General features: G+C 40.7%; 1 protein-coding gene and 1 pseudogene across 6 annotated transcripts; both read right to left on the bottom strand.

Moving 5' to 3' along the window:
• Positions 1–5,232: 5,232 nt before the first annotated feature.
• On the bottom strand, positions 5,233–141,990 carry SULF1 (sulfatase 1). 6 transcript variants are annotated; one of them, XM_087825426.1, is made up of 23 exons: positions 130,946–131,052; positions 127,635–127,954; positions 65,955–66,027; positions 65,423–65,654; positions 54,328–54,567; positions 46,073–46,224; positions 43,610–43,779; positions 35,069–35,219; positions 33,963–34,138; positions 32,402–32,530; positions 32,071–32,127; positions 31,168–31,297; positions 21,124–21,337; positions 18,619–18,871; positions 17,258–17,354; positions 16,730–16,824; positions 16,330–16,395; positions 14,808–14,980; positions 12,457–12,599; positions 12,239–12,362; positions 10,439–10,472; positions 9,108–9,173; positions 7,403–7,529 (listed from the first exon to the last, which is right to left on the bottom strand). In XM_087825426.1, exons 4-23 carry the CDS (start codon positions 65,592–65,594, stop codon positions 7,499–7,501), a joined length of 2,673 nt encoding a protein of 890 aa, XP_087681552.1. In that variant the 5' UTR covers positions 65,595–65,654; positions 65,955–66,027; positions 127,635–127,954; positions 130,946–131,052; the 3' UTR covers positions 7,403–7,498. The 6 variants fall into 6 exon arrangements, with proteins under 6 accessions (XP_087681556.1, XP_087681552.1, XP_087681554.1 ...); XM_087825428.1 differs by lacking the exon at positions 127,635–127,954 and adding an exon at positions 76,257–76,389 and having other exon boundaries at positions 130,946–131,050; XM_087825427.1 differs by lacking the exons at positions 127,635–127,954; positions 130,946–131,052 and adding an exon at positions 141,696–141,990.
• Positions 141,991–186,625: 44,635 nt separating this feature from the next.
• Positions 186,626–187,145, bottom strand: LOC107539518 (large ribosomal subunit protein eL42-like; annotated as a pseudogene).
• Between the last annotated feature and the right edge of the window lie 23,433 nt (positions 187,146–210,578).

Here is a 210,578-nt window from a genome sequence, read left to right as displayed (position 1 = left end):
AAACTAATGCCTTGGTGCTAGAAGTATTTGATGAAGCATGCTCACCACAAAAACGCGCCACTGAATCCACAGTATTTCACTGATAAGGGGCTGCATGTGCTTTGCTTTTGGAAATCTGGAGAACTTCCTGGAAACAAGCACTTACTACCCTCACGACAGTTAATCCATGAACTTGACGTGGGGTGTAAGGGGGAATCCTTTTTTCTATAAAAAACTCAGCGCTTTTGATAATTATTTTAGCAAGAATAATTAGATGCTAAGAATAATTTCAGAGAGAGGGGAAAAGTATTTCAGATAATCTTTTCTTATTCTCTAAAAACGTACACCTTGTAAAGTGTTTTTAACACTGGGGTATGAAGATGTTGCCTTTTTTTTGGTATTCTACTGTTACATGTAAAATCCAAGGAGAAGACATTATTAAAAACTAAAACCAATGTAATTGCAGGGACATGTTAAACCAAAGGGGTAAACAAAAGAAGTTTGTATCTGGAAAAGTAAAATAAGAATAATTGGTAAGACTTTATAGTGGGCATTTTTCTTACAATACATACATACCTCTACCCCAAACCCCAAATGTCAGTTAGAAGCATGAAACCGGCAGGTCAGCCTCTAATTCTTTAGTTAAAGGAGATGTAATACTGTGTCAAGCCAGCTGGCATTAGGATCCTAGTGGAGTGCCTGTTCAGCCTGTGTGTGTGTGTGTGTGTGTGTGTGTGTCTGTGTGTAGAGGTGTGTATGTCTGTGATGAAAGGTTGTTTTGAGATGTTGCATAAAGAAGTTTGATTTTGTAATTTTTAAAATGAATATTTATTTGGTGACCTCTTAGGGTAATTAAAAAGATGTATAATTTCCTTGTGTTTAATGAAATATCTATTGTCAATATACTAATCAACCTCGGTTTACAACATCTTGAATACTTGATCACTGAAAATTAAGGAAAAAAGTACAAAAATAAGAATAAAGTGTGTTGGATTGAAAGTAGTTTGCCTCTTATGATTTTTGTTGTTTGAAGAGATGAAGCAATGATGCTAGTGTAATCATCCTCCCCCCTACCACCACACAATGAACACACAGGGATTTGATTGGATTAAATAGCCCACCACTACTCTGAGAATTGGTGGTAAAGAACTCCTTATGTAACTGATAACTCTGCTTTGAAGTCAAATGTCCTAAGTGTTAACTATTAGGACTGTAGTTTTAAGAGCCTGTGGGAGCACATTGTTTCATTGAGTCACCAGAGAATAGTTTTAACTGGCCTATCACTTATCTATTTAAATTCAGACTGACTTTGGGCCTGCTGAACTATGTACCTAGAATATGGTTTATGATAGTCAGGATAGGCTGAATTATGCTTAAAAACATGCGAACCCCCAAATCTCCGTGACTTCACAGCACAAAAGTTTACTTATTTCCATCACATGGCTATATGGGTCTGTCCCACCTAGTCTTTCAGGGACCCAGCCTGACAGAGGTCCTACCATCTTGAAGTTGTACCATCTGGAACTTTCAGGGTTGGTCCTGGTTACTGAGTAAGGAAAGGAAGAGCCCAGAGAAAGGCAAGGGGCCTGTTCTCTTTCTTAGCCCAGAGGTGACATGTGGCACACTGCACTGGTCTGAACTAGTTGCACGTCCCTGCCTAACTTCTGAGATCCTGGAAGGGTAGGGGAGCAAGTGGTGAGCATTCGATGGATATTTTTTTTTTTGCCACACAGATTGATCATGATAGATTAAGAATGATTCTCAAAGGAGTCCAACTCATTATTCTAAAAATTGCTAAACAAAAGGAAAGTCTCAAGCATAAAAAAGAATGATTTCTGAAGGAGTGGCTGTCAAAACTTGGTCAAAGCAGTTAAACTCCCTTTCCCCATCCTCCACTGAATTAATCGTTGCTAAAGTGGCCCAGGAACTGGTCTGAAATTGGAGGAAGAATGTGCGCTGACTCCACCCATGGGGAAAAAGCACTGGATTTTGAAGTCTCTTCTGATGACTGCAGAGTTTCCCAAGTATACTGGCATCTGAGACTTTTGGATGAGAGGTGGAAGGAGGTAAAAGGAGCTGTGGAAATAACAGCATGACTCATGGACTGAAGCACAAAGTGGTTGTATTTTATATTTAGAAGCCTGCCTTGAGCACTCGATAGGTGGAGAGCAGGCTAACTGATTTCCGTTTCTCACTGTGCCACCCTCTGCACAGCGAAACTAGAGGGTCACAATGGCTCGAGATACATGAGTTATTGGGGTGAGTGCATCTGTTGACTTCTGGGTGAATGCTTATTTCCCACCTGGCCTTGTGCATTCATCAAGGGTGCCATTTATGCAAAGAGCAAATAGTACCCCTGCCCAAATCTACCACCTTCTCTTCAATTTTGTGTGCAAGTTAGGCAAAAGTGTTCCTGTTGAATTTCTCACACTTGCAAGGGAGAGGCAGAACCAACCTGGATATTGGCCTTTTTGAAATAGATACATGAGAAAAAGTTTCTTTTTGAGAAATGAGGAGAGAGGAAAGGTTATGATGTAGCTACTGCTTTAGCTCAGACTTGGTACGACCTCAGCTTTTTAAGAGCTATTAAAAAGCATCCAGTTCCTCTCTTGTTTTTAAAATTGTCAGCTGGGCAGAGACAGACGGCTTCTGGAGCTTCAGCCTGTGGGAGCCAGAAAAAATTTTTAATTGCACAAAGTCAGTGGAAAGCAAGGAGATCAATATTCGGTGCTCACTTTTGAATTTAAATGTCAAAGTTTGATGTAGTTCCAACTCATAATATCCATATAAATCAGTAGAATGCCGAAACTGTTCATTGGCCTGCTGGCATGGTTAGGATCTTAGGCACTGCAGAATGAGAGAGGCTGCAGTGTGGATCACGCTGTTCTAGATGCGTTCTTGTAAAAATGGTAGTGAAGCTACTTTAGAAATCAATTAAATGGCAGGTCTGCCAGGGGCCCAGGTTCTGGCCCCCAGCCAAGATGTCTTAAGTTGTACTACAGTGACATCTACTGGTCATTATGGAAAATACATGCTCTACTAAACTGGGCCCTTCTGGTCCCTGGGCTTGAGTTGTGTGGGGTTCTTAGTGACCACAAGCATACTAAGGTGGCGAAGTCTATAACATCTCCTCTTTTGCTGAGGCCTATTAGTGGTTCGATTGGTTCCACTCTGGTTCTGGGTCACCTGTGCTGTTGGGTCTGGGAGGTGGAGTAACTATGCAGATTCTGAGCCCCAGAGTTGTGGGAGGCCGACTGGTGTGGGGGCTGGAAATTCAGCAGAAAAGTGAGGCGGTGCTCAGCATGAAAGACTTCAGCTCTGTAGCTCCCTTTGTCCCCACCCCTCTCCAGTGCTTCCTTAACATCTGGGATCAGGGATATTCTAGTCCCGGAAGGAAATCTGAAAGTCACTTTCTCTACTTCGTACAGCAGTGGACTCACCATGAGGCTCAAGGTATTATGCTGGCAAACTTTTTAATGTCAACAACATAACTAGGTGAGTTGACCAGTACTAACCAGTGGTCTCATTAGGTAAGTTTCTTGGTTTGAAATGGGGGAAGGAGCAAGGTTAGCATGCGGCCAGTTAGTCTCACCAGTTGGCCCCAGACTTGGTACATCATCAGTGTTTCTTTACCTGGGGGAGAGTGTAAAATGGGGGAGAAACTGTGTCCAGGGGTGGAGGAGTCCAGGGAAGTTTACATGGGAAGGAAAAGCAAAACTTCAGATAATATGGGAATTGAAGGATGGGTGAGATCTCTACAGGCTGAGATGGTGTATGGGGATAAACCCCAGGAGGGTAGGTGGAAAGTGGATTAAAATTCAGGCCTGGGAAGGTGGTGCCAACCCAAGGGAAGCTAATAGTGACAGGTGAGGTGGAGCAGAGAGCAGGTGGGTGGATGAAAGGCTAGAACTTCACAGAGGACATTAAATAATCATTGAAGTTTCTGAGTCGGAGGCTGAGCCATGGTGATGGCAGACTCACCAGGCAGTGAACGTGGGATGCATTGGGGTTGGGAGAGGCTGAAGAGGATAAGGGGCTGAGGGGGCTAGTACAGCTTCCACAGCAGCTTTTATAAGTCATGAGGGCCCAAATGAACCAGGCTGGTGGACCACATTGAGGTATTAATTGCCTGAAGCATTTTAATAATCAGCTGAAAGGGGAGACAGAGAGAGACCAGGGATATGCATGAACAGAGGAAAGGCCATGTGAGAACACAGCAAGAAGGTGGCCCATCTGTAAGCCAAGGAGAGAGGCCTCAGGAGAAACCAGCCCTGTTGACAGATCTTGCTTCCAGCCTCCAAAACAGTGAGAAAATAAGTTTCTGTTGTTTAAAGCATCCAGTCTATGGTGTTCTGTTATGGCAGCTCTAACAAACTAATACAGATGGCTTCCTCAGTTATCTAAGGACTGAATTGGCAGATCCCTAAGTCCTTTGCTTTTATTTTCTTTATTGCTACCAGACATTTCTGATTTCTGGACATTTCATAGATTGTTAGGGGCTCTACCTGAGGGGAGAAAGGTCCTCAGGAGACCTAGAGCAGAAGGAAGTGTCCAGCAGAAAACTCGAGGCCTTGGAGGGTGGTTAGGTCTCCACCAAAGTCCAAGGTCCCCAAACTGCCTTTGGTGGGGCTGTCTTCCTGTTTTTTAATTTTTTAAAAAAATCCTTATCCAAGGGTATATTTTTATTGATTTTAGAGAGAGAAGGAGGGAGGGGGAGAGAGAGAGGGAGAGAGGGTCCACATCCCAACTGGGGATTGAACCTGTAACCTGGGTATGTGCCCTGACTGGGAATCGAACCTGCAACCTTTCAGTGTAGGGAACGACACTCAACCAACTGCGTCACGCTGGCCAGGGCCTTTTTTTTAAAAAAACTTCATTTGTACTGCCCAGGACTGGAATACATCATTTGTGGGCCCAGTGAAAAATGGAAATGTGGGGGTCCCTTGTTCAAAAATTATTAAGCATATCAAGATGGTGACAGCAGAGAAGTAAGCCAAGTATTAGCCTGGTGCAGGTGCCCAAGCCGCACGCCCCGAAGTCACCCTGTGCTGTCTGCCACACCCTCCTGACAGCAACGAGACAAATCCACGCTGTGATCCCTCATCTGAGAATGTTCTATAACACACTGGTTTTGGGGCAGTTTTATTGATCTAGCTAATAGCCAATCATGTAAATTGAGGTCAGGATTTAATTTTACTTGCAAGGAATGGGTGTACCATAAGAACTTGGTCAAGTTCATGTCTCTGAAACAGGTAAAGTTTAAACACCTTTTATTTCAAGAAATAGTGCTTCTAGACTTTCCTGAAGCCAGAATTGTTCTATAAAAGTATTACAGAATATTACACAAGATTAAAAACACAGTATGCTTCCGAATAAGGTGAAGCCTTTTTACAAAGCACATCATTCATGACCATAAATATGTTTCCTCTGTCATTCAGCCGGTGACACACACATCTGATAAAGAGCTAGTTAATTTTAACATATGTACAGAGTCTATAGTAAGGACTTAAAGTTATCAAAGATTCAGCTATAACATATTAAATTTTCTGTAAAAGAGTTTACCTTAAACACTTAAAGAAAACATAATTTACCTATGTGTTTCAATTATCTAAAAAGAAAATCGCTGTTAAGCTATTACTGGGAAGTGGATTAGGATACTGATAAGTTTCAATGAGGTAATCCTTTTGCTGGTATTTAAAAATCTAATACATAACAAGAATATTTTTAAGAACACAATTTGTAAAGCAGTTTTGAATTATGCCTTAAAAAAATCAGAACTTGGTGAAGGTCTTAAAAATAATCATACAACACATATGGTGTGTTTAAATTATGAAACATTCATGAGTGTGTTTTATTGGAAAAAATTCCTTATATAAATTCAAAACAAAATATAATTTCTCAACACTTAAGCTTATCAGCCAGGTCAAGAAAAAGCTCAGGGGGGAAAAAAAAGTCTTCAGTCCTTTTATCCTCTTAAGAAAATAATAAAAATTTAGCTATCTTAAGCATACGATGAACACTTTGAGGCTAGGCCCAGAGAGAGCAGGTGATCTTTGTTTTGCTTACTTGTATATTTTTGCTGCCAACTTCATTAGTCATGCCTTTCTGCTAATCAATTTTAGCAAGTCGAGGGCAAACACATGCAATATTTTCTGGCAAAAGCGTATGTTCAACAATATGGGATCTACACTGTGTGTCATCCTTGGGGTTCTATTTTACTTTGTCACACTGAGAACAAACAGTGAGACTGTGAAAAGCCTGCAAAAAAAATAATAAAAAGACTAGCCAAACAGACATGGCATTTAGATATCTCAAAGTGCAAAATGAATGAACTGAAAGTGATGGCATTGAAAAGTTCCAGTGGTTAAAAATGAACCCAAACCACATGATGCAGGTGGTGGAAAGTGTGTTGAAAGATTCACCGAGGACGTCCAATTTCAGAAACACAGGAAGGCACAATTCTAGCCATCTTGATTGGCCAGCATTGATATATGCATGTCCCTACAACTGTCCAAAGATAATACTGTTTTAGAATCCCCTAAGCCAACAAAAATCCACAAATCACCTTTCTTTCTACTCTCGACACATAGTGAATTACAAACCAGGTCCCTGTGCGCCCGCTTGCATGCGCACTGCCGTCTACTGCACACAGGTACCGAGGGTAGCTTGGAATGTAGGTTGTCTTGATTGCCTTTATTAGTTTACTAATAAAAAGTTAAAAACAATACTGTGTTTAGGGTAAGGTAACAATTTCATCTAATCAGTCCCCCTTCTGTGACTGTTCTCCACCTCGTTGGACACGCTCTCCAGGCTGCTGGAGTTAATGGGCTGCTCCAAGGTGAACATTTTGATGGTCGGATGAGTGGAATCCACATCAGAATGCACAGGAAGATGCAGCTGATCTTCGAAAACATCTTCTTCTGGACCACGATGCTGGGGAAGTCCTTTCTGGCGCCTGCTGATGGGCTGCAGCCTGAGGGCGGGCTTGGGTGCCAGCTCTGGCATGTCACCACCACTGAGGTCAAGTTCAAGGTGACTCATCTCTTCAGGCTCCATCCATTTGTCAGTTTTATGATTTCTCCAGTGTTCAGAATTCAAAAGACTAACTTCTGGAATGTCGTTATTCCATTCAAGTTCACTCTCAAGTTTACTCTCCGGACTGAATGTTGGTCGGTTCAAATGCAGGGTTTGAAGGTCGGCTGGCAAGGTCAAATGAGGGGCTTCCCCAACCACAGGGCTCGGGTCTTCATCCGACTCAGCGGAGGCCATCTCTACGGGCACAGAGAGCTCAGCAGATACAGCCAGGAACCCATCACTTCGAGCATCTTTAGCCTCATTGGTCTTAATTTGCTCGTGGTGACCGTTTGGCAGTGCAAATACTCTATCTACACCCTCCAAGTAATTAGCCCAGTCAAGCAGACTAAGTCTGTAGTTCTGTCTGTCCTCAGAGACGCTTTCATTCACACTGTGCACGTCCTCCAGGCCTTGCCCGCTGATGTCTGCGCTGGGCCTGGGAAGGTTAACCTTCCCATCCATCCCATAGCTGTCCTCTGTGAAGAGAGATGAAGGCGGGTCATTAGTGGGGAAAAGATTTCTGATTTTTGGACAAGCAACTTACATGGTTTTGACAGAGCAAATCAATTTGAAGTATAACACCAAACGTATTTTCCCCTGGTAATTTGTTATCAAGGGGTGGCCTTAGGTTACAAAAGTGATTGAACACTAACAAAAAATTGAAAAGCTGATCAAGCAAGTGATAACCGCTATGACTAGGCAAAGTCAGGGCCCATGTTTCACTCCTGGCTCTACTCAAGTCAACTCTGTAACCACGAAATCACATGAGCGAGCCTCTGAGTCTGGGTCTCTCATCTGGCAAACATGGGGATGCTTGTGTGATAAAACCTTTACTACTGATGGGGTTGATTGAGTGAATGACGGATTTGAAAGTATTTTAATGTAATAGGCAGTGCTTAGTAAGATATTTTATTTTGTATAAAAACAAAATTGAGTGCAATTAAACTCTTCAAATCAAATGCTTGAATCTATTTCTTTGATTGTTGTTTTTTTTTTTGGCTCTAAAAGTTCTATGACCTAGACAAATCAATCTTTCAGTGGTTTGCACAGTATGCAAAGAATGCAGCCGCTTTCTCTCTCTCTCAGGTCTTTCTACAGCACCAAGATGACCACAGTCCTGCAGAAAACCACATCTTTTCTTCAGTTGTGCCCAAGCACTGTTCTGAAGAGGTGGCCTAGATTAATACACTGAACTACCCACAAGCAATACAGATCAGCAGGAACATTAAGGAAAACTACACAAAAACCCAAATCTCAGTTTAGCTAGAAGATAGAAAATTATATAACCTTCAAATCACCTGTAAGTAAAAAGAGTTAACGCCAACTCTCAGCAGAGCTGTACTTTGGGCATCAGCCCTAGAAAACAGTATGGACAAGAAGAGCAGGAGGAAGTGAGGATGGAGTTAGAAAAGGTTTGAAACCATCACTGAAAGAATGTGAATCTGAAGTTTAAGTACTGGAGAGTCCTGGTAATTCACAGAGGTGACTGTGACTTAAGTGTGCATGCATCCAGGTGGCTGTCGAAGGCATTGCTTCAGGGACAAAGGCATACAAAGGAAGAGACACACACCCTTTGGAAACCCCGGTGATAAAGAAAAAAGGAAGCAAAAGGGGGGAAATTTCAGGTCCTGCAAGAAATACAGAAAAACAAAAAATTGGAGAACACGCAATCTTTCCCACTCCCACCCCCAAATAATAATAATAATAATAATAATAATAATAATAATAATAATAATAATAATAATGTTCTACCACTGAGCCACACCGGCCAGGGCAGGTGAGCATTCTTCACTTCAAAGGTGTCCAGGGGGAACTTGATGGAGAGGAACCCCGACTCGGCTCTGACCAGACTGTCCTAAATAACCTGTCAATGTGCTTTGCCTCCCTCATGACAGAAGTAAAAGAAGGCCACATGAAAAATCCCTGAGCTATAAAATCCGAGGGCATCACAAAATCACCATAAAGTCAATATTCAGTGTCAGGTCCATTGAAAACGTCACACTTTGGAAGTGTCCTCAGTGCCCCCCGGAAGCAGCCTGTGTGCGGGGTATTACCTCGTCAGCCCATATCCCGGGTGAGACCAGCTTATGAGTGGGTTCTTCTGCTCTGTCCTACGTGGGCTACGGGTGGCGCGGGTCGGGTGGGGGCAGAGCGAGGACAGGAAAGAAGACAGAGAGAGGAGAAAAAGAAGAGACAGAAACGTTATCAAGCAGCCTCAAAAGTCCAGCTTTGCGTGTTTCATTTGTTTACATCTTCCCACCACCCTTCCCGCTGTTTCGCTTCTGGTCCCACCAGGGAGAGGCCCCTCAAAGGGGGGCCCTGAGGCTGCAGGGTGGAGGTGGGCGGACAGGGAGCCCCGAAACACCAGTATTCTTTCGCTTCTGAGACGGCATCAGTGCGGATGGCAGTAGGTAGGGCCACATGCCTTTGAGGGGAGTTTTTCCCCCACGCAGCTTCATTGACCAGGGTGCTGACAGCGTACTTCAGTTTCCCCGCAACAGAGGTGGTGAGGACAGGCTCTCTTGCCCCACATGGCACATTTCTGACAAACCCGCCTGAGGTCTATGCTCGGAGTGGAAAACGGGCAAGGCTGAGGATGCCAGGTGACCAAGTGACATGGCCACCAGGCACCTGGGTCCCCCATCCGTCGGAGCAAGATGTGGTAATAGGGATGGGTGGGGGCTGGAGAGAGACAAGGTAACTGGGCTGAGGCCTGTTTAGGACATTTCTGTGTGTCAGGCAGCATTGTCTAGGGGCTATGCTGAGACCTTCCTACATGTCTTATTCCTGGCACCCTGTCCTCAACCCCAGCACCCGCTCTTCAACCACCACCTCCTGCAGAGCTTCTGAATCACATCACTGCTGCCTCTCAGCAGCAACGTTCATTTACAACTGTTAGCAAGGAACCTCTTCTACCTTCTCCAACTTTGGCTTTAGAATGCTCTTAAAATTCCTATTGCTCTTTTTGTGCTCTTGATGTTGTATTTCATGAAAATCTATAACCAGTTTCCATGAAGCCTCTCCAGCCGATCAACGTGGAAGCACCATAAGGAATATAATTCTCCCAGCCTCTCCCCAGGGCTCCCAAAGGTCATTCTGCTTTTTCCCCCCTTCACATAATTCCACGCTTAAAAGCATCATTCATCAAGCAAACAAGCTCAGGGGTGAGTAAATGCTTGAGAATCTTGTTGTGACAGTGAGCTGATTTCAAAACAAACACAGCTCTGGAACCAATGGCATGAGACGGTGGTGACTGCTGTTAGGACAAGCATGCACCCCAGCTATGCTCTGTGCAATGTGATAAGAAACCGAAATTAGTTGAAATGGCTGGATCATGCAGTTATTGGGATAGAAGCTGCCAGGGAGAATGAAAGAGTGTGAATACCTGTGTAGGTCATAGCTTCCTCCATCTTTATTTCCTGATATAGGAAAATACAAGAGTAATTTACGTTAGTGTTAGGACTCATAAAACCATTCACTATGTAGATTTCCACGCACAACATCTAAATCCTAGAAAGAAACATATTGTGTTAAATACAGACAGTGCCGAGGTCCAACGGAACTTTTCTATTAGGTTCAAAATGAGGATTGGAAGCTGTAAGATAAAACATATAAGAATTTTCACATGAAAAATGCTTGGGGTTGAGAAAGGAGAAGAGGCCACGGAAAAGCAGGAAGAAAGTACTTCCAGAAGTCTGTGTAAGTCTCAGTAAAAGTTACATTTTGGTTATTTTTTAGACAAAATACTTGGAAAAAAGGGCCAATAATCACGTCCCTTAGGACTGGCCTAGAAAGTGGAGAGGACAATGTGAAGTCTAAGGGCACTAACTGGCCCCACCTGGCGAGTCACTTCCCCGTGAATGCGCTTGGTCAGGTTTCACCAAGTGGAGTTGTTATGTCATCACCAATAAGAGTGCTGTGCTCTTTGGGGGAGAAATATCTGGGTGTAATATTTCCAGCGCCTCTAAGAGTTGGTTCAGTTTCCAGGCCTTTGTGGGGTTTTGGGGTAAGATTTGAGGAAAAGGTCAACAGATAAGCCGGAGATCTGAAAAGATTTGAGGGGAGTGGGGTCAGTGACCAAAAGACCTAGTTTGCAAGTCGGGACTGGACTCTTCGGCTGCGACTCCTTTCACCGAGGTGTTAACTGAGAAGTGTTGACAGACAGCTGAGCCGGGGCTCTCTCGCAGGATTTGTAATTTTTTATGGGGCTCTCACAGCTCGAAAGCCTTCAGGACCCTATGGTGGTGGAAATGACGCGTGGGATGTTGGCCCTTTTAGGATGCTCCCCCCACCCCCCTTTCAAGTCACACGGCTCAGGGAGCTGCGAGGGACTCGCAGAAACACAGGCTGTAAAGGACACTGAGAAAACCCAGCCTGGCAACAGGTTCCTGTGAACGGCTCTCCGAGGCCTGTGTCCAGCTCTTCACTCTTTTGGGGTTGGCATACTATGCTGACATCATGGCCTCAGCCAGCTCCAGCTCCTCCTTCCTTCAACGGACAGCTGGTATTTACATTTCTATAAGAATCATGAGAAAATAAGTATTCTCATTAACCGTGGGGCGGACAATGCATCCCCATGGGCAAACAGAGAAATAAACACTGCAGGCCCAGGAGGGAACATCGCCTAGATTTTATACAGGCCCTCATACTTTAAGATCCCACAATGAGCGGCCCAAATAGCTCTAGTTTCAGATGGAAAATGCCGGTGAGAGAAATCAGTGCACTATGTCGCGGGCATGGGTCCAACTGGGGGAGCTCCAAATTGTGATAAGCAAAAACAGGGCACTGTGTGTTTCCAGCCAAATTCTCTTAAAAAAAAAATAGGAGATCCTGGTTTACCTAGAGTATATTTTATGACTGTTGACAGCAAAAACAAATAAATCCCCAATGCTTTCATCCCATCTTCCAGTGGATGCTTCTATCTGGAACCAAGGCTTACTAATAGAAGTCCTGTGGGAGAGGTTGGAACAAAACACTCACCAAATCTTTTGGGGCGTTAAATTTTTCATTCATGCACCCAGAGCTAAATTTAGAGAAGAAACTGTGTTTGGAATTGCCTGGATAGATTCCCCTGTAAGTGGCCCAAACTGTATGTTTCTGTGCATAGCAATGTTTCAAAGGCAGGAAACTTGACAGCACAAAGAATTTTCCAGGTAATATAGAAAAAAATTTTTTTTTTCCTTACCCACGTCAAGGCCCTTAGGTCTTGGGTTGCACTGCTTATACCCTTGGCAGCTTCTGAGCTCCATCAGCTGGACATGTAGCTGATTCAAAATCCCCCGTTCTACCGTGTGCACGGTGTTTGTGAGCTGTGGACCAAGAGGCCAGGACGATATAGTTAAGCTTGTGCTCTGCTTACTCTATTTCCAATATCCTCCATAGAATGAAAACACATTGACGTACCTGATAAGGATCTGTATTCATATCGAAATACTCCAAAAAGCCGGTGGCGAACTCACAGAAAAGAAAATTATGCGTCTCATTAACTGTACGCAAACACCAGTAGGTGTTGTTGTTAGAACTCGTGCAAGCACAGAAAGACCCCACTGTCGGTAAAAAAGAAGACAAAGTGAAAGAACGAAAAAACAGAGGCAGGCTAGCCATTCCAATCTTGACTCTTTAAGATTTACGTTTTCTTTCTTGAAAGTACTCTGTGGGTAGATGTTAAAAATAACTGTATTTCCCCCTCTCTGTGTGGATTTGCTGTGAGATGTGAGTTGATCTGACCGTGGACCAGGTGGTCTGCTTATCTGTTCACTTGTTTGTTTAATCACCTAATGGTTATTGAGCATCTCCTTTGTGTAGGGGGCACAGCATCTCACAGACATGGTCTGGTCTCTGGAGGAATTTACAGTCTAGTAGGGGATACAAATGTTAAGAAAAAACAAGCAAAAAACTAAAAAAACACAAACCGTATAATTACAAATGTGGTAAGTTCTGCGGAGAAAAAATGAGCTGACAGAGTGTAAAAAAAAAAGGCTTCCGTCGTCTAAGGCACAGGGAAGGTGTCCATGAGAAGTGGCGTTACAGTTGAACTCTGAGGGTGAGTAGGTCTGTGATAGGCCCAGGGGTTTGGGTGGGTGTGGGGTCAAATGCCTTTTAGGGAGAGGGACCAGGTGTGCAAAGGCCCTGAGGCGGGAGGGAGCTTAGGATGCTTGAGGTAGAGAGAAAAGCTGAGTGGCTGGTGTAGGTGAGCGTGGGAGGAAATGGGCCAGAGTAGAATAGGAACGTGGACATGGGGCTTTGTTAGACATGGTAAGGATTTTGCTCTTTATCCTAAGAAAAACAGGATGTCATTAATCGATCACTCTAAGTCCTCTGAGCAGAAGAGATTGGCAATAGCAAGAGAGGGGTCTGGGAGACACAAGAGAGGTTTTGCAGACGCCGAGGTGAGAAATGGTGGTGTCTTGGGCAGGATGGTCTCAGTTCAGATGGGGTGAAGCTGAGAGAGGTCTGAGGCATGTCCCGTGTGAGTTATGAGCCAACTGTAACTTCACGTTTCTCAGTACTTCATCTTTAAAGGGGTTTGGCAGTCCTGACACAACAAATTCGTGACTTCCTCGGGACCTCTGCTCCTGCTATGCCCTCTGCCTGGGGTACTGCTGCTCCCACCCATGACCCCCTTTCACATGGTCTACTTTTCTGGACCCTTTAGGTTTCAGCTTAAATTTCACCTCTTTAGAAAGGCCCATCATCCCCACCCTCTCGAAACGGGTCCCTTCCAGTGACTTTGATCACTGTTTCCTTATAGCATCACTACACCTTGTAATGATTTCACTTTCTTTTTATGACACCTCACCCCCCACTAGAATTAAGTGTCATGAGGGCAGAGGATGAGGTGCATCTTGTTCATTGCTGTGTCCACAGGGCTCAGCCCAGGGCCCTGCGGAGAACAGACCCCAAGCCATCTGAATGACCCCGCTTGAGGGAAGCACGCTAAGAGCTAAGTGCCCTGCCTTGGAGAGTCTGCTCAGACTTCACGCGACTGTAGATTTCAATGCAAACATGGACACTGAGATAAGAAGTGCCAAGGTAGAAAGATAAAATAAAAATTCTCACAGACAGGCCTACATCCCCCCAGGAATAGTTTGGGATTCCTGGGTGTCTCCGAGTCCCAGTTTGAGAAACACAGACCTGGGGGTAGGGATGGGGTGTGTTTCAGCTACTCCATATAACATGCCACAGGACATTAGGGTGTTATTTCTCTGTGACCCAGGCCACTACAGCAAATATACGCATTGATTTTAAAAGTGCACAAGTATGAGTATTCTGCATTCTCAGCAATTCCATATAAAACTTCTGCAAGCACAGTGCTAGGTACTGAAGGGACTGAGACTCAGTAGGGGATGGTCCCTGCATTCAAGGAGCTTTTACTTCCTTTATTATAGAGTATGCACTTGAGCTAGAGCAGGAACGACCTGTATTTGGGGCAAATTTGTTCATCATTATTTAGTTTTTAGTTATAGAGCAGTCTTCCTGGGCTGCAGCTCCGTCAGGGGCTGGGAGAAAAACCTAGGGAGAGCTCAGCATTTTCAAAAATACTAAAACAAATTCCTAAAGAAGAACAAACAGTGTTTGGCAAAATGTTTCTAGTTGCAAGTATAGGAACTAATAGGACGCTCCCCTCGTGGATGAGTCCTGAGTCCTGGTCGCATGCCACCGAGCTCCTCATCTCGGTGACTGCGGGGCGCGTCTCTGTGTGTCCGGGTGGTGGCAGCCGCGTAGGTGGCACTCAGAGAGAACGAGGGGCTTACGGTTCCAGAAGGGGGCCGTCTGCCAGTGGTTGTTGTCGTGCGTGAAGCAGGTCAGGCCGGGAAGGCTGCACTCCTCGCCCTTCCTCTGGCGCTTCTTCTCCTTCCTCTCCTTCTTCCTCTTACGGCTCTCCTTGAAGAGCTGCAGTTTGCTGTCCACTTCTTGAGCGGCCTCCCTGTTCCCGTAGAAGGGGTTTTTAATTTTTACATATTTAAAAAAAAATTGATTTCAGCCCGGCCAGCATGGCTCCGCGGTTGAGCATCGACCTAGGATCCAGGAGATGGAGGTTCGAGTCCCGGTCAGGGCATATGCCCCAATGTGGGGTGTGCAGGAGGCGGCTGATCTATGCCTCTCTCATCGTTGGTGTTTCTGTCTCTCTCCCTCTCCCTTCCTCTCTCTGAAATCAATAAAGGTATATTTTTAAAAAATTGATTTCAGAGAGAGAAAAGAAGAGGGAGAGAGAGAGAGAAACTGATGAGACAGTCATTGATCGGCTGCCTCCCACACGCCCACTACTGGGGACCGAGCCCTGATCGGGAATCGAACCAGGTTCTCCTGGTTCATAGGTTGACGCTCAACTACTGAGCCACACCGGTTAGGCTAGGAGGGATTTTTTAAATGGCCAAAAAGCACCGTCTTAGTTAAAAATAAGATTATTGCTGTGAACCTTGAACAAATATTTAGACACATGATAATAGACAGGCACACAATAATAGACGACCTGTATTTTCCACAGAGGCCCTCAAACAGAATCAGCAGGAGGACAAGCTCACTGAGACCGCTCTTTCAAAATTCTACTGAGCCTTAGCAGCAGCAACATTTGCTTCCTTGTTTACGTGTAAACATTGACAGGGATAAATGTCAATGTGAATCAGCAGATTCTGCTACTACCTCTCTGGATAAATGGCTTCACTTCTTGGTGGCCCAGTACCTGTCAGCCATGAAGTCAACGGCCAGATTAGATGGCTTGCATTAGAAGGTCTCTAACGTTCTTTGACAAATTTCACAATAAAGTCTTGAAAAAAATTGTCATTTTTTTATTATCTTGGTTTTACCAGAAGGGCTCAAATTTTGTTGAGACTCTAATACTAAATCCTATTTCCTTGCAAATTTTACTATTATTTAAAAATATGTATACTTCTTCCAACTTTCAGAACTCCCCATGACGGCTAGCTGCTCTATAGAACACCCCAACCTAATCCAGAAGGGCCATCTCCCAGGCAACTGCACAGAACGCTAAGCTGTGCACGGAATAATACTCAGGTACCACGCACACAGCAGCAAGAGCACACACAGAAATGGAGCAGAACTCCGCACAGCTCCCCCCGGAGGAGGCCATGGTATCACCATGCTCCCTTGGCAAGGTGTGGGCTTGCTTTCACCTTCTGGAGCTATGTGCCTTTGAGTTGCGTCTACTTCTTTCCAAGTAGGCTCACTTAGAACACAGGAGTCCCTGCAGCCTTTCAGGAGGGCCTACTGGACAGTCCTTCACTACCCGAAAAGGAGGGGAACACAGTCACTTACTTGAATGGGTGGAGATGGCTCTTTAATTTCTCTTGCTTTTTTACACCTTTCTCTTTATTGTAGTAGCTACAGGCAAGAAGATGAAAAAGTAAGTCTTTGTAATCATGCATTTGTCAAACAGCTTATTTTATAAAAAGAAAGCAAAATAGAAGGCACTCTGTTGTAAGTATCTTAGTTTAATGGGACTTTTTAATGTTTTGTTTTGTTTTGAACTGTCTGCTTAGGTTTGTGACATATTTAATTTGACTTAAATAATTTAGGTCATTACAAATATATGATAAGGAATTCATCTGATTAAGCTTTCTATTGGTAAATGAGAGAAACAAGCCTAATGCCAATCAATGTAGCCTGTGCAAAAAATGAGTTTGGAAAGGAGGCCATGGGGTGGACCCATGCTCACCTCTGTTTACTGCAGACACACTCCTCGGGCTTCCTCCTCTTCAAGTGCCCTCTCACTTCCCTTAAATTCTTAATTTTATCTTGCAAAGCTTCAATCTGGAAAACGTGTAATTCAACAATTACATTTTAAGGATTTTTCTGTGTTAAGTACCTTTCTTTTCACCATAATTACAGCTGTTCATCTGAGACGATAATTAATTTGGGAACAAATTGAGCATAGAATATATTTCCCTCTATATTCCAACTGATGTCTCATCATAAACATTAACAGATGTCTCTCTTATAACTGAATTATTTTTTCACAGAGATTTCAAAAGGAAATTGAGTCAGTCCCCATCCTCTCCTCACACTCTATTTTGGTTTTGGTCAGGACTATCACTATATCGCTGGCGAATGAGAAACACCTTGCCATCCCATTTTTCACATAGTTATAAAACAATGAAGTGTACACACAGTACTTCCTACCAGTAGGGCTGGCGAGCCAAGCTGGCACTGGGAATGTCCCTCCCAAGCCCACGGCACAGCTCACCTCTTTATCAATGTACGCCTTGTGGTCCTTCCATGCTCTGGCTGACTGATACAGCTCTCTCTCACAATGGATGGTATCGTTTGGAAGAATAAAGCACCTGCATAACAAACAAGAAACATTAGAAACAGGTGTATATTCTAACACTAAGAAAGACATTAGAAATAGCAAAGGGAACTTAATTGTCCTCTATATCTTTAATTTGGATACAAGCCATAGTTTGGAGCTGAACCACAGGCCAGGATAAGTGGGGATGTCTCCCCACTACTGGTGTGGGCAGAGGATGGTGTCAGACAGTGATCACCACTCAGATCACCTTTCGAGGCAGCTCTCAATGTTCCTGTCTCCATGAAAAGAAAACGAGCAATAACTCCAGATCTGAAAGCCCCATCAAATATTGTAGGGGAAAAAAGGAGGTTTTCACAGTTACAATGGAAATAACTTGTGTGACAAAATGCAGTTAGAAGGGAGTTATTCAACCCCATTCATTCGTTACAAAGAACCTGCCTGAAGTACCCCATTACGTCTGAAGCAGAGAAGCAGCCCCAGGGATAGAGAGCTGGTGGGATATGAGGTCGATCGATAACGTAAGAGAAACAAATCCTGGTCTAAATCTCTGAGTATATAACTATAGCAACTACAGGCACCTGGGGACCAGTCCCAGAGATAAACATCTTGGCAGAGCTCATGGTATTCCCCCTCCCCAAAGTGATGAAATGAAAGACAAAACAAAGAGTTTGCTAATAAGTTCAGAAAGAAATTATTTCTCTGTCAAGAGAGTAAGTCGTCTGGAAGGAAATGAAGAACCAAGCTAGTCCATTAAAGCTGTGAGGAACCATCTCGCTCCCATCTCTATGACTCTCAAGGCCCTCTGTGCTCTTCGGGATCTGGACAGGTGAGGTGTTTCTGCGTCTAACGTCCATTCCCCACCTATGCCGTCTCTCTGGGGCCTTCTCCAGGACCCATAGTTCTCCCTTGATCTGTGTTTCACTTCTGAGGCTATGACTGCAACTGCTCTGAGCCACAGTGACCACCAGTCTGGTAATGGTTTCCTGCTGTTTCCTAAATGCCTACAAAGGTAACCGCTTAACAGCAGAGCTCCGTGCCTGCTAAGTCAAGATATGACAGAGTCACTCTGGCTAAATTCCCAGCTGACCAGCCTTAATGTGAAACTGAACCCAAGGCACATGTCTAAATCTACAATTGTTTGGGCCCCCCATTGCTTCTTTAACCCCCCGTTTTGTAGGCTGGCCCTTGGCTATCATTTTGCTGAGTGACATCACTTTTTGTAAAGGGACCAACTAGTGGTAATATGTGGGGATGACTTTGAACTCAACCCTCGTGAACACACAAAGCCTCCCTACTTGTGGGTCACTCGGACGGTGGTGGGCAGGCCCACAGCATTGCTGCTGGTGGTCAGCGTGGTATCCCCATTGCCACCGCTCGTAGCTTGGTGACCTCCCGGCCCCTTGTGGCCTTCATCATGACGCTTGGCAATGTTCCTTGGCTGCAGCACTTGCAGTTCTTCTTCTTCCAGGTTTATGTCATATACTTCGCCTTCAAATTCGACGGACAAGGATCGTGTCTGCCGAGTGTGGACAAACCTGGGCTTGTACTCTGGAAATAAGGAAAGATAGGTTAATATGGTGTTCAGATGTACTTGAGGAGAAAAGATGATCACCTGGTGCTATGAGCATTTTGGAAAGGGGCAAACAGTACACAGAGGGGCGGTATGGTGGTGTGAACAGCCCACTGGAATTCCAGCTGGGAGGGGTGGGCTCTGGCCTTGGCTTTGCCATTGTGCGGTGGTGAGAGGGCCACCATGCTTTTCTCTGGGCCTCAGGCCCTTCATCCCTCCAGTGAGGGCGTAGATTGGGGTGATCGCTAAGGCCCTTTCCACTAATAGCAGGCTGTGAACTTCTACAGTGAGGTTTCAACATGAATTGCTAAGGCAGTGTGAATAAACCTATAGCCCCCATTATGGTATTAATAATGGTGACTCTCATTTTTTAAGCTTTTGCTATGTATTATTCATCTTGAATCTGTAATCTCTAATCTTGAAAGACAGGTATTATTATGATAAATCTTTAAATTAAAAAAAACCCATCAGATTATCCAAATAGGCTGATGAATTTGGTGTTCTTATTTTATGGATGAGAAAACGGAAGCTTGGAAGGTCACGTACATTTTGCAAGTTTATACAGCTAGTAGGTGTGGGAGCTAGGTTCAGACTCTAAGTAATTCAGATTCTAAAACCTAAAGTCTTCCTACTACATTGGGATGCTTTTTCAAGAGGGCAAATGCTCTAGACTCCTGCTATTTGCACAAATAATAGCAGGAGTCTAGAGCATTTGCCTTTTACTCTAAGAAAAATTAAATTTGGCAAATGCTTACTCTAAGAAAAATTTTTCTTACTCTAAGAAAAATTAAAAATACTTCCATCAGCCAACTGACTCTTCATACGTGGTGGGTGGAAGGTCATGCCAGGGGCAGGCAGCCTGCGGTCTGGTTGCTACAGACCACTGCCAAGGCTCACAGTGTGCTGGGTAAGAGCTTTAATGTGCAAACTTTGGTCCCTGCTTACCAGATGCCCTTAGACTCTGTGGCGCATGCACACGTGGCCTTCCTCTCCTAGAACAGGAAAGAGGAGAGCCTACTGGCTGCAGAATCAGGGTCGTGTCTCTCTCTCCGCAGAATCCTGCTCCAAGGGCAGTTTACAGGTGAGGAAATGCCTCTCAAATACACAAGATTTCACGCAGCTTGAAAAAGGGCCCCAAGCTTCTTCAGTTTGCGCTTAGTATTGAAAAATCAGTGTGCTTCATGGACCGTGCTTGGGGAGTGACACCCGACTTCCTGGGAGAGGAGAGGCCGCCCCTACTTCTCAGCTGAACGTGGTAGTCAGTTTCTGTTAAGGGAGAGTGTCAGGGTCCTTGTCCCTTGTGGGTTTTCCATTTGATATCTTCATGGGAATTACTAAACCTGGCATTTTCTCTCAGGGAGTAAAGAAAGTCCCCCAAACGAATGGTTCTCAGGCTTTTGGGTTTATGAACGCCTTTGAGAATTTGTTGGAAGTTATGAGCATCCAGAAAAAATGTGCATATACACATAGGATATATTTTAAAATTTGGATAAAATATCAGGGGGCTCACGATTCCCTAAAGTTCATCTGTGAAATCCAGGATTTTTTAAAAAAGCCTGTTTTACGGGCTTTTACTGGTGTAGTGAATGATCTGATTTCCTGATTTTGGACACGGAGTTGAATTCAGTGTCTCTTGTTTTTTTCCTGACCAGTACAGAAGGGAATGAAGACAGAAACGAGTCACTGTTCACATTACGCCACTAAATGGCGCTAGATTCCCATTCTTTTATGGAAGGTGCTAGATGGTTTTCATATATTTACGGTGAGAGCAATCTCATTAGCTGCCTGATAAGGCTTTTTATAAAGAAAACACTAGGCAGTGATTTTCACACTGAATTAAACTAGTTTGACTCTGCCAGTCAAGGAGAGGAATTAAAAAATATATTGTCCTAAAACAGACATGCCTTTAAAAATAGTATTTATGCTTTTCCTATTAAATGAATAAGCACTGACACCTTGATTTTCTTTCTTTTTTTAAAAGCAACTTAAGGCAGAAAAATGAGGACATTAGTATTAACGTAAAATAAAACTGACCTGAACCTTTACCCCTTGATAGCTCGTGTGTGGGGTGGGGTGTGTGGGGGGGTCTGGTGCTTATACTGAATGTATTTGCATTCTATACTTAAATGTTTACAAAGCAAAAATTCAAAGTATCTTATTTTACGCAGAGCGAGGATTGGCTCCTAGCAGTAAAGCCCCGCCCGGCTCCCCCGCAGCCCGCGGGCCTTACTCGGGGCGCCCTGGGCGCGCAGCAGCTGCCGCGGGCTCTTCCTCTGGGCGCGCGCGGCGCGCTCGGCGGCCTCCCCGCACTGGCACTCCCGGGCCTTGGGGAAGCCGCGCGGGTACAGGCTCCGCGCGCTCTGCCGCGCGCCGAGCAGGTCGCCGGGCCCTTTGCACTTGTGAATCCGCAGCTTGCCCGACGCGTCCTCGATGCACTGCCACTTCTGCAAAAGCCAACCAGGTGTTTCGCGTTAGGCTCCGCGCCTCGCTTTCCAGAAGCGCCGGCGGCCCCGCCAAGGCGCGCGGAGGAAGGCGAGCTGCCCGGGGCCCGCGCCCGCTCCCAGCCCCCTCTCTAGCAGCGAGCGCGGGTGACCCCGGAATCACGGGAGAGCAGAGCTACCTCCGTGCTCCGGGGCCAAAATGGACACATAAATCCGAGCATGCAGACTAAACAGTCTTGAACGAAGCGCGGAAAAGCCCTTCGTTCAGCAAGCACAGCGCCCAGCTGCCAGGGCTGTTTCCCCCAGACCCCCTTGCTCTGGAAGAGCAAACGCGGCTGCTTTGTTCTCTGCCCCTGAATTTCTAACGCCAGCCGGAGAAGGACAGAGATGAGTTTAACCCGAGCCCGTCCCAGGGCTGCCCGCGGCCACAGCCCAGACGTGCCCGGTTCTCCTTTGCGCCCTCCCGCACCCTGCCACAGGCGCTGCGCACCCCGCGGAGCCCGCTGCTCCTGAAGGGACACCTGAGCCTCCCCGAGAGACAGGCGCGGGCAGCAGGCGCTGGGGTTTCTGGTCTGAGTCTTTGATCGAGACTGTGGGCCCTGGCCCGTGAGCTCAAGGGTTAGAGCCTCAGCCAGGCCCACTGAAGGGTCACAGGTTTGATTCCCGGTCAAGGGCAATGTACCTGGGTTGCCCCAACTGGCACAGAGCAGGAGACGACCAATTGATGTCTCTTTTACAGAGTTTCTCTCCTCCCTCTCCCCCTCCCTTCCTTCCATTCTCTAAAAATCAATGGAAAAAACATAGCCTCCAGCAAAGATTAACAAAAAAAAGAAAAAAGAAAAAAAAGACTGCTGCAGTAAAGTACAGCGTAAGAAATATAGTCAATACTATTGTAAAAATTATGTATGGTACCCAGTGGGTACTGGAAATATCACGGGAACACTCTGTAAAGGGTATGATTGTCTAATCACTATGCCATACACCTGAAACTACTACAAAATAATATTGAGCCCAGCAGGTGCGGCTCAGTGGTTGAGCGTCGACCTATGCACCAAGAGGTCGGTCACTGGTTCGATTCCGGTCAGGGCACAGATTGGGGTTTGGGGCTCCATCCCCAGTAGAGGGTGTGGGGGAGGCACCTGATCTATGTTTCGCTTTCACATCGATGTTTCTCTTTCTCTCCCACTCCCTTCCTCTCTCTCTAAAAATCAATGAGAAAACCTTAAAAAAAATTATTATCTGCCTTGTAGAATTCTTGCTGGTGAAAATGTCATCAAAATAAATGGTAACCTTTTATAGCTCCATAAAGTTTGAGAGTCAGTGGTGCTTGAGTGCGTGTCTGTATCTGTCTTAAATCTAAATGGTTTACGAGGTATCTGTCCACCTGGGTAATCTCTACCTCACGCGTGCAAAAACTGAGAGTTGACGACTTAACTCCTACAGCAGCAAAAGAAGCAGTCAGGGGGCTCACAATCCAACCAAGAGAAGTTCATGAAGCACTCTACTTCCTGTCAGACAGAAAACTGGCTAACTTAATTCTTGAAAAATAATGGCTTTATGTATTTTTGTGGTCCCAATTTATATTGATCAACTTTAGCACAAATGTTAATTTTTAACGCACACAACTACAGTGAAAACCTTCCTCTTTGATAACCACAATACATTGAAAAAATTCTGCCCCCTCTTTCTTTTCTTTTTTTTTGGTCTGGAAGAGCTGAGGGTACAAGTAGATGCCTGTAGAACACAAAAGCGTAGGCAGAATCTTTAGTGACTTAGGCTTTTTGGAATACAACCTGCATTTTGCATTAGCCAAATTCCTGCTGACTTCCTATGGGATACAGATGAAAGGAAAGGCTGTTTCCTTCCTGAAGAGCTGAATTTAACTACACCTGAGGTCTAGAACTGTCCTTGGAGCAGATAATGTATATGCAAAATCAAATACACATACATGTGTGCATTATATGTACAAACATGCATGCCCCATGTACCCACATGCACTACATACATATACCTACCCGCATTCTTGTATAAAACAAGAACCATGGACAAAGATACCAATTACTTTCTATGTCATGAACCCTTTGAACAAATCCTAGACCTTATTAGATAGAGAAATTAGCTAGAGGCTTTGAAAATCTTCTTAGTGGCAAGAGTACTAGGAATTGTAATGAAATGTAATTGCCACACATTTGCCACAGTCATTTTAGTGTTTGATATCATGACAATTTTTATGGCTGAGCAATAAAAGCTTGAAATAGCTTCAGCTAAAGTGGTCATCTTACTTAGTGCGTTTACAGAGAGAGGCGAAGAAAGAGAATTTTTAAAAGAACTGCTCTGAAACTCAGGCCGCGTGCCATTCAAATGGTCAAAATAATGAGACGATTTTGCACTGCAGAAGGGTTTAGGAGTCAGATGGAGGCAGGAACTCAGGTGAGGCACCTGCTAATGTGACTTAGAGGCAGCCTCAGGAACGGCTTTTGTGAAACAAGTGCCCTTGCAGAAGTACAGATGTCTCACTGACTCGCTTCTGCCTGCCCTTGAAGTTTATCAGTAAGTCAGTTCATTGCCAAATCCGATTGTCTCCAGCTTCTCTGGCCGCTCACTCCTTCTGAAGATTCTTTCCCTGGTCGGTGGGAAAACATCACCCCCAGTTTCCTCTGCCTCTTGGACTTAACCATTTAGCCACATTCATACATTTACACACCTACTGTAGGTAAGGTGCTAGATTAAATTATTTAAATAATTTCTTAAATTATCATTATTTTAGCCTTTCCAACTACACTGGAACTTGGGATTGAATCCCTCTATTTAGTAATTATGTCTTAGCATTTTTAATTGATTACATATATATACCTGTAAGGAAATAACACCTGATGGAGAAGAGAAGGCTGGCTATTTTGGTACAAGGATTCCTGTGTGCAGCTAGTATGGTGGAATTGAATGTAATGAGAAATATGTCAAATGCCTTTCAAATAATTTAATTTAACAACATCATCAGCACCATCATTATTATCATTAGCTATTGAGCTCTTTACTTGATGCTGGATACTGATCTAGAGCACTTTATACAAATTTATTCATTTAATCTTCACAACAACCTAATGTGCTGCAACAATTCATTTACTGGACTAGGAATATAATTTATTGGAGTAGTGACTATCATCTATATTTTGTCTGGGACTTGGGAATGGCATTTTACACCTGTATGGATTTGGCTTAGTAGAAAAATCTGGACTTTCAAGCTAGCAGAGCCTGGATTTGAATACCAGCTTTATCACGTTGCTCTATCGCTTTGAGCAAGTCAGCAAGACAATCTAAGCTTTTGCAGGGTCACAGGCACTAGTGATAACATACAGGAAGAATCAGCACAGGGTAGGTACTCAACACAGGAGTTGCTATTATTATTACACACCCCCACAGTTACACAGTTTATTATTCAAAGAATGTGACCTAATATAAACTTGATGAGAGGTAGCCATTTTTAATGGAGATAAGTATTAGGTTAGGAATCTGAAGACCTCAATTTTAATTTTCTTTAGCTGCTAACTTTATGGCTTTGAGCAAACTGCAGAATCTATTTGTTCTTCTAGATTCCACATCTGGTAAAATAATACTTGCCACTCCTGGCCTCAAGGATATGTTGTGAGAAAAAACTATTGAGTGTTTTCAGAGTTCTGAGGAAAAGATGCCCTATATGAATACAGTACTAATATAATAGCAGTACTAATATAATTAATTGAACTTTAAAGATGGTTATCCAGGCCCTGGCCAGGTAGCTCAGTTGGTCAGATCATCTTCTCGATATGCCAAGGTTTTGGGTTTGATCCCAGGTCAGGGCACATATAAGAATCAACCAATGAATGCATAAATAAGTGGAACAACAAATTCGATGTGCCCCTCCCTCTCCCTTTTTCTCTCTCTAAAAAAAGAAACCAATTAAAAAATAGTCATTCAATCCTTGGGTAAGCTAATGTTTCCTGGGTGTAAACTCTGTATAATATAGTAATTATCATTTAGTGGAGAGAGACTGGGGCTTTGAACCACATGGATCTCAGTTTGAAATCATATTTGTCACTTTTTGAGATGTGTGACTTTGATCAATTTGCTTCCCCACCTGAGTTTCAGTGTTTTCATATTTAAAATGGACCTAATATCTATTTTATAGAATAGTTTTCAGGTGTAAATGGTCCATGTAAAATATTAGGTGATGACAGAACTCTGGTTATTTTCCTTCCAGAATGACCTCTAGGTAATCATTGTAGTTTCTGCATTTTGAATTGCATGTATTTCTCAGCTTGCTTAAGAATGTTCTATAGTCTTATTTATACCACCTCATGCCCATTTTCATGAGTAAGAAACAAAAAAATAAGCTATAAGTTTTTCTGAGGTACACCTGCAATGAAAGGTGAATTTCACACACACACACACACACACACACACACACACACACACAGATGCAGATTATTTCTCCATTGTTATAAGTCCTATTATGTGAATTTGGTCATAATGCAGGTAAAATCATGTTCTCTCAAATGTCACAACCATACAGCAATCTTCTGATAACTCGATTACCCTTCAGGCCAGTACCAACAGCATGAAAAGCAGCTACCTGCATGTGGACATGTGTTTAGAATTCTTATCTCAACACTGGGGAATGTAAGAAGACCATATAAATGTCCTTGTTCAAACTGATACTTAGCTCCGGCCATTGTCAAATATTTTCACAAATATGAAATAGAGTCACTCGCTCCAAGGCGATTTCTCTTCTGTTTCCTCTGAGAAAGGATGGGGAGGAAAAGTGGAAAGGAAGGAGAAGCAGAAGAGAGAACGTTTCTTCCTCTATGTCGTAGTCTGGATAATTATTTGTAAAAGTCAGTGTTGGACTGTTGGAAGAAGGGTGATTTTTGCAGTTCAGGGAAAAGTAAAATAGGTAAATTGACCTTGGCCAATATAAGATAGCCAGCATTGGTTGAGTGTTTGCAATATGCCAGATACTGTTCCAGATGTCTAATATATTTAATAGATCTAACCTTTGCAGCAGTCCTCTGAGGAAGGTACTATTATTATGCCCATTTTACAGATAAAGAAACTGAGGCAGAGTTAGGTTAAGTAACTTGCTCATGTCACATACCAAGAAAGTGGTGGATCCCATGCAATCCTAAGGCACTTTGACCAGGGCACCAATCACAAAGGAGAAAGGTTAGGGACAGAGCATGAGGCGTCAGGTGGGCCTTAGTTGAGGGGCCTCGGTTGAGGGGCCTCAGTCAAGGGGCCAGCATTTGGAAGGCAGAGTGAGAAAGCTGTATTTAAGAGACAGGAAAGGGGGAAACCTGACCGAGCAGGCTGTTAGGGAGTCGTGGGAGACAAGATACAGTAGCATAAATCAAATAAGGTGGGGCCACAGGATGGGGTTTAGCAGTAGTGCGTGTCCTTACATTTGTCTCTGACTTGTTGGGAGCATCATTACATATGGTTTGATGTTTAACGCTGCGGTTTGGATTTTGGAAAATGCACAGAAGCCGAACCATCTAAGTAGACACAGGACTGTTTGGTGCAGGTTGAGGAGGGGAGGAGCCAGGGTTTAGAAGCTGAGCTGTCCACACTGGGCTGGGTGCAGACAAGAGTTCAGCCAGGGGATGGCACTGGGGCTCAGTCCTCCCGACCGGGCCCTCCGGAATCAGGAGAACCCGGGGAAATGTCTGGGAGCCACGCTGGGATTTTAACTAGCACTCAGTGAGTTTCTGGAAACAGGCCGTAAATTTCTGTCAAACTAACAATTCTAGCCAGATCTTGCTGGTAAACTTCTTTTCATCTCTGCTCTGCAGCTGGTCACAGAAGGTCTGAGGGATAATTTTTGGTTGAGAACATTAATCTGGAGCTAAACCAGCTTACACTCAACAAGCTACATTCTTATTTCTTTGCTTGATGCTGGGATCCTTTCAGAAGTTTACAAATCTTTGATTTTATATTAACACAAGGATAGACAAGCGAACTGCATCGCAAAGATGCTAGCACTCGACAACTCCCCAAGAGGACATGGCATTCGCTGTATGAAAACAAAACAAGTTTTCCTCTTAAGTGACAGGACATATGTAAAATGTACTTCAGAACTGAATGGGTAGGGGATTTTTTTTTTTACTCCAATTAAAGAGTCAATACCTAGAAGAAAAAGGAAAAATGACGCTTACTCTACATGAATGATTGTCAATCTTGGCTGCTCCTAGGAATCACTCAGGAGCTTGAACAACAAAAACAAAACCAGAAACAACCACCACTGATGCCTGGTCCCATCCGCAGAGGTTCTGATTTAAGTTGTCCGGCGTAGGACTTGAAGAGCAGCGTTTCCAAAGGTGCCTTGTGATTCTGACGCATGGTTGAGAACCACTGTCTTAGATGCTGGGAGTGGGCCCTATACCCATCCCTTTAGCCAGGCAAATGCCATTTATAATTTCCAAGGGAACATCTACTATCTTGCATTTTTGCATGTTCTGAGGAAGAAAAGATGGAACATGGAGTGAACAGGCATAGGTTCTGACTTTGGGTTTGTAGCTTAGGTCTTTAACTAGAAGATTTCTAAGGCCCCTGCACCTCTGGCATTCTTTAATTCGGGGCCTGTGGTTCTTAACCCTTTTGAAAAATGCTGATGCCTTGGCCTCACTTCTGGACCTTGTGATCTGATTGGTCTGGCTGGGTTGAGGTTGTGCATCAATATTTTCAAAAGTTCCCCACGTGATTCTGATGTGCAGCCAGAATGGAGCATTACAGGTCTATGTTCTCTGTTGAGCCAGTCTTCTCAGACAGAAGTTGAGATTTGCAAGTGTGTGTGTGTGTGTGTGTGTGTGTAATGTGTGTGTAGAGTGTCTGTACATAGATGTGCTAAGGGTGTAATTCCAGCTGAGAGAGTGCTGGGAATTCACACTTGGCCTCATATTAATTCAGAAACATAGAAGTAATGTGCACACATGTCCACACTGTCTCATTTAGTCCCTGCTGGCTGTTCTGCTCACACAGTGGAGAAGGGATGCCAAATGTCTGGGATTCCAGCCCGTTTCCATTCCCTGCTGGTTTCCTAGGAATGAAGACGACAGGTAAGACGGCCTGGCACAACCCACCACTCATCATTCGCACACTGCTTTACAGTTCATCCAGCCCTGTACACGTATGATAAGACTTTATCTCCTAAGACAGATTAATTTTCTTCATTTTAGAGATAGAAAACCTGAGACTCAGGAGAAATGAAGTGTCTGGTCCAAGAACGCACCACTAAAAAACAGTCGATGCCAATATTCTAACCCAAACCTTGTGATTTCAATATTTGTCTTTTTAAAATTTACTTTACTTCATGCATCCACATTGATCCTACCACACAATTCTTAGGCGACCAGGCGCTGAGGGGAGTGGGTGAGGGCACACATTATCTCTTCGGGGATTAAGAGTAAAGAGAACGGGGTTAATATTACTGATTTTTCCTCTACACCCCATGGAGGGTCAAATCAAAGAAAAGATTGTGTTGCCTTTGAATGAAGGCAGTTACCCTCAGTTAAATGAAGAGACGCAGGGCACAGCCCAGGTGTGAAATCAGTGTCAAGAGAGGAGATTCCAAGCAAGTTAGTTCTAGCCTTCACTGTCGCCTTGATCCTGAACAATACAATCTCATTATTCTGAACCTTTTTCTTCCCTTTTTAAAGGTCAGTGATATTGTAACTAAAAAGGTAATCTTCAAAGTAGCCAGGAGAGGGGAGAAAAAAGGCCAAAATATCAAGATTCCATAGAACACAACTAAGCTATGTCAGGTATGACCTACAGGTTCAACGATCGCCTTGAGGACGCTCCACTTTTTCTTGAAGTTCTGACTCTTAAAGATATCACCTTCGGGGGCATAGTCGAATTTCTTATTCCATGACTTCAGGCCCTTCTAAAAGAGGTCACTGCTAAAGTGCTCATATATTCATGTGACAGAATCTAAATGCAAACTGCTTAACACAGAAATGAAGCAGCAGAGGAAAATTCCCGGCAGCCAGATATCGAGGCATCTCATGGAGGCAAAACAAGCTTAGAAAAATATGAAGGAGCAAAGTGAAGTTTTTAGCATAGCACCCAGCGCATGTGTGAAGAGCTTGGGTCAAGGTATCAGGAACGCGTTAATGCTCCATTCGTCCTTTAGAGCATATATTCAAATTTCAGCACAAGCCCTACGGAGAGGTTTACAAAACTGTATCCTGAAAGGTAGGCTGTGTACCTTATTCTCAAATGGCAACAGTGCTGGCCACTTGGCTAAAATAGTCACAGGGTCACCCATTTGCACGAGATATATTTAACACCAAACATGTCCAGCTACCGAATAGAAGTAAATTAGCCCATTGAGGCTGGCTCACAGAAGTCATCCTAGAACTACAAAACAATGCCTAGGTTTCAGTCATAATAATACTTAGAGCTTCCATAAGACGGGTTTGAGGACTTCAAATTAAAATATAATGAATAGGTCTAAGCTTCTCCACTAAACACTTGAAAATTAAGACTTACTAGAATACCGCGAAGGCCTGGTGTTATCCCTTCCTTCAACAGCCCTGCACTCACCCTTTTCTGTTTCCAAGGAATCCCTGTGCACAAAAGGCACGAGGAAATACAGAGAGCAGGAAGATCAAGTTGTTTATTATGAAAGTCTCTTCAATAAGCTGGGTACTGTATAAATAAAAAGAGTGCAATGAATGAGGCCGTCTTACTAACAACTGGGCTCCTCGTTTCATGTGTCTGATACCTTGAACTGGTGCTGGCTAATTGTGTGGGTAGCTAGAGGTCAGAGAGGTTTTTTAAAAAGGGATTTATGGAAGATTTGCACCCTCCTCACCTCGTTAATGTAACTTACCTTGGAGGGCAGCACGTGGCCTGAGTTTTTGAATGAGGCAACTCATTTGGATTCTGCCTCTGCCACTCACCAGCTGCCTGTTGGTAAAACGGTGAGGCCAATGCCTGCCTCACTCCGCAGAGGTGACGATTAAATCGAGCTAGTGCACAGAAAACCCCGTTGCACAGTGCCTCACGTAAGACAAATGCTCAATAAGTGTTAGTTATTTTTCTCTTTCCTCTGATTTTGGTCTAAGTTGCAGTGAGTGTCTTAGGCAGAAGTTCACTTCCTCTCATTGTGACATGGCATTTCTCTGAGCTAGCAGAGACTTTAATCAAGAGTGCTTAAAATAGATTGTGTTCGTATGTTTTCACTTTCCTTGAAAACAGGTCTGTGTTAATTCATCACCTGATATTTCTTTAGTTCTTATTGATATAGTCGGTGCTCTGGGTAGCCCTGAATTCTATACTAATATTTTTATTAATGAAGATGGCTCATTCTAATGACATATTTGAGGTCACAGAGTTTGGCCCCCTCTCTGAGTTAGATGACGTCTCACTTTAGTCCAGCATAGGAAGACCCCATCACGTCTGTTGGGGCTCAACATCTACCCATGAACTTGACTAAGCACCTTTTCAAACCCATCTTGATGACCAGTTAAAAAGAGCCCCAAGTCTCTGATCTTTCTAACCGGGCTACCACTTCATGTGTCTGGTATCTTGAATGGGGGTTGGCTAATTGGGTGGATAGCTAGAACTCTCTCCGAGAGCACCATCTCTTTTAACTGGAGGAAGCCTAAGCAGTGATGAGGAGGCCTCACTTGGGCCAGTTAGACAATACTCAGTCAGGAGAGAGGTGTCACTGTGAGCACTCCATGACTGCTATGACAAGTTTGTTTATATGTAAATGTACATTATATGTTGAAAATCTTTTAAATTAGAAATGGAGAAGCACGTGCGTGCTGGTGAAGAAAAGCTGAGTCACTCACCTGCCCAGGTTGTTCACAGGCTGTCTGGTACCTGGCCTGCTGGCATAGTTCTTTGACCCTCTCGTATTTGGGCAAATGATTTGACTGTTGAATGTTCTTGTTGGATTCTTCTTTCTTACGTAGAAATTTCCTTTCACAGAAAGGGAAAAGCTTCTTATGTGAGAAGTGATCTGAGTTACCCTCCCTACGACCTGCCTGTTCTCTTTCTCTTCCCTGTCACATAACTCCACAATCTTCAAACAGCAAGAAATAGATGCTAAGGCTCTGACCATAGGAGTTCAACATTTTATGAGTCCCTTGTGACGAGATGGGTACTATGAAGATGAAAGGTCAGGGTAGGAGGAATCATTTCACCTCAAAGCATTAATTTCAAAACGTTGGACATATATGTTTAGCTTCATAGCAGGCTCAACATTTTTTGTTAAGAAGCAATTATAGAAATGCTTTCTCTCAATGGGTGTATGGAGAAAAACAAAGACATTGAGCATTATAAATCTAAAGGGGAAATCCAGAAGCAACTATGGAAATAATCACAATCTCAAGTGTTTGTGTATTTAAAACTAAGAATGGCGCGTCAGGAAAAGTGCCAGGTAGGACTTGGGAAGGATGGTTAAGAAAGTCCATTGACTGGTCCAATTAGGAACCAAAGCTGAGAAAGCAGCAGTAAAATCCACAGCCATGTAAAGGCTTTGGTCCCATCTTATGAGAATTTATTCTTTACAATTCTGATGCAACAATCATATGATGCTGGCCAGCAAAGAATGACTAACAAACCATTCAATTTTGATACTAAACTTATGAAATCTGTGGGCTTAATAAACCAAAATAAAGGGAAAAATACCCAGCAGGGAGAGCTACCCACTAGGACTGGTTCCCAGAAGCACCCCAGGAACCAATAATTACCCTCTTTCCACGAGGAATGTATCACGCCAAATTTTGGCCTTTTTGTTTGTTCGAAACCTGCAAGCAAAATAATAATATTTACAGTTGGCATCTGGACGCCTTTCCAAACGGATCTGTGTTAACAGTTTATTTAAAGGAACACCTCTCACTTCCCGCAGACCATGACTGTGTCTCCATCAATAAGCTATATACAAACAACCAAGAAATTCTCAGCTCGGCGTGATCCATGTGGGCAAAGAAAGCTATTTGGCTTCTACCTCCTTCAGCTGCTGGCTGGCTCTGGGAGCCAGTGTGCTTTTGGGGGTGGCTGTAGGAAACAAAATTGACACACCTGTTCCCTGGCTTTTCCAGGTCCAGAAGTTTGAGGACAGACTTGCCATCCACATCAGGAGGTGGGTCGAGCCCAGCGATGTCCAGGATCGTAGGGGCCAGGTCAATGTTTAGAACGATCTGTGGGACTCTGCAACAGGACAGATGGTTATGCTCCAGACTCAACACCAGTGGAGGGTGGCAAGTAGGGTGGTTTTCTCCACACCATGACTTATTGCATTGGCCTTCAGAGCCTCTCCCCTTTCACCCGGTCTCCTAGGGATGGGAGCTGCATTTGGTCAAGGAGGTTAAGTGGTCAGCACTGGCTATTTCAAGGGTGACCGGAGAGATTCCCAGTCCCCTGAGCTCTGGCCACACTGTCACACAAATCGTGGCCTGATATTGGTTTTTGTAGGATGCATACTTTCTTCTAAAACCCAATAGCCCATAACTTCTCTGTTAAACCAAGGCTTTAAAATCAACTTCTATATTGGATTGAATGCAAGAGACAGATCATGTATTATAGAAATCTACACTTGAAACCTATATAATCTTATTAACCAACGTCACCCCAATAAATTTAATAAAAAAATAATCAACTTCTAAGGAAAGGCACAAGGTTTTTACAGTTGAATCCAATCCATGCCTCATAGACTTTCAAACATAAAGATTAGATTTGACAATTCCTAAGGCGTTTCCAATGATCTGAAGAGACATAATAATATTATTCCTAGAAACCCTTCTTACTGCCATCACCTTCTCCCCAAGAGGTGGTGGAGTCCAGCACATGGATGAGATTCAGATATCTAGGTTCTGGGCCCCAACACTGCTAGTTCCAGGATCAGGGACTCTGAGAGGCACCGATGCTGTCTGTTGAGTTTCTTCATTATTAAATCAGGGGTCCAGGCTACATGCTCTGTAAGGGCCCTTCCAGCTTTTGAATTCTACTTGCACTCTTTTCTTTCACTCTTTCCACAATTGTTTCATGCACAAGTTCTCATTTTATACATAACATCCTATTGTGATTGGCAGGGCATGTGAAACCCATTTTATGATGGGAAAAGAGAGACACAATGAGGTGCAGTGGCTTGTCTAAGGTGATAGGAATAGGAATACAGCTCTAGTCCTTTAGGCTTCTTTTCTTTGAAAAAAATTATGCTTTTAAAAATTTATTTAAAAAATTCTTTTATAGTAATAATAAAAATACTAAGAGGATGGATGGCACTTAATGTTTTTTAAAAAGACAGTGTATCTCTGATTCAAAGAAAGTAAGGGTGATGTTACTAATGATCATATCACGTATCTGTGTACACAGGCCCACATGACATGGCTTCTGGTCAATTTGAGAGAACTAATCATCGATCTAGCTATTTTTCCTTTCACTTTAAATAGTATATTTAAGTTAAATTAACATGTGGCGACGGTGGGGGGGAGGTGTAGATTTTCGTCTTCTAAATTACCAACCTACATACACCCTTTTTTGTTTTGGATGAAAGGAAACCAGACACTGAGATTGGTAATCGAATTATCTCAGATGCACATGAGCCACGACAGCTGAACATTGCAAACAGAGAAATACATACATTGATCCAGGCTCTACACTTGGCCCACGAATAAAGAAAGGCACACGGATATCAAAATCATATGGCATGGATTTCCCCTTGACCAGTCCGAACTGCCCAATATGGTAACCGTGGTCAGCGGTGTAAATGATATACGTGTTCTCCAGCTCCCCCGTTTCCACCAGCATGTTATACAGCTGAAACACAGAACAGGGACAAGTCAGAAGTAATTGTGATGGCTTGAGACTGCAACAGCATTGCAATGATTCCCCCTAAATCTTTTTCTCATTATTTTTAAAAGGCAAGAGTTGTTTTAATAAGACCTACAAATGCAAACGTTAACCACATTTTCTTGTTGCCTACAATCCTGGAGGAAAAAAGTCCAATAATACAGTTGAAAAGTAACATTTCTGAATCGGGCCCATGCTACTTAAAAGTCTTTGTTCACCTATTGGAAAGAAAAAAACCACACCCAGAAAGCAACCTGCACCACCAAACTTATAGGTTTTACTTTGAAAAATTTGTTGTTAAAGCAAATTTTAATATCAGTCTTATTACAGCTAGTATCAAGGGTTAAAAACAGGCTGCTTCTGAGCCTAATCCAGCTAGAACTAGCCTTTAGGCAGTTCTTGCTTGGTTTATGCTATGTTTTAAAATTCATGAAATTTCAAATAAAATTTTTGCATTTTTGGCTTCTTTTCAAAAGTCAGAAGACTTGACAATACTGGATTCACATTTCTACATGGCAAAAATTAGTTGGCTCTGAGTAGCTGCTCTTTGCTTTAGATGGAACACTTAATTTCAAGTCCACCACAATCCTCACCACTCCCTATTGCCTTATACTGGACCTGCTTTAGTTATTTACATTATTTGCTTAATTCCTGAAGGTATTTGTGGATGTAACCCTTAATTTGCTTTGATTTTTATCTCCTCTCTGCTACTGGCTGCATAGAACCAAGCCTGGAGAGGTAACAGAGGGAGCATAAGATAAGGGAGGGCTGATAAGTTTTCTTTCTCACTTCTCTCTCAAAAAAAAAAACCCTAAACAAAACAACAACAACAACAAAACAGGAGGGACAAGAATGGGAAGTTGGATCAAAACCTGTGAGGCAAGTTCATGTGCTTACCCTTTCCACAGAGTCATCCACTGACATCAAAGTCTGAAGCCTTTTGCGGTGTAGAACGTTTGTGAACTCCATGTGGATGGGCAGCATGGGCCCCGTGTACTGCATAATCCAGTGTTTATCCATATTCGGTGCATAGTTATAACTAGGAGTTCTGAAAATATCCAGAAAAGAGTCTTATTATGTCTTTTTTTAGTTTCTTAGAGAAATACATCAAGTTAAAGGTTGTGAAATTATCATTTAGGAAAGATAATTGAGACTCTGCTGAAGTATTTTCCTCTCCCAAGTGTTTTGTCTCTGTGAACTTAGGAGGATCTGAAGTCTTCACCGCCCCAAGCAGCACACATCCTCTGAAGGTATATGGGTTCAAACTTATAAAACCGAGACTGGCAGCTAAAAATCTAATTAGTGGAAGTTCATTTGGGTTCACTGAACAAAATGTGTGGAAACACAAAATGATTACGGTAATATTACAAATCTACAGATAAAACTCGGTAGTGTAGAAGGGAATGTTCTCATGGTGATGTTAACTCATAAAATTTTATTGCTAATTAGGCTATTAAATGTGTTCACAAATATGTGGAATGATGAATCATAATTTCAACACATTTTTTCTCTCTTGGATTTACTAGGGTGTTTTGTAGATTATTAATTATATGGGGTGGGCAAAAGTAGGTTTATAGTTGTTTGTATGGAAATAATATGATAATTAAGTAATAAGATGTACTCACAACTGTAAATCCCCTTTGCCCACCCCTGTATATCTAGCCTGTATGAGTTTTTCTCATTCCTAACCTTGTATATAGATAGATACCGTTAATTTAATTGGATCTACTGGAATTATAACCAAGTATACTCTGCAATATACATGCTTACCAATGAAGTTGTTCATTTTATAGATAAATCAGTAGAGATGCAAGGCATAATTTTTGTTAACTACAAAGAAGTGGGTCCCAGTTTTCTAGGGCAGGTCAGTTCAAGCATTCTATAATGTATTGCAGAAATCTCAGTGGCACCCCATACTTTCCATTGGGGACCCACAAAATATATCACCTTCCCTTTGAAGTTTTACCCAACTCCCGCAACCAGTAGATGCCGCCACCTCATATTCCCAAAGAATATATCTATGCTACAGCAATTCTCACACTATTATTTGTGTATATTTGACCTCTCCATCACACTCTAATGAACTTGAACCTTCTCCTTAGATTTTATGAAGCGTGTAGAAGCAGTTTGATACTAAAACTTAGCCTGTGTCCAGTACTGTGCTGTTTTATGTACATTAACTCCTTTAATTATCTCAGCTCTTCTGGAAATACGTTTATCATTCCCATTTCACAGCTGAGAAAACTGAGGTTTAGCAAAGTTAAATAATTTCTTCAGATCAACAAAGTTAGCAGGTAAAGAACCAGGACTCAATTCCAAAGCCCATTTCCTTTAATGAAATGAAAAAAAAGTGGAGCGAGGGCTGCTTCCTACCTCCAAGATTGCTTTTCACATGAACCACACTTTCACAAATAGCCAATCTCACAGAAAAAGCAACAGTCGATGTTGACTGAAAAATCTGACTACCATCTCTACCTGTTCTGGGAGGATCCTATCAGTGGAAGATTGTGCATAATGATGACTGAAGGTGACTTTGTGGCATTATTTATACTATAAGACCAGAGAAACCATCAGTCATGCAAGCCCACTTTTGTGGCCTGGGCCATTTCCAGGCACACTGAGCTGTATAAATGCCACTTGTCATTTACATTTTCGTCTGCCAGTGGATTTGCAGAACCCCTCTTTTGAGAGTTGAGAATGCTGCGTTGGTACCACTGGCCTTCTTGGAACGAAACACGAACCTCATGTTCTGCATGGATGCTGGTTAACCTGCAGACCTCCAACAACTCAAAAGCCAAGATAACACCGAGCACAGAAGACACTGTACAACTGATGCTCAGAAGTGTAAAATCAACTCCCCTTTAAAGAGACAGACTTGTACAGAGAGAGAAGCTGGTGTGGCTCAATTTGCTCCCCTGTAAATGGGGATAAAAACACCTCTCTTAAAAAGCTCTTTGGAGGAACAACTTTATCTGTCTGTCTGCCTGTATTTATATATCTATATTCTATGTACCTACTTACCTCTATCACTTAACAGTGCCTAGAACAGAGGAAGCATGAGTTTCCTACATAAGCCAGTAAACAGACATATTTTATATAAGTATATAAAATATATAAGTATATAAGTATATAAATATACTGGGTTGAAAAAATCCTGTAGCATTAAAAAACAAACAAACTCTTCAGCTATCACCTGCCATTCTTCTTACGAGAAACTTCCAATATAAATCTCTTCTCTTTTACCAAGCAAAAGGCTCATGAACCAAATGGTCCCACGTTTTGCCTGAAAGGGTTCCTCGTATCTGAATCAGACTTGTATCTCAGGAGCTTGTGTGGTAGGAAAGGACGTCAGCCTGAGTTTCTTATTCTCCACGCAGCACGTCGAGTTACAAACAGGATTAGATTAAGTGGCTGAGGAGGAGAGAGGGGGCTTCTAAACCCCATTGAAAAGGGATTTTCACCCGTGGGGGTAGGTTGAGGTCAGAGAAACATAGCAAGTTGGCCGTGAAAGGTCCCAAACCATTTACTGATACGTACCCTGGAAAAGAGAACACGGCTATAAAGATTACACAGGGTTTCTTCATAATACCTAAACATCCTCCTCTGACTGCCTTTGATGTTGGTTCGCCTTAATTTTAAAATAAATCTAGCTGACTTTTTTAAAACCGCAAAACCTCAACACAAATAAAAATTACAATAGGGAACTGAAACTCGGGCTCACAGTGGGCAAATTATATCTTCCACCGGTTACCTTGATGTGCTTGGCAAGGCTCCACCTCACTTGGAGGAACAGCAAATTACAAGCCTCAAATTGGACTCCCGGATTTACAGAATGACATATGTTAAACCTGGCTTATATTAAAAGGGAGAGTTCAGGTCAGTTGTCAAAGCTGTACTCCCTGCCTTTTTTTCCCCCTCTTAAATTCTGGATGTGGGAGATGACCCCCAGCTCTGGGGCTGAAATCCCAGGTGGGATCCCAGCAGGGGGCGGAGAGGGGGGTATGCATTTGCCTTTTAAAGGAAGACAGACTGCCACTGCTTCCCACAGCACAGCAGCTGTTCAGGGACCTGCAGGTGGAAGGTCAGGGGTCACTGAAATTGACAATGTTGTTGAAAAGCGATCTTTTGCCAAAGGCCTGTGGTTGCCTCCTGCTGGGGTCTGCCAAATTCCTGGAAGATGCAGCCTTCTGTTCCCCCAGTGATAATTAAGGATTGTTTCCCTAACTAAGAATTGACTTATAATTATTCAAACCCACTGGAGCGGTCAGCTGGAACACAAGCCAATGAAAGAAGCAGGGAATTGTTTTAAGGAAAAGTGGAAAACTGCATATACAATGGTTCCAGAATGTTTTGAAATCAGACCCCAGTTCTCATCCTCGCCCTGTTACTTACTAGTGTGTGATCCTGGGCAACTTTTTCCTCTAAGCCTCTGTTTCCTTATCTATGTAATGGGTATAACAACTTCTAAGAGTTCTTGTGAGGGTTAAAGGGATTTCAGTGACTGAGAGAACAAATCCTTGGGACCACATTATACCCACACTTACGGGTACCTGGGAAAGAGCTCATTGCCTAGCTTATTTGATTGTTGTAGCAACCCTGAGGGGCAGGCAGGGCATCTTAGTCCCGCTTTACAAACGAGAAAGTGAAGTGGACAGAAAATAATATGTGGTGAGGCCAGTGCTCCTTCCATGATGTCACAATGACCACAGTCCACAGGAAGCGCCTCAAAATCCCAGTCATCAAAAGGAGAACTGATACACACAGTTCTTTCTATGAAAAAGTAGGTCCTGAAATCCTCAGCCTTCATCCTGATTTAAAACATTAGCAGATTCTGCTTCCCATTCAGATACCTCCCACCAGATGCTGAGCGTCTACTTTTGTTGCAAATACAGAATATGATCTGTCTCTGCAAGGCATCCTGGATGCATCAGCAGGAAGGTAGGTAACACTGCCTATGTGCTTTGACATTCAGAGGACAAAGGACCAATTTGTTGTTTTTGAGTTTCTGTTGCTTCCCTGAAAATAAAGAGGAAAAAGAAAAACAAACATCCGTGTGAGTTATAGTCACATGTGCCTGGGCTCTTGAGACTTTCTGTTGTCTCTTCAGGTACAAATTTTGCCCCGAACTGCGCACTCCAGACCTTACTCTCTCAAGAAAACATACCTATAGCCCTCAATAGACTATTCCAGTACTTGGCAGTGTTAACTTTTCCCGGCGAGCTTCCCTGCACATTGTTTATCTTTAGTCATTACTCGTTGGACTTTATTGCTCATCCAGTAGAGCACAGATCCTGTAGCCCACTGCATTTGTAAGTTCAACCTTCACCAGTGCCAATTCTCTTTGGCCTTTGAATCTCTTTCCCGTATTGCTTATTGACGTAACAGGAATAAGAATTCTGAGAATATTGTCACCCTTCTTTTTGATGGGTGGATATTTTTAGGAGAATAATTCTTACGAGCAAAGAACTAGTTTCAAGAAATGCATGTGTGGTAGATTAGATCCATACTTGGGGAAATGCAAAGAATTTAGCAGTTCATTCTTACCGTTGGTGGCCTTTGTTGTCACTAGTGAAAATAAATATATTTCTAGTGTGTTACAGTTGAACATGTGTTTTCTTCATTTGTTATTTAGTCTCAAACAACAACAAAAACCCTAATGGTCTAACTCTTAAAGGGTATTGGTAGCAGAACCGTCATTCCCTGAGAAATGAAATAGGTCTCAGTTCCCAGAATAAGCCAGTTGCACAGATTTAAGGCACACACTCAAAGCATTAAATTGGAAATTCTATACTTAATCCCCCAAGCCACACGATCTCAGCTTTCACTAAAATTGAACTTACTTAATTGACTTTGTGGAGATATTCCCCACATGAGTTCAAATGTCTTTACTTAGGTAAAATTGAACACATGCAGAATAACACCAAATGATCTTGATGATAGCTATATCATCAAACTAATTTAAAGAGTCTTCTAACAATGTTGCAAACGCCGATTAGAATTTTGCCAATACCTACATAGGAACCACTTCTAATACTAATTGTGACTTTGATGGGTACTGAGCAGGTCTGGTGGGTAGATTACTTGGATCTAAGAGAATCCAGTTTTGGCTCCAGCTTTGCCCCTATCTATTTATGTGACCTGGGCAAAGCCATTTTGGGGTATTTTTTTATTATTATTAAAAAAAAGACTTTAAGTCTTCATTTTTTTAATCTAAAAATTTATGGAATTATACTATCTTTAGGTGTCCTTTTAATTCATAAAAACAATTATTTAACTATTTTTATATTATTTAAAAATGTTTTAATGTCAGCTAGTTGGAGGGGTTAACACCTTTATTCATTTGCTAAACAATGTGAGGTAGAGATGAGACAGTTCATCCTGCCTTCAGGACAGAGCTGCCTTCCATCACTCCAGGGCACCGTTTACATGGTATTTTGTGTGACTGCTGCCCCCTGGAGTTGTGCAATTGGACTTCAGGGGACTGGATGAGCAGGAAAGATAGAAGAACAGAGTGGAACACAGGAAAGGGGGCATTTAGTTCTGCCCAAATCAGAAAATTTTATAGAGAATTAAAAATTCTCTCATCTTCGAAAGAATTTCCCTTTATGTATTTGTGGAAGAAATGAAGTAAGAATGTGCAACTTCTTTTTAAGGCAAGACATGTCTTTCCAACTTTAGATAACAAAGGTGTTTCTCTGGAGGCTCACACAGAGACAGTTTTCCACCTAACATACCGTGTTTACCCGAAAGCTCCACCTTCAGAATGATTCTTGCATGTTAGTGGACATGGATTGTCCTACAGAGATTTTAGATTTCTCTTGAACCTGTGTATGCTCACACAGTGACATATTCCCAGGTATGGGAAGAAAGAGCAGTGCAACTAAAACAGAAAATAGTATTTTAACCTGATAGGGGCATCACTGGCAGGAAGGTGATATGGGAGCTCAGCATCTTCCCACTGAGTCATCCGGTAGGTCAGTGGAGTCCCCCTGTCATAGGTGCATATCATGACATCACTGAGGCCAGGAGAAAGAAGTTTTGTCAGAGCCAGAGTGAGGAGACAGCATTACTCTGAGGCTACTGGAGAGGTAACTTACTGAAAAGTACGACAGGGTCTTAGCCATAGCGAAGGACTTTGCGATAAGGATGGTTTTGTGTATTATTATTCGGGCAGCACCCTCAGATGTCTGAGGCCAGGAGCGGCTGGGCGATCGTCTGATTAAACAGCGCCTTTGTCACAAGTGGCTGGTAATCCGCTCTCGTTCTTAGTTGGTGGGCATAACCTCTAGCCTCGGTGTGTAAAGCCAACAAGCCACTGTTGGCCTGGCTTCCTTCCTTTGTTGGGAACGGCGAGCACCGTGGAAACATGATACATTCACTCCGGGCTGAGAGGGTCACGTAGCCATAACCCAAAGCCGGATGAAAGGCCTCTCAATAAGGCTTGACCACCAAGGAAGGTGACCTAAGGAAAGCGTCCATATCTCTCAGGTCCCCGCAGTGGGGCGAGTCTGCAGCTTCTTGCTGTTTCGCTGGGCCTGCCAGATATTTCTGCAGAGTACTTAGCTTCCATCCCTTCTCTCGAATGTGTTGCTAATGTGCTCGCTAAGGACACCGGCCATTCAGGAGCTCTGTGTGCCACAAATGGCAGCTTGTCTTCCATTTATCTCACTCCTTTTGTCTGAGGACTGAACTGTGAACCTGTGCTGTCACTCACGGTGACAAGAGCTGCACATTGACTCTCTTCAGCAGCAGCCAGGAGACCTTTACAACAAAGACGCCAGCAAGCCCAGGCTCTGAGGCCTGTGGGGAGACTGTGCATCTCCACTTTCTAGGGGCACCAACACCCACAGCTTAGCAGAAAATAGAAGCTCAGTCACTCAAACAACTATATGAATTTTCATTTTCTGTGGCTAAGATTGTTCTCCAAACTGGTGCTTGCCCATAGCACACATTTGTGCCTGGAGGAAATAACACAGCTATCTTGGTGTATCCTGTCCGCGTTTTCAGAATGGCCAGGTGCGGGAGACGCATCCCAATGTGAGTCTTAGCGTGTCAAGAGACTTGTCAAGTCACAATAGGCAAGTATCAACCTGTCATTTCTCTAGCTGCTTCCCCTAAACATTAAGTTGAACCAAGTAAAAAGATAAAACAAGAAAGAGCAGTGTTACGTGGTTCATCTTAACAGAAAGAATCAACCAGAACTAACATCAATGAAGTGACTTCCATGTCTCAGGCCCTATTTGGGGACTTCGGCTAGATTGCTTCTCTTGATTTCCATTCATGACATTGCTTCAAGGTGCTAGTACTGTCCCCATTTTACAGATGAGACAGGGGAACTTCTGAGAGGTTAAAGAAATTGCCCCAGACTTAGTGAGGGCAGTTGAGATGGGAACCCACTCTTGTGTGCCTCTAAGGCCTGAATACTTTTCCCTCTGCTATGTGTAGATTTCGCTTTATGAAATCGCTAGTAAGGCTCACAGGTGGTTCACTGACACTAAAGAACTACTGACACTATTTCCACGTAAAAATGACCAAGTCAGATATCAGGCCATACCTACTGAATGACTCCCAGTGACTCTGCTTACGGCTATATACAAATTCACTCAAGTCCTCAATATTCTGCTCGTTCCCTTTCTAGCTTTAACGCCCTACCCCACCATTACTTTCCTTGTGCCCATTCTCCACTTCCTAAGCCACATCTTAGATCACCTCATGTGGTGACCACTTGTCCAAGGGGGGAACTTTCAGCAAACCCAGAGCCAATGGCTCTGTGTGGAAGACCGTACTTTATTACAACAGGTAGGAAGAAAATGGGTCAACCGAGTCAAAAACAAAATCATGTTCTTTGCTGCCAAAGCACCCAGACTTTTCCACCCTTGGCTCCTGAGACCACTCAGCATAACAGTTCTCTGCTCTCAGTCCAGTCCCCCCAGTCTCCGTGCCTCCCCACCCTCTCCTGTCAAAAAGAAGCCGTGACCTGGGCAGACCTCTTGGGCAAGGCCCCTCCAGCTGCTTTCTGGAACAGTCCTAATTGCACTCTGCAGCAAAGCAGCCACAGTTTTCTCCTAGAAAATGAACATGTTTCTAGGACCAGACCGGGGTCACCACTCTGCTGCTATGGACAGCAAACTGCTTGATAATTATTATTGTTAGACTATATCATGAATATTAAGACAACTGAAGGGAACACTTGATAAAAATCGCCCCCTTCACTCTGCGTGCTTCTCTTCCTTTCCTTTTAGCCGCTTATAAATGCTGGAAATGTGATTCCTAATCAACCACCCAGACAAGGCCCTTGGTTTCAGGCCTGTTCTGAGGTGGCCCAGCAGAAGCTGGGGCTCCTGCTGCATGGAAGGAGGTGATGTGAGGAGAGAAGCAGGGTGGGGAGCAAAGAGAGGCCCGTGTTCAGCAGGTCCCGGAGCCGATGGTATTACTCACATGTGTTGGGAAGCATTGGGGTACAGTTTTGAAAACTGTGGGGCCGAGTCCTCGGGGCCGTGGGGCGCAGCGTGGCTGATCACCATCATAATGGGCCTATGGGGATACATTCTCTTAGACATTTTGAAGTAATTAATGCTCTCGTTAGTGATTAAGTCTGTGAAGTAGTCCTGAAACATACATTTGACACAAAACAGAAATTACAAAAGGTGACATTTATCAGATCACATTTGAATACTGCTTTCCTCAAAAGTGACTTCCTGAATGACAAGGGAAGGTCTAAAGCAGGAAGGGACACAGGACTTCCCAAGGCAGCAAGTCAGCTGCCAGGGACTTTCTAGGGTCGCTAGCTTGGTTACACGCAAATAATGTATTTTAAGTAATGCACAACTTAGTAATTAGGAAAGAAAAAGTCAAGTCCTGTTTGCCTAAGAGAATGATCAGATCTGGCAACCCAAATGCTGGGGCACATGAAACACCGGATACATATTTCATTCTCAGATTTCGTTGATGTAATCCATTGACAAAAATTTAATTACTTCAAGGGCAGGAAACACCCACACCCACTACAAATTCACAGTTCCAGAAAACACACACACACACACACACACACACACACACACACAAACAAACAAAAGGTCTTTTCTTTAAATTAAAAATTCACCTGTGGGAATTATACAATAATTGCCTTTGCCAAAATCTTGTTGCATGGAAAAAAGCTGCAGCATTTTATCAATTAATTTACTTGAAACACTAAATATGGGAAGCAGTTGATTTCCTGCGGATTATCCTCTGTTAATTGCACAACTAAAATGATACAGCTGCTGGGATTAGAGCCTGACTTGTTAATAAAATGACTTAACCCGAAGTCCCAGGGGCTGATGCAAGCCTATAAGGGGAAGGGAAGAAATGGAATGACAAGGAAAGAAAAGATGAAAACTTAAACCACCTGCCTAAGTGTGTGTCAATGGCCTGGAGCTCCAGCATAAACTGCAGAAAGTACCCGTTCAGCGTTCACAGTGGCAGAGGCTTCCAGGCATGACTAATCACATGTAGATTTAAGGACCACAACAGCTGCAAAAGCAGTGCCCAAGGGATGAAATCTGTGTCACATGTCATTGTTAGGACAAGTCCACAGGCTATCACCTTTTTCTATGGGAGTGTCTGTTTCATCAACCCTTTTCTCACTAAAAAAAAGATATATATTCTTTTTGGACACAGTTGTCTTTGACACTTAATCAGCTGTGGTAATGGGCAAGTTACGCCTATTTAGTCTTGGAAGGGAATCTTGATTACTTTGCTCTCCTTAGGACAACAGGGAAAGAAAGGTTAATAGCTTGAACAAGGAGCATGAAAAGCATCCCCACAGATAAAAAATGATAGTGGTGACAATCAGTGCACTTTGTAAGATGCAGCTCAAATATGCCTCCAAGGTAGGGACCTACCAGTTCTCAACTTTGATGAGTCTGGAAACCTATTAGCAAGGTTCGTGAATTCATTTGCATTCATTGTTTTCTCAAGGGTACAAAACAGGAGACTTACACCTTTTCTCCCACCAAGTCCCTGGTGCTCAAATCAGGCCAAGCATAAAGACAGCAAAGTGCCCAAATTCAATCAAGTTCCCTCTTTCTCCTTTCTAGCAGGTGGCTCTTTTGCAGGGACCTGTGCTAGACAGCAGATTCTCTGCTTCTTTTAGGTAAATGAGGAAGAGATGAGTATGGCTGGGAGGGAAGATGATATTTTAGGCTAATTAGCAGGCGAGATTCAAAGATATTTCCCCCTTCACTCCTGTGATCTTAAAGTTGTTTATTTACATCGGCAATCAGAGAACCCTTGGGAATTTTAAAGTCTAATCTAGGATCCATTTGTTAGAGGACCAAGGGGCATGTCAGTTCCAGTTTGTATGAACTGATTTGGAAATCCTAGGATTGATGGCTTTAGAGACACTTGTGGACTTGAGCTGCCATGGGACAGGTGTCCTTGTCTCCTAGCTAAGCTTGGTCAGACAGGAGTAAAGGGGAGGGGTGTGGGTTCCCAGCCTTTTATTATTTCACTTGTCTGCTCTCATTCTTACATCTAAATCTGAAGACAAAATTCACTTTCATCCCAATGAAAAGAAAAACAGTACAAGATGAACATTTGATTGTGTGGACAAGTCCTCTGGGTGTGGGAGGGAAACCAAAAATTATCACAAGACACAGTGGAGGCATCTATGATTTTCTTGATGATACTTTCATCAAAGGCTGATTGTGTTCTAATGAGGGGGAAAAAAAATCACTATGTAAAGTCAGTGTTCCTTGAGAGTCTTTTCTTGCCTGGAGTTTAAAATTACCTTAAAATTTCTCATTCTAACATTGTGAGAACATAGCGAGCCAATCTTGCGGATAGGTTAATTTGCTGAAAATAGCTGTTCCCCATTATGCACAAAGTAAATTGATGCCGTGTAAAAGTGCCTGAAATTACCTTTGCATAATCAAATCCATGCTTTTCTTTGATGCCATTGCGACAAACAGTGTAATTATAGAAACGAGAATTCTTGATTAATCCAAGCCATTCTCGCCACCCAGGAGGGATGTAGCTGCCATTATATTCATTGAGGTATTTTCCAAAAAAGGCTGCAATGGGAAAAAAGGGATTATTTTCTCATGTGAAATGATTAATCATAAATAGATATATAAATGCATAAATATGAAATAATGTCTTAAAAAAGAGAAGGTAGAGAAAAGTTAAACTAGGTAATGGCGGAGGCCAAGATAACATTAGTGTCATACTCCAATCTTTGGCAAAGTAACATACACCCATTTTTCCTTTTGAGTAAATAAAAATAGGCCCCAAGTACATGGATTATAATTTAATAAAACACCATAATGATCATGGTATTCTGGGTGCAGCTCTTCTTGTGGTTTTACTGGCACACCAGCGGAATGTACCCTTCTGTTAAGTTGATGCAACAATCAGAGAAGTAGCCAGTGTGAGGCTGGGAATGCTACCCCTGGGCACACATAAGAGAAGTGAAAGCTCAGTCTTTGTAATAAATTACGTTTTTTAACTTACTGTTGGAGATTTGTGAATCATAGAAACACTACTGAGAAGCTTGTCTTTCTTTTTGCATATCTAGAGAGCACAAATTTTTTAAACCAAGGGACTGCAGTGCACTTTGTTTTCATGGGACATGGTCAGAGTTTTCATGTGTCATGTATTTTTTGTCACCTGTGTGCATGTCTATCTCTTCAAAATAAAAAGTGCAGGAGGGCAGGTAGTTCCCGATGACTGGCTTGGGAAGATGAAAATGGGCCCTAGAATCCAGGTGCTTCCCTGCTATTGCTCTCAAAACACCTGTTTCAAAGCACCGTAAACCTATCCACTGGATGTCATTTCCGTGTCATTCAGGGACAGCTATTCACCTTGCTTTCATCTTTGATCGACAACTACTGTCTACTGTCTGCGTCTCCCTCTCTATGTGTCAAGGCCAGAGCACATGCCATTTCACTTGTAGTCTTTGCCCCAATCCCATAGCAATTTGTGTCCGTGGCTCTAATGACATCTTCCCTTTCTTCCTAGTGGTAGAGTCATGTTCATATGTGAGCTTATCCCTTCTTAGAGTGAAAGGTTTTTGAGGGCAAGCATTGCCTTGGCCTCATCTCTGAACCCTCACCCCATCCTTGCACATAGTATAGGGGGTCCATAAATTTTGTTTCCTGAACTGGGGTTCATGGACCTCCATGTATTCTGGGGGTTCTACAGGCTCCAGACTTGATAAATTTTGTTTTCACTTGGATTATAATTTTAATGCTGATTTAGTCTAAATATTTTCATACAATAGAGCTTCAGAGTTGCTGAAGTTGATATTTCTCAGATTGATTTTTTTTGTAGAGTTGACTCCAGTCTGAGGAACAAGGCGATGTTTATTTATTTGTTGAGTGAATGTTTACCTGTTGAATCTGTGAATGAGTGAATGAATCGAGCTGTCCCTTATCAGACGCCCAGTGCCTGAGGACTCTGCCAGGGCCCCGGAGCAGATGGGCGGGGGGAGGGCAGAGTGTCAGAGGTTCTCACGTCAGATATGACTCAGGATTTCCCTCTGAGCTGACTCTGTGCAGCAGGAATTCTAATGACGGGTTCCTCTCTTCAGAGACTAACCACCTTTTCACACAGAACCACAAGATGAGTTTCCTTTTCCGACAAAAGCAACATGATTTGGAATCACAGGCAGCTGACCAACACCACACCCCAACAACGTCACTCCAGAGGGGGACCGTTTTCCAGAAACTTCCACTTAATAACCTCAAGCCCAGCTCTTGCCTCTGGCCTGCGCCTCCTCCTTGGGGGTTTATTCAATTTTCCTCTCCTTTTGTTTTCAAAGAAGTAAAAGAGCTAGTGGTTTGGGATATAAACCCTAGAGCCAGCCTGCTTGGGTTCCAATCCTGGCTTGCTGCTTGCTTAGCTCTGTGTCCATGGGCAAGTTACTTTACTCTCTACCTCCGGGTCCCTTTCCTAAAACCATGAAGATGGTAATAGTGGCAGGATTGTTGTCAGAATGAAATGAGTTAATACAAACGTTAGGCGCTTACCACAGTGCCTGGCACATAAGTGCTGCCACTGCTGCTGTTACTATCCTGACCCTTTCGGCTCTGTGTTCTGATTGTAAATAATTCACAATTCTGCGGTGCAAGGAACTCTCTCTTCCTAGAGTCCTGCGCTTGTGTGTTTGAAAACATTTCCCGAGAGGTTACAATATTTTTCTTTCCCCATCTGATTTATTTTGTGGCAACACATTCTCTCCCATTTGGCTTCCATTTCCCTGCTTGATTAGTTTTAAAAGTTTTCCTGCTCCTCTTAGTTTTAGTTTCTGTGTTTTCCTCTCGGGGCGGCCACGCCAAGCCCTTCCCTCACCGTCCCCCTCGCCAGGCCACTTCAAGCTGTTTCCTACCCACTGCCAGGCTCCCCCCCCTTCCCCCCCTCCTGTAGCCTCTTTCTGCAAGTCTCTTCGCCGCTGGCCATTCACATCAGAACTCCCTCCAGGTTTTCGGTGTCCTTGTGTTAATGGAGTGTAAAGAATGCACTCAGTTTTCCAGATGTGCCCTCACCCCTCACACCGGTTCCAGGAGAGACCAGGACCTCATGCGTCACCAAGCGACACCCCAGTGTTGGCAGCTTCGAGGGACTCTGGCCTTTCTTGTTGCGTCCTGCCATTGAGGCTCATTTGTAATCACCCCTGGCGCGCTCTGCAGTCGATTATCTGGCCTTCTAATGATTTCCCTCCAGATGCATTAAACCTCTCCCTCCCTCCCTCCCTCCCGAAGGTGAATTGCACTTTCCTGCCCGCATTGCCATTGTATGACGTGTAGTTTGAAGTTGTTTTCTCCTTTGGCACTGGCCGTGCAACTTCACTTAGTGCTATGCTCTCTGGATGTGTCACTAACACGCCACCCGCCCGCCCTTCGGTATCATTTTCATCCTGGGACGCCACTGAACATGTCCCTTCACAGCTGTTTAAGAAGGTGGTGGTGGGTTAAGTGCCAGGAGAAAGATCTCAAAGAGCTAACTGTAATTATTTTTGACGTTAGGCCATGCTACTCTGTCCAGGACTACCTATGCCATAACACATAGAGAAGTTTCCCTGAGCGATTTGAAGCAAAGGCACTTATTTTAAGTCTGGAATAGCAACTGTGCAAAAGATTTCTGATGCGGTGGAGGAGTTAAATCTTACTCAACATAACAAACGATACGCTAACCTGAGCTTTTACTCTCCGTAATTGATAGATTTGGTTCACAGGATTTCACTGGTCGTAGCCAGTAACACTATACATAATTTTAAACCCAGTAAAAATTATAATTTCTTCTATGTCAATTTGTATACATGAGTCTGGTTTCCCCAGTCAGACTGTAAGTCTAATGAAGACGGGGATCTTATTTTGTACCTCTTCCTATCCCACTGTCTAGTGCAGTTTTAAGTATGCTGTGGCTCAATAAATAGCATACTGTGGTATGCTATGTCTTATGTTTATGTACTTATAAAAAAAATCTAGCCCGGCCCTGCGTGGCTCAGCGGTTGAGCATTGACCTAGGACCCAGGAGATCACGGTTCGATTCCTGGTCAGGGCACATGCCCGGGTTGCAGGCTCGAACCCCAGTCGGAGGTGTGCGGGGGGCAGCTGCTCAATGACGACTCTCTCATCATTGATGTTTCTCTCTCTCTCTCTCCCTCTCCCTCCCTCTCTCTGAAATCAATAAAGATATATTTTTAAAAAATCTATAATATCATAACTCATAAAAATAAAGATAATAGTTTGTCTTACTTTAAGTGAACTTTAAAAATCTCATATTAGAGAATATACTTTCTATGAGTAACATAAATAAATATTAAAATATAAAAAGGCATGAAAGTGGAAAATGGACTAATTTGTCTAAATCTTCTGTTACAAAAGAAGTCTCTACAAAAAGTTCTATTACAGATCTCTATTAAATATTGCCCCTTCCACTCCAGTGACATGTTGAATTAGCAAGACTAAAATTTAATTCATGTGTGATTCCATGTATCATGGGTTCTGATTATAATTTGATCACTACAATTTTTAAATGAATCAATGTAATAATTACCGTGGTTATAATAAAATTACAGTATAATTTTGGACAGGAAAGAAAGCTTGGGAATCATTCTATTCCAATCTCTGCATTTTATCTGTTAGAAAACTGGCCTCTCTACAAGTTCTCAAAACACATGAAAGGCAGAGCTAGGACATGACTCCAGGTGTCCTCAGTTTTTGTTCAGGGTTTTTGCTAACACTCGATGCTACCCCCTGAAACGTGGATTATCACCTTTACCTAAAACTAGGCCAGGTTTCACAGGCATGTCTATACCCTTACAAGAAGTTAAACTAAAAAAATGTTGAGCATAGAGTCAGGCAGGATATCCATTTTTATGATAGATAATCCAATGTCATTCCCAGTTCACTTGACAGAACATAAAATGCAATAGACATGTTACTGTATTTTCCCCTTCTCAAACATTTAAGCTGTTGTGGACTCATATTTTCCATGAGTAAGTGTAGAAAAATTTAGGCTATAGCCAGTCCAAAAATATGCCTCAGTTTTGAAAAAGAAAAATCATGTCATACAACAGTAAATATAATATTGGATCAATTTGATTCATTTAAATCCATGTATTCTGGATTCCTCCCAAAATAAGCCTCTTAGTAATTTGTCTTCTCTGAGCTGTTCTTCGTAAATCTAATTGCTGCTTTATGCTTTTCTCTCGATGGATATTTATGTATAATACATATTCCAGTTTCCTTCATTATTTTTCTTAGGTTCTCAGCTAGATGTTCCAAATAATGTATTCATTATTAAGAAAACAATAAAATCTCTATACATTGGCTCTTTTCTGACTAGCCTAGTGGCTCATAAGTAATTATGCTGGTTTAATACCTACTCACCAATTCTTTTAATTTCCTAAGGTGCCTGTAGTCTTGATATGCTTATTTGTCTATTTTCAAACATGTCACTGTCCCTGGTTAGATCAATAACTATTGTCACAAAGACATCTGTATTTCCTAATTGTCTCAGACACTTCAATATGCTCCCATTAAAGATAAATTCAAACTCTACAGATCTCTATCACTGCCATTTTAGCCTTCCATTAATAATTTTCCTGATTTACTAATGGGCACAGCAAAATTTATTTTCCACACTAAGTATTTGGATAAGTCCTTGTTACCCTTTAAAAAATTCTTTTTATTTTGTAGGATGACTCATTATAAATTCCACTATTACCTAAGCGTCTAGACCCCTGGGGAGAAGGTTGGCTTTGGAGTCTGTCTTAGTTTCCAAGAACAAATTTCCTTTCCTTAGAGAAGACAACTGCCTGAAGCAGGCCTTCTGGGCTGAACAAAAGGTCAGACACTTGTCATGGGCAAAGCCTTATGATGTGCATTTTCATCCTGGACCTAACCCATGAGTTAGGGGAACACACTGGAAAGAGCCCTGAAGACCAAGGTCCTGACGCCTGGTCTTCCCATTAGAACATCAGATGTGTCACTTCAGCAAGTGACCTTAATCTTGCAGGTCTAAGTTTGCTCATCTGAAAATAAGGGAATTGAACTATGTTATCTCTGAGTTTTATTCAAGCTCTTGCAATTCATTGTAGGGTGGATACAGCACAGTGTAATAGAAACAAGTACCAGAATACACTATGCTTCTTAGAAGCAACTGAGATGTTTTTTATCTTGGTGACCCAGTGTGCTCTGTAATGGATGGTGTTTCCATTTTTGCTTTTGCCACCAGGAAGCTTATTTTCAAATATGCAGCCTTTCTCTACAACTCCACGGCATGCAGGTTGTATACCAACCTTTGCCTTGACATTGACTATTTCTCTTCGTTTCCATTTGCCAGGGTCCTTATTGTGCTATATCCTATTATGTTTTATGTGTCTTTGTACGGCACTTTGGAGTGAAACATGATAGAAACACAGGCAAAAAAAATACAAAAATGGGGAGAGGAAATACTTTGGAACAAGGTGTGATGGATTCATTCTATCCCTGACTGTGTTCTTAGACAACTCTCTTGAGTAACTGTTTCTTCCCTGTTAACATGGGCAAATCCTTTCTTTCAGGGTTTCTGTAAGAACTAGGTGAAAAAACTTAGCTAAAATGGCTGGTGTAGGGTAGCTAATTTCTCCCTTCTCCCCCTTTCTTTCCACCCACCCAGCTTTATTGAGATATAATTGACAATGAGAAATTGTATATGTTTAAGGTATACAACCTGATGGCCCAATATATATAACCATTGTGAAATATTCACCACCTCCAAGCCAATGAACATATCAATCACCTCACACCTTTACAATTTTCTATTTTTCCCTCTGTGGTGAGAAGACCAAAGATCTACCCTCTTTACAAATCTCAAGTACAAAATACAATTTTGTCAGCTACAGTCACATTGCTGCATACCACGCTTCCAGAACTTACCTTCTTTTCCCTCTTTCTTGGTTTAGCCCTGAAACAAATGAACAAACCCTAGCTGACGGCTCTAAGTCCTGGCAGGGTGCTCTGAGCCACCCAGCATCTTACCTTATCACGGACTTAGTCCACAGCTCTCTGGATATGGTAAGAGTCCCAACCCTTCAAGCTGCATGTCCATTGCTAGGGATTAAATTATAGGGAGCCTGGGAGCTGAAAGGCCCTGATCTCATACAACATTTTCCAGGAACAAAACAAAATTGGGTGGTTAAAATCAGGAACCAGGCATTAGGGGACCAATGCTGATTTTGTTACTGAGCTGGTCACACAATTTTTGAAATCCCGACCTCAGTCATAAAGCAGAGCCAAGTACATTTGCTGGCTATAAACCCTACAGGGATACTTGATGGATTTGCAAATTGCTTTAGAGCTCTCAGATGAAAGGTGCTATAAATTTAAATCACTTATGTGAGAACCAGTCTGGATGAGGCGCTCTGAGTAACCTAGTTTCTTTCCTAAGCATCAGCAAACACCCTTGGGATACATGGGAGGAGCTTCCTCTGTGAGCGGCTATCTTGAGATGTTTGTGAACGACAATGCTGCCGTATTCCCAATGAATATTTTCATCCATAAATAACAAGGATTAAGTGCCTGTGGGGTGCTCTGCAAAGAAGCAAATAGCCACGTGTTTCCTGAGATCAGTGGAAAGGTTAATTTCATTTTTTGAAGAGATTTAACAGAATACGTTTATCTGAAATCCTTTATTTTTAAATCTTCAGAATAGAGAAACTGTAAAATCATTTCCAACAAGCCTTAATGGTAACATCATTAATTCTTATGAATAAGTCTAGGTGGTACTGAAAAATCTATTTTTCACTGGGGCCCCTCTAGAAACATTCTTGTTTCTTTTCATGAAGAAATGCTGAAGGCATCTAAATGCTGGGAGAGTAAAGCTTTGGTGAAGGGTGTGGGGGGCAACCTTACTAGAAGGACCATTGCTTTTTTCTTAGAAAGACTGGCATGATGTTGATGACCTTTCTTGAGAGAGGTCCCCAATTTTCAAAAGACCAACTAACCCAAACCTTCCTCTTGCCCTATGTAGGTTAAACAAGGACAGGAGGTAGAGCAATTGCCTTCCTTCCTTGGAAGATGGAGGTGAACATTTGAGACCTAAAAATGGCCAAAACTTAAGCTAAAGAAACTCCAACTCTTACTACATTATGAATGAATAAATAAATGCACCAATAAGGTACACATCATTTGTTTATTCATTCAGTGATTTATTAATTCAATAAATGATCGTGATCACCTACTGTGTCCCAGACCCTGGAGGTGGGGGTTGAGCAGTTGATGATTTCTTACTGAAACAATCAACAGAAATTTACCAACGTCTAAGACAAGCCTGAGGCTGTGCCATGATGCTGAGATTTGGGAGGTTGAGGTAAGCAGGCAAATGGGCTGAAAACTCATCTGTTGTAGGTTGTCTTGGAAAATTCCAGTTGCTGGGTGCTTTGATGGGTAAAACACTTTCCGAACATGTCCACTGAGAATCTTCCTGACTTCCTCCTAAGGGATCTCTTATTGGTACGCCCTTTGGAGTGAAAAAGTGAGGGATGGGGCCAATACTGATACAGAAAAGAACAGCCTAAATTCTTCCACTTAGGAGCTTATTGGAACTTCATCTATTTCATTACACGCTGCGTTTTCCTGTGTCTAAGACATTTTAGCAAAGGGTCATGGGCCAGAAAGGTCACCCTTTACCTGTTCTGTAGCCAGTGTTGTTAAGATACACAGCAAAGGTCCGAGGTTCGTGCATCGCCTGCCAGGAGGGTGAAGAGCAGTTCTCGTTGTTGGTGTAGACGTTGTGGTTGTGCACATACTTCCCCGTGAGCATGGAGGACCGGGAGGGACAGCACATGGGCGTGGTCACAAAGGCGTTGGTGAAGGTGGCCCCCCCATGTTCCATAATCTTTCTCGTTTTGTTCATGACCTGCAGGGACCCTGGAAGGCACAAGCCCAGCGTTGTTTAGCAGAGTGCACCACACGAACAGCCATTTACGTCTTGTCACTCAGTGACTCTGTTTCCCTGATTTATTCATTTCCTTCTCTTGGCTTGAAGAAGTCTATAAATTGGCCAGCTCTCATTTCCAGAACAAAATTAAAACATTTGGAATCTTACCATCTCAAGTATTTTGCACAATCATAAACACATTTCAGCTTCTCCCTTCCTTAATCACAATGGAAAAAAAGCAGGCTAATCCGATAATTAAAGCTAGAATTCTAGATACAGAGCAGATTCAAAGGCCAGTGCCCTTTGAAAGGTACAGAGACCGATAGCTTGTTACACAGAGCATCGGCCTCCCAGCCCACCACACATGTACAGTGCTGGAGATGTTGCAGCAATGACTAGATATAGTATTTTAATCATATGAAATAAAACAGGAAAATATTTTTTCTACTAAGTTAAAGTCCCTCTAAAATGCCTGCATTTAATTTTTAAAAAATCAGTGTTACTTGGTATCCTCTAGCAAACTCCCCAAATGCCAGTCTTCCCATGAGGATAGCACTACCAGTTTATATTTTCACCTGTTTACATGTAATTTTAAAAGACAGGTTGTTTGCTTGTGAGAGAGCTATGCTTCTAGTGCACTCAAAAGTATTTGTGTGGTAGAAAAATATTCCATTTTAACAGTAAAAGAAGAAATGGTAACATGAGATTGCTGAAGAAGAAAAAAAAGTCCTATTTCGATTATTCTATCCAGCCAAACACTGCAGCTGAAACCCATCCAAATACTGCAGAGAAAAGCACAGGCCAGAATTCAATGGTCTTTTCAGGACTTGTCAAGAAATGCACTACAGAGCACCAAGCCAAGTCCAGTGCATTTGAATCCTGGAGCCTCACATTTCCAACAGGTCCCACTTCTTCCAAAGAAAGGGAGAAAGTCTATGTAGTTTTCCAGCAAGGAAGGAAATCGTAATGCAAACCAGGCGAGCATTCACAGCAGAAGAGAAGTGTGCCACCGTCCAAAAAGCCACAGTGTTCCTAATTTTTTCACATACCAGCTTTTACCATTCACATGAAACACCAGGAGGAGGGTTTCTAATTGGGTCTCATTAGTGCTCCTTAAAATATGCTTCACTTAGGAGGATCCCAACCGCTTTTTCCCTTCTGGGTGTCTTCAGGGGATCCCGCAACCTTTTTGTAAACAGTGAATGACATGTCAGGAGCACCCATTTAATGCTGAACATGTTATCAGTCTTGTACTTTGGCCTGGTCCCCAAGTGAAGCATTAACAAAGGAAGTGGAAAATTCTTTGCTGCCTCTGGTCTTCAGTAGTAAACTACCTAGAAGAAAAACTACTTATAAAAATCCTTGGGGCTATTTGCAAAGCAATGCACACATAAGAGTGCAGATACAGCAGAAGCAGTGCCTGGAGTGAATGTGAAACAAGGGTCCTGAAACAAGAGTTGAGGGCAAACGAAGGGGGGAGGAAGATGTGCGATGGGTGAAGTGGATTATTGGGAGACTGGGGTGGATGCTAAGAAGCGGAGCGATGACTACACCACATCGGTTTCCTGGAATCAAAAAGAATATGAGGAATTCTCTTGAAATGTGGGAGGCAGAGTGAGCAAAGGGCTGGAGGCTGGGTAGAGATATTTGGAAGGGATAGAATGGACAAAATAAAGGCGGAGTAGGGTCTTTGCCAAAGGCATGAACAACATGGTCAGAAAAAAGTCTTTGGAGGGTGTTGCTGTGGCAATAGGGGTACGTGCAGAGGAAGGAATAGGCTGGTCTGTCAAGCGTACAGCCAATAGGTCACTGAAGCCACCAGGCCATGAGATGATAAGAACCTGAACTGGAACGTGTCGCTAGAATAGAGCAACTCTATAAAGCAGATCCAAGAGACTTTGTAATGCATCAGAAGGCTGAGTTCACTAATACCTCAAAGTTTTCAGCATGAAAAAAAGAGACTGAAAAAATAATTATTTCACTGTTGGCCAAAAAATAACTAAAAGGAAACATGCCCCATAGATAAAAGAAGTTCATTTTAGGAATGCTGCATTTTGTACTTGTGTTGGTTGATCCGACAGGGGGAAGCATGCTGGAGGTGAACAGATGACTAGGGATATGGGTGTGGGAGAGAGACAGGTACATGCTGAAGTCTGTCACTTAGTCTTCTCTCTTCTTTAGATATCACAGTGTTTACTTACTGTAATATCCTGAATTTTGGAAAAACTCAGTAAATATTGTTGATGAATTTTTATTGCCTGATACTGATAATCTCTTCATTCCAAATAATGAACTCCCAGAATTTCTTTTATGCTGGACTCAAATTTTCAAAAAAAATTCAGCTGGAAGATATCTTTGAAGGTCATGAATCACAAAGCTACAATCTCCAGTTTATAGACTCATTTGGACTGCAAATATGGGATGGCAGGTAGAAATCTGATCTAAGGTCAAATAATATGAAAACAGGCTAAAACTTAGCCCAATGCAAATCTCTGGAATTGCTCCAGCCAGGACTTGCTTTATTGTAAGTATCCTTAGCAATCCCTGCCAATGCTCTGCTTCCAACTAGTCCCAATGTCAAAGGGATCTATGAAGACATTAGGATCCCGCTGTCACCTTGATCACTGCAGCTCCATCACTGGGGTTCCTGAAAATGGACACCTGGCTTGAAACTTCTCAGTAAAGAGAAGATTCTGAGATAATCCTTCCCCAACTTTAAACATCACCTAGAGAATATGTTAAATCACAGGATTTTAAGCCCACCCTAAGATACTGACTTAGTAAGAGCAGGGAAGGGCCCAAGAACTTGCATTTCTAACAAGATTGGTGTCTGTGGACCACACTTGAGAAGTATTCTAGGCTGGACACAGACTCAGGGAAGCCTACAGCTGGAAGAGACTTCCGTGGCTGCCTTGTTTTAAGTAACTGAAGTAGCTTGGACCATGTCCAAGGCTGTAAGATGCTGTAGACAGAAAGAGAAAACACTGATTTTATACTTATTCTCAGGTTCTCCTCTAAGTGTTCCTCATACATCAACTAATTTAATCCTGACAATAACCCTTTGTAGAGGTGCTATTATTAATTATTCCCATATTATGGATATTAAAACTGTGGTGTAGAAGCTTAAGTAACATGCATAAGGCCACACAGAGCCCAGATGCAAATACAGGCAGCCTGCTCCAGAGATCATCTCTTCAGCTCATGAGGCTGAGCACTGGCTGTGACATTGATATTTTCAAGACAGAGAAACAGAAATGATGTCTGCTTGCAGTCAAGATATGCCTCCTTTTCTGTAGTCTCATATGTTGCTTCATCTGACCTCTTAGGGGAGATACTAACAGACACTAATGCTTGCCTCCTGTCTTCCTAAGGGCTGAAGGAATCTGAGTAGCTTAGGCCCCACGTGAAGGGTGAGTGGGTTGAAGATGGGTCTGTCTTCAGTAGCTGACAGCCACGCTGGTGTCAAACACAGCCTCTGGTTTCAGTGGATTCCCTGGCTAGATGCAGAGGATGAGTGCAGGAATCATATCTCTTCCCTCTGCTGAGCTAGCACGCACTAGTGTGGTAAGAACAAAGCACCTTCTTTTTTATGGCTGTGCAGTGATTACTGGTGGTCAATAACACTGTCTTGCATAGCATCTACTGCCATGTGATGGCACCGCTGATTTTTCATTGGGAAACTACCAAAAACTATTCTGTAATAAACTCATAATTATGCATTTACACCTGTTGACAGGAATACATGGGACAATGTCCTGTCCTACTGTTGGAAGGGCAACAATGTCCTTTGTTTTAAGTTGAAGTTCCTCATCTCTTTGGGTTGGGTTTCAGGCCTTCGGTGCCTAAAATGCAAATTGTGCCAGTTCACAGTTATCAGAACAATTATTTCATAGGAATGATATGAAGCTTAAAATGGGAGACTCATGAGAATATTCCCACAACAGGGTTTAGGAGAATAAGAATGGGAAGAGAAAGAGCCTTGGACTTGAACTTCTGGGACAACACCTGATTTTGCCGCAGACTGGCTTGAGCACATCACTTACCCTCTTATCATTTGTGTTTTCACCTGTAAAATGGAGCTAACAAGAGTTCCCTCGCCTAGTTCACAGGGTTGCTGAGGAACAATGGCACAGGGCCACAGTTTCACTTTGTACTCACCTCAACCCCATGCTTAGTTTTCTCCTGCTTTTCCCATCTCCCTCTCTGTAATCCACATCTCAATTCCAAAGGCTGGAAAAAGAGTGGAGAGGTCACCACAGGCTGAATGTGTCCCTGAAAATTCATATGTTGAAACCTAAGGCCCCAAGTGAAGGTATCAGGAGGTAAGACCTTTGGGAGGTGATTAGGTCATGAGGGTAGAGCCTCTATGAAGGGAATTAGTGCCCTTATAAAAAAAAACTGCAGAGAACTCCCTTGTTCCTCTGCCAAGTAAAGACACAGTGAAAAGACAGACATTTATGGACAGGAAATGGGTCATCATCAGACACCAGGCACCTTGATCTTGCAATTCTCAGCCCCTAGACTGTGAGAAATAAACACATATTGTTTATAAGCCACTAAGCCACCCAGTCTCTAAAAGGTATTTTGTTATAGCAGCCCGAATGGACTAAGACAGAGGTCAACTACTTTTTCTAGTCTTTAAGACTTTAAATGTTAATGCTGGCTTACAGTTAAAAATATCAATTCTCTCCCCAACCACACAAACTGCCCTCTCCCTTTAAGCAAGAAGCCTGACTTCTTTATGGTTTATAGTTGTCCTGTGAGGTGGGAGCCTAACAGGGGTGCAATGAAGGGACTGAAATTAGGTCCAGTAGCTGGCATAGGGGCACTGCTGACTGAGCGGGCTTGAGGACAGGGAAGGTTCAAACCACAGCTGAGTCTCAGGATTGCTAAGAAAAGCTGTCCCAGGGCCAGGGTTCCAGGTTGGGACTGGGGACATCTGCTGTTGCTCCTGCAGGGGTGGGGAGGCTGTGACAGCATTGGCTGTGGACCAGGATGCTGCTAAGACAGCGGTGACTGGGAGGGGAGAAGTGGCAGTCTTCCGGGAATCCTGTAGTATCAACCAGGTTTGCAAATTTGGTGGAGCTGCAAACCGAGGCTCTAAGAGGAGTCCTTTGGATGGACTAAGTGATAGGTTATTGGGGCTGGAAGGAACCACGACCAAGATTTTAAATCATTCTACACACTCCAACTTATTTATTCCCATCTGCATGAAAAGATTGAAAAGAAAATGTCCCACTAAAGTGAATGACTTTACCAGAATCACATAAAGAGCTTGAATTACTTTATTTACATGTTAAACTTTACAGCAAAGTTTTACCTTTCCTGATTCAACAATCTTAGCCCAGGAAAACTATTTATCATGCCCAGGAAAACTCACAAAATTCGAAATTCAATGACAACTATTGTCATCACCATCCCTTAAGGAAATCCCAGGTATGTGGGATTCATACACACCTGCTTTTCTAAAGAGACACATCCCCATGAGGATTGTAACAATCATGGCTTGATGAGTGACAAGCAAATACAACTTTTATTAGTTGTACACGGTTGTTTCTAGATGTCATTGTTTAGTGATAAAGAAAGGTTAGTGCTTTCATTATATAAATGGTCAGTACTGAGTACATCACTGATATTTCTTCATGCAGTATGGAACCTTAAACACTGATATTTCTCATATTAAAAATGGTTTTATTGGTCTATAGAATAGTTTGATTCTGAAAGCTTAAGAAAAATAACATGATACAACAGTACACCTTCTTCTACCCCAACTATGGAATTGGAAGGAAAAAAACAGGTGCTTCAGCTAAAACCAGAGGAGGAAAATCAAATTGGGGAAAGAAGGGACCAAGAAGCAGATAAGAAATCTGTCTGGAATGTTTCCAGTTACTAGGACTCATTGTCACCCCCCCCCCAGCCCCAAAGAGCAAAAGGCCATTAAAAGTAGAAGTTAGTTTCTTAAGGAGTTGGAAATTAAAGGTCTACAGAGCTGGACAGAGAAGGTAGGACAGAGAAAGAACCCCTGCAGATAGAAGAAAATCATGAGGAATTGTCTTTTCACATTCAATAGAGAGATGGGTGGACAGAACTCTTCCCTGGCTTGGAAAACCACAGTATGGGCAGAATGATAAATGCCAACTACTTCTTGGTCTAAGTGTTGGGAGTCATGGAGAGTTGGGACCATGATGACCAGGGCAAGACATGATCCACTTAAGGGGGCATCTAATGGATGGCTGCCTCATAGGAATGCAAACCCTCATTCTTCTGAATTTAAGAAAAGTAGAAATCTAGATTTTTAAAAAAATATGCAATCACCTGATTTTTAAAATGTTTCCTTGATCTTAAAAAGTATGCTGGTCAAGTAAAAAACAGCTATGGGCTAGCTCTGCACTATAGATCCCATTTGTGACCTCTGCTGTAAAGAAACAAGGTATTTCCATGTATTTATGGTTTCTCAATTCCACTATGATCAAAGAGAAGCATTGGTGGGGTCAGCATTATTACTAAGATGTTAGCATAGCCCAATTTCATAAGAATATAAGGAATGCCACAGTGAGTCAGATCAATGGTCCAATCAGTTCAATATTTTATTTCTCAGAGTGGCACCAAGGAAGCATTGGGAAAGATTTAGACTCTAATCTCTTTGATTCTAGTCCTTGAAAGTTTGGGTAGTCCCATAGCATTTATGATTTTCTTGTTTTTGATTCATAAAATATCTCAAATACAGGGATATAATAGTATAAACAACAGGTCTCCCAGCTTTATCAAAACTTAACATCATAATCGCTTCAGATATATTTTTAAATTTTAAAATAAAAGGTGGATACTGTCAATGTTCTTGGTTACCACTCCTTTCCCAGAGGTACCATCATCCCAAACTTCCTGTTGATCCTGTCCATGAATGTTTTCCTAGCTTAGAAAGTGTTAATCTTCCATCTGTTAGCTTAGTCTAAAAACCTAAACTATTTATAGGTGTAGGCACAACCTGAGCAACTTCTTAAGTTGTAGAAAAAAATAAATCCAGAAATAACAGGACCACTGACCTCATTTAATCTCTTCACATAATTAAGTTTTCTCCTGGAATAATGATCTTTGTTCCACCTACCCAACTTGGGTGGGAGGGCAATTAAATGCAATAATGAGAACAAATGTTCTTTGGAAAAGATAAAGCCTTGCCCACATGCAAGGTTCTAGCACTTTTATTAATGAATTCCTTATATGTCTTACTCCCTTGACCAGGTAGTAGTTTATTTTATTTGTTCTCAGACAGAATTGAAGGAGTGGCCCCCATTCTCCCTGTATGAGAGCATTCCTTCCCAGCTTGATTTCATAAACTTTGATTAAAACCCTTCTCAGCCTTTGTCTTTCCAGACAAAGAAGTAGAGTTATTTTATTTCCCTCCCCAAAAGAAAAGTATTCTATTACAATTTTCCAAATTGCTTTTTTAAGCCTTTTCTAAGTCCATTATATATTTCTGGAGGCACAGTAGCTACAATTGTCTGGAGTACTACAGGTGCAAAAAGTTTTGTTTTGGTGAAGATTTATTCAAGCACTTGAACATAATTATATGTAAGTAAACAAAACAAAACCAAATCCAGCCATATCAAAACCACAATGAGACACCACCTCATACCCATTAGGCTGGCTACTATAAAAAAACAGAAAATAACAAATATTAGCAAGGATGTGGAGAAATAGATACCCTTGTGCACCATGGATGGGAAAGTAAAATGGTGAAGTTATTATGGAAAACACTATGGCAGTTTCTCAAATAAAATTATCAAATTATCAACTCCACTTCTGGGTATACACTCCATAGCATTGAAAACAGGGTCTCAAAGAGATATGTACATACCTGTGTTCATAGTAGTATTGTTCTCAATAGTCAAAAAGTGGAAGCAACTCAAATTTCTATTAACAGATGAATGGACAAACAAAATGTGATCTATATACACACTTGAATTATATGCATTCTTCAAAAGGAAGTAAATTCTGATATATACCACAATATGGATAAATCTTGAGGAAGGACATTATGCTAAATGAAATAAACCAGTCACAAAAAGGCAAATACTGTATGATTCACTGATATAAAGTACTCAGAACAGTCAAATTCATGGAGGCAGAAAGAATGGTGGTTGCTAGGAGCTAGGAGTATGGGGAGTTATTGTTTAATGGGTATAGAATTTTAATTTTATGAAAAGAGTTCTGGAGATTGGTTATACGACAATGTGAATGTACTTAACACTACTGAACTATACATTTAAAACAATGGTTAAGATAGTAAAAAAAAAACAACCGTCACCAAAACAACTACAGTCTAGAGCAGTAAGGTTCTTAAAAAATTATGAGAACACTTCAAAAGGCTAAGCAAAATCTCCATCAAATCTACCAAGAACATAGACTTTCTGCTGTGAAAGGTTTTCTCTAAATGTTTTATCCACAGTTCACTGTGGTTCATCACCAACTTATTTTGCCAACAAGGTTAAAAGACCCATCATATGCTTTTGTTATCTCTCTCAGAACTTGGCACATTACTAAGCATTTACAGGTTGTTTTTAGGAAGGGCTCTTATGTTGGTTGATGGACTGATTGATGGAAAGGATCATGGTTACGTGTGTAGCTGTGGAGATCCAGACCTAATACATGTCCTAGTTTCACCATTTACTAGCTGACCACAGCCTTCATGACTCCTCTAGGCTTCATTACTGAGTTATTGTGAATATTAAATGGGTGATTGCTTAGTACAGTATCCGGCCAGAAAAATGAAGGAAAGAGGTTAAGGTAAATATATAAGAAAAAACTGGGTTGGTTGAACCTGGTCTATGACTGTTTACTTTTATATCCTGGTCTATGACTGTTTACTTTTATATCCATGTACCTCCAGTAGAGGCCAGTACTTAGTAATTTTTTAGTAAATAATTATTGAATGAGTTAATTAACTATAGGATAAGGGTGAAAATCTGAATTCTGTTCAAAATTTATTGAGCAATTCCTTAATTTATTTTAAAGACAAGGGACTATACACTTAATAGGTCATGATAGATACCTGTATATATCATTTCTGGAAATTATCTTAGCTTTTTCAGACCTGTGTGGGTCTATTTCAAGTTTATTTAGCACCTACTGTATTTCTAGCACAGTCACAGCATCAGGACTGCAACATAAACAAAACACACCCCTGCCCTCTAGTTGCTCTCAGTCAAGTGGAAGAGACAAGCACAGAAGCACACGGGGGATTAAGGCCACACTGGAGGCATGTCCAAGGTGGGGCAAAGGAAAGCTCCATCGATCCTGGTGGAGCAGAAGATGGTTTCGGTGAAGGGAGACTCCCGGAGGGCAAGGCATTTGAACTGGGTCATGAAGAACAGATAGGGCTTCTCTAGGTGGAGAAAAGGGAAAAGGGCAGTAAGGACAAGATGTGCAAAGGCATGAAACACAGGTGAGGGAGATGAAACCACCTGATACCTTCAGGGAAGTGTCAGTTGTTTCCATGAAACACAGAACCAAGTGGGGGGAAGGAAAGTAGCCTCACAGACACAGGCAGGAGCCAGGTGGTCCAGAGCTCATTTGCTTGCAGAGAAGAGAGAAAAAGCTGGGAAGGAAGGTCTATAGATCTTGGCTTTAGCAAAAAGGATGGACATGAGAGATGTTAAGCAAGGCAAATTCAAACGTGTTCACATCATTTTACTTGCTCTGTAAGTGATTAAAACCTGAAACCACCAGCCACATACTAAAGTCATATCTGCAAGATGTTTCACGATGGCCTATTGCCTGAAAATCTATACTCCCGTTTCAAAAGTGAAGTGAGAAAGAGCAGACTCTGTGGCTCAACCTCAACAATCATTACCCCTGCTGGCTGCTGCATTTGCTTCCGCTGAACCCAAGGAGGTACTTTGATAGAATTCCATGGTTTGGTTTCAAATTGGAAATCGAAGTTCTCTTCCATGTAGATCAAGTTCCAGCATGGAGAGTTTTAGCCTCAAGAACCCTAAGCCAGAGGAATTTTGTAAAGAAGGCGGCGCTCTGCCAGTGCCACGTCTAAAAGATACTAGTGACGTCGACTTGAGTGTGACGGACAGATAAGCTTAGCTGAATGATGCTTGAGGAATTTGGAAATAAGGGGTAACCTGGAAGAACTTAACTCTAGGCTTACAGACAAGACCACGGGGCTGGGCCAATTTGGAAGGTAAGATGAGAAACCCAATCAGATGATCAGAAGCTAAGCTGGAAACACCAGATTTTGGCAGGTTCTCTAAGTGCTCAAGAGTTAAACCAGATGAGCTAAGTCTTCAGAAAAGCATCACATATAAGGTGGCAGCAGTGAATTACTACTGGAAGATATGTAGAATACTGTAAATTTCAATTACCTAACAATTATTACAAGCTGTAAATAAATCATTCACTTAATACTAATAAACCATTGAAAGTTCCTCTAATATATATCTTTGCTCATATATATTGCATAGAATTCCAGTATAACCTCATACTCTTTGAAACAACTTTGCCCAAATGTTTTTTTAACATTTTTGACCAAGAGTTTCCAAGAACTACCATCAAATCCTTGACTTCTATAATATTTAATCTGGGCTTCCTCCCTTCCTCCATCCTGTTCTCTGAGACCCCTCTCCAGGCTGTTTCAAAAGTTTAAGACCAGAAAAGTAATGTTGAAACACAAACCAAATGCCTTCTTCTACTCAATACAAGTTCATTTTATAAATCAGGTCGTTGGTTAAGATGGTATAATTCAGTGCCAAAACCCCAAATGTTCGCTGACGGTTACTGATCATGAGACAGGTCATCAAATCACTTGAAGACTAACAATCAGAAAATCAGGGGTCTTACCCAGCTCCACATCTTGGTCATCGGTGAGCACAAGAATAATGTTGGGGCGGATGTTTTTGCGTTCCTGTGGTATCCGTCCTCTGAACCTCGGGGATCTCACAGTGGATCTGACAGTCCCCAGCAGTTCTGCGCCCAGGACAGCCAGAACCAGAGCCCAGCAGGAATACTTCATTATGTTTGCTCCACTGTAGCAAAATCGACAAAAGGTCTCAGCCTCCTGGTTTCTGCAGGTCTGAGCAGTCAGAGAGAAAGCAAGAGGGAGAGACTGAAATGAAATCCAAATCCCAAACACAGTTGCAGAAAACGGGGCTCAGCTAAGTGAGACCCGGCACATGGGCTGGCGGGGAAAGGGCTGCACATGAGTCAGAAGCGGCAAACCCTCGCAGGCGCTGCGTCGTTTTTCATTAAGCACTTAATAATTTTGCAAACTGTCCTTTATTCTCCTTCCAACTTTTCCTATTTCAGTTCATTGCCAAACTATCACTTCCAACACAGGGCTCGAATGCAAAAGCTTTCTGACAAGAGCTAATACCTTGAATTGGGTATCCTGGTTGAAAACTCAATTTCTCTACTCAGAGGCGTTCAGAACATCTGTAGATGGGGTCCTGGAAGGGGGAGAAAAAGATACAGAGAAAATAGCGGTCAAGGATTTTGAAACAGATTTTTGGTCTGAATTAGTCTCTTAAAACAGCATAATATAATATATACATATTATACACATATATCCATATGTAATATATATATATATATGCATATTTTTTTCATCTGCACTCCAAAACGGAGGAACAGAATTAACATTCAGAACTGCTAACAAATGACTTAAATTTCTTCATTCCATAATCAGCTCCATAAACAGTGCTAAAAGTATCATCCCCACTCACACCCTAATTGTACTTGAAACATCCCCCAAAAAACTAATGGCCGGGTCAGGAAGAGCCAGCGGTGCCTGCGCAACCACAGTGCACCTGCAGAGCACATCTGGGGGGCTGTCTGGCACGAGGGGGCGTGTTGGAGGAGCGCGAACTCACCTGCGTAAGATATTGAGTACTTATGGAGTAGAATGCAAAGCAAAGCTGTCATTTGTCATCTGCATTATGTCACTCACTACCCAGGAGAGTTCTTTCTGCTGACAAAGACCTCATAGAAAGGAGGGCAATTTTTCCCAGCCTCTGAAAACCTCCTAACTGTCCTCCATCAATCACCAGGGGAAGAGGCGCTTCCTCGGAGCGAGGCCGGTCCCTCTGTCCAGCCCGCGTCCTCAGGGCACTGGCGCCTCCGGGGACAGAGCCCTCCTTTGACTGTCAGCACCAGCCTCACTATTATCAGGACCGGGTGCAGCGCCGCCAGCACAGAGGTTGTGCTTTGCTGCCGCAGATCTAAACCTGCAAAGCGAAATGATTGATTGGCTCCAAGGTTGGGGGTTAGAGGCTACTCTCCCACGTTAGAAAATAAATAAAATCCAGAGGGAGCACTGCAAAAGCTTTGCCAGTCTGCACAAGAGGAGAGAGTCTGAAAGGGCTGGAAATGCCCCTTTCGCTTTGGAACACTAACCTGGAGCTTTTCTCTTGGACTTCTGAGAGATGGCAAAGGGCTCATTAAAAAAAAAAATCTGTTTCTCGGATGTAATGGTGCAAAGTCTGTATGTGAATTTAGACTGCCCTAAAATTAACTAAGTGGCAGCTCCCTTCTTCAGCTCCTCTGTCCCCACACACCTGAGGGTCTGTATTTTGATCTGCAGCAATAAACTGGCATCAGATAAATAAACATAATGAATTAAGTGTGAGGATCATGCAGCAGGAAGGAGGGGCTTCCATCGCTCACTCACTTCCATGCCTTAAATTCTGGAGGGTGGCATGGGCCGAGAAAGAGGAAAGCCTGTGTACTGTTTACCCCAGCCACACACAGCATTTTGTTTACATAAACACGCACAACCCTATTATTTTAAACTTTATGAGCTGTTTTATAAACAGCTTTAATGCTTTTCATTCTGCAGCCTGTAATTACTGAGAGAGAGAGAGAGAGAGAGAGAGAGAGAGAGAGAGAGAAAGAGCAACTCAACAAGAAATAGGTTTTTAAACAAAAATCTAGTGTCTGCAGCAAGGCAGTCCTGACTCCATGATCTGCAGAGCAACCAGCAAGCCACCTCCTGCTCCTGTGGCTCTGAGTCAGTGTGGAAGGTTTTCTTGGTAATAACTCAGGGTTATTTCAATGATTGCTGGGCATGCTGAACACTGGAAGCCTACGATTGTTCTGCACCAACTCTTTGGTTTCTGTGCATTTGTTTTAAATCATGAGAAAACTGATATGTGCACAGAAGGACAGGAAAACGAAAGAAATACGGTGTCAAACGCTGGCTTTCTCCCACAGAGCGTGCACCAGGCTCTTTTAAATACAGACATTTCCTAGAGGGTCTAAGCAGCCAAACTTTGCTCACTTCTCAAGCCCAGCAAGGGTGTGTGAAGAGAGTGAGCAGGGCTTTCTGGAACCTGCTATCGTATAAACCAACTTCTGTGGACAGTAGTGACCTGGGAGGGACAGTCACACTCACTGTGTGGAGTTTAACTAACCAGCCACACCGGCAACTGAAAACTCTTGACGATTAAGATGCTGATAACATTCCCTGGAACCCAATCAACATTACCGGCTATTCCTTTCTTTATCTTATTTACTTCTTCCTTCAGGAAAAAGGAAATTAGCATTAATGGTCCCTTATATAAACTACATTGAAAATCATTTCCTAATAAAGAGAAGGGAGACAGAGTAGGCGGTTTCCATTTTCTTTTACTTATAAAGTGACCTTCCTTTCTGGAGACTTGAAGGTGCAGGAGAGGCCTGCATTTCTTCTGCCACAGTTTATTATCGATTCAGGGAATTTGTAAGGAAAAGCCCAGACTTGAGTGGCACAGAGCTTTCCAACAGGTCTGGCAGCAGGAGCTCTCCATCCTTTATCCCACCCCCTTCGCTCAAACACACAAACACACACCACTGTGCAAGGACTACACACGTTCAATTCATTCAAAAATGACCTTTTAAAACCTGTCATCCTCTCACCGCCTGGCTTCCAGCTCCAGAAGGGAAAGAAGTAAAGAAGCAGAAGAAAAAAACCATCAGACAAAATGCAGAACTTGACAAAGGAGACAGGGATGCAATGTTTGAATTGGATACTTTGCCATGGACAACAAGTGTCCTTAGAGACTAACAATTTGTCTTGAGAAATAGTAGAAAGTGGGAGAAATGTAAGAAGAGGTTTTTCTCACACATGGGAAGGGAGTTTGAGGACCCTTCTCCAAGCCCTAGAATGAAAACACCAATTGTAATTCTGGCCAATCGGTGTGCACAGTTTACAGGACTTTGTTTAGGGCACTAAGCCCAAACTCTGAATGTGACATTAAACATTTCAAGTCACATATAAATGAAAAAAAAAGACTGGAAGACTTTAAGCCAACTGGAAAGTTGAGTTCACATATGCTTGGGTACCATCCCCCACTCAGAGTCCCAGTGGGTTTAAGGGGATTGCTGTCTTCCCCAACCGTCCCTTGTCCCTGCAGCTGAGGCTGAGGTGGCCTTATGCTGAGTGTCCTGCTTTGTCCACTGTAGCAGTTCTCAAACTATAATCTGAGAATTTGGAAGCACCCTGAGATCCTTTGGGGGGTCTATAAGGCCACAACTATATTGATAAGAATACTGACATGTTATTTGCTTTTTTTTTTTTTTTTACTTTGCTGATATTTACACTGATGGAGTAAGAGCAATGGTGGGTGAAACTGCTTTTGTCTCAGTACGAATGAAAGGTGTGTCATATATAGTTTTAAAAAAGCCAGTTTCACTTAAAACGAAGCAGTGAAATGATTAATGTTATTAAACCCGGACCTTCGAGTGCACAGCTTTCCTTTTTCGTTTTCTGGGTCAGGAGATGGGAGGTACCCAGCAAGGCCTTGCAGCCGGTGGAGGTGAGACTGCTGTCTTGAGGGAAAGCATGTGTGTGACGAGGTTGCAAGCTGAACTAGACACTCCTTTCCCCCTAGACACCATTTTTACTTGAAAGAATTATTTGGGCTTAGATATTTGGCAGGCGTTTTCTCAAATAATGAATGAAATGAGACTGTGTTTTCAAGGAAAACAACTGGCGGGATTTGTTGTGTTTGTTGCCAAGGATAGAAATCAAGCTTTCAAGTTAAAATCAGAATTTTGGAAAACTTGTGTCTGCCACTGTGAGCTTGGCAGCTTCCAGATACATCAAACCTTTCTGATGACATTGGTGCTGATATTAGCATATTAACAAGTGTTATTTTTTCATATGGTAAAATGAAGTATGTCAACATTTGGAATATTTGAATAATTCAGTGACCCAATATTTCCCAAATGACTAAATATAATGCTACAAAATCATACATGAGTAAAAACTTTTAATTGAAGTGCAAGATGGCCATTGGATTTGAAAAAAGTAGAGTACTGAAATTTTCACTGATATGGTTTCAGATTTCTTACCACTTCTAACCTTTAATAAATTACAAAAAAAAAAAAAAATTACCACTTGTCAAGTTTTGTTATAATATCAAAGAAGATGTACAGGTATCTGAAGAAACTACTAATATATTTCTCCTTTACCAACTACTTATCCATGTGAGGCTGAATTTTATTCCTGTACTTCAACCAAAACAACATCTTTCAAAAGACTGAATGCAGAAGCTGGTATCAGGATCCAGCTCTCTTCTATTCAGATAAACATGAAAAAGATTTGCAAAAATGTAAGAAAGTGCCACCTTACTCAACAATATTTTTTTGGTTTGGAAAATATAGGTATTTTTCACAAAAGATATTATTTATATTAACATATAATAGATTTATTATTCTTTTCAAAAGGATTAATAAATATTCTTAAAATTTCTCAGCTTTAATGTCTTAAGTATCAATAGCTATAATCCACATAAACAAAAGCCCTTAGGGGTCTTCGATAAATGTTACTAATGTAAAGGGATCCTGAGTCCAAAGGGTTTGAGAGTTGCTGTTCATAGTATACCTGGTTCCACAGTTCAGCCCAGACTTTCATTTTGAAGGCTGTGGATCTGGCCCCATTCACAAACTTCTCAGTCACTTCTTTCCCCTTAAAGCCTTGAAATTGCCCTAAGTTCTAAATGCCTGGTGTCCCATAGGAGTTGTTAATAGTGAGTGATGACATTCTATGTTTTTAAAAAAATCTGAGGATAACACCAAATTTTGCAAATTAATGCCTACACAGCTCAGCTAAAGCACATGAGGAGCAGGATCAGAAACACCCACTCAGCACAAACATACACCTCCCAGGGATGGAGCAAAGAACTGTTTCTAGAACAAAGCAATGCATTCCATAGTTAGGACAGAGAAAGAAAGGGACACCTAACCAATCAAAGCAGCAAAGGAGATGAGGCCAGCACCATGCAATTATTAGAAGCTGACTTTAGCCAGAACACTTGTAGGTTCTGGTCAGAGTGAAGCAAAACAGGATTATACCAGCAAAAAGCTGGTGATCACATCTGCCCACACTCACCGCCAATCTACATACTCCCATTTCTTAAGGTCAGTTCACACCGCCCCTTTGCCTTAATTCTGGCTTTCAGATTTCCCAACCTCACTTCTTTTCTTTGGTGAAAGCTTTCAGGGCGTGCTATCTTCATTATGATATATGTGAAACCATGAAGGAGCTAATTTCTTCGTTTTAAAAACCCCCTTGCTTGCAAAGTTCATTTACAGTTAATCTCCAGAAAGCCCCTTTCCCAATCTAATTTATTACGACTCCAAGCAAAGAAGAGACACAACAGTCTCCTTCTGGTGTAGTAACATTTTTACACTCCTCTAATCATAAATCTCTTCCAACAACCAATGTTAGCTGAGAAGCCTGCATTTTTGACCTGGAGCACCTTGGGGAAAATCCTTGGTTAAATGATGAGCTCCTCCTTGAACAATGTTTGCCTTTCTTCCCTTTCTCCTTTCTCCCCCCAACACTGTGAGGGAAACTTGAAAAGTCATCGTTTCACAAAACTGTTAATTCCAGTTATCCGTGGGGTATGGTGGGGTGAGAGACAGATTTTATTTTTTACTTCATTCATGCCTATATTGAATTTTTTTAAAAAAATGCTCTGTTGCATTATCAAAGTAGAAATAAATAAATTTAAGTTTTCTAGGTTTTTCCTCTGTCATTTCATGGAGGGAGAAATAGATAGGAGTTGAGTGGCGATAAGAATGAAGTGAGAGACTAGAGCAGGAAATGTAGTTATTAGATGTAGCCCTGCAAAGGTAGGAACTAAAACATGTAAAAGCGAGTGTACCAAGGGCATTTTAGAGAATGCAAAAGTCTAAGACTGAGACTTGTCCCACTTCTTTCAAACAGGAATTAGCAAAACAAAGGAAACAAAGTGATCTAAAAATTACAAAAAGAACCAGAAGGAGCTGATATTTCTGAAGCAGATGCTACCAAGTGTCTAAATGGTCTGACAAAGGTCCCCAGTTTCAATGGTGCAGTGAGATCCAGAAGAATAACAAAGAAATTACTGGAGTTTTAAAAAGGGGGCATTGGAAACTTCAGTTAATATATAATTTCAAGTCTATTTTTTAAAATATATCTTTATTGATTTCAGAGAGAGGAAGGGAGAAGGAGAGAGAGAGAGAGAGAAACATTAATGATGAGAGAGTCATTGATCGGCTGCCTCCTGCACGCCCCTGACTGGGGATCAAATCTGCACGTGCCCTGACCTGGAATCAAACCCCTATCTCTTGGATCCTAGATCAAAGCTCAACAGCTGAGCCATGCCTAGCAGGGCTAATTCCAAGTCTTTTAATGACAAAATCATCTTAAATGTGTGCTTTATATGTGCCTAAATCCCTGTGCTAGCCTCAGGTGATCGTCTCTCCTTTAGCTGTATACTTATCTCCCAATGATTAACTTGCATAACTGCAGATTATCAAATAAAAAGAGCAACTCTATTAAAATTTCAAGTGAAATTCAGGCCTGCAATCTTGGAAAATAATACTGCAGTAAAACAAAGGGAGTAACTCGAGGACTTTCTAGGAAAGTTAATGTATTAATCTTAACCATAAACCATACAAAGAACGCTAATTGTCTATTTTTGTTATTATGTGTTTGATATATGGCATTCTTGCCCAAACTCACCTTCTTGCCCTCAAATCATTATTTATTCATGTCTTTAGATTAGCTCCTGAAGAGATTTTTTAAAACCATAAATTCACTAAAATTTACTAATTCACATGGTGCTACTTGCATCAAAGGCTTGTAGTAACTTGAAATTTAAAATATGACTTCTGTCTTAGTTTATTGTCCAGACAGAAATTGGGAAATGTTTTAGCTAATGAAAGCTAACATTTTCCTCTACTGTTATAAAAGAATAAACGTTATGAAACTCTAAGCTGTAGAAATTTATAGAATGAAAATTTTAAGAGCCATATTATCTCCCTAAATAGTTATTTGTCATATTTGTGAAATAATCTTCCTGAAAAGGCTCAGATTTTGATCTATGTCTATGCACATTTGGGGCAAATTTCTGTTTATTGTCAATGGAATATCTTTATAAGTAGCCAGTTAGAGTTGGACAAGTCCTAAGGTTTCATCTAGACTTCTATTCTACAAACACCCAATGGTGTTCCACTTCCAGAATTTATTTTCTAACTAGTCTACTTTGTTTTAAACTTTCATTTCTTAGCACACACAAGAACAGTACTTGTCACACAAAAAAGCTGACATAATTAAACCAGAGAATGTGCCCCACAAGTAAAATCAGCCATTCATGAAAGCTGGTCACCAGAGGCTCTTTCAAACAATGCATATTTCAAAGTAATCTACAGTAATCCCTTCTCTCTACTGATTTGGTTTCCACAAAGTCTTAAGCACATGTGTTCTGCAAAAAGGAGGTTTATTAAAACCTGATGTGATATTAGAGATTATAATTCAACAGGGCTGGGCTGATTTTAATATCTGAGTCTTCAAAAAGGAAAGCAATTTTCAATTACGTTTGTAAGCTTACCAAAACATTATGCATACAAAGGTAGATGATGTTGACTCAAGAAAAAACAAGAATGTTACTGAATTTTAAAAGTGGGTATAAAAGTGGGGGAGAAACTCAAACAGTTTTCACTGATGGATGGATGGATTAGTAAAGCACAGAACTATTTTATAACTATAAATAGTGAGGAGCTTTAGAAAATTCTTTATAAAGTTGTAAATCTCTAGTTGATAATTCTTTTGGCTTGCTATGAAGAAACATTATCAAAATGTGTCATATAACAGCATTTGACAACTTCAAAATATTAGTTGTCGTCATTTGTAGAACTGGATTCTTACAACTACTAAGTCTGAATGTCTAAGAAGTTTACCAAGACCTCCAGTCTTGGTGGATTTCTGGAGGTTTTGTTCATTTGTTTTTCTTGACACTTTTTCTATTTCCTCTTTGTACTTAACTTCAATCTTGGATGAGAAGACAAAGGATTAGATTTGGCATGTTTCTGGTCCTCCATTTCAAGATCTCCTGTATACAGCTTTATATCATTGAAATACACACACACACAACATGCCCATAATCATTAGTTGGTTTTGAAATTAGCAAAAAGCAACACCTTGGCACACAGACAAGCTGCTTTTCCTCACTGGTACATCGCTTCACAGACCAGGTCACATAGGAGAAAGGAGTTGGCAACCTCCAACTTAGAGAGCTAATTTGAGGGCGACATTCTAGAAAATACATTATAGAATCTCTGAGTTAGAAGATGTTACGGACTGAAAGTTTATATCCCCCCAAAATTGTATGTTGACATCTCACCCCCTTTCCATGTGAAGACAATGAGAAAATGTCTGTGGGCTCTCACCAGACACTGAATCTGCTGGAGCCTTGATCTTGGATTTCCAACCTCCAGACTGTGAGAAATACATGTGATTTAAGCCACCCAGTTTATGGTATTTTTGTTATAGCAACCCAAATGGGCTAAGACAGAAGGGATCTTAACGTTTACCTAGAACAACCTTTAACTAATGAAGAAAACTTCTCTAGAGCACCAGTGAAAACGCTCATCTAGGTGACAGAACTCACTAGGCCACTTGCTTAGTTTGGGAGCAGCATTTAAGTTTAGAAAATTATCCATTTTATCGAACAAAAATCTGCCTCCCTCTCTTCTTGATGTTTCATTGTGCTCTATTCTTCCGAGCCACATGAAATAATTCTGTATTCTTCTATATATGACAAGTGCTTTAAATATCTAAAGATTGTTTTTATCTAACTCCTAATTCCTTTCCTCTTACAAAACATACCTATGTGGTGGTTTAGGGGTAAATTATGGGAGAGTGGTAAAGGGGTTGTTTTGGATTTGGCCATTGATTAGTTAAGTATTGGATCAATAGATCCTATAAAGCTGTAGTTACAGAAATACGAAGACAGCATATTTAATCGCCATCTGGCTCAAAAGAATTTGGACTACCAGATTACTAATCCATGTTTTCCAAATTCACTAGGAAAAATATTCTTATGTACCACTACTTTCATGCTTGGACTAAATTTAATTTAAAAAAGTTCCAAAATTTGAGTAATTAACTTGTTAATCAGTTTTACTGGAGAGTAAAGCCAGACAAGAAAGAGGAAGATCCAGGCTAAGAGTCATAAACCAAGTACTGGATTCTTGTCATTACTTGACAATTTAATCATTGATTTCTCTCTAGATTTTGAGAAAGCTTTTCTTCTAAGAAGAAACATCTTCTTTACCACACTTGGCTTCCAATTTCAGAATACTGGCTACTTTACAAGAGCTATGCAAGACAAGAACCACCATTCCACTATTAAACAAGGCCCCAAGCTCAAGTACTTAAGTTATACAGTAGAACAGGGGTCTATCATAATTTTGTTAACTACTCCAGAGTTCCTGATTCAAGGGTGGTAGCTAAGAAATTGCATTTCTAACAAGTCCCAAGGTGATGCTAATGCTGACAGTACTGGCCCAGGGTACAGCAATCAACCCGCTAGCACCAGTGAAGGGAAAGATGGCTGGGGCCAAGCCTGGGGCAGGTGCTTCGAGTCTCTTCATGAAGGTTGATCTTTCAGGCCTTTGACTGGCTGGAGCAGCTGAGCATTCATGAGACAAGACTATGGATGTTGCCAGTTATTTCATATCTGAAAGAACTTTTGTAAGGCCATCTTTTGCACAGTTGACAGGAAAGCAAACATTCCAATGCACTCAGTCTTCACTAGGCATGGGCAACTGGGAGAGCTATCCATTGAAGACCATTAAACTTCCCTCAGCAAATAAACAGAAATGTTCTTTTGGGCAGCTTTCAAATGACCCTTTGATATCCCTTTCTAAATATTCTCAGTGTCTGAAGAAATTAGGTTCCACAAATCCTTGGCATCCATGAACTAAAGGAGTCTGGCGGTGCCCAGCGTAATTTTAACGTTTATTAAATAGTTGTTATGCACAAAGATAGGTTTACCATCACCAAATTTTATTTTATATCTTTAGGTAAATTATTCCTAGACATCAAGGAGGCAGAGTGAGTTACTTGCTTTTGTTGTAATGAAGCCCTTCCTTGCTTTTCCAATTCTGTCCTAATCACCCACTCTGGGCCTTTTACCCCCATCCATCACCTCCTCTGAGACCCTGGTAGACAAATATAGTTGACATAAAAAACAAACTCTGATTCAATTCAACAACATGAACCAAAATATATATCAACCCATTGTGATGTGCAGGACATATTAAGGACTCTGGGGACCTCCAGCTGGATTCTCCTTCTCATACTGTGGAAGAGGCGGGCAGGGTGTGTGGCCCACAAAAGTGAGCTGGGAAGTTGCACAGCACTCACCGGGACTAGATGGAGAGAGGGTTATAACAGAGCAGAAGTCGGGTTTGCAACCTTCCAAACTACTTGTGCATCTGAATTCCTGCAGCAGCCACTTCTCAGACCCCCAAATTGGGATCTGCAGTCGGATATCCTGCTGAGAAGGTACAAGAATTGTGGAGTTTGGTTTCCCAGCTGTCCGACTTCAGGGAGTATATATATTTCAGTACCACGTGGGCTGCTGCTGGGATCTGAGAAGTGGCACAGGTTGAATCTGTGGCCTTTCCTTCTCTTTCCCTCCCCCCTTCCTCATTTTATCATGTTTCTCCTTCATTCCTCAGACACCACCATCCCATTCTTCCCCTTTGACTACCCAAAGTCCTTCACTCTTCTCTTCTTTCCTTCTGCATTCCCAAGTCTCCAAATTTCAACAACTTCCAACACGTGGAGGAAACCTTACGTTTTATCAAAAAGTAAATATCCCCGTGAATATCCACCGTATTACTGTATTAAACCTCTCATAGTCATCAGCTCACTTTATCCCAGTGACATACACCCCTATGGAGTAGGTACTAACATTGCTCATTAGAAATTGAGATTCAGGGAAATGAAGGAATCTGTCCAAAATCGCATAGCAAGGGCGGGACTGAAACTACCTCCCATCAGAAACTCAGTTCTTAACTCTCCTGCATTTGTTTTTCCTCCTGAAGTGCACATTTACTTTCAAAGACCTTGTATGCCTGAAGAATTGTGAACTGGCAAAATTAACAGGGAGAAATCTGAGGGGTAAACGGGAGTCAGGTGTTGCTGGGGTTTCCAGGCATCTGCCACTATGCCGGCCGGTATCTCCTCAAGGAGAACAAAACAGGGCATCAGTATTGCAGCCACACACCACGTACAGGTCCCCTTTCGCCTTACAAACAGAAGGGGACCCTCAGAGCTCTGCAAACCAAAGAGTCGTTGCTGGGTGAGAGAGTGGACTGGCGTGGCCCAGCATGAATATTCAAGACCATGAGTCACAACTCCGTGAATTCGACGGTCTCCTCTATTTGTATTTGGCATTGTGTAGTCTCGAGACAACTGCAGTGATTAATTAATCCTTGGTGCCCAGGCAGAAGGTGAAATAATTTGTGCATAGTCACGCAGTCGGTCATTCTCAGGCTCCCAGTTAGTACTGGAGGGGCTGCATTTTCTAGAGACAGAAAGGAGACTGGACTTGACTTTCAGCTTTGTGCCTGTGATTCGAGAGATTCACCCTGCAACCCCTGAAATTTTCTAAACGGAGGGCAGGTGGCTGCCAGCTGTCAACCCACACCGTCATGACGTCATCCTCAATATCAGCAGTCCATGGAAATCCCTTCCCCTGAGACCCCACCCCCACCCAGCAGGCCCGCTCCCCAGCCTGGGGAAGGCATGCCCACAGGAGCCCTCTCTGAGCTCGCCTTCCTGTCTTGCCGGGTGGAGGGGGCGCAGTCTGGTTAATTGACTGCATGTGGCTGCTTGTGGCCATTTCCCCAACATGCCCTCAAGTGCAAAGTTAACTTGGGCTAGTCACAGAAATACCTCAATTATCTATCACAGTAGGGGGAAAGAGGGTCTCCAAATGTGAGTTTCTGTGATACCTTACTTGAACTATTTAAAGTTGGGTGCTTCAAACAAACAAACAAAAAAGCAACCAAGAAAAGCACACTGAGTTGCACAAAGGCCTCCCAAAGTGCAGTGGCTTATAACGAAACGGATGACTGCTCCCTGTGCCACATGGTGGCTACAGGGGTGGTGGCGGGGCCCTGCTTCAGGCTGTAGCTCTCACAGTCTTCTCACCCCAGGACTCAGACCTCTCACCCCAGGACAGCAGCCCCAATGTGAGACTCGCCATCCTCGAGACCCACACCAGGAGCAGGAGTGCCCCTGTTTGGAGTGCCACTCCAGGCACCTGCTTGGGCATGGCACCTGGCACACCTATTTAACTGTCATTGGCCAAAGCAAGCCATGTGGTGGAGCCCAGGGAGGGGTGGCTCCCTAGAAGGCTCTGCAAGGCCCACTGCAGCAAGGGAGGATATTAAAACTATGTTCATTTCTCAGGAGGGGGAGGGGCAACGGTGCTTGGGGATTGTGATTTAATCTACCCCACGCATTTGTAAAAGTTAATCAAATATTTCCTCATCTTTAAAGACTACTGGGAATGATGTCACTGTTCTGTTGTATGGCTCTGTTAATATAAATACTGCCCCTGGTTAGAATTCCGACATTCCTTCAGGAATACGGGGGTATAGAAAGCTGTTTGCCCAATACATTGGAAGACTGCTGTTTGGAATTCTTTATGGGTGCTTTTCAAAGCACTGTTTTTATTTCCTTTGCTATCAATTATCACTTCTAGTTATTATAGGTGTATTTATCACTCATAATTCCGCCTCTCTTCTAATATGCTAGAGAGATATCAGGGAGGTTATCTTGTAAGATCTGTGTTTAAAATAAGAATGAAGACATGAGAGTCTCTCTCAAGTGCCATCTGTTTGTGGGTTTGGTGCACGGAATCTGTGACAAACGTTTGGGTGCTTTATCAGATTATAAGCGTCCTTTGTGTTTTTGCCTGTGTCTGGTTAGTTGAGGGTGTTAGATAAATGACATTAGGAGAGACTGAGTTTGGGGTTAAGTTCCACAGGAGCACCCTGTTTTGCCATTCCCCATATTTAAGGGGAATTCTTTCCTAGATAGTTGACTAAGCGTTAAAACTACCTGCCATTTCTTGTTCAGTTCCATTGATTTTAATTGCCATACACGTTTAATTAAACAACCTTTGGTGGAACACCTGTGTAAAGCACTTTGTTCAGCACTATTGGAGATAATGGGTGAATGGATGAGAAAAGAACCCTGATTGCAATGGGATAGTTACATACAGTGCTGGGTATAACAGTTCCACATTGGGCCAGCAACAACCTCTGTGTAAGGATAGGGCGGACAGCACAGTCTGAAAGGCCCCAGGGCACCCTAGGATGTGCATGATACTCGCTTTAGGTTGATATTACCCTGAACGCCACAGTGGAGCCTGATGAAAATAAACTCCAAAGAGCCATATTAGCCAGTCAAGGTATAGCGAAGTCAAATGTTTCCAACTTGGTTAGCCGACAACTGTTTTTTGGCCAACACTTTCCTCTACTATATTTTAAATTAGTCTCTGAATTCCTGGCCTTACACTGATAATAAATTGAACTGTGAAGAAGGCTTTTCATATGTTTAGGTGGCTTCTTGTATCTGAAATCTTATTAGAAGGTGTATTTGTTCTTTCATCTATAAAATAACTCCTCCTATGTTCACAATGCATCACAGGTCAGGAAAACTTTGATGTCATAAATGATCAAATTTGCTCTTCAAGCAACTTATATAAGAAGGTAGAGCAGGCACCGTTATTTTTCTCCAATCCTTCTCTATCCCAACAGGAGGTTCCAAACACTGAGGCTGAATCTCACACTCAAATCTTCTGTTTCTCAGGTGGTGACTTCCCCCCTTAATAAATCAATTTTTTTCCATTTTATCTTGCTATTTTGCGATTGTCAACTCGATCACCCATGGACATGGATGTTAAAAACATATAGACTAATGTACAAACAGGCAAAGAAAAATGCATTTGCACTTGTTTCCAAACTTCCATTGCTACTTTTCCTACAACTCAAGCAGACAGAATATTGGTTTTAGAATTCCTTATTCTTTCTGCACAAACCCACCAACCACTAAAAATACAAAGAAGTAGTAATGTCCATAGTAACGGGAGTAGAGTGAGTGAAAGTGTTAATGCTGCTCTCTAATAATTTTAGCAATACTATTATGTTGGTTTGAGTACCCTTAACGGAGCCTTAGGTTAAAAAAAGGGGGGAAAAAACTTTTTGATTAAACTATGTCTATGAGATCATTTGGATTAAATAATTTAAGGATTAATAACTTGAAGAAAGCCTTGAAGATATGTTGATTTTAACATTTTAACAGACTTTTTGTTTTGTGTTTCACAAAAACAGACTAGAAAGTTAGATTGATTACACTGCTGAAAATGTGCTCATATGTGACGTGAACTGCAAATAGGAAAAGACTGATTTCTGGGAAGTTAGCACTTCTCCCAGAGGACAGCAGCCGGAAAACTTGTAGTTTTCCAGGTAGGAATGTGGGAGAGTGCTGGTTATTCCTGAAAAGTCACCCCACCTGGAGTCATTGCTTTGCCCAACCACAGGGCTGAATGTAGAGGCCAAAAGGGTACTGATACAGTAATGATAAGGCACAATTTTATCTTGTCCGATAGAAACAACCTAGTTTTCTCCAAATACTGAGCTTATATAATTTCTGTTGCCGTTTGTTGAAAGGAAAAATACGTTTTTATTTTTGATGGACGTAAACAGTTCTAAATTATATGGCAGGGACGGCTCATTGTCAACGTCATCATTCACTGTCTTCTTCATGCATAACAAGATCCTGATTCCATTTGCAGTGGCAATATGCCCAACTTGAGGGGACATTTCCCTGCTTCCTTCCAAACTCTGCGTGCCCATGTGACTGAGATGTAATAGAAAGACCGAGGGACTTCTGGGATGATTCCATAACAAGGTGTGCGTAGCCCTGGCCACTGTGGCTCGGTTGGTTGGGGTGTCATCCCGTACACCAAAAGGTGGCGGATTCAATTCCAGGTCGGGACACATACCCACATTGTGGGTTTGATCCTCAGTCGGCAACCGATGGATGTTTCTCTCTCACATTGATGTTCCCCCTTCTCTCTCTCTAGTCAATAAAAACATATCCTCAGGTGAGGATTGAAAAAAAAAGTGTGTGTGGCTGTTTGTCATTTTAGAGGACTGGAACTTCCTCAGTCATCTTGGACCATGAGATGCTCTCATTGGTGGAATGCTCCATGGCAGATCTGAACAGACAGAAAAGCAGCCTGGGTCCCTAGTGACTACTGTCCCAGCCCTGAAAGCCTGGCTCTAGATTTCTTTATTTGAGAGAACAAACCTTTTGTGGCTAAAGCACTATTTTGATTTCTGTTATGTGTAGTCAAATTCCCAGTTATATCTCCTAACTAACATTGTTTTTTTCTTCATTCTACTGTCTTTGATTTAAAATGTTAGAAAAATATGGCCTTTTAAATAAAAACCAGAAGAGTTTGATTTATATTTGAAATAAGAAAAAATAAAAACTGTAGTTAACGAGAAATTTGAAGAAATAAAGAACTACACAAATAAAAGTGTAATTACGACTCGTGATAAGTGCTCTGAAGTCCATCGGGGCAAGTGGGAACATGAAATCCTCTCAGCAGGCATTAATCTCCAACCTAATATGTAACTAATATTTAAGCCAGTTTAAGGTATCTGGGTCAATTAAAGAATGTTAGAAATCTCTCATTAGCTATGGAAATAAAAAACAGAAATGGACTCCTTTATGTTTTGGTAATTTCCCAGGATTCAAGGGATTTTGTTACGGCATAAATTGCTCTTTAGCTTAAAAAAAAAAAAAAAAAAGCTGGCAGTCTTTATGTAGACTGTATAGCAGTAGTCACTTGAGGCTCTTTTTTTCACCATGAATACTTTTATATAACTGAGGGGAAATAAGTCACATATTTTGAAGATGAATCCATTGAGAAGATAATAGTAAATTATAACAAAGAGATTTCTATAATCAGTGGATTATTCTATTCATATAAAAGACTCAGAATTGAAGTCTTAAAAAAATTTTATGTACAAAGAGCTGCTAACATTACTTCTACAACCAGATAGGAATCTTGGATGACCATTCAAGGAAGTTCACTTACCCCAGCTTCATGAAGCCCACATCCTTTGCTTATTTCTAGATCAGACTGTGCCAGTTTGAGCAGACCAGGCAAGAGCAAGAACCCAGTTAAATTTTCTTGAATGGTTCCTACAGAGCTGCTGGTGACCCATCTTGCTTTCATGGATGCATCAGGCAAAAGGCTACCTGAGTTTTCTTGAAATAGGTTAAATGGTCACCACCAATGATGGATTTTTATATTCATACCCAAAGGAGGAATTTCTATTTTTTTTAGAAAACACTGCTTAAGATATTCTATTATTTTTTTACCTAAATGCAAAATGTTAATGTTGGGTGTAAAGATAATAACAAAACAACTCTGCAGGAATGTTGGGACATGTTTATTCTTAAGTATCTCTTTTCACCTGCAGACTTTTTTCCTTTGTCCCTTCTAAGTCCTGGAGATAAGATTTTTGGGTTGAAAATAAGATTCTGCCTTTGCTTGGATAACAAGGATTTCCTAAAAAATTCAAACTCTTAAAACTCAGGGCTTCTATGCTTTAAAGGAATGTAAAAACCATCTGTTTCGTGTATGTCTTAGTTGTATCAGTTATACCTCAAATTAAGATTTTGTAAGCTCAAATTAATACATACACTCAAATACATTTAGGAGTGGCTAAATGACTGACCCCAAACCTCAAAGTGGAGAAGCAACCCCATGTCTTGTGCTTTCTTTCCTATGGTGTCACAGAACACTCCATCACGATCACATTTGAGCTCTATATTGCACTTGATGCAAAACTAATTGAAGGTGGTTTCCTTTTAGTTCCATGAATCTTTTCACTGAAGCCAGCTCTGTCTTGAGTTCAGGGACTCGCTCCAATGAGCAAATTGCATTTGTGTTGTGAAGAAACGTCTTCTGCCCCCAGTACACCCACATATCTAAAATTTGTGCAACTATCTCCAACTTTCTAGAACTCCCTGGTGTTAAAGCAGAGACTCCCAGGAGAAGTTATGCCAGTGAAAAGGTGAGAGAGGAAGAAAAGAAAACGACTATGTCTTCAGCTCCCTGGGCAGGTGTTAGGGACCCTGTGTATCATCTGCTCCTTCTAATTAATGTCTCTGTAGTGAAGGAGGTGCATGATTACAGGTCTATAAGCCCCAAGTTCAAGGAAGGACGCCCCTTCTTCATACTCTTCCCTCCACTCCCTCCTCAACTCCTCCCCATCAATGGCTTGGATCCAGAGATGTTGAGGAAGGGTGGAAAGTCAAATGTTTCAGTGATCTACAAATTGGTGGATCCACAGTTCTGAGGGTGAAACATTTCCAGCTCTTTTTTTTAATCCTTTGCTCTGGAAAACAAATCTCACTATGTAGCCACACATGCACCTACTCACAGTACCCGCATGTTTTATCAAGTGGCTTGTCCCCCCTACCAAATATTTAGAAGGAAGGACTCTTCATAGGCTCTCTTTCCTTTGGGAACTGGGATTCTGTGACACCCTGTTTAGAATTCCGTGCCTTCCGCATCATGGTCCTAGTACTAAAAACATCTTCTAGAAACAACTAGGTTCAAGCACCTGCTGATTGTTGAGTATGATATCTGCCCAACCAACTACACTCCCACTGTTTTTTATTCCCTAAGACAGTTCAGACATCAGGGAAGTGTTCCTTGACCTCCCTCTGCTACCCACCCACTTACTTCCCTTCTCCAGAAATCCTGTGCCCCTCCTCTGGACTCTGGTAATACCCTGTGCATCTGGACTATAATTGTGCCCTTAGAGCCCACCCAGATCTAGCAGAGCACAGGGGTTTAGGAAATGTTTGTGCAATACAAGAATAATTTTCTTGATGGTAATATACTCCTTTATAGGTATTTCTTCAAATCTAATGTAAAATATTTTAAAAAATGAATTGGCTACCTCACCCTTTGGTATTTTAAATAGAACAAGATCTTTTCATATTTGCATATCATAGTATAATGTGAGAATAATCAGGGCATTTTAATGTCTCTTTAAAATAATGTGTGATCTTTTATCTTTAAAAGGCTTTCGTTTTTCAATGAGCTTCAATTTCTCTGAAAGATCATTTTTATTCAGTAGACTCAAAAAAAAAAAAGAAAGAATGAAAAGTTGTGAAAGTCTGACTTTCCCCCAATGGATTTGAAAGCCACTTGTTAGGTCTTAGGCTGACCCTTCTGAGAAGAAAGGCTCAGATATCTGGATTCCGACACAGCCCCCTCAGCTGGTCAGCAAGCTGGCCGGCAGTGGGTGAGTGCGGGCTGTGGGCCAGATTCACCCAAGGATGCGCCCCTGCTCTTTTCAAAGAGCCCCGGACACAAGAAGGTACCCAGCTGCAGGGCTCAATCCTGGCTTACCTCACTTTGTTTTGGAAATAAACTGAAGCTTGCAGAAGAAAAGAAGACTAGTGTGGGAAGGCTTAGACACGACAGGATTTTCTCTTTTCTCTCATTGTCTCTTTTTTGCTCAGTACTTGGTTTCTAAGCTCCTCTGCATAGAAACCATTACTAGGTGTCCCTCCCTCACCTTCCAGGCAAGTGTTTTCAAAGCTCACTAAGCTTCCCAACTATGTGGGCAGACTGCTGCACGCTGACGGAGTCTGGAAGGGTTCTGGCCTTACTGCGTCAGCACATTTAGCCTGGGGATCTCAAACCACATTTACAGTCACCGACTGCGGGCTAATGGGTGAGAAGCACGTTTCTGGAAAAAGAGCTCAAGGTCTAAAAAAAAAGGCAAAACAAACCAAAAAACCAAGTAGCAAACAAACAAAACAAAAAGCAGGCTGATGACTACTCCCTTTCCTACCTCAAAGAGAGAAGTTAAAAGTCAAAGTTGTCATCTTATATTGTACAAAGCACTACATATCACAGACTCATTGCAGACATGCAGACATTGGCCTTGATGACCCCTGACATTCTGGCAGGGTATTAAGCACTTCTGCAGGCCACTTAGTCCTTCCTGGTAAAAAAAATTAAAAAAAAAAAAAATTAAAAAAAAAAAAAAGGGAAGCACAACCCGGCTGGCCTGGCTCAGCAGTTGAGCATTGACCTACGAACCAGGAGATTGAGGTTCGATTCCCTGTCAGGATCCATGCCTGGGTTGCTGGCTCGGTCCCCAGTAGGGGGCATGCAGGAGGCAGCTGATCAATGACTCTCTCATCATTGATGTTTCTATCTTTCTCTCTCTCTTTCCCTTCCTCTCTCTGAAATCAATCAAAAGGGAAGCACATAACTTTACTAGTCATGAAGGGGAATCTTCCTGAATGGGTCACATTCCTGAGGTACCCCTACATGCCCATACTCATGTTGAGAATGGAGTTCAAAATCTGTACCTCTATTCTTATGGTATATATACTCTTGGTGACCAAAAGCTGCATCAATAAAATCTTTTAACAGAATTATGCATATTTAATGATAGTTTCTGGCAACAGAAATCCATTTGTTGGACATTGGGGTTGCGGTTATTAAGAATATGTGAAACCACCAAGCAATTGATATAAAATGAGAAGCAGTTTTCAGCCAGGGTAGCAGCATTCACTCAACAAACCTCTAAGAAACCCCACTGGTTACCCCCTTCTGTCAGGGATGCCCAGAAATCCAGGTACTTGCAGCCAGTTTGCTAACTAATCTCCTTCCACCTGCGGGGACAGAGAGAAGGCTCGGAAAGGCCCAACTCTAGAGCTTCCCTCTCTCCCGAGGGCACAGATGCCCTTAAAGATGTTACAATGGGAGTCAGAGATGCTAATGAGCACAGCTGACATTTATTGAACACATAGTACGTGCCAGGAATGGTGCAGTAACTCACCAGGAAGCCAAGGCTAGGAAGATTTTCTCCATTTCCAGCAGAAGGAACTGAGGTACAGGAGAGGTAAAGGGCTTGTCCAAGGTTACCTGGCTAGTCGCCAAGGGGTTCACTCAGGTATGTGAGCCAGGACCTCACACTGTCTCCCTGGGAGGGACCCCTGAGCAGGAACATGGTTCTCTGCCTCTCACTAAACTTCTTGGCGATTACCATTCTCGGTCTCGCTTTTGGGGCTTATTTTCCCGAAACACTGGCATCAAAATCGGAAAATGTATCAGCCACATGGCTCTAAATGAATAGAAATTAGGGAATCACCACACCAAACACCCCTAGAAAAAGGAAACATCCTCAATTGGCTGCATTCTGGGGCTCCATCCTCAGTAATTCTATATTTATCAAATGATTACTTTAAAATGCAATCCAGTTTAGCCTAGAGAATGTAGCCAAAGGACTGCATTTGCTACTCCCCCAGCCAAATGTGCCTAGTGGGGAGGTGTCTTGCTTACCGGATACACACAAACACAAAAGTGGGACGCAAAGAAAATCCGAATGTCCTCTGATATTCAGTATTAATGGTAGGGCATCGGCTATTTTTAATTTAAATCACACACTCTACTCAGGACCCTGGAGTGTATACAAAGAATAAACAGAATGAGTGTCTGTAGCATCCGAAGAAAGGGACAGCATTCACTTTCTGGTCTTCTGAGCACTGTTTGAATAAGAGCTGGATGATCCCTTCTCATGAGCTGCAAGATGAATGTGTGCACTAAGCACTTTGTGGGACATAGTATTTTTTAAATACTATTAAAAAATAAAATTGATGCAAGTTGCTAGTATCTAAGTGATTTTCACCATCAAAAAGAGTGAGTAGCTGGTGATCGTGTGCAGGGATCTCCCTGTTTCCCCTTGGGTGAGGAGGGCTGCGTTGTTCCCTGCCAGGCTGCGTGCATTTTCTGGTACCTGCTCTGAACTGGCTCTCTTCAGTTGGAACCCTAATCTTATCTAAGCCAGCTTCATGGATTTTATATTAATAGGTATATAAAGTTAGAGCCCTACTTCATACCTCATGCCCTTATTCTTATAACTGGCCCTGCTTTAGCTTTCACTTCTCCCCCTTTGGTATCTCATGTGCCTCCAGGAGTATTTACACCTCCCTCCATTCCCCCATAGGGCATGTTATCCTTTTGCCTTCCCATCAGCAAGAGTGATTGTTTCAAAGCCATAATTAAACAAAACCAGATCAGAGAGAGCCTCACTTCAGAGGCTTTGTTGTTTGAGCTGTGGAGGAAGCCAGTGCTCTGTTGTGTATTTACTCAAGACAGTGAGGGTGTGATTCTGGAGCTGTAGCAGCCACCTTGTAAACATGAGGATGTAAACTTGCCTATACAGAGAGCGCTCCTCAGCAGGCAGAGCCCAGAAATATAGGAAAGGAAACAGAGTAGGTAATTTAAATTGAGCTACAGGACAGCCCCAGCTGCAGAAGCTGTGTTCCCAGGAATTATCATCTGTGAGCCTAAACATTCCCTTGTTGCTTAAGGCCATTTGAGGCAATTTTCCCCCCATATCAACTCAAAGCATTCTAATTGACACACACACACCATGTAAAACTTTAATTTTAAAAATAGCATGCTTCTGTTATAGAATCAATCCTTATGAAGTCTAATACTATTTCACTTCTAATCGACATATTCTTATATGAATTATTTAAAAATTTTTCACTTAAGTATTAATGAATTATGACTGGTGACTTTTGTGTTTAGAAAAACTTAAAAATAGAGTTCATGCTAAATATGTATGACATCAATTGTATCAATGTCACACATTCATTTCATAGTTCTGAGAAATTTGTATTCTTGCCAACCTCTCAAATTGCCTTTTTATACCACTATCTTGTCTTATTTTTCTTAAGTCTCAAAAAAGCAGTAAAATAAAGACTTAAAATTCATGCATTTGTCTAGGAAACACAGCCCATGGCATATGGAAGATCAAGCTCGCCACCAATGTTGAAGTTTGAATTGGTAATAAAACAGATATAAGTAAAAGGAATAGAATATTCCTGCTTTTTTGGCACTTATTCTTAAGTATTACAGAACTTCAAATGATTAGTGATGCTTCTAGAAATGTATCCCTGTTTTTCAGAGTTGGCATCTTCAAGTGCACTGGATTCTTGTTTCTTCTGGGGTACAAACAATTCCTTTAAGAAGTGAGTTATAGTAAGCCACCCAGAAATTGACCATGCAAGATTTAGTGAAAGTAGCTATTGTGTCTCTCTTAATTAAAGAGTTTCTCAAAGAGCTATTTGGCTCGAAAGATGTAATATTACATTATAGACATTAAAACCATTGGTAAATGCTTCCTGAATTTTTTCCATTTTCATCTGGACTTAGAGATTGCCTATTTAATTAGAAGCTACTTCCTGCAAGAAATGCAAGTAAGCACAAGAATTCGATAATGTGAAATGTGTGCAAGTGTGTTCAGCCTCAAGATGGAACTTCTATCACGTGGCTCTCACTCAGGTCGCTAACAGGAGATTTTCCCAGAACCATCGACAGCTTCCTTATCACTCCAGTTCCCTGTCACGAGTTTTTGTCATCATCATAGCCCCTAAGAACAAAACTCCCTTAGGACAGAGAAAATATTCGACTTTACAAGTGACCCTTGCAAATTCTTTTTCCTAGTCTGTTCCTTGCCTTTTAACTTTGTATATGGAGTTTCAGGTGATTCACAACAAACCTCTGATTTTAATATCACAATAGAGACAGATTGGGGGTAAAAATAACTACATTCTTTCCAACTTGCTTGGCTTTGGAACAAATATCCCAAGGGCCTTGAGTGCTAGGGCTTACCGCTCTGCACGGCCCAATTTGACTCTGGCCTCGCTGGAATTACAGGTATCAGTGATCAGGTTTTTCAACAGCTTTTACACAAAACCAAGCACGTAGAAGGCCATATTAAGGACAATAAAGGCCAAATAAGCGTTCTTAATCACTCTACCAATCAGGGTTCTAACTCATGATTTTTTTCTTAATATTTGTACCTCCTGATTAATCAATTTGCACACTTAAAAATCTTATTTGTACTCACAATTCTTATTAGTAAGAAATCTATGCTGTCTACAGGTCAAATGGGTAGTTGGCCACTTTCCCCTTGAGTTCTTTTCTTCATTTGCTTATTGGAGAATTCATTTAAAGACTGCATTCTCTTCTTTCAAGGGCTGTGAAAGCACTAGGTCCTTTTGTTTATGAGCAGACTTTTCTAATAGTTATTAATAGCAGCAAAGTATCTGTTGTTGTTTGGGGGAAAAAGGAGTTAGTGACCTGTTTTTCACAAAGTTAATGGATCTAGTTTATTCATACTGCTGTCCAGTTTTCTTTTTTAAACAATTGGTGGTTGTTTATTTCCCCCTAAATATTAAAAATTCTTTTAAGGTTCAATGAAGCTTCAAGCTTTCTCATGTATCTGTTTATTTTGAAACATTTATTTTAAGACATGGAAGTGACTTGTTTCCTTGCAAGACCCTCAGGCAAAAGACTTTTGAATGGAAATATACAATGTTTGAGGTTCTACTATGGCCTGAAGGCCAGTTTTGTAATCTAAATGGATATGCTCCTTCAAGGACTTGTTTCTTAATGTTTTTTAATGGAGAAGCAGTGACTTCATTAATACTTCTGCTTCCTAACCCCTAACTTGCTCCTCTTGGACTCTCAACAAAACTAACTAAAAATAATCCTATCATAGATCATCAGCAAACAAGTGAGTCTCAAGTCTTCAGCTGAAGAATTGCCACTGTCATAAAGGTTGTGAATTCCTGAGCTTGGCAGCAAGAATACCTTCCATAGACGGGTGGTGGTATATTTAATCAGCTTAGAATTTTCTCTCTTTCCTGTGGTGATGCTGAGCTATGGAGCTACCACACAAACAGAAACAAAGAAGAAAGATCTTCTTGGTAATTACAGACAAAGAGAAAGAGAAAGCACTGATTATAATGTGCCTGCATTTAAAAAACGATTCCAGAACAAACAATACTTCTAAGATGACATTAAGATGTAGGGTTCCTTCCGTAAGGATCTGTCTTGGTCACAATACAATGGAATTTTCAACTTCCATATTAATTACTGTAATTACAATTCTGAAGCAGACAAATGTATTGGCTAAGAAGGACTTTTGGGGGATGTGTAATATATACAAGTCTTTTGGGGAAATACATGATCTTAAAAAATGAAAAATCTTTTTTTTCTCTCCACCAGAAGGGGACACTCCATGGGCTGGGATGGAGGTGGATGGAGATGGTAGTGGCTTGGGTGGAAATCTGCCATGAGCTCTTCAGAGCTCACTATGGGCGGAGTGCCCCATTGATGGGGAAAGGGGGAATTAACAAGGAATACTGATATTAAAGAGAGGGCAATATATTTGGAAATTCATTTATACATATATGCAAACACGAAGATCAGATAACCTTTTAAAACCCATCACTTATAAGGCAACATGGGACAATCTGAGGAGACAGCACAGGGGAGAGCTGGGCCTGTCTGATGAGAGGTCAGTTTCTGGGTGTACACGTATCTCCCACTTTTCGAAAGTTTACTTTCAGTCGCTTCACTTTTATGAAGACCTACAATAGTCCCTGTTTTCCCTAACCAGAAGAAATTCAAAGAGGATTTCTACTTTTACAAAAAAAGGCAAAAAGTGGAAGTAGCGTTTGTTTGGCGGTGAGCAGTTAAAGAGGCAACGCGGGCCCAGAGCAGTGGCCCCGCCAAGCGCCTTCCCCGGGAACCACACTCAGCGCCTCAGCATCAAACGGCCAGAGCTCTGCACTGTCTGTGGTGTCTGTGCTTCATCTCGATTTATTTTGCGCATCCTTTGGCAAGATGTGCTCTATAGTAATAGCTTCTTTGCGTTACACCATTTCAGCTTACAAAAGATTTCAAAAGTTTCTACTTTTGGATAGTGGGGTACGCCTGTATTTGGACAGCTTGGTTGGTAAGAACACAGGCGCAGGCACACCTTGATCCTTGAGTGTCCTTCTCAGTTTTCTGTTTTATAAATCCTCACCCGAGGATACTTTTTCCATTGTTTTTGTTGTTGTTTTTTAGAGAGGGTGGTAGGGAGGGAAGGAGGAGGAGAGAGAGGAAGAGAGAGGGAAAGAGAGAGAGGTAAACATTGACGTGAGAGAGACACATCGATTGGTTGCCTCCTGCGTGAGCTCCAAATAGGGTGGGGATGGAACCTGCAACCCACGTTTGTGCCCTTGACTGGGAATTGAACCTGTGATCCTTTGGTGTTCTAGTTGATGCTCTAACCACTGAGCATTGTGGCCAGGGCTCAGTTTTCTTTTCGTAAAATGGGATAATAATGACACCTATTACTTCATGTCACTCTTGTGGGGATTAAAGAGTTGCAATGGGTATGAAGGAGATGGCATTCTGCCTGTCACACAAGAGGCCCTCAAGAAGTACCTTCTCCTTGTCTGGCTCTGCTCCACCCCATCTCAGCACTCACTTCTGCAGGATACCAACAACTTCAGCCCCTTTGGAATGTAAAGTTGTCTAATTCAATATGCTGGTTAAAGAGGAAAGAAAGTGTTCAGTGAGTTATGGGTCAACGCCAATATTGGGGTTTAGATTTTCCTCTTTCTAAGATAAGGAGACCAGATTACATGTCCTAATTTTAGCTGAATTGCTGTGCCCTTCAGTCAGCTAGAATATTTTCCAAATTGGATTTGCAACCGAAATAGACAAGGAAGTCCTATGTGAGAGAACCGGTATGGTTCGCCAGCCATCCTGTCTGCTTCCTCCCTGCTCTCCAGCTGATGGCATGTCTCATCAGCAGTGATGGCTCAAAAGCCATGCTGCTGTCTTATTTCAATCTCATACCTAAATGACACCATCTCTCAAGATACATCGATATGACGGTCTTGTAAAAGTTGTACATCTAAAGTTGGGTTTTTGAAAGAAAAATTTAAATAATCATCTATTCTAGTTTTCTACTAACTATTGTAAGAAAAAAATCAAGTCGCTTCAACTCCAAAGCACAATATCAAGTTGATTTATATTTATTTTTTTAAATATGTTTTTATTGATTTCAGAGAGAGGAAGGGAGGGGGAGAGAGACAGAAACATCAGTGATGAGAGTCATTGATCGGCTGCCTCCTGCACGCCCCCTACTGGGGATCAAGCTCTCAACCCGGGCATGTGCCCTGACCGGGAATTGAACTATGACCTTCTGGTTCATTGGTCAACGCTCAACAACTGAGCACTCCGGCTGGGCTAAGTTGACTTATCTTTGGAGAATTTGGTCTGGCTTTTTCACTTTTTCTAGGGGAGAAGAAGACAGAATCCACTTTTATGTGTGAAGTTTTCACTCCCATTCCTATTTGGGTAGTAGTGGGAAAATTATGAAACCCAACCGATCACTTCAACTGTCTTATCTTACAGGAATTGCTGAATTGGGGATTTAGGCCAGTTCAGCATATTAGCATATTTATACACTCTGCCATTCTCTTTGAACTCAGTGCTGGGGGAAAGGGTAGAGTAGAACAGCAGGTGGTTTCATCAAAAGCTCCCTGAAACTCTGAACTCCCCATTTTTAAGGTTAGGAGGCAATGTGCCAAAGGTCACATGGGGGCAAAGGGCAAGAAGACTGACAGGATTAGAGGAAGACAGAGACCAAGCTGTTGGACATCAAGGAGTTACTGGAGAAAGCAAGAAATCGGCTGGATATACCACCTTTTTATTATTGCACTTAAAAACTTTATTCTCTCAAAAGTAGCCTTCGTTTAGTTTGTTGCATTGTACTGGGGGTGGGGAGTTTTTAATCAAACTATTTACAAATTCCCTCTATCTCATTTCCCTTATCCTTGTCTCTCTCTGCCCCACCCCCATGAAACACATGAGGATTTTGTTAGTCAAGCATCATTTTTCATCATGCGTTTCCCCCACAATTCTAAAGAAACACACACACACACACACACCATGGTCAGAAACCACACAATGAGAATCTCATTCACATCTAAGTCTTTAAATCTGTATGGATAATGGTTGTTTATTTTTCGTTTAATCTGTCTATCCTTCTGTCTATCCTCTATTTAGTTAGGAATGTGTGGAGAAATACATGCATGGGAGACACCTGCGATTCTGTTTTTTTCTTAACTGGTGTTTTAAGTAAAGCAAAACCCTGTGCCTGCTTAGTCCCTAAGCTGCCACCAGCCATCACCAGTCTCGGAGCATCTGGAATGAAGTCTTTTGCCCTCTCCTCAGAGCCCTTTGTCTTTCTGACCTCTAGTTCTCTCCTAGTGCTCTACTGGTCATTCAACTTGTCTTTTCACTTGCCCCCAATGACATGGCTATTGTAAGGTTTTTGTATTATTTTGGTTTCTACTACAAGGCCTTCTAAGGAACAATCTGCTAGCTAGAGTTTTTTTCCTGTTATTTTCTCTTTATATTTTTTCTGTGTATAGCCAATTTACAGGTTGAAAATATGGTTGTAAACTGTTAAAATAAAGCTCTGAGTACAAGCTACTTTTGCGTGTGAAGCATGTGTCCTGAGGAGTGCTCACATGCTCTGCCTGCCTGTATGGTCCTGGGAAAAGCAGAGCCGCCCGCGAACCAGACGGGAGTTCTCGAGAACATCAGTCACCAGCTGAAGCCAAACCAAAACTGTTCACACCGACATTTTACTATTTGTGTTTCTAGAGTGTTTAAAGTACTTTTGGATCAGTCCTATCTTTCAGACACTTATAAGAAACTTTTGTTGTTGTTGTTCTCTTTCTCATGAAGCACACCTGTAACTTGAACGGAATTGAAGAAGCCTCTATAAGCTTCAGGAAACAAGTATTTTGAAATAGAAGCATTTTTAAAAAATTAAAATTTTTAATTTATCGATTGATTTTAGAGAGAGAGAGAAAGGGGGAGAGAGAGAGACAGAGAGGGAGAGAGAAACATCGATTCGTTGTTCCACTTATTCGTGCATTCATTGGTTGACTCTTGTATGTGCCCTGTCGTGCATTCATTGGTTGACTCTTGTATGTGCCCTGGCCGGAGATCGAACCTGAAACCTTGGCGTATCAGGGCAACACTCTAATCAACTGAGCTACCCAGCCAGGGCTTAGAAGCATCTTTTTTAAAAAAGTCAATCATTTTAACTGACTAGTAAAATGAAGTTTAAGAAAAGATAGGTTGATCTTTGGGAACCAAAGTCCATACATTTAAATTCTCCTTTGCACTAAAACACAGGCAAGAGCCTTTGGGAGGAAGTCCTTTCTGTGTGAATGTTGTTGAAAGAGAGCTCTCTGCACAGGGTGTTGTTCACACTCCTAACATGGCCACGTGAGGAAAGGAACTTCATTGTACTCAAAACACCTGGTTGGTGAGAAGGTTACTGGGAAACACTTCTGTCCACCTCCTAAGCATCCCTAAACTGGTAAAGATAAGCAGAAGCCTGGTGTTTGGCTATGTAGCAATTTGTACTTACTTACAAACTTGACAGTTCTGGGCAGGATCTGGCAAATTTTCATGATTAATTTCTAATCATTTTTCTGAAGTACATTCTCGCAAACGATAGGGTTGGAGTATTCAACCACTGAAGAGCTTTAAGGAATATGTACCAACTGCTAAAGACTGTTCATTACCCCTTTAAAGATGCCTGGTCTTCAGCAGTCAGTTCGACAGAGAGCTTTAGCCTGTGGTCATCTTAGAATGTGAGCTTCCTGAGAACAGAGCCTACAGGTCACATCGGACATTACAGCCTTAGCAATGTTACTGATCTCAGAACAATATCCTGCACATGTAAGGCATGCACTGATACCAATTAAGTGAGTGAATGATTGACAATTGTCATTTCAGGTGAAGCCCACCAAATCCACTTCACATAATATTGGCTGCCTGGGAAGCTTACTGCAATTTATTAAAAATCTTCTACTGATGGTTCTTTTCCCATTTGAATATTTATTTCTCCCCACTGATTGCCTAGAAAAGTGCAAGGAAGAAGGTCTCCTCTGGTTGACTGCATTTTGAAATGAGTCATTGAAATTGTTACGGATTTTGTTTATCTTGGTTCAGTCATCAGTTGAACTGGAGACTGTAGCAAGAAATCAAGACAAGGCTGAGACTCAAAAGGCAGCAAAAGATGAATTAGAGAAGATCTCCAAGAGCAAATATGTCTCATTACAGACCAAGGCTAAGATCATACACACCCTCGTATTCTCAATTCCTATGTATGGATGCAAAAGTTGCACAGTGAAGGTGGCTAATAGGCAAACAATTGATTCATCTGAAATATGGTGTTGGAGAAGAGCCCTTTGGGTACCCTGAATTTCCAGAAAGAGAACAAGTGGGTCCTAGAGCAAATTAAGCCTGAAACATTGCTGGAAACAAATAAAACTGAAGCTGTCCTACTTTGGGCATATCATGAGAAAAAAGAGTTCTTCGGAAAAGAAAATAATGCTGGAAAAAATAGAAGACAGAGGGAACAGAGGAAGATCAAACATGAAATGGATTGACTCCATAAAAGAAGCCATGGGCATGAGTCTACAGGAGCTGAGAAAGGCTGTTGAGAACAGGACACTATGTACTTAATTCCAGGGGTTGAAGCTGACTCAATGGCATGTAACACCACTCACCACAGACAAAGAGATAACTCATAGGCATGAAAAGGAAATTTACTCCAGGGGAGTTTTACCTGGCCATCTTTCTTGATTTTAGTCCAAAGAAAATAGGATTCATTTCCACTGCAAAATTGAACTGACAATGGGATTAACAAGCAAGTGATTTAGTGCCACTGAGCACTTTCTGAGTTTCTGTGGGGTCACACTGGGACAGAACCTGGCCAAGGTGTCATTCCTGACTTCCAGGAATTTTTTTTTCAAATAGTCTTATGGCATCAAGAATGGAATATGGCTTAGCTATGAAAATATAAAAATCTGATCATCTTCTCTGAGCTGTCATCAGGATGAATACTATGAATTACTTTTTTGCAGGCCTAAAGTCCGTACAGGGATCATCATCAAAATAAATTCACATCGAAATGATCTTCTGTCAAAGTAAGGACAAGACACAAAGCCATAAAAGGGGTAATAAAGCCACCACTATACATATGAAGCACTATCCATTGTCCTTTCGAGATTTCACATCTTTTTCCCAGGGAAGATATTTGGTTTATTATTGCCATAAAGCAAGCCTGGACCATCTATACTTCAATTAGATTCCTTCTTCTGTGCCATTGTTTGACACTTTTCTAAGGACTTTCTTGTTTATTTCACTACAAAACAAGCAGTAGCAAGTTACTGGGCATCTTGATTGTTTCTGGTGGGGAAGGGAAAGAATCTCATTTTGGCAAAATGTTCCTTTAACACAAAATGTAATGCTTTATCCAGGTTTGTGTGTAACTATCTTTGACTAATACAATTCTAGAAAGTTGAATGCAATTTTGGGTTATCCATTGTATCAGTGTTATGCTAAAATCTCTCTTAAAGCCTCCCTCCCTCCCTCCCTCCCTCCCTCCCTTCTTTTTCCTCTTTGCCCCTCCCTCCCTCTCTCTAGTTTCCTCCTTAAATCTGTGTGCTTTCTTATTTTTCATCTTATTAAAATAATTTGCTTGTGTTATCAGATCACATAGCCTACTACTTCCATACTTATAGACTGACCCTAGAATATGCTGCCTCATTTATTAGGTGATTTTAGCTCTTGCCTCACTTTCACTCTCTCCAGTTTTAAACCTGTCTGAATTTTTGGAGATTTCTAAGTTCTTGGATGTGAGCTCACCAGCAGCACAGCCTCTTCCTTTCTGGATCCTGGATCACATTTCCTCTAATCTCTAGGCCAATCTAGCTGATCCCTGGCCCTTAGTACTAGTAGCTGCCACCCTTCTTGTCATCTCAATTTCTGGCATCCTGCTCCCTGATGTTACTCTCTGTCTTTCCATGCACCAACCCCAACAATTCTTAGACACAGCCGGGCTCTTCCGGCCTTTGGTGCTTTACTGGCTCTCATTCCCTTAATGTCCTCACTCCCCTCTTTATCAGATTAAACCCCACAGTTAGTCATCATAATCAGTCCTTTGTGTATACTCTCAACTCCTTTCCTCCTCCGTCACTTTGCCATCCTTGCCTCCCACACCTCAACCCTAGTTAAACCCAGCTCCCTGCCTACTCCACAGCTGCACCTGTGCAACTAAACATGCCTGGGGACAAACACATCACCATGAATGATCTTATGTCATATTTGGTGCCATTAACCTCAAGGAGGCCCTAAGTGCTGCCAGGCAACACATTTGATTTCTAGTCCTGTTACTCCTTCATTCTCTCCGTCTCATGTCCATTTCATACCACCTCCTCCAACCTTACACCACAGCACTCCTCCTTGACCTTCACCCTTGGCAGATAACCTCAGCTCATACTCCACTGAGGAAATAAAAGCAATTGGAGGAGAATTTCCATAGGCTTCCCCCCAATTCTTCAGGCTGCTCGTCTACCAGCATCTGCTCCCCTATATTCTGCCTTGTAATATTTTAAGTATGTGAACCACCCATATTCTGTCTGAAGTCAATTCTTCCACCTGTGTACTCAGTTCTAGTTCTTCTCACCTATTCAAAAAATCATACTCCAGCAATGTTCCCCTTTTTGGTCAGATCATCATTTTCCTCCAAAAATTATATCAGCAAATAAACACCTTTCAAAAACATTCTCGACCTAGCTTCTCTCATCAGCTGCTGCCCTATTTCTCTGCTCCCCATGCAACAAACTTGTTGGAAGAGCCATTGTATTTCTCTCTTACTTTCTCTTCTCCCAGTCTCTCTTCTGACTGCTACAATCGGACTTTTTCTCCCTCTGCTCCACCAAAGTTGCTCTCATCCATGTCAGCAATGACTACCAAGGAGATAGATCCAATGGTTAGTTCTCAATCCTCATCATACTGGACATAGTTGGTGATCTCTCCCCTATATTCATTTAACTTCTGGGAAACCAGGAACTCCCCCACCCCTTTGTATTTCCCATTTAACTGGGCTCCTTCTCAGTGTCTTCTGCTGATGATTCCTCCTCTTCTCTTTGACTTCTTAATGTTGGAGTACCCCAGAGGCTAGTCTTTACTTCTTTTCTTTGTCTACACTGACATCTTTGTTGATACCATGCTAATTAATGGCTTCCAAATGCAAACCTCTATTCCCAAATCTAGATTCATCAATCCGATTGCCTACTCAATGATATCTCCACTTGACTTCCAAAACTGAACTCCTAATCTTCCTCCCCAGAACTCTTCCAACTGTAGTCTTTCCAATCTTAGTCGATGGTGACTCTATCCTTTCAATTGCTTGGGCCAAAACCTTTGACACATCCATGATTCTTTCCTTTTCTTTTCTTCCCCCTCCCCCTGCCATACACCACATTTAATTAATTAGGCAATGCTGTTGCTTCTATCTTCAAAAATAGCATCTGACTACCTTTTGCTACTTCCACTGCTATCACTAAGTCTGAAGCACTCTTATCTCAGTAGTCTTGTAATAAATCTTCTCTCTTTACCTTTGCCCATCTATAGTCTACTCTCAACATGACAGATAAAGAGAGCCTTTTAAAATATAAGTCAAAATGCATGATTTCTTCATACAAAATCTCTCAATGGCCATGTTTTCACCTAGAGAAATAGTCAAGTCTTTCTCTTGGCCTATAGGTCATGTGCTGGCCTAATGTTACTTGTTTGACCTTATTTTCTACCTCACTTGTGTTTGTTCACTCCCTTTCTGTCTGTCACAATGGTCTTATTGTGGTTCCTCTAATATGTAGGAATAATTCCACGCTGGGGCCCTTGCTCTAGCTGTTCTGTCTGGAATGTTCTTCCTCAAGATATCTGGTTGCTACTTCCTCACTCTTTCAAGTCTTTGTTCAAATCTTAGCCTCTCAATGAGGCTTTCCTTGTGAATTCTTTTTAACGCTGCAACCTACCCTGATCTCTAATTTTACTTCACTTTTTTCCCCATTTTACTATAAACTAATACTACTTTCTAATATACTATATATATATGACCTATATTTATGCTTCATTTTATTTTCTGTCTTTTGCTACTAGAAGGTAAGGGCCACAAAAATTGAGATTTCTACATATTTTGCTCATTGATGTATTGTGAATATCTTAGGACAGGACTTGGCATGTCATGTGGTAGGTGGTCAGTGAATATTTGTTGAATTAATGAATGCATAAGTAAAGGAAGGGACAAAGGAAAAAGTGAATTAACCTGATCTCTCTGAGCTATTTACTTGAACACTCTTTTGTTGAGACTTCAAAAGAAATTCTTTCCCTTGAATGTTATGCCTGACACTAGAGCCCCTGTTATTGAGTCTGTCTGGTTTCCCAATTAGAATGGGTTCTAAGTAGCTGAGAAATTCTCCCCCACATTATACTGAAACAAGGTGTTGCTGAGCCTCAGCCTCTAGTAACGACTATACACACTCTGGGGACATTATAATAAGAGCTTTTTGAAAGACTGAACTAGGTGAGTGGCCTCATTTTAGGTTCTGATATAAAAATCAAAACTCAGAGCAGGTTCATCTAAAGCTTGGCCAAGTTTCCTGCAAACCTGGCTCACATTGGAAAAGAACCTAAGCTGATATATCATTTCAAATGGAAACTATGCAAAATTCAGTGGCTTCATGTGGTTTCAACCCCAAACCAGGTGGAACCTGAGGCTTTGGCAAAGGTTCACTTTAAATTCCTAGCTGGGGAATGTAAACCAAGGGGGTAAATGCTGGAGAAAAACAAAGTGAAATAAAACCTTTCGTTCTGAACAGCTCTGGGACCACAAACTTAAATCACCACTCTTTAAACGTCATCTCGCTCAGGCTTTAAACAAGTACAATCATTATTTTGAAAGGCTTCCCTCAATAATGAACCAGTTTTTTGTTATCCTATATTAGAATTTCAGGCGTCCTTCACTCTCGCGTGGAGATCAAATTATTATTTCCACCTGGTTGGTTGTGTAATCAAAGAACAAAGATGAAAAGGTGGCTTGCCAAAGGTAACTGGAAGAATGAACCACCCGATTCGCTGTCTCATTCACAGTCGAGTTCCTCGACCAAGAAACCTGCCGCCTTTCATTGAAAGAAACGAGAAATACACTCAAAAGGAAACAAAAGGGAATGTTAAAAATCCTGTGGATCAAATGCGATTAAGTAATAAAAGGCTGTGTTTTTTATAATAAAGTACTGTGCAAACTCTGAACTGACCTATGGAGTAGGAATAACTTATCTGTAATGTGATTTGTATGTGCACACATGTGTGGGCATGTGCCAGTGTGAGGCTGAATATTTCAGAATTTTGGAACTCATTAAATAATTAGGTAAGAGTATTCTAATTAGAAGTGTACCCATATCCAAAGATATTAAGAATAAACAATTTTTAAGAGACTTCCGTATATAGGTATTTCTTATATACAGTACCTGTACAGGTGTAATATTAAGGTTTTAGAGAGAAATCTTTAACATGAAAATACAGGACTTCTTTGCTGCTTAATTTGTGCTTTATATAACAATTTGATCATAATTTTAATTTGTAAATCTACTTTTTGATCATAGGAAGAAAACGAGATAGATTTAGAAAGACCAACTCAATGAATCTTGCTATTTAAATAAAAAGTCATCATAGTCCCTTCAAAAGACTAAGGTAAGTAAAACTATAGCCTGGAAGTTTATACTCCTGGTATATGCGTAGAGGCAGATGTCCCTGAAGGGATATAACTGCATTTGTCAACTCCATAGACTGAATATTAAAAACAGGTAACACTACTTTTAATTTTCGAGCAACTTGTCATTACTGTCCTATGGGTACCTGAAAATATGTGATCTCTTTCTTGATACTGGCATGTTACAGCTGTATGGAATGTTAAGTAGGCTTAACATAGAACTAGACTACTCTAGCATTGATCTCTAGCTCATATGAATTCAATTGTTGAACAGGTTTTTCTCTGTTGCTTCAAAAAGCACATTTTTAGATATTTACATCAATGTCTCAACTAAATATAGACACCGTAAATATTGTTGATCAACTGAACAAGCATCATTCATTCATTCACTGATTATGCCTGCTGTGTGCTAAACTCTCTTTTAGGCATTGGAAACAGAGTTGAATGAGATCCAGTCACTACCTGAAAAGGTCTTACTGACTGGTGGGGGAACAGAAAAAGAAACAAAGATTGAACAAAAATGTGGTGGGACTCCCTTCCCAGTCAAGGTGGAGTAACTGGTATCACACTAGTTCTTTTGCTACAAACATTCAGAGAACAAAGTATATGAAGCAACTATCTCAGACGTGGGACAATGGGCTGTGATCCCTAAGAGAAGAGACACAAGTGAGATATGTTCCACAAGAGACACTTTCTGGAATATGTCACAAGAGAGGAACCCAGGTAGAGCTGAAGATAGAGTGCAATTTGGGGACATGAAGTGGAATTTGTGGGGCAGAGTATAAGAGGGGAGAGCAATAGAGAGAAAGAGCTACAGAAATCTGTACAGGTTCCCCTTGAGTCCTCGGCTGAGCACTAAGCTACAGATGTGTGAGTGAAACTCCACAGTTATCAGGGGCTGGAAGAGGAACAATTTGCATTACACATGGCTGGGAGATAGTCAAGTTCTGACCAGCCGAAGTGGAAAGAACTCGTTTGAACACATATGCGGCATTCAGTGGAGACCTCAGAAAGTTTAAGCTGCATGATTAGGGTCAACTAGTCCTGAAGTGATTTGTGCACATAAAATCACTCCATTTCAGACACTGACCACCAATGTGGCTTTTCTACCACCTCCATCTCAGCCACGAATGGTGGTACCATTAGGTTTATAGTTGTCTCTGTAGTGTTCCATGTCCAGAGGATTCTGGCCTTTCAGAGTGACCCCTTGTAACAAGTTACTTTAAGAGACATTGTTGTATAGCAAAGAGATTTGGGGAATTATTCATTCATTATTCCATGAGGTTCTTGCCTTTCATAACAGCTCCATATGTACCCAGTATCTTTCACTAAACTCTACAAGACAGATGCCAGGCCACAGGCTCCTGCTCAGTTTTAATTCTGGGTTTATTTGCACAAGAGCTTTATAAGTATTCAGATACTTAAGCAAATAAAGGAAAAAAATGTATAAGTGATTTTTACAATTTACCACTAGATAACTGGCCTGGACCAAAGCATGCCTGCCTCCTTTTGGCAAGTCACAAAGCTCACTATTTTTAAACCAGAAGTTGCAACTTTGTTTTCTAAATTAAAAATACGCATTTATTGTACACTGAACTTGCAAAGCACTGTGCTAAAAGCAGAAAGAAACGGACATGTAAATGCTCGTATGGTACAAACAAGATTTAAATAAATATGAGCCATAATTAAAGTATAAAGTCTACAAGAGTTCAAAAGAAAAAAAAAATCTGGCTGTGAGGGAATCAGAGAATGTTTTTACAAAGTTTATGTATGGCAGTTTAGCTTTTGCTAGAACCTGGAGGAAAGGGCATTCTGGTCCTTGTAAATTACGGAGCTCCATCCATGAGGAATGTGCTTGGGGGGGCATGAGCGGCCCGGAGAGGAGCACAGGGGCACATGCCATCCACACGGCCCTGGGCTTGGTGTTGCACACACCTTCTCTTTGAGTCCCTCACCACAACACCAGGAGCTAAATGCAGTCCCTCACATTTTACCAAAAGGCAACCTGAAACTCAAAAGGCTGTGCAACTTGCCCAGTTCCACAAGATAGGAAAAGGGGGAGTATCTCCCTCATTCTGAGGCGGCCTGATATAGGTCTGCTCTTGATTCTCTGCACAATGGGCAGTTACCGCCCTGTCGCTCATTTAGTGCCTGGTTAACGACCACCTTTCTAATGTTCACCTGGGAGATGTCCAGGGGAGATGACTGAGTGTACAATACTCTCTCACAAAGTACTTTCTCTGCTTTCTTTCATATAGCAGGGACCTGCCAGCTCCTGGCACACCTATAATTTTGCAATAAAGGCAGAGAAGTAGAAAAAGCAAACCCCAAGTCTATTATTTTATGATTCTGTGGCAATTAGAATTTTGAATTTTATATATAAAATATCTTTATAAGAAGTATAGCCCTGGCCGGTTAGCTCAGTTGGTCAGAGTGTCATCCTGATACGCCAAGGTTGCAGGTTTGATCCCCTGTCAGGGCACATACAAGAAGCAACAAATGAATGCGTAAATAAGTGGAACAACAAATCAGTATTTCTTTTTCTCTTCTTTCCTCTCTCTCTAAAGTCAAACATTTAAAAAAAGAAGTATAAAATACAGGCAGAATTAGTGCTCTCCACTGTGAAAAATCTCCTGACCAGCACCAGCTTCCATATGTGGGTGCCTGGTACACTGACTGTGTGTGTGTGTGTGTGTGTGTGTGTGTGTGTGTGTGTGTGTGTGTTTAAGTGTATGGAATTGTAGGCAGAATAACATTGTGAAAACTCATCTACTTTGTGCATTTTTGGATTTTTAAAAAGTCCACGAATAATAATAATTAACATGCATAAAGCACTTTACTAAGTGCTGGGCAATGTTCAGAGCCCTTTAAACATATGGTCATTGATTCCCTAAACAGGTAAATGAAGTCAGTATTATTACTGTTCCCCATTTTTCTGATAAGAATACTGAGGCACAAATAAATTAATTACACAGTTAACAAATGGCATAGCAGGGACTCAAACCCAGGCAGTCTGGCTCCCAAATTTGTGCTCCTAACCACTATGCTACACTTCTTCCACGTGTCCTTATACATTAGAAAAAAGAGTTTCCCATTTTAAGAAGACAAGATCACCTTTGCTGGTAATAGCACTTGAACTTCTCCCACCTTTGCTGGTAATAGCACTTGAACTTCTCCCAAAGGCTCCCTAAAGTAGGAAAGGCTCTTTTTACATCAGCCCTAACATCACTGAGTATGGTCTCAGACACCCACAAAGGCCAATGGTTCAGCCTAGTTACTGCCAGAAAGATGTATGAACTTACATGAGCCACGGAGAAAAAAAAATCAGTGTTTTGATAGTCAGAATTATTGTCTGTCACATTTAGAAACTGGCTGTCACTGGAATAGTTATTCATACATATATACACAAGTCATGCCATACAAACTCTGTCTTAGTATTTCCTAACCAGAGAGAAAGTTCTTTAAATGAAGATGAACTTCCAAATGAGAAATGTAAATTACATTCCTCCCTTTTCACCCAGAAGGGACATTTCAGCACTTACAAACTGCTAAGCTGCTACTGTAGTTGACACTGGAAAGACATTCCTCTATAAATCAATGCTTGAGGGTGGAAAAAGCAACCAGAAAATTGAAGATTTCCCTACGATAAATGCTGTCTTGTGATGGGTGCTGACAGTGAACAGCGTGATGTCAATATCTGTCTCTGGCCTCTGCCTGGGGAAGGCAGATGAAGACAATTTCTCAATCCATGTTAGGGCACAACAGGAGACAATCAACAAGATATTAAAAAGCAACAGTACCCGTCTGTGGTGGGTTAATCTTACACATCTTTTTTCTAATCATAAAGATTTGGAGTCGATCCATAGCTGAAATCCAACATCTACAAGCGTATAACACAGTACATGCTAATTTTCTCCCCACTTCTATATTTAATGCTTCAGCCAGAACTTCACTCTGAAGCTTTTCTTTAAAATGCACTGAACACACAGTTATAATCTGGGTGATTCTATAGCCTACCTTCTTTGCAAAACATTTTTGAATATTTGCCAACCATCAAAAATACACATTGGGATTAGTTTACTGGCAGAGACATAAAACTAAAAAAGTAATGAGGGAGAAATGAGGTGCTGGGAATAGCACAGTGTGATGGGAACTAATGATTACCATGAATACCTTAGCCTCCTAATATTATAAGAGTGATAGGTCGTGTTTGAGTGGAGTGGCTCCATACATCTGCTCCCTCTAAATGTATTCTTACTTTCTTTTTTTTTTTCCTAAACATAATTGCCCTGAAAGTGGTTTTTATTTTTTTTAAATATGTTTTTATTGATTTTTAGAGAAAAACGAAGGGAGAGGGATAGAGAGAAACATGGATGAGAGACAAACATCGATAGGCCGCCTCCTACTGGGGATCTATCCTGCAACCCAGGCATGTGCCCTGACAGGGAATCGAACCAGTGAACTCTTGGTTCATGAGTCAATGCTCAACCACAGAGCCACACTGGCCAGGCTACTTTTATTTTCCTTACTTTGAATTTATAATAGCCTGGTGAGGGCAGGGGAACAAGTACATTTTAATTTTGTGGAAAGTTACACAGTAAATAAAATGTCTAAAATTGGAGGCCACTCTCAGTGTAGTGTTCTTTGGACAGCAGAATTTTGTGACTGGTTACATTATGGCATAGTTACCACCAAGAAAGATACTCAAAATACCTACAGCCCTATAGCACCAGCCCCTGGCTGCTCTAAATGGCTATTGGGCCTTCTCCCATGGCCACTGGGCCTTGCTGAGCACCACCATGTCTGTTTAGAAGGACTCCTAGGAATAAGTAGGATGGATTTAATCTGCTGGGGAGTTCTACTTTATGTAATAAATAAGTACATTGTAATGCAGGAAATGCATCAAATCTTTTTTGGGGGTAAAATTTTAAATGCAAATAATTTTTAAATTAATTTTATGATAAATTCCATTGTAAGAAGCCATGCCTGATTTACTAGCTTTGTATATAATGGATTTGCCTAAAGTAACACCTGCATTTTAGATGCTACTCTCAACTGGCTATGGACAATGGACTTAGATTTTTTTAAAGCATACTAGAAAATAAACAGAAAAGAAAAGAAAACGCTGTCTTGAAAATCTGGGAACTTCTGATGGTGCTGACCATTTACTTGAAAATATTTTGATTACTTTTTTATTTTTAAATAATTATTCTATTTCAAAGTCCCTATAGCCTAATTACCTTTAATTTAAAAATTAGGGAAGCAGAATCTGGCCCCAAAAAGGCTCCTTCAAAATGTGCCTCTTTCCATTTTGATAGCCGCAGTCTACCACTTCCCCTTCGGCCTAGATTACCACACAAATCCCCTAGTAATTTGAGAGCAAAATCATAAAACAAATATGAATTTCCACTGGAATCCAATTTTATTTTTATATTTTTATATAGTCAACAAGAGAGAGAAGGACCTGGTCCCTGAATATACATGCACCTGAAGACCAGTAGTGTACCCAAATTGAACATTAAGTTTTGCAAACTCTCTAAGCTGCAGATGCCAATGTAAAAAGCCTACACTGTTCCAGTCCTACTGTTATAAAGGTTCACACAGCAAAAGCATCCTTTAAAAAAAGCCCCCATCAATGACTTACTTGTTTTAAGCCTTATTAATGCAAAAACAACAGAATATGAATAACAGGATTTGACCCTATCACCTAACTAGTCCAGGGATAACTTCTTAGAAAATCTTCATTTGTAATGGCGATGCCTTCTTGTGAAATCTAAGTAGATGAATGAGGTTAAATTAGGACACCATTGAGAGAAGGAACCTAAAATTGAATATTTCTGCCCCCAGTGCCTCTAGGAACTCAAGATCAACACAGATCAAATGCTTCCTCTGTAAGCAGAATTAATCAGTCCTAAAAATGCCCTAATCTGGTACAAGGCAGAATTTTTTAAATTTTATTCAGGAAGTGCCAAGTTTGTATGGAGAAATCTATTCCATCTTAACTTCAGATTGTCATTCAAAATTATCCTGCAAAAAAAAAGCACCAATTTAAAATCTGGCCCGATACCATGTTGTGCGGTTGCATTCTGCTCCTTGAAATTCACTGTGTTGTAGGAATCCAGGCACTTTTTGTATCCTGAACTGTGGCTTAGCGACCTTAAACAAACGCTGTGAACATAGTGTGGGCCATTTCAGCGCTGGATGGAGGGATGTTGCCCTTCGTATGCGTCCTAAAAAGCATTACTACAAAGTAATCTCTTGTAACACTTATGGTTCTGGGCATAGAATAAGACCATTGTGTGTGACCTGATTGCATTTCGGCGACAGTCCCAGTATAAAGAATGACATCATCCCATTCTTTTTTCTTGATCTCCACTTGTGACTGTCCCAGGCCCCCAGCCCCCACCCTCATCATAATGACACTGCTGGCTCCCTCCCTCCCACTCCCACCCCTCATCCCCAGGGGAATGGCTATTTTCTTCTTAACTTCCTGCCTGAATGTATCATTATGGCAAGAGCAAAGGGCTTTCCTCTGGTCGGGCGACATCCCTGGCGTTTGCTTCCTCGCCATACTAGACAAAGCACTATTCTATTGGCAGCCCAAGCACACCGAGAGGGCCATCTGCTGGGACAGGTCTCAGTCAGACGAGAATGGAGGGGATCCAGCTAAAGGCACACAGCCTGACCAGGACAATGCTTCCCATCCCATTGGAGCTTGGTGTTTTCTTTAAGCACAAACTGGTTGGCTTTGAGGATGCATTGTCTAAACCTGCCCTTTTAACTGTGTCCGTACGTGTGTGCAGAGTTGTGCGCCTGTGCACACTAACGCTTGCTTTGTCACTTAGGTTTGTATGCAGGCTCAATGTGAAAGCATTTAGCTGCAGAGAGATGACAGGATGTCGCAGGAGAAGACATTAGTTTAAAAGCCGGCATTAAGAATGCAACCAAACAGAATGGCTGTGTGAAGGAAGGTATTGAGTGTGGAATTTTCTGTGGCATTTTTTACAGGAAAAAAGCAAAAGCAACTATTATGTCCCACATCAATTTCTGTGTCCCATATCCATCGTGAACGTGATGCCCAAATTTAAACTCTGAACTATGTAGGCAATGCAGCAACAACACAGGTTTGATATAAAGGTAAATTAAAAAAAAATCAGAATAAAATTGTACCTTTTCCAAGATTCCAATGATGTAAAATATTAGGTGGTACCATGTGAAACTGCTTTTGTAGGTCAAAAATAGTCCAATAGCAGCAATTTTCTATGATTCCACATAACATATAATCATATAGGGAAGACTTATGGGCTTGGGTTAAGTGTGTGTGGTTTTTTTAACCCTTCAATATTATATATTAGGTGGATATTATATTGTTTTTACAGCAAATACATTATTTTAACTAACATTAGGATTCTGTGTAATAAATTGCCCTCTTTAATGAGAAATGTTAATGAGAAGTGATCACAAAGTTAAGAGTCTGCTTCTTAGCACCCCAATTCAGCTCCTAATATTCCGCACTGAGATTTTAATGCTCGCTAAGGACCAAGATGAAGATAACTTTAGTGGTTTTTAGGGTCCACATCTGAAATCGATTCCTTGGTGACATTTACTTCACTATTGTAGTCCATGTACTATTTTTAAAAAATCACTTAAATTGAAATTAATGTACTGAGTACAACTGAAATAATTAAAGTAACATAAAAATAATAAAGGACCAGGGAGGCACAGCTAAGGAGGGCTTAGGATAAAAATTTCCATCCCAAATAGGCATCAACAGGGCTAGGAAACATCTTAATTTCCTTATGAACAGCATGGTCACTGTTCTAGGTTATCCATCTGTGTACACCTAACCTTGTCTGACAGGGCCGTGGTTGAGTCCAGGAGGTACAATAGCAGCCATTCAGATTTTGGCAGGTGTATCTCAAGCCAGAAACTAGGCTCCACAAAAATAGCAGTGTGCTCCACAGGTGTGAACACTTTTGACACGAAGCCTCAAAATCTCCCCCAAGCTGTGACATTTAATTGTCCTTTTGGTGTCTTATTTTATGTGAAAACAACTGATTTCTCTTTGGAACAAGAGAGTATCGTCTGGAAATGGAACAGTCAGGAGACTCTAGGGCAGCTTCTGAGATTTGCTTATAACATCTCCTGGTTCTGTTTTTTGCGTTATGTATTTTGGAGGTGAGGACAAGTTCAATGAACTGCAGGTAAGCAGTTTTTAAAGCTGGAAAAATATTAAATGAAAGAGCTTTCTACCCAGATGACACGGGCATGCAGGCAATCAAAAAATGCACAGGGCAGCATTTTGAAGCCTAAGACCCATTAAAGTGGTCCTTATTTTACAAACCTGACTGTCGAGCGCACACAGAAAGGACTGATTTCTTTCTACAGAATTTACCAAACGGGAGGTTGTAGATCTATGAACACAGATGTAATGGTGGGAAGTGACTCAGCCACCTATCCAACCCTTCTCAAGTGATAGATGAGGAGGGGCAGAGATATGGTCAGCTGGTCAGGCTTTGAATTTTCCAGCCCAAAGACAGAAAAGCAGGCTGGAGCCTGCTTTCATAGGAGGGCCACTGATTTTTAAGGAAAAAAGTGTCATGTCTGTTAAATTTGAACAAGCAATTCTAACTTGATCCAATATTAGAGTAAACACATTTCTATTTTCTCATAATAAGGACATGCTGAGAAAGGAAAAGCACATAATGCTTAAAGTGGTGAAATTACCTACTGAAGGGAGAAAAGTGTGAAATGAAAGATTATTGGCCAGATAATAGACAACATGGCATCCCAGAAAGTGACCTCTCCATACACAGAAGAAACTAAGACAGAAAGCATTGAGAAGTCAGGTCTTCAGTGACCTCTTGGAAAGATACAAGGGAGCTCCAGTATTAAGGGTTTTCCAGGCTCTAATGTAGTTCATTTTGAATGGTATGATATTGAAGGGCAACTTCTTTCTTTCCTACAGAAAAAGTGATGTGCTGGGTTAGAGGTTCACAAAGAAAAGGACTGGGAAACTGACTCCAGAGGATGAACTATTCTTAAGAAATCACAGTTCTGCTGTTTATTGAACTTATTCCTAAACAAGTATTCTTTGGAATTTTTCTCCTCTCCTATTTAAAGTTCTGAGGTAAGGAGCCCTAAACTTCAACTTGTCTTCTCTTATTGTTGATTGAGCTTGTGGATAACCATTGTCCAATATGTTACTGGTGATTCCCTAGACCACTTGCAGACAAAGCTCTGAGAATTATGGAAAAACTGCCAATAATCATGATTTTTATGTCAAGGAACTAACCTTAGACTCCCATACACTTCCAGCCATTTCCCATCTTCACTTGCCATTTGTAGCATGAAAACAAAATGTTTAATTCTGTCCATATTAGAGAAAGAAGTTGGATAAATCCTAAAAAGAAAATCTGAAATTCAGGCCAGACTTGTTAAAGGTTTTATTTTGTTGTGTGAGGTTCATGAATGTTTTAGTGATTAAAGGACTTTTTTCAGGCCAACCTGGGCCAATACAAGATTTGAATAAAATCAGGCAAAGGGCAAAGATTTTGAAGCGCTGCAACTGGAAATCAAGAGGAGCTCCAACAGTTTCCATTGTGTTAGTTTGGGTTCTGGGTGGAAGGGAACTACTTTCAATGTTAATATTTGAGAAAAGACTCTTGGGGGTGCAAAGTCATGTGAATCAACATCCCTAATAATGTTTTGGCAAACAGGGTTGTACTGCTGAGGTGGGTCTCCGTAACTCTCCTTGGACCCACAATAGTCTTAGCACTAATAGTTATATGGCCAAGGCAAGAAACGGTGAAGGCAAACTGTGAACAGGACAGGTGACGTCTGTACAGTTTTCACTCCTGAGACTGGATGGCTGGGAGCAGCTGGCCTGCCATTCACTGTCCCTCTAACTCCCCTGAGCTTCCTGAACAGCTCAAGACATGTTAATAAAGTTATATGATTCTTTAGATACACATTTTTCAGATGGATCTTTTGTCATTACTGAAGAGTAATTTAATGAAACCGCTCTGCCATAGGTAAGACCCCTTTTAGCTCTCACCCAAGAAGAATGACACTGCAGGAAGGTGCAGGACTTCTCAAATTCTTAGAAATTCCCCTTCAGTGAACCGTTCCCCAGGTCAAGGAACATGGAGTGCTCAGGTTTAATTAGCGCCTTGGTTCAATTAATCAAGAGATAAATATTTGATAAGAGTACCTTTGAAGGTTTTCTGTAATTACTCTGTCTTGGAAAACCTGGGTATCATTTGCCAAATTCACCTTCAGATGATAGTGGGTGGCCGCCCACACCCACAATGGAGGAACAAAAAAGTGCTGTCAGTTGCTTTTTATCAATGATTTCTCTTATCTTTCAGGTGTTGCCTTTTCACAATGTCAAGGGAGGACGTCATTAGGAATAATATTCTCCAAATTTCATCCAGACTAACTTTTTTTACAATCACTTGCCAGAAACTTTGAAGCATTGTGGGTAATTTAGTTCTTTTGCAAAAGTTCCCATGTGACTGTCTCTTCAAGGGAAAGACTATCCATTAGATTAATTTCATATTATTCTTTGACTGGATTTCATACAAATAAAAAAGGGTTTATTTTTAAAAGTTTACAAAGTGTTCCAGGTTTAAAATTTGAACGAAGTCTCGTTTTAGGTTATGAGATCTATTTTAAAGAGAATGTGCTGAATAATAAAATCTTCTAAACTTGCTGGAAGCTATCATTTGATGAATAGCAAAGTAAGCATTCATAAGTGGTTAAATTTGTTTCTATTCTGCATTTATGGCGGTTGAAAAATGTAAGCGACTAAAATCAACTCAGATATTTTGAATAAGAGGAGACATCTATTTTAATGCATTAAATATTTGATGAAACAATCTTACTGCCACGAATAGCACATTTTAAGATGTACACATTATATATAAATGTGGATATATGAGATAGAAGAGGAAATATAAGATATTTGATATATATCTTATAAGGAAATATAAGATATAAGAATAGGAAAATGACAAGTACTAACAGCTCAAAATTTTTTTCACCTGTAATATATATTTCTCTTGCCCATGTAAATATGAAAGCTCTTCACTTAGAGGTTTTTTGGTTGTTGTTTTTACCTCTTCATTGGTGGTATACAGAGAGGGGAATCTCAGAGGTAATGCGGTAATGGGTGGAGATGATTTCCCTCAATACAATAGACTTGGAATCTCTTCTTGTTCTGAACTGGCCCTGCGGATTGAGAATAAATGTGGGCAGTTCCAGGTCCTTCCTTCTGTTCTAGAAGCTTCCCTCTTATGGGCAGATTGGTGCAGCAGGGCCTCCCTGGTGCTGGCCTGTCCCTGCAGGACTCTTCCTCCCACGCCACCCTTATCACATCTCTTTCCATTATCCCCAACAGAAGCTCGACTCCTCCACCCGCTTACGCCACCCTCTGTCATCTGGCACACCCAGCCCAGTCTGCCCTTTGATCACTGCCTTGTGTTTCTCTCTTGGGAGTGGCTGAGTTCTAGAAGGTTTATATTCTCTATTTCCATGTCTGCGATAATATTACAAATTATTATAAGCATCATGCGGATGTCCATTTTTAAAATATACTCCAGGACGACATACACATGTTTGTATTTATAGTTACATGCGGCCTTTCATGAGCTCCTGAAGTAAAAGTGTACATTTGGATGTGGCAATGTAAGCACCCGGCTGAGATCATGCTGGCATAGCCTAATGTTAAAATAACAAGTTTCTGCGGTTATTCTGAATCTTCTATAAGGAGCAGACCATGGAATTAGATGCCTGAGTTCCAGGCTACAGCAATCATTGCCTGTGTGACCTTACTTAATTTCTCTGTACCTCAGTTTCCTCCTCTGAAAAACATGGGGATTAAATACAATATCTACCCCATAGAGTTGGCGTGAGGATTACATGCAAACATCCATGTAAAAATAATTTAGAAGAGTTTGTGGCCCATGATAAGTGTCCAGTCAACACTGACAATCATTATTACTTGGGTTGAATTTTTTTTTTTTTTAGTCAGTAATAATGATACAACTTCCCTTGTAGAGATTATTTGCAATAAAGACATTTTCATGGAATGAGACCAGAATTTTCATAAATTGTATAAACGGAGACTGTGTTTTATCATCATTAAAATTATAACAGATGAAAAGATAATGTAATAATTAAATTGCTATGGGCTATTAAAGAACAGAGGCAGCCTGAATACCAGCTTGATATGTGTATGCTCATAAGAGTCAAATGCTTCCTGCTGTGCTGTAGGGAGTTTTATTTGCTAAAACAGAGCAAGGTGATAGGATGACTGAGCCATCACAGTTCTCAGATTTATAACTTCAACCCCAGCAGGTACACTGCCTGGATCCTTTCCTCCTTGATATGTGCCAACTTGTGATAATTTATTATAAATAGGCAGAGTACTAAATGTGCAATATAAATTTTATTACAATTATAAAAAAATTTATTGTTTTATAATTTCATTAAGGAACACTTGGTTAAAACAAATTTATTCTTTAGTTTCAGTCAAACAACATCATCTGGAAAATAATTAATATTATTCAATAGAATATTACTGGTTTATGGTTTTATTTTTATTTAATTAGCAATTTATTTTGAATTCTCAATGATCTAAATATATTATTATTGCAGATTTATAGTTATATAAATATAATCCAAGTACTTTATATCTAGGTTTTTGGGATACTTATTTCAATAACATTTTAGTGGATAATAATGTAAGTCAATGCTGGGGGTTCCGTGGGCCATTGATTGGGCTGGGAAATGCTGCTGGGGGCACCCATCAGCCTGGCTCATGGGTGGGACCCTCTTCAAGCTTTCATTTCTGCTGTTCTTTACCTTGAAAAGTCTACGGTTATTTCCTCCACATATGCAAATTTTAAGCACCATTCTGGGATCAGCAGAAGTCCCATATCCTAGCAACCTCAATTTTCATTGATTTCTCTCACTAGAAGGCCTACGACACTTAAAATCTGTGCCACAGGATGTAGCATTTAGTTATATAGTCTTCGCTGCCTGCACGGTGAATGAAGGTCTCGTCCCTCCGGGTAGGTCTTAAGGGTCCTCGCTGTGAGGGCTGTACCTCAGGCTCTGTCTACACCTTAGACTCATCATAATGTGGCCCCGGTAACTTCCATGAACTGAAAGCATCACTGGATAGTCAGGACCTAGTCAAATAGTGATCTTCGGTTTGTTCTGGAGTTTATTCAAGTTTCAGCCAAAAAGTATAATCTGAGACCCTGAATGGCTCTTGAATTAAGGAAACATTGTACGTCCACAGCTCTGAGGCCACACAAACCTGAATGGATCAGGCGACCACTGGCCTAGCTCTGGGTCATTTGCCCTTTCTTTTTCTTAAGGCAGGCCTGATATTTTCTGGAAACAATGACTCAGCACATGGCTCAGAAATGTGTGTGTATGTGTGTGCCGAGTGTGAGCGCACGTGTGCATGCATGTTCAGAGAAAGAAAGAGAGCTCACGAGTCTCAGTTTCCCTGTTGGTAAAATAAAATATAAGATTGAAAGACCTCCAAATCCCTTCCTGCTCTAAAATTCTATAAAACTGGCGCGCAGGCCCATCGATTTGACATCGCCAGACATAACCACGTGTGGGTGCGCGCCAGAATTTCACCTGCTGCTAACACGGCGGGAAGTGAAGCTTGCTGGTTTAAGAGCTGCACTTTAAAAGTTGAGTTTGGCTCCTTTCTCTGTATTAGTGTTATTGCACTTAGCACTTAGGACTCCACGCCATAAAGCAAGTAGATGACTGAACTTCACTCCCTTGGCTTTCTCAGTTCAGAAACTGAGCTGCATTTCCTGGCTCTCCAACTTCGTAAACTCATCAGATTTTGCTGCAGAAAAATGTCACTAAAATAACAGTCCTCAGTGGAAAACACTAGCACCATTCAGAGTGAAATGCTGAAACAGTAACTGATATTTTTAAACTGTGAACTGGAGGCATTTTTCTACGCTGTACACATATATACATTTAGACAGATGTGTAAGCTAAACGTTTATTTTTCTTAGGCAGTTGTCCTTTAATTGTCTCCTACAAATGGCTTTAGTCTTGCTGCAGAAGTGCATTCTGTCCTTGCTCCCTTGGCCTTGTTAAGTAATAAATAACCGGTTCCAAACTGCTTTCCCTAAGGAGTTGCTGGAAGGTCCAAAATGTCCTCGATGGAAAACTTGCACTGAACCACACGAATCTTGCCATTGTGACGGTGCACGCATGTGGGACTATTACTTCATGCACAATGACATGAGACCAGAAAACATGTGGACAGGAAGCCAAACCCAAAAGAGAGTTGGGGAGCTTCCAGCTTTCCACGGAGCTTAGAAATAAAGCAAAATGCAAAAACATTCTGAACTCAGGTGTCTGGGGGACCGCATGGCTGCACCCTACCCACTCTTCAAACACTGCTTGGGGAGCACCATGGCCTAGGCAGCGCCCAGCCTGCAGGGAATCATGTCAGCAAACCCAGAAAGATTGTGGAGTTGTAGCACTTGCTTATGAAGTCAAGACTTTAAATGTGGAATGGCCAGCACCATATATGGAAGTTCAATATATTCTTCATACTCTCAACTGTGCTAATGGGAATTCCCCAAGTCTATCTTGCTCCTACTTTAAACAATAAACTTTCCCACGATGTAAGTTCATCTTATTCTAAAGTATATATTCGGTGATTATCTCGTATAACTGAGATATACGAGAACTTTTCTTTTTTTGGAACTTTTCATTTTTTGTTGTTTCATGGAAGAAACATTTTAGCAACAACAGAAACACTTTTCAAAGCCGAAGATAATGAATGGAGTTTGGGGAATTTTGAAGTGAGCCATCAGAAGCCAGATGGAATTCAGATTTTAAGCAAATACTATTTTTTTGTTCCCTCCCTTTTTATCCAAATACAATCTTTCTGATGAGTGATGAAACTCTTTATATTTACAGGTAGACATAGGTTCTTAAATATCTTTGTAAGTGTGTTGATACAGTTTACCCATCAGAAAGGAATATTACATGGTTTTTCGAGACTAGCCATGAAGTCTGGGACTAAGTTCCTTTTGTAATAAATGGTATTTGCTCTGAAGTGTTTAGGTGGGGTAAGAACTCTGAAATCCAGGAAACCTGATAGAAGCTTTGCCATAGAAGATTAAGTGCTGAGTGGAACTGAGTGTAAGGCTATAAGAAAATGAAGGTTATCAAGTAATCAGACCTCAAAGACTTAAAAAGTCACAGCTTCCTGTCTGCTAATGAGATTGTTTTCTATTCATTCTAAATGTTCAAGTACTTCTACTTATCATCTTTTAAAAACTTGCAAATGTTACCTACCCCTCCATTTCTATTTTGCCCCATATAAGATATGGGAAAAAAGTCCTGCTCACAATGAAGGAGGAAACAGCTGTAGGCTGAGCAATGCTTTAGGCTTAGAAATTACCTCCTTTACTCTGGTCTCTGAGTGGGTCTCCCAATTCAAGGGAAGTGAAAAAGCCCCACTAAGAAAAGGAGTGCGTCTTGATGAATAAATATTCATTCTTTATGAATATGTTCTTTATGAATAAATATTCTACTAGCCCACAGATTTTTTCCTAGTCTCTGCTCATTTCTGAAGGCTCAGAGGAAGTAACAATTACTTTTTTTGAGGGTAGACATTGACAAGACTGCCCTAGACTTGGCCTTCCTGTTGAAATGTTAATGGGAAAATAAGCTATTCAACAGCAGGGATACAAGGTGAAGGCTCATAGCCCAGCAAGCCTGGATACTGACATTTATTGGGGACATTGTGCATAATAGGGAGTGCCCAGACCTTGTTTCTCTTTAAAATTTCCAAGAAATATATGGCAATTTTATAATTTTTAAAAAACTACTTTTGATTTTTACTCAGAATTGCAATCTAACCGCTTAGTGACATCTCAACATTAACCTAACTAACTCAATTTTCTCCTATAAACTTGTGCCTCCTCTTGTTTTATGGGATTCCATTATAGCTACCCAGTTGCCCAAGCCCAAACTAATATCACAGACGTTTCCTTTTCCTTCATTCCCTTCATTCAGTCCCTACGAGAATGCTTTACCTTCTAAATATCTCTGGATCTATTCCCTATTGTCCACCTACCCTACTCAGGATCTCAGCATTTCTCACTCATACCCTACGATCCTCTTTTAACTGGTCTCCTACCTTATAGTATTGCCACCCTCACACATTTTCCAAACCCACACTCCACACTGGATACTACATGATCTATATCAAATCTTCCTAAAACATCAGTAATATCTACTCTGCACCTGCTCAGCCCCAGGGGAAGTCCTCCCATGTCTCCTCAATGATTAGTGATCCTGAAAGTGCCTGCCTTGGGTGAGTTAAGGAGTTCGTGTTATAACTCTTCCATTACTAAGATGGGCCTGCTACAAACAAGAAAGCAAATAAACAACATGGTCTCTTGAACCAAACAATGTCTTAGTGATGTAGTTGACTTACATTTCAGCCCAAGCTTTTGATATCGATGTGAACCTATAAAACAACCTTTTCGTGAATCATGAGCTGATCCATACATGAGTTTGAGTTTCACTAGAGTAATTGGTCCAAACACCTCAGCATGAACACCAGAACACCCAAGATTGGGCCCCTGACAAAATCTCCAGCCCCCCTAGATTTAATACTCAAGCATCAATTGAAATCAGTTCCTGTTCCCAGGCTTTCTCACACCTTGCTCTCCAAAGCTCTTCCCATCTGGAATGTCCTTTCACACCCCTGCTGATCTTTTAAAAGGTGCACAATCAACATCATCTTTGTGAAAGTTCCCTTGAATTTCACTAGGAGAGATACTCAGGCCTCAATTCTTCAGTTAGTCTTAAACTCACCTCTATTTCTGCAGGTATTATACTGCAAGAAAATTTCCTGTCTCCTCAGACTATGAACTCTTCCAGCGTAGGATATTAACTTTATTCACCTCTGAGTAACTAGCGCTCGGCATAGCATGTAGTACATAGTAGAAGCTCAATAAGTGAAGGAACTGAATCAAAGATGAAAAAATAGAGTTAATGGAAAAGCCCTAAAACTGACTGGAACACTGTAATTTTCAGACTCTGTGCTAGATATTTTACATATATTACTTCCTTTTTTCCCTTTCAACAGTTCTCTCCTTGAGGTTAAGAGTCTTGATCTTATTTAATAGATGTGAAACCTGAAGCTGAAAATCTTAAAGATCTTGCTGCTGGTCACATACCCAGGTGATGGCCAAAACAAGCCTCAGATCGGTTCCCATCAGAGTTTGTGTTCTTTCTACTATGACTAAATATGCCTTTAAGGCTAACGTTGAGATTATGTGGCTGATCTTGGTAATTAAATTAGCTAGAGTATAGAATTTAGCGTTGACAGATCACTTTTAAATTTAGGGGTAAAAACAACTAGAATCCAGTCTCATTTTCAACTTTAATTATACCTTAGAATTTCTTGGAAGCCCCAGAGACTTCTAAGTGGAAATGTCATATAAACAGACTCTTAAACACAGACATAATTTTATTAGGTTTCCCATGTTTATTGGATAAATAATTTTAAAAAATAGCTCTACTGAATTCTGAAACTTAACAGGAAATCTTTCCACTTGGTCTACTTTAGATATTATACTACCATGTAAAATACTGAGCATTAGATAGATTCAGCAAATGGAAGAGTTCAGGATAATTAAATATATATATATATATTTATATATACACACGTATATGCACATTATATGTGGCTTGCGCATCTGTTTATCTAAAGAGAAAGACAAGCTCAGTGAATTAATCATAGCACTTATGTTACTAAAAGTGAGAGGTCTTGCTTTTCTGCATCATTACTAAATTATATTACCTACCTGAAATAAAGACAGTAATTTTCTGTATCTCATAGTGCACCAATTATAATCGTGGCTTTATAAAGGTAAATTGTAAAGCTATCCAAAACAGAACTTTATTTTCTTGGCTTGCTCAATTAGCAAATCATACTTTGTAAGTATGCAGAAATCATACCTTTCTCAGTATTATTCAAGGGTTTTAAATTTCCCTTCTGTTGAAAGACAATTTCTCAAAGCCATGAGCATCATCCCTGAGAAAAATACATTAATTCAGCCTTTTTGCAGGGACATAGTTTAATAAGAGCTTTGGGTTTTGCCAGTCCACGTTCCTTTAGTATTTATACCCTTAGGCTATGCACTGAAAAACTTAACAATTTACAGGTCCGCTAGAGTTACAGCGTTTATTACAGAGTTTACACAAGCCGGTGCAAGTTTCAAGCCTACAAGGAAAGATGGCATCTATTTCATAGTGTGAAGAGAAACTTCCAACAGTTATATTTGCCTGAAATTGTGAGCATGAAAGCAGGGAGACTGAAGATCAAAGTCGCCGCATTGCTTCTCGTTGCCTGACCAGCCAGGTGAACAACCAAGGCTCCTCTCTAGGATAAGGCGCGTGTACAACAGTCCGGCCCGCCAGGGCTCTGTGCAAGGGGCCAGTACCAGCGCTTCGTCTGGGTGCTATTTGGTTAAGTGATTTATCACAGAAACCTCATACCTCTCCTATTATTTTTTGGAGGGACCCAACTGGGTGGAGAACTTTGGCCCAAAACACACTTTCCATCATCTAAGAATATGAATGAGGGGAACGACTCTAGTGAATAAGTAACATGAAACAGACTAGACAGCAAGGAAAACCTCTGTCCTTCCTTTTTAAAGAAAAAGCAGAGCATCATACTTACATGAACCGCCTTCAAAATCTTCTTTAGAGGACAAGCTCTGGGCACTGGCAGCCCGCAGAGCAGCGGAGAGAAGGTGGCAGCGGGCCCCCTTCCTCCCGAAGGCGACAGTCCCTGCGCTTATCTCCCCTGACCTCCGGCCCGGGAGCCAGGAAGGCCTGGCCTCTGACCCCGGCCGCCCTCCCTCCTGCCTCCTGGCCCCCCAGCCTCAGCCTGGGGGTTCCTATTTGCCGCTACAGCCACCAGGCCTGACACTGGCCAGAAGTTTCATTAGGGACTGTCTGCCAAGTGCTTGCAAGATGAAGAGAGTTATATAAGCCCGAGGATTATTATCATCACACCCCCCTAGACCCAAGGCTGCCAAACAAAAGGCAGTTCCAAGAAGAGGAGGAGCAGAGGCAGAAGTTACACTGCGGGTGAATTTCAGGACACTGCTGGAGCGACTGGAAAAAAAAGGCAACTCAATCTGTGCATGCAAACCTCCGCAAACAAACAGGGAGCCGCAGCTGGCCGCCGGCGGCGGGGAGGGCGGGGGGGGGGGGGGGGGGGAGGGGCGTGGGGGGGGAGGGGCGGGGGGTTTCCAGGCGCGAGACCCGGCCCCTTCCCCGGCGCCCTGCACAGAAGCTGCCTGGGCAGGACGGGGTGCGCGAGGAAGGCGCGGTGTTTGCAGAGGCCGGCGCTCCAGACACCAAGTGCTTAGTCAACACTGACGGTTCTTACTCAGCCCAGGTGCTGCTGCCGCCTCTCGGGTTCCCGGTCTCCTGTTTTCTTAATGACGGCTGGGAGGGAGTTCCCTGTGCCAAGGCCAACCCTCTGTTTTAATCCCCTATCCGGCTCCGCTCTTTCCTGGACGGCAGCAACAACCCAGGAGGAGGGTTCTTTACCCCAGAGCTGGGGTCACCTCTGCCGCCTTCCCACCTCAACCTGGACCTCCAGTTTTCTTTAGATTATTATTATCCTGCCCTGGCCCTGGCACTGCTCCGGCAAGGAGCGAGCTTCCCGGTCCTGGCATTCAAGGCCTCCATGGGCCTCCACACTGATATCCCGCTGCCTCGCCTGCCGCAGCTCGTTCAAGTAGGAGTCAGTCTCCTAAATGGCCCTGCAGTGGACTTCTTGCCCTTCCTCAGATCCTTCCCCTCATCCTGGAATCTCTTCACCCCCACTTCCTTCAAAGTTCAGTTCAAGCCCCATCTTTCCCACAAAAGCCTCCCCCGACAGCTCCTCTATTCTCCCTGCCGACTCTGCTTTTCTGTTCTGATTCCTCACCTGTGGTCTGGCTTCACAGGTTTGGGGACCTGTGGTTCTCCTGAGGGGCTAGGACAGGGGCCTGCCTAAAGCTTAGTGTGTGTTTGCTGAGTTGAACTGACAGCCGGCCAGATCTCACCTGGGCCATCAGTCTTGGAGTGAAAGGGGCCCTGTGTCACCTCCATGGGCTCAGGTGAAAGCCGCCACGCAGTGGTGAAGTATTGATGCTGACACTGTGCAGTAGGCTTATGGGGGCTGTGATATCCTTCACTTCTGTGTAGGTTTACAAATTCTCATAAGTTTTTTTTTTAAAAAAAGCTTTATAAAACAGAGCAAGGAGTGTCTAAACTTTGAGTCAGCTCCCTTTAGGATGTAAGGTCATGAGGGTAACAGGAATGCTGGCATTTACTGTACTGAGCATTAGATGACCTATAAAGTGCTGCTTCCTTAACAGAATGCCGGGAAAATTCCCCGAAGGTGTGGTTTTCAGTAATCAGACTCCTGGGTTGCATTTTCTGGGGGAATCCTCCACTGCTGAAAGAACGCAGGCTATCCCAGCAGCAGCTCCCCGAATGAACAATGGCCTCTGCTGAATCGTTTTATGACATGGAGTGAAATAGTGAATGTGACCTATTAGGTACTGAATGTCTTGTGGTTTTGTATTAAAGGTTCTTACTGACATTTCCCCTGCTATTCTTTGGTGAAAGCAATGTGCTTCAAATGTCATCCGTGGTGGTTGGATCTACCAGGGTGTCATTTAAGAGACACTTGGGGTGTGTCTACACAGTACACACTCTCCAGGGCATACAGAATGTGCAGCGAATTAGAAGAATTTTCTTGCCTCCACTAATTTGGAACAATAAAAACCAATTCGGGTTCTAAAGAGGAGTTTTAGCCTCAAGTTCTTGAGGTTTGGGCTTCAGGAATGACAGAGGTCTCATTGCAATTTAGTAGTTCAAGTATAGGATCTTTCCACACTTCGTTCTGCTCAAGTCAGACTCATAACCTTTATTACAGCTGCCATTTCCGAGGCCCCCTGGGTTGCAGGCACTGCCAGAGCTAGATGCTTTACGCACATTCTTAACCTAGCAACTGTCCCACAATAGAGAGGTTTTAATCTTCATTTTACAAATGGGAACACTGGTCATAGAGCTTAGGAAGTGACAACTAGGATCTGAACCCAAATCTGTCTGACTCCACAGTCTAAGATCTCCATTCTGCTGAAAGCTGGAAGGAACCTTGGATAGTATCTCACCTGCTGGCTTTCAAACTGGGTTCCGAGGAGCCTTAGGCTTTCAAGGAAGTGCTTCAGGAATCTTGGAGTGAGGGAGCAGATAGGGAAGGAGCCAGTGGGGGGGGGGGGGGAGGCCAGGTCAATTAGTCTTGAGCTCCATTTATTGGATTCAAACAAGCTTCATTTCCACCTGTTTTATAGAGTGATTTTAAATTTTGATTGAAATAAGGATTTTGCTACTAAAAAGTGTTTTAAAACTCTCGATCTAGTTTAATTTCCTCATTAAAAAGATAGAGAACTTGGGGCCTAGAGAGATTAAATGCCTTACCTGAGATTTTATAACAGGCCCAGCATTAACTTCAGATGTCCAGAGTCTGCCTGGAACTACTGGCCTCTCTGTGTTGTTTCTTCTCACTTGTTAAATCACAGGGAGAGTGAGAGATAGTCTGACCTGGTTGTGTTTACTGATAATATTCCTCTTGAAAAGTGAGAGGCAGGAAATTCTTCATTTCGGCAAGCTAGACCATTTCTTTTGGCCCTTGGCTATAAGTCTGAAGTTGGTCAATATTCACCTCATGACAAATTAAAATCAAGCAAAGAGTTAAATATGCAATTTGTCTGGATGATTTAGGTCTCTCTTCCTGCTTTCATTCATGTCAAAGCCAGTAGCAAACGATACTTCTGCATGAATCATCTAGCTAATTGCATAGCCTTGGCCTGTGAGGATTCTTGCTACAAAACTGTATGAGCCCCCATGTTTACTAGTCCAGTCAAAAGCGACTCTCTTCACAGGAGACTCAACAGGCGTGCAAAGACATTACTCTTAGACGTCAGGTATAGCCAAGGAACATGAACATTGTACAAGCCAATATAGGTTGAATGAACAACAAGCTTGAGAGGCCTAAGATTTCCTGGGCTGCCTTGACATCTTGGAGCTTCACAGAATCCCAAATGCCTGTGATTTCCCCTACTTTTACCTGATAACACCCCCCCCCCAAGTGGAAAAGGCTCCCCACCTGGCTGGTTCCTCTACAGCTGGATGTGCTGCACTCCACCTGGTCCTCAACCAAACAGGTTTCGCTTCCCTGACAACCCAAAGTCATTGAAATAAACCAATCACACCCTCCCCTGAAAACGAGTACCCCTCACTGTCATGTTACTACAAAGCCTGCCCCCAATAGCTCCTTGTTCACTGCTCCTGAGTTCACCCTCTGTGCGGCCCTACATGGAATGGAGTGACTTTCTTCCTTGGCTGTTAGTAAGGTGACTAATAAGCTGCTGTTTATCCCATGTGTCCAGTGTCGGATGTCCTGTGCTTGGTTACCTCAGAATCCAAGAGCAGGTCTCCCTCTCTCCCAACGAGATTGCCAGGAGGTGAACAAAACAATGACCAGACATTAGTACTCATACTGAATGGAATTTTCATAGAATTAGTGCCAAATATCACATCCTTTGGAATTTTGCTAAGTGTCAGGCTATTTGCAAATAGAAATGAATTTTAACTGAAATTCTATCAGCTGGAACTGACTTTTATTAATTTCAAGGCCCTTGGGCTTTCCCATCTGCTCTTTTTAATTTTTATGATTCTCACCTGGGTATTTTGGGGACCAAAGCATTGTTCTCTGTCCTGAGATGGCTTAACTGTAGTCCTGCCTAAAGGCAAAGGAATAAAAAGTTGACCCTTCCAGTCCTGTCATTTAAATCTTTACTTAAGCGCATTCTTTCAGTTAAAGGTAGCGGAAAGAATCCTCCTCATCTCCATAGACAAGAGATTATAATAAACAGATCTTTGTTTCCATTGAAACATCCTAATGCTGATATATTTTCAAATTCTCAGCCCTCGGAACAAAGCTTTAGACGTAATTTCTTTTCCTACTCTCGAGATTTACAGTAAGAAGGTCCTGTTTGTACTAGATCCTGGTTTGAAATGAATCTTCTTTTCTCCTCAGCATTTCTATAGAGCCCAGGCACTTCATTATTTAGTCATTTCCAAATATTAAATGCTCGTCATTCTTGAACAGCAATCTAATCTTCCCTTAATGGGTGGAGAAACTAAGTTGTGGAACTTGCAAATCACTGCCAGGACATATATCACTGGGAAGGTTGTGGCTACCCATTGAACTGCTTTTCTGCACACATCCTTAGACTAGGAAACACTGTAAATTTGTTCATAAGCAGCACGTATGGCATCCTCCAACCTCTAGAAACTATGAATTACAAGCTCATTTGCATTCTGCCTTATGAGAGAAGCTTTATGGAGTAAATAACTATATTCAAGCTCCACAACCAACCTCAACACCAAGCTCATGCCATAGTCACTTCCCCTCTTTTCTGGACTGGGCCTCATACGGATCAAAATATATTCTCAGTTCTGTGGAACAAGGATTCGTTTGAACCACATCTGTTGCTCATCAAACGTCTATTTTAGGAGTGGGGAATTCTTTTTCAGAGATAGATTCTGTTGGGAAGGTCTATGGCTGCAAATAGTTCTTATTAAATTTCAAAACATTTCACCAACATACAGGCAGTACTTACTTTTATGTGACTGTAGGACCCAAGCAAAACCCTGCACTCCACTTCAAAGGATTCCTCACTTGACTAATTCTAAAGAGTAAATTGATTTTCTCATCATTTGTTGTGTTCGACAATAGAAAGGCTGACACAGCAACATTGCTGAAATGACAGCTCGTTTCTACTCACGGGGAAGGAATTCGTGTTAATATTCTTAATGACTGGCATCTTTATGAGAAATGTGAAATCATTTATCCTTAGCAATCACCTAACTAGGATTTAAAAGTACTTGGTGCTCGGGACGGAAGTCATCTGTCAGGAAAAATTATTTAGACTGATGCAAATTAACTGAATAAATTGGCTTCCTAATTATGGTGTGGATAGTCAAGTTTGCTAAAATCAGTTTGAACCAAAGAAGAATTTGGGAAAGGATCTTTCAAGAAGTGAGCTGACATTCTGTTGGAGGAAAAGATAACACATTTGCTTGGTGAATTCCTTTCACGTTTCCTAAGAATTTCTGGAAGTGATTTAAGAAGCAAGGACGTGTAAATCGATGGAAAACACATTAAGTAAGCGTGCGTTATGTCTTGCTTACTTGGAGCAATAGTAATAAAGCCTCTCGGAAAACACTGCGCAGCTCGTTCATTGTGATGCCCTAGATTCTTGATAACAAATAGTGTTTCCACAGGGTTCTTTAACCCTCTCAGGGTTGGCTTGGGCCTGAGCCCTGGGGACAAATCTAAGAGACACGAGCACGTAGTTCCAGCCCCTCACGAGCAATGTATAGTCCAGTCTGTTCTGGGGCAGTTCTTCTGGCTTAATAGGCACCGTGTTGTACACCAGTTAACACGTTTTTATTGGAGTCTCAGTCTTCTCCTACATGCCAGCTTCATAGCCAACCTTCATTTAGCTCTTCACCCCAAAGCCTAGTAATTTGTGAGAAGAGCACTTTACCAGCTTTGGAAATTAATTAGTCTGGAGGAAAAAAGGTGTGAATTACAGGAAAATGTAAACTGCCTCCATGTAATTAATGACTGGGTTTTACTGTTTAGCTTTTACACAGAACTTTCTTTTGAGAGACGACATTGGTTTTCGGAGACAAAGTGAGTTGGGTTCAAATCCTAGCTCCACCGGTGTGTGATTGTTTTTAACCTAGTCCCTTTACTTATAACTAGCATGACTAGAACAGGAGTAACACAGTTCGAAAGTGAACAGCAGTGTCTAGCATGTGGTAGGTGCTCAGTGACAGTCAGGATCTCCTTCTTTTCCTGAATGTCTTTTGGGGTGTTCACATCCTAAGCTCTAGTTCAAGATTATTTGCACCTAGTGAGTAAAAAATATGTTCTTTTTTTCAGTGAGCATTAGCCAAAGGGTGACCCTGGCAACAATTGTCTAGGTTTCTTTCTGTGTTTAAATATAAATGTTAAGTGACATAAGAGAAAACTAATAGAGATCTTTTTAAGGAGATGGTGATTGGTAATCATTAGCAATAACCTGAATATTGTTGTGACATCAGCCCTGGGACAGACAATTATTCAGGGAATCAGGTAAATTAGAATTAGGGTTGGTGTTAGAAACCCTAAGAAAGCTTTCATTAGGAAAGAGTGTGGTAGAGAGACATAGAAAAAACGAGCAGAGGAAATATCATCCAAGAAATTTGGTATGTGCTAAATCCGGTTCGTCCCCTTCAGTCTTTTTGTGAGCAGGTAGAAGAATAAATTGCCAATGAAAAAAACAAAGAAGCCAGAGAGGGGGAGCTGGGCCATGGGCAGGAGTGCAGGCTGGGCAGAGAAAATGAAGAGAAAACGAGAGGTGTGGGGACAGGGCCCTGGACACAGCTGACTGCAGAGGTTGTCCTGTCTGAGCCCCTGCGAGATGTGCTGAGACCCAGACAGGAAAAAGGCTCGTTCTGCAGAATTTGCAAGTAGCCCTGTCTGAGGCTGGCAGGTGCATTAGTAAGAAGAACCAGAGGCTAAGAGCCCGAGCCTGAGGCAAGGGTGATGGACAGCGGGAGGGCGATAAGGGGCAGCCCCTGAAAGGCATCGCTTTAATGCTTTAAAGCGGTGCCAAGCTGAGTAACCTGAGACTGATGTGCGACTGGCTTCCGTGAGTGCAGGTGTCACCCCGCAGTCCCCTCACTGTGCAGGAAGGTTAAGCTGGGCACTTCAGGTGTCTGCTCTGCTGCAATGCTCGGGGCAGGGCCCGGCCGCGCTACTCACCGAGGAGGGAGGTGGCGAGCGTGGTCCTCTCAGCTCACCTAACCATGCTGGTTTGGAAAATGTAGACCAATGAACATTATCGGAAACTTTGGAGAGGGAAGAAACCACAGAAGGGATGGCTGGAAGCCTGGGTTGGAAGAGGTGGAAAAGGGTATCCCATGTATCCTGCCACTGATCTTGACCTTGCGTCTTCCCGGACTGGCCCCTTCCTGGGTCATTGTGCAGCTGGCACCTGCGAGGGCACCTTAGGAAGCCAGCTGTGCTCACCTCTTTGTATCCAGACTGGTTATAGCAAAGGGAAAAATCATGAAGCCCAACCAGTGGTGAGACTGAGTATCAAATTTATCATGTAGGTGAGAGACTATAATCTCAAAGAAGTTATCAAGACAGATTACCAACAGAGTAGTTCAATTTTCCAGGGGATGGCTTAAAAATTAAAAAAAAATTAAAAACTGGTGAAAAATTTTATTATTATTATTTTTTCTGGCTTTGAAACTGATTTGCTGTAAAACTGAAGGTTGGCAAACTGAACCTACTTGATTTTTAGGTGCTTGTGTTTAAGTATTCAGATCATGGCCTCTGTAAAACCTTTAAATAGGGAAATCCAAACATCATTCATTCATTTAAGAAACGTTTATTGAATGCTTAATGCGTGTCAAGGGCTAGGGATGATGCAAATAAGAGGTGGTACCTGCTTTTTCATATATATGCTTTCCCATACAAACTATGTTCCCAGAAAGGATTCTGTGAATTGCAGAATTTAAAAACCTTTAAATAGGGAAATCCAAATATCATTCATTCATTTAACAAAATATCCCTGAGGTTTGGAGAGTTGAGCTAACCTATAGAAAGGTTGCAAGAATAATAGAAAATAACATCTGCATAGCACTTACTCAGATTCCTTATGGTCTTATATCCCTAAATATTTTTCAGTGTGTGTTACCTAAGAATGTCTCCATTTCTTAGCCTTTGGAAAGTATAGATTGTTATATAAAATTAAAGGATGTCAGGCCCATAAATTAGGAAAAATCTAATTATGTAAAACTTCAGAGGACTTACAAGTTACTGCAGTAGATTGCAAGCTAAGAAAGTCCATTGTCCTGTGCATTGCAAACTAAGAAAGTCCTTTGTCCTAACAAGATTAGAGCTACTCAAGAGTCCCTATGAGTGAGAAAGACAAGGAAGATGCTCTCGGACTCTGTGTCATACCTTTTGGGTTATGCTTCTCCTGCCAGGATTTGCATCTTTTTTGTGCTGTTTTTTACTTTAACAATTTGCTGCTTCACATGGTGTTTTGGGTGGAGATTGTGAGCGTGTTGGAGAAAAGGTTATAGAAACCGAAGGGCAGTTGCTACTCCGTGGCAGAACAATAGCGCTGTGAAGATTTAGTAAGAGCTCAGCTTTGTTTCTTCTGATCCTCTCTTTGAGTAGTGAAAGTGTCCTGCTTTATTTTCATTACAGACCACAACCGAGATGCAAATAGGAAACAGGAGAGCGTGTGTTGCGAAGTATTCAGTGCAGAGGCTTAACTGAAAATAATATGAACAAAGTGTTCTTATGAACCAAAGACATAATTATTCACGGAATCTCCTTTTTCAGCGTTCACTGAAATAAGTTTAGCTACACGACAAACAGATAATAATTCTGCCACATTAGCTTCACATTCTCAACAGAATCCTTCTCTTTCATCAGAAGATGTGATACTGTTAGGCCTGATTTTGTTCTAATTCTAACCAGATTGGCAATCATACTCTCCAGTGGATTGAAACATGACCAATAACTTTAAAACATGGATGAAAACTCCTGTTTTCCCTGTGACATATTTCTTTCATTGCTCTGACCATCATAATGGCTTCATTTAGATACTTACAACAACAGCAACAAAGGAAATCTAGGGCATGTTTTAAAAATAAAACTGTTCTTCAAAGAGTCAAAACCACATTTAAGTAGTCTAAATTAATCTTTTATTTTGAAATATTAAATTTGTTATTTTTTATGGTGCAAAATGAAAAATGTAAATTAATGGCCATGAAATATATTTATAATCCAATAATGATTGATTTTACTTCCTTGACAAATAAATCTGTTTTAAACATACATTATATAGATACATAATGACATATACACTCATGTAATTTATTAAGCTACAAAGAATATTACTCTTGTACTTCTCTTTGGAAAATTCCAGTCCTTGAGAAAGTATTTCAAGTGTTTCTCAATGAGGTGATATTACTGAGAAACAGCTGAGCTGCTCTAACAGAAGAGGTTTCCCTAATATTGGGAAGATGTGATGTATTTTGAATCACTTGAAGTATGGGGCAGGGAAGTTGGAGTTATAAGATATGAGTTGTAACACTGATGACTCCACTCACTAGCTCTTTAGACTCAGGCTCCTCACTTAAGATATAGTTTTCTGGTGTGCAGAAGTGTCGTATGAATAATAGTTAATATTGTCATCAAAATCTGGGTAGCATTCTTTTGGCATGGGTTAAAAAAAAAGTGCCTTATAAAGAAGGCGCTCTGTCATAAAGCTACATACTTTCAGACCATCCATAGCAACATAGGTATTTGTGCTAGGATGGATTTTCTGCAAGAAACCTATGTGAACAATAAATGCTTTTTTCTGGTATTTGTTTCAATCCCAAGAATTCACTATAGTACCTAATTATTCATCCTAGCACTCAGCAAGAGGGTCCACAGTCACAAAGAGAGCTGAGTTCATACTTGTTAGGTCCTAAGTACAAGTGACACCTGAACTCCCTTTAGTCCTGGAAGAATTTCACTGATTTGCACTTATTGTTATTATTTTTTTATAAAGTCTAGCTTGTAGAACTCTCCCTGGTGAGAATGAGTTTTGTGATTTTAGGCAGGTCTCTGAACGACCTCCTCCCAGGCCTCAGTTTTCTGAGATGTAAAAAAAAGGGATTTTACTTACATGATCTCTTGGGTAGGCCTCTAACATTATGTGTTTCTATGGTATCTTATATGCCTTTTCTGAAAAATCGTCCCTAATTCTAAATTATTTAAGAAAACTATGAAATAAGATCCAGTAGCTTTGGCAGGATGTGTGATAATTTCCTTTTCTTCTGGGTAAGTTAAAGCCTCTCATCCCATTGGCTAATTGTCCTACAAATGAGGATGTGAGTCTTAGCCAAAATAAACTTTAATGGCATTTAATGGCATTTAATGTTTACTATGCAGTGAATATATTCTTTCAGGTAGGACAGGTCTATAATCTGGCACTATATCTGAAATCCTGGTTTAGCCATAATTTTATAGGTCCTTAAAAACACGATTGTCACAATCTCCTCTCAAGAGAAATGAATTGATAACATAGGATCCTGAGTGGCTGGCATGTGAGTGACACCCAGCTATAGCATTTCACATCTAATCAAGGCAAGTGGGAATTCTAGTGGGCTTATTGTCTGTCTGAATCTGTTTGAATCCAGCTGGCTCAAATTCAGCCCCAGAGAGCAATGTGGATAGAAGATGGAAGAAAAAAAAAATTTAAGCCAGAGAACCAGTGTATGAGATAGTGCCTTCTACATTGTCAAAAGAAGTGCCTGGTGAGCAGTGGATTAGTTGCTGATTGGTTTCCTAAAATTTCTCAATGACTAAAATGCAACTTTCTATCCCAGTGGCCTTTAAAAATCTATGAAGAATGGCAATATATGCAAAATTGTACCTAGTTAAGAGCTAAAATTATATAACATGATTTTAAGTGGTGGGAGAGCACCTATGAGAAGGAAATTAGTGATGGTTGGAATTGTTAGGAAAACAAAGTTCCATGGAGGTAATGAGATTTGGACATTCAGAACCATGATGGGAGGGCAGCCCAGCCCTTTTAGAAATCAGTGTGAGCAAATGCTTAGTAGTGTAAGCGAGTGATGTCAAGTCAGGAGATGCTGGACCAGCTTAGTCAAGCACAGACAGAAAGTGCAGAGGGGAGGCGGGGTGGTTATAGTGGAAGAGATTACTCAGGTTCTTAAATGCTAGTATTTTATTTAGACTGGGTGCTGCAGGCAATTGGGAGACAGCTATTTTAGAGCAGTAGAATGACAGGAGGCGGCAATGCTAAGGGAAGGTGAGTTTAACAGTGGTATGTGAGAAAGAGATAAAGTATAAAGCTCAGTTTAGAAGCATGAGTGATGCAGAATTGGATTCAAGTCCTTCCCCTCCCCCCACCATGCTTCTTAGTCTCGAAGGGATGCCGTATTTCTCTAGGCTTGTCTTAAGGAAAGAACAGAGTTCCCAAGTGGAAGAGAATCTAGATGGAGGGAGCGGCAAAACAAAGGCAGAGAGGCTGGTGGGGGCCATATTCCCTAAAGGTGAACTGATCTGCTCAATATCACACTCTTAATGGTAACCAAGTTCTAGATCCCAGGTTTCCAACGTTTTTTCCACTGTGCCACCCTGCGTCTTTTCCCTAACTATAACATGACTCCCATTATTCAGCAAATTTTCATTCACTGCTAGTAACATTTTAATTTACAGTTTGTCCAGCATGAAATATGATTTACCTGAAGCCAATGAGGTGTCCAGTGGGTGTCCTAAGCTTCCGAAGGGGTAGTGACAGGAACACCTCCAGTTCCACCTCTGAGACAACTGTGGGGGTGGACCAGAATGGCACATCAATGGATTGCTGTTTTTGGAGCAAAATAGCTAGAGAATAAGAATTACTATACATGAAGCATATAGTTCATTTTCTCTGTTTTTTTCTTTTTTATCCCTATGCTTGTGTCAAAAGAGTGACTCTCTGAAAGAACATGTTTTGACTGCATCAGTAATCTTTTTCCGCCTCTTCCTCTCTACTTATTTATTTTTCTTTTCTTACAAGGACCACGCTTCTCCAATTCAAGAAGTACCTATGAGATGGGTCTAGACGGTTGGCCATGTATGAGTAGAATCCAGAATTTAAATCTAAATTTAGACAGTCTGAAATTAAGCAGTTTAGGAATATCAGCTCATGGTCCACATCCTAATCTCCACTCGAGCACATTAGGCTGTTTGACCTAAGTAGGTACCAGATGAAGAGATCTGACCTAATACTAAACTCAGCACTAAGCCCAACTTTTGTGCTTGCTGCAAACGATGTTCTTTGCTCTAACTTGTGTATATCTTTCCCCCTTGGTTTCTTGAACTGAATGTTCCAAGAATTACCAATTTAGTCATTAGCCATTAATAGCTTCCAAATATAAACTGGCACACGCCAATTAGACCCTCATGGGTGGCAACCCTGAATGAGAAATAGATTTCAGGTAATGATACTTAGGCTGGCATCTCTCCCATAGGAACCAGGGAGCATGGTTCAGAAAACTCAGTTGAGTAAAACAAATCAGGCCAGAGTCTTCATTAAGAACTTGAACAGAACCCAAGTCTCTTTTGAGGAACCAAAATAGTCAAGTCTCCACAGGTCAATGCTATTCCCACAGACTCTTAGAAGTAAGACTACATTTGAATTCTAAATCTTGCTGAGTCAAGCAGTATATTCTTTCAATCATGCTGCCCCCCAACATCTAGTGCAAGAGTTTGAAATGTCAAATACAATCTTTGACTTCTAATAAAATTGTATAATGAGAGGAGTAAAAAATGGCTTTCCCATATTGAAGAGGATCTTAAAATGAAGTGTGGCTGAAAGAAGTAAAAGACTAGGGCCAAGCAAGAGGGAACAGAAAGAAAAGCAGGGGTGTAGGGAAAGCTTGTTCAACCCTCAAAATTAGAAATGATTTCTGTGGTGCGTGAAGAAGGGAGTGCCTGTATCATTTGTAAAATAAGTTATTCATATATCCTGCAAATGGATGCCAACTTCTTATAAGCTGAAGGGTTATGAGCAGAAGCAACTTAAATATTTCATCTCTTCTTGCCCCTAGACTCTCTTTAAATTATATGTCCCTCTCTACCACCAACATTTTCTTAGTTGAAAGAAGAGAATGATAGGTATTTAGTGGAAGTACTTTGCTGTTCTGACTTGAAAATTCATTGCTTCCCCAAAGTTTAAAAACACTAGAATTATTTAGTCAGCCATTTTCTTAATCTGAGAAAAGATCTTTTTTTTTTTTTAAATCTAAGGAGGAATATGTCATTAAAAAATCACAGTTGTGTATTCTAATGTCCATTGGTGATCAGAAAATTAGATTTTACCTGCTTAAATTATATTATTAAACATTTATATATACATATGTTTACCATATTTGTATTATAAATTTATCCCAAGCATAGCTATTAATTTACAGATAACATATAAACATCTGTTCCATAAAGATTACTGTCACTTTGGAAATTTATGGTGTTGTAAAATGAAATTCTGCACCCATTTTCCTTAGGCGTTGTCACCATTCCTGTTTCCTGGGTTCGATACTTCAATGTCCATATGTCACTTGTCTTCCTTTTTCCTCTATTTGACCCATCACCAAGTTGTTGATATTTTTTTTTATTTCTTCATTATATTTCTTACATCCATCCTTTCCTCATTCTCAGTGTCATCAATGAGATTAGGCAACTTTTTTTTTAGCTTTAAAATTTTTTTGATGCCCTCCCAATTGTGTCTATGTCTATGTCAATGCCTATGTCTACGTCTATGTCTATGTCTACCTCTCTCTGTTCCTGAAAATGCTAGTGCTTAAACCTCCTAAGGCACCCACTGTTTCAGAACACTCTAGAATCTGACCTAACTTAGCTATGACAGGACATACATAAAGTAGGAAATGACACAAAGTAGAGGTGCCAGAGTGATACCGTTTAGTAGCCTAGTTATTGATAACAAGAAAAGAACAAAGGGAAGGCCAAATATTGTGGGTATGTCATTTGGACAGCTTTGCCCAGAACCTGCACCTTTACACTCCTTAGGGGTCCAATGGAGGGGATATGGACTCATGCCCAGTAAAGCTGGGGTGACTTTGGAAAGGTGATTCCTGTCAGTCACACCTGGGAATGGGTCATTGGCCAGAGTGGGTGTGATCACTGCTGGGTTGTGAAATTGGGATACTTAATTCCCTGAACAAAGGCACTCTCTCTCTCATGCTCTTTGGCTGCTCTTGGGCTCTCTCTTGGTTTTCTTGGGGCTCCTGTTGCAGGGGGCAAGCTCTCTTGGCTCCCCTGCATTCGCCCTCAAGGCCCACAGCCACGTGCACCCCACATACAATGGACTAAAGGACTGCAGTTAGCCTGATGGTGAACTGGACTTGCTTGCAACATGGAGCAGAATCCCTGGACACTGGCTTTGCTTTTAGCTCTACAAAATCCCCAGCTACACTTCTTCCAGGACTGGAGTGAGGGAAATGGGGCTTTAGAAACGCAAAGATGTAATTCCCCGCAAATAAAAATCACTCCTTCTCCCGTGCAAGTCTCAGAAAATTCCCTGTCTGGAGACATGGGAAGAACTCCGCCCCCAGCACCAGGGGGGAAAGGGATCCCTCGGCTCACGGATAACAGGAGGCCCATGCTCCTTCTCCCTCTCCCTTGTCCTCCGTCGCTCCTTTCTCCCAACCCTCCTGCTCTCCGTGCCCTTCTCTTTGCCCAGTGCCTCCCTCCATTGTGTTCCCAAACCGCATCTCTGCCAAGCCTCTGATTAAAAAATACCGGGTCTCAAAAAATGCCATATTCGGTTAACTCCAAGCCCTAGCCCAAGCCATTCTTTTCACGTGGGAAAAAATACAGCTATTTGAGCGTTGACTGTGGTCTATGCTCTGTGCTAAGCATCTTATTTTTATTACCTTATTTACCTTTAGGGCAGCTTTTTGTGATAACCATCGTATAGAGAAGGAAACAGTGAAAAAGATGATAAATAAATTGTCCCCATGCAGTTTATAGGTGGAGATGAACCACTGCTCTGGTTCATTAAGCAAGGTGTTGCCCAGCTCAGGTTCCAGCTTCTCCAATAGGGGGCTCTGTTGGCATCCCTTTTGTTTAATGAGTACTAATAATAGATATTTAACCACAAAATTCTTTTCATAATTACTAAGAATTGTCCTGTGTTCATGTCTTCCCCTCACAGCTAAACTAGATACACCTTCAGAGCCAACAGGGTGTCCTGTACTATTTTGTATTACTCTCTGCACTAGGACAGAAATACCTACACAGGAAGTGCTCGAATCCATGTGGGATAAATGCATTAACACATTGATGGAGTTTTCTTAAGCTTGTCCCTTTTGGCCCTGATTCTATTTAGAAGGCACATTATTCCTTAGGGCATCAACTCAACTGCTAAAAAGTAATTTAAGCTGTTTGATAGAGTATATTCCCCCAAGTCTCTTTAACTAAATATAGATGTCACATATGAAAAGGAAGGCGATAACACATGTGAAGCCTCTAGGTGTCTCAAATAAAAAATATTACGCATCCTGTGCTTTTCTTCATCTGCTGTATGCAGAACACTTTCCTTTCTTCTAGCAGCATGAAGCTCTCAAGAGGAAAAAAGGAACATGATTTGTAGGGGCCTCTCTTTTCTGGGATGCATTTCTTTTACATGAAAGTTAAAAGCTGAAGTTTTCCGAATTTCTGGACGCAACGCCAAGCACATCTGTTTACTAGGCCATTCTATTTAGGGGAAGATTGATTATTGGCAGGTGAGGGTTAAGGGGGAGGCTTTAAACTGGCAGGAAGTCTATTCAGAGGACATGTTATATTACAGAAAGGTGATTTTGGTGTTAAGCCCCATTAGTGATACGAGTTTGAAGATAAATCCACAGGTGTACACTTCTAAATTAACTTATCAATAGATGCACACTCGGCATGCAATTAATGATTTCTTACCATGACTCTGGGATATCTCATAAGGGTCTAACCAGTTTTATTTTAAATTAATATAGCAGATGTTGCCTCTGACTTATATGGCCATACCACAAAATTGAACAGTAAACAAAACTCTCTATAATTCAGATATCTGTTTTGGTTATTAGGAATATTCTGTTATTGCTCAGAAAAATGGGACGATGCTCACATTGGTATATTTTGGGCATCTTTCATCAAGGGAATGGATTCAGAAGGATTTTCCTGAGCTCTTCAGACACGCCTGTTTCAGGCCTTTTCTGTGTTTTATGACGTGGACAAGTTGCATATAGTTATTAGTAGCCTTATTTGCAGCTGGGAAAAACCACAACACAAAGTAATAAGCTGCTGGTTCGGGGTTTCAGTTAATTGCAGCAATATAACTATTATCTAGCAACAGCAGTTTGTAGCTGAACTGAAGATGTGGACAATGCCAACAAATGCTGGAGGTGAAACTGAAGGGGACACAATGAAAGCAAAAATACACAAAGGCAGAGGAAACTCTACATCGGAGTCAATTGCTTAGTAACAGAAAATTCAATAATCATAGTGTTGTAACATGCTTGGATATGTGATAAAACAAGCCCCCTTGTTACCATGGCTCCCTTCTCTTGCAAAAGTGTCTAGGCTTGCTCATGGGTTTATTATCCAGATGAAACTCAACATCTTTATTTTACTTTCAACCAGAGCCATCTGGGCTCTTCTGGTTCCCAAACTCTGCTCCCCCCGCCAGTCACTAGCCTTGTGTGAGAATTTAATTACTATTACATGAACTGCGTAGACTAATTTTGGGAGAGTCTACCTTTTCCAATGAAGATTTCTTACCCAGGAACATGATGTGACTGCTCATTTATTCATCGTTGCAATTTAATATCACCCTCACCTCCCCCACTACTGTTAAACAGTGACATGTCCTGGTCTCTTCGATTCACATTTTAGAAAATGTAGAAATAGCTTCCTGCCATCTGTGGCTGAATAGTTGAAAAACTCAGATTAGAAAAAGATATACCTTTGAAGGCAAAGAGGAGAGCCACATTTTTTTAATTAACAAACTTTTAACGCGTTATTGTATAGTAGTTCCTGGATCACATATTTTGAGGACAAAGAGGGCTGGTTTAGATGCTACCGCTGAAGAGGAGACAAGCAACATAACTCTCAGTGCTTGGTTTTGAAAGGTTTATAGACACGTTTGCTGGGGAGAGGGAGGGATCTTCGGAAAGCCTTGCCCTTCATCCTTGTGGAGTTCAGTTTCTTTCCTGTCCCAGGCCTGGGGCAGGTGCAGACCAGATGATCAGGATCAGAAAGAATATCCTTTGATCTACCCCAAGATCCTGAAATCTGAAATTGAATGACCAGTGTCCAAGGACCTATTTGCTCGGTGCATTCAGGCTTTGTGAGGTGATTTCTCAGCCAGCTGCCCTTGTGGGGAAAGGCCACGAATTGAAAGCATGTTTGATGGTGGGTGCCGAGTTTGGGAACAGACCGGCTCAAGCTGATTGCTTTCAGCTCTTTGTTAAATTCGGTTTGGAGGTGAAGGACCGCAAAGGTTCAAGCCCCTTGTTTTGTCTAAATGATATCTTGCTTTACCAATTACTTCTGGAAGCTTGACCTGACTCTCCACAATGTTTTGCCAAGTTATTATTTCTTTCTAAATAGTGAGCCGGGAGGAAGGAAGAGGAGCACATGACCCTTTGGCGAATCCCGCTCCCCATTGGGGTCCACAGCTCAGTCCTTTGTTTCCCCAGCACCGCAGCCCAGCGCCTGCTCTTTATAATCCTTTCATGCGGGACCCAGGACTCTGCTCCTCCCAGCAAAGTGTATTCAACTGTCACCATTGTCCCTACAGATCCATTAACTCAGTTCCTCCAAATCCCTAACTGCCCAAAGCAGCCCCCTCCCTCTCTCTCTCTCTCCTTCTCTCTCCTTTTTTCACTCTCTTGATCTCTCTCTTCCCCACCCCCCTGCCTTTGGTAGCAGAAGAAATGGCTAAAGACCCACCATAAATAGATAGAATTAATGATTGACATAACTGAGGTGAACACATTCATGCAACCTAGGTCTCTAGCTCTGTGTGCACTACCAACCTTTCTCTTCCATTTATTGCACAGGCGCTAAGCCAGGTGCTTAGTGCGTTTTCTGCATAACATCCCCAAGGAATGTATTCCTGTCTCCACTTTACAGACCAGGGAGCTGAGTGGTTAAGTCACCGGTCCACAGCCACACAGTTAGTGAGAGGCGGTCCCTGGATTAGAACACCAGTCTGTCTCAACCCAAAGACTACTTTCCTGCTTCCAAAATCAAATTTGAAATTATATAACATGGAAGGGCAACTAATAGATATAATTTCTACCATAGTTAGAGAAAACTGAAATAGATAAGGATTTTTCATATAGTACACAAACTTAATCTGGGGCAATAATTTTACATTCTGCTTAAGTGGCATTTTTCCAAAGCTGCTCCAAAATATAACCAAGTTTCATCATTTGTTTTCTTTCCTCTCATAGGTGGAACCAGAGGGAAAAGTGCCTGGGCTGTTTGAATGTCCCTGTGAGCTTGTCAACACACATTTATGAGTGTCTCCTGTGGGGCACAAATGTGGACTAGGCCAGTCCATGTTTTAGGAGTCTTCACTCTACCTGAGGAGTCAAGGGATAAAGAGGCAAAGTAGAAAGTAGGACAAAAAACAAGGCGATTGTACTAAGTGGAACCCATAAATAACTAATGGTCAGCTTCAAGGTAAGGAAAACATCATCAGGAGATGTAGTAGTCAGGGAAGGCTTCTTGGAGGAGGTGGAACTAAAGCTGAAACTTTGAAGGATGTGTATGTAGAAGTGATGAGAATTTGAAAGAACCATGTACATGAGGGTAAATTCTTATTTTGCAGACAACCAGATAGAAAACTAGAGTGGCTAAGTGTTAGAGAAGAGACCAGGAAGGGGGGATTGCTGTTGCTATAGGAATTTGGTGGGAGATCCGGTCAAAAAGTTGGGGCCAGGCCATCAGACTGAGAAATTTATACTTCATCCTGTGGGTACTGAGGTCCATGAGGGACTTCTCAGCTGGGAAATGCTTTGATGGAAGAAGTGTTTTGAGAAGTTCAGTCTGCCATGGCGGACCGAAGAGGGAAACGGAGGCAGTGGACCAGTTAGGAGGCTGTTGTAATGAGCCACATGTGATATGCTTATTGCACTGGAGCGGTAGCTGTGGGCCAGATGTGGGAGGTGTTTGAAAGGAAGACTCACAGAATTTGATGACAGATTAGCTATGGGGGTGAGAAGGGGGAAAAAAAAGCTACCAGGCTAATTCTCGTTCCCAGCATATTGAGATAGAACTGAAAATATTTTAAATAGAAAACCTATGAGGACCAGCTTTTTCCAAAATATATCTTCTTTTAAATACCACTTCCCCCCATGGATCTAACCTAAAGTAGGTAAGTTTACCTTATGACCCAAATCTTAATTTCATATATGAGCCTCTTTTTTTTCTCTCAAAGTCAATCATTATAATAAAAATAAGAATCCATTTAAAATCAGCTTCTTAAAAATTTTAATCCCCTTAAGTTTGCTCTGTGCTCTCCACACAAAAATATTGCACAGGGGAAAAAGGACCAGATGTCTGACCTGACCCACTGGTTGGCTCCATCCACATGGCAGTGGCTGGGGAAAGCTCAATACTCAGTCTCAGAAATTCGTTTCACGGATCTTTAAAAAATAAAGCATTTTATCTAAAACACGAAAGAGCCAAGCTCCTATCCATTCTCATAGATATATAGGTATACTCAAGAAAAAATGCAGTGTCACATTTGCCACTATCTCTCCTATTACAATGGAGAAATCTACAACAATGTTCCTGAAATCACATAAATTTCCTTAGAAAGAAACTTAGTAGAAGCCTTTTAGTTCTTTGACGAAGGCCCCTACTCATAGTTTACCTTGAGTTCCATGACTACCTGGATTAATGTATCCTAGTTTTCCATTCCACCATAAACATGGATTGTGTAACTTAATGAATCTGGCTTTCAGATCACATTTCACCTTGAGGATGTGTCCCCTTATTGCTCGCCACAATAGCTGGACGCATTGATAGTGTAGGCTGAGATCTGCACCCCAGTTGTTCTTCACTCCCTGAGCCAGAGATCCCCGGTGCTCAAACACTTTTACAGCTGTTGGAGTATTGATGGGAAATTCATGTGTGTTACCAGCCCAAGTGCTGTCAGGAAGAAACCAAATGTCAAACCAAGGTATGCAGAAGTCACCATAAATATGTCTCTGAATGTGTACCATCTGGAACGGTCGATTCAGAATGTGACAAGACACTGGGATTGCCCTGTGGGCACTGTCTTTCAAGCAGTCCCTGTAAGTGTTGCTCAGTGACTTCACATTAGGGGCACTCACACACAACTTAGCCTTCTCAAGGTGTGAATTGATTGTTCCTTAGCACTTCCTTGCTTGTTTCCATCTCGCCTAGTCCAGCATGTAACTGACTTGGGCCTGGGGTGGGGATTGGAGGTTCTCCCATATTGTCAGAATCCGGGGCAGGTGGCCTGGTGGTCAGTCTGCAACATTAGCAACATATGCTTGTGGGGCTCCTGTGGCTAACAGCGACTTGCCTTTGTTAGATGCCATCATGCCACACCTCACGGAGAAGCCCATCTGTGAGGAGGAACTTTTTCTCCTGAAATATTTCTGCGATGATAAAAATGACATCACTAGTCAGCACTAGCCCCGCCACATGCTGCGTGTAGTCCTAACCCTGCTACAACGTGGGCCAGTCATTTGCCTTTCTGCCTTTATTTTTTAAAACCCCAGTTCCATTGTAAAGCCAAAATGGAATGACTGGAATTCTAAAAGATTTCAGCTTATGAACTGAGTCCTATTTTGGTTTTGTAATATTGGGAATCCGATAATGCTCAGTCATAGTATTTGCCTGGTTATTTATGAAACTGTTTTCTCATTGAACTGCTGAGACCATAACCAGAGAACATTCTGAATCACGAGTGAACACTCCACTAAAATAGTGTTCGAATCATAACTTTTTAAAAAGGGAATTCAACACATCGACTGCCTGGTTGTAAAAAGTATGTATAATGCAACTTGAAACATAATTTTACGGGCACCTTTCTTCAGATGAATATAAAAATCACAAAGCACGAGCCATAAATCCTGTTATACAACCTATTAACCAGCTCCTATTTCAGAATAGCTTATAGACAGTATTATTCATTGAGTCTCTTCACCTGCAGTGAGTGAGAATAGTGTTGGGTTTCTCCACCAAATGTGCAAGTCCGGTGGGAGCCAGAGTCCTGAGCACCACAGGTACATGAATATTGATGAGGAAGGCAAGTCTGTTAGGGAGCAAAAGGAGTAGCTCACCGACTCCCCTAGCTTGATCAAACGTTTAAAAACTGGAAATTTTATTTTTTGATCCCTGTAAACACAGGGCATCCATGCCAAAGGCCTTCTTTATACCACACACTGAGCATAGTATAGAAACCCCACTGTTGTATTCAGTTCGATTTAATTTTGGTGGGTGCTCTGGGCAGAGGGAGTCGGTTACTGGCTCCTCACAGACACGATGACAACTCATTTTCTGTGGCTCAGGCACTGATGACCATTCATTTCCAATGACTAATTTATAATTAAGACCTTTTTTTAAAAAAAACACATTTGTTTATAACCAAGCCAGAAAATCTATTTACATTTAATTAACACTTCAGATAGGCCATTTAAAACCCATAAATGTAGTGACTTTAATGATCCATTACGGAGATGCTGCGGCAGTTTGCAATGACTTGTAAAACTTTCACAAACAGATCTGCAAATGAATTACCGCCCACTGCTCCCCTGCAGCTGCTGAGGGCTAAGTTAAAGAGCATGTTCCCACTTCCTCCTCTGCTGTTTCTCTTCTAGCTCCAAGCATTTTTGTTTTAAAGCTACGCTATCAGCTGCTCAGAGGGCCGTCGCCGCTCTTAAGGAGTTCTCAAACTTCAGAGCCCCATCTCCAAAAAGGTTTGAAAACACTTTGGGCTGTCATAAATCAGACATAATCAACATTGCAAAGATCGGTTAAGAAAGCATTTCATCTCTGTCAGCCACTCAGGAACAGTCCCTGACAAGAAGCTTTATAAATGGAGTAGTAAAATGCAACAGTTTGAAAGTGAATTTTTATTTTGCAACGCTAAAATAAAGGCTCTCTTGGCCTCATCCATCCTTTAGGAACAATGTAGAACTCCCGTTTTGAGCCTGCAACGAGGATGTTAAAGGGCACAAACACGGCTCCAAGAGGCATTTTCTTAGCTACACCTTCGAGAGCGAGGCAGGAGTGTTAGTTCTGCAAAGACAGCCAAGCACAAGCGCCGTCCCCTGTTATCTGTCAGCCGTACAATAGCAGCATTGAGAAGATAGTAACAACTGGCTTTGACAAGTGCGCTGTGCTAGCATTCCATTCAGAGAGAGAGAGAGAGAGAGAGAGAGAGAAAGAGAGAGAGGCATTCTTTGACTTTACCTGGAAAAAACCCCCCTGCTTTTCTTGGGGCTGCAGAAAATGAATGCCTCCTCCTGTTCCACGAGCAAAGTCGTCCTGATGCCTGCAACTCTCCCTTGCAGGAGACCACACAGCTCCAGCGAGGCAGCCTTCCTGCTCCTAATCCCCACTCGAACGTGATGACACACACTAACCCCAACCATCTGGTGGAACACGTCCTGGAGCACTCAGCGCCGCGGTGTGTCAAGACGGGCTGCCCAATCCAATTGCTGGGGCTGGTGCCTCTCCCGGCCGGGGCTGAGGGCAGGGCTGCGACTGGAGGTCTGAGAACTCCCGGCCAAGTAACCTGAGATTCGCTCGGAGAAAGGGCTGCTATAAAAAGAGAAGTGGGAGGTGCCAGGGAGAAGGTGGAGGGAACGGATTCTCCTGGTGGCCAGTTGTGCGGTACTTTTCACAACTCCCTGGGCTCCCCGGGGACGTTTGGGACCCTCCCTGGGATGCACAGAAACCCTAAAAATCTTTTCCTGCCGACCCAGTGAGGGCAATCTTCTCTGCGAGCCCTCCCTCCCCGCCCCTGAAATTAAAGATTCATCTTGACATCCTGATAAAGTGTTAATGTAGGAGCAGTTTGCACCGAAATGTGACATCTACATTTTGAAATTTTAACTCCTGCCTTCGTTTGATTAGATCGTGGCTGCCTCCAGCCTTCCCTGGGAGGAAGGGGGTGGGGGTGCAGCTAAGAGCAGAAACTTCTCTATTTCCAGATTCAGCTTCACTGTTTGCCACAGGCTGAACTTCAGAAATAGTCAATGAAAATCATTTTAGTTTCTGCGAGTGGAAAACAGCAAGCGCTCCCATAGATAGAGGTGGCTTTTTTAATCACTTGCTGCTTTCACAGACATCTCTTTGTACAAGAACTTGGTACCAAGGGCTGCACTCTGTCATTGATTATTTTTATTGGCTTCTAGTTAATTGCACTTATAATGTCCATATCGCTCAAACAGCTCATTAACAATTTTGCTTTGAAATGTTTTCAATTTGGGATCATTTCAGTTCTTTCTTTCTTTCTTTCTTTCTTTCTTTCTTTCTTTCTTTCTTTCTTTCTTTCTTTCTTTCTTTCTTCTTTCTCTCTCTCTCTCTCTCTTTCTTTCTTTCTTTCTTTCTTCTTTCCTTTCTCTCTTTTTTTGTCTGCAAACTGTTTTTATAAAACTAATTACTTTGATAGCAGTCTGAACCAAAAAATGGCTATACTTGTTACACCACTTTTAGGAGATATCTGAAAACAAACTCATTGCTGCAAATCTCAGCTTTTAGAAAGTTAATCAGATCTCTAAGGAATTTTGAAAATCAGGAATTTGAAATATTATCAACTCCTTGACAGTGGGTGTAGGAAGCCAACATTTTAAATTCTGAATTTCTTTGCAATGTGAGGGGGACCAACGGTATAAAACCCCCCCAAAACTTTAAACCTGCCTAAAGCATTAAGATCTAGACTATAAATAGGTAGGTAATACTCGAAGCACCAGTATCACAAACAGAATTATTTCAATATCTAGCAAAACTGACTTGACTAGAATGTTCCCCCCCCAGATATTTTTGTGTGATATTATGTTATGATACTTAAAAATGACTCCTGGTGCAATTTTCTGAAGCACAATATTAGAGAATCATAATTTTCAGACAGTGAATTTTTCTTATCACTGGGCTGTAGGGAAGAAGGGAGAATTAGAGGCTGGAGTCTTGATTCATTTGCTCAGTTTCTTCCCAGAAGTGATTATGAGGTGTCTGTTTCACAATATACAGCTTATTCACTAAACCACTACAACTAATCAGCTAAATCCAGATACATTATCAGCACAGAGACGTTCAGCAATGGCAAGGGGCACCATGGGGCTAAAACTTCCCTTGGGCACCATAAAATTTTTAATTGTGCCAATTATTGTTAGGCAATTTTTTTCATTTAAAAAATTTTTTTAAAAATTTTTGTTAATCCAACCAGACTCACGTCTGGAAATCTGGATTACCTCAACTGCATAGATTTTGAAGACCCCGGAGACATTATTAAGGTAGTTAGCATTCTCTTAAACTGGAAATTGAGTTACAAAAGTAAAACCTAAGAAACTGTGAAGGTGTCGAATCGTGTTTTATCAACCCTGTGCTTGTAACACACCTTTTTAAAGACATTTCCCAAGTGTCCCTGGCTCTGACCCACATTGTTGTTGAAAGTGCTTTTTAACACACTTTGCTTCTAACCTAATTGTAAATCTTTTCATTAAATCTCAGCCACTACATCTCTTTGACTGAGAACTTCAGCTATTTGTTCTAAATAAAACTTGCTTTAAAAAAAGTACAAGTTGAGCAATAGCTACTGCCCATTTGCTGTGATCTTCATTCTTGCTCTCTGCGGTGTCCGTAAACATTACCTTTGTAAAATGAGTCCACAACGACACTTTTTTTTTTTTTTTTGGTTGATGTTCTGAAATGCTTTTGTTAGGGAAAATCAACTCAAAGAAAAACCTGAAGCTGGTGCTGTAGGATAAGGTCCCAGCTTCCCTCTCCCTGTAGCAGCTTCAGTGCTCAGCAGTGGCAGCTTAGAAGTTAAGAACTTTCCATTACCTCCCTTCCTTTCTCCTTGCCATCTGCAAACAGTTTATTTTTTAAGGAAAAAAAAAGTGAAATTGATTCTGCCTTGAAAGATCTAAACCTGAAATACAGTGCATTCGAAAAGACAATATTCAGCATTTGAATGTCATGTTTGTTGATCAGGGTGAGGCTGTGTGCGGAGGGAAGAGCTTCATCAGAGGAATTAGGTGAGGCTACTCCTAAAAATGAAAGATTAATTGTAGGTGACGGTGATATCAAAAACTAGGCCCTCCTATTCTGTTCCCACAGTTAAAATGTCCCTTTACTTATTAGCGCCAATTAGTTTCCATGGTAACCGACCAGCCCTTGTAAACCCGCACTCGGAGCTTCACTCATCTTTGTCTAGACTGAGCTCACCAGCCTTCTTCCTCCACAGATGGCAGCTGAGCTGGGCCTATATCTGTAGCCATGTCTTGTGCACACACATGACTGGCACATAAGTGCCTACATCCACTTTATTACCGGTACAGTGGTGGCCGAGGGAGAATGCCAGTGGCCTTCCATCCCCAACCTGCACCTCCTGCATCTGCTGCCACACTAATTTCCCCCCCCTTGGTTATTGTTTCTTCCAGTCTTGTTCTATTATCAGCTGTTTGCTGCTCGTAATTTCTTTTCAGGGAAGCCAATACAGTACAATAAAAACCTCATTAAACAGACACACCTATCAGCCACCGAGAAAGCCCTAAACTACCCCTTTTTGTTTAAGGGATCATTAAAGTGAAAAAGAAAAACCACTTGTTTGTCATGCTTCAAAAAAAGAGAACAAAGCCAACATAAAGGTTGACCAAGCCAGGGGGCTAATATGAAGATTTAATGCACTTAAGACACCGGGGTTCCCCCTTGTGCTGCCCGTGGCCAAGAACCCTGACTTAGCGCAGTAAACAAATGATCGGTGAGGCTGAGAGCACTGCATTCACTCGGTGGGGAGGGAGGTAACCGGGCTCTGCAGCATCTTGCCTGTCACAGGCTGGCCTGTGCCATACGACTGTGGGGAGCTGCTGCTGCTGTGTCCCCAGAAGTTAGTGTGGCTAGAGAAGAATCTGCTGTAGAGTGTGTGTGTGGGTGGGGGGGGGTGCCTTCAGTAAATGATTGAAATTGTGAGAACTCAGCAAGCCACGGGCTCTCGCAATTTGTGCTGAATTTACTTTGGACACAACTCAATTCTAATCAGTGTTAATTTTGAGGTATACCATCTCTAGGAATATATCCTAAGAAGCCTGAAACACCCATCAGAAAGAATTTATGCACCCCTATAATCATAGCAGTGTTATTTACAGTAGCTAAGATCTGGAAACAGCCCAAGTGCCCATCAGTAGATGAGTGGGTAAAAAAAGCTGTGGGACATTGGACATTCACATCATGGAATACTATGCAGCTGTAAAAAAGAAGACCTCTTACTCTTTGAGACAACGTGGAGGGACCTGGAGAGTATTATGCTAAGCGAAATAAGCCAGTCAGAGAGTGACAAATATCATATGATCTCACTTATATGTGGAATCTAATGAACAAAATAAACTGACAAGCAAAATAGATGCAAAGACATGGAAGCATGGAACAGACTGACAGATCTCAGAAGGAAGGGGGGGAAGGAAGCGATCAACCAAAGAACTTCTTTGTATATATGCATAATCCATGGACACAGACGACAGTGCGGTGAAGGCCTGGGGAGGGGGTGGGAGTGGGGTCAATAGGGAAAAAAAGGGGGACGTTTGTAATGCTTTCAACAATAAAGATTAAAAAAAAGAACTGAGAAGATACCGACAGCTTAGAAGCCCATCTTTTGTGGTGGCCGTGTTTCATCTTGGATAGAGTAAGACGAAATGGTCACACAATATTTCTCCTTTTTACTGCTTCTACCACCAGTTTTCCAACACCTGTTTGACATACAAATAATGATAGAGAGTAAGATTCCCCTAAGTCTAGTGAAATGCTTTATTCATAAAATTGTGGCTGAGGTTGACTCGGAAGGCACCTGTGATCTAAGCATTAGTCAGAGACAAGTTCTGATCACCAGTGTTTTATCTGATAGGATATGGGAATCTGTGAAGCTTCTTATACAGATGAATCCTTTGACGGTAACATTCCCTTAGAATTTTTTTTCCTTTAAAACAAATGACAAATGTCATCTAAAAATCCTACGATGCTAAAAATATCTACAACAATTAGCCCATTGCTATTCATATCATATATAAAGTGTCTGTAGACACACAATAAATCTTGTCATTCAGAATATCCTGCACCTCTAAATCACTCACATTTATTTATTGTCCTTCCAATAGTCTTTACTGCCTTTATTCACATTGAACCAAATCCTTCTAAAAAAAGAGAGGAGTAATTATTGCTTGTTAAATGAAGTTCACATGCTATGTGACAAGCATTAGACTTGCTCATGTTTTTGATGACTGCTTAAGCTATATGGGAGGTGACCCTAGAGCCAGTGGTGGCCTTCATACCAGATGAATGGTTTTATCACTGAAGTGATGTTTCCTCCAGAAAGCACATGCCTAAGAATGCTGAAAAGGCATGTGTAGCTGCCCTGTAAATAATGTCAGGAGGACGATGTGTGGTAATAAGAACTTGAGGTTTTGTTTAATCTCCCTGGAGGTAGGGTTGCAGATATTTGAGGTGGAGTATACACTAAACCTAAAGAGTCAAATACAGATAATTATCTTTCGTTTGTAATACATACATTTCCCAGTAACTGTAAATATTGTGAAAAAAGGTAGAAAACTGGGCGCAGGGATGGGCATCATTTACGTCGAGAGTACAGAAGAATTTTGCTTTTGGAAGGAATAATAGTAAAAATTGAAGGGGTTCAGAACAGGCCCTCCCAAGATGTGCCACTTTCACATGTGGGTTCTTTGGAGCTGAAGGCAATCAAGACCCTGTGGACTCAAGAGAAACTTTTACCTCTCCCTTAAAGAATCAAACTAGGAGACTTGCCCATAAGAATGATTACCAGAAAGAACTTTTTATGACCTATCTATAGGGCAGGGCAAACTTCTAATTACTGAACATCTGCTCTTATCATCCTGAGAATGACCTTCTTCCCCTCTGAAGCCCCAAGGTGCCTCAGCTCAGCCTTGGCTCAGAATACCATGTAGACCTTGTACTCCCTTTCTGTCTCTGACTTTCATGTATGTGGGGGTCTCTAATTCCCTCATGTATGTAGGGTTCCCAAACGCACATGTGCAATTAAATTTGATGCTTTTCTCTTGTTAATCTGTTAAATGTAAATTCATCATTAGGCCAGCCAAAAGAACCTTGGAGGGTAAAGGAAAATACCCCCCCCCCCCAGCATATATAATCCCTGTATTTTAGAGATAAGGAAAGTGAGATTTGGGAAGGATAAGGAATGTCTAAGTCACTGGAATTAGGAATAAACCCCATGATCCAAACTATTAGTTCACATGTTTTTCTTTCCATAGTAACATGCACTTTTATTAGAAAAAAATTAAAAAATGCAAAGGTTCTCTTAAACTGGAGTAATTATGTTTTATTGGGGTTACATTTCATAATTTGAGAAGTTATAGTGAAGTCATATGCACAAAATACCTTTAGTTATGCAATATTTCTTTAAGCCACCAGAGTGCTTAAGGACATGAGAATTGTTAGGCAGATATAATTATAAATGCAACTGAGCTTTACTTAATAATTATTAGATAAAATTGTTTTTCTTGTGGTCATGCTTTATTGTCAAAAGTGAGATAGATCCCGTGCGACACATCATCTTCATTTCTTACTTTCATGTTTTGTTTTGTTTTCAATGTACAGAATTAGAGATTTGGGGATATGTCGAGGTTAATGCTATATTGATTTTGGAAGAAATGGACATCAGACCCTGAATTGAAATTTTTCCTGGATAGGGCCATAAGACAATCGGGACTTAGGGCAGGAACATGCCCCTGTCATTTGCCTAATGTCTGGAAAATTAACGCAGGTATATTGGCCCTCAACCAAGATCATATTTTAAAAAGCAGAGTTCGCTGATTTTCTGCCATTTATTTGAAAACTTTAAAGTGTAAAGCTGAGCCTCAGACAAATTGAAGATGTGAAATAATTTAGTGGCCAAACAGTAATCACTGAACCAATACAATAGAAGATGGGCAAAAGTTATTCCATAAACTAAAAAAGCAAACTGTTGTTAAAGAAAAAAAAAGGGGGGGGGAGTTTTCTTCTCTTAGGTCCCTGAGCCAATCCATTTTAAAATCACAAACTCTTTGGGAGCAAAAACTGCCTGAATCATCTCTGTATCCCTTCTCTCTAGGACTTCGCACAGTGCATTTACACAACAGTGTGGACTAAAGAGGGGCCACATATTAAACCTGACTAGCTCAAGGGAGGCCAGCGTGGTGGCCCTTACAAACCAAGAGAACAAAGTAATTCCACAGGGTGGTATGAATGTAAAAATGTCTAACTAAAAGCCACTCATAGTAGGTAGTCACGTCCTAGGCCTGTAGCTTCTTTACTTTTGAAATTATCTAAGGCCTCTGTGCAATCTAAGATAACATATCTTTGAAATGTTAGAGTAATCTCCTTTTCCAGACCCTTCAGGGCACAACCTCGGCACCAGGGCTGGAGACCACAGAAACCCTCATTGTTATCTTGTTTCCCGCAGTCCATTTCCATGTGCAGGAAATGTGAATTATTAACTATCCTATACCCACCGATGTAAAAGAAGTATGTGTCTCTTGGTTTTGCTTTTTATCTAATCCCAGAGATTTCCTGCTTTGCTTTCTCCCGCCTCCCTAATCTACCACCTATAAATTTCATGCAACCATCTTCATATCTCCTACTTTGATCTCAATGTATAAAATGAGCGACAAAACTGCCATTCTCTGGAACATTTTGGTAACCTGTTGAGATTTTGCTTCCTTGCAATTGTCATCAGTTTGTCTCAGATAAACTCTCATAAGACTTTTTCTTAGGCTGGAAGTTCTTTCGTTGACAACAGGTCTTCACTAAAAAGTTTCCAATGCTAGTGGGTTGCTTGTCTTGGTAGAATTTCCAAGTGCTGCTTGAACAACATAGCTCAGCTTGTCTAAGGAGATTAAGTAGTTAGCTTGAAGGCCCTTACTTCTGATTACATACTGACCTGCTGAGTACATAGCTGTTCAAAAGCAGAATATAGGCCCTTACATACCTGCTTTTCTCATTTTAAGGAAGATAATATGTTTCTAGTACTCACTTAACATTACTGGGAAGTAAGTACTTGTGTAAAAGTTTCTGAGTAACAGATGGAAAACAGCTGCACACTCATACTTATTACTGCTACAGTCTTTACGGAGAAACCAAAGCTTACAGATGTTAATAAAAGGCTTTATTTCCATATAGTTTTTTAAATGAACAGCAATCTTCAGATGCTTACTCAATAGGCCAAAGTAATTTCTTCAAGCTAAATAAAAGCTTAGATTTTGTTAGATTTTTTTAGAAAGATAGCTAACAAATTGACATTATTAACCCATCCTTAATGTTAATTTTTCCCCAGTTATCAAACAGTAAGAAATGCAAAAACCACAACTGTATAAAATAAAAACCCTCTGCTTCTTTTTCTTTTGATACTTGCAAAATGTAGTTTGCTTGTTATTTTGACAACCACAGCTTTTTTCACATTGGCTAAGTTTCCCAGGAAGACTGTCAAAGGAGCAGTCACAATATTTTTGCAGTTGCTTTAAAAGGCAGATTTGTTAAGTATTTTCCAACAAACCTTTTTTGAAAAATAGGGCATCCCTAAACCAGTGTTAACTCTTTTTTATGCTAAGTGGATCTTTCTGGTTTAATTTAACAAAAGCCTTGATTTCAAGTATAAATAAGTCAGAAGCTTAATTTGAAGTAGTTGATTTCCTCACTGATTTGCATCAGTGCAGATTTCAAATTAATGGTTTAATTGCCTCTAATGTCATCAATTGCAACACTAAACTCAGAAGCTATAAAACAATATACTGTAGAGGTTTATTACTATGATTGTTTTTTTTTTAAAAAAAATAGAATTGTTTTTTAAAATTCTATTCTTTGAAAGGATTTTATTTTTAAAAATTATTTATTTAATTTTTTCCTGTTAAAGTAAACCTTGCCAGCATTGACCTATCTTTTCATTTAAAGCTATCACTTATTTAGTCTTGCCTTTTTTTTTTTTCCCTGAACTATATCATTAAAAGGACTTTCTTCTTTAATTCTTACCATAATAATAATAATAGCTAATAGTCTTGGAACACTCACTATCAGTGAGGTTTTTTAATGTATTCACCAGGTTAATTTAATAGCCATCACAATACTCCAATGAAGAAGATCCTATAGTATCTGTATTTTATAGAAAAGGGACTGAGGTTTAGATATATAAAATGTTCTACTCCAGGTCAGGCATCCAGCAAGACAATGATCCTGGATTTGAATGCCTACCTTCAGAGCTTATATCACTAATGACTTTGTCTTGATTCAACTTTCCAATTCCTATTTACAAGAATTTTAAGATGGTAGGATCATTCATCAAAAGTCTCTATCACTTTGCTAAAGCCTAACTCCCCTTGTGTTTCTTTTTTTTTTTTGGTTAATTCGCACCTGAGGATATTGTTTTTCATTAATTTTTAGAGAGTGGAAGGGAGGGAGGAGAGAGAGAGAGAGAGAGAGGGAGAGAGACATCAATGTGAGAGAGACACATCTATTGGTTGCCTCCTGAATGCTTCCTGACTGGGGCCGATGATCGAACCTGCAACCCAGATACATGCCCTTGACTGGAATTGAATCCACGGCCCTTAGTGCTCCTGCTGACACTCTAACCACTGAGCCACACCAGCCAGGGCCCTTCATGTTTCTATATGTATTTATGAAATCTAAGGGTACTTTATCCAAGGAGAGGTTTCTATGAATTGTAGAAATAACTCCCCATGTAAATGGTAAAAGTAGACCTTGGTATTTGAGTTCTGGCTAAGAAAGAATTCAGAGCCAAGACCCAGACTCACAAGAGAAAGTTTATTCAGCAAGCAAAGCAAAAGTACCTTTGGAAAAAAGTTTCCAGCTGGCATCTCAAAAAGCTGCCTTGGGTTTTGGGCTAAGGCTCCTTTGAACCCCTTTTAACTTCTTCCTTCTTTAAGCTGATCTATGAGGCCTGTCCCATCATCTCCTGCCCTTGTATGGAAGTCAAATGGAGCTTTTCTCCAGCTCCCTAAGAGGGTGGGGGGTGGGGGGATCTACCGCATGACTAGCTACATGCCAGGGGAGAAAAGGTCAGGGGAAGGATCTGACTAGCAGGACCAGGGATCATCTAAGGGAGGGGTGCCTTAGGGGCAAGGTCCTAATTAACAGTACTTATTTCCAGTACTTGCTCTTTCAGCTCTGCTCATTGCCAGGCATCCCTTGCTAGGTGTCCAGGATTTTCTGCCCTGGTGACATTCCATACCTGGCTTACTGTCCTGCTCTGCACATGCACAACCATATTGCTCTGAAATGAGAGATGGAAGTGAACCCTGTTCAGAACAGGACAACAGGCCCCAAATGGAGTCACTTATGCTAAGCTGCACAGCACCAATCTGAGACTCAATTATAGTTTTGGCCCTTTCAGAAATGAAGTCTTAAACTAGTCTATTGGAGTCTCCTGATCAGTACTAGTGAGATAATCTGCCTGATAGAAAAGTAACCTTGCAATAACCAACTTGCATTTTTGGTTTAGTATAACTTCCATATTCCTGCTTCCTTTTGCCTATAAAAAAGTCATTTTTGTCCTGGCCGGTGTGGCTTAGTTGGTTGGGCATCATCCCATGCACCAAAAAGTTGCTGGTTCTATTCCTGGTAGGGGCACATGCCCAGGTTGTGGACTCGATCCCCAGTGGGGGGAATGCAGGAGGCAGCTGATCAATGTTGCACTCTCCCATTGATGTTTCTCTCTCTCTCTTCCTTCCTCTCTCTAAAAATCAATGAAAAAAATCTTTTTATTTTGCATCCCAAAGCTTTCTGTTCTTTCCCTTTCACTCTATATCATTATCTGCATTTTCTGTGTTCCAGACGTTGTCAGAAACCTTTCATCTACTTAACACCCCCTGTCCCAATCCTCTTTTTTTATTTTTTATTGTTTTAGTTTTTTTGCTTCCCCCCCCCCAATTTTATTTAATATTGGTTTCAGGGATATAGCTTAGTGGTTAAGACAATCATATACATTACCTAGTGTTCCCCTCAATATTTCCAGTACCCCAACTGGCACCATACATAGTTATCACAGTATTATTGACTAGAGTTCCTGTGCTGTACTTACTTCCCTGTGACTGTTTGTAATTACCAATTTGTGCTGCTTAGTTCTGTCACCTCTTTCAACCAGTCCCCCTTTGTTTTTTTTAAGTATATTTTATCTCCTTCTCAAACTTTTTTATCTCCTTTTTATTGTGTGTGAAGGAAAACATTTTCATACTAATGCATGTATTTGGGAGAAATCTTACCCATTTTTTTTCTGAAAAGGAAAGAAACATAGATTTGTCTTTTGGCTCCTGTGCCCTCTCAAGTCTCAGATATCCCATATATTGCAATTCCTGCTTCCAACCAAATTAACCTGTGGAATTTGGTTGAACCATATGAAATTGCCATCTCTATATGATGAGTGTGTTGAATATTGGCAATTTCATGTAGTTCTGCCTAAGAGAATCTTTTAATTTTGTATTTTAGCTTATCCATATGTTTATGATTTAAAGATAGAATTTTTGTAACGGTGCACAATAAAGTTGTGTTTTTTTTTTAATCTCTGCCAAAGGTAGTATTATTTTTGCAATAGTATATGCTGGAGAAATTAACTGTCTAGTGACTTAGTTTTTCATCTTTATATCACAAAACCAAGGAAAATAATAGAGAATGGTGCTGGCCAAATATATCCTCATTTAAAGTCTGTTCTGGCATTCTCACTCTCAAGTGTTCTAAAGGACAAAGGTTTTTATTAACAAACTGATAATAATCCTTCCATAATACTACCAGTACTACTAGTCGTATGAACAGTACTAGCTATCATGGGTCTATGTGCCAAGTACAGTCATGTGTTCTGTTGCATTCATTTTTTTTTCCCTTCCACCCACCATCCACCCACCCCTAGGTCCTCTCCAGACCAATGTCTGTGTCCATGGGTCATGCCCATAAACATATAAGTCCTTTGATCAATCTCTCCCAGCCCCTGCCCCCCTCCCCACCTTCCCTCTGAGAATATGTGGAATATAATAAGTGCATCTTGTTCATTATATTCCACATATGAGTGAGATCATGTGTCTTTCTCTGACTGGCTTATTTCACTTAGCATAAAACTTTCTAGTTCCCTCCATGCTGTGCTAAAGAATAAAAGATCCTTCATTTTTTACAGCTGCATAGTATTCCATGGTGTAAATGTGCCACAGCTTTTTCATCCACTCATCTACTGATGGGCACTTGGGCTGTTTCTAGATCTTGGCTATTGTGAATTGCGCTGCTATGAACATAGGGGCGCATATATTCTTTCTGGTTGGTGTTTTGGGTTTCTTAGGATATATTCCTAGAAGTAAGATCACTGGGTCAAAGGCAGGTCAATTTTTAATCTTTTGAGGAACCTCCATACTGTTTTCCACAGTGGCTGCACCAGCCTGCATTCCCACCAGCAGTGCACCAGGGTTCTCCTTTCTCCATACCCTCGCCAACACTTGTCATTTGTTGATTTGTTGATGGCAGCCATCCTTACAGGTGTGAAGTGATACCTCATCGTGGTTTTAATTTGCATCTCCCTGATGATTAGTGACGCTGAACATTTTGAAAAAAATCTTAAAAAAAAAAAAATTTTAAAGCTCCTCAGAGCTCCTTTCTATCTGCGAGATTGGATGCTGCCCAATTCATTAATTGTTGAATAAAACCAATAAGATCTTTAACATTTACTCAGTTGAATTTTCTTAACAACCTTAAAGAAGAATTTTCCTACAATGAATGATCTATCTCTTGCGTTCAATGGAAGGGATCTCATTCCCCCACCTAGCCAACCCAAAGGCTCTGAGCCCTTAGGAACCCAGAAGATGCTCAAGTAATATTAAATAATATGGAGGCAAGTACATCTGCCTGTGTGCCCCTGCACCCCCTATATCGGATCCTTGGCCATCTTTCATTTTTCTAAACCTCTACAGCCTTTTGCAGGGCCTAATAGCCACATGCATTTGACATTTTAAAATATGGTAAATATCCCCAGGGCAGTCCTTAAATCCCATTCTTAATCATTCCAACTCCTTTCACTAATCTCAGGGGAATTTTAAGTGTATGCATTACTTTCTCAGGACAACACCATGCATGATGCTTCATTTGGACCAGAAGTAAGTTCTAATCCCCAAAAGATGTTTGGTAACAGTTTAATTTATTGTGAACTCAATTATGGGATTAGACATTAGACTTAAAAGTAGCCAAAGGGTAAATGTAAAGGGTTTTAACATTTTAAAATGAGAGTGTTTGAATGCTTCAAGTTCCAATTTAAAGTCTTCTGGTACCCCAGTGGCACTCAAGGACCCTCTACTAAGCCATATACTATCAAAGGTTGGCCCCCAAATTACCCCCAATAATCCTGGGAACTTTCACTTTGGGTTGGATCTTATATTTCCTTTGTGCTGATGTTGCGGACCCGTTTGTTGGGAGAGCAGAGACAGTACCTGGACTGTGAAGTTCTTCAAACCCCACACAGAGGTGTGCTTGTGCTCCCTGTTGTGTGATTCTGTAGGACTCTGACTGTGTAGTCCCTTCAAGCAAAGACTCGTCCTGCTGACAGCTGGGGACATGAGTATCTTGAGATTCATCCTTTATTACTTTTCCTTCCCATATCCTCATAGTCGGGTAATCGGCATGAACCTAGACAGGATATAGGGGTTTGTTCTGGCTCACACATTCTCCCTGTTTAGTTAAACAGATTTGATGATCTCCCAAAACCTTTCCACACAAGCTTGCTGTGGTTTCAAGCATGCTCCCTAGGCCACAAGGTGCAGGATGGATTTACAGGAACCTGCAGGGAGGCCACCACAGGCAATGAGGCTGGAGGTGCTGAAAACCTGAATCTGGGACTTGGCAGTGGGGATGGAAGGGTGCAGGTGGATACAAAGACCATTTGAAGGAAAGATCAACACCATTTACTGACTAGCGGGGGATCTTGGGTGAAGGAAAATACTGAGTGAAAGATGATTGCAACCTTTCAGAGCTGAGTGCACCAGCCATCTACGTGGCTTTAACAACTCATATCTTCTTGGTTTTGGATTCTGTAAATTCATATGATTAGCTAAAATGGTACAAGAGAAGAGCAACAGATGGAAGATATTTTCAGGAAGAAATTATGAATGTGTTAAGAGTGAGATGATGGTGAGGGAGTTAGAAATATCAGTCTCAGCTCAGGAGAGAGCTGAAGACTAAAAATGCCTGCTGGATGATTGCACGTGGGCAGGTGAAGATTCTGAGGGAGGGAATAGCAAGAGCAGGCCTCTCCCAAGGACTAAGATTGAAAGAAGTCTTTTTTTCACATGGGAGAACACAGGAAAGTTTTGTGAAGCCCTGATTACCAGTAGCATCAAATACATCAAATATTAAGAGTTGCCAAATGAGAATGGTTGGGCCTCACAGTAAATAAATAACTTTTTTAGAATCCTCTTTTATCTCGGTCTCTGTGTTTTCCTCTGTTTTTTGGTCTCCCAACCTGTTTCTTTTCTTTTTCTTCTGTCTCCCCCCGACCCTACTTCTTTAATTTTTAAAAAATTTTGGTATAATATACATAACAAAATTCACCATTTTAACCATATAAAGTGGTACAATTTAATGACATTAACTACATTCATAATGTGCAACCACCATCACCATCTAGTTCCAGAACATTCTCATCACCTCAAGGGGTAGCCTCTTGCCCATGAGGCAAAATACCATAAAGCCGTCACTCCCCATTCCTCCCTCTCCACAGCCCCTGGGAATCACTGATGTGCTTTCTGCCTCTTTGAATTTGCCTATTCTGCATATTTCATATAAATGGCTTATTTTATTTAACATAATGTTTCCAAGATTTATCCATGTTGTAGTATGTATCAGTACTTCATTCCTTTTTATGGCCAATTAGTACTACATTGTATGGATATATCACATTTTACTTATTCATTCATAAACTGGTGGACATTTGGGTTGTCCACCTTTTGGCTATTATACATAACACTGTTCTGAATATTTGCATATCGGTTTTTGTGTGAAAATATGCCTATATTTCTCTTGGGAATCTGCTTAGGAATGGAATGCTGGGCCGAATGGCAATTCTGTTTAACTCATTGCAGAACCAACCACCAAACTGCTTTCCACATTTTATATTCTTGCCAGCAATGTATGAAAGGTTTCAGCTTCTCTACATCCTCACTAATCCATGTTATTTCGGTTTTGTATTTTTAAATTCTAGCCATCCTAATGGGTGTGAAGTGTTGTATCATTGTGGTTTTGATTTGCATTTCCTTGATAGCTAATGACATTGAGCATCTGTTTATATGTTTATTGGACAATCGATGTCTTCTTTGAATGTATATTCATGTTCGTTGCTCATTTTTAAAATAGGTTGAGTTTTTGCTGTTGAGTTGTAAGAGCTCTTTATATATTCAAGATACTAGACCTCCCCTCCCTGCTTTAAACTGGGCTCTGAAGGAAAAGTGGAAGTTAACTTGGTAGAGAGTCATGGGAAGATCTTTCTGGGCAGAGAGTGCAGTGCATACCTGCTGTCTTAGTCTGCTAAGACTGCTGTAACACAACACCATAGACTGGGTGGTTAAAACAACAGACATTTATTTTCTCACAGTTTTGGGGGCCAGAAGTTTGAGATAAGGGTATCAGCAATGTCAGGTTCTGATGAGGGTTTTCTTCCTGGTTTCCAGATTGGTTGCCTTCTCTCTGTGTCCTCACATGGCACAGGGAGAAGAAGAGAGGGAGAGAGAGAGGGAGAGAAGGGATGGGGGGGGGGGGAGAGAGAGAAAGAGAGAGAGAGAGAGAGAATATCTGCTTTATAAGAGCATTTAATCCCATCATGAGGATTCAAACCTCATGACTGCATCTAAACCTAATTATCTCCTAAAGACCTCCATCTACAAATACCATCACATTGGAGGGTAGAGCTTCAACGTATGAATTTGGGGGCACACAAACATTCAATAATAGCACTGTGGGGGAAAGAGGCATGAGAGTGAGGCACTGAGGGTATGTGTCTGCTGCTGGATCACAAGTATTCCTGAGAAGGCTGGCCTCAATGAGGCAGGAGAGCCAGATCATGAAGACAAATGCCTCTCAATCCTAATGTGCATAAGAATCACCGAGGATTTCTTAAAATGCAGTGCTGATTCAGTAAGTCTGGAAAGAGGTAGAGGTTCTGCCTTTCTAAGTTCCCAGGTGATCTTGATGTAGTAGCAAGGACATAAAGCCCCAAAGAGCCTGCTAAGGATAGAGGTATTTTCTAAGGGCAATTGAATTCTAAGAGTTATTGAATGGCTTGAAAAACGAGAGTAACAAGATCAACTTTGGAGTTTTAAAAGATCACTCTAGTACTCAGTGGAAAATATGTTGGAATAGGACAAAGGAATGGGGAAAGAGTAGCTGAATTAATTATGGTTAAGTAAATTAAATTCTGTATACTCATATAATGCGATGTTCTACAAACATTAACAACAATGATTATGAAGACATTTTCATGGCATGGAAGAATATTTATGATATAATGCTAAATAAAAGGCAAAAATCAAAATTAGATATACAACTTGGTTTTAATTTTGTAAAACAAGGAGTGTAAAGAGGAGGCAAATGTACCAAATTGTTAACAGAGCCTCTTGGGAAGGATGATGGGAGATTTTTAGTCTTTATTTATGTTTATCTCTGTATCATTTTTTTTTTTTACTATTTTCATTCTATTTTATTTGTTTAAATTGCTTTCTGAACACTGAATACTACCCAAGTTGTCGAAGACCCGCCCATTTCTCTCTGTGAACCTTGAATAAATCTCTACCAGAACTGCAGCTCTAATACAGTAAATAGAAAGGCTGGGTGAATTCATTTCCTGGCCCTTCTTAAGGTGCCATGCTGTTGCTGGTTGTCAATTTCACACATGCGATTTCTGTCCTTTCAGAGCTGACAGCTTGGATTTCCCCCTCCATTGTAATAGCTGTTCTCTCTTCTGGCTTCCCCTGGCTTGCATTTGGTAACCTTTGCCCTTTTATTTGGTACAAGCCAAAATGCCATCTTTGGAAAACTAATGTACCAGAGAAAATGGTAGCACGAAGCCACATAGCCTACTGTTTTTTCCCTTTCTGTTTGTAAAGGTTATTATTAGAGTTCATTTTAGAGAATTTCAAATCCATTCAAAGTATCATGGGTTTAATTTTTTCTAATGGAGGCAAAGCTTTTGATGTTTGGGTTTAGAGAGTTGCCTAGCCTCTTTAGAGTTCAAATTTTCATACATTGGCACAATTGATCAAAGACTTTAAGACAGAGAGAAAAGGCAATTTACCTATGGTTGTTTTGTATTTTCAACATTATTGTTATTATACTCTTTCTCTTCTCAACCCTCTCCCTGTTTGAAGATCTACTTTTTTACTAACATATATTGGCTTCACCTTCTTTTTGATCATGAGAAGCCATCTGGAAACAATTGAGGGTGACGTCACAAATCCAGCATTCTGATTTCAATGCAGGATCAAAGAATAGGAAGAAACGAAGTCAAGGAGCGCAGAAGCTTCATTTAAGCTTTAAGCACAAATATTGAGCAGGCTAGGATGAGGTGAGACAATGTGATGCACTGAAAGGATTATTGATGGGCATTAAAGTAAGGACAGTTGGTTTACCTTGAGGTTCAACTTAGTTCATAAACTGGCATCCATCTTTACATTTATTGTAGGAAAAAGAGAAAAACACTGTCATCCAGGGTCAGTCTGACAAGTGATGCCTAAGTTCGAAAGACCATGGAGCCGTTGGGTTTAGCAGTGTCCTGAAGCTAAATGCAGACGACTACCGAAAAAGACTTAAACTGGGGCTAAAGGTCATAAGCAAGGACAATAGGCCTGCAGTTGGGAGGAATTCATACTCTACTGAAGAAATCCTAGGCCACTCATGAAAATAACGGAGAAAAAGAGAATTAAAACTAAAGCTAAGACTAAGCCAAGTCTGGAGAATAAGAAGATGATTAAAAGGGGGAATTAAGGAGTATGAAGGGGTGAGCGATCCTGAAATTGCAGCTCATATAGGAAGTGGCGGCCTTATACCTATAGAAACTGACTGACAGTATGTAAGTAAGAATATTAGCTCCTTCTAGAGAGAAATGTCTGTTTATAGCTAATCAGAATGTTGATCTTCTATGATCTCAGCCAGAAGCTAAAGGTGGTGAGTGAATTTCAGGGGAGGTGATGGGTCTGGTAAGGTGTAAGGACCTTTCTTTGGGGAAATCGTAGAGCAGTGGCTTCAAAATTATCCTCCTGCTTTTTAAGTCAATAGTCCTGCATTTTCAGTACCTTTCTCAAATACAATATATTTGTATATGTTTTTAATATCACCTTTAATATGACGGTGACTTATTTAAAATATCCTTGAATGCTATTTAATTTTAGTATCTTTGCAAAGCAGTCACTTCCCACTCTCCCTTCCCCCAGCCCCTGGTAACAACTAATCTGATTTCTGTCTCTGTGAAACTTGTACATGACTGTTCATAACACTATTCACAGTAGCTAAATGGTAAAAATAACTCAAATGTCGTCAACAGATGAATGGAGAGACAGGTGTGGTATATCCATGCAATGGAATATTATTCGGCCATGAAAAGGAACAGAGTACTGACACATGTTACAACACAGATGGCCCTTGAAACATTGAACTTCCCATTTTCCCATATTCTTTCCCTTAGAAAGAATAAAGGCATCATCAGGGCAGTGGTAGAACATCACACAAGGCCCCACAGGCCTGAGCTCTGGGAAGAGTTTCTTCTGCACTCTAGGGCACCAATGAGAGCATCCATTTAGCATCATTCAGGATTTCAGAGGTTCCACCTAAAAACTAAGAGAGATACTCCTGCTTCTGCACAAGTTCAGTTTTAGAATCTGAATTGTTCTGAAAGGCAATGAATAATTTTGGACTTAGAGGGCACTGGGAAAGTAAGTCAAAATGCATGGAATTATCAGAGCCTGCTCTTTTTCCCTTAAGTTTTATGACTCTTCTTCCTGATCTACCTGTCCTCTACTCCCTGCCTATTCCTCACCCTACTCCTCCTATACACTGACCTGCTGGGGTCTTTTATGTTTTTCAATCTGTTTGAGATTTGTTCTTTTGTTTATGCTCAGGTAGACCAATTACCTGCCTTTTTTCTCCCTGAAAAATATCAAAGAACTTTAAAAAAAAAAAAATCCTCACCTCAGCATATTTTTCCCCATTGCTTTTCAGAGAGAGTGGAAGGGTGAGAGAGGGAGAGAGAAACATTGATGTGAGAGAGACACATTGATTGGTTGCCTCCTGCACGTACCCCTGGCCGAGCCTGAAACCAAGGTATGTGCCCTTGGCCGGAATCAAACCTGGGACCCCTCCGTATGTGGCTGCGCTCTAAGCACTGAACAAACTGTCCAGGGCTATCAAAGAACTTTTTGAAAATAAAAACAATAAATGTATAAAGGGTATAGCACATTCTCTTTCATTTTTAAATTAAATATATGCATATTTATTAAATTATTCACTGCTTTTTTGAATTATAAACTCCTAAATTTCTTTTGAATGTGATTTGCCAGAACAATGAAACACCAGCAATCTGAATTTAGAGAGTAAAGTAAAAAACAAACAAAAAAACACAACAGACACAACTATGTGTGTATATATGTTTACGTACATCTATATTATGAAGCTATGCCACAGAAGAAAACAAAGAACAGTACATAAAACAGTTCCAAGTAACAATCAACAATGAATTTATCAACATGTGCTCAGTGTCACTGATTCCAAAATCTCTTCTTTTGAAAAGTCACTTTAATCAGTAAAAAACTGACCATTTTCATTTACTTTTCTTTATCCACTCAATAGATGGGACTCTGATTAGGCAATTTTCCCTTTCTCTTCACTTTCTTTTATCACCAAATACCCTGAGAATGATAAGAGAGCAACATGTGCTGGAGCATGGGCTCTCTCCTCATCCTGAAGTTATTTCTATTTTATTTGTGTTTTTAAAAAAACTCCTCCTTACCAAAGAACAATAGAAGGACCTAAATTTGTGTCTTAACACTAAATGCATCTTAGTGCTTCTGAAATATTTTGTTTTCTAGTGATTTCAGGGTCTGTATACTTCCTGCTGGTATGGTCTTCATCAAAATAAAAAGAAAGGAAAAAAGAACAGAAGAAAGAAAAGAAGAAATCCTACATGACAAGAACATGAAACCCCAAGGGTCGTTCATTTCAATTTTGAAGTCTTTCTTCACTACTTGTGTCAACGTCTTAATAAGGAAAGGAAAGCAGTTTATATGCCTCAGAGCACGTGCACTCAAACCAGAAAATTGGCGTGAAGGGGAGAAGGTCATGGCTGCCACATAGCCAGGGGCCTATTTTGGCCAGGACCAGATGACACAATTTAGAGAGGGCAGGTTTGACGTTGTCACTATTAGGTCTGGAAGAAAAACATCTTTGAAGAAACATTAATTTTACCTTTCTCTCCCCCCAAATCTTGAAGTCATCTCATACATATGTTAAAAATTCTATCCACATTCAATAAGATTGTATTTTGATATTGTCGTAATAACTTTGCATTGCAAATCAGAAAGACATTTCTGTAACTTAGAGGAACTCTGTGGTCATGAGAACTGCTATATCAGGTATTATATTTCAATTGTGAATAGCAGGAATTATTTTTATATATAAATTAATAAGTTACACAATATAATCTATCAATAATTCAGTCTCATTTGCATTTTGAAAACATAAAAGCAAATGAAAAACTGAAAGCCATTAGTTTGTTTGAATTTTTAAATATTCCAGAGGTACTAGTTAAATGATATAAAATTTTTATTTCATTTTTTTGCTTTAGGTTATTTAAGCTTTGAAGTTCTAAGTGATGACAAAAGTGTGAAAATAAAACAAACAGGTTTATCCAAATATTTTAAGTGCATATTTTCTGTAAAGATTTTTTTTCTCCATTTTCTGTTTTTATTATGAAATCTGCCTGAATGAAAGGGCTCAGAAGTTTCAGGATAGCTCACTTAGTTCGGACTTTTATGTAGATTTTGCCTTGTGAGTCATAATTAAAAAGCTCATGAATTAATGACAATCTGTTAAAAAATAGCAATTTATATAAACTTGGAATGACAGAAAATCTTCAATGGTTCATTTCAAATACAATTTTGAAACCAGTTTTATATATTAATGAAAGTCAGCATCCATATATTAGCCTGACTTCTTTCAGTTGCAAGTGACAGCAAGAAACTCAAACTGACATTGGCATGAAAAGGAAGACATGTATTTTCTTTTCATAACTATGAAGTCCAGAGGTTCAGTTGGCTTTATTGAAGGCTGTAGAAACTTTCTTCCCTCCACTTTCTTTTTTTTTTGATGTGTGTTTCTGTTTTGATCTTGGATTTTCCCCCCCACTAGTAGCAGAAAAGGCCTTCAGCAACTCTGGGCTCATGTCTTTAAACCTTAGCAATCTCAGGAGAAAGCCTCTTTGTCAACATTTTCAGCCATTTATTCTGATTGCGATAGTTTGGGACATACAACTCCTGAATCGATTATCTAGACCTTTCAGAGGAATGGAATATTCTAATTGGCTAAGTGTGGGACAAGAGCTCATCCCTGAAGTTAGGACATAAGCTCATCTCCATCTGATCCATGAAGACTGAGATAGAGGAGGAAAAATATTCTAATGAATAATACAAAAAATTGCACCAATGAGTTTGATGGTCAATGCCTGTTATCATTGTTCAAAATCATTAGCGTAAAGAGAGAGAGAGAGAGAGGACTCTGACCCAGAATATCAGAGTCTTTATTACCTGATAGTCTTTAGGCAAATAACTACAAATTATATTTATAACTTTAAATTATATATTATAATTGTTATATATTGGAAATAATTATAACTTTAAAATTTTATGAATTATTTATAAATTAAGTTTTCTAATCTGTGAAATGGGTCTCATCTCTATTTCATTATTTCAATTACAACCTACATGGTGAAAAATTCCCAAACTTAATCTATAGATCTCCCTCTACCTAGAATATTCTACAATATTCTCTATGGAGGATAGTCTCCAGATCTCTGAATCGCCAGATCCGCCTTCCCCTTTCCCTACCCTGCAATGGGCTCCAGGAGACTCACCTTTGTGGACATGCTCTCCTCTCGGCTCTCCCACGATTCCTTGCCAGCGATTTTCATTGACCAAACACGAATGGAAGTCAAGGCAAGAGAGCCTAGTTATGTGTCCACAGCTATGTGAGTAGTTTCTTCATTAAGTCTATTCAGACACTGTTTTTGAGTATACCATGTATTTTGTGTTGGGGCCCTGACAGAAACAGCTCTAGACAAATTTCCAAAGGCATCCCAAGATCAATATATGGAAAAAGGAGACTATTATCTCAACTTAACCCAAGAGTATTTCTTTTCTTCATTAAATGCAACACTGTCCATCAACCCTTTCAAGTTAAAACCCTGATGATGCTTTCAAATATTTGTTCTTCTTTACCTTCACATTCAAGTGATTATTAAATATTGTCAATTTTATCTCATAATTATTTTAAAAATATGCTCTCCCTAGCCACTCCTAATGCTTAAATGGCCCCCCTGTTACTTTTGTTTTGACAGTCCTATCTGTCACATGATCACAAATTTGACCATACCTCCCCTCTTCTTTAATAAGTTCATATTTCTAAGACTTTTGGTCAACTACAAGATAACCCTGAGATCCTGATAAATACTTTCAAGGCCTTTCATGATATGTGTTATCCTTACCTTTCTCATAAACAGGAATCATATCTAACTAAAACAATTTTAATTATTGCTATTTAAAAGTTTTCAGAGTAAATGTAGGAATAAAAATGGTAGTATTACTTTAAGTAGATTAATATTTCAGATGAGTCCTTATTTTGTGACAAACTCATTTAATGAAATTTGCTTCCTTTTTTTGCAGATGAAGACATTGTGTGAGTCCTATAAAAGAGAGGTCTGACAAAATGGTCTAAATTTTAAATGGTAATAGGTGTTTCTTGGCTCCAGTTTGGGATATAAGCCTTCATATCACTCTGAAATGAAAACTGACAAAGAAAGGAGAAGAGAAATATGTCTTATTTTATTAAGGTACTTGTTCTAATGGATGTCAATGAAATAGTCTTCTCCCTTTCATTTTTACTGGGATTTTAGGAAGTCACACTGATTTGGCAATATTTGACTTCATTGTGTATACATATTTTAAATACTAACTCTACTTGATGACATAGTCATTTGGCAGGCTATAAAATCCCACTTTTTTTGTCAAATTATATCTGTGAAATAAGTGTACAGTGTGTACATTAAGAGCACTTCTGATCTGTATTAATGAAATAGTTCTGGTGACTCTGAGGCAAGTCAAAATAGTGGAAAAGTATTCAATAATAAGAGCTCATAGTAATTCACCAAAAAATAAGTGGATGTTTTGTGTGTAAACACAGGCAGCCACCAGTGTGGCAGTTTGAAACACACACACCATGCATGATTGCTTTGTGGCAGGCTCACATCCACAGAAAGCCTGGGTCAGAAAAGCAACGAAGCACAATGAAAACAATAGTGCTGCTCCCAGCCAGTGTATCTGTATTAGCAAACTTCAAAGCTTGTTATAGAAGTTAGAGTATTTGATCACCCATCTCTATATGCTGCGGTGTAATTTCCAACCGGAAACTGAGGAAAAGGGATTAAGTGATTTGTACGGACCTCAGGGAGCCAAGCTAAAGCCCTGTGATTCTTAGTAGAAAAATAATTTTCTTTGCATACTTTCATCTAAAGTGACTTAGAACTTAATTAAAATTATACACATTTTGAAATACATAAAATCCTATATGCCAATCAAGGCTGACCTTGACCTGGTCTGCTTGAATACTTAGAGCATAAATCAATTATATGGCTATTGTTTTAAGTTTTTAAAAATTTCCAGATGATTTTCCCCTTAAAAAAATTTCAAAGGTTATTTTTACTTACTGAGGTGCATATGTCATTGATTGGTGAGAACATATACTTATGTGTATTAAAACTTTAACTTTCTAAACATATTAGAAAAAATAAAACAAATTGTGGTAGTTTGTGGATAGTGTTATGTGCTCAGCAGGTGTGCTTGCTCCTTCAATGACATATCTACTGTGTATACTTGAACTCTCTGGAAAATAATTAAAGTAGATTAAAACAGTTTTCCTACATTTTTGATTAGCGAATTCCTTTCACTGTAATATATAATCTCACAGACCTCTTTCGTGGATTTGTTGTAAACATTTTACCATTTTTATGAAGTGATTTATAAAGAAACTATTTTAAGTAAAATATTACATATCACATTATCCAATTATAGTTATAAAGTTTATTTAATATAATATTTAATATCCATAAGATAGAGGTAAATTTCAAAATTTCTGTATTTCTCAAGTGACTCATGCTATTTAATTTAATTTAAATATGAAAGAAAAAGAATGATTTGTAAACAAACATAATATATTACTTAAAATTTAGTGATATAACACATATTAAAAAGTAGACTGAAATATAATTGACATATTCCAGCATCCAAAATAGATAGAAATGGTTCTTATAACATCCTTAAAATGTGTCGTGGTGTGGCTCAGCGGTTGAGCGTAGACCTAGCATCCAGGAGATCGGGGTTTGATTCCCGGTCAGGGCTCATGCTGGGGTTGTGGGCTCTATCCCCGGCCGGGGGCTTGCAGGAGGCAGCCGATCAATGACTCTCTCATCATTGATGTTTCTCTCTCTCTCTCCCTCTCCTTTCTTCTTTCTGAAATGAATAAAGATATATTTAAAAATAAAATAAAATAAATAAAATGTATTGTAAATTTTAATCAATTAATTTTCATACATTAAAAAATTAAATTATAGAACTTTGTAAGAAATTAAAAAAATTAGTTTTTAATGAATTTAAAACATTTTCAAAATTTTTAAAGAGACATATATATCTATCCACCAATGCTATATTGTGCATATATGTCATTTTTACTTACAATAAAAGTAAAGTCAATTTAGATATATTAATCACTATATTTACTCTTTTTAATCCTAGTTCTGAATTACCAGACATAACTTGCTGTAAACAATTTGATTAGATAAATTCATTATACAGGTCTGATGAATAGATAAATTCATTATACAGGTCTGATGAATGATTGTGCAGAATTTTTAATATTTTTATGGTCTTCAAATGTTCTATATTTGAACATGTGTTTCTTACAGTTCTTATATGTCTTCAACAATTCATTATTGGTATAAACCAAACAATGTATGCCATGAATCAAAGCAATTAAAACTTGCGCAATCATCAAAATCTCCATGGTCACTGATGATGTACAGGTTGGTGGTAAATCAAAAGAGATAGAAACATAAACAAGTTTTTAAATTTTTCCTCACTAATTCACTATATATCCTCACTCTTAAATTGTTCCTCTTTAAGGTATAAATTATTTAAATATTTTAAATGTCATTTCAGCCTTTAAGAATATAAATCCCCATGGACTCTCTTCCAAGTTCCAGGGTTTCCCAAATCTTCATTTAGGGCACACACCTAAATCTTGGGAAGGCAGTTAAATGCATTGATCTTATATTGGTTATCTAGTATTTGGCTATTGGAAAAATAAAATCAACAGACACAAGAGAACACACATGAAAAGGAAAATCGAACAAGAAAAAGCTAAAAAATTAAATAAAAATGGACAGTGAACAAATCTCTTTTTGCAGCACACTTCCCTTGCCCTCTGTTCTCGCCCACACCCACCTCTCGTTACTTTGAACCCCCTCCAACCACTGGTCTTCTGCCCAGGAGACCTCTTGGCTATTGTCCTTGTGCCCCAAGTTCATGTCAGTGCTTCTTGAGCTCTCAGGCCGTGTCATTGGGAACCTTCTCTTCACCTCCCCCACCCCCCCAGTGTAACATACTATGGGCTTTGCTCCACAGCACTTATCAGCATTGTTTGTTATTAATTCTATTTATGGGCTTATTTAATTAGGGCCAGTCTCTACCCTACATTGTAAGTTCCAAGGAGAGAAGGAAATTACCTGTTCATTTAGCTAACCACTATATTTTTGAGCCTCAGCGTGGTCTCTGGCATTTAATAGGTGCTCAAATAAATATATGTTGAAGGAGGAAGAAAGGGGAAACAAAGGGAGGGAGGGAGAAAGGAGAAAATAACAAACAAAAGGAAGAAAATAAGGAGATATCAGAAGAGGAGATAGTAAGACACTTGTTAAATTACTTTATCTGACTCAGCAAACCATTGTTTGATGTCCATTATGTGGAAATAGGGCTGGGATAGGGACAGGCTCACATTTGTGGATACAGTGAGAAGTGGAGACTAAGCTGACCACAGAACAGCCTGTTGGCATTTCCTCCTGGGTGTCTCACAGGTATCTCAAATCCAACATGTGCCCACGCCCTACTCCCACTCCAATTTATTTTTGCTCTGGCTTTTTTTTTTTTTCTTTTTCTTTTTTCTATCACAGCAAATGTCACCACTTTATCTAAGTGTAGACAACTCTTTTTGAGACATCGACAGTACAAGGGTGGTGAGAGACAAGGCTGGTGAGAGATAGGGCAGTACTTTTTAAAACAAATCCTCAACCAAAGATATTTTTATTGATTTTAGAGAGAGAGGAAGTGAGGGAGAAAGGGAGAGAGAGAGAGCAATTGATTGGTTGCCTCCCATTTGCACCCCGACAGGGGGTTGAACACACAACTAGCACAACCTCAGTATGTGCCCTGACCAAAAATTGAACCCACAACATTTTTTGTGTACTGGACAACACTCAACCAATGGGGCAACCTGGCTGGGTGGTAGGACAGTATCTTAGAGGAGATATGGACCAAGGGAGGTTTAAGGGGCATTATTCCAACTTGGAAATAGTGGTCTTTTATCTGAACTTTTATACTAAGAGTAGCAGATAAAATCAAAAATAGTATTTGCACTATCAAGGTGTGAGTTTGGAATGTGAGGTTAGTGTTTAGCAGAAGTTGATTCAGACAGTGTGTTTGCTCTTTGATACAAAACTTATTTATTCATCTATTTACTCATTCAGAAAAACTTCTTTAATATTTTTGTTCAAAGCACTAACTTAAGATGCTCACCAGAGATACAGTAATACGTTAAAACCTGATCTTTAGTCTCAAGAAAATGATAAAGTAGGAGGAAAGACATGAAATATACACAAAATTAAAATGCATCTTGAAATATAAGTCCCATAAAAGTTGTATCAAAAGTGATTTGACACCCCCTTTCTCCTCCCTCTTCTACTCTCTCTTAAAATCAATGGAAAAAATATCCTCGGTTGTGGATTAACAACAACAACAAAAGTGATTTGATAGTTCCATCATTCCTTTATTATTTAAGAATCTAGGGCATGCACTATATTTCTTAAGTATAATATCTCAGTGGTAGGGAGGCTTCCTAGGCCTCACTGTGGCTGGGTCAGGTCTGGGTAGCTAGAGGCCTCCTCATAGGTGCTGCATCTTCTCCACTATCTGTACTTTTCCTATGGAGCCATGGAACCCATCTTCTGAGGGTGCAGAAAACCAAGAGGAGATGGGGTTTAGGTCACCTTCTCCCTGGACACCCTACACCCTTCTTGCCTTGGATCAGTGAGTTGTACAAAAAGCATCTTGTTTCTAGAAATGTCAAGATGAGAAACAGACGTAAGGTCGGGTTCTCTGACTTTCCAGTCTTACTAGTGATTGCCCTCAGTGCTCCGCCTCCCTCTGGGGAAAAACAACCTCTTCTCATCAACTCTGGAACTCTGTAAGGTGGGTGATTCAAATGACTTTTTTCTCTGTTCTAGGTCTTTCTTTAGACTGATTGGTGTGGGTAGGATGAAGTGGATTTATGGTGCTTGATTTCAGTCAGGTGGATTTCTCTATTTCTTAGTAAAGGTGGTGAGAGGGGGGCTTGTCTGAACCCAATTGTGGTGGTTCTCATTCAAATGTGGGTACTTTTGATAACTATTGTCATTAGGTAGTTATTAATAATAAGAAAGGCCGGACATTATAGGCCTGTCATTTGGGGAGTTTCACCATGAAGCTGCAACTTTACACTCCCCAGGGAACCACCAGTCCATTCCTTGCAAATCTCTGGGGGAAGGGGTCCAACAAACAGGGAAATGGATGCATGTGCTGTGAAGTTGGAGTGACATAGGGAAGGTACTTGCCTGTCAATCTAGCCTAGGGAATCATGGATTGGCTAAAGTGGGTGGAGCCACGGCAAACCCTCAAAAATTTGGAAATACATAATCCCCCAGACAAAGGAATTCTCTATTGGCTTTCTTGGCTCTTGGCTCTTTTGTTCCTCTGGCTTTGCTCCCTCATAGTCACATGGCCCATGGCCATGCAGACCCCACACGCAATGGACTGATGGACTGCAGCTGGGAACACAAACTAAGCTAGCCTGATGCTGGATTGGACTATGCTCCAGCGTGGAATGGAAACTCTGGACAATGGCTTTAATCCTAGCCCTGCTAAAGGCACAGCTGGACTTCTTCCTCTGCAGGATGAAGGGAAATGGGACCTTGGAAACTCAAGGGTCTAATTCCATGGAAATAAAGCTTTCTATATTATCTTGTCCTCCCATGCAAGTCTCAGAAAATTCTTTTTCTTGTGACATTGCAAGAAGCCCATTCCCACCAGCACTAGGCGATAACACTTCCTGCCCTGTATTTTTCAGTTGAGACCATGATCATCACTAATGCTGGGGCAATAAGAAAATTTCTACTCAATATATACTTTGCAAAAGTTTTGAACCTAGATTTAAAAAAAATTTTTTTTTAAAACTCAGACATGTGTGTTATACTTTCATCAAGTAGTAACTTTATGTTGTTTCCATTAAAATTTTCACCTATTTTATCTATTTTGTCAGATGATTTCTAATGTTATTCAGTTTCCTGATATTAAACCATTGTTACATTTCTCTGATTCTTTTAAAAATCAGTTAAATTGCACTTAGGTGTTTTTCCAGCACCAAAGAGATGACATTTTGAAGGTAGGCATTCCTTCCGTTGGAAAGAGTTGTTTGCTCCTGGCCACTGCTTGGCTAAAACAGGTAGCAGAGCGCGTGAATGAGCAGAGTACATTCAATGCGACTCCTTTCTTGCTCGCTCACAGACTTGGGACGCACAATGCAGACTTTGACAACTGCTGAACTCTTGAAGTCAGCTTTCTGGTACTTTAGTTTATTATCTACCTAACAAACGTGATTTCTTTGGTTGACACTTGCTTACTTTACATTTGTCCAGGTGTTTACCTTTAATTTGTTACAGTAATTTATCTTTTAAAGGGAATAATTTGATTTTAAAAATAGAACTTAGTTGAAACTTTGCCATTGAAATTTAAAAAAATTATAAGGGTTAATCTATTTGTACTTAATTTTGCTGTCACCTGGGAAATTACTCTCATGCAACAATGCCTCAAAATATTTTAGCTGCAAACTATCCTAATGGTCATGGAACAGACAAGCTTACTGACCAAATTAATATGCTCAAATCACATGGTTTCTTAAAACAGAAAACAGTCTAGAACACTTAGTGAGGAACAAAAGGAAAGAGAAGGGGAGGTTAACACATGTAAGATAGGATACAAGCAGGGTAGGAGGCTTACACTGCCTGATTCCTGATCATTTCAGGCCCCTAAGTCCTTCCAGCTGATGGTGTGGTTCTGAAGAAGCCCAACAGATGGAACTTACCAGGGTCAACATGCTTTGCCGAATCCAAGACAGGCAGGTTAATATGCCTGTCCCCTCCTGTGACTTGCAGTCAGCCTACTGAACAACTCTGGGTTTTATCGGGATTTCTTGAGCAAAGCACCTATAGGACCAGAAGGAGACCATGGTGGGTGTTACCAATGGGTGGCTAATTGATAGATGACATACATAGCTGTCAACATAGAGGTGACATAATGTGTAATTCATTATTTGGTCTTTCCATCCCTTTCTATCTATAAGTATTATTCTTGCTTGTTCTGTCATATGTTCCATTTATTTTATGTATCTTAACGTGCCTTAGAGGCACTAACTTATTCTATATTTAATAAATCATGTGAATGCTGTCTATGTCTCTCAGGCTTCCTTCTTACTCATTATTTACCATCAGTACATCCTAGATCTCATGTAGTCTCATCTATATCTATGAATTAATTACTTGCTTAATGATTATGTTTAACCTTTCTTATGTGTTTCTTTCATCCCATGTGTTTTGCTTGTTTTCTGTAGCAGGTGAATATTCTCAAACAAGACAGCAAACATACTGGCATTTGGCAATATCTGAAAGGTAAAGAATCTTAAACCTATAATTCCTTATTAACCAAAGTCAAGAATATACCCATAATATTTGGGAAATTAGTTAGCTTGCTTTTACTTTTCCTCCTCACTCCAGTTGTTTGCCAGTGTTTAATTTATTAGAGACACTAGCAATGCTATACAAAATAATTAACTTAATCTAATTGTATCTTGCATTCCTTTCAAGGTTTATCAGTAGCTTTTGCATTTGATTTTGTTTCTGCAGGTATTTAACATGCAGACTTAGTGCTATATATGTGAACTGATTTTAACACACCTGAGCAGAAGTGCTTCAACTCTTCTTGCCACCCTTGGATGCTGTTAACAATTGTTCACATGCTGTCTATTAGGACTAATGAACATATTGGTAGTGGCAACTTTTTTGAGGTGAGCCTATCCTTAAGTAGAGAAGCCTCTGTATTTTCAGATGATATATTTACCTTTCAGGAATGAAAAAAAAAAATCAATGAAAACTATTTGAGCTATAAGATGACTTAATAATGTGGCCTTTTTCAAAACAAATACACTGATACTTATTATAAGCAGAAAAACAACAGGATAAAATTTCACTTAGCAATCTCATCAAAGTTATAACATATTTGGAATAAAATTAATAATTGGATGAGGAATTTGAAGTGGTGAACATACAATACAGTGTACAGATGATGTGTTGTGGATTTGTGCACCTGAAATCTGTATAATTTTGTTGACCAGTGTCACCCCAATAAATTCAATAAAAAGGAAAGAATGGACAAGGAGATTTAAGTTTTCACTCATGCACAAAGAAAGCCAAGTTCAGAGATATGGCAAAGTCTGAGAAAATATATATCACCCTGAAAAAGTTACTTAGAGGCAAAACTTAGCCAAAACAAAGATAGATGAGAGTTCAGGATTGAGAATGAGGAAGTCACGGTGTGAAAGGACTGCAATGGACACATGAACCCGACTGCATTTCAAAACGACAACCTGAATTCTGCTTCTGTACTGTTAGCATTACGTATTCTAAGACAACTGCCAAGAAAACTTGAACTTAGCAGGTTTGTTGTTGCCACTGGAGTTGTTAACTGATTGTACATGTATCGCAGAACAGAGCAAATGAGTAAATGATATTGATATTATTGGGAGCCAGGGTTCTTGGAGGGTACACAAATATGGCACGGAAAGAGGCAAAAATGCTGCGTTGTAGGATTTGAATTAGATGCGTAAGCATCAACTCTTTTTTTTTTTAAAAAAAGTATTTTATGGCTCCGTCCATTGAAAGAGCCTAAAGCAATGGCACTCCAGAAGCACTGAACATATCTAGACCTCTATCTTGGTCTCTAATACCACTCCCCAGTTAAAGGACCAAGGCTCCAAGGACAAGTGTCTGATCCCAGGTATGCGGTAGGGAAGTGCAAGGCAAGCCTGGAATATTTTGTGTTAAAAAAGAAAGAAAATGCTTGAAGAGTAATGGAAACATGGTAAAAGGACATGGAAAGTGGCTTAATGGGGGCTTTGCCTCACCAAATTCAAGCATCAAAATGAATAGTAGTGGTAAGAGATCATGACACATTCAACACAAATTAATCCATGAGTCTATTATGATACTCAAAAAAGGTAAGGAATTAAGGACAAAAAGTTCTTCTCTAGCTAATAGAATGCAGAATACAAGTAGAAAATGACTAATTTATAATCATCAGCATAATAATTGATTGAGGCAAGGTTTAACAATTGATGTTGAATTCCTTATTAATCACAAAAAAATAAATGTACCTTTAAATGGCAGCGCTGACAGGAACGACATTAACCAAGTGATCAAATTTAGCATCATCACAATCAAACAAAAGGATTTATATGTCTCCTGATACGAAGTAGGAGAAAGCACGAAATATCACTCATGCTGTATTCTTGCCAAAAATGGTTTATCTGAATCTAATCATGAGGAGATGATCAGACAAATCCAGTCTAAAGACACTTATAAGACACCTATCCTGGACCTTTTAAAAGTGATAATGCCAAGAAAGGCAAAACCTCCTAGGGTCTTCAAAGATTCACATTGAAGTACTGAGGGGTGAAATGTCATATATGCAACTTACTTTCAAGTAGTGTAGCAGCCATTGATCAATCTCTCTATTGATCTATTGATTTACCTACTTACCTACCTACGCATCACCAGAATGAGTAATTGTACTTCAACTGACGAATCTATTTGAAAGGTACATGGACTTTTCGTTGTCCTATTCTTTCAACTTTTCTTTAAGTTGGAAATGTGTCAAGATGAAAGGAATTAAAGTGGAGGGTAAACTGTTCTTAGTTAGAAAAAGATAATGCATAGTTGGTGTTTTTTTTTAAAACTAGACTCTGAAATAATTTCTGTATTTAAATCTCTGCTTAAATTTGCTACCCATGTATCCTTAGTCAAATTACTAAGGCTCCTTACTAAGTGAGTAATACAGGGCAAGTGTAACCAAGTAGGACATTTAAAAAATATATATTGCCCTAGCCGGTTTGGCTCAGTGGTTAGATCATTGGCCTAGGGACTGAAGGATCCCATGTTTGATTCCAGCCAGGGGCCCATGCCTTGGTTGTGGGCTCGATCCCAGGCCCTGGTCGGTGCTCCTCTATGGGGCAGGGGGCATAAACATTAAAAGCGACCGAGTTTCCCATTATGTAGCTTCTACCATTAGAGAGAGACCAACTCTCCCCATTGCATTTAGTATGAAAAGCCTGGAGAAGGAACCTGATTGGTTATTTCAGGTCAGATACCCACTTCTGGACCAATCAACTGTGGCCCTGTGTTTGAGGGGGGTGGGAAGAATCGTGAAAGGTCACCACTGCTCGGACCCATGTGGCTGAATTTGGGAAAGGAGCAGCTCCCAAAGATGTGGAGTACCAGCCAGACAGTGGTGTATATGTCTCCCAGAATCTAAGGTTTTAAGTTCATTCTAATTTGATCACCAAAAAATACAAGATAAAATTGATTTTTAAATAAAATAAGTACATTATTCATGTACACTTTTTCAGAAAAATTAAAAATCTTGTGAATCTGAAGCACACATTAAATTCCCAGAGAAAATGTGAAGAAAAAAAACAAGGACAAAGTTAACATAAAAAGTAAGCAAAGTAATTATTTTGTTTTTCATAAATGAGGTATTTATGGGTGCTTCTAGGGTGAGAGAGAAGGTAGTGTAGTTTAATTATGCATCCGGGTCTGAAATTTAGAGTGAAAATACACTGTGACATCATTATGACTAAGAAAATTGCAAGTTACACTTAGTGTAGAGGTTAAGAGAGGTTAAACTGAAGAGTTACCACTTAACACTGTCCCTTTAAAGAAGAGCTAATTCAGATTTGCAGCCACAGTATTTGTTTTTGACCTATACTTGACTCCTACAACTGACTATCTTTAACTCCTATATAACTGGAATTTTACCAAAAACTTCTGGGAAGTCTTTCATATTATTAGCATTCTTAACCGATGAACACATCCACAACAAACAAGTGAAAATAGGCTTTGCCTCTGAAGTTTTTCCATACTTTCATGTGTTTAGCACCCCCCACCTCTGGCATCCCCCAGAGGAGAGCAAGAAGTAAAGATCACAATGTGACAGATGGCACGTACTACTTTCAAAAAGCAGTTAAGGGTAATTGTCCAATTAGGAGGCGGTGGAGTTGTGGGTAGCAAAAGGAGCCCAATTTGCTCAGTCTAAGTAGATGACGTGGAGTCTAAGATTCCCTTGGCGTGATGTGCTGTAGTTTGTCTGCTTACAGAATCTCATGCCAGGCACTTGGGTGTAATCGGGTTACTGTGATGTTTTAAACAACTTATGACAACGTCAGTAGATCCAATGTTATTATCCCCAATTGGGTTCCCAATGAGAGAGTCAGAAAATAAAAGAGTGAGAGAAAAGAACAAAAATGTCCAAAAGGCATGCATTAAGAAGCCACTTTCATAAATAATCTATGGTTTCGGTCATTAAATATTATATGCAGTGACTATCAGCACCATTGCAAAGGCCAGGGCCAAAGCACTTCTGCCTGGAGGTAACAGTCACATTGTCTCGTGGAAGGAAGCAGCAAGAATTCAGCGCCCTTACAGATGCTGTGATCTTGGACCTAGAGTCAGAGCTATGATAAGCATATATTCTTGAAGAAATTAGAATTTAAAAAATATGTTGCTTTGTTTTCTGCAAATGAATGGGGCAGAAAAATAAGAGCAAATATTAAAATAAATTGGAACTTACTATCCCTGGCCTGGTGACCTACATGGTATTTGCAAAATGTTCTATGTTTTTAATTTTAAAAAAGAATAAAGAAGAAAAGATAAAGTAAATGACTTTGGCAAATTTAAAAATCACTCTCAACTTTAGATTAATAGGTGTGTGAAAATACCTAGATATCTGAATTATAGTAAATACGGTATATGAATTAGACAGTCACAATATATGCATTAAATTCAATAATAAGTGTTTTTACAAGTTACATGTAAGTGCTAGTGGAATCCCTCCCGATCTGGTGTTGTATGGAAAATTCACAAGCCCCTCTTAGCTGAGAGAGAGTCAGGGGAGTTGCTGGGCTGGGGACAGTTAACTCAGAAGGGTCACGAGTCCTGGATCTGTACCTAATGCTTGCTGTTTGGTGTTTATGTTCAAGTTGGCCACAAAATGCTATTTGTTTTATTTATTTCCCTTAGCCAAATGGTGAGACCAACTTCTAACATATGGAAACATTTCCACACTGCAAGAGAGAAAGAATGAGATTTTGAAAAAATGTCCTATGGAATATACAATTCCAATGGAGAGTCCTAGATAATATTTCACATAGCAAAAGTAATAGTCAATGAAGTTAGTATCTCTCCCCTTCTTCTCAAATCCTTTATTTATTTATTTACTTATTTATTATCTTTTATTGAACTTATTGGAATGATATTAGTTAAAACAATTATATAGGTTTCAGGTGTATAATACTATAATCCATCATCTGTATATTGTACTGTGTTCCCCACCCCAAGTCAAGTCTCCTTCCGTCACCATTTATCTTCCCTTTACCGTCTTCTACCTCCCCCACCTCCCTTCCCTCTGGTAATCACCGCACCGTTGTCTGTGTCCATGAGTCTTATTTTCCTTAATCCCTTTGCCTTTCTCACTCATCCCCCAGCCCCCTCCCCTCTGACAGCTGTCACTCTGTTCTCTGTATCCATGAGTCAGTCTCCACTTTGTTAGTTTATTTTGTTCATTAGATTCCACCGATAAGTGAAATCATATGGTACTTGTCTTTTGCTGACTGGCTTATTTTCACTAGCATAATACTCTCCAGGTTCATCCATGCTGTCACAAAAGATTTCCTTAATTTTTTATAGCCAAGTAGTATTCCATTGTGTAAATGTATCACAGTTTTCATCCACTCATCTACTGATGGGCACTTGGGCCGCTTCCAAATCTTGACTATTGTAAATAACGCTGCAATGAACATATGAGGTGCATAGATTCTTTTGAATTAATGTTTCGGGTTTCTTTGGATATACCCCCAAAAGTGGAATCCCTGGGTCATAAGGCAGCTCCATTGTTAATTTTTTGAGGGAACTCCACACTGCTTTCCACAGCGGCTGCCCAGTCTGCTTTCCCACCAGCAGGGCACGAGGGCTCCCTTTCTCCACACCCTCCCAGCACTTGTTTGTGGATTTGCTGATGGCAGCCAGGCTGACAGGTGTGAGGTGATATCTGATTGTGGTTTTAGTTTGCATCTCTGATGATTAGTGATGCTGGGCGTCCTTTCGTATGTCTATTGGCATCTGTACGTCCTCTATGGAGAAGTGTCTGTTCAGGTCCTTTGCCTCTCCCCCCACCCTCTTTCTTTTTGTTGATCCTCACCTGAGGGTATTTTTTCCATTGCTTTTTAGAGAAAGTGAAAAGGAGAGACCGAGAGGGGGAGAGAGAGAGAAATATTGATGTGAGAGAGACACACCATTGGTTGCTTCCCACACTCACCCTGATCTGGGCCAGAAATTGAACCCGAAACTCTTCAGTTTGGGGGGGGGGGGCGCAATGCTCTAACCACTGAGCAACACTGGCCAGAGCCTTTGCCCATTTCTTAATTGGATTGTTTGCATTTTTGGTGTTGAGTTTTATTAGTTCCTTATAAGTTTTGGGTATTAAGCCCTTATCAGATGTATCAGTGAATATGTTCTCCCATTCAGCGGGTTGTCTTTTTATTTCATTAATGGTTTCCTTTGCTGTGCAATACCTTTTAATTTTGATGTAGTCCTATTTGTTTATATTTTCTTTTGTTTCCCTTGCCTGAGATGATATATCAGAAAAGATATTGCTAAGAGAAATGTCCGAGATCAAACCCATTTATTTATTTTTAAAAAGTACTTTCTGAATTCATTTTACACAGTAGAGTCCACTTTAAAATGTTGATTCTTCTCTTGCTTTGCATTTCATATTCTAGAAAAAGTTAAGTAAAAAACAAGTGTTGGATTCTATTAAGTTCAACAGCATGAACTCCTATTTATTAAAAAAGAGAGAGAGAGAGGAAATTCAAGTAGTATCTTTATGCTGCCTGTTAAAATTTATTTGAAAATTTAATATAATAAACATAATTTTGTAAGCAAACCAACTTCTACATAATATAAGTAATAGTCATGAGGTAGCAGAATTATCTTAGGTCTAGAAAATATGCTTGACTCTTCTCACTAGCTTGTTTTCTTCCCTCCTTGCCTCCCTGCCTCCCTCTTTCCTTTCCTTCCTTCCCCCAGTGAGGAAAATAACAAAAAGATGGAAAACAGTGTTTTCCCCTCATAGCTTCAAAATGCCCAGAAGTGTCCCATCTCCATGGAAGATGCCACCGACGCTGGCTGCAGCTGCCTGAAGTGGGGGCTCTCCTGTACAGTGAAAACCTGGCGAGCGGCGAGGCTTGAGAGGCTGCACTAAAGGCCTTACATTCGCTTGTGCGAGAGCACTGTGCCCACTTTACAATTGTTTCAGTTATTTAAGTTTTAAACATCTCGTTCCAAATGTCTTTCTTTTTCAGCACTCAATTTTGGCAGTTACTCACTTTAACATCACCGAGTAGCCCCCTTTCCTCGCACGATGCTCATTTGAAACTCTCATGTTCAGCCTTTAATAACCATGTCGCATAGCAATGAAAACCATTGTTCTACTAAAGACACTTTGGCCCTCATATCTCTAATGGGGGAAATAAAAGCTCCATCCTGTTTTTAATTAGTGCTTGGCCTTATAGCGCACGACTATAAAAATGCTTATTTTATTGTATCGGATAAAATTTGTGCCGCATTTGTGATGCAAGCCCAGTGGCGTGCTTTAGTAGGTACGTGGAAATAAAATACAGCTTCTTAAGCCTATGTCTGAAAACGAGGAAAGCTCGACAAAGATAAATTGAGCGCTTGCTCAACCAATACAAACAGACTAAGAAAAAAGTCAAGTGGGCCACATATGGAGTTATAGTTTTAAAAAATGGAGAGTGTAATATTTTGCATTAACCCTCAAGCTTTCTACTCTGAAACGGTCAACAGGGTGATTTCTTCAGATTTGTGGTGAATGGGTCCAATCTCACAAATTACATGCTATATAATTTTGAAATAAAAGTTTTGCCAGAAAGAAAAATGTAATCAGTTTCCAGCCATAGGATACCATTTTCAGCAGAAGGAGAAAATAATGAACGAAGCAACCAGTTGGTTGAAATGAGGAAATAGAAGGGGAATAATTATCAGTTCATAATCGCCGCGACCATTACCCTGGTCTGTAGTCTCTTGTGCGAGGCTTCTGCACCTGGCCCTCGTGTTGACTTGCAGCTGAGAGGACACAGAGGCCAGGCCACAATGGCCTGCTTCCCGGCCCTCTGAGCTGCGCGGGTCGCAATCTCAATGGCTGCAGATGTTTGCTGAGAATGATCCCTCTTAGGTAGCCTCCTTCAGTCGTAATCCCAGAGTCCTTGTTGCAAACAGAAGCTCGAGTTCTTTAACATAAAGGCCAGGCTGGAATTAAGGGTCTTGGGAAACCTTTGACAGGCCGGGCTTTAGATGTTCTAAGCAGATTGTGAAAATAATTTACAACAAAGGGCCAGGTTAATTTAAAAATAGGGTTTAAAAAACAACAACCCCATATTAAATCCATGTTATGCTGCCTCTGATGAGTTTCTATAAACTGATAAGCGTGTCTGATGTAGCTTTCTGAATTTTAAGTACATATGGACTAGCTAGCTAGGCTATAACTGGTTCTTATTAAGCTATTGAAAGGGAATACCAAAAGGAGGCTTACACTCAGGTGCATTCAATAAAACTCTATTTGAGTTGGCACAGAGGCAGCGCATATGTTTTCTGGTTGGGCTGGTGCTCAAAGTTTATCACCTGTATTACCTATGCTTAAATGGTATTTTGCTTTAATAAAAGTACCATTTATAATATCTATCAACTATTATTAGAGCATATTCATAGTTGAATTAACTTAATGTTAATACACCCATTAGATTTACTGTATTTGAATAGTGACTTATACCTGTTGATGACTTTCAGTAGAAAGAAAAGGACCTCAAAGAGGAATCCTTAGGGTAGAATAAGTGCTCCATTTAAATTAATAGATTAAACACATTTATTACTATTATCAATATCATACAACTGAGACAAGAAATGATTCCCAATAAAGAAGTCAGTTAACATCCTACTTTAAGGGCCAAATTATTGTTGCTCTCTCTATGATTCTAACTGAAAGGAAATCTTTTCTTCATCGTTCATGGAATGATTTTGAAATCTAGTTTAAGCTGGAATCATTGACCAGATATTGAATGCCCTTTAATGCAATCTGTCTTCCTCTGGAAAAACACTTGTCCTCCCTGGAATTTGTGGATACTCTTTGAATTGGTGAGAAGGAGCTGCCAAGAGGCAAACTGGGCTGCGTGAGATGTCAAGATCTGAGAATGGAATCATGGTTTCATCAACACACACTCCATTTTGGACCAACAAAACACCATATACTCTGAGTTGTGTTCCAGGCATAGCTCAGATAGTTTTTATTCAACATAATATAAATTCTGTCTAAGGTGTACACTCAGTTCCTGGAGAGACTAGTTATCTAAATTCAGTGCCTTTCTGACCGAATAGGGTGTCTGAGACCCACTGGATGTTAATTCTGTACAGTAAATGCTATTTTTCAAAAGCCAACAAACTTCCTCCTCCCACATTTTTTTGGAGAGATACTGGCTGTGGCTTTCTCTTCTGGTATCCCAGCGACAGCACTGTAGCAACACATTCCCAGACACACATTTCTCACGACCATTTCTGAAATAATGAGATTAAACTAGATCTCAAAATTGTGTTCATTATTTGGAAAAGATTGTTATGAGGTTTTAATTAGAAGTTATGTGCACTGAGAGATTTATGGCTATAAATTTCCCTGGCCACATGGTTTTCATTATAATGGCAGCGAACCAATAACTTTTAAGTGATTCCCATCACCCACTCCTCCCAGTGCCCCCACCCCCATGAAATTGAAATCATATTAGAGGTCACCCAGGTTTTTGAAAGAAAAGTGGACATTTATAGATTTTCATGAAACAGGAATCCTTCTGTTTAAGAAATGAGCCAGAAATATCTCAGAAAAAGATTAGCCACTTTATTCTTTGTCATGTAACTGTGGGAAGGTAAAAACTGTCTGAAACTCAGGCTTGTTCTAACAGTAATACTTTTTTCTGGGAAATGAATATTTTCCTATGAAGAATATCTTACTCAATTCAGGGCTGTGGTGGTAGTTACAGACTGATTAACATGCCCCAGTCATTTCACCATCACATTACATATTGTTAAATCAGAGAGCTGGACAAAAACACAGCCATTGCCCTTTTTGAAAAACGCTCCCCCCCCCCCGCACACACACACACTGCAAGTTGGATTGTTGCAATATAATGTGGCCTATGTTATGAAATAACTCTTGCTTTCCCTTGGTGAAAATTATGAATATTATGTATGGTTAAGCAATCTTTCTATTAAAAGCTGTAATTCTGAAATCTCCCTGGTTCCCTAAGGTGGCTGACTGAATCTATCATCTTTAACACCAGAAGGAGGAGATGGGTAGAAATGGCACTTGAACTTTTGTGAGCAAAAGGACCCTTTTCACATAGAAAATATTTCCTGTGTTCCTATACTTTCAATAGCTATTGGCTGAAAAATAAATTTTGTTAAAACTAATATGAATGAATTCAGTAGCACTTTAAAATAAATTGATAATTCTAATACTATCTACACACATTTGAGAGATAAAAAAAAAAAAAAAAGCTGTTTGCAATATATTATTTATTTAGTCTAAAAATTTGAAGGACCTATATAGATTCAAGAACTTCTCTGATGTGGCCCATCTCAAGGTTAATGACCACAAGTTTAAAACCACTGCTTTAAAATTATATTTAAAGAGTCAAGTCCATGTTACAACAACAGCAATAAACAATAACAACAATTCCTTCAGGACCCTGAGAACATGTCTGTGGATTTCTGGTCCCCTATAGGAGAAGTAGCATCTGAAGAAATGAAAGTCAACTTTATAAAAATTTCTCTGAATTCTGCATTAACACTGCAAAATAATTTCATTTATAAGACTGTCATAGTACTGAGAATACAATATTTAATAATGTTGGTAAACTTGTGGGATCCTGAAAATATGTCTGAAGATCCCCCAGGTTAAAAAAATTATCCAGATTGAACACTAGTCACAGAGCATGATGGAGCATGGCTTTGAAAATGGACTTTGAACTTAGACTAGTACTCAGATTAGGAAGAAGAATATTCTGGAATATCCTTTGGGAACTTAAGACCTTTTGAACTAGAGATGAGAGGGGTCAAAAAATTATGATGTGTTGAGTACCTACAGTGTGCTGGGCTATGTTATAGGTGACATATGTGTCCTATTGACCCCTCAAAATAATCCTATAATGTAGTGGTAACTATCCCTTCAATGTAGCCAAAAAAAGCAGTGAGCATGTGGAAGCAACATGCTAGACAAATAAATTCCTGGGAAGAGAGTTTCCCCATCTGGACCCAATGGCAACCAGGAAGCTTTGGCTTAGACATTAACTTAGAATAACAGGTGAAGAATCCCAGCATCACTGGAGGGTGGGTCTCCCTTAGCAACCACACAGCTATTGTGCTTCAGACAGACAACACATACTAAGACAGAACTGGGCCAAGAGAAAGACTTTCTGAGGACTAAGGCCAAGTAGACTTACAACATTGGATGAAGCAGCTGCAAGTCCTCTGAGGACTAAGAAGAGAGCCTTTCAAATTTCTGTAAGAAGGGACCTGTGTTCCTGGTAGGGATTAAAAATGCCCCTCTACGACATTAGGAACTCAGTAAGTTGTTTTTTTATAAATGGATGCATGGTTGTTCTAGTAACTATTGCTACATTATAAATGCTCCTAAAACTTAGTGGAATAAAACAGTCATTATATTCAAGGATTTTAAGGATTAGGAATTTGCATAGGCCACAGTGGGGGTGGCTTGTCAAAGTCTGGATGACTCAAGGGGTAGGTAGAACCTGGAATCATCTGGAGATGTCTTTACTCCCATATCCAGAAATGGCTGTTGATTGGGGCCTCACTGGAGCTGTCCATTGGAACACTGTATCCGGCCTCTCCATGCAGTCTTTCCAAGTGGGCCACTTTGGATTGCCCCACAGCATGGTTTCCAAGAGCAAGCAACCCAAGAGACCCAGGCATAAGCTCTGTCACCTTTGATGACCTAGCTCTAGCAATCAGATGACATCACTTCCACCATAATTACAAATTCAAGGGAAGGGTACATACACCCCACCTAGGAGAAGAGCCAGAATCATATTGTAAGAAGAGTGTGTAGGATGGATGGGAAGTTATTTTTGTAGCCATTGTGGGGAAAATTACAATTTCCCACAAATGGAGCAGCTTCAGGTGCTAAGGAGGAGTGAGACAGGAGTCTATAAAGTTGATTTGGAAAGGTGTGAAGAACAGGGGAAGAATCTTTGGCATGAGGAAAGTACTTTCTCCAGGTGATCATGGCCGGTCTGAACATTAATGCTCTGCTCTGGGCTGGAGATGAGTCTAAGCAGCTTAGCTCCAAATCTAGGATCAGCTGAGAGAAACTTCTGTCCGAGAGGGGCTACTGAGTGTCAGCTAATACATAAAGTTTCAGGAATCAAAGAACAAGGGACAATGATGAAGCAAACTTACTAAGAAACTAGAACCTTGTCATTTTCTCTTATTTGTTATAAGGATAGGAGCGCCAATATTTTAAAGGGGGACAGTGAAGAAATGTGAGGGTGGGGAGACTGTTCTCTTCAATCATTCTTTAGTTAATTAATTAATCAATTCAACAAACACTTGAGTGCAACTATGTGCCAGTGGAAGGGAAGGGAGAACCTCAAGAAAAAGCCTAGCTGATGGCTAAACTGAGAGGTAAAGAGAAGCAGCTGAACCTAGGAGGCCAATGGGGGTAAGAAGAGAGGGTCCAGCCTCACATAAGGAAAGGATCCTGGGGGAGGCCTAACACCTGCCCTATTTATAATCTGGTCAAAATGACCAGTCAAGTCTCACAGAAAAGCGAAGATAAGCTAGACCTTAGCTGGCTAATGCTCTTTGGGCTGGAACTCAAGTTAGATCCATTGCAAACATTTCCAATCAAATGCTGTGATTTGGATTAAAATATTGCTTCATGGCCCTTTGTGGTTCACCTCTTTCTCTAGGATTATCTATTTAAAATTTTATTTTGAACTATTTTACTCAAAGCCTCAAATTTTTAAAATTCTTTGTACGTCTGTCTTTTTCTATAATCTTCATTATTTTATTGTTGGTGTAAACCTCACAGTATAGGAACATTCAGCCAATGCTCAGTCTTCAGTTTTCCCTTGGCTAATTATTCAGTAAATGAGAGCTCTTGTTTCTCTTCTTCACCGCTGACTTCCCTTCAGCTCTTTTACTGCTTATTAATGCGTTGTGGGACGAGGTGTGCAGAAGCAAAAATAAAACTCAAAACACTTACTCTACCACTTTTAATTAGTATTGCCACTAAAATGATCAGAGAAAGGAGATTTTAAATGGGGGTTAAAACGGTTTTCCTCCAATTATTCAGCGGCTTCCGTTATCCGTGCTACTTTGTTCTAGCCCTCCACTCTAATAAACAACAATTTTTTGGTAGTCAATGTAAATTTATACATCATATCTTTTACATAGGAGTTCTCATTTCATGCACTCCAACCTCGCCCTAGGCTCTCTTCAGCTAGGATTCTCAGTGTCACTTGGGTTTGTCAATCAGATGCTCACATGCTGTTGTTAAGTTGGAAGCAAGAGAGTGACTATATTCCCACTGTTTCTATTTTCTCTTAGCTGACACTGTGTGACGTTTACTGGTGTTTCTTTGGCAGCTTCCTGACTGTGACAGTAGTGGTGTGGTTCTAGATTTTTCCAGTCTTGCAGGTGACTTCTCTCTTTGTAATTCCAAGAAATGTCTATCTAGCTAGGCTTACATTTCTTTGACTTTCCCAACAATTTCATTTGCCATTTAATAACCATTAATCAGTCTTTCAATAAACCTTTCATAAACCAGCTAGAGTGGTTCTGTTCTCTGAAGCACATTCCTGACTGAAACAGGAAATTTGGCTGGACAAAGTAGGAAAATCAGCTTCCTACAGTGTCCTGGGTATGAAGTAATATTAACCCCATATTACACCTAGTATTCAGAAAACTGGTTTTAATGCTGGTTTTCTAGAGAATATCATCCCACACATCAATCTATAGAGGCTCGTGGTTCTTTAGAACCTGTGATGGGTTGACTTTAAGGACCTAGTCTCCTCCAAGGGAAAAGAAACCTGACTTGTTTTCAAGAACAGTGAGGCCCACATTTCCCTCCCTAGGCATGGATGTGTGACCAAGTCCTGTACCATAAGATGTAAATAGCAGTTATTTTCTGTGCCCTCCGGGAAATTATTTTAAAAAGATAACTTTCCTACAGCTTCCTGTATAGTAGCTGGAGCCAACAAGATTTGCTAACAAATTCATTGTAGGGTGTGAGAAAAAGAGAAGAAAGGAAACTTCATAGATTTTGCTCAGAGCTGAGCAGGGATGACTATGTTATCAACGGAAACGGGATAGGCTGTGGGTGGAGGTTTGGGGGAAACCTCAGTTCAGTTTTGGACATAAAAAAAATAAAAAATATATATATATTTAAGATCCAGATGGAGGTAGGCAATTATATATATAAGCTTGGAGTTCAGGAGAGAAGTGTGTGTGTGTGTGTGTGTGTGTATTTTTGATAATCTTTGGCATGTAAGGGCACTGACTCTTTGTCTTCATGATTTGAGTTCAATTTTTGTTCATTTGCTCTAGAACTTTTATGCTTATACTGATCAAGTAAGAATTAGTAGGCTTCCTGTCTATTTCACTTTTTGGGAACACCATGATTAACTAGCCAACACCACAGGTCTGTGAGAGTCAGACTATTCTGATTGCTGCTTTGACTCTGCTGTCCATTCCAGGAATCACGTCCCCACCTTGCCTTTGGAGGTTGAGTGCCACCACTTGGCTCCTGTCCCTCTAATTATTCCCATTGCATTTAGGTTTTACAGTTGAGTGGAATGGTTGGCACTGTAAGGTGTGGCCTACAGAGACGAATAAGCATAGAACTCTTGAAGGATGTTCCCTCAAAAATTTATTTCTTAGAGTCTTGGTGAAAGGAATGTTTTTGGAATTCTCCTAGTGTGGGTGAGCATGTCTTAAATGAAAAATCCACTCTAACATTCTAATCTAATGTGGCCCAATTACTCTACATTAAATCAAAGGAAGTTGCTGAAGGGAACCAAAATTCTGCCACCCTGAAGCTGCTCTTTTAAGATATTGATTTTTTTTTCTTTAATCCTCAAGGTTTTATTAAATTAAAACACATAATAAAACAAAGTATGAAGTTAGAACTGGATCACTTGGCCCTTTCTCTTCTTACACTCTCCCAGTTCAAAATGCTTGCATGTCCTAAGAACCAGCATTCTCTTAGATCTGCAGTTGGGCTTAACACATTCAAGCCTCAGCGCAATCCTCTTTGTAGCTGTAGCTTCTTTGGGGAAAATTGGCTTAGTCTGCCCACCACAGCCACTCTGCTCCCTGTCATAAGGCAGCTGTCCCTGCACATCCAGAGAATCCTTGCCCTTTTTGTACTGTATTACTTTGTGGGGTTAATGCTTGCCACACTTCTTACAGAAAGTTCGGCTGGTTTGAGGAGTGTTCACCATGTTTGCAGAGTGCTATCTGCATGGAAAGAAGCGAGATATTGCTTTTATGCTGTTTATTAAGAAATAAGACTCGGGGAGCTTTTGACCCCCACTCCCACCTTTCCTGCCCAAGAAATTCAGACAGAGAAAACTGCTTCAGGAAGGAGAGTTTAAGATGTCACCTTAGCCTAATTTAAATTAAGTATGGTAAATAAGAGGACTTTAGACAGGGGCCTGTTAACTAGATACACCCTGTGTCCCATTGTTTCTGAGTTGCCTAGCAGGGATTTTCCTGCCATGTGTGTTCCTCTTTTCCTCAACTACGTGTAAATCACCCATTCTCACTTCTGAAATCTAATGCCTTATTCCCCCACCTCCCAGCCCCTTCTTCTTGGTCCAAAAATGTCTTACATACCTAATGTGGCCTCACTGTCCCTAGAATTTTCATACTTCTCTGAATTCCCCATGCACATGTATTAAAACTTCAATTTTCTCCTGTTAATCATTTGATGATTAACCCAGCCAGAAGAACTTAGAAGATGGGAGGAAAAGTATTAATATTTTTCAGCCCCCATATTGGACATTTCCAATTTGCTAACAGTGGGCCATCTTTTCATCCAGATTTCAGTCAACTGTCCCAATCAACTGTTAGAGCCTCTTCTAACTCCCAAAGCTGCACATTAAATACAGAATCTCTTTTTAGTGAGTTCATATAGAATTTGGCCCAATCCAATTTTATGTTCTTTACACTATTATCTAATACCTCTAGTATCCATTCCTACACATGTTCCCCAGATTTCTGCTTCTATGAATGTAGAAAACTCAAATAGTTATTTTGGAGTGGAGTGTGCCTCCACATGGTCACACTTTGTACCTTACTTTTGGGGGCCTGCTAGGACTTGAGTCTAATCATAGGCCTAGAAGCAAAGAGGGGTGGTGGTGGGGAGGTCTTGAGGAGAATCAGCATTGTCTTGCATGGCAGCAGTCTCCAGGAAAACCATTATTGTTTCCTCAGGCAATGCAGGATTAATCCCTTCAAACTGAGGAGGAGAGGCCCATATCACTGGGGGTGGGAGGTGGCGATCCCTGGAAGTGGGGAGGACCTCTTCCATTGGCAAAGAAGACTCCTCAGAATTTAGGGGCTCAGTGTTCTCAGCTTCATCAGGGTCTTCCCACCTGCCTCCATCCCACCTTACAGGATCCCATTCTTTACTAATCAATGCCTTTTCTTTAATAGCAGGCACCCTGCAAGGCTGGGAGTTCAAGTCTTGTGGTAATTCATCATTCTCAGGATAAGGCTCTGCATTAGATTTTCAGCAATTTTAGCCCTGTAGCTACAGAAGATAAGCTCTTCATCAGGGCACTCATAATGCTCTTAGGTCTTTTTCATGGCCTTTGAGCTGGGAATTTGAATCTCTGACCTCATTCTTTACTTTTTTTGTCCAGCAACATTAGGAGCAACTAATAAATGTTATTATGTTCTTTATTTTCTAAAAATGTTTGAAAGTATCATATATAGAGTCAGTTAACTCCTTTCTTCTCTCTCTCCTTTCTTTCTCTTCCCTTGCTTCTTATAAGTGGTTGATTAGGAGTCTCCAATGCAGAGAGTTTGCATATCTCTATAAACACTTCATCACACCATGATTGGTGCTCTCTTTACTACTAGAAATAGGTTTAAACTACTTGAAATCCAATCAGATCAGACTGCCAATTCCCGAAACCTCAGAACCAAGTCAAAAAACTGTCCTTAAAATTCTGTTCAGGATTACGTAGGTAGTCTCTAGGAAGATTGAAGCTTTCCTTACAGCACCGTTTTTTCCCCTTCTGAGATCTCACCAGAATAACATTTAAAGGTCTGCTCATGGAAAGGCAGGACAGTAAGAAGCTAGGAAAATTTCTTGACAAGTGAAATGGGGAAATTGAGACAGACAGCTGAATAAACTGCCTCAGCAATTTACAGACAGATACAGAAGGTCACCAGGACAGAAAGCCTTGGGTGCCTAGCAAAGGGAAAAACTGGTGCTGGACCTCACCCCCAGGGTGGCCTTTTCTTCCCTGGCATATGGCTGGTCAGATGGTTTAGGCCCACATGACCTTTCCTTCCTAGAGATAACATTTAGGCCTCAGTTGTATTTCAGCTTCGGGCCCAGAAAAGCAGTAAAACCAAGCAGGTGACACCACGACCAGCTACAATGACCCCTTGCCCTACCACTGACCAATCAGTGGAGACCACGACTCTGAAATGGCACAGCTGGAAAAGCTGATGAATAGTCTATTGAGATCGCCCCTAAAATACCCACCTTTGGAAAGCAGAGAGAACTCCTCAAGACAAAGGAGCCAGAGCTCACCCTCCTTAGGGCACCCCCACTTGAAGCTCCTTTTTGAGTGAATTTTCTGTCTCCTAAACTCTAAGGGTCCCCATGAAACTTGCAACCAGAAGAGTAATGGGCAGCGGCCGCTTGTCCCAGGCTAATCCCCTGAACCGCCTTCAAGGCCCGCTTTTCTCTGACTTTCTGGTGAGCTGACAGCAGCCCTTCCTTGGCTCACTTCTTTCCCATAACCTGTCTAGAGAGCCAAAGCAGCCCTGCCTAGGCTCTCTCCTGTTGCTTCTTCCTCATTTCACTGCTCCCAGCTTTAATAAACATACTCTCAAAATCACCTGGAGCAGTATTGTGAAATCTTTCCTGTATGAAATCAAGAACCTACACACTGCAGGCCAGCCCGAGGTGGACCTGCTCTGGGCCTGGTCCAATTTTCTTCTAACAATGGCAATGTAAATTTTTCTAGCATGCACCTCAAAACTATTCCAGTCTTCACCCATTACCTAGTTCCAAAGCTATTCCATTTTTAGGTATTTGTTACAGCAACAAGCTCCGTCTTAAGATTAGTCCATTAATTTCCGTCTCCGTTCTGTTGAAGCTGCTATGACAAAATACAATAGACATTTATTTCTGTTTATAAACAACAGATATTTATTTCTCAGAGTTCTTGAGGCTGGGAAGTCCAAGATGAAGGTGTTGGTGTCTGGTGAGTGTCAACTTCTGGTTCATAGATGGCCATCTTTTTGCTGTGTTTTCACATGGGGGAAAAATGAGGGAGCTCTCTGAGACTTCATTTTGTAAGGACTTTAATCCCATTTCTGAGGGTTTTGTCCTCATGACCTAATCACCGATCAGAGGCTCCACTTCCGAGACCTTCACATATGAATCTGTGAAGCTTTCAGTGTATAAATTGGGGGGGGGGGGCGGGGGGGCGGGGAGGGAAGGTATTTAGTCTCTAGGAAAACCTAAGGTCAAAATCTCTAAAGAGCAGAACTAAATCTTTCAGGGCTAAAGAAACAGAGAGTCAGGAGACTATGGGCCACATCCAAGGAAAAGTAACATGCAGAGGCAAAATGAGTCTTACTAAGACTGGAATTCCTTCTTGACCCAGTTTACTTTTTTATTGAATTGAGAAAATCAGCTATCTGAAGTCTCTACTATTCTTTTATACAATGTCTGTTATAGAATTACTTGACATACTAAGAAGTAGTAATATGTGACTGACAATTATGAGAAAAAACAAATAATAAGGCCAACAGATGATACAGATCTGAAGTCAATAGACAAAAACTTTAAAAATAACTGGGAAATTTTTACATACCACTCGTAGTGATTGATAGAGCAAGCAGGAAAATCTTTAAGAATATACAAGTTATGAACAAAATAATGAATCAACTTGAATTAATTGACATATATGGAATATTAGACCCACAACTGCAGTATGCACATTCTTTCAAGTGTTTATGAGACATTTACCAAACGAGATCTCATGCATCACCATAAAGCAAGCCTCAATAAATTAAACCATGCAGAGTGTGGAACTAAATTAGAAATCATTTACATAAAAATCCCCAAATATCTGGAAATGAACTAACACACTTCCAAATAATTCACTAACACGGGGGGGGGGGGATCACAATGGGCAAGAGAAAATACTTTGAACTAAATGATAACGACAATAATATATGTCAACACTCATGGAATGTAGCTAAGGCAGTGCTCAGAGAAAATTTATACCTCTAAATACATGTGTTAGGAAAGAAGAAAGGTTTAAAACTATTGAATAAGCTTTCACTTTTTTAAGTTAAAGAGGAGCAAAGTAAACCCAAAGGAAGTGGAAGGTAGAAAATAATAAAAGTGTAGTAATCAATAAAATAGAGTACAAATATAATAATAAAGAACCAACAAAGCCAAGAATTGATTCTTTGAAAAGATTATAAAAGTGATATACCTCTAGCAAGACTGATCAAGAAAAAGAGAAAATGCTACATGACCTGTACTGAGGATGAAACAGGGACACATCTATCTGATATTATAGATATCATAAGAATAATAAAAGGATATTATGAGCAGCTTTATGCTAAGTTGGGGAAGGAGGCTGAGGGTCTCCACCTGTGGCAGGTAAAATTTCACTTACCCCCCCCCATTTCCCATGATACCCCTGTACTCTGTTGTGTATGGTCTTGTTAGGCCCTCTTTCTAGAAAATATACCTCTAGTCTTCTGCTGCAGTGGAGAAAAGACTAATGCTCGCCCTCTAAACCGGGGAGGGGACATAGGACTTGGTTTTATAATAAACTTCCAACTGATCTTGGTTTTTGGTCCTACTTTTTACTAGTTCCAGAAATACATGGTGTTTCCATTTCCGCAATGGTTCTGTGGTCAACATTGGCCCAGTTCTTGACTTTGCCCTGCAGGCTAGGGATTTAATTTTCTTAGAGCTGCTAATTTAATTCAATTGTCACTCATTCTTCTGCTTTCCTGCTTCCAGCTTTGGGCAGCCTTCAATGTCTCTCCATCCCCTTGGCTCCTGCTTCTCCTCAACCTCAGAGCTCACCCCAGTCACCTCTTCCATGAAGCCTCATTAACACCTCACTCCTCCCGCCTCCCCCCGGAGGAATGGACCACCCCCATGGCATTCCCCCCGTATACTGTATAGAATACTGGGTCACATTTTAAAAACTTGTCCTTCTGTCATTTATTGGCCCTGTGATAGTGGGCCACTAAATATACCTTTCTGAGCCTGGTTAGAATCTGTAAAACAGAGATTCCTCTCTCAGAGGGTTGTTGTGAAAGTTCGATAGGGTGGTATGTAGAAGTAACTTGTATGGTCTAAGGTACACAGAAGGACTCCAAAAAAGTTTTGCTTCTGTCCTTTGATGTGAGCCAAAGCTTGGAGAGAAGGCAAGAATGTGTGTTAAGGGAAAGGGAGAGGAGTGGCCAGCCATCCCAGGGGGCTCTCTGGGGGACCATGAGGAGCTTCATCCATGTCAACCGAAAGTTACTGCCCATATGGCATGGTCCTCGCTCCTAAAATCCGTCTCTTCCTTTTTCCCCTCTCAGTTTCCCCTTCAGTTTAATTAACATCAACGAAAATTTGAAAGTACACCAAATGTATGAGGCTTAAGTCAGCCTTACAAAATTCCTTAGAGGTTTAAATCAAACGAGTAAAAAGAAAAAAATGGATTTTATAATTTTTTTTCTATGTGAATACTTTCTATTGAAAAATCTACCACTGACTTTTTTAAGGTTAAAATCAGACCCTCATTTTCTGACCATAAATTTTACCATTTGTATATGTAATTATGAAAACAGAAAAATGAAATGTAGTAGTTTTGGAATCTGAAAATATTGGGGAACAAAATTAATATGTTTAGAAGAGTGTCCAGGAGTGAAATAATTTAAAATTAGTTTATTGCTGATGTTGGTCATCTAGTTTTAAATCATTTAAATTTAATGTTTAGCTTCCTCAGACTCTATGTGAAAATTTTGTTTCTAGCCAGAGATGCTCGTGAATGAAAAATAGTTAATAGATACATTTATAGGCAAGAAAACCATAAACCAGCATAAGGAATTCTCTGTGTGGGTCTGGTAAATGTAGACATTGTAATATAGGGGATATGCAGCGAGGAATTGAAATTCAAATTGCTGGGAGCCCGCAGACATCCTGTAGTCAGAAAAACGTCCGTTGATACCCATGTAGCAACCGTTGTATACTTGAAACTTCACTCATGATTTTCACTCTTTTATCAAAAAAAAAAAAAAAAAAAAAAAGACAAACACATACCATTTTTTCTCTGCTGAAAGCTCAGAGAACAGTTCCTGCTCTCAGCCTGTGAAGACGGTGGGGGTGTAATCTCTTGAGAAAAGGGAGTGGATTGAAAATCTAAAACTGAGCGAATGGTGCAGAGGGCCACCTCTCTCTGCCTCTTAACTATCCTCTAAAGATTGAAATTCAGCCCCTTTCAAAGGCCAAACTTTTGTGATATATTTCGACCCACGATTTTTAAATACACATGCTTACACACAAACAGGACAAGGAATGTTTTTCCTTGTCTTTCACGAAACCTTTCTGCATTGAAGTAAAAAGGTAGTCATTCAAAAAAAGGACTTCATTAAGCCCCATTGTTCCCACTCACAGTGCGAGCCAAGAGGCCCTTGCCTTTTTATTTCCCTAAAGAGGATCGCAGTAAAGATCCTAACTGCAACTGAACTAATCTGTAAACTACACAGGACTCCCGGAGAAAGGCAGACATTTGATTTGGGCATTCATCATAGTAGCATATTCACAATTGCTACAGGTTAATCAGCGTTTCTATTGGGTTTTAAATATCCATGTACAATTCTCTCCAGAGAACTCCCAAGTCTTGCCTTAAAATATATGTCAAAGGACTTCTTATAAAATCAGTCTCTTCTGGAGCTGATAAGCAGCTAGCCTGGGGGCTATAGCATTCTCCACGAATCTGCTTTATCTTAAGGAGGAAAGAGAAAACGGGAAGTTTTTAAATGCTTTCCTCAATTTGTAACCTCTGATTCAGGGCTGTCCTGGCCAATTTAGGGTCCTGAAAAGCAGAGGAAAGCTCTGGTGAAGAGCACAACCAACTCAGCGTTCAAGAGCAGCAGCCTCTAGAATTTCCAAAATTGCCGTAATGTTTTCAGCAAGAAAACTAGGAAAGTAGATAGAGAAAATTATTGTGATGTCTCTTTTACTATATCATCAATCTTTTAATTGGACAGACAGATGTAGGAAGATAGGCAGGCAAGAAAAGTAGTACCTGACTTTTTCTACTTCAGAGCTAGGGTTGTAATTCATAATTTTTTTTTGTCTTAAAGCTCCCTAAAAGGGATAGAGAAAAGGGGTAGCAATAGGGAAATAAACAAGCAGAGAGAATAGCACATTTGGGTCTGTCTCCTTTTTTTAAACCAAGAATGGCTTGTAGAGAAATGCTTATTAACTGGAAGCTACACACTTCCTCACAGAGTGACTGAAAACTTAGCTGGGAAAAAAATAGCTTAAATATTAATTCTCAGTAATAAAATAACTCAAAGCAACTAGATGTATAAAAATTGCTGATATCATATACTGACCAAGACTCTTTCTCAAAGTCCTGATGAAAATGTAAAGGGAAAAGCAGATCAAGGTTTAGTTTTAAACATCATTTAAATCTCTGTGGATCGCATAGTTTCCAGAAGGGTAAAAATTCGAACTGGAATCTGAAAAATGAATTCCGTTCTTATCTCCTTACAGATTTAACAAGCCGCTAAATGTTAAACAAGGTTATCATGGAATATACTTTTCAAAAGACACACTCTGTTAAAGAGTTTATAGCCCGTGAGCATTTTAAAGAGATTTATCTGAATTTCATAGTTTTAAAAAAGGCCATTCTTATCTGTTCTGCACCTGTAATGAGAAAGAGCCCTTTGTTTTTCAAAGAGCCATGTCTCGGGGACAGAGATGGGGCCGCTGTGCCTCCGGCCACGTTTGCGTGCAGGGAGGCGCCAGAAAGTGCCGGCCACGCAGCCACGGCCGAAGAAACTTGCTCCCTGCGTGGGAATTCCAGAAGGTGGGAAACCCATCTGCATATACCCGGATCCTTTTTAAACAATTTATGACAAGATTAATACAGAAAATGCAAAAACCAGAAAAAACACGGGGTCTGGCTTATTCCCCTGAGGTAGCAGCGGGGAAATTTCTAGGGCGATTGGGTTTCGTTTTTGTATAATTATACACTTCATTGAATTTAATTATTTTGTAGTTAAAATCCTAGAAGACAAATTGTCTCCCCAGTATATATCTTTGTCTTCTTTCTGGTGTAATCACATATCTACAGATCATTCTGATGAGAAATTGTGTTTTAGGTAATGTTCAAAGTCCAGTATGAAATAAAAGGGCTCTCTGCGAAGTGCTCTCATTGTTATTTTACTGAGTGCATTTTATGCAAAAAATTAAAAATTGGTTCAGGCTCTTTATTTTCAGGTCACAAGTACCGATTCCCATCTCATCTGGCTTTCGGAGGCTACTGTTGGACTTTTCAAGGTCTGATGAAGAGGCCATTTAAAGGGTCAGCTCTTGCCTGAGCCACCCCGCTGAGCTGGCAGCCTACCGGAAAGGAGACGAGGTTTTGAAAGATTTATCTCAGGGACCAGAGATTTGCAACCAAAGTCAGACATTCTGTGACTTTTCTCCGTGTGAGTTTGACAACTTCGTCTGGCTAAATTAGGTCCCAAGTAGATTGTTGCCAAGTGTGGTCATGGGAAGAATGCTGGTGGAGAGACCTGGTTTCTTTCTAGGTCTAGCTTTGCCACTAATTCGCTATGTGATTCGAACTTTCAATCAGCGTTTATCCAACCTTTGTGAATGCCTCTTAGGTGGCCGACTGCTGGCGTGTTGCTGGTTTTCTTCTTAAAAGTGGGGATGAACTGGAGCATAGTAGCAGGGAGCTAGTTTTGAGTTCCAGCTTTGTGATTAACTAGTGTGTCCTTGTGGACTTGTTCACTCTCTCCAGGCCTCAGTTTCCTTGTTTACATATTGGGGCTAATAATTTATACTTCACATATGATTGGGATTTAGACGAGCTAATGAAGGTGCTGTGCCCAGTACAGTGCCTGGCGCAGCTGGAAGTGTCTTTTACATAATAGCTACTGCTATTCCATTGAGATGCAGAAACCAGTGGATTCTCATTGGAATGAGAAGCAGAATATCTGGTTTGAGTGCTCTGTCTAGCACTTGGCCTTGGGCAAGTAACTTAACCATTTTTATCCTGAACCATATCTGTACCGAGAAGATAAGGAAACCTTCCTCAGAGTTCTTTATTGGATTAAAAGAGATGTGTGTGAAAACACTACCTTTAGTCTGTCTCTAACCCTGCCCCCTCTGACCCCAATCTAGAAGGAATGTTGTAAAATACAATTTTGGTCTCACTTACCATTTGTCAGTCTCTCCCAGTTTTCTCCCGAACTAAGTCCAAGTTCATCAGCATGGCATGCTTAGCTGAGCACCCCCACCTCCTCCTTCTTAGGCCATGATTGCTATGTCCATTGTCTTCGACTAATTTGCAGTCACATGGAAGCAGCACACGTTTCCTTGATCACACTTTGCCTTGGCACAGCCTGCTCTTCCTGATTAAATGCCCCTTCTCTTCTTTACTAAGCAGACCCCTGTCATCGTTTAGCATGGCTCTAGTGTGTTCTCTGCAGACTTTCCTGGCTCCTTCAATGAGGAGTGAGCTCATCACTTTCTCCCATTCTCTGTCATAGCAATTTGTTGATGCCTTCATTCTAGAACTAACAAATAGCCTGATGATTTTTATCAACACATCTATTTCCTTAAGAGCAAGCAGAGTGTTTTATTTGTTTTTGCATCCTAAGAAGCTAGAACAATGCCTGGCATGTCTCCGGCATTCAGTAAATTATTTTTAAACAAAAGAAAGAAGGAAAGCAAGTAAGCGTGGAAGTTATTATTATTATTGAATTCACTTTTACTATAACAGACAAATCCATAGTAGTTGTTTTTTTAAGTTAAAAAAAAGAAAAGGCCCCAGACACTAGGAACACATTGCTCCAAAGAGCCCATCTGAGCAGAGCTGACACCCCAGGCAAGAAGAAGCTTTCTTAAGTCAGCTACTTTTAAAAATTGCAATTTCAATTTCAACATTTATTGAATTAAAACAACAAAGTGGTGAGCCCTTTCTTTCTTCTAGCACAGACCAATAATACAGAGATGTTCGTAAGAAAAAAAATCATTCGCTAATTTAAAAATGAATTACATGTGCCTGTGTAATCAATATAAGGTTTGGGTCTTAATAGGAAAAACATAACTGGTCTTTATATGAATTGAAAACAAATCCTGGTAAGCTTTGCAAAGTTTCCACATAAATGACTAAAAGGGAATCACCAACTCAAAATGGAAAAACAAAAACAGTGGGAGGGAAGGAAAATAGGTATATACGAAGAGAAAGGAACAAGGTTTTAGGGCTCTGAAGTTTCCTCAAGATGGCAACAGTGTGTAGGCCTGGCTTCCTGACTCCTCCATGAGATATCCTTAAATAAAGTTTTGGGGTAAAATTAAATTTGCTTTGGGTCTATTTCTATTTCCTTTCCTTGTTTCCTTCACATCGAAGCGTCCAGATCATTTTGCTATTTGGTCTCCTCATGGTCCCCAGGATTCAGCTGGTCTGTGACCCTCTGAAGTGATGCGGGACCCTAAGTTCCCTTTCCTCCGCATTATGACCACATGGCTTCAGCAGCTCTCAACTAAAGCAAGTTGCTAAACAATCTACCTTAGGGTACAGCCTTCCCAGGGGGCTTCACATTTGAAAAGAGGTCAGATAGTTTACCAAAATGCATATCTGAGGGATAGAATTTCAAGGGGTGTGAGAGAGTGAAGTGTGGAATTTTGTGCCTCTTGACTCTTGAGGAGGACAGTTTTGGCCTTGGAAGTCTTCTCAGTACTTTTCTACCCTGCCATAGATTGTTGCTGTTGGGTTTCTTTTCACTCAAGCAAGTGGAAGGGACTGGAGAAAATAGTGTTTCTGGGGCTGGGGGGGCAGGGTAGGAGCTGGCAGCAAATGGTTATACACAAGTGTTAGGAAATACCAACACACCAGAGGGGACTGCAGCGTTTAACCTGCTCGGAGCTTGCATTTAAGCTTTTCACCTACACTTCTTGTGAATATTCCCTAAAGCCCATCTTTGTTAATATAAACTTTGAAAATTCACTGTTTTCCCAGACAGCTTTAATGAAAACAAAGACACTGAGTAGTGGGCTTCTTAATGTTGGTCTGGAGCAGAGGCCATAATTAGGGGGAGGGTCCTACACTTACATTAAGACATTAACTTTTACTTTAACCAGTGAGTAAACTAAGCTTTTTAAATGCCAAGCAAGTCTCTTTTAGCAAGTCACTATAAAAAAAGACCTCTAGGTGTTGACTAGGATAAAACCATAAAATCTAGTGTTGGGAGGAAATTTAATGATCATCCTTCCTCTGACTTTTACAAGTTGCTATAATATGAAGAAATGGGAGCACAGAGTATAAGAAAGAAAACACCTCAATCATTCTCTTAATGTTGTACTCCTGCAGGCCAGCTCCTGTTGGCATGATGTTAGATGAATCACTTTTTGCTATAAGGAGGTGGTAAGCTGATAGTCAAAGGCCAAGATTCAGTCCAAACACATGGTCTGTTTTTCCTACAGCATTTAGAAAACTGAAAGATTCCACCTAAAAATCTGGAGGGGATTGAGAGAATAATCTCTTGATCTTGGGCCTGCTTTTTTCATGACACTTGACCAGAGCTGAGTAGTACCATTGCCTTGAGCTGGAACATATGTTGTCTTGTGACCACTGTCTTCACCACTCTACTGCATTATTCTGGGCCATCCCCCTCATTCATTATCTATGTCTGCATGGCCCTGAGTCCCAAGTTTGCAACCTCTGAGCTAGATATCCATGTACCAACATTGTTATCTGTACAATGGGCAGTGGGGAGGATGACAAGTGACACTAAAAGAGTAGTTTCTAAATTTGGTTGTTATAGAAATAACTTGGTATATCAATAAAAATACAAATTCTTGGGCTCCACTCATGTGGATTTTGACTTAGTGGATGTGGGATGGGGTCTCTGATTCTGTGTTTTGTTTTTTAAGGTTCTCGTGCTTAGAATTCTGACTTAAATGATCTCTAAAATTCTATCAATCCAACTAACCCCAGATTTCTAGTTTGATAATTCTTTTTCAGGTCAATGGACTTCAATGCACTGAAGGCTCTGGTGCAATTATTAAATCCAATTAGCCCCTGAGTTAAATGATTTTCAATCAGCCTTAGGCTATTTACCATAACATCCCTCAAACTGTGATCTTGAATAGGAACAAAGGGGCATGCAGAGTAAATACTGCTCATCTATCACGTCCATGTTAAAGTGACTTATTCTCACAGTAGGTAAAAATTCCCACAGCCTGGTCTCACTCTTCTAAAAATAAACGTGTTAAAAAACAAGGTAAGGAAGGGAGGAAATTCTTATCAATGCACAACTTGAGTGCAAAAACCAGAAAGGGATAGTCAGGATTACGGGCACTGTGATAACAGGCACATTTCATATGGGCTTCTTAAACTTATGTTAGGGCCAGTTTATGAGAAACCTGGAAAAAAAAAATAACGGAAGGATTTAAATTTGACGTAGTGGGGTTGTTAAAATCTTGGCACAAGTCCTTTTATTCTTTCAACTCACCCTTCAAGGTATCACAGTCTGAGAGAATGCAGGCTTTGGGCTCAGACTGCCTAATATCAGAAAACTGTGGACTGATGTCTGTAGACAGAGGCTTGGGGAACTGATCGGTTTCTATGGAGATGGGAATTAGTGAGGAAGTGCTTTCCCTTCGATTATTTTCCACCCTAATGGGGACAATTGCAACCATTTATCTTTTTCTGAAGGAATAAGGACATCCTTGGGAACAATAGCAAGGACTTGGGTGGGACTGTTCCATGTTAAATATTCTATAATACCACCCCCCTGCTTTTTCATTCTAAATCATCAGGTCTTTGAAGGTGGCATTTCCTTAAGAGGTATGGCTTCGATTTTGCCAGAAGGCAGAATCAGGTAACCCATATGACTTTATTATGTTTTATAAATTATTACATTATTAGAAAACTAAGATGCATACTAAATATTTGCAATGGTAATAGCTTGGATTCATATTTAGTCTCTGGACAAAACATAATACTTTCATTTATATCTAAAAAGTAAGACATATGAACCATCCTTCCCACTTTTCAGATGGAGAAACTAAGGCATATAAACAAATTAAGTGATTTTTTTTTTATATCTGTGGAAAACCAACGTGTAAATAAATAAATAAATATATAACGTTTTTGGAATCCAAATTTAACAAATTTTGTTTCTGTATTCTTAAATATTTTTTTCTCTTCTTATTCTTTGTTAATACACAACTGTAACAGTTGAATTAAATGGAAATGTATAGGGTAAAAAGTGAAAGTTACACAAATTTCCCTACTCAAAGCTAACAATTATCTCTTTAGTTGATATCCTTTCAGATTTTTTTCTTTAGCCTATATATACATACACACACATATAGATGATTTGCTTATTATATTTTATAAAACTGAGCTCCTGTAAGTTACATAGTTTTGAAACCTGTTTTCCTTGACAATATATTATGGACTTTATTTTAGGTCAGCACATCCAGGCCTATATCTTTTTTTGAATGGTTGCATGATAATTTATTATATGGATGTGCCATAATTTATATAAGCATTTTCTTATTTTGCACATTTAAGTTGTTTTCGCTTTCTTTTTCTTTCTTTTATTCCCTCCCTCCCTCCCTCCCTCCCTCCCTCCCTCCCTCCCTCCCTCCCTCCCTCCCTCCCTCCCTCCCTCCCTCTCTCCCTCCCTCCCTTCTCTTTCTTTCTCTGTCTCTCTCTCTCTTTCTTTTCTTTTTTTTACAAGCAATGTTTCTGTAATTAACATTTAGAAGTTTGATGAGCACTATCAATATGTCCTCTAAACAGGACATTTCATTGCAGCAAGACTTCTGAGAAGGTACACTGTCAACACCCTGTTGTATATTAGCTGGTTTTAATGAAAAAAAAAAAAAAAAATCCTTCTAATGGCAGAGTGAAAATCAGTAACTCATGGTCCTGTTGGCTGCAAAATGGCACCAGAATGTTACCCATGACTGGACCTCAGTTCAGCAACCTCAGTACTTGAATTCTGGCTAAGAAAAAATTCAGAGCCAAGGCTTAAATACAAGCAAAAGTTTATTTAGAAAGTCACAGAGGTAGAAGTGAGCTTAGGAAACAAGTTACAGAGGCAAAAGAAGGGCTTGTGGAGTTTAGGAGAAAGGAAGGCAAGGAAAATGCGCTTGGGAAAAGAGATTGGCATGGGGGGGAGGGGGTGACTGGGCCCCCTGGCCTAAAGGTATTTATCTGGAGGTCTCAGGGAAGGATCCCAATAGAATATTCATCAGCTTTTCAGGTATGTCTCCTCAGGGTCTTAGTCTCTGTCAATTGGTTGGTGCCAGGGCAGGGGGTCATTAGTCAATGCAGCTTTTTTTGATGTTAGGCATTGCTTGTTTGGTTTTGCTGTTTTTCTGGGTCTGGAGCTGAAACACAGCTGAGGCCTAGATGTTATCCCTAGGGGCTAGTGCTTAAGGAAGCGGCCCTGCAAGGGCTGCACAGGAGTCACATGAGGCCCCTTGTTCCTCCTTCATGGGGGTTTACCACATGACTAGCAACGTGCCAAGGGAGGAAAGGTCAGGGAGGTCTGAACTGCACGGCCAGTGATCTGGTAGGGGAGGAAATGTCACCCTGAAGGCGAGGTCCTTGTTTTCCCAGTTTCGCCCATTGCTATGCACCTGGGGCTTTCCGCCTTGGTGACCTTCTCCACCTGGCCCATGTCCTTGCTCTGCTCATGTCTGTCTGTCTACCATACTCTCAATATGTACTTCTTTGAATATTAGTGCGTTCTTTGATTCATTTTGAACAACAATGCTAGAACCTTTTAACTCCAGTGGTTTTTAACCTTTCTTGCACATAGAAACTCTTAGAGGATTTGTAAAATTTTTGCCATTCAGGCTAAGACTACAATTAAATCACAACCACTGGAGGCAGCTCCCAGGCATCCTCACATTTTAAAACTTCTCAGAGGGCCTGGCTGGGCCTGGCTCAGCAGCTGAGCATGGACCTAGGACCCGGGAGATCGCTGTTCGATTCCCGGTCAGGGCACATGCCCGGGTTTGGGCTGGATTCCCAGTCGGGGGTGTGCAGGAGTCAGCCGATCAGTGACTCTCTCATCATTGTTTTTTCTATCTCTCTCTCCCCCTTTCCCTTCATCTCTCTGAAATCAATAAAGATATATATTTTAAAAAAAGAAAGAAAAAAAAGAAAAACAAAACAAAACAACAATAAAAAACTTCTCAGAGGAGTTCAGTGTGCATGGTTGGCTTCATGGGCCAGTGCTCTGAAGGTGCTCCTGCTTGGTTTAAGGCTCTGCTGTAGCCATCTTGAAATCTGTAATAACTTTATCTTTGAAATTGTGTTTCTTTAATGTGAAGTTTGATGGGACAGTGAAGCATCCCATTCACATGTAGCCTCTGAAATGCCCCATGAGTTCTGAACTCTGGTGCACCCACTATGCACGGGAGCTCAGTGAGATTCAACTTGAGTACAAGTTAAACCTACGACCAAGTGGGGGAGATGACAGTCCATGGAAGCTACTGCTTCCATTCAAACCAGAACTTGCTTCAAACACAGAAACAGGGTGTTGGTATTTTAAGAGCTACAGGTGACAGAAGAATCCTATCACATCCTTTCTTACTTTTGTTATTTCCCTATACTAAACATTTCAATTATGTGGAAATTTTCTCTTACGTGGAAGGAAAGAAAAAAGGCAACCTTTTTCTCCTTAGACATTCCTTATTCATCAGTAAGCCAAAGATGAGAGTGTTGGTAGCATGTGTGTGAATAAATAAGTGAAATAAAAACAATTGAGTTTTGTGCAGTGTTTCCACTGTCTTAGTAAGAATAAAATACAAAGTGTGTACAAACAATGAAATACAAATAGTGTAACTGTGGTGATTCTGCCTGAGTTAAATGTTCTTATATTTTGCTTTTAAAACTAGATTGCACAATATAAAGAAAATGACAAAGTCATGCTAATAATTGGAGATTTAAAATTTTCTTCACTTAGAACATCATTAATTAGCAAATAAAAAACACCATGACTAGTTAAGAGAAGGTAGAAAGAAGGAAAAAAATCTTTATGCTTTAGCATCTTTTTTCCTGTGTTTGAAAAAGGAATCCCACATTTTATTTTGCACTGGGACCAACAAATCATGTAGCCAGTCCTGGCAATGTACAGCGAAGTTTGAGAATCTTTGGTCCAATTCTTACCTTCCATTGTGTGAAGGTCTCTTTCTCTTCTATTTGGTCCTCAATGTAACTGTTTCATTGTACTTCAGTTGCTTATGGTTTACTCTAGAGGAATCTAACATTTTTTCCCCTTGGAAGGCTAGAAACTTAGGAGCTGTGAAGAATATAGAAGCATATGTGTATAATTGCTTTTCTGATTCAACAATAGATGGTAGAATTCAAAGTAATTCAGATACTTTTCAATATGATTATAGGAGCTATTGTATCACTCCCAATAGATTCTAAACTCCACAGAAGCATGATTTTTGTACCCCTCCCAAGAACTAGTAGAATGGCAAGTGTATAGCAGAAGCTCCATAAACATTGGGAATAAATTAATCACAAAGTTTGTGGAGATCTAATGTTTTAATATCTAAGTTGACTTCTCTCACACATACATGCATTCACGTGATAGCTCAGCCACTGTGTGATGAGCGCTTTATCTTGGTGAGTGTTTTTGCTGTGTTTGTTTCTCACTTTGCATCTTGAAATAGCTTTATTATCTCTTTATAAAGTTTGATGGCTCACATAATTGTCCTTTGTGCCTAGGGGAAAGACGCCTCTGAGGAACATTTTCAAATGGTCTTATTGGTAAAACTTAGTTGTTTATTTGAAGATTTGTAATGAGCTTGGAAATTCCTAGAACATGAGAATCAGAGGTGTACTATGAACCTTAGGAATGTTGTGCAGAGAGAAGGCATGGGCCGTGCACCACACATGACCTTGTCCTGAAGCTGACTTCTTTGTTTGGAAAACTTGGAGTGGAAATGGCCAGGTAGATGTCCCTGCTGCTGCAGGTAAGCCTGGGCCTCGTGCAGATGCTTCCCTGGGGAAAGGTGCAAAGGATCTGAAGTGAAGGAAATTGGCTGGAAGTTTGGGGAGTTCATAAAACAAAATGATAGACCTAAAAAGTATCTGTTATTTCCAAAATTAGGGGGCAAAAAATTTTAAATGTTTCTACATTAAGATTCCTTGGTCTGCCTACTCCTGAATATATTATCAGAACTTCCTTAAAGAGAGAGAAATTTAATTATTGCCCAAGACTCTGTCAGCATCAGGACCTAGAGGCACCCTGGCTCTGGACAGTAAGCTTGAGTTTTTGACTTTACATAATCAGATCAAGTGGTGCTGGCCTCATGGAAATGAAGGGGAAGAGGATTATATTTAGCTTATTTTCAAACTCGACTTAGTGAGCATCACAGGCACAGATATTAATTTTTTAAATGAAAAAGTGGACTGTTTACCATGCACAAAGGATCATTTGTGCTATCCCAATCTATGCTAATCTCCATTCCAAATCCCTTAGCAACTGTTACTTGGTTAAAAAGGTTCAATTTTCATGAGAGGGAAAAGAAAAGCTTTCTGAACGTGTTGAAGCAAAATTTGGTTTTGGAGTATTAAGTTATTAAAAATATAAAACATCTCATAAAGTAATAAAATGGTTGTTTAAAATGAGTTTAAATTATTCTTAAGATGAAGTAAAATCTTTCAAAGTCTGCTGCTCAAATTAGATGCTTTCATTCTTGCATTGTAATAAAAAATAGTAAATAATAGAAATTGAAAAGTATATCAAAACAGCGTCTGAGCTGGAAGTAAAAAGGGCTCCCCACAGTTCTCTTTAAGTAGACATTCACTTATTGCTCACTCAACAAACAGCATGTGAGGATCCGGAAGAACAGGTCTAGTGCCTGGCCTGAAGGAGTTTATAATCTAGTGGGAATATGAATTTATAAATTTATAAATGTATGAAACATAATTGTTGACATGATGCAGTTATAAAGGGCTTTATTTACACATTTAAAAACCTAAGCGAAATGGAAAACTATAACTTACTAATATTGAATCAATAAGAAATAAACCAGTAAGTGTATTGTATCAGCAATTAAAAATACACCATAAAAACCAAATAAAGAAAAAACCACACAAGATCCAGTTCATTTTATAGGCACATTCTCCAAATTTTAAAGAACAAGTAATTCCTGTATTTGATGGCATGTTTGAAATAAGTATTGGTTGAATAAGTGCATTACTGAAGAAATAAACAGAATAGGCAAAGAAGGAATGCTTCCCATCTCCTTTCATGAAACTAATATAACCTTGATAACAAAACCAGACAAGAAAAGAAAATTATGACCTAATAATGTTTATGAAATAGGCGTTCATATTAGATTCATATGCATATTTGTATAAGGGTGCAAATGTGAGTATGTGTGTATAATTTTATAATGCATTATGATCAAGCTGGGTTTAGCTCAGGAATATAAAGAAGCCTTAAAATGAAAGGCTTGATGTGATTCTCTACATTAGATATTAAGTGACACAAAATATTTGATTATCTCAATAGGTGTAGAAAAATCATCTGATAAAACTCTACTTCCTTTCATTAGCAAAACAGAAATAACAGCGGATTTCTTTTAGCTGATAAAAAGAACTCATCAAAATTCTAGAGCAAGTAGCATAGTAGACAATGAACAGAGAATCCCCTCTGAAGCCAGAAACAGGAGCGGGAACCTTGCTCATTGTACTGAACTTACAGGCTAGTTATGGTCAGACCAGAAAAAAAGGCAAATGATCGAAAAGACAAAGCACTGCTTTTAACGTTTGTATGTTATGTTTACATATTTGTGATTAAAACCCAAGGGAATCAAAGAGATTTAAGGAAACTTTTACTAGATATAATAAGAGAATTTGGCAAGGATTCTGATTACAAAAATCAATTATATTTACATACCATAGCAACAAATAATCAGAAAATATAAAAGGTCATATAGTTGTCATAGCAATAAAAGCTCTAATGTGCCTCGGAATAAATCTGACAGAAGTCATGAGGTAGGGTGAGCTGTTAGAAAAGAAAATAAGACTTAACTCATGAGGACATTTATTGTTTAGTTAAGAAAATTGTCTGAAGGTGGTTTGTTTTGGCAGCTCTACAATGAGGCAATGCACTGTTTTTGCTCTGCCACCGGGGCTGGCTTCATGGGCGTGTGACCCGTCAAGTCACACAGGGCTCCGCACTCAGAAGGGCTCCACATGTGGTTTAGTGCTCTGATATTGCTGTTTGGAAATCTTGAACCTGTGTTCTGTAAATGGAGTCCAACGGGACAAAGGGCCCTGTGTGTGGGCAGAGGAGACACATGCAATATGTGTGTCTGTCATTCCTTGAGGCCCCACTTACATATCATCTCTGTGACGACCTGCGAGCGCAGAGTTGAGGGGACCCACGGCGCATGGGGGCGTTAGTTCAGTGAGCCTCAAGGTGAGTGCTAGTTAGGCTTCTGCTGCATCTATGAGGAAATCAGAGGTGACAGCACAGAGACTGCATTTCCCATTTGAACCAGAACTCACTTCAAATACAGAAGAAGGCACACATTCTAAGAAACACGAGCAGCCAAGGAACCCTATCACATCCTTTCTCACTTGGGTCACCTCCCTGTATTAGCCATTTCATTTATGCTGAAAATGATGGTGTAGAAGGAAAGGGAAAGATAGGGCAACCTGTTATATTTTTTCTTTTCAGTCCTTCCTAACTTATCAGTAAGTCCAGGGTAGAGAGCTCTGGTTGAGTGTGTGTAAATCAAGACCCTAAGTAAAGACAACTGACTCACCAGTGCTACTGTTCTGGTAAGAATGAAATACATATGCATGTAAGAGCTGCAAAATACAAACTGTGTAATTCTGGGATTCTGCATATGAGTCGAATATTATTATTTCGCATTAAAACTGGCATTGCACAATACAGAGAAAAAGTTAAAATTCATGCTAACAAGTTGAGGTTTTAATTTTTCTTTACTGGGAACACCATTAAATAGCAAATAAAAAAATGGCAAGTCACAAGAGACACAATGGAACAAAGGAGAAAGGTTTATATTTTAGTACCTCCAATGTTACTTTTTTGCTGCTCTTTGAACAAGGTGCCCTGCATTTTCACTTTGTATTAGGCCTTGCAAACTGTTCAGCCGGCTGTCAGCCAGCCTCAGCTCACTGCTTGCCCCGTAATTTCAAGATCACTCTCAAAGTTCCAGACATCAAGGCTATATCGGAGGCAGGAAAAAGGTGGATGAGTTGGTGACAGCAAGCTTTTTTTTATAGCATTGCCTTTATCGGGAATTTAAAAGTCTTTCCAGGAGTGTTCAGCAAACTCTGGGCCGGTGGCCACTTTAAGTTGAAAAATAGAATGGATCAGTAAGAGTCTGGAAAAGTGGACATAACTGCCCAAGCCTATATCTGGCTAAGAATCTGGGTTAAACCAGGAGTTGGCGAACTTCCTGTAAAAATGATACTGTTATAAATAACCTGGTTATTACTGGACAGGAAAGGAGTAAAGGGAAGACTAGATAATGCAGGCATGCCATTTACACAGCTTGGCTAATTTAACACTCTCCAAGTCTGTTCCCCTCTGATCGACGGGGAAGGGACTGGACAAAGGCAGTGTGGACGCGTGCACAGTAAGGTCTGAGTGAGGGGCTCACCTGTCGTCAGTCACACCCGGGAGCAAGTCAGTGTCCAGAGTAGGCATGGCCACTGCAAGGGCACAAAATCTGAATATTTAAATTTCTAGACAAAGGAACACATACTTTTCTTTCTTGCCTTTGGCCCTCTGGCCCTCTTGGGAGTTCTTCTGTGCCCAAATAGCCCACAGCCATGTGGGACCCACACAATGGACTAATGGACTTTAATTAACCTGATGCTACACTGGACCTGGCTGCAACATGTTCTGGGATCTCTGGACACTGGCCTTGCTTTTGGCTCTGCTGGAACCCCAGCTGCACCTCTTTCAGGACTGCTTAAGGGGCAGGGGACTGTAGAACCCGAGGAATGTAACTCCACTCAAATAAAGCCTTTTATCACATCTCATTCCCCTGTGGGGGCTTCTGAAAATGCTTATTTCAGCGCTACCCCAAGAACCTAAAGCCCACTCATGATGGGAAAGTTCGATTCTCTGGTGACAAAAAGGCCAGATGGGATTCAGCAGCCATATAATCAGACTCTGTTGCAACTAGTCGAGTTTTCTGCTGTAATGTGAAAGTAGATATAGACAGCATGTAAATACAAGGGCATGGCTGGGTGCCGATAAGCGTTTCTTTACAAAAATAGTAAGTGGGACAGATCTGACCTGTGGACCATACTTTGTAGACCCTTATGTAGAGCTTTATTTTGCTATGGTTTCAAAATGTTGGACCATAGAGCGATGAGAGTAAGTAGCTGTCACTTACTGAATACCTGCCATGTGTTCATCACCTGAGGCTGGACATGTTGCCATCTCTGAAAAAAAAATTGTATTTTGTTATCAAGGAAGAAAAGGAAGGAGTCTGTTGGGAAGGCAGGTAGCAGAATCTGCCACACCATAAATGAAGACTCGATTAAAAAAAAAAGAGATACAAATGCATAGATGGAAAGGCTTGATATTGTAAAGACGTCATTTTCCCCTAAATTTATCCATTGGTTTCATGCAATTCCAATTAAAATTTTTGCAGATTTTTATGGAATATGAAGAGCTGACCTTAAAATTGCTGTGGGAAAACTAAGAATTAAGAATTAGAACTCATGCTAACAAGCTGAGGTTTTGATAGCCTGAACACTTTTGAAGATGGGTAGTAGAAAGGCAGGGGAATTTATCCTACGATACTTGTTATAAAGCTGAACTAATTAAGATAATGATGTTGGTTCTGGATTAGAAAGACAAACTAATCAACAGAAGAGAGGGTTTGTGCAGACCTGATGGAGGAAGCATTACAAATAGATAAAGGATGAATAATTCAATACATAATGCTGGGGAAAATTAGTTATTTCACTGGGAAAAAATTAGTCTTACCTCATCCGAATCACAAAAATCAACTTCAGGTAAATTAAAGACATACAAGTAAAAAGCGAAATGTTAATATTTTGGTAGTTTAAACTTGCAATAGGAAAAATACATTTTTAAAGACACAAAAAGCATAAGCAGAAAAGACATATTTTGATGAATGTTTTCATTAAAATGGAAAACTTTCATAGAATAAAAAAAATCAAAGCGAAAATAAATTCCAGGGAGTGGTGAACATTAGTAAAGCATATTGAAAAAGTGGTTAGGGCGGAAATATAAAAAGCATTTGGAGAAAGTGGGTGCATGACATGAACCAGAAATTCTCAGAAGAACCCCGAGAGGTCCACAAATATGTAAAATTGTTTCTCAGTCTATCTAGCATCAGATAAATGGAAATTAAACAACAGTCAGGTTTTATGTCTTACCCTTTAGATAGGCAGTGCTTTTTTTCAAAGTGAAAATTTAGGAATTGGCAATTATGTAAAAATTAAAGTTCTCACACTGCTGGTGGGATAATCAACCAGCACAACTGCCCTAGAAAGAAAATTAGCAAAACGCAGTGAAGCTGAGGGTGCATGTGGTCCTCACTCTGCAGCATATTCAAGATGGAAGCAGTTCTTTGCCTATAAGACCCAACAGTCTCTTTTTATAACCAATGTTTTGTAGCATCCCCAACAGAACCCCCTTTTGATCCCAAACAGAAATCAGTATAATGCCATCACATCAATAGAAAGGAGAAATAGAGTAACACAATGAAATACGTACATATTTCAATATGTATGTGCGTGGGCCTGACTAAACTAGAAGAAATAGTGGGAAGGACAACCCTGCATTACCACGTGAATGAGATTTCTCAACATACTGACCATTGTTAACAAACATGGTGTTACTGTTGGTGATGTAATTTTTCAAAATGGTAAAAAACTATTAATGAAGTTGTGAACAAAATACAATCTTCCTCAATTTACACAGTAGTTATACTCCTTGAACACCCAGAATGCCTGAGCAATAGTTGTGTTTATACATATAAGACAGAGCAAGATTTGAGGCTTGGATTGCTCATAAGATAGAAGGTAATTCTTTGTGCTTCCTTGGCTTCAGCACAGGAAATGTCAAAAGTGCGACCTAATCGTGTGACAACCAAAATCTCTGCCTCCCCAACATACTGAACTGTTTCCTAGGGAGTAATCCTGCTCCATTTGGAAACACTGCCCGAGAAAAACTTACATGTGGCCACAGGAAAAAACGTGAAGGTGTTTTCATTTCTATTTTTTTATAATAGCAAATAACTAGAAATTAATATCCATTTACAGAACATAGCCTCTCTCTTCCTCTCATCTGTGTGTGCATGTGCATGGTTTTGGCATATCCATATAATGGAATTTCAGATACTGAAATGATAAATTAGACTTACATTAGATACAACTCAAAAATATAATGTGGTAAGAAAAAATCTGCAGAGTACTTCAAAGAGTATGACACTATTTAAAGTTTTAAAACATTAATAACAATAGTGTATTTTAATG

The sequence above is a fragment of the Miniopterus natalensis genome, chromosome 16 (assembly GCF_054644295.1).
Source record: "Miniopterus natalensis isolate mMinNat1 chromosome 16, mMinNat1.hap1, whole genome shotgun sequence".
NCBI lineage: Eukaryota > Metazoa > Chordata > Mammalia > Chiroptera > Miniopteridae > Miniopterus > Miniopterus natalensis.
This window is presented reverse-complemented; position numbering and strand designations above follow the sequence as displayed.

Coding starts and splice junctions, on each gene's coding strand:
- SULF1 (XM_087825430.1), bottom strand. CDS start 65,594: ATGAAGTATTCCTGCTGGGCTCTGGTTCTGGCTGTCCTGGGCGCAGAA. Junction 54,568..65,422: donor TGACCAAGATGTGGAGCTGG/GTAAGACCCCTG, acceptor TGTGCCTTCCAG/GGTCCCTGCAGGTCATGAAC. Junction 12,363..12,456: donor TGAATACAGATCCTTATCAG/GTACGTCAATGT, acceptor CTTGGTCCACAG/CTCACAAACACCGTGCACAC.